Source organism: Manis javanica, chromosome 3 (genome assembly GCF_040802235.1).
Source record: "Manis javanica isolate MJ-LG chromosome 3, MJ_LKY, whole genome shotgun sequence".
NCBI classification, from domain to species: Eukaryota; Metazoa; Chordata; class Mammalia; order Pholidota; family Manidae; genus Manis; species Manis javanica.
Window position 1 is genome coordinate 166,355,094 of NC_133158.1, and position 222,214 is coordinate 166,577,307.

The following is a 222,214-nucleotide window of genomic DNA, read 5'->3' on the forward strand; positions in this document are numbered from 1 at the left end:
AGGGCGCCACTTACCATTCTGTCCCCACATCACCTAAAAGATCTCTTAACCTACAAAACTTTACAGACTCTCCCTCCCTCCAGACTCCTGACCTTACTGTCCTCTTTCCTCCAAAATCCCGTTCACCCCTTTGCCATCCATACCCGAATCATGACTTTTTCCTCCTTTACTGCTCTCTCGCTTTTTTCCCTCATTCCTATTGTCTTCCCCGCCACCCCAGCCTCCTTTGTATGGCGATTCAAAGTCAGACACTTACACACAGCATAAAACAAAAGTTACTGCCCTCATTGCCACACCAGACTGCCCTCTGGAAGGCTGCTCTGAGCCTTTATACCTCCACTTTCCTCCCTCCACCGAAGTGTTCACTAGCAGCTACCCTTATTCTCCCCACCTCTGCTTCCTCTATGACCAAAAACAAGCCTATTGCAGGCGATGGCCAGACACCTATGGGAGATGTCCCTACTGGTCATGCACCATTCACTACATGGGTAACTTCCGGTACCCACAGTATTACTCCTCCAACCATTTCATGAAATATCCCAACAGCTCATTCTCCTTATCAATCCCAGATCCCTGGGACTCTCGATGAGCTGCCAGAGTCACAGCCTCAGTTTACTACGGGGGGTCCTCAACCCGCCACGGTACCCTTCATATCTCTCAAAAGTATGTTCCCTCTCATTCCCAGATCTCTCAAGTTGCATCAGATATCAGACATTTCAAAAAAGTCATTATCCAAACTCTTGACGGCGCCTCTTCATCTTATCCCCGCCCCTCTTCCAATTTCTCCTACTCTTCGTTACAGCTCATTCAGGACACCACCATCTTTCTCAACCACACCCTCAACACTGCCAATTGTTTCTTGTGTGCATCACTACAGTGCCCACTGCTGGCTGCCATGCCCCTTAATATTTCCAACTACTCCTTCCATGCAGAAAGACAACCCCTCTGCCCCCTGGCAGACATACCCCTATGGGAACCAGAATACGCAGATAATCTCACCATCCACCACTGTGTAGGCCCGACTCCACCCCCCTCCAGCGCACTTCACTGCCTCCCAACTCCAGCACACCCTGCATTCTCGTCACCCTAATCCCACAGCTTACACTTTACAGCATGGCAGAATTCCTTGAGCTCCAACCTCCCTTGCCCTTGCGCACAAAAAGGGCTGCTTTCCTTCCCATCATGGTATCTCTTTGACCACCTCAGCCATTGAGGCAGGGTTTTTGGGAGGAGCCTTGGGTCACTCTCTATGGGCAGTTAGAGATCTCAACGCCAAACTTGAGGAAGCCCTGACATCCACTGCCGATTCCCTGGTCTCTCTCCAAAGACAGTCACTTCGCTAGCTAAGGTCACCGTTCAAAACTGGCGGGCCTTAGATCTGCTTATAGCCGAGAAGGGCGGCACCTGGGTCTTCCTCCAGGAAGAGTGCTGCTATTACATCAACGAATCCGGCATTGTAGAAACTGACATCACCAAACTCACTGACCTTGCCTCCAGCCTCCACTCTGCTTCCAATTCCAACCCATTCTCTTCAATACTAACAAACCCCCTCCTTACCTGGCTGTGGCCCATTGCAGGCCCCATAATAGTCATTCTTCTCGTCTGTCTCTTCTTACCCTGTATAATAAAGTTCATCAAATCCCAAGTCAGAAAAATCTCTAATCAAGTTTTCAACCAGCTTTTACTCAGGAACTACCAGCTTCTGGCCACAGAAGATCCCTCACCCTCACGTGACCTCCTCACCACATGGTGAGATGGACCCATCTCTCCACTGGAAACTGTTCCTGGAAACAATGGCCGCAGACGCCTGGCTCCTGACACCCATATCCTCTTGGCACCATTGGAATCAACAGGTCCTCAACCTATGGTTACAGGGAACCTTCATTGATTTCCAACCTGAATAAATCCACATCTACTCATCCTTACTGTGTGGAGTCCTATCAACCCTTTACTCCCAGTAGCCCTCACTCCCTTCTCCGCCCTGGTTCAGCAGGAAGCAGTCAGAGAGAAAGCAACGTCCACAACCCCATAGAGGAGAAAGGGGGGAATGAAGGGCCCCCACCAGTAAGATGGCGAACTTCCGGCTTCTCTTCGGGGTCCTCGGTTCCCGCTGGCGCCACCTTAAGTCCAATCACCTCTCGCCCCCCCCCTCCCAATCCCAGCACCTAGCCAACAGCCAACAGCCCCATAGAAATAACACCACAATCACCCCATGCCCCTTCCTATATAACCCAGCACGTTTCCCTAATAAAGCAGATTTCTCCGGTGAATTGCTGCTGTGTCACTCCTTTCCTTTCACCAGGAACATAATTAAGACTGCTTGCCTTGCCTTAAGATATATTGTTGGCTGATTAACAAAGAATATGTCTAACTTCCCAATTCTCTTTCAAAACTAACACTTAGGATTAAGTCCCTCCTATTCTTATTATGCTATTCGTATCTTGGAATTTTTTTTAAAGAAAATTAACATGTAGAGATTAAAGATGGCGGCATGAGAGGTGACACAGAAACTCCTCCCAAAACCACATATAATATGAAAATATAATACAACTAATCCTAAAAGAGCAACAGGAAAGAAGCTGCACCAGACTGCATACAACTGGAAAACAGCAAACCTCACAAAACAAGGTAATGCACCAAAACCTTGATCCAGTGGGACCCAAGTCCTTCAACCACCCCAGTTCACCAGTGGGAAGAGAAATGGAGCCGGGAAGGAGTGAAAGCCTAGGGCTGCTGAACACCCATCCCTGGAGATCTGCTTTGGGAGCAAAAACCTACATTGCATGGTGCTCTGGAGATTAATGGGGTTAGAAAGCTAAGACAGGTGGAATACTTGGAGAGACAGATTCCAGCCGTTTGTGGAGGACAGGGATCCACATCTGGCTGCTGTTGGGCAAAGCAAAGGTGGGTGGTCTGAGAGGCATCCTAGCAGCATGAGGGCTGCAGAAGGGGCGGGGATTGCACGAGCTTGCTGCTCAGGAGAAGGGGTAGGTGGACAAGGTTGTCTGGACACACACTGCTCAGCAAGTTGGAACTTTCAGGAGCTTCAGGCACTCCATCCCCAGGGCTGGCTACTCAGCTCCGAGGTCTCCCACTGTGATACAGACTGCTGTGCCAGCACTGGCTTACAAACAAGCAGTCCCTTTCCTGGCACCAGGCCAAAATGAGGGTGGCCCCACCTATGGCAGCTACAAATGCAAAGCACATAGGCTTACACCTGTGTGCTTGGCCCACTGGTTCTGACAGTGGAGACAGGCACTGCAGCCGGGAAGCAGAAAACAGCTCTTTCCACCCTGAGGCACCAGTGCCACTCCACTGTGACAACCAACATCACTCTTGCAGCTGAGTAGCTCCAGAGCTTCTGGACACTACAGAGTGCCACATACAAATATGAAACATCAAAGGAACCCGGTTCAAACAAAAACCTCACAAACACCAGAGAAAGGCCCAAGTGAAACAACTCACCAAACTTCCTGAGAGTTCAAAATAAAAATCATAAATATGCTCAACGAGGTACAGAAAAATATTCAAGAACTCAGGGATGAATTTAGAACGAAGACTCAATCATTAAGAAATTCCATAACTGAAATGAAACATACAATGGAGGGATTTAAAAGCAGATTAAATGTAGTAGGAGAGATGGTAAATGGACTAGAAACTAGAGAAGAGCAATACAAGGAAGCTGAGGCACAGAGAGAAAAAAGGATCTCTAGGAATGAAAGAATATTGAGAGAAATGTGAGACCAATGCAAACAGAACATTGGCATTATAGGGGTGCCAGAAGAAGAGAGAGAAAAAGGGATAGAAGTGTCTTTGAGGAGGCAATTGCTGAAAATGTCCCCAATCTGGAGGAGATAGACTCTCTAGGCCATGGAGGTGCACAGATCTCCCAACACAAGGGACCCAAGGAAGACAACATCAAGACATATAGTAATTAAAATGGCAAAGATCAAGGATAAGGACAGACTATTAAAAGCAGCCAGAGGGAGAAATAAGATCACATACAAAGGAAAGCCCATCAGGCTATCATCAGACTTCTCAGCAGAAACCTTACAGGCCAGAAGGGAGTGGCATGATGTATTTAATGCAATGAAGCAGAAGGGCCTTGAACTAGGAATACTCTACCTGACAAGATTATGATATAAATTTGAAGGAGGAATTAAACAATTTTGATAGGCAAAAGTTGAGAGAATTTACCTCCCACAAACCACCTCTACAGTGTATTTTGGAGGGACTGATAGAGATGGGAGTGTTCCTAAGGCTAAATAGCTGTCACTAGGGGAAATAAAACCACAGTAAACAAAGTAGAACAATTAATTACTAAGCAGATGCAAAGTCAAATCAACTAACCCTGAAGTCACTCAATGGATAGACGAGTAAAGAAAAAGATAGCTAATATATAAAGCTTTGAGGAAGAAAAAGAAAGAAAAAAAACCCTTTATGTTGTATTTGTAATAGCATACAAAGTGAGTTAAATCAGACTGCTAGATAGTAAGGGAATTACCCTTGAATCTTTGGTAACCACAAATCTAAAGACTGCAATGGCAATAAGTACATACCTATCAATAATCAACCCTAAATGGAAATGGTATGAATGCACCATCAAAAGACAGACTCACTGAACAGAGGAAAAAACAGAACCCATCTATATGCTGCCTACAAGAGACTCACTTCAAACCCAAAGACATACACAGACTGAAAGTGAAGGGATGGAAAAAGATATTCCATGCAACTAACAGAAAAAAGCAGGAGTTGCAGTACTTGTATCAGACAAAACAGACTTCAAAACAAAGTCACAAGAGATAAAAAAGGAAATTACATAATGACAAAGGGGTCAGTCCAACAAGAGGATATAACCTTATAAATATCTATGCACCCAACAGGAGCATCAACATATGTGAAACAAATACTAACAGAATTAAAGGAGGAAATAGAATGCAATACATTCATTTTAGGAGACTTCAACACACCACTCACCCCAAAGGACAGATCAACCAGACAGAAAATAAGTAAGGACACATGCACTGAACAACACACTAGAACAGATGGACCTAACAGACATCTGCAGAACTCTATACCCAAAAGCAGCAAGATACACATTTTTCTCAAGTGCACTTGGAACATTTTCCAGAATAGACCACATACTAGGCCACAAAAAGAGCCTCAGTAAATTCAAAAAGATTGAAATTGTACCAACCAACTTCTCAATCACAAAGGTATAAAACTAGAAATAAATTGTACAAAGAAAACAAAAAGGCTCACAAACACACGGAGACTTAACAACATGCTCCTAAATAATCAATGGGTAATGACCAAATTAAAACAGAGATCAAGCAATACATGGAGATAAATGAAAACAACAGCACAAAGCTCCAACTTCTGTGGGATTCAGCGAAGCCAGTTCTAAAAGGAAAGAATACAGCAATCCAGGCCTATTTAAAGAAGGAAGAACAATTTCAAATGAATAGTCTAAAGTCACAACTATTGAAACTGGAAAAAGAAGAACAAATGAGGCCCAAAGTCAGGAGGAACATAATAAAGATCAGAGAAGAAATAAATAAAATTGAGAAGAATAAAACAATAGGGAAAAAAAATCAATGACACCAAGAGTTGGTTCTTTAAGAAAATAGATAAAACCCTAGCCAGACTTACTAAGAAAAAAAGAGAATCTACACACATAAACAGAATCAGAAATTAGAATTGAAAAATCACAACAGACTCCACAGAAATACAAAGAATTATTAAAGACTACTATGAAAACCTATATGCCAACAGGCTGGAAAACCTAGAAGAAATGGACAACTTCCTAGAAAAATACAACCTTCCATGACTGCCCAAGGAAGAAACAGAAAATATAAACAGACCAATTACCACAATGAAATTGAATCAGTAATAAAAAAACTACCCAAGAACAAATCCCACTGGCCAGTGGATTCACCGCTGAATTTTATCAGACATTTACAGATTAATAATACCCATTCTCCTTAAAGTTTTCCAAAAAATAGAAGAGGAGGGAATACTTCCAAACTCATTCTATGAAGCCATCATCATTCTAATACCAAAACCAGGCAAAGGTGCCACAGAAAAAGAAAATTACAGACCAATATCACTGACGAACATAGATGCAAAAATAATCAACAAAATCTTAGCAAACAATTCAAAAATACATCAAGAGGATCATACACCATTTTCAAGTGGGATTCATCTCAGCGATGCAAGGACAGTACATTTGAAAATCCATTAACATCATCCATCACAAGGACAAAAAAAACATGATCATTTCCATAGGTGCTCAAAAAGCATTCGACAAGATTCAACATCCATTTGTGATAAAAACTCTCAAAATAAGTATAGAAGGCAATTATCTCAACATAATAAAGGCCATATAAGATAAACCCACAGCCAATATGATGTTGAGAAGCTGAAAGCTTTTAAGATCAGGAACAAGACAAGAATGCCCACTCTCCCCACTTCATTCAACATAGTACTTGAGGTCCCAGCCGTGGCAATCAGACAAAACAAAGAAATAAAAGGCATCCAGATTGGTAAGGAAAAAGCCAAACTGTCACTGTTTGCAGATGACAAGATACTGTACATAAGAAACCCTAAAGAATCCACCTCAGAACTACTAGAACTAATATCTGAATTCAGCAAAGTTGCAGGATACAAAATTAATACACAGAAATCTGTTGCATTCCTTTACACTTAACAATGAACTAGCAGAAAGAGAAATCAGGAAAACAATTCCATTCACAATTGCATCAAAAAGAACAAAATACCTAAGTAATAAACCTAACCAAGGAAGTGAAAGACCGATACCCTGAAAACTACAAGACACTCATGAGAGAAATTAAAGAAGATACCAATAAATGGTAATACATCCCATCCTCATAGATGGCCATAATAAAGAATGAAATCTTGCCATCTGAGACATGAATAGATCTAGAGAGTTAAGTGATCAATATGTCAGACAGAATGACAAATAGCACATACCACTTACATGTGAACCTAAAAAACAAATGAACAAAAACTCAGAATAGACTCCTAAGTAGGGAAACTGTACTGGTGGTTGCCAGAGGGGAGGGAGGTAGGGAGACAGGGGAAAGAGGCAAAGGGATCAAGAGGTATGGACTTCCAGTTATAAAACACCCGTGGGGAAGGCTAGTCCTGGAGCTCCCTGAATCACAGACCCCTGGCTCCCAGCCCTGGACTGTACATTCAGGGTCTGTGCAGCCTGGCCCACCTTGTGGCTGTTTCTGAGGCTATACCTTTAGAACCTGGGGTTCCCAGGACCCTGGCCAGATTTCACACCCTGCCCCTTCTCCCTGCCCATCCCAGTGCAACTCTTAACAAACTAAAACATCACTTGCCAAAAAAAACAAAAAAGTGCTGCAGAGCTTTGGTAAGTCACAGAGATGAAAAATACAGCATAGGGAATATAGTCAATTAACATTGTAGTAATTTTGTATGGCAATAGATGTTAACACTTATCTTGGTGAGCATTTTGTAATGTATTGTGATTGCTGAATCACTAAGTTGTGTGCCTAAAATTAATGTCAACTGTACTTCAAGAAAATTTAAAAACAAAAAATGATGGGTGCTTCTTTAGCAGCACGATCTTCTCAGTTCTGGGTGGAGTTGAGAAATATGTTGAATTTGGAAAACAATGTTCACTCCAGACAAAAGAATTCTTCCTTTAATGAGCAAAAACCTTAATGAGCATATTTAAGGACTGAACTCCATGCAAAAAGTAAATCAATACAAAGAAAGCACAAAGATTTTGATAGCATGAAACATAGGATTTGAAATACGTTAGTAAATTAAATGAATCTTAATAGGACTTCAAACAGGTTACACACCTTCTCTGCTGTTAATTTATGGGCATACGCTTAACATATGGTGGCAAGTGGTGTCATGAAACCAGTAAATCAAATGGCAAAATGAAAAGCCAAAAAACCTACAGTTTGGCCTAAGACCAAACCTCAGGTATGGATGTATGGATGTATGAGGAATCAAGACCCAACTCTGAACCTTGGTCAGGTTATTGTGAAGCATGCTCTACCCGAGACGGTACTCTCTGAAGGGTCAGCCACTGGCCACTCACTTGAAGTAGTGAAACTTAGATCAGCAACTGGAAGCCAGCAGGGCCATGCTATGCCTTGTTTCTTATTCTTGTGTACACATAAAGACGGATATGCTTGGCCTCTGCTGCCTCTTGTTTTGGAACAATGCAATTTGGGAAGAGAAACCCAACTCAAGTATTGCCCCCTCTCTAAAGAACTAGCTTGTTTACATCATCAGATAGAACCCTAAGTCTTTGATGTTTCTGGTAAGTTCTATGCTAATACATGGGCTAGTATGAGCAGGATTCTGGTGTTTCAATAAAAATAAGCTCCTTAGAGATGCAGAGCCCTATTTGGTACTTTTTATTAAACTTACAGTCTTTGGAGTCACAGGGGCTAAGTTTTATGGAATTTTATTTAGGGATGCTGTAGAACTAAAGGGGACAGCTTCTCTCCAGAGCACAAGTTACAGACTATCCTGGTCTTTGGTGTGGTCACTTTATATTCTCTAGATAATTAAGCAAAATAGTACAACATGGTCAAATTCTAACATCCAAAAGGATGTACTGAAGGTCAAGCTACAGGGTAGGCTAACCTATGTGGGACCGGGGTAAGCAGAGGCTCTGATGTTGACTTTTTTGAGAGAAGTACAACAGGAGTCTTCAAAAAGTCCAACAGGCTGAAAAACTCAGCTATTTACCCAGACAGGAGTGGAATATATTTCTTCACACCAGATGTGCATGGTGCTGGGGAATGATGGGATCTGGCATGGCGCCTGCACACTGAAGGTCCTCAAAACAAGTCTGTTGAATGCATAAATGAAAAAGGATCACAGCCATCAAAGAGCAGGCCAGTTAAAGAATACTAAGCCTTTTCTAGATTGCTTTGGTCTGTGTTATTTAGGACTTCTAACTTCTATGCCTGTACTAATAGACAGGGTGCAGTAATTTTAAATAAGAATTTGTAAATAAAAAAGTAAGTCTTACAAAGAATGTATAGACTTCTTGTAATTTATCTGAGTTATTTCCAAGCAACAGTTACAAAAGTTTTTAATTTTTATAATACTCTTGATAAGAAAATAAAATTTAAATAAAAATACATTCTCAACAATACAACATGGTTACACAAATTCACTACATTGTTTTGATAACTTACAATTTCAAACTGGACACTGTAAAAATCAATATTTACTAGCATATTAATTTCCAAGTTAATAAAAATGGAAGCAGATAATATCAGTCAGGACTGGTCATTTAACTTTAGAGTAAGTCCTGTAATTTTCATATACTGTAAGGACACCTGAACAGCTTTGTAGCCTTCTGTCTTTACACGATGTACCATTAGAACAAATTAAAGGTGCCTTTACTTTAAAAAAATCTGTTTTCTAAAACTTGGCATGAATGAGGCTTTCTGATAAATAAGTGAAATCAAGCTTCAGAAACAGAAACAAAAGTCACACCATTCATCTCCTGTTTTGTATAAGGAAAGCCTAATTTTGACACTTAACCATTACCTGTGATACTATAAACGTATTTCTTTGGGAAATAACATTGTTCAATTTGGTAAATTATATTCCCGGTTGTAAAAAACTCTGCTATTGCCATCATCTTATTAAATGAATATTAAAAAAACTCAGCTAACAAAACACACAATGAACAGTAACGACAACACAAGCAACACCAGCTCCGGACGGAAACGGCCGGGAGGACCGGACGGCGCCGCTGCGGGGGCTTCTCCGCATCCTCCTCCTCTTTCCTTCTTGGGGTTTTCAGTCTTTCAGGGTGAAGTGAGCTGCCATGTATTTGTTTCAAGTGTGGATAAGGCAGAGAAAGCAAATGGGGCAGTAAAAAATACTCAAGGGACAGCAGAGGAATGGGGCCCATAAAACAAGTACCTTGGTTATCAGACGGTCCTTCCGACGTGGTCACTTATTTCAGAACACTTTCAAAGAAAATTTACTTAATTTCACATTACTTCTTTTAAGGCTGTGCCAACCTGATTAATTCTAGTCAAACTGGCTATTTAAAAGTGTCATGTGAAGAAAGTAACTTCTTCAGATGACTAAACTCTCCCTTCAAATTCAGTCATATATTCACACAGCCTTGGTCCCATTGATAATGCTGTGATCTTTGAAAACGATCATAATTGGGGATTTGATATTAAAAATATCAGAAGACTATTCCACCTTGAAAAAAATGGGAGAGGCCTAAAAAAACCGCTGAAGTTAATGAGTGGTATTTGGCCTGCTCATGTGTCCTTTTCAGGTGGAATTTCAGAGATTCTTAACAGGAAATTTCATTCTCAATGAAACCCAACAATGAGAAATTCATTAAATGCTTAAATTCTTTCACATTTATAAATCAGTATAGTTTATGGAATCTGTAAGACCATGAAATTTAAAGGACTCTCTCAAACTTGTCTTTAAAATGGGCCAGGAATAAGCTACCATAATGCAGATTAGGACTGATTCTTAAATAAAACCAATTGATTTTTACAAGTCATTTAGAGAAATACATTGCTCGCTTATAATCATTTATGGAACAACTTTGTGTGCCAATGGTCTTTAAAAATAGCCACCTAGAAACAATGCAATTTAAAAACAATTACTCACCAATAACATAATTGGCAAAGAGTATTTTGAAATATAGCTTATGCTCAGAGAAATGAAAAAAGCACTACTAGCTAGATTTACAATGAGTCACAGTTTTAAACAGAAACGTGTAAATACTCCAAGGTTCAAAGTACCACATTTAGAAAATGTTTTAGATTTAAAAAGACAAAGTAAGAGTACCATAGTTTTTAATACTGATGAAGCAAAGTGTATCCCTCTTCAAGGTGGCAACTTGCTTCAACTGCTTATTTACAATTACAGTTTTTAGGATAAAAGTAAATTATTAGGGAAAAACAGGATTTCAAACAGTTGCTTGCCCAAATTCCATTTGGCTAGCAGGCAAAAAGGAAACAGCAATGAAATACAAACATTTTCAGGAAAGTACTATTTCTAGACTTAAACACTGATCATTAAACTGATCATAAAGATTAGATACCACGGAGTATCTGAAGTGTAATCTGGGGCAGCCCAGATTATTAAAGTGCTCCGAGTGACTGTTCTCGAGTTAGCTCTCAACCTCAAATGAGGAGGGCATCCTTATGGCGGCCCTTATAATAATATGGAGTTACCAGTGAAGTCAAGTGATTTTCCTACCACTTTCTTTCACTGTTTACTTTCTCTTCTTTTTCAGAAAAGATATCCTTTGAAGTCATATTTACCTTAACTCTCAAGAAAATGAGTACCTGATATTTAAAGTGATGAAAAAAATTTAGTGGTCTCATTTTATTACCTCTGCCATCACTCGTCCTAAATGTAAACAAGATGTGCACAATAGTGCACGTTCCCTGATTCCTCCTATCTGAGTTCTGTTTACATCTTAGACAAAAGGCTCTTCCAACTTTGAAGGATGCCCTGGAAGTTTTCTAAAGTTTCGGTTGCAGTTCCTAATGGACCAAAGGAAAATCTTTTTTTTTCTTTTCTGAAAAGGGTGGGTGTAAATGAACTAAATGGAAAGCTCTGAACTGTTATGGACTGGGATTTTCTACTAAAAACACATGCTGGCAGTATAGAGCAGGCACTAATGGTAGTGAAAAGTCCACAGAATGGAGTGTTACAAGAAGAGATGGTTTCTTGCTATGGAGGAGTTCTTTTGTTACAAAGCTTCTTTAGGAAGATTTTTTCTATTAAAAAGAAGTTGCAGAAACATGGCTTTGACATGTAAGATAATGAAGGGAATCCTGAGTTTCAAATTCTCTAGTAATACTAGGATTCCCAAGTAGTTAATTTCAGTTATTAAATATTAAATACAATATGAATACAGGTAACACTGAAGCCAATGCTCATTCTTAAATACTACGAACAAAATATATGAATTGAAAAACTCCAACAAAATAGTATTTTCCAGTTCTTCTGAATCAATTGTCAACACAGCTCTAAGATGTTTTCCCAACAATTGGATTTTCCCTAGAAAAAAAGAAAATCATTTTCTCAAAGTTAAAAAATATAACACTTAAAAAAGTGACACATATCTAATAGTATCCGTTATTTATAATTTTCCCTTGATAATTTCTCATGCTGAGTCTTATTATTAAGTAAGTGTTTACTGACCACCTATTAAATGTAAGGCACTATTTTAGAAGCTATGGATGCAGTAGTGAACAAAATAGACAAGCCTTGCCCTCATGAAGTTGATTATATTCTCATATAGGGGAAATGAAATGAACAAGTAAAATATTTAGATATTTTTTAACAGAGAAAAATGAAACTGGGAAGGGGTTATAGTGGGTGTGGGTATCAGCTGGGAGGTACTATTTAAGAAGGATGGTCAAGCACTGACTAGGACTTCATACGGAGATAGCCCATGGCTCCAAGCAAACCGCATTACTACTTTTGTAAGAAAACTAATTATATTAATGTGGAAATAACAGGATTAGGATGCTTATAATAACCTTTCTAATGCACTGAGCCCTCTATCTTATTTATACCTGCCCAACTGATTTTTATTATTCATAAATTATTACCACACATAATTTTTAAAGAATATTTAAAATGGGAAACTAAGATTCAAAGCCCCCTCACTAGTCAGCTGTGTGACCTTAGGCAAGGCACTTAACTGCCCTAAGCCTCAGTTTCTCTAGCTGTAAAATGGGGACTATAACCATGCTGAGCTAGAGTGAGGATCGATAGGAGTGTACACTGTGGCAAACACTTGTTTGCTGGTCTAAGAACCATGCCCTTCCTATTTACTTCTGTGCAAACAGAACCCTAATTCTAGTGCTAGTTCTGGACAGCCCCAGTGTTCCAGGGAAGCTAGGGGTAACTTTAGATAAGGTCTTTTCTCTTAGTGAGGAGGAACCAGCTTTCTGCCTCTGGACACCACTGTACAAAAATGAGGCTCTAAACTACTGCAGCCCACCTGTGGCCATGAAGGGACAGGCCTGAGGAAGTCAGAAATCATCATGTTAAGGGTGGCTGAATGATGACACATTGACAGCGTTGAGCTGCTTGATGACTGTGTTGAGCTGCTGAACTAACCTAGCACAGAGGTTAGGACTGACTTTGTGAGATGAAAAAGTTTCCTATTGGTTTATCCACTTCAATTGGACCTCTGTGTTACTTGCTGCTAACAGTGATCTCCAGTGGTGTGGTGTGAAGTACCAGGCAACCGCCTGGTGGTGGAATAAGTTCCTAGTAAACGTTAGCTGCTGCTATTGTTATGCACTGTACTGTCAATCTACATCTGAGAGGGATCCAAAGAATCAACTGTAAAATACTTCTAGCACTTTCACAGTGATTTATTTTTTTGTAGTTTGTATGTATTGTGGGAGATACTGAAATACTAAAAAGGAAGAGGATTAGTAAAAACAAAAACAAAAAGCTACTAAGTATTCAATTTAATGAATTACATTAGAATATTAACATTAAAAGTGGTGATAAAGTACAGTATCAACATAATGAAATGATACCAGAATAGAAAAGACAAAGACCACTGTGTGAGTGGCCAGGGAAACTTGCCCAAGACAAAGGCTCTGCACGGGGCCTTGAAAGATGAAGGCAAGCAGGAGGCCTGGGTCTCAGGTCTGAGTGCACAGTGACAGAGGCGATCTCACACTACGTTTAAAATCTTAAAAACACTTACTTGCTCCCATATTTTGCACTACTTGATCTTTTCTTCCTATACTTTTCATGAGGTTCATCTAACTTCTCTATGATGCTTTTTATTTGTTGAATTGTCTTAAAGGTTGTTACAGAGTCCTCGATTACAAAGTTAGAATAGTCGTCAGGCTCCGTCTGTGGTCCTTGATAGACGGCTATAGTTCCACAAGCCTCTATAGCGAGCAATGAAAACGCTGATCAGACAACTAAATTCTATAAATATAATTTGTAGTATAAATAAGAACTTTTGAAGTGTCTCAAGCTGGGGAGATTTCCTCGGGAAATGCATAGATAACCAAAATTCATTCATTTTATTAATTAACATTTATACAAAAAACAGTATTTTTACTTCACAAGTATCTCTGAAAAAAGCCCCCTTTGGGAGTCTGTCGACTTTGGTAAATATGTATTTTCAACTTTAAGATAATGCCAAAGCAATACTTCAAGAATTGGTAATGAATATCATGGTTATATAAAAATACTTTAAATGTGCATTTACCTTCCATTTTCTGCAACTTAAGTAAACTGAGAGTAAAAAGGGAATAAATTCTTTCTGTTTCTCTATCTTCATCAATATCTATTTGGATGTCTGCAGGGACACCTCTATGGTAAAAATAAAATAAAGATGTTAGAAAAATATCCCTTTATTAACATACCAAAGACTTTTGATGGTTTGAGATGAAAAACAAAACCACAGAATTTTGCAGAAGGAACCTCAGAAAGCTAATCTCCTCTGATAATTAAATAACATGAGACTGAGAGAGATTTGGTTATTAGGCAACTCTAATCAAAGGGAGGGGAATTTAAAGTAAAATCATTTTCATAATCTATGCTTCATCACAAAGGCAATACATTACTTCTGAAGTCTATAATGGCCGTTCCAAACAGTAAGAGAAGCTAAGTCCTTACTTGATATTTTGGTCAGGCTTGTACATTTACGTGACACTGAACTTCCCCCCCTCTTTTGACTTATGCCAGCCACAATTTAAGAATATTTTCATCACCCCAAAAAGAAACCCCACATCTATTAGCACTTCTCATTCTTCTCTCCCTCCAGCCCCTCACAATCACTATTTAATTTCTGTCTCTATGATTTGCCTGTTCTGGACACTTTATATAAATGGCTTTTGTGTCTGGCTTTCTTCACTTAGTATGTTTTTAAGGTTCATCTGTTTTGTAGCACATATCAGTACTTCATTGCATTTCATGGATGAATGATTTTTTTTGTATGAATATACCACATTTGAAACATTGCTTTTTTAATCAGAAAGAAACTTACGCAGTACATGGCTTGCAGCCGAGAATGTTTTCACTGGTCTCCTGGCAACAGAGCCAGCTTCCATTTAGATATGCAGAGGGATGATAAAAACTGAGCCTGTTCTGATTGCATCGGCTCACCCTGCAGAGCACTTCTATCCATTCATTTGCTTCTACACAATTATTTGCCTGGACGTAGAGTGGCTTCTCCATATGTATTACTTGGAACATCTTCATAGGCAATTAAGATGAAAAGTTAGTGACAAAGTCTAAAAAACCAACACATAGTATAAAACAGAAAAATGTATGTAACAGAAATAAAGTTTGCTTCTCTAGATAACTGATGCTCAGGTGTCTTATGAACTGTTACTTTTCAAGTCCCAAGGACAATCTGAGTCATGTGGTACTAAGCAGTACAACAGAGTATCATACCCCAAAATCTCATGACTATAGACTATCTATGGTTAAAAGAACATATGGGATGTGAACAGATCCCAGAAATGGGCTGCTTTAATTTGTCTGATGGTTCAAGTACAGTTGGAAAATATCCATCATATCATAGATAAATTTTCACAAATGCCTAGGGTGCCTAAATGGTTTTCTTGGCTTCACTGGAGATGGCTGGTAATTATAGATTTGCTTTGTTTATGTCACCGTATTCCTATTATGTTAATATGTGTGTGCAAATTAGTTAGTAGTTTAAAACCTATACATACTTAAGGTACTATACAAGAAGATATGTCAAAGAAATAATCAATCCTCCCAAGTTTCCTTCATATGCTACATCTATAGCTTTTCTTCTTCCTTCCTAATTACAAACCTTAAATAGAATTCGTGCCTCATATCGAATTTACCGAGTATCATAATTCCTCCAGGTGGTAAAGATACCTCGAGACAAGTGCTGGGCATAGAAGCCACAGGGCATAAATCTGCAAAGAAGTAAAAAGCTAACCTTTTCAAACAATATGGCTTCTCTCTCACTTACCAACTTTACATTTCCCTGTATGGCCCCGGAAGATGACTGGTTAGCCAGAGACGGGTAAGATTCCTCAAGGGAGGAACAACCTAAGACAGGCACAGTCGCAGGGGGGCCATCAGGTGAGAATTTGGGGATCAACAGAGGTGAGGCTCAGAATCTCACCCCCCCTGCTTTGAGAGAAATCTTCTGCATCCGTGGATGTCTTGCTGCCCTTGTCTAGCCTGGATTAATACTTAGTCCATAGGCATACACCTGATCATCTGATCATCTACATTTGCCTTCTTACAGCACTAAACTATGTTTTCTACCTTTATCTTGCATCTACCTACCACTTCAGCATTTTATTAAAAATAAAAATAATAATAATAATAGGAGAAATGTGGGATCAACATATAAATCAAGTACAAAAATCAAATGAATATTCATATTTGACCTGATGGTTCATAGGTCATATTGCATGATCAAAACCGAAAGTTTCTGTGATGAATGCCCTTGTACTGTTCACCATGTAAGAATTTATTCACTCTGTAAGAATTCGTTCACCATGTAAGAACTTGTTCGTTATGCTTCAGAAGATTGGAGACTGACGAGAATTAGGCTTGAGATGGATTAATGATTGTACATTGAGCATTGACCCCCCTATACTGAATTTTTTTGTTGTTAACAACCATTTGATCAATAAATATGAGAGATGCCCTCTCAAAAAAAAAAACAAAAAAAACAAAAAAAACAGAGTATCATCTTCAGAAGCCACACATGTCTAAAGGAATGGACTATCACATAACTAGGAATAAAGGGAGGGCATTTCAGATGGAGGAAAAAGTATGAGTGAGGGCAAAGCAGTCGGAAAATACAGAGAAACCAGGAAATCATCGTGTTGGCTGGAGTGTATGACATCTACTGAGTGGGAGATTAGGCTGCACAGACTGGTTGAAACTATATTGTTAAAGTCTTGAATGTCAAGTTGAGAAGTTTGATAATAAGGAAGTATTGAACAAGGTATCCATAACTTAATAGGTTAGACAGACTACCTCAGGCATGAACAATAATGGAAAATTTTAATATACAATTCCAGCCAGCAATTATAAAATATCAATGAGTAATGTCAAATACTAAAATAACCTCTTGAAATTTTCCAATTAATTTATTTTTAACTTAAATGATTATTTATGTAACTTACATTTTTCTTGTTGAAAGAGCTCTCTTCCAGTTTTTCCACAGCAAGAATATTTTTCACTGGAATTGTGTAAATTGCATCTTTGCCTAAGTAATAAGAAAACAAAATTTTAAAATTTCCATCAGAACTATAAAGGTGTGAAAGGTTAATTCTATAAGGTTTAAGCTCATCCTTTTGATACTGGTATAGGTACACTACAGATTTACAAACAGTACATATAAATATTCTTTATTTTATAAAAGAGATAAATTTTGATTTTTTTCTATAAGGTGACTTCCTCTTTACTTTTTTCAGTACAAAATTTAAAATATTTTCAAGGAAAAATGTGGGAATAAAAACTTGATCTCTATGTAGAAAATAAAAATGTTATTTTGTAAAAATTATATAGGAACTGAAAAAATAATATGATTAGCAAATGAAGCCTACTCAAACTGTTCATTACTATCACAAATTGGCTGGTAAGCTGATAAGAATTACCAAATTTATTCTAAGAGATACAGGAAACAAAAGTAAAAATTTTTCCAGTAGAGTGAATGCTTAATCTAAGAATCTGGAGATTTGAGTTTGCTAAAGGAGCTCCATTACAACACTGTATGAGGATGTGATGTATTTTAAATTAAAATTTACATGAGAATAGGCTATAACTCATATAGTCACAGAAACTATCAGCAAATGTAATTATGACTTTTTCTGGCCATTTTGTGAAGTTCTTAGAAAATTAATGTTTTGCTGCTCACCCTCCACCCACAACTTTGCTTTAATGAAATGTGGACTGAAGTGCTGAATTTTGTATTAATTCATAGATTAATGCAATTGTTTGGTTAATAAAGGTGTTCTGTCTTGAACAGAGAGGTTAACATAAGAGTATTTGCTAAGCCTCGTTCCTGGTGTAAAAATCTAAAATTTGTTTAATTCAAGCATATGTAATATATAATTTTTTAAAAATATAAAGTCACTCAATTTTGCTATCATACACTGTCTATTATATTATAGACACTGTTCTAACCATTTGGAATATAGCGGTAAACAGAACACATAAGGCCCCACATGAAGTGTGCATGTAGGTCTGGAAGGATTGACAAAAGTCAAATAAATATTGGGTCAAATAAATCTGCTATAATGAAAATAAGCTGAGGTTATTTTCATAGTCATTGGGAGGTTACTTTAAATTGGGTGGTTAGGGAAGACTCTTCTGAGGAAATGATATTTAAATTCAGTAAATACAATTGATAAATGCATGGGAAAAATAAAGACTATCAGCAGTCTCCTGGAAGCAGACAAGATCAAATTTATGGGGGGAGGGAGTGGGGAAGGTGGAGGAGGAGTAAACTACAGGAAGCCACAGCCCAAGCCACATGTAGACAAGGATATTTGCAAAAGTAGGAGTGGTCAGAAGAGAGCTTCAAGCCAGAGTCAATGAATACAGACAGCTGGGGGTTGGCAGACACACTCAGACATCCATTAGGATGATCACATGGTGAGCTGCATTTGGAACAGGGGGGCCAATTACACCCTCACTTACCCCCACAGTTCTCCTCCATTCCCAGCTTGTGCTAAGCAGCAGCCCACAGACGCATTATGTTCCAGGCTAAAGCAGTAAGGATGCGCACTGGGCTTCAGAGCAGTACTGTCACAGGTAGCTGCTGAACCTCACTCTGGCAGGAAAGAGAGCACCCACACCAGAGGACAGGCACCAGAAACCTTGCCCCTCAGAAGCTTGTCCTGACCCTCCCTCACAGTCACTGGCAGTAAGCTAATGAACACTCAAGCAGGTGAATGGACTAAAACACAAAGATGAGCAAATCGCCAAATAGATGAGGAAAACCAGCACTCTGTAGGAGAGAAACACATAAAACAAAGAATAACATCTGAGGAAGTCAGGGGTACAATAAGTTAGGGGGCAGAAGAAGTATGCCTTTGGGTGATCTACATGGGGCACCAACACAGAGATTCCAGATAACTTAAAAATTTTGCAGGAAGTTTTTATCTTTAGATTTGTTGAACACAAAAAGCATGAACATACCCTAGAATTGTTATATAAGGAGAAGTATATTGCTCCTAGGTACATATATTGTCATGATGTCACTGATTTCACAGTTAATAGTGTTAACTGGAATGAACTGCAAAGAGAATTATTAAAATGTGAGTAAAATTTTACTGAGGACTTCAAAAATACAGTACAAAAGGACAAAGAAACAAAGTACAAAAAGTTCAGAGCCATAGTGGATGGTTTTAGGAGTTTCAATATCTGCTTAATAAGAATTCCAGAACCAGAGTGTTTCGGAGAAAATTATAAATGAAAATGTCCCAGTGATAAACATAGGAGTCTTCAGATTGAAAGGACCCACTGAATGCTAAGCAGATGGCAGAAAAAAAATACTATGTAGATACTGACTGGGCAGTAAAATATTAGAACTTGAACCCTAATGAAAGTCCCAAGAATTTCTAGGGAGAAGAACCAAGACTGAGAATCAGACCAACATCAAAATTCTCACCAGCAACAATAGACACTAACAAGCTATGGAATAGTATCTTCAAAGTTCTGAGGAAAATGACTTTAAATCTAGTCTAATGTTCAAGAGGAAAAGGCAAAATAAAGCCTTTTTTTAAATATGCAAGGGCTCAAGAGTATTTATTAGCCACAAAGACTATCTGAAATAATTCCTTGAGGAAGTACTCCTGCAAAATAAATAATGAATTAGGAAGGGAAAAAAACAATTGTTATATAACAAATAATGCTGGGCAAAGAAATCAGAAAAATTGTTAAGTATTGACAGAAAATAAGAAAAGCATAATGTAAAGATATAAAAGAAACAAGGGAACCTAGTACTAATTCCAGGTGTCCTCATTAGAGATGCTGGGGAAAAGAAGGAACTGAAAGCATGCTGTTCTTTCCTAGCTTGAACGGAGACATTAAAACAAACATGTAAGTTTAAGCTTGTTTACTAGCAATTTAAAAGTAGAAACAGGACGCCCACCTTTTCTCACTAGATAGAAAAGAGGAGTATACAGGCTTGATTATTCCAATAAAGAGGCAGGAAAAGAAAAATAAACCCAATAAACAGAAAAGTCTAGTAAACAGGAAACACAAAACAGTTGTAATCAACTTAATCACAATAAATGTTAGTACATTAATTTCCCTGCTAAATGAATGAAACCCAATTTCAGGTAAAATCTCCATTACCTCCTCAAAAAGTTAAACAGCTACCACATGACTCATTAATTCCATTCCTACATCACACCCAAGAGAATCAAAAACATACGTCCACACAAAAATTTGTATATGAATGCGTTTACAGCAGCATTATTCATAATAATAAAAAACTGGAAACATCCAAATGTCCATCAACTTGTGATGGTATAAAAAAATCTGGTATCTATACAATGCAATATTATTTAACCATAAAGGAATGAAGTACTGATTCATGCTCTACCGTGGATGAACTCTGAAAACATTATGCTAAGAAATCAGTCGTAAAAAAGTTATATTTTATGCATCCAATTTGTTTGAAATGTCTGGAACAGGCAAACCCGAAGAAACAGAAAGTAGAGAAGTGATTGTCAGTGGCTGGGAGAAGGGAAGAATGGGGAATGACTGTCAGTGGGTACAGGGTTTCTTCCTTGAGAACTGAAACTGTTCCAGAACTAGTGGTGATTGCACAACTTTGTGAATATACTGAAAAAATAACTGTATACTTTAAAAGGGCAAATTGTGTAGTATGTGAATTAAATTTCTATTAAAAAAGAAAAGTATTGCCACCACCAGAAAAAAAACCCAAAACTCAAGTCCAGATATATAGTGGCCCCACAGGACACAGCTAAAATAAAATGTTGATAATAGTGTAAGGAAGTTGAGCAATTCCATTTGTCAGCAAGTAAGTATAAAACTAGGCATATTATTAAAAATAACTACCTCAGGGCACCAGAAACCACCCAAAGGCAGGCAAAAATCTAAGATGCATACTCATTAAAAACTGCTACTTATAGGGTAAGAACTGTTAAGTTTATGGTCTTCCTCTGGAGGGGAGCAGGCAGGGGGGCGTGTTTCAATCTTTCCCAGCTCAGACAGTGAAAACTCACTGGCTGGAGGTTACAAATTCAGATTAAGGGTGAGATTTTGGAAACAAGACAGCTATCCAAAGGCTGAGATAAGAAACTCTCCATATCCCTGGTTGACTACTAAAGCATGCATGTATGTGGGCCGCCCCAGAGAGCCTAGCAAAAATGGGAGATATGAGAATTTGCTGTCTTTGTATGTGGTTCCCTAATGCACACACAGATCAGGGAATAGAAGAAGGTGAAAGCCTTATTGGCTTCAGGTATTTGGGCTCTCTTCTCAAATAACTGGCTGATCACTAAAGAAGCAAGTTAAGCAAAACCTCTAGGGAGGTAGATGGGTTTAAGGATAAAAAAACACAAAAAACAGCAGACACACCCATAGCTATACAGTGACACACACACACACACACACACACACACACACACACACACACACACACATTCTCTCACTCTCTCTCTCTCTCTCTCTCTCTCTCTCTCTCTCTCACTCACTCACAGAGGAAGGACTGCAGTTTGAGTTTACACACGCTTTCAAAAGAACCACCAGAATCCAGACATTCAGACTCACTACAGTGATTTATCTACAATGTTTCTAACTAAAATATAAGATGTAGAAATAAACAGGTAAGTGTGACCCATATGGGGGTAAGAAAGCAGCCAACTGAAAGTGACTCTGAGTGGGCTGATGTTGAATTCAGCACACAGACTTCAAAGCAGATAGAAATATGTTCAAATAATTCACGGAAAATATGTTAATAATGACTGAAAAAATACAGACTCAATGGAAAAAATGTGAACTACAAAAAAGAATCAAATGGAAATTTTAGAGTTGAAAAGAACAAGAAATGAAATGAAAAATTCACTGCATGAGCTACAAGCAGATTTGAGATGGTAGAAGAATCAATGAATTTAAACAGAAATTATCCAACCTAAAGAATAGAAAAATCAAGGAAAAATGGTGTCTCAGACCTGTGTGACAGTATCAAAAATGCTAGCATCAGTGTTAACTAAAGTCTTAGAAAGAGAAAACAGGCAGAAAAAAATTTGAATAAAATACTCCCCAAATTTGGTAAATGGTTTGCTTATGTTTGAAGAAATGCAATGAACTCCAACCTCTTGAAAATTTTCAACTGCCAGATAATACATTTTATGCCCATTACAATCACAAAACAGAAAGAAAAAATGGAGTGGTAATATATAGAATGAAAAAATAGAGGAAAGCTTTTATTTTAACGAAGTTAAATTTACCTTTTAATATCCTAAGGAATCCTGCATATGGGATGGTTGCAAAGATATTCTCGTTTTTACTAAGGACTGTAATTCTTTCACCTTCAATTAAATTGTGTGTGAGGAGGGGTGAGGTTCACTTCCTCTCCATGTTTATCTAGTTGTTGCAGCACCATTACTGAAAAGCCGTTTCTTTTCCTGTCTTGACACGTTTGTCAAAACTGAATTGAACATACATATGCGAGCATGTGTGTGCACGTGTGACTGTGCCTTTCTGGACCCTCGTCTATTCAGTGATTTTTCTAGCTCTTACGCCAAAAATTACACTCTTAGATACTGCAGCTTTTCAGTACAACTTAAAATTAGTCCTACAACTTTGTCCAACCTTTTTAAACTTTTTTTCCATTCACATAAATTTTAGAATCAACTTGTCAATTTTGAACAAAAAACCTTGTTGAGATTTGGAGTAGGATTGTTATTAAAATCAAGATGAATTTCAGAAGTGACTTCTTAAAGAATATTGAATCTTCAAATCCACAAATATGATGTATGCATGTCTCCTTTATTATGGTCTTCTTTATTTTATTTCAGCGACGGTCTTAACTTCAGCAACATTTTATAGTTTTCAGTGCAGAAGTCTTGTATTTCTTTTGTTAAATTTACTCCTAAGTACTTAATACCATTTATAACAGCAGCCCCTCAACAAAACCTTATTTTTTGAATTTCATTTCCTAACAGTTTGCTACTAGTTTATAGAAATACACTTGCTTTGTATACATGAATTATGTATTCCAAGTCCTTGCTAAATTCACTTACTAGTTCACATAGTTGTTTTGAGGATGCCTTAGGATTTTCTATGTAACAGTGTATGCTTTTTCTTTTTTTAGTCTTACTACACTGGCTACAATGTCCAGTACAATCTTGAACTGATGAAAGTAATTATTGCTTTGCTCCTTATCTTAGGTATGATGTTAATTTATTGTAGATTTTGATGTGGTTGGATTTAAGCTATCAGTTTGCCATTTGTTTTCTATTTGCCCCATTTAGTTTTTGCTCTTCTGTTCTTCCTCTCCAGCCATATTTATTTATTTAGTTATTGGGTGGGGAAGAAGAGATAATTATATTTTTTACAAGAATTCTTTCTAGAGATTATAATTTATAGCCTTATTCACTAAAGTCTACTTAAAATTATTCTTGTGTCACATCACTTTATAAGTTCCTTGCAATAATTTAATCCATCCCCTTCCTTTGTGCTACTACTGTCATTTATTTTAGATTTGTTGTAGATTTGCCTATATCTAGATTTGTTAAACTCTTCAATGCTAAAAATTTTACAATGAACAGTTGCTTTTTAAAGAAATTGAGAAAAGAAAAAAGGCATTCTTACATTTACCTACATATTTTCCATTTCTAGTGCCGCCATTACTCCCAGTAGATCTAAGTTTCCATCTGGTGCTATTTCACTTCAGCCTGAAGAACTCCCTTAAACATTTCCTATAGTACAAGCCTGCTTGTAATGGAAACTCCCAGCTTTATCTAAAGGATATTTTCATTTTTAAAGGAAATTTTCACCAGAATTCTAGGTTGAGAGCTTTTTTCCTTCAGCACTTTAAAAATGTCATTCCACTGTCTGGCTTTGGTTGCTTCCTATATAAGAAGTTATCTGAAAATTGTATTATTTTCTTCTGTTTTTTCCCCCTCTGCTTTTGAGATTTTCCCTTTATCTCTGGTTTGATTATTATATGTCTAGGTGTGATTTTCTTTGTATTTATCACGCTTGTAGTTCACTAGGCTTCTTAGATCTGTAAGATAATGTTTTTTCACCAAATTTGGGAAACTATAGGTTACTATTTCTTTCTTTTTTTTTATTGAGGTATCATTGACATACACTCTTATGAAGGTTTCACATGAAAAAACAATGTGGTTATTACATTTACCCATATTATCAAGTCCCCACCCATACCCCAATGCAGTCACTGTCCATCAGTGTAGTAAGATGCCACAGATTCACTGTTTGCCTTCTCTGTGCTACACTGCTCTCCCTGAGACCCCCCCACACTGTGTGTACTAAACATAATACCCCTCAATCCCCTTCTCCCTCCCTCCTGACCCTTCCTCCCACGCCCCTCCCTTTCAGAAACAACTAGTCCCTTTTTGGAGTCTGTGAGTCTGCTGCTATTTTGTTCCTTCAGTTTTGCTTCGTTGTTACACTCCACAAATGAGGGAAATTATTTGCCATTTGTCTTTCTCCACTTGGCTTATTTTACTGAGCATAATATCCTCCACCTCCATCCATGTTGTTGCAAATGGTAGGATTTATTTCTGTCTTACGGCTGAATAGTATTCCATTATGTATATGTACCACAGCTTCTTTATCCATTCATCTACTGATGGACACTTAGCTTGCTTCCATACCTTGGCTATTGTAAATAGTGCTGCAATAAACATAGGGGTGCATATGTCTTTTTGAGTCTGAGAAGTTGTATTCTTTGGGTAAATTCCAAGGAGTGAGAGTCCCAGGTCAAATGGTATTTCTATTTTTATTTTTATTGAGGAACCTCCATATTGCTTTCCACAATGGTTGAACTAGTTTACATTCTCACCAGCAGTGTAGGAGGGTTCCCCTTTCTCCACATCCTTGCCAGCATTTGTTGTTCTTAGTCTTTTTGATGTTTGCCATCCTTACTGGTGTGAGGTGATATCTCATTGTGGATTTAATTTGCATTTCCCTGATGATTAGTGATGTGGAGCATCTTTTCATGTGTCTGTTGGCCATCTGTGTATCTTCTTTGGAGAATTGTCTCTTCATATCCTCCGCCCGTTTTTTAGTAGGGTTATTTGCTCTTTGGGTGTTGAGGTGTGTGAATTCTTTATATATTTTTGATGTTAACCCCCCTATCAGGCCATTATTTCTTTAAATATTTTTTTTCTGCCCCTTTCTTTCTCTATCCTACTTCTGGAACACAAACATGCATATGTTAGGCTGCCTAACACTGTTCTCCAAGTCACTGGGGTTTGTTACTTTTTTTCCCTCAATCTCTTTCTCTGTGCTCCTTGACTTGATAATTTCCACTGATCTGTGTCCAAGTTCATTTAACCTTTCTTTTGTCTTCTCCAAACTGTTGATCAGCTCATTCAATGAATTTTCCATTTCAAATATTATACTTTTCAATACTAGATTTCCATTTAATTCCTTTTTAGTTTTTATTTTTTCTTTTGCTGAATTATCAATCTCTTTACTCATTTTGACTATCTTTTCCATCAAATCTTTGAAACATCTGTAAGAATATTAAAGTTCATGTCTAATTCTAAAAGATAAATCATATAGGGGTCTACTATTTTTTGCTTTTTCTCTTAATTATGTATCACATTTTCCTGTTTCTTGTCAAACTATATAATATTTCATTGTATACTGGACATTATTAACAACACATCATAGTAGAAATATGGATTCAGTTACCTCCCCTTGAACAGTTAGATCATTAGTTGATCAGCTTGGTTTTATATTTCATTCATACTGTACTTGCTTATTCTTAAATCCATAGTCTTTACTCCTCAGCTGTTGCTCTTTAGAGACTTCAAAAAAATCCCAGGATGTTTACCGAGCCATTTAAAATTTCAAACTCTGTCTCTCTTGAGGAGGTAGGAGGCTGAGATCTCTGCTCATCTTTTAGTCTTTCCTATTATTGTTTTTCACTAGCCTCTTTGAAGTTCCCTCTTGCATGAGCAATTCAATAGTCAGCAAAAGATTTCATAGAGTTCCTATGCAAATAGGAGGCCTCCTCCTTTTCTCTCCTTAATTTCCAGCTTCTCTGGCAGCCTTGAACTCTGTCCTTTGGCACCTCAAGCCAATAAAATTGTGGCTTTCTGTTTAGCCACTCTACACTGCATAGGCTGGGAGTGCTTTCAGGGGGAAAAGCCATTTAAAAATAAGTCTTACCCAGCATGTTCCCACATTTCAAGGGTCAAATTATTCTGAGAACTGTGATAAATATCCTGCCCAAATTTTATACTTGTCATCTATGAAAGAATTACTCTAATACAGGCATACCTCATTTTATTGTGCTCTGCAGATACTACATTTTTTACAAATTGAAGGTGTGGGGAGTTTCATGCCTGATGACACAACTCTCAAATCTTATTCTTTAAGAATGACATTTCAAAGGCTATAGTTACCACACATTGACCAAGTCCATTGGAACCATTTTCCCAACAGCATTTACTCAATTTGTGTCTGTTACATTTTGGTAATTCTTACAGTATTTCAAACTTTTTCATCATTATTATATTTGTTATGGTGATCTGTGACCAGTGATCTTTGATGCTACTATTGTAATAACTGTTTTGGAGCTCTAAGAACCACACACACAGTAAGCTGGCAAGCTTAATTACTAAACACTGTGTGTGTTCTGACTCTACAGACTGGTTGTTCCCCTATCTTTCTCCCTCTCCTTGTGTCTCCCTATTCCCTAGGACAAAACAAAATTGAAATTAGGCCAGTTAATAACCCTACCATGGCCTCTAAGCATTCAAGTGAAAGGAAGAGCCACAAATCTCTTATTTTAAATAAAAAACTAGAAAAGATTAAGCTTAGTTTAGAAGCATGTTGAAAGCAAAGATTGGCTTTAAGCTAGGCCTCTTACATGAAACAGCCTAGGTATGAATGCAAAGGAAAAGTTCTTGAAGGAAATTGAATCCAGTGAACACATTAACGATAAAGAAGCAAAACAGACTTATTGCTGAAAAGGAGAAAGTTTTAGTGGTCTGGACAGATGATCAAACTAGACAGAACATTCTCTTAAGCCAAAGCCTAATCCCAAATAAGGTTCTAATTCTCTTCAGTTCTATGAAGGCTAAGAAAGGTGACGATGTTGCAGAAGGAAAGTTTGAAGCTAGCAGACATTGGTTCATGAGGTTTAAGGAAAGAAACCATCTATGTAACAGAAATGTGCAAACTGAAGCAGCAAGTCCTGATTTAGAAGCTGTAGTAAAATCTCCAGAATTTCTAGTTAAGATCATTAATGAAGGTGGCTATACTCAACAATAGATTTTCAATGCAGATGAAAACAGCCTTAATATTAGAAGTTGATGCCATCTAGACAGAAGAAATCAATGCCTGGCTTCAAAGCTTCAAAGGACAAGCTGACAGTCTTCATAGGGACTAAAGCAGCTGATGACTTTAAGTTGAAGCCAATGCTCACTGATCATCCTGAAAATCCTAGGGCCCTTAAAAACAGTGCTAAATCTACTCTGCCTAGGCTCTATAAATTGAACAACAAAGCCTGCATAATAGTACATCTGTTTACAACATAGTTTACATATTTTAAGCCCACTCTTGAGATCTACTGCTCAGAAAGATTCCGTTCAAATTATGATTGCTCATTGACAAAGTACCTGGACACACAGAGCTCTGATGGAGGTGTACAATGAAACCAATCTTTTCATGCCTGATAACAAAACTTCCATTTTGTAGCTGATAGATCAAGGAGTCATTTTGACTCTCAAGTCTTATTCTTTAAGAATGACATTTCAAAGGCTATAGTTACCACACATAGTGGAAGGATCTAGGTAAAGTAAATAGAAAATCTTCTGCAAAGGATTAACAAGTCTAGATGCCACTAAAAACAAAACTGACTCATGGGAGGAGGTGAAAATATCAATATTAATAGGAATTTGGAAGATGATTCCAAACTTTATGGATGAATGTTTTTAATTTTGGTATCATTAATATATAATTACATGAGCAACATTGTGCTTACTAGCTTCTCCCCATTATCAAGTCCCCACCACATAACCCATTACAGTCACTCTCCATCAATGTACTAAGATGCTATAGAGTCAATACTTGTCTTCTCTGTGCTATACTGCCTTCCCCGTGCCCCCCCCCACCCCACTACACTGTGTGTACTAATCATAATGACCCTTATCCCTCCCTTCCCATCCTTCCTCCCCAGTTACTTTCCCTTTGGTAACTGTTAGTCCATTCTTGAGTTCTGTGAGTCTGCTGCTGTTTTGTTCCTTCACTTTTTTCTTTGTTCTTATGCTCCACAGATGAGTGATATCATTTTGTACTTGTCTTTCCCCACCTGGCTTATTTCACTGAGCATAATATACCCTCTAGCTCCATCCATGTTGTTGCAAATGGTAGGATGTTTTCTTCTTATGGCTGAATAATATTCCATTGTGTGTATGTACCACATCTTTATCCATTCATCTACTAATGGACACTTAGGTTGCTTCCATTTCTTGGCGATTGTACATAGTGCTGTGATAAACATAGGGGTGCATCTGTCTTTTTCAAACTGGGCTGCTGCATTCTTAGGGTAAATTCCTAGGAGTGGAATTCCTGGGTCAAATGGTATGTCTATTTGGAGTTTTTTGAGGAACCTCCATACTGCTTTCCACAATGGTTGAACTAATTTACATTCCCACCAGCAATGTAGGAGGGTTCCCATTTCTCCATAGCCTCACCAACATTTGTTGCTGTTTGTCTTTTGGATGGTGGCCATCCTTACTAATGTGAGGTGTTATCTCATTGTAGATTTAATTTTCATTTCCCTGATGATTAGTGATGTGGAGCATCTTTTCATGTGCCTGCTGGCCATCTGAATTTCATCTTTGGAGAAGTGTCTGTTCAGCTCCTCTGCCCATTTTTTAAATTGGATTATTAGCTTTTTGTTTGTTCAGCTGCGTGAGCTCTTTGTATATTTTGGATGTCAACCCCTTACCAGACATGTCAGTAATGAATATATTCTCCCATACTGTAGGATGCCTTTTTGTTCTACTGCTGGTGTCCTTTGCTGTACAGAAGTTTTCCAGTTTCATTCCCTTACATATAGCTGTCCAGTTTTGCCAACACCAGCTGTTGAAGAGGCTATCATTTCACCATTGTCTATCCATGGCTCCTTTATCATATATTAATTGACCATATATGTCTGGGTTAATATCCGGACTCTCTATTCTGTTCCACTGGTCTGTGGGTCTGTTCCTGGGTAGTATCAAATTGTCTTCATTACTGTAGTTTTGTAGTAGAACTAGAAGTTGGGAAGCGAGATCCCCCTGCTTTATTCTTCCTTCTCAAGATTGCTTTGGCTATTCTTTTGTGGTTCCATATGAATTTTAGAACGATTTGTTCCAGTTCATTGAAGAATGCTGTTGGTACTTTGATAGGGATCACTTTCAATCTGTAGATTTAGACAGGATGGCCGTTTTGACAATATTAATTCTTCCTAGACAAGAGCATGGGATGAATTTCCATTTATTAGTGTCCTCTTTTTAATTTCTCTTAAGAGTGTCCTGTAGTTTTCAGGGTATGGGTCTTTCACTTCCTTGGCTAGGTTTTTTCCTAGGTATTTTATTCTTTTTGATGCAGTTGTAAATGGAATTGTTTTCCTGATTTCTCTTTCTGCTAGTTCATCGTTAGTGTATAGGAATGCAACACATTTCTGTGTATTAATTTTGTATCCCACAACTTTGCTGAATTCAGATATTAGTGCTAGTTGGTTTGGAGTGGATTCTTTAGGGTTTTTTATATACAATATCATGTCATCTGCAAACAGGGACAGTTTGGCTTCTTCCTTACCAATCTGGATGCCTTTTACATTGTTGTGTTGTCTGATTGCCGTGGCTAGGAGCTCTAGCACTATGTTGAGTAAAAGTGGGCAGAGTGGGCATCTTTGTCTTGTTCCCGATCTTAAAGGAAAAGCTTTCAGCTTCTTGCTGTTAAGTATGATGTTGGCTATGGGTTTGTCGTATATGGCCTTTATTATGTTCAGGTACCTGCCCTCTATACCCTTTTGTTGAGAGTTTTTATCATGAATGGATGTTGAATTTTGTCAAATGCTTTTTCAGCATCTACGGAGATGACCATGTGGTTTTGTCTTTCTTTTTGTTGATGTGGTGGATGATGTTGATGGATTTTCAAATGTTGTACCATCCCTGCATCCCTGGGATTAATCCCAGTTGGTCATGGTGTATGATCCTCCTAATGTATTTTTGAATTCAGTTTGCTAATATTTTGTTGAGTATTTTTTGGCATCTATGTTCATCAGGGATATTGGTCTGTAGTTTTCTTTTTTTGGTGTCTGTGCCTGGTTTTGGTATTAGAGTGATGCTGGCTTTGTACAATGAGTTTGGAAGTATTCCCTTCTCGTCTATTTTTTGGAAAACTTTAAAGGGAATGGGTATCATGTCTTCTCTAAATGTCTAATAAAATTCAGCAGTGAATCCATCTGGTCAGGGGTTCTTGGGTAGTTTTTGATTACTGATTCAATTTCATTGCTGTTAATTAGTCTATTTAGATTTTCTGTTTCTTTTTGAGTCAGTCTTGGATGGTTGTATTTTTCTAGAAAGTTGTCCATTTCATCTAGGTTATCAAGTTTGTTACCATATAATTTTTCATAGTATTCTCTAAAAATTCTTTGTATTTCTGTGTTGTCTGTAGTTATTTTTTCTTTCTCATTTCCGATTCTGTTTATGTGTATAGCTTCTCTTTTTTTCTTAGTAAGTCTGGCTAGGGGTTTATCTATTTTGTTTATTTTCTCAAAGAGCCATCTCTTGGTTTCATTAATTTTTTCTATTGTTTTGTTCTTTCCAATTTTACTTATTTATTCTCTGATCTATATTATGTCCCTCCATCTGCTGACTTTGGGCCTCATTTGTTCTTCTTTTTCCAGTTTCATTAATTGTGACTTTAGACTTCCTTTGGGATTGTTCTTCCTTCTTTAAATAGGCCTAGATTGCTATATACTTTCCTCTTAGAACTGCCTTAGCCTCGTCCCACAGAAGTTGGGGCATTGTGCTGTTCTCCTCAGTTGTCTCCATATATTGCTTGATCTCTGTTTCAATTTGGTCATTGATCCACTGGTTATTTAGGAGCATGTTGTTAAGCCTCCATGTGTTTGTGAGCCTTTTTGGTTTGCATAATTTATTTCTAGTTTTATACCTTTGTGATATGAGAAGTTGGTACAACTCCAATGTTTTTGAATTTACTGAGGCTCTTTCTGTGGCTTAGTATGTGGTCTATTCTGGAAAATGCTCCATGTGCACTTGAGAATGTGTATCCTGCTGCTTTTGGTGTAGAGTTCTGTAGATGTCTCTTAGATCCATCTGTTCTAATGTGTTGTTCAGTGCCTCTGTGTCCTTACTTATTTTCTGTCCACTTTGGAGTGAGTGGTGTGTTGAAGTCTCCTAACATGAATGCATTGCATTCTATTTCCTCCTTTAATTCTGTTAGTATTTGTTTCACATATGTAGGTATTCCTGTGTTGCATGCAAAGATATTTATAATGGTTATATCCTCTTGTTGGATTGACCAATTTAAAATTATGTAATGCCCTGTTTTGTCTCTTGTGACTTTCTTTGTTTTGAAGTCTATTTTGTCTGATACAAGTACTGCAACACCTCCTTTTTTCTCCCTATTGTTTGCATGAAGTATCTTTCTCCATCCCTTTACTTTTAGTCTGTGTATGTCTTTGGGTTTAAAGTGAGTCTCTTGTAGGCAGCATATAGAGGGGTTTTGCTTTTTTATCCATTCTATTACTCTGTGTCTTTTGATTGGTGCATTCTATCCATTTACATTTAGGGTGATTATCGATAGGTATGTGCTTATTGCCATCGCAGCCTCTGGATTTGTGGTTACCAAAAGTTCAAGAGCAGCTTCCTTACTCTCTAACTGTCTAACTTAACTCACTTATAAACACAGTCTGATGATTCTTTATTTCTCTCCCTTCTTTTTCCTCAACTCCACTCTTTATATGTTAGGTGTTTTATTCCGTACTCTTTGTTTCCCTTGACTTATTTTCTGTATAGCTAATTTTATTTTGCATTTAGTTAGTATTTTACTTTCTTTGCTGTGGTTTTATTTTCTCTGGTGACATCTATTTAGCCTTAGGCATACTTCCATCTAGAGTAGTCCCTTTAAAATACATTGTAGAGATGGTTTGTGGGAGGTAAATTCCCTCAACCTTTGCTTATGTGGGAATTGTTTAATCCCTCCTTCAAATTTAAATGATAATATTGCTGGATACACTATTCATGGTTCAAGGCCCTTCTGTTTCATTGCATTGAATATATCATGCCATTCCCTTCTGGCCTGTAAGGTTTCTGCTGAGAAGTCTGATGATAGCCTGATGGTCTTTCCTTTGTAGATGGACCTTTTTTCTCTCTGGCTGCCTTTAATACTCTGTACTTGTCTTTGATCTCTGCCATTTTAATTATTATATATCTTGGTGTTGTCCTCCTTGGGTCCCTTGTGTTGGGAGATGTGGACTTCCATGGTCTGGGAGACTATTTCCTTCCCCAGCTTGGAGAAGTTTTCAGCAATTATTTCTTCCAAGACATTTTCTATCCCTTTTTCTCTCTCTCCTTCTTCTGGCACCCCTACAATGTGACTGTTGTTCATTTGGATTGGTCACACAGTTCTCTTAATATTCTTTCATTTCTAGAGATCCTTTTATCTCTCTCTGCCTCAGCTTCTTTGTATTCCTGTTCTCTGATTTCTATTCCATTAACAGTCTCTTCCACCTCATCCAGTCTGCTCTTAAATCCATTGTTTGTTTCATTTCTGCTATCTCCCTCCTGAATTCATCCCTTAGCTCTTGAATATTTCTCTGTAGCTCCATCAGCATGCTTATGACTTTTTTCAAAAATTATTTTTCAGGATGATTGGGTTATTTCAGTCTCACCAAGTCCTCTCTCTGGTGTTTGAGGGATTTTGGGCTGAACAAGGTTCTTCTGCCTTTTCATGGCGATAGGAATGGTCTCCAGTGAGTGGCACATATGTCAGTTGGGAGAACAAAGTCCCTTCCTGTTTGCTGGTTGCCTTGCCTGTCTCCACTGTCTGTGCTGGTTAACCGCACAAAGGGAGCAGCCTCTGGGTTAATCCCCTAAGCTGCTGTGGGTGGGGTGGCCTTCAAGATGGCCTAGGGCAATGGTGGGGGTCGCAGGCCAGCAGGGCATGTTCTTCCACAAGAGCAAAGCCCCTTTGTGCCTCCTGGTCTCCGCGCCCATCTCCGCCATCTCCGCCGGTCAAATGCGCACATGGAGCAGTGTCTGGGTTAATCCCTTGAGCTGCCATGGGTGGGGCTGGCCCTCGGGATGGCCTAGGGCACTGGCTGGGTCACAGATGAGCAGCATGTGTTCTGTCATGAGAACAGAGCCCCTTCTTTGCTTCCCAGACTCTGCAATGGTCTCCACTGTCTGTGCCGGTCAACTGCATGTAGGGAGCAGCCTCTGGGTCTGGGCCGGTTGCCTGAGCATAGGGAGAAGCCTCTGTGATAAGCTTTGTGGTTGCTGTAGGTGGGGCTCCTTCCCAGCTGTTCCACAGCAATGGCAAGTCAGCCAGCTTGCTTGTATTAATGGCAGGATGGGTAAGGAATGGCAGGCCGCTTATAGACATGAGGGGCTTTGGAACTGCACTGTCACCCAGGGGGTGAGGGTGCCTGAAGTTCCTAGCCTGCTGGGCTGAGTGTGCCAGGACACTTTTGTCTGTTAAAACCTTGTTCCTGTAAGACTTTTAAAGCACCTGCTTTTCTTTTGCCCCAGGGCAGCCAGCTGTGGGAACCTGTTCGCCATCTTAGTCTTGGATTTTGTTTTTCCGCTCCTCTTATATCTAGAGCACCATGCAATGTGTGTCTGTGCTCCCGGGGCAGATTACTAGGGCTGGGTATTTCGCAGTCCTGTGCTTCCTTCCACTCCCTCCCACTCTGATTCTTTTCCTCCTGCTGGTGAGCTGGGGTGAGGGGAGTGCTCAGGTCCCACCTGGTCCCAGCTTTGTATCCTACCCTTTTCCGTGAGATATTGGGTTCTCGCAGATGCAGCCTGGCTCCTGTACTGTATCTTCTGGTTACTCTTTTAGGAATAGTTGTATTTGCTGTATTTTCAAAATATACATGGTTGTGGGAGGAGATTTCCACCACCCCACTCATGCTTCTACCTTGAATCCCACCCATTGATGGATGATTTTGTTTGAAGTTAAGATTTTGGTGGAGGAAGTAACTGCAGATATGGTAGAAATAGCAAGAGAACTAGAATTAGAAGTGGAGGATAAAGATGTGAATGAATTGCTGCTCTATGATAAAACTTAGTGGATGAGCAAAGAAACTGTTTTCTTGAGATAGCATCTACTCTTGGTAAACATGCTGTGAAGACTGTTGAAATGAAGACAAAGAATTCAGAATATTATATGAATTTAGCTGATAAAGCAGCAGGAGGGGTTGATCAGATAGACTCCAATTTTGAAACAAATTCTAACTGGGGGTAAAAGGCATCCCATGCTACAGAGAAACTGTTCACGAAAGGAGGAGTCAATTGATGTGGCCAACTTTCATTGTTGTCTTATTTTAAGAAATTACCACAGCTACCCCAGCCTTTAGTAACCACCACTGTCGATCACTCTGCAGCCATCAATATCAAGGCAAAACCCTCCACTAGCAAAAAGATAAATATGACTTGCGGAAAGCTTAAATGATGGTTAACATTTTCTTAGCAATAAAGTATTCTTAAGTAAGGTATGTACATTGTTTTAAGACATAATGCTCTTATACACTTAATAGACTACGGTATAGTGTAAATGTAACTTTTATATGCACTGGGAAAACAAAAAATTCATTTGACTCACTTTACTGAGATATTTCTTTTAGTGCAGTAGTCTGGAACTGAACCTGCGATATCTCTGAGGTATGCCAAACTAAGCTTCTTTAAACTCATTTATTTTTTATTTTTATTAAGGTATTATTGATATACACTGTTATGAAGGTTTCACATGAAAAAACAATGTGGTTACTACATTCACCCATATTATTGTAGCCCCCCCATATGCCATTGAAGTCACTGCCCATCAGTGTAGTAAGATGCCACACTCAGTATTTGCCTTCTCTGTGCTACACTGTCTTCCCCATGATCCCCCCCACACCATGTGTGCCAATCATAATACCCCTCAATCCCCTTCTCCCCCCTCCCCACCCACCCTTCCCCACCCCTCCTCCTTGGTAACCACTAGTCCCTTCTTAGAGTCTGTGAGTCTGTTGCTTTAACTCATTTATTTTTAAAAAGGTAACTTTTATTAGTTTAGTTGTTGGAGTTATCCTTGACTTGTGTGTGTGTGTGTGTCTCTCTTTCAAGATCTCATCCTTTAGAAAATCCTGTATTAATTTAAAAATAGATCCAGAATGTGATCCATTTTTACCACTTCAATTGCTACCAACTTGTCCAAGCCATTATCTCCTCTTCCCTGGATTACTGCAATAGCCTTTACCTGGCCTATTTGTCCCTTTCATTCTGTTTTCTACACAGCATGTGTGATTGATCCTATTTAAATGCAAGTCAAACAATGTCATTACTCTGCTTGAAACCCTCCAGTTACTTTCCATCTTTCTCAGAGTCAAAGTTTTATAATGGCCCACAAAACCTGTATCTAGCACCTCCTTAATCGTTTTGACTTCAGTTCCTATGGTTACCTCCTTACTCACTTTTGTTCTAGCTACAAAAGCTCTCTCGTCTCTTGAATATTCCAGGCATGCTTCTGTTTCAGGGCCTTTGTACGGCTGCTGGTAGTTATGTCTGCATCACTACTGCAAATATCCTACATGGCTTACTCCCTCAACATGTTTAGTTCTTTGCTCATATATCACTTCTTTAGTGAAGCCTTCCCTAGCTAAACTTTTTAATTTTGCAACTTTCCTCATTGAGCCCATCATTATCTATTCCTCTTCCCTACATTATTTTTGTCCATCTCATTTTTAATCATCCAAAATACTACGTAATTTTTTGTTTATTGTATATCACTAATAAACTATAAGACCCATGATGATTTTGGTATATTTTACTCACTACTGTTTTCTTCAGAGCCTAAAACAGCAACAAGCACACAGTAGGCACTCAATAAAATATTTGTTGAGTGAATACATGATTGAATGATCTTCTTTAGCTATGAAAGAAAAAAAATTACTGCAGTGCCTGTACGTGAAAATATGAGCAGCTGAAAACCAAGTCAACCTAAATGTATTGAGATTTATGTTTAAAACACCATGGAAGTTTCTTTTATACCATCTATAGGCTATATGAAGTAGAACATTGCTATCACATTCAAGTTGGGTAGGCTGTATGTGCCTGTATATCAGGTCTCCCAAAAGTAGACAATATCTAATCAAGTGTGCAGAACACAGAATGAAATTTCAGAGATGAATGTGTTAATAATAATAATCTGTTATTAGTATGCTTGGTGGAAATTTTAGAAATCAATAGCAGTGGTTCTTAATTAAAGTAATTCAGATGAGAGCCATCATGACTAGAAGACATGGTGTTCTTTGAAGAATGCAATTTATTAAAAGCACATACTAAATGTCTTAATGAAGGTCATAAAAACATCATCTCTACCACTGAGGATCTTAAAGACTAGGGGAAGAGGCAGACGAAAGTAAGGACCACACAGTGTGACAGAAGTTATCACTAAGGGGATAAAGAAACACAGTAAGGGACAAAAGCCCAACTGAGGTAGCTAGAGGCTCTGAAATGACTTCCACAAAGAGCCAACACTTGATCTCAGAGGCTTAAAGGGCAACAAATTATACAGGTAAAGAAAGGAAGAAAGGGATTTCTAGGTAGAGCACAGTGAACCATGAATGTAAAAGAGCACAAGCTAAAGGAACTGCAAGAGCTAGGCTGGTAAAGCAACATATGGAGAACACAAATGATGAGGCTGGATGAGACAGGAAAAGCACCCATGACTCATTTGATTCCAGTACACAACTAGGAAGACCTTTACCTGTAGAAGATGACTAAATTACAATATAAAACCATAATCACAAGCATATAGGTCCACAAAAAACTATCAAGGTAATTATGACTGATAGTTGATTGAGTACCCTGTAATATTTGTTTGCCACACATTAATTCAGTTGTATCGAAGATTAGTTGCTTATTATTGCTTCCAAGCAATTACCTAAGCAGACATCAAAAATATTATTTGAGAAAGACATTAAAAATTGAGAAAATTCTATTAATTCCTTTTCCAATAAACTGGGAAAGACTTCATTATTTTATTCTAAATGGGAGACTAGTTGATTCAGAATACTAGTGTCCAGTAAGAAGATAGAGTGAAAGCCTCAATGATTTAGAGCTATGTTACAGAAAATTTGGTAGACACTCTTTTGGACACTAAAGTCACATGGTAAGTGAGGCAAGAGATTTCACTAGCAGTCTTTTGACTATCCAGAAAACAGCAAGTAAACAGGAAATAAACAAAACGTTTCCTGAACAACCAGAGAATCCAAAGCCCATATATTTTACTTATAGGAGAACGTCCTAAGTCTTCAATCAAAGCCTTTCAATCTTACGTGTAATTTTAACACAGTAACCACATCCTTACTCACAGGGTATTAGCAGTAAAAAATGGAAGGTGGTGATGGAGGTGGGAGTAAGATGTTACATTGTGGTTAATGGACAGCACAAGATGGGGACAGAGGAAAAGTGTATAAAGCAACACAGGAAAGCAAAAAAAAACATAGCAGTCAAGGTAGCTGCACACACCCTTAAGCAGCCCTGGAAAAATCAGTACATCAGAGCACTATATAATACTTAATCTTATCAATGACAGCCCAAAGTCATCTAGAAAATATTAACTTACGTTCAATGAACTCTTTTTTAGAAGGCAGGGAAGCATGTAATACATTTTGGAGAAATCCATCAAAATAGTTAAAACAAAAAGCATGGATACTTAAAACTGTAGGCTTTGGTAAATAATCTTGAAACTTCATATGACAGAACTCATTTCTCCAATGTCATTCTATCATGTTAAATTTCCTAAGGCCTGAAAACAATGTAATGTCTTATGTCTATTTTATACCTAGAGCAGCCTAATAATTCTAAAGAATTTTATCCTCATAAGACCACTGGAAATTAGAAAATGCTTTAAATGAGGAAAAAAATAGTTATATAGGAAGAATGACTAACATTTTATTTCAAGCACATTTCGCAATTTTATTTTACCATATTATGACAAGATTTTTTTAATGTTGCTGAATATGTGAGAGCATTAATGTAGTATATTCAATATAAGCTATAACTTCTAAAACATTGAAAATATGTTTTTCTTAAAAAATGCTGCCTGGAAGGAAATGCAGTCCACTGATCTGTAGTCATTTAAATATTTATATGCCATAACAAATTATCTGGGTGCTTGTAAATAAAATGTACTTAGTGTCTTATACCTTACTGGACACATGAAGTCATTCTGGCTAAGCTATTCTAAGGAATTAGCTCCTAATCAAGAAAGGAAAAAACTTTATCACTCTACTCTTTAAGATTCTCCACTGAAGCACTCTACTTAACTGAGTCTACATTCTCTTGAAAGCACCATAATGTCTGGTGTTTGTTTTATCATTTCAAAATTTATAGCAGCTCTATTAACAGATCTTTACCTAAAAGACTTGATGGATCAACTGGGACTCCATTTCCTATATAAAACATACCAAATGATGCTCATGGGATGCTGAATGCTTGTGGTTGCTAGGCTGCTATCTGTTAAGCCTGCACTCTTCTGTTGCCATTGGTTAGGCTATTTTGCTTACCAAGTCTGTTGAGTTTGTACCCAAACCTATTTATGCCATTTTTCCATGCTGTAATTGTAATTTGTTAAATATATGTAAAGTGATAAAGAAGTGCCACCTACTAAGAGGTTTATTATTTGTTTGAAAACCAGTTAAGTGCTCCGAAAAGCTTCAAAAAAGGACACCCACATCCACATAAAGTTGATAATGCGGATGTAAGAGCTGTAAAAGATTAGGATGACTACCATGAAAACCTAAAAAGAATTCTGTATTTGGATTCCTTTGCAAGTACTTAAGTTCTAGCTTTACTTTGGAGAAAGCTACCTGAAGGAAATCCAATCTACACATCCATACCCAAAGAAAATATCTTGGCTTTCTATCAAAACACTGGTAAACAAATATTTAAGATATGTATGCAACTTCTTATTTGTTTTTAAATGACTCTTGCTTTAATTGGCCCTTTTGGCTAAGTGAACTTTGGATCCTGATCACTTTGAATAAAAGGGATTCTAACCGTATGTGATCTATGATCTAGTCATTAAGTTCTTCTTGCTGTGTTATCAGTACAAACTAATGGCCTTCTGTGGAAAATGCTTTACTCCAAAGGAATTAACTTAAAAGGTGAACATTTTAAGCATTATGTCAGTCCACTGAGGGACAAACTTAGCTTTTCTAAAGTCCTCAAATTACCACACTGTAGGAGATGGCTTTCTTTACACAACACAGCAGTCTATTTGTGCTTTCTCAGGAGGCAAATTATTAAAAATTTCCATCTTTCAGTTAGTTTAGTCAACAGTCTAGAATGAATCTGGTAACTTATAGAAATTACAATCTATGATGACTGTGGGAATTTTTGGCAGATATTATCCAGCATCCCACTGAAATACTCTCATTTATTATATATTTACTCTACCAATTTTGTTCTGAGTTAAAGCAACTTTAAAGTTTTAAGAGGTCTAAATGTTGTTCCTTATATATTAATTATAACAGCAGGGATTTACCAGGTATTTTAAGAAAACAAAATATGTGAAAAAAAAGTAATTTACATGTTATCACTTATCAAATATTTATTACATTCTTACTGTATGCATCACAGTGAGAGACTATGAACTATAGTAATATTAGTGAATAGGTTCACTTTAGAGTCACATTAAGCAGCAAAAAAGCAATCTTCACTGAGAAGAGGGACAAGACCCCACAATAAAGCATAAACACAACTACCTGGCTGTTTGTGGTAAGTAAGTTCTCTGCTTGTTAAGCAGAACCACCGTTTCTTGAAATTCTTTTTTCCAATCCGAGTTCTTCCCTGAGCTCTTTTATACATCTCACTGCCAGAACAACAAATGTAAACATTTAGCCACAAATATTAAAACAATCCAAAACAGAGTCCTTTAATTTTAAATGACATGAAAGACTGTGTAAGCCTTATATTAAGTATATATATGAAAATGTCTTTGCCATCAATAACTTTTGCATTTATTTTGACCATTCTAAGAGAACAGTCTTTAATTAAATATTTATAACTGCTATCCATAACTAAAAGGGCCAAATGAGTGATTTTTCCTCTCTCACTTCTAATGACAACACAACTTTAAAATTAAATAGTCCTATTATTTTTTCAAAGTACTCTTAAACCCATAATATCATTCTATTTGCAAAACAACTCTAGGACTCGATGGACAAGGAGTCATACCCATCTGTCACAAAGTTTATAGGATACTGAGGGGGACTTACCTAATTGATGTTACTTAGGCAGTTCAGGCAGAGAACAAAAACCCAGACTTCCTCACTTCCAGACCCATGTTCTTTGTACTTACTTAATGTCTATACTGAAACAAGATTTTAATGTCTGATTTCATTAAATTACCCTTCTTTCAGGTGCACAGGCTCACTCGTACCACTGGACTCTTTAGTTTCAGTAGATGAAATTTCATCCAAGAACTAAATGGGGAAAGGGGCAAATATTACACTTTGTGATTAGGTATATCATAAATTCAGTTAATGCTAAATGCTACTGATAATACTGTGAAGTTTGTAATTATTAACAAATATATATAATTGTAATTTATAAGGCAAAACACATATTTAATTGTACAGAAGCTATCTAATTTACATGACAGGTATTCTAAAAAGTTTATTCTTAAATTACTTAAAACCCAGAATGTATTTCCCTATTGAAGCAATTAAATCCACAATTCTGTAATCTGTAAAGCTCTTAAGTTTTTTAATTTTGTTTTTGATTAACAGTAACCTCATTTGGGGGTAAAGTTAACCTGAACTAGCACAAGGCTATTTATAGTCTGTATTTATCCTACTTAGTGTGAATATTCACACACTGTAGTATATAACATTAATGTGTTTCATTATGGGGTGCTACTCCAGGTCCCCACTAGCATATATCCATTATTTTCCAAAACTCTGAAAAATTGAATTCTGAAATAACTCTGATTCCAAAGATTTTAGATATAGGATTGTGAGCCTATATTACAAGTCAGGGGTCAAGAAACCATGGCTCAGCAGGCTAAATTCAACCTGTGGCCTGTTTGGTAAGGCCCTTATGAATAGTTTTTGCATTTTTAAAGAGTTATAAAAACAAAAACAAAAATGAAGAAGATTATGTGTCAAGTCCCTAGGTGGCCAGCAAAGCCTAAAATTTTTATTCACTTACGATTAACAGAAAAGAGTTTGCTGATTTCTATTATATCTAATTGACTTTGGGTCTGAGAGATAGTATTTCACAGTTATGACAAGTATAATTAGGTTATTTGGAATAACCTGGAAGTCTAATCTAATCACCATTTATAAACTTCCTATGGAGAATGCAGTAATATGGTGACTCATGGAAATTCGGAGTACCCATCTCTAGCAATGGCAAGCCAGTGAAGAAACAGCAATGCTTGGTGAAGAGCATTTAGCTTCATAAATGTGCTACTCTCAACTCGTCAAGAGTTTCTTGGCATTTGACTATTTCCTCACGGGAAAGGGAAATTAGTAGTTCAGGTAACAAATCTTATCCTTAGAAGAGGAAATCTATTTTGCCCTGTCAATAAATAATCTGTTTAGTCCTTGCTTTTTCCTTTATACTTTCTATGTTGTCCTGTTTAGTACTTAAAAAAAAATAAAACACAATTAATGGTACCAAAAAAAAAAAAAAACACAGTAAAACAAAAAACCAAAGTATATTCCAATAAGAATGAGAATGAGGTATCACCAGTGCCTAATCTAAAGTAGAATTTGGGGGCACTGCCATTTTTTCCTAAAACAGGCTGCAGAGTGCTTACTAGAATCCATGCTTGTGGGGTTTCCCAGTAGAATGTTTAATGCTAGTTTACTGGAAGGAAATCTTGGTAAGTAAAAACAATCAAGAGTTTCCTTTGCATTGTATATGGTGACACAGAACAAGTATCAAAGGGCACTAAAGAAGTCCTAACACATCATCATTTCTGACAGATGGACCCACCAAAGGAGTGTAACAGACTTATCTGAACATTTCTTTTCTTAATAGTTGCCTGAAGGCACTGTTTTATTTATTTGAAAAATATTTATCATTTATTTATGGTAATTATTACATTTACTATTTGTCATATTTATAGGGAACTCTGGAATAAATATAGTTATATAAAGTGAAAGAAAACATAGTAATTAAGATGGACTATAAGCAGGGTGAATACAGTCCCAGTTTTCTCAGGGCCACCATGTCTACAACTGAAGTCACAACAAAATCAATAGTGCTCTTTTTCATTCTTGAAAAGTGTCCAGATTTGGTCACTAAACTATATGGTCACTCTGTTTATAGACCTATCCACATTACTCTGTGGGAGTAACATAGGATTCAGAGTTATAAGCTGTTTTCTTCTGGAGTAGTGGTCAATGTCACTAGTGAGAACACCAAGACAACATAAGAAACTAGGCACCACAAGCTTTTCTAATTTCTAGCACTGCACATATCCAGACTTAGGAAATAAGAAAGAAAACACCTGTATTAGAGCAAAATATCCTATGCTTGTTTAGGAGTCTAGAACCAAATCTGTGTCAGGAGATATACTATGGTGACAGTCCATGAGAATGTGAGTGGGTGACTCAGGATAGATCAGGAACAGACTAAACTCCTGGCTCCCTTCAATACTTTCTCCACTGACACTATCAACTCTACATATTCTGATCATATCAGGGAAAAAAAAAATCAAATGCTGCCATAGCCCAGGTCATAAAAATGGAAAAACAACCCTAAAACAAAAGATAGTACATTATAATCTTGCCAACAAAAGTCTGTGTACAATGTCCCACAAATGTTTCAACAATGCCCTAAAATAAAAGGCAGCTTTTTCTTTGTCTTATTTTGAAAGACTTTATCCTCTTAAGCTTTCAATGTTTGCTTGAAAAGATATTGGTGGAACTTGCACTATTCTAGATGAAAAAATTCCAACTGGCTTTAATTTTTTAAATCATCATTTTCACTTACTGAATCCCTATAAGAACTTTAAATGTGCAAAAAAAGGTACAAACATATAAGTCAACAAAATAAACTCTTGGCAGTCAGCTGCAAACCATATACAGAAATTGAATGATATATTTGGCCTTGCTAATCTATATTCATTAAGTTAGAATTGAGATACAGTACTTTCTTTGAGCCAAGTTTAGATATACTTCAAAATAACTCTTCTTTAGAAATTTTCAGCATTTTGTTTAGGATGATTAAGAATCAAAGACTCAGAAAATTAGAAATTCTTTTGAAATATTCTCAGCTTCCAAGTATAGCAGTTTTTGTATGCTGCGTGCCTCATGTTAGGGTATTATATATTGCAGGCTTTTGTACATTTTAATTTATAGTAACTTTACTAAGTTACTGCCATAAACCTACATTGTTTATAAATGTTCAATGACTCATATATTTTTTACTATGGCAATTAAGTGTCCACTATATATGAGGCACCACATTAAGCTTTCAACTCTAGACCAGAGGTTCTCAGAGACAATTTTGTTCCTCAGGGAACATTTGACAACGTTTAGAGATGTTTTTGGTTGTCAAAACTGGGGGCATGATACTGGCATCTGGATGCTGCTAATATCCTACAATGTATAAGACAGCCCCTCACAATCAAGAATTATCTGACCAAATTGTCAATAGTGTCACTGTTAAGAAATCTAACTCTAGATACTTGTAATTTGTGTTACTAAGATACTGGCAACAGTACCTGTTTCAAAAACTCATTTGGGTATTTTCACAGTAAAAAAATATCCATAGTTTTGTTTAGGAGAAGAAGAGAAGAAAAAGATAGCCTTTTTACATTTGATGGGTGGTTTAAACATTTTTTTTAAACTGGGGATTTAAACTGGGATTTAAACATTTTTTTAAAACTGGGAATACTATGAAATGTTATTTCCCCAATGCTACATGATAAGAAATGTTAATATTTCTGGAGTAAAACAATCATACCTTTTTAACTGCTACGATATATCCTTCTTCTTGAAACATTTTGAAAAATTCACACATGAATGTCTCTTTGAAACTTGACTAAGAAAAAAACCAAACAGGATTTATAAATGTTAAGTAAAGAACTAAGAATATAACGGACTACATTTCAAGCTGAGGATTAAGGCCTAAAATGATCAATCATGCATTTCAAGAGTTATAGGGCCTACAGCTAATGATTTCTTTCAACAACTGTCACATGGTTGTGGCATAAACAGATAAATAGAAGACTTCTGAATCTGTTCACTAGACTCTCACCCCCTCTCATATATAACAATTCAAATGAAGCTGTCTTCTTTAATACGTGACCAAGACACATTATCTGTCTAGAAGACAAGTATTCCATCTGTGTGTGTGTATTTGGTTTTGCTTTGTTTTTAAATTTAGAAGGCAGCAAGTGAAGGAGAAGGGACCATAGGTGTAACAATACTTAGAAGTGTGAATACAAAGACGTAAAAACTTACCTTGCTTTTAGACAGACTCCCCCAGCTTCCCAAAGTTTGAATAGTTTTTGAGATGAGAGTTAATGTTCTAATTGTCTGTGCATCCTGAAGAATGTAAAAAAGACAAAGAACTCCCGTTAAGTTTTCAAGAAACAGAATTTGTACAAAAAGTAGAATAGAGTGAACTCTGTTAAAGAGTTTATTTTGCTCTAAAACAGTGATTCAAAAATGTTCATTCAAACCACCAATGAAGTTAAAAATCTTGCTAAGGATAAGCACAAAAATTAGAGACTAAAGAAGCCTCTTTACAATCCCTCCCAAACTCATCACATTTAATGACTTGTTACTTTTTAAATATTATATATCATATTATATAAAATGTTATATAAAATGTTATATAAAATATTATAATCACTATTATATATGTTGTTTTGTTCATTATGGCAGCTTGGTTTACACCTAACAAATTCCATTCACTTTTGAAATGTCAATGGCATCTACTTTTTTCTACCTTAAAATGGTAGTTTCCAAATTTTCTGTATTCAACCCAACCTCTAAGTATATTCAATTAATTTATCTGACTTCTGTAATCAATATTTTTTCACCATGAAAGCAAAGACCTAAACTCAACTTAGGAAATGAGAAGTTCATGTAGGATCTGTCCAGTTCATGTGAGATCTTAGCAGAGGGAAACTATTTGAGTCTACTACTATTTTTCAGGTCTGTCCATCAGAAAGGAGTAAATATAAATAAAATTGACTAAACAATGTTCCCTAGTGAGTCCCTGTTCCTTCTTTAAGAAAAAAAAATTGGGGTATAATTTATATACTATGAAATGGACAGATTTTAAATGTACACAGCCTGATGAATTTTCACCAATCCATTCCATATATCTGTACAACAAGTTCCCCTGTCAGTATATAGAGTATGTTTATTTTGGAGATTCAAATAAATAGCTATCTTCCATCAAAAGATATATTCTAGAAAATTTAGATATAGAAATGCTTTAGCTGTTTTTGGTTGACATTGATTAATATTTTAGTATTCCCACACTGAAAATAGCAGTGAATGCCAAGACGAAGAGATAACCAGGATGTAAGTCCATCTGGAGAAGCAGGAATATCTGGGATCCAAGCATTATGATACAGCTATGAAAGTTACACACCTTAATTAAGGTTATTAAAAATAATTTGGCTAGAACATCCAGGATTCCATTATATATATAAAAGATACCTACAGTTCTCTACCTTTGAAGGTATAAAATTCTTAACAATGTGGTAATAAACTGAATTTGAACTGAATTTCACTCAGACCTCCTTGTTAAAATTTGGTTTTAAAAATCAGCATTTCAGGTCATTGTTTGCCTGAATTAGAAAAAGGGAACAAAGTATACTTTTGTGCAAAAGCATAACTGATATAATTTCTACACATCAGAGGTTTGTTTATATCAACATGACCCTCATTACTGTTTGACAATCATGTCATTTAGCTATTGCTGATTTCCTGATGTACTTGACATATAAGCTGTTCTAACTCTTCCCCCTGCTACCATTTGCCTTTGTAATTTTTCAAAGGTGTTCAGTACCTCAGACATACAGCACCTAGTACACAGCCTGGCATTAGCATATAGTAAATGCTCTATAACATTTATTAAATTCAACTGTAATGCTCAATCTCTCACCTCAGAACAACATATCCTATTCTTTTTTCCTTACATTAAGTTGAACCATATGAAATAATCATTTATGACTATTTTTGATGTACAAAAAGAAAACCAAACCAAACCAAAACAATTTTATGTGGTTCACCATAATATTTCAAGGAGGAATTACTTTTTAATTTCATGGTTAACTCATCACTTTTTCTTCTAAAGACACTCTTTCTGAATCCCCCTGGATATTAACCTGGTATTAATAAATCCCTTTTCCTCTTCAATTTTTCCCTGTCTGTTGGCCTCTTTGCCTCTACTAAAACTATACATAGGTTTTCCCATTCTGAAGAAGACTCATCATTTGAGGAGCTCCCTCTCTGAGCTATCACCTTTCACTAACCAAACATTTACAGAGCATCTACTTGTCTTAGAAATTGTGTCTTATGCTTGGGCTACACAAACTTGAAAAAGATCCAGACTTTGCTCTTAAGACATAGAAAATATACATGCAGAGACTAAGAACAGATGATTATAAAACAGTATCAGAGGGGCCATGACAGAGACACCACAGTGCGCTACAGGCTCACACAAGAGAGGCACCTAACCCAAACAGAAGGGTTAGTAAAGATTCTGCCTTGGCTGAATCTTGAAAGGAGCTATCGGTGAAAGAATAAGGGATATGATGAGAAGGATGGTTCAATCTTTTTTTTTCCACTATGACTTCTCAAAAGACTGGTCTACCATGTCAATATTAACATAACCCATATTTAAAAGTTAGTCTTTTGAAAAATTACTCATTTATGTCTGTATGCACATACATGTACATGCTTGAGTTTGCCCATATCTTTTAGCAGAACAACCTCACTTTTGATATATTTTATAGGTAAAATCACATTCACCTATTTCTTCTGCAATCTGATATTCTTTTTCACTCTATTAAAACTCACTTCTCGAAGACAAGTAATGACTCTATAGCATCTCACTACACTGATAGACAGTGACCACAATAGAGGGTGTAAGGACTTGATAATATGGGTGAATGTTGAAACCACAGTGTTGTTTAATACTTGAATAAAACAAAAAACAAACGAAATGGGGATAATAATCAGGTCATTATGAGGACTTAATATCTGTAAAGAATTTGTAACAGTTGCTGGCACATAGTAGATGCTTTACACTCGCTAAACAAAAAGAGTTTAGGAATGAAAAAAAAAAGAAAAAAAGAAATACAATTGATTTTTGTACCTGATATCCTGTAACTTTGATGAACTCATTTATTAGCTCAGTTTTTTGATCAAATGATTTTCTTAGAATCTTCTGTATTTAATATGTCATCTACAAATATTTTACTTCTTCCTTTCCAAAAAAATAAAACTCGCTCCTTAAAATTCAAAAAATTTCTAAATGTAAAATCTAATGACCTTTAACTGGTTCTCCTCTGCAACCACTTTGTGTTTTTCAATACAAACGATGTTGTCACCCCCAGGTCCTAGGATCAATTCTTGTAGTATGAATTATCTTGGTATATACTCTTTACTTGGTAATAATCAGGTGCTAGTTTCAGATTTATATATGTAGTTTTAGATTACATGTCTTATGTATTAGCCCTATGTCCCCAATTAGAGTTAAAGGTTCTTAAAAAGGGATAAAGTTACACTTAAAAGCAAACAATAATGTTAGATGACAGTCTAATGCTGTCTTCCTGGCATAATCATTGTAAAATTGACCTAAAACAGAGTTTGTGGTTAGAAGGTCTTTATTGCAACATATGTTATAGGAATATGCAAATCAAAGTGTGAATATAAGGCAGGGTCACAAGCTCAGAGGCAGGAGTTCAGTTTATGTCTAGAATGCTGCTACTGAGCTTTTGCTGCCCCAGAGCTCTGTACAGCTTCAGTAACACAGCAATAGAAAGGAGAGCCTTGTGAAAAAAAGGACACTGGCCCACAGCTACTGGCAGACCATTTGTCTTTTGCCAAGAAAGAATGTGGTTGCTCCTATAGCTGAACAGTTCTGTTCAGTTCTCAAAGTTAAATGAGTGGCCAATGTTATGCAGCTGTCAACAGAAGGAGTGGCCTTCACTTCAGGGCCGCTTAACTCCAAAACCCATGTGTCTTCCCTACACTGTATTAGTCAATGAGTTTCCTAAGAGCAGGGAGTGTCTTCCTCATTATTGCCTCTTCAGTGCTGAACAGTTTTTGATACATTACAGGTGCTCAAACACCTACCTGCTTAAAGAACAGGAAGGAACAGGGGTAAGCTCAGAGACAGAAAAGATGTACAGAATTCTGGTTTAATCCAGTATCTCAGAATTCCAGTTTAATCCTGTCACTCACACTGAGTAAGATCAAATCATAATTTACTAGTTGTGTGATGATGGACAAGTTACTAAATTGTGATTCTTGTATCTGCCAGTGGGGATGGATCAGAATCCACCTCACAGTTACTGGGGGGACTAAGCAAGTTAAGACATAAAGTACTTAGAATAAGGCCTAGTGCAAAGTAGTGCTCTAAATATATATTGGCTATTATTGTTATTATACAAATCAGCAATGAAAGCAGTTAGATAAGATTATAAAATATTTGGAATATAAAAAGTTTAAAGAGGTCATCAAAATACACTATGAGAAGGAAAGAAACAGCAAACATGAGGAATTTAAAAATATTAAGAAACATGTTAATCTATGTAGGGCAGATTCAGATTTAAGTAATTAAATAGGACTTCAAAATAAAAAGATTATTATGCTTTAAAAAAAAGCTTTAAGTCTCATGTATTTATAGTATCTCAGGTAAGTAAAATGTAAAAAATGGAGATACCAAAAGAATTATGCTCCAATAAAAGTTTCTATATCTTTCAAAAATAAGCCTTTGCAAATTTCTGTGAGATTTAAAAATATCTGTGAGATTAACTAACCTGTAACTAATGAAAAGAAAAACCCACCTTTGTATTATGGAAATTTGCAACATACACAACAGCAGAGGGTAAATGTAATGAATTCACTTTGTACCCATCTCCAAGCTTCAATTATCAACATTTTATTACTCTTGTCTAATACCTTTTAAAACAACAAAAAAGAGGATTTTCAGCCTTCTCTGAAAGACTGAAATGGTCAAGAAAAATGCCCAGTAAATTTAAGCATCTCTTATAAGAAAATATAGTCAAGTGAAATTGGCTTATTTTTTCTTCATTTTCATAAAAATAAATAATAATGGAATAAAGCTTTGAAAAGAACAACACTTACTGGATGATGAGGTCGCAAATGAAAAGTATGAGGTGATACTACGGCTACAGCAAAGAAACGAAGAAATACAAAGCTGCTCACTGCAGAATACTGAACATGAGGGTCATCTGCAGGAAAAAAAATGGTGAAATGTCATGTACAAAAACACTGAATTAAAAAACAAAGATGACAATGTAAACAATATTGAAAAAACATGTAAACTAAACAGAAGAGCAATATAATTTGTCTAGTAGGGATTGAGTTGATGAAATGATAGTAATGATTATGACTAAATTAAAGGAAAATATGTATCTAAAAAAATCAGATAGAAATAATTTTAAAAATTAAAGGCAGAGCTGCTAGGTTTTCAGTAATATTTTAGTTCAGAAAAATACCTCTTTCCCTCATTTGCAAGAGAGACTCCTGAAATTACAACAAAGAAAAGGAGTATCTAGCACTACCTAGTGGTAATACTAAATCCCTCAAGACTGTGATAGGAGATTATCTTCAGTTTTAGGATATTACTACAATTTTCCCCACAAAAATCTTGACAATATCAAAGATGATGCAGTAAAAACAATTAGGTAGAAATCTTTCACTTAAAAAAATCTATCAATATTCCACACAAAAATTCAGATGAACTAAAGATAACTTGCTTTCATCATTCATCTACACTTTTTACTTCAGACTGGAGTGAACATTTAACCCAGCCATCAGATGATAGAAAGCAAGTGAAGTGGTAAGGAAAAGAATGTTTAGATTTGGTTTGAGTTTGAACTCTTAGAAGTCATTCAATAGGTAGTCACCAACAAGTCATCTAATATGTAGTTCTTTAATAATAACTTGCTTCCCACTCATTGCCTCCTCCTCTCCTCTCCAATCTTCCTAGAGAAACATAAAATATTTATGATAACAAAACTATCACTACTGTAGTCTACTGAGGACATGAAGACATATTTATTAGTATTTAAGCCAACAAAAAGATAGTTAAGGAGCTATGTCTGTACTTATTTTTAAAAAATCATAAAATGTGTTTTATTTTTATATAAATAAGAACAAACAATTTAGACTATACACACACACACATATATATGCATATATAAAAGAAATGTGTTTCAGATCAGCTATATGAACAGTTAAAACATATTGAAGGCCAAGATCACTAGGCAGTGTAGAGTACAATGACTAGTAACATGCTTTGGAATAAGCCAGGCCGACGTCTGAGATCCTGCTTGCCTACTGGCCATGTCAATGGACCCTGGGCAAGTTACTTAACTTCTCTAAACCTCAGTTTCATTATCTACCTAAGGGGAATGGTACCTACCTCATGTGGTATTGTGCAGATGAGAGCAGGAGATACTGTGGGTTAGCACTGCACCAGTTCACTCACTAAGTGCTCAATGTGATCATGATCTAATTCACTATTTGAAATTATAATTTCAGTCAACATTTCACCTTTCCACTGTCTTAATGTATCTGCTCCCCTTATTTTTGAAACAGAATAGATTTAGTACACTTATTTGAAGTTAATTGTTTATGTTTTTCACTATAATTAGCAAAAACACCTAGGTGTGAATTTATCTATATGTTAGTTGGACAAATCAGCCCTACCACTTCAGCACTGGGTAAATTTAATGGAGGGGCAGGTGACTGCAAACACGTGCATGGACACATACGCACATGTAAAAAACGTGGTATCTGGGTAAGACTGATAATTTAAGTAGCTGCCTTATCTTTTCACCCTCCTACCACCCCCATTAAAGGAAGATCTGGAAAGACAGCTATAGAAAGTTTATTTACTTATGAGAGATGTATATAATTAGGATAATTCCAAGTACTGGCAATCAGAGATAGCAACTCTCAAATTTATGAAAAATTTATAAACAAAGCATGACATAGCTGCTCTTACAAAATTAAAGCATGCAAGTTATTGATATATGTACCTTAAAATTCTATGTATATTTCAACAGAGATATTCCTAATATTAAAACCATTTCTGTAAAAACCTCTTACCATCAAAACCTTAGCATTTTCAAATTGTCAAATCTAGTTCAGTGCATGGAACTAAAAACTCAATATTTGAATGCACGCAAGTGGAAAAGTAGTTAGGTACAGAAAACAAAGGTATTTAATTTATTACATTTAACAATCTCATAAGCAGTGTTAGGTTTACTTACAGTTCTGAATTTTTGCCTTTCTTAAAAATAGTGATTTTGATTGTTCTTGTAAAGTTGCTTTTATATTGAAGTTAAACAGAATATATTTTAAGATTATAAGAAAAATCAGAAATTTAAAAAGCTAGAAGTACTTTAAAAATTAAAGACTGTACATATAAACCTTAAACATTTCACATAAACCAAATTCACAATAAATCTACCAAAAAAAATCAAATATAGAAAACGAAATGGAATTTTTTTAGTAAAACAAGGCACTTACTAGGAAATCTTTGAGTAGCCATTTGTCTTAGAGAATAAAAGATATCACACATTACAGTGGGGCAGCTCATACTTGATTTTACAATCGTACTGAATAACTTGTCTACATAGTAGCGCAGATTCTCCTACAGGATTTTAAAAGGTAAACATTAAGATTTTAACTTCTACACATCTTTAATAGTTTTATGAAAAAAAAATGCAATAAAAGTAAGATCTCTTTGGCAGCCACTATCTAGTATTCCAAAGCTCTGCTTCCCTTTTCTAAACTCCTTTAGTTAATGGACAATTTACATCCTAGCTTAATTTAATAAATCAGATTTAGACTAGCTAAATCTAAGAGGTGAATATGGAATGAGCTTCCTAAAAAGCAACAGAGAATAAATGATCCAAAGAGAAATCAGGGAAATAACTCAGATACACAGGCACATGGACACTGAGGCCCTGCTATCTACTGCCATGAAGATTTGGGACTAACATTATCACTGTTTTCCCAGAGGCAACCAGAAGTACTGGCTGACCAAGTCATTGCGCCATTTCACCTGATCAGTCTGACTCCAAAGAAATGGTGAGAATGGAGGTTGGAACTAGACAGAGCCTTATGCCACTATTGTTACTTAGAGACAATGAAGAACAAAAGTAAAGTGAAACCCAATGAGGAAATAACATTCCAAAATGTAGACAAAGGAAATGCTCCTAACCGTATTGGCATTATGTAAAGAATAAAAAAGCAGTGCTTCACTCCACACAACATTACTATAACATAGTGAGAGATAGGTATACCATTAAGGCCAATTTTAAGGCAGTCTTAAGGATAACAAGGACTTACCTTATTATTTTCTACATTATCTCCCTCTTTCAATTTAATAGGATCGATTTCACAGGATTTTGAGGATTCACATATCTGGAAAATAGATTAAATTTTCATTTAATGCTCTTTTATAAGTAATTTGGCAAAGTGAAAATAATATTTTTCTGATAATACAATTATAAAAACTAAAACTATAAAAAAGTTTAAAACCCTTATCCAGAGATAACATATACAAATATTCTCAAAGAACTATATCAAAAAATACTTCTCATATATTTGAAATTCTATGTACACCAGAAATCCAATAACAAACAGTTACACAGAATATACTACAATACGCTTTTTGAGTAAAAAGGGAATCAATGATGGAAAAGTAAATAATTTACTTTAGTTTTAAAGCATGTAAAGCCTTATTCTTTCAGTAATACATGAATGATTGTATCATTCCCATCAACAGATCATCTGATGAAAGAGATGCTATGGTAATACCACATGAACTCCTACATCACGGTATTTTCTGTACCTCATCTAGAATAGGTTTTAATGTTACTTTCAGGTAGTGCCCTCCCACTATTTTCATCATCTCATCCAGACATCGGGTAGCCAAGGAATTTCCTCTAAAAATTGTGTTTGCATCTCTGAAATACAAATAGAAGTAAGATGAAACCAAGTGTAGCAAACAAAGGAGTGAAATCAATAATATATTTGACTCTGGTCACATACACTGTTTTAGTAATTTTTACCATCCATTAAAAAATTTGCTGCCTTTAGGATTTTCAAATTTGCTAAAACTACTTACCAAAAATAGAAGAAAATAAGTTAAAAAAAGAAAAGCGGCAAACCATATTTATGAACTACAAAAGTGGGATATGTATGTGTGTGAATACAAAACTAGTGTTAGACTATGACAGGAACAGGAGCCACCTGATGACTTTTTAGAATGTCACAAATGTGCATACAAGTAAGGGGGATACAAAATGGGTAAGGGAAGAAAAACTTCTGACCTGGTATTTTATGTGACATGGGAATCGTTAAAATAAGAAGCAAAGACCAGTAATAGGAAATTTCGACACTGAATAAAAAAATTTCTTTATTAACAGTTAACTTTACTGTTGGTGGACACTGTTTGCTACCTTGAACAATGCCTGTTACTACTTGATAAGCAGTCCTTTTCAGACACTACTCAGTAAGGTGGGTCAATACAAGAAAAGTAAGATTACAAAAACAATTTGGGAAACTGAGATCCAATTTCAGTGACACATAATGAACATTTAATGTAATTCTTACTGGGTATCCTTCAAGTCTAATTCAGCCACTGCAGTGGCAAAAGGAACAAGTTTATTGTGGTGCAGCAGCAGTCGCACAAGGGGCAAAACAGCATCATTTTTATCTCGACATATTTCACCCAAAATGTAAGCAGCTGAGGCAGAAATCGGCTAGAATAGAGACAGAGAGGGAACAGGCAAAAAATCAAGTTAACATGACCAAATGTTCAATCACTGACAGTAATTCAAGTATGTTCTTAAACTGTAACTGTTGTATAGACTAACATTAAATTTTCTGAATTTTAATCAGAGATGGAATTTGGCATATCTTACTGGCTCATGGTACTGTGGATCAGATGAATTAAATAAATCTTTCAATGAAACTTGATAGTCTGAAATATTTTTCTCATCATCTACAGCATTATTTTGGCCTTTCCATATTAAATCATACACTGAAGATTTTTAAAGTACCTGAACATCTGGTGATTTTAGCAGCAAAGTTTTCAAAGGACCATAGTACTCTGAAGGAAGCACACAGTCTTCTGTATAACATATATTTAATCGAAGAGACCCCAGGTCATCAGTTTTAGATGACTTGTTTCCATTGTCTCTTGGTTGCAGCAAGTACCTAAAGTAAAAATACGATCAACTTCATGCAATGGTAACGAGCATCCAAGTCAGTAAGGCCACTAAACAGCTAAGCTATAAAAAAACTAAACCAGAAAGTCAATTTAATACTTAAGGTTATGATACTTCATAAGCAGCCAACTGTTAATCTTCAGAGACTTAATACTGGTTATATATTGAACTAGAAAGCTATAGCAGACTTTTACCTGGGAAAAAAAAAGTAGAAATACAAAAATTAAGATCTCAAAGGGGTTGAACAAGAGTCTGGTTATCTTGCAGGTTCAGAAAAAAATAAAAGCAAAACATTTAAAATCCAATGAATTATCATAAATAACTTTCCAACATCTAAATTTATGAAAAAATGTATTTAGCTGAAATAAATAAGAAATATTACAAGGCGTGAGTGCTCTTTTAAAGTAAATCCTATATATAAAAATTTCAACTTATTTTTTAAGAAGTTAGTGATTGAAGATTTATAGATTTTTATGTCATTAAAGAAGTGTGTAACTATACTGAAAAAATGTTTTTATCTGCAGAAAATCAGATTTACACGAATTTTTTTCAGGTAAGTAAAAGGCAAAATATGTAAATGCAAAAATAGAGACATCTTTAAATATCTAAGGAAAGAGAAATGTTTAGAAATCAAAGAGAAGTTTGTAAGACCAAAACCAGAAACTTAACAGTTATTTTTTAAGACTTTGTATCATGGAAATTAAATATACATACAATAGTAAAGAGGATGGTATACTGAACCCCCATGTACCTATCATCTCACTGACTCAGGCTATTCTTATTTCAGCTATAGTGCTAGTCACTCTTCTAATACTCCTGCATTATATTAAAGCAATTTTCAGGTGTCTTATAATTTTACATTGTCAAATTTCAGTATATATAACTATATAATATCTATATACAACTTGTTTAAAAATCATTATTTTCCAGTCAGTATTCAGATTCTTCCAAACTTTTTAGTTGTTTTCCAATTTGGTCAAATCCAAGGCCCAGAGATTGTTACTAGTTGATAGTTTAAATTTCTTTTAATTTATAGATTCCCCCTACCCCCTAAGAAATCAGATATTTTGTTCTATACATTTTCCACATTTGGGATTGTGTTAACTCAATCTCCATGATGCAGTTAACATGTTCCTTTGTCTCCTCTGTATTTCTTGTAAACTGGTAGTTAGATCTAGAGCCTTTGTTAGATTCCGATTTGATATTCTGGTAGGAACATTTCATTGACAGTATTGTGTAGTTCCACCAAGAGGCATTAATGTCTGATTGCTTCTTTTTGTGATATTAGCAGTCATTGAGAATCACTGCCTGGAGTCATTAATTTCACAGGTTGCAAAATGATAATTTTATAATTCTATCATTCCTCCTTTGCTTATTAGCTGGAATGCTTTCTATAGAGGGAAGTCAGTAGTTTTGATACTTTTGATATGTATCACATATGCTCCCCAGTAGACTACCTTGTTTTAAAATAGAAGGATGTTCAAACTGAAGGAACAAAACAGCAGCAGACTCACAGACTCTACGAAGGGACTAGCAGTTACCAAAGGGAAGGAGTTGGGGAGGGGAGGGAGGGAAGTGGGGAAGAAGGGGATTAAGGGACATTATGATTGGCACACATAATGTATGTGGGTCACAGGGAAGGCAGTATAGCACGGAGGAGACAAGTAATTACTCTATAGCATTTTACTATGCTGATGGACAGTGACTGCAATGGGGTGTGTGAGGTGGACTTGATAACAAGGGTGAATGTTGTAACCACAATGTTGCTCACGTGAAACCTTCATAAGATTGTATATCAATAATACCATAATAAAAAAAAGTAAAAAAAAAAATAGGAGGATGTTCAACAGAACATTAGCTTTAGGGTACATGTAAATAAAGACATAAAAGAGAACTAGAGATCAAGCAAATTTTAAAAGATATGGGGACAGTAACACAGGGAGAAGAAATTACGCAGAAATTGTATCACTACTCGAAGAAGACAGATTCAATTCCTGTCTTAGAAAACCAACCTTCAGATCTTTTATTCTCTGATTTGAGAAATAATAATTCAAAGAATTTTAAAGTGAACCCGAATTTCAATGACCAAGCACAGAGAATGATATATTTAAAGTAGGCAGCCAATTACTAAATTTATTAAAAGAAATACAACAGTCAAGTAGGAAAGACACCTGTACTTTTTTGTGACCAATATATTCTATTATGGGAATTTCACTGACATAAGTAGGGAGAAGTGAGGGTGGAGCCAAGATGGCGGCATGAGTAGTTCAGTGGAAATCTCCTCCCAAAAACATATATATTTATGAAAATACAATAAATACAACTATTCCTAAAAGAGACACCAGTGGATACAGTACAACAGTCAGGATACATCTACATCCATGAGAACTCAACATCACACGAAGGGGGTAAGATACAAGCCGCGGCCAGGCGGGACCCAAACAGCCCCCAACCACAGAACTCAGCAGGAAGAAAGGAGTCGGAACGGGGAGGGAGTGAAAGCCCAGGACTGCTAAACAACGAGCTCTAGAAATCTGCACTCGGAGCGCAGACACAAGGTGCACAAGGTGCTGGATATTAGAGAAATTGAAAAGCAAAACCTGCGGACAGGTCCCCGCAACTGGCACCCCTGAGACAAAAGAAAAGTGAGTGATTTTTGCAAGTCTTAAAGAGACAGGGACTCCACAGCTGGATGAAGTCGTCCCGGCACACTTCGCCAGCAGCTGGGAATCCTGGGGAACTTTAGGTGCCCTAAACACCTGGGCAGCAGCACACCTCTGAAGCCCCTCATGGCACTAAACAGCCTGCCAGTCGGTCCCCCAACTGGCACGGACCCTGATACACGGCCCAGTAGTGGGAGAGTGGGAGAGTGGCAGCGCGAGCCAGGGGCAGTGGCACCAGAGGGGACCGGGGGCGGATTGTGCAGGCCCGCTGTGGTAGCGATCGAGCAGCCTGGGAGTGACCCGTGTGCGCCAGTGGCAGTGGCACCAGAGGGGTCTGGGAGAGGTCCGTGCAAGCCTGCAGCAGTGGCAACCAAGTGACCAGGATGCGCCAGCAGCCGCAGCACCAGAGGGGCCCAGGAGAGGTCAACGCAAGCCCACGGCGGCGGAAACTGAGTGGCCCGGGAGCGGTCCGTGCGTGCTAGGGGTGGCGGTGCCAGAAGGGCATGGGAGAGGCCCGCATGCACCTGCAGCGGTGCCAAAGGGAGCAGCCACGCTTGCAGTAGCCGACTGGAATCCCAGCCCAACACACAGCAGGCTGGGCCTGACCCAAAGGCTGCTGCTGGCATACAGCTACCTGGCAGAGGTGCTACTATCGCAGAGGAGCACACCTGGCATGCCTGTCACTCTCCGCAGGGCTCTGTGCAACTCTGACGGAGGCCCCGCCCACAGCAGCTTAGGGGACTAACCCAGTGGCTGCTCCAGGAGTGCAGGTAACTGATACAGGCAGAGGAAAAGGGCAAGGCATCCAGCAAGCAGGAAAGGACTTTCTTCTCCCAGCTGACATACCCGCAACCTGCCTACAGCCACCACTATCACCATGAAGAGGCAGAAAAATTTAGTCCAGTCCAAAATAGTCCAGACAACCCCTCAGAGAAGATCTGCAGAGAAAGACCTAACGAGTCTCCCTGAAAAAGAATTCAAAATAAAAATAAATTCTATAAATAAAAATCATAAACATGCTGATGGCTCTGCAGAGAAATATGCAAGACCAAAGGAGCAAGTACAGAGGGAGACAACAGAAATAAAACAATCTCTGGAAGGACTTAAAAGCAGAATCGATGGGATGCAAGAGGCCATTAATGGACTAGAAACCAGAGAACAGGAAAGCATAGAAGCTGATGCAGAGAGAGAGAAAAGAATCTCCAGAAATGAAACAATATTAAGAGACCTCTGTGACCAATCCAAAAAGAACAAAATCTGCATTATAGGGGTACCAGAAGAAGAAGACAGAGAAAAAGGGATAAAAAGTGTCTTTGAAGAAATAATTGCTGTGAAACACTCAACAAAATGGGCATAGAAGGCAAGTACCTCAACATAATAAAGGCCATACATGATAAACCCACAGGTAACATCATACTGAACAGCAAGAAGCTGAAAGCTTTTCCTCTGAGATCAGGAACAAGACAGGGATGCCCACTATCCCCACTGTTATTCAACATAGTACTGGAGGTCCTAGCCACAGCAATTAGACAAAACAAAGAAATACAAGGAATCCAGATTGGTAAAGAAGAAGTCAAACTGTCACTATTTGCAGATGATTCCACTTCAAAACTACTAGAACTAATATCGGAATCCAGCGAAGTTGCAGGATACAAAATTAACACAGAAATCTGTGGCTTTCCTATACACTAACAAAGAACTAACAGAAAAAGAAATCGGGAAAACAATTCCATTCACAAAGGCATCAAAAAGAATAAACTACCTAGAATAAACCTAACCAAGGAAGTAAAAGATCTATACTCTGAAAACTATAAGACACTCAAGAGAAATTAAAGAGGACACCAACAAATGGAAACTCATCCCATGCACCTGGCTAGGAAGAATTAATATCATTAAAATGGCCATCCTGTCTAAAGCAATATCCAGATTCGATACAATCCCTATCAAATTAACAACAGCATTCTTCAATGAACTGGAACAAATAGTTCAGAAATTCATGTGGAAACACCAAAGACCCCGAATAGCCAAAGCAATCCTGAGAAGGAAGAATAAAATGGGGGGGGGGGATCTCACTCCCCAACTTCAAGCTCTACTACAAAGTCACAATAATCAAGACAATTTGGTACTGGCACAAGAACAGACTCACAGACCAGTGGAACAGAATAGAGACTCCAAACATTAACCCAAATATATAGGGCCAATTAATATACAATAAAAGAGCCATGGACATACAATGGGGAAATGACAGTCTCTTCAACAGATGGTGCTGGCAAAACTGGACAGCTACATGTAAGAGAATGAAACTGGATCACTGTCTAACCCCATAAACAAAAGTAAATTAGAAATGAATCAAAGACCTGAATGTAAGTCATGAAACCATAAAACTCTTAGAAAAAAACATAGGCAAAAATCTCATGGACGTAAACATGAGAGACTTCTTCATGAACATATCTCCCTGGGCAAGGGAAACAAAAGGAAAAATGAACAGGTGGGACTATATCAAGCTGAAAAGCTTCTGTACAGCAAAGGACACCATCAATAGAACAAAAACGTGTCCTACAGTATAAGAGAATATATTCATAAATGACAGATCCGAGAAAGGGTTGACATCCAAAATATATAAAGAACTCACACACCTCAACAAACAAAAAACAAATAATCCAATTAAAAAATGGGCAGAGGAGCTGAATAGACAGTTCTCTAAAGAAGAAATTCAGATGGCCAAAAGACACATGAAAAGATGCTCCACATCGCTTGTCATCAGAGAAATACAAATTAAAATCATAATGAGATATCACCTAACACCAGTAAGGATTGCCACCATCCAAGTCAAACAACAAATGTTGGAGAGGTTGCAGAGAAAGGGGAACCCTCCTACACTGCTGGTGGGAATACAAATTAGTTCAACCATTGTAGAAAGCAGTATGGAAGTTCCTCAAAAAGCTCAAAATAGAAATAACATTTGACCCAGGAATTCCACTTCTAGGAATTTACCCTAACAATGCAGCACTCCAGTTTGAAAAAGACAGGCGCACCCCTGTTTATCACAGCACTATTTACAATAGCCAAGAAATGGAAGCAACCTAAATGTCCATCAGTAGATGAATGGATAAAGATGTGGTACATATACACAATGGGATTTTATTCAGCCATAAGAAGAAAACAAATCCTACCATTTGCAACAACATGGATGGAGCTAGAGGGTATTATGCTAAGTGCAATAAGCCAGGTGGAGGAAGATGATTATCAAATGATTTCACTCATATGTGAGTATAAAAGCAAAGAAAAACTGAAGGAACAAAACAGCAGAAGAATCACAGAACCCACGAATGGACTAACAGTTACCAAAGGGAAAGGGACTGGGGAAAATGGGTGGGAAGGGAGGGATATGGGTGGGAAAAAGAAAGGGGGTATTACAATTAGCATGTATAATGTGGAGAGAGTTTGCGGATGGCTTTACAACACAGAGAAGAAAAGCAGTGATTTTACAGCATCTTACTATGCTGATGAACAGTGACTGAAAGGGTATGTGGGGGAGACTTGGTGAAGGGGGAGCCTAGTAAAATAATGTTCTTCATGAAATTGTAGATTAATGATACCAGAATAAAAAATAAAAAAAGGGAGAAGCATTATAATATTAAAAACAAACACCCTCAACTCACCTCACCCTACACACTTATCACTGGGCTTCAGTAATTATCACTTTCCCACAGTGTTTCATCTACATCTCTCACTTCAACTAATACATTTTTTTAGCCTGTTAATACAATTTTTAATCTCTCTGAGTAATACTTTTTTTTTTTTTTTACTTGTTTGATTAGCTATTTGGAAAGCCAAATTATCAGATGGTGCCCTGGTAAATACAAAGATACAACACAGAGATTTAAGTAGTCTTATGAATTTCTTAGCTAAGAAAAAAACCAGTAATGCTTCTAGAGCAGGATCCTCTTTGCATGGGCAATACCCTCTCAATTTTGCCTCTTTGGGATCCTTTTTTATTATTCTAATATTCCATTTCTATGTAACTAGTGTTTTCCATATATGGTAGAAGAAAAATATAACAGTTATAACCTGGTTCTGCCTCCCTGACTGCACTTATTTATCTCAAACAGTGTCCTAATACTCAGGTCAGATTTAGAAGGCTATAATATAGGAATTTTACTCAGAGGGCAACTTTAATTCCCATATCTACAAATTACGGCATGGGGTAGTGTACCTTATTCCTCTCATAAAACTAAAAAATACTAGCAAAATGGTCTACAGTGCTATTGCAACACAACAGTAATTCTGTGCAGAGAGACTAAAGTAGTGCTATGTGGGTTATTCATTTTATGCGTACAATGTTTAAGGATGCTCAGGAACTCCAGAAAAGCTCACTTCTGCTGCACTTTTTAAGCTTGTCTTGCTGGGTTTCTTCTGGCAGAGTAAGAAAACCCTAAGGAAAAATATCTCATCTGTGTCTACTTGAAAAAAACATAAAATTCCAAAACTTATCATTGCCCTACTTACTCCCTGAAATAATCATTCTTTTCAAGGAGTAGGGACCACTTTGATATTTTTAAATAATAATTTATAAGCAAGAGGCACTCAAATCTTTTCTGAGAACATAAAGGGAAAAAATTTTACCTTTAAACATGTTCAAAAATATTTGTGCCAAGGCACAAATTTATTATACAGTACACTGGCTAAGACTATAAACTTTGGAGCCACAGCATTTGATCTAAGTCCCATCGATGCAACCTTGGGCAAACTGCTCAGTCTCTCTGTGCTTTATTTGTTAAATAAGGGGTAATAACAGTATCTAATTTATTTAAACCTTAAAATAACTCTAAGAGGATTATGTAAGTAAAGCACGTGTGCCAGGCACAGAGTAAATTCATTTATTTAACATTTATACATACATATAATCAATATCACTCAAATATACAAATAACTACAGGTCAACACTGTGAACGGCAGCTGACAGGCCCTTATGTAGCTGAAAATCTACATGTAACTTTCCTTTTTTTTGAGGTTCAATTCTTTTTATTTTGCTATCATTAATGTACAATTACATGAACGTTATGGTTACTAGACTCCCCACCACATACCCCAATACAGTCACTGTCCATCAGCGTAGTAAGATGCTATAGAATCACTACTTGTCTTCTCTGTGTTATACTGCCTTCCCTGTGTTCCCACCCCTACATTATGTGTGCTAATCGTAATGCCCCATTTCCCCTTTATACATCCCATCCCACCCATCCTCCCCAGCCCCTTTCCCTTTGGTAAATGTCAGTCCATTCTTGGGTTCTGTGATTCTGCTGCTGTTTTGTTCCTTCAGTTTTTCCTTTGTTCTTATACTCCACAGGTGAGTGAAATCATTTGGTACTTGTCTTTCTCCGCTTGGCTTATTTCACTGAGCATAATACCCTCTAGCTCCATCCATGTTGCTGCAAATGGTAGGATCTGTTTTTTTCTTATGGCTGAGTAATATTCCATTGTGTATATGTACCACCTCTTCTTTCTCCATTCATTTACTGATGGACATTTAGGTTGCTTCCATATCTTGGCTACTGAAAATAGTGCAGCGATAAACATATGGGTGCATCTGTCTTTTTCACACTGGAGTGCTCCATTCTTAGGGTAAATTCCTAGAAGTGGAATTCCTGCGTAAAAAGGTATTTCTATTTTGAGCATTTTGAGGAACCTCCATACTGCTTTCCATAATGGCTGAACTAACTTACATTCCCACCAGCAGTGTAGGAGGGTTCCACTTTCTCCACAACCTCACCAACATTTGTTGTTGTTTGTCTTTTGGAAAGTAGCCATCCTTAGTGGTGTGAGATGATATCTCATTGTGGTTTTAATTTGCATTTCCCTGATAACAAGCAATGCAGAGTATCTTTTCATGTGTCTGTTGGCCATCTGAATTTCTTCTTTAGAGAACTGTCTATTCAGCTCCTCTGCCCATTTTTTAATTGGATTATTTGCTTTTTGTTTGTTGAGGTGTGTGAGCTCTTTATATATTTTGGATGCAAACCCTTTATCGGATCTGTCATTTTTGAATATATTCTCCCATACTGTAGGATACCTTTTGTTCTATTGATGGTGTCCTTTGCTGTACAGAAGCTTTTCAGCTTCAAATAGTCCCATTTTTTCATTTTTGTGTTTGTTTCCCTTGCCCGGGGAGATAAGTTCAAGAAGAGGTTCCTCATGTTTATGTCTTAAGAGATTTTTGCCTACAATTTTTTCTAAGAGTTTTATGGTTTGATGACTTACATTCAAATCTTTGATCCATTTCGAATTTACTTTTGTGTATGGGGTTAGACAGTGATCCAGTTTCATTCTCTTGTAGCTGTCCAGTTTTGCCAGCACCATCTGTTGAAGAGACTGTCATTTCCCCATTGTATGTCCATGGCCCCTTTATTGAATATTATTTGACCATATATGTTTGGGTGAATGTTTGGAGTCTCTATTCTGTTCGACTTGTCTGTGGCTCTGTTCTTGTGTCAGTACCAAATCGTCTTCATTACTGTGGCTTTGTAGTAGAGCTTGAAGTTGGGGAGTGAGATCCCCCCTGAAGGGCTCCCACCCATAAGATGGCGAACTTCCTGCTTCTCTTCTGGGTCCTCAGTTCCCACCGGCGCCACCTGAAGCCCAATCACCTCTCTCCCCTCTCCCAATCCCAGCACCTAGTCAGTAGCCACCAGCCCCGTAGAAGTAACACCACAATCACCTCATGCCCCTTCCTATATAACCAAGCACCTTTCCCTAATAAAGCAGAATTCTCCGGTGAATTGCTGCTGTGTCATTCCTTCCTTTCACCCCCCTCCCCCTTTATTCTTCTTTCTCAGGATTGCTTTGGCTATTTGGGGTCTTTGGTGTTTCCATATGAATTTTTGAACTATTTGTTCCAGTTCATTGAAGAAAGCTGTTGGTAATTTGATAGGGATTGCATCGAATCTGTATATTGCTTTGGGCAGGATAGCCATTTTGACGATATTAATTTTTCCTAGCCAAAAGCATGGGATGAGTTTCCATTTGTTAGTGACCTCCTTAATTTTTCTTAAGAGTGTCTTCTGGCTTTCAGGGTATAGGTCTTTCACTTCCTTGGTTAGGTTTATTCCTAGGTATTTTATTCTTTTTGATGCTATTGTGAATGGAATTGTCTTCCTGATTCCTCTTTCTATTAGTTTATTGTTAGTGTATAGGACAGCCACAGATTTCTATGTGTTAATTTTGTATCCTGCAACTTTTCTGAATTCCGATATTAGCTCTAGTAGTTTCGGAGTGGAGTCTTTAGGGTTTTTTATGTACAATATCATGTCATCTGCAAATAGTGACAGTTTAACTTCTTCTTTACCAATCTGGATTCCATGTATTTCTTTGTTTTGGCTAATTGCCATGGCTAGGACCTCCAGTACTTAGTTGAATTACAGTGGGGATAGTGGGCATCCCTGTCTTGTTCTCGATCGCAGAGGAAAAGCTTTCAGCTTCTCGCTGTTCAGTATGATGTTGGCTGTGGGTTTATCATATATGGCCTTTATTATGTTGAGGTACTTGCCCTCTATACCCATTTTGTTGAGAGTTTTTATCATGAATGGATGTTGAATTTTGTCAAATGCTTTTTCAGCATCTATGGAGATGATCATGTGGTTTTTGTCTCTCTTTTTGTTGATGTGGTGGATATGTTGATGGATTTTCGAATGTTGTACCATCCTTGCATCCCTGGGATGAATCTCACTTGGTCATGGTGTATGATCCTTTTGATGTATGTTTGACTTCGGTTTGCTAATATTTTGTTGAGTACTTTTGCGTCTACGTTCATCAGGGATATTGGTCTGTAGTTTTGTTTTTTGGTGGTGTCTTGGCCTGGTTTCGGTATTAGGGTGATATTGGCTTCATAGAATGAGTTTGGGAGTATTCCCTCCTCTTCTATTTTTTGGAAAACTTTAAGGAGAATGGGTATTATGTCTTCTCTGTATGTCTGAAAAAATTCCGAGGTAAATCCATCTGACCCGGGGGTTTTGTTCTTTGGTAGTTTTTGATTACCGCTTCAGTTTCATTGCTGGTAATTGGTGAGTTAAGATTTTCTGTTTCTTTCTGGGTCAGTCTTGGAAGGTTGTATTTTTCTAGGAAGTTGTCCATTTCTCCTAGGTTTCCCAGCTTGTTAGCATATACGTTTTCATAGTACCCTCTAGTAATTCTTTATATTTCTGTGGTGTGTTGTGATTTTTCCTTTCTCGTTTCTGATTCTGTTGATTTGTGTTGACTCTCTTTTCCTCTTAGTAAGTCTGGCTAGAGGCTTATCTATTTTGTTCATTTTCTCGAAGAACCAGCTTTCGGTTTCATTGATTTTTGCTATTTTACTCTTCTCAATTTTATTTATTTCTTCTCTGATCTTTATTATGTCCCTCCTTCTACTGACCTTAGGCCTCTTTTGTTCTTCTTTTTCCAATTTAGATAATTGTGACATTAGATCATTCATTTGGGATTGTTCTTCCTTCTTTAAATATGCCTGGATTGCTATATACTTTCCTCTTAAGACTGCTTTTGCTGTATCCCACAGTAGTTGGGGCTTTCTGTTGTTGTTGTCGTTTGTTTCCATATATTGCTGGATCTCCATTTTGATTTGGTCATTGATCCATTGATTATTTAGGAGCGTGTTATTAAGCCTCCATATGTCTGTGAGCCTTTTTGCTTTCTTTGTACAGTTTATTTCTAGTTTTATGCCTTTGTGGTCTGAAAAGTTGTTTGGTAGGATTTCAATCTTTAGGAATTTACTGAGGGTCTTTTTGTGGCCTAGTATGTGGTCTATTCTGGAGAATGTTCCATGTGCACTTGAGAAGAATGTGTATCCTGTTGCTTTTGGTTGTAGAGTTCTATAGATGTCTATTATGTTCATTAGTTCTAGAGTTTTGTTCAGTGCCTCTGTGTCCTTACTTATTTTCTGTCTGATGGATCTCTCCTTTGGAGTGAGTGGTGTGTTGAAGTCTCCTAGAATGAATGCATTGCATTCTATTTCCTCCTTTAATTCTGTTAGTATTTGTTTCACATATGTTGGTGCTCCTGTATTGGGTACATATATGTTTATAATGGTTATATCCTCTTGTTGGACTGAGCCCTTTATAGTTATGTAATGTCCTTTATCTTTTGGTACTTTCTTGATTTTGAAGTCTATTGCATCTGATACTAGTATTGCAACACCAGTGTTTTTCTCTCTGTTGTTTGCATGAAATATCTTTTTCCATCCCTTGACTTTAAATCTGTGCATGTCTTTGGGTTTGAGGTGAGTCTCCTGTAAGCAGCATATAGATGGGTCTTGCTTTTTTATCCATTCTATTACTCTGTGTCTTTTGATTGGTACATTCAGTCCATTTACATTTAGGGTGATTATTGAAAGGTATGTACTTATTGTCATTGCAGGCTTTAAGTTTGTGGTTACCGAAGGTTCAAGGTTAGCTTCTTTACTATCTTACTGTCTAACTTAACTCGCTTATTGAGCTATTATAAACACAGTCTGATGATTCTTTCTTTCTCTCCCTTCTTATTCCTCCTCCTCCCTTCTTCATATGTTGGGTGTTTTGTTCTGTGCTCTTTTTAGGAGTGCTCTCATCTAGAGCAGTCCCTGTAAGATGCCCTGTAGAGGTGGTGGTTTGTGGGAAGCAAATTCCCTCAACTTTTGCTTGTCTGGGAATTGTTTAATCCCTCCTTCATATTTAAATGATAATCATGCTGGATACAGTAACCTTGGTTTGCGGCCCTTCTGTTTCATTGCATTAAGTATATCATGCCATTCTCTTCTGGCCTGTAGGTTTCTGTTGAGAAGTCTGATGATAGCCTGATGGGTTTTCCTTTGTAGGTCACCTTTTTTTTCTCTGGCTTCCTTTAATACTTTGTCCTTGTGTTTGGTCTTTGCCATTTTAATTACTATGTGTCTTGGTGTTGCCTGCTTGGATCCCTTGTCATGAGAGTTCTGTGTACCTCTGTGGTCTAAGGGGCCGTTTCCTTCCCTAGTTTGGGGAAGTTTTCAGCAATTATTTCTTCAAAGACACTTTCTATCCCTTTTTCTCTCTCTTCTTCTGGTACCCCCACAATGCGGATATTGTTCCGTTTCGATTGGTCACTCAGTTCTCTTAAAATTCTTTCATTCCTGGAGATCCTTTTATCTCTCTCTGCATCAGCTTCTCTGCGTTCCTGTTTTCTGTTTTCTAGTCCATTAATGGTCTCTTGCATCTCATCCATTCTGTTTTGAAGTCCTTCTGGAGCTTGTTTTATTTCTGTATTCTCACTCCTTAGTTCTGGCATATTTCTCTGCAAGTCCATCAGCATGGTTATGACTTTTGTTTTGAATTCTTTTTCAGGAAGACTGGTTAAATCTATCTCCCCGGGTTCCTTTTCAGGGGAAGATGTAGCAGATGTCAATGCTCTCTGGGTTAGTCTTGTCTGGGTCAAATTTTTTTGCCTTTTCATGTTGCTAGGTGCAGTGGTGAGCTATTGGCTTTCTGTCAGCTGGGAGAGCTAAGGCTTTCCACTTTCTCCTGGCTTCTTTACTGGGACAACTGCAACCCCTAGTGGCTTGTGTTGGGCAATTGCGTGTAGACTGGGTCTCTGTATCTTGCCTGGCTGGTATGGAGGAAGCTCCCTCGCTGTGAGCGTGGCCAGCCGCAGGCTGCTGCTCTGCTATGGCGGGGTACCTGAAGGGTAATGGACAGGGGGCTGTTTGGCTGTTTACCTCTGTGAAGGTTCTCAGAGCTGTTGCCCAGGGGGGTTAGTGCACCTGGAGTTCCCTGGAATTTCCAGCTGCTGGACTGTGACCCAGAATGCTTCCGTCCAGCTGTGGCATCCCTGTCCCTTTAAAACTTTCAAAAAGAACTTGCTTTTCTTTGTCACAAGGCGTTGGCTTCGGGACCCGCTCAAAGATCTTGCTGCCCTGTTTCCCTAGTTTCCAGCACCCTATGCATGCACTGTGTCTGTGCTCTGGTGCGGATGGCTAGGGCTGGGTGATTAGCAGTCCTGGGCTCCCTCTCCCTCCCCGCTCCGACTCCTCTCCTCCCACCGGGAGCTGGGGTGAGGGGGACTCGGGTCCCGCCGGGCCGGGGCTTGAATCTTAACCCTTTCACCAGGCGCTGGGTTCTCGCAGGTGTGGATATAGTCTGGCTGTTGTCCTGTGTCTTCTGGTCTCTCTTTCAGGATTAGTTGTATTTGTTATATTTTCAAAAATATATGTTTTTGGGAGGAGATTCCCACCAGCCTACTCACGGCGCCATCTTGGTTCCGCCCTCCATTTATGGAATTTCTTAATGATTGAATCTCCATCATAAATTTGTCCCTGAGTTGAATATTTTTCTGTACCTCCATAAGCATGTTTATGATTTTTATTTTAAACTCTCTTTCAGGAAAATTGGTGAGTTTAGTTTCATTTAGCCCTTTGTCTGGGGTTTGTGAGATTTTGGTCTGAACCAGGTTCCTTTGATGTTTCATAATTCCATGTGGTGCCCTCTAGTGCCCACAAGCTCTTGTCTCTGGAACTACTTAGCCCCTAGAGAGAGGTTGGGTTTTGGAAGTGATTAGTGCTGGTGCCTGGGGGGAGGAAATATCAGTTTTCTGACTCCCAGCTCTGGTGCCTTTTTCCAGTATCAGAGCTAGTGGGCCAAACACACAGGTGTAAGCCTCTGTGCTTGGCATCTCTAGCTGTTATAGGTCGGGCCTCCCTCTGACTGGCTGGATGCCAGCACACTCACTGCTGGTTTGCGAGCAGGTGCCAGCAGGCCAGGAGGAAGGCACAGCAGGCTGTGTGTCACAGTGGGGAGCCTCGGAGCTGAGTAGGCAGCCAGGGGATTGCGTACCTCAGGCTCCTCAAGGTTTCCAACCTGGTGGGCAGCGTGCACCCAGACGCCCTTGTCAACCTATCCCTTCTACCGTGCAGCAAGCTCCATGCAAACCCCATCCCTTCAGCAGCCCTCTTGCTGCTAGGAAGCCTCTCGGACCGCCTACCTTTCCTTTGTCCCAGAATGGCCTGATGTGTGGATCCCTGTCCTCCACCAATGGCCAGTATCTCAGTCTCTCAAGCATTCTCCCTGTCCCAGCTCCCCAACCCCACCAACCTCCAGAGCACCATGCAATGTACGTTTGTGCTCCAAAGCAGACCTCAGGGGCTCGGTGTTCAGAAGTCTTAGGCTTCCAATCCCTCCGCAGTGCGTTTCTCTTCTTCCCACCAGTGAGCTGAGGTGGGAGAAGGGCTTGGGCCTCACTGGATAAAGGTTTTCATACGTTACCCTGTTTCTTGAGGTCTGCTCTGTTCGTGAGGTCTGTATGCAGTCTGGTGCAGCCTTCTTTCCTGTTACTGCTTCAGAGCTAGTTGTATTAACTATATTGTCACACTTTACATGGTTTGGGAAGGAATTCTGTCTCACCTCTCATGCCATCTTGAATCTACATATAACTTTTGACTTGCCCCAAAACCTAACTAATGGCCTACTGTTGACTAGAAGCCTTACTGATAACATAAACACAAATTAGCACATATTTTGTATGTTATAAGTACTATGTCACATATTCTTACTTATTCTAACAATAGTTCATAGAATAAAGTAAGCTAGAGAAAATGTTTTTAAATGTTTTTTTCAAATTGTCATAAATCCCTCCAAATTTTCCAATATATTTATTGAAAAAAAATCTGCATGTAAGGGGATCTGTATAGCTCAAACCCAGGTTGTTCAAAGGCCAACAGTGTACAGATAAAGGTAGTTATTTATATAACTATATAAAAGTGATTTATTATTTTAAAACATTGCTACAAAAGGCTCAATTTAAACTACCTAAAGGATCCTTTGCGAATTAAGCAATCTTGTATGAACTGAGCTAAAGAGAAAAACCGCAAGATTCATTAAAGGATATGTAGCATGACTAAAGTCTAGGAATGCAAAAAAAAAGTTCTCAAATATATTTCCAGTTTTGAGTAAAGCATTTCAGTTTGAAAGAATAAGAAACAGGAAATGAAGAGAATTTATTTACTGAAAGGGCATTCAGTTGCTCTACACATATTTTTTGCATTCACAGTCAGAGGAATAAAAGTAATGGCTATGCTCTTGGCAGCACTTTTGATAGCCTCTTCATAGAATAAAGTCAGCAATAGAAAATTTTAAAATACAAGATCTAATTAAAAACAAATAATTATCAGAGGCAACTCTAAAACTTAAATATTATTTCTGGTTCTATAAAGATAACCATTTTTCATTGGATTTTTACTAAAGATAGAAGATTAAAAGACAGATGTCAAAATTAATAAACTAGAGAATCAACTCATCTCAAGTAAAATATTAATCTAGTTTTAAATATGTATAAAATACTTACGTTGAAGAAAAGTCCCCATTTGTTTCATTTACTATTTGAACCTTACTTCCAATGCAAATTATAGCATGAAACATGTTAATATTATTTTCTTTTTTTAATGTCCATTTTTACATTTTGGATCATCTGGGGTGAAACTGTTGTACCAAACTGTGCAAATCACACAAAGGTTTTCCACACATTAAGTTACTGACACTGAGGTAACTAGTGAAGTGACATTGAACTAGATTATACCTAAAGTTCTCTTTATTTATAACATTCCAGACAATGAAATACTGGTGCAAAAACAAAGGACACAGAAATTCTCTATGTACCTATGCTGAATAATGGTGATGACAGCAGCAATAACCACAACGATGAGAGTGTGAGTTATGCCAATGGCTAAAGCACTTGCAGCTTGCTGATGTTAGCTCATTTCATCCCCTAACGACTTTGGGAGGCAGGTACTCTTTGTTTTATCCCCATTTAAGAGCCAGAGAAAGAGAAGGCAAACAAAGCAATTTGTCCAAGGTCACAAAGGTAGTTAATGACAGATGAGAGTTGAACCAAGAAACTTTGGTTCCAGAGCGCATTCTCTTAACCACTATCAAGAGTCAACCAATATTTAATGAAGTTCTACTAAACTGATAAGTGAAAAAAAAGCAAGGTGCATAGCAGAATATAGTATATATATGCCCACTTGCGTAAGGAAGGGGAAAAAAGATACATATGTATTTGCCTGTATATACATAAAATATTTCCAGGAACTCCAAACAGTAACTGCCTCAGAGAGGGAAACTTGATTAGCTGGGAGAACAAGAGACAGATTTTTAGCTTTTGAACTGTGAACCCTATTAAACAGATCCAAATTCTATTACCTACATATGTTAAAGTTACAACTAGCTAATATCAACACTAACAAGCTAATCCTGACATCTGACTGAAAAAATATCTGAATAAAGAACATATGTCATTATTAAGGAACTAAGAAAGGTGTGGGGAAATGATTGAATTTTGTTATAATGTAAGAATAAATTAAATTGCAACCATCAAAAATCAATTTCAGGAAAAGCCTATAATAAACAATAAGGGGAAATTGTTTGAAAAAGGAAAGCAAATTGAGGCTTTTCAAACAATAGGATTATATTACTGACAGTTATTCTCTTTCCTAATAATTAGGATTGGAAAGAATATGCCTAAAGTCCTAAAGGTAAATAAAGCTTTCTTGAGTTTTCATGCAGTTACCATCAATACCACAAGGGGATGCTACAGCTCTATGACAAAAGACACTGAATATAATTTCTGACTTAAAAAGGAAATTGCACTCAAATTTTTATATTCCTTATGTCTATGGAAATATAAATGAATTTGCAGATGTTTCTATTTCATGCTGCATAGATTTAATATAGCACTTATACTTTTGGCAGTCTACTTTAAAGTATTTAAAAATACTATTGACAAAAAAAAAATAAGCTATAGGAAAAAAATTAATTTCAGTTTGTTAGTATTCTTACATCCTGCCAAGGTAGTAGGACAAAGTTTTGTCAAATACAGAGGGCCTATCTGGAGATAGTCTTACTTAAAATACAGTCTATGTGGCAGATTTCAACTTCACTTTGAGGGGAGCCCTGGGAGGCACAACTACTCACTTTTTATTTTGTACTGAGTAGTAAGGTATGTAATTTTAAACAGTTGACAAACTGAGTTCAGAAATTTTCATTTTAAATGCATGCTACTTTGTGGAAAGTGGAAGAAGATATGTGGGGGCATGAGAGGGGTAGTGACAGGCCTCAACTATTCATCAATTTTTCATAGTAACCAAGTTTAATTTTCTCCCCTTCTTTAGATGCATTTTACAAATTGTAACATACAAAATGCCACCCAGAGGATCAATAAACATTAGATCTGCATTATCAAGAGTTAAAAATAAAATGAGGAGGAGGAGCCAAGATGGCGGCATGAGTAGAGCAGCGGAAATCTCCTCCCAAAACCATATATATTTTTGAAAATACAACAAATACAACTAGTCCTAAAAGAGAGACCAGAAGACACAGGACAACAGTCAGACTACATCTACATCTGCAAGAACCCAGCGCCTCCCAAAGGGGGTAAGATACAAGCCCTGGGCCAGCAGGACCCAAGTGCATCTCACCCCAGCTCCCGGAATGAGGAGAGGAGTCAGAGTGGAGAGGGAGTGGGAGCCCAGGAATGCTAAATACCCAGCCCGAGCCATCCACACTGGGAGTGCAGACACACACTGTGTGGTGTGCTGGATACTAGGGAAATGGAACAGTAAAATCTGCAAAGTGGGTCCCTGCAGCCGGCACCCATGGGACAAAAGAAAAGCAAGTGATCTTTTAAAGTCTAAAAGGGACAGGGGCCTAACAGCTGGACGGACATCCCGGCGCACTCAGCCTAGCAGGTGGGAATCCTGGGGAACACTAGGTGTCCTAATCCCCAAGGCAGCAGGGCAGCTTGGAGGCCCCTCACAGCAATAAACAGACTCCTGACTTTCTGCCTCTGGCACAGCCCCGCCATAGTGGGGAAGCAGCCTGAGGCTGGCCACGCCCACAGCAACCGTGTGGAGCTTACTCCACAGCGGCTGGACATGAATCAGAGACCCTGTCTGTGCGCAGCTGCCCAGCAAAAGCTGCTAGGGGTCGCCATTCTCACAGGAGAGGAATGCCACAAACTAGCAAGAAGGGACGTTCTCCCAGCTAACACACATGCCAACTACCGACAACTACCTCTATCACCATGAAAAGGCAGAAGAATTTGATGCAGACCAGAATCACACAGACATCCTCCCTTAAGAGGTAACCTGGGGTAGATTTCACCAATCATCCTGAAAAAGAATTCAAAATAAAGGTCATAACCATGCTGATGGAGTTGCAGGGAAAGATGCAAGAGCTACCCGATAAAGTATGGAAGGAGACTACAGAAATAAAACAATCTCTGGAAGGACTTAAAAGCAGAATGGATGAGATGCGAAAGGCCATTAAAGGAATAGAAATCAGAGAACAGAAATGCATAAAGCTGACACAGAGAGAGATAAAAGGATCTCCAGAAATCAAACAATATTAACAGAACTGTGTGACCAATCCAAAAGCATCAATATCTTGCACTACAGGGTACCAAAAGAAGAAGAGAGAGAAAAAGGCATAGAAAAAATAATTGCTGAAAACTTCCCCAAAATGGGAGAGGAAATAGTTGCTCAGACCACAGAAGCACACAGAACTCCCAACAGAAGGGACCCAAGGAGGACAACAACAAGACACATAATAATTAAAATGGCAAAGATGAAGGACAAGGACAGAGTTTTAAAGGTAGCTGGAGAGAGGAACAATGTCACCTACAAAGGAAAACCCATCAGGCTATCAGCAGACTTCTCAACAGAAACCTTACAGGCCAGAAGAGAATGGCATGACATATTTAATGCAATGAAACAGAAGGGCTTAGAAACAAGGATACTGCATCCAGCACGATTATCATTTAGATACTAAGGAGGGATTAAACAATTCCCAAAGAAGTGACAGTTGGGAGAATTTGCCTCCCACAAACCACCACTACAGGGTATTTTAGAGGGACTGCTCTAAATGGGAGCACTCCTAAGGCTAAATAGATGTCACCAGAGAATATAATTACAGCAAAGAAAGGAAACCAACCAAATACAAACTAAAGGCAAAAAATAAAATCAACTACTCACAAAAGCAGTCAATGGAAACACAAAAGAGCACAGAATAAAACACCTAACATATAAAGAATGGAGGAGGAGGAATAAGAAGGGAGAGAAATTAAGAAACATCAGACAGTGTTTAAAATTGCTCAATAAGCGAGTTAAGGTAGACAGTAAGATAGTAAAGAAACTAACCTTGAACCTTTGGTAACCACGAATCTAAAGCCTGCAATAGCAAGAAGAACATATCTTTCAATAATCACCCTAAATGTAAATGGACTGAATGAACGAATCAAAAGGCAAAGAGTACCAGAATGGATAAAAAGGTAAGACCCATCTATATGCTGCTTACAAAAGACTCACCTCAAACCCAAAGACATGCACAGATCAAAAGTTAAGGGATGGAAAAAGATATTTCATGCAAACAACAGGGAGAAAAAAGCAGGTGCTGCAATACTAGTATCAGACAAAATAGACTTCAAAACAAAGAAAGTAACAAGAGATAAAGAAGGACATTGCATAATGATAAAGGGGTCAGTCCAACAAGTGGACATAACGATTATAAATTTATATGCACCCAGTATAGGAGCACCAGCATATGTGAAACAAATAGTAACAGAATTAAAGGAGGAAATAGAATGCAATAATCTTAGGAGACTTCAACACACCACTCACTCCAAAGGACAGATCCACCAGACAGACAATAAGTAGGGACAGAGAGGTGTTGAACAACACACTAGAACAGATCAACCTAACAGAATAAACAATATGGAAACAAAAAGGAAGGACAAAAACCACATGATCATCTCCATAGATGCTGAAAAAGCATTCGACAACGAGATGCTATAGAACTCTACACCCAAAAGCAACAGGATACACATTCTTCTCAAGTGCACATGGAACATTCTACAGAATAGACTACATACGAAGCCACAAAAAAAGCCTCAGTAAATTAAAAAAGACTGAAATTCTACCAAACAACTTCTCAGAACACAAAGGTATAAAACTAGAAATAAATTGTACAAAGAAAGCAAAAAGGCCCACATACACATGGAGGCTTAACAACATGCTCCTAAAAAATCAATAGACCAACGACCAAATTAAAATGGAGATCAAGCAATATATGGAAACAAATGACAACAACACAAAGCCCCAACTTCGGTGGGAAGCAGCGAAAGCAGTCTTAAGAGGAAAGTATATAGCAATCCAGGCATATTTAAGAAGGAAGAACAATCCCAAATGAATAGTCTAACGTCACAATAATCACAATTGGAAAAAGAAGAACAAATGAGGCCTAATGTCAGCAGAAGGAGGGACAGAATAAAGATCAGAGAAGAAATAAATATAATTGAGAAGAATAAAACAATAGAAAAAAATCAATGAAACCAAGAGCTGGTTCTTTGAGAAAATAAACAAAATAGATAAGCCTCTAGTCAGACTTAGTGAGAGAAAAAGAGAATCAACACACACGAACAGAATCAGAAATGAGAAAGGAAAAATCATGAGAGACCCACAGAAATACAAAGAATTATTAGAGAATACTATGAAAACCTATAAGCTAACAAGCTGGAAAACCTAGAAGAAAAAGACAACTTCGTAGAAAAATACAACCTTCTGAGACTGACCATGGAAGAAACAGAAAATCTAAACAGACCAATTACAAGCAACGAAATTGAAGTGGTAATCAAAAAACTACCCAAGAGCAAAACCCCTGGCCAGATGGATTTACCTCAGAATTTTATCAGACATACAAAGAAGACATAACACCCATTCTCCTTAAAGTTTTCCAAAAAATAGAAGAGGAGGGAATACTCCCAAACTCATTCTATGAAACCAACATCACTCTAATACCAAAACCAGGCAAAGTCCCCACCAAAAAAGAAAAGTACAGAACAATATACCAGATGAATGCAGAGGCAAAAATACTCAACAAAATATTAGCAAACCGAATTCAAACATACATCAAAAGGATCATACACCATGACCAAGTAGGATTCATCTCAGGGATGCAAGGATGGTACAACATTCGAAAATCGATCAACATCATCCACCACATCCACAAAAAGAGAGACAAAAACCACATGATCATCTCCATAGATGCTGAAAAAGCATTTGACAAAATTCAATATCCATTCATGATAAAAGCTCTCAACATACTGGGTATAGAGGGCAAGTACCTTAACATAATAAAGGCCATATATGATAAACCCACAGCCAACATCATACTGAACAGCGAGAAGCTGAAAGTTTTTCCTCTGAGATTGGGAACAAGACAGGGATGCCCACTCTCCCCACTGTTATTCAACATAGTATTGGAGATCCTAGCCACCGCAATTAGCCAAAACAAAGAAATGCAAGGAATCCAGATTGGTAAAGAAGAAGTTAAACTGTCACTATTTGCAGATGACATGATATTGTACATAAAAAACCCTAAAGACTCTACTCCAAAACTACTAGATCTAATATCTGAATTCAGCAAAGTGGAGGATACAAAATTAATACACAGAAATCTGTGGCTTTCCTATACACTAACAATGAACTAACAGAAAGAGAAATCAGGAAAACAATTCCGTTCACAATGGCATCAAAAAGAAAAAAATACCTAGGAATAAACATAACCAAGGAAGTGAAAGACCTATACCCTGAAAACTACAGGACAGTCTTAAGAGAAATTAAAGAGGATACTAACAAATGGAAACTCATCCCATGCTCTTGGTTAGGAAGAATTAAAATTGTCAAAATGGCCATCCTGCCCAAAGCGATATACAGATTTGATGCATTCCCTATCAAATTACCAACAACATTCTTCAATGAACTGGAACAAATATTTCAAAAATTCATATGGAAACACCAAAGACCCCAAATAGCCAAAGCAATAGTAATCCTGAGAAGGAAGAATAAAGTGGGGGGGGGGGATCTCACTCCCCAACTTCAAGCTCTACTACAAAGCCACAGTAATCAAGACAATTTGGTACTGGCACAAGAACAGACCCACAGACCAGTGGAACAGAATAGAGACTCCAAACATTAACCCAAACATATATGGTCAATTAACGTATGATAAAGGAGCCACGGACATACAATGGTGAAAAGACAGCCTCTTCATCAGATGGCGCTGCCAAAACTGGACAGCTACATGGAAAAGAATGAAACTGGACCATTGTCTAACCCCATACACAAAAGTAAATTCAAAATGGATCATAAATGTAAGTCATGAATGTAAGTCATAAAAACATGAAACTCTTAGAAAAAAACACAGGCAAAAATCTCCTGGACTTAAACATGAGCAACTTCTTCATGAACACATCTGCCCAGGTAAGGGAAAGAAAAGCAAAAATGAACAAGTGGGACTGTATCAAGCTGAAAAGCTTCTGTATAGCAAAGGACACCATCAGTAGAACAAAAAGGTATCCTACAGTATGGGAGAAAATATTCATAAATGACAAATCTGATAAAGGGTTGACATCCAAAATGTATAAAGAGCTCATGAAAATCAACAAACAAAAAGCAAATAATCCAATTAAAAAATGGGCAGAGTAGCTAAACAGACAATTCTCCAAAGAAGAAATTCAAATGACCAACAGACACATGAAAAGATGCTCCACATCGCTTGTCATCAGAGAAATGCAAATTAAAACTACAATGAGATATCACCTCACAGCAGTAAGGATCACCGCCATCCAAAAGACAAACAACAACAAATGTTTGTGAGGTTGTGGAGAAAGAGGAACACTCGTACACTTCTGGTGGGAATGTAAATTTGTTCAACCATTGTGGAAAGCAATATGGAGGTTCCTCAAAAGCTCAAAGTCGAAATACCATTTGACCCAGGTATTCCACTTCTAGAAATTTTCCCTAAGAATACAGCAACCCAGTTTGAAAAAGACCGATGCACCCCTATGTTTATCGCGGTACTATTTACAATAGCCAAGAAATGGAAGCAACCTAAGTGTCCATCAGTAGATGAATGGATAAAGAAATGTGGTACATATACACAATGGAATATTATTCAGCCATAAGAAGAAAACAAATCCTACCATTTGCAACAACATGGATGGAGCTAGAGGGTATTATGCTCAGTGAAATAAGCCAGGCAGAGAAAGACAAGTACCAAATCATTTCACTCATATGCAGAGTATAAGAACAAAGAAACACTGAGGGAACAAAACAGAAGCACAATCACAGAACCCAAGAATGGACTAATAGTTACCAAAGGGAAAAGGACTGGGAAGGATGGGTGAGAAGGGAGGGATAAGGGCTGAGAATAAGAAAGGGGGCATTATGATTAGCATGTACAATGTTTGGGGGGATGGGGAGGGTTGTGCAACACAGAGAAGACAAGTAGTGATTCTACAGCATCTTACTACGGTGATGGACATTTACTGTAATGGGGTTTGTGGGGCGGGACTTTGTGAAGGGGGAAGCCTAGTAAACATAATGTTCTTCATGTAATTGTAGATTAATGATAAGAAAAAAAATGTAAAAAAGTTTTATAAATAAATAAATAAAATGAAAAATTTGAAAGCCTAAAATTAGTCCATAACAGAAACTGCTTCAGAACCAAAGTCCAAAATGAAGACTGACTGACAGCCAATCAGGTGAGGCAGTCTCTTTTAAATACAAATGAGACTGATGCTCCACAGTAAGAAACATCTAAACACTGTTTCAACTCCTCCTCGAAGCAACTGAAACTGAATTTTAAAAAGTATGCGTTAAAAGGCAAGGAGAAGGGCGTGGTTTTTTTTTTTTTTTTTTTTTTTTGTTGATCTTTGATTTACCAATAGTTTTATCCTGTCAAGGGGCGTGGTTTTTATACTCAGCTGAAAGCCAAGTTTAGCATGAAGGGTGCTGGGCAATCTACGGCTTGGAAGGGACAGGATAGATGTACTTGTAAGTTCTATAGGCAGAAAAAAACAATAGTTTCACACTGATTCTGCTAAAGAAACTAACATCAATTTAATGTCTGAACACTAGGTTTAATTTAACATCAGTTTAATATTATTAAAGTCATGAAAATATAATATTGTAACCATTACTGAACTACCACAGAGCTCCTGAGAAGCGTTTTAAGTGTTATCAGCTCAACTCCATGTAAACTGTAGACATTCAGAAAACAACATCAGGGCCATCTGCAGTGCGTTTCAAGGGAGTGTGGTGATACCCTACAGTAAAAAGCTGATTTCCTATAATAAACCCTTTGATTTCAAACATCCATAGTTCCCATGATCATCAATCTTCTGAACTACAGATGTTGATATGTAACCAGGCATCTTCTCACATGGGCAACACTTAAGTAATATTTTAACTGTCTTCCCTTTTCCTTAGAGTTAAGATTTAGTTTTTGAACAATGATCCTAAACAATTAGAAAAATATTGTAGACAATCCTAGAAAAATATTCCTAGACAATTCAGTTCTTATATCTCAGTACCAGAGGTAAAGTCACAAAACATTCAATATACTTAAATTTTGCAACAATTAATTAATGATTAATCAATTAATGCTAATGACTTGGTTTATTTCCCTGCAAATTGAAAATGCTTATAGCAAGCACTTATTTGCATATAGTGTATTAAAAAGGATGACCTACTACAGAGATCACTAGACTGTTTGTCTTCTTACCAGGCTTGATGAGAAGAATCATTTCTTAACACATTCACAGGAACCTTAATCTCACCTAGGAAAACATCTTGGACCAGATTTCCATTGTTCCACAAGTCAATCCTGAAAATTTAAAACTGACTTTATTTTCTGTAAACAATGCTTATGAGAATACACACCAACAAACAGTTTCAAATTACTTTGTATTATCACATTAATTTTACATGCTTAAAGTAAGAGATGTTAGCATTGTCATATACCTCACTACCTAAACTAAGGAAGCAAAAAATACTGCTGTAGCTTTTAAACACAGAAAGTAACTATTTTAAATCCTCTAAAAGAAAGCACTTCAGAGTTTCTTAGTTTCAAAGTCTAGGCTTTACTGTAACCTGTAGCAGTAAAAACTACAGAGTTACTTAGCTGAATTTAAAGAAAGAAACCAACACAAATTACAGTTTCTTTCTCAATTAGAACCAGTTAATTTGTAAAGATAGGTGATATAGAAAGTACATTACCTGATCATTCCAAACATATGAATAATACACCCTTTAGCTGAACACACTGTTAACACCACACCTACACATGCATTTACAAAACTTTCCCTCCCAAACAGCAGATAAAGACCTAAAAATAGCACAAACTTCAAACACATGCACCTGTTTAATTATCTTACGAGACTTCTTACCTCACTGAAATGTCTGTTAGACAGCAGATATGTTAAGAAGAATAAAAAAATTATTTCTAAATTGGCTAATATATAAATAATTTTCTACATATTCTTTGCATCCATTATGCTATATGATTCAGAATTTTAAGGAGAAATTAAATTTGGGAAAAATTAAAAATATAACAAAATAGGTGAAAATCAGGTCATCTTTATTTATAAAATAAATATACCTTGACTATTTCTGCAAAGAAATCAGACTGAAAAGATGACTTGGATTTAATTAGATACACACTTGCTAAAGAGAATGCTATTAAGCTCGGTTCATCTTTTTCAGTTAAATTTAGGATTTTCTTTTGGCACCAAAAAAAGCAATTCTGTAAAACCCCGAGATACATACCTAATTTCTAGCTTTTCAATGTCCTCCTCTTCTACCTGGAATTGGGACTTTCTGGTATAACTACTGGATCTGGTTACCTATAAATAAAACATTTTAGTAAAAAAAAAAATTTTTTAAGACTCTTTTTCTTAGATGAATTTCAAAAATTATCATCCCTAAAATGTTAATAAGCTATGTTTATTATGAACAGAGGAAAATGCCTAGGTAATATTTTCCCCAAAAGCTAAGGAAAGATAGGTTATAAGGTGGTATAAAAATATCAAAAGCAATCTTGTCTCCATACTCTTCTTATCAACTTGATATACAGCTATCTTAGGTTCTCTGGCTCATACATATTCTGTTGGTGACTCAAAGAGTAAAAGTGTTCTATTTCAGGGAAGCTGCACATGCTGAGAACTATATGAAGGCATTCCCACATTTATAAAGATATCAATTCCACCCGCACACTTCCTTTTCACATTTTTACTGAAATTATCAAGGCCACTGAGAAGAACTTCCTCAACTACCATCGAGCTGAACATGTCCATCCCCACAGAGGTTCTTCTAATCAGTGAGTTTTCTAATTCTTTTTAAAAAAAAGAGAATGAAATGATCCTCCTCTTTTCTAAGACTACTCTACCTCCACACAGTATGCAGTAAGCATGCAGCAAGCATTCAATCTATTTTAATTACAGCTTCCTTTACGAGCTTGTTCACCTCACTCAAGTCTAAGAAAAATTATTCCCTTAAATTATGGTCTTCCTATCTCTTTTCTTTCACAGATAAGTATCTCAAAACTATAATCCATTCTCACAGCCTCCACTTCCTCACCACCCACTCACTACAGTAACTCTTTATAATCTAGCTTCCTTACAGATCACCCTCCTAAAACCTGTCTCTTAATCACCAAGTCTGATGATTAATTCTTAGTTTTCACCTTCCTTGACCCCTGTATCTGAACAACTAATCACAAAACTGTATCTCCTTTCCCAGAAACACTCATGTTTTGGTTTACCCAGGCACTATCCTGGCAACCTTCTGTTCTCTTTGCTTTTCTCTAGGACCCCTTCTTCCTCAGAACCTATAAATATAAATTTTTTCAAAGGATTTATTCTTTTATTTTGTTCTAAGAAACTGCAAAGTGCTTTCATATCCATTATCTCCTTTGCTCATCAGAAGGCTGTCTGAAGCAGGCAGGGCTAGATTTACTATCCTCATCGTGAAAATGAGGAAGCTTAAAGTACAGAAATTAAGAGACATGCTCAAGTTGAATACCATTAATAAGCGGCAAAACTGAGCTTTTTCACTCTTCTTCTTTCTTGTATATCTGCACTCCCTTGGCGTTCTTGACTCTGAAAGCAAATCTTGAGTCTGTATCTACAACCATCACCCTTCTTAAGTTTTGGTCATGAGCTGCCTACTGGAAGATGTTGCATGTCAGACCTCAAGCTCATCATGACCCAAACTGAACCACTTATGTTTTCTTTCTTCTTTTCTATTTTTCCAGATTTGAAACCTTGAGGACATCTGGTTTCTCCCTGTGTCTTTTTTTCTATAACCAATTATCTTGCCCTTTACAGTTTCCTCCTCAACTGTCCCTTCCTCTTTATTTCCATGCTACTCTCTTGGACCAGATCCACCCCTTCTTTTTTTTTTTTTAAACACTTTGAACTACAATAGTCTCTTGATCTCTATTCTCTCTCAGCCATCTGGCCCACAGATACAGTTAATTCTTCCCAAAACACTGCATTATTCTTATCTCTTCAGGACCAAAAACATTAATGGCTTAATATACAAGCCCTTGGCCAGACACTCAAGGCTTTTCATTAGTGGGTTCTACTCTACTTGTTTAAGCTTAGTTCCCATTATTCCCTTACCCCAATGTTCCAATCAAATCACTAATTGCTATTTGGGTGTAAATTTCTCTTTTTCTGTCTCTATTCTGCTCAAAATGTTCCTTCTCTCTAATGTTCTCCCTGCTCTGAGTTAATTCAGCTGGAGTGGAGCTCGTCTGACCACCCCAGTATCTGCTGTGCTGCATGGATGCACCAGTGTGCATGCTTTGCATCTCTTGTTCCAGCTAGAAGACAGAGATTGAATCTTATCTTTACAATCAGCTCAAGGAAGGGCCTTTTGAATGAATGTTTCAAGACCTAATAGGTATGTTTGGATACAGCAAGTAGGTCAGGCCTTGACTTTCAAAGCCATCTGTTTACTGCAAGTTGCCTCTTTGTTTTCTCCAGGCTAGATTTAATACCATTAATAAATGCGGAACAACTAAACTAAGAACTTAGCCAGGAAATGGCAATGTCTCATATTGGTACATTTTCTTTAGTTTTTCTTCCTCCTTTGCCTCTACCGCTACAATTCTTACTACTGCAATTTTGGCATTTTCTTCAAACTATGTTCCCTTATTAAAGCAGAGTAATCAGGCATGGCTAGATGTATCTTGACTCTCTTCACTTTAAAATATCATGAAAAACATACAAAAGAACAAAAAGCACAAAATGTAACTTTTTCACATCTTCGCTACATGTTAATCTCAGTTGCAACTTGTTCTACAGAATTAGAACACAATCTTTTAGAATAGAGAGTTTCAATTTTTTTCTATAGTTTTCAAATAATATGAAAAAGGACTTAACAAATGCTCCATAGTACAGAACTCCAAATGCATTTAAGGAACTGTATTCAAGGCAGCTGAAGATAGCTATGAACATAAGCATGTGTCCAGAGTGAATTAGCTAAAAAGACCATAATAATAGGGACTTAATCATACAGCACTTTATAGTCTCAAAGCATTCTAACATTTGGGCCTTTTAAAAACTGAGTTAGGTAGGGCTGCTGTTTTCTCTCACAAAACTATCCTTTCACAAGATAAGAAACCTAAGTCTCACAATAAGTGATTTGTTCAAAATCAACTGGAACAGAACTCAGATATACAAAGTGATACCATAGTTACTTCACTAGTGCTTTTTAAACAGTACTCTGAAGAAGAGTCCTGTGGCCACTGTGTTAGGTTGGGGGCTGGATAACTTCGGTGTGTGTGTGTGTGAAGGAGGGTATGATATTGAGGATGACTAGGGAGTTTGTGTGACCCTAGACCACTCCATCCACAAATCAATCAAAGCTCTGTCTTTATTGCTTTTATATATTGGGTCTCCACAGCATTACACCATGGTTCTACTGCCTTCAGGAAAGAAATGCTTAGTTGCTTTAGTTGATAAAAGGATTACTATGGCTGTAGTATGGAAAAGTAAATCAGCATTCAATATTAAATATTCACTGTTAACATTTAAACAAAGGAAAAAGTTACCTCAAAATAAAAGATTTCATTAAACTGAGGATTGCTTGTTTTCTTCTTTACTTTTGTCTTCTTTTGGTCATTCCTGTTCCAATGTGGTAGAGTTTTACCTTGTAGAACTTAACAGTACACAATTATAAAACATGCTATTTCCAAACAGGGAGCCTGACCTCTTTAACTGTTAAGATGACTCAAGGAAGACTAGGTTTAAGTACTACTTGGAGAAAAAAAATGAGGTGTCTCTAAAAACTCCTATCAAAGAATACATAAGTTTTGTATATCAAGTATATTCCAAGATTATATTATTCTTTATGGCTATACTAGACTGACTGCCAAGCTTACTTCAGGGATTTTTAACAATACATTCTATTATAAAGGCAACCCAGAATAAATGGTAGAAGGAAGACAGTGAGATTCAGAATACCTTAATGTTGAAAAATACCGAAGGAACACAAACGCATTCTAACTCAGTTTACTTCTGAGCTCAGTAGTATTGCCACTTTTTTAAAACTTTATTTTGAAGTAATTATAGATTCAGAGGAAGTTGCAAAGAAATGCATGGCTAAGTCCCATGCAGCCTTTCCTCACCTCCCCCAAGGCTAACTAACATCTTAAAAAGCTATAATACAGTATCAAAAACGATAGTGACTTTTTAAAACAAATTCATATGCCAAATTGTTTCTATCTATGTATTACTAAACAATTACACTAAATATTTTGTCTATCAGGTACAGATTATAAACAAAAATAAAAAACAAAACAGCTCCACTAGGTTAAACATTTTTAAAATGCAAAACTAAATCATTTTGACAGCATAGATGTTATAGGATTGAGTATGTTTTGAAATTTAAAACCATCTAAAATAATAATAGCATACCATTGTTTGAGCACCCAGTTAAGTATCAGGCATGGTGTTAGGTACTTTATATACATATATGAAAATAGAAAGTGACTAACTATAGATTTTCTAGAAAACAGGACCACCTAGAGATCTTAGGACAAGGAGAAAAGGGGAGGGTTGTGTGTATGTGTGTGTGTGTGTGTGTGTGTGTGTGTGTGTAAACACACATATTCGCGTAGAGGGAATATTGTGCTCTGCTGAAAGAAACCATAATGAAGTTATAAAATACAAAATGCAATAGGTTTTTCCATTTATTAAATTTAAATTACTTAAACTTAAGTAATTTAAAGCAATGATATGGTGCACTTCATCATGTTCTGGTAATTCAGCAGTTTGTCTACAGCTTGGAATTTGCTCTGTAAAGCAAATGCCATGAATAGTAAAGGCATTTATAGTCCAGAATTGCTTTCCAGATAGGAATATGGAAACTGTCTTTGTTATTCTGGGCTACCATTTATTAAAATAGGATTTTATCTGTATAAAATTAAAGACATTTGAAAGTAGGGATGCTGATGATGAATGAAGAAGGTCAAGTTTATGTTTTAAAGTATATTTTAACTGCTATAAAACCTATGTTCCCTTTCACAGTTTACAAGTCTGGCACATTTGAAATGGAACCCTTCTTCTTTCTATGAAAACAGCACTTGGTTGTTTGCAAGTATATGACAGAACTCACTGAAGATTTTTCTTCCAAAACACTCATTACTTTGTGTCATAATAATTATTTAGTATTTGTTCTAGAACATTAACTTTGTAATTCTTAAATCAAACTGTAAGACTTAAAAATATAATAGTAATTCAATAAACATTACCTAGAAGGGCCCACAAGAGAAACTGTTGCATAAGGGTCACAGCTTTGTCCATTTATGAGAGGCAACCCATGACATGCCTTGATGCTAAGGAAGAATAAGAGAAAATTAACATGTCATATTCAACTTAACATAAAACACCTTAAAACATAATATATTCAAAGGGTTATATTGTTTTCCTATGCACTTATTTACTTATGCTATATTTCCAAAGGAAGAAAAAACAAGAATGCTACAATCAGTACCGAGAGTACCAAATAATATTTAGCACACATTACCCCACTTAATATCCAAAAAGTACATTTTGTGGTTTGATAATACATCAAAACTGCCGTGCTTCAAAGCAGGGGAAGAAAACAGTGTGAACCTTAAAGGACAAACTACAAACCGAGCCAGATGTATGGCATCATATCCTCTGCTAAAGCATGAATGAGAAACAAGGAAACAGTTGTGGTTTCCACCTAAAATCTTGATTCAGAAACAGACGGTAAGCCTCACACAATTCCGTAGCCTTTTATTCTGATTCTCAGTACAGCTCCTGCAACATTATGTAGAAAATGTTTTAGACCATAAAAACCAAGGTCATCTAATCCAATCCACAGGTAATTGTCACTGGTAGTTAGAACACAGAATCTGACTTAATGATGTACTCAAATTTCCTCACTCAATATTACTGAGTTCATGAACTTAGTTTACCACTAAGGGTCTGCATATCCTAATATGTAAGAGAAACTCATGAACACTGATGAAAAATATTCTTTGTTCAAAGATGTGGATTATGGAGTTACGTCCTTATTTCTCTTCACTACCCACAGATCACACACGTGGGTTAAGTGCAAATGGTATGCTGCCAAGTAAAGACAAATGTTAAGAATGTCTGAAACTAAACAAAGAAAACACAGGCTAAGACAAAAATTCTGGTTACTAATGTTAGGCTTAGGTACAGTCAAATTTTCCAACTACATACTGTTTGAAACTTGTTCCCATGCTAAACCTCAAAATGATACCTGATTTTTACAGTGTTTGCAGTTCACTGCATATTTTCACAAAATGTACTCTAATTCTTACAACTGCCTCTGAGATGAGTATCGTCATGCCATTTTAAAGAATAAAGTAAAGCTCAAAAAGGTTATGTGAGAAAGTAGCAAAGTAAAGCTAAAGAGATAATATGACTTATAAAAAAAGGACCAAGATTCAATTTCTACGTTCTTACCGTATTTCTAAAGTGTACCATCCTTATATATTCCCACTGTGAATGAAAATATTATATTACTCTTCTTGTAATACCAAATCTCCTCATGGAAACACTAATTGTACAAAATTTTAATTATAGAAATTCACTGATTTTAAGAAGTATAAAAACTGAGAAAAGTGCACTTTGATATACAAAGACTTCTATAAGAAAATCCACAAACCAAAACAACATCCATAAGGTACAACAAGAATGAGTATGAATCTATAAAACTCATCAAAGTACCCTTAATTTTTTTTTTGGTATCATGAATCTACAATTACATGAGGAACATTGTCTTTACTAGGCTCCCCCCTTCACCAAGTCCCCGGCACAAATCCCATTACAGTCACTGTCCATGAGAGAAGCAAGATGCTATAGAATCAGTACTTGTCTTCTCTATGTTGCACAAACATCCCCATGTCCCCAAACACTGTACATGCTAATCATAATGCCCCCTTTCTTATTCCCCACCCTTATCCCTCCCTCCCTTCCCACCCATCCTTCCCAGTCCTTTTCCCTTTGGTAACTATTAGTCCATTCTTGGGTTCTGTGACTGTGCTTCTGTTTTGTTCCCTCAGTGTTTCTTTGTTCTTATACTCCGCATATGAGGGAAATGATTTGGTACTTGTCTTTCTCTGCCTGGCTTATTTCACTGAGCATAATACCCTCTAGCTCCATCCATGTTGTTGCAAATGGTAGGATTTGTTTTCTTCTTATGGCTGAATAATATTCCATTGTGTATATGTGCCACATTTCTTTATCCATTCATCTACTGATGGACACTTAGGTTGCTTCCATTTCTTGGCTATTGTAAATAGTACCGCAATAAACATAGGGGTGCATCGGTCTTTTTCAAACTGGGTTGCTGTATTCTTAGGGAAAATTTCTAGAAGTGGAATACCTGGGTCAAATGGTATTTCAACTTTGAGCATTTGAGGAACCTCCATATTGCTTTTCACAATGGGTAAACAAATTTACATTCCCACCAGAAGTGTACGAGGGTTCCCCTTTCTCCACAGTCTCACAAACATTTGTTGTTGTTTGTCTTTTGGATGGTGGCGATCCTTACTGGTGTGAGGTGATACCACATTGTGGTTTTAATTTGCATTTCTCTGATGACAAGCGATGTGGAGCATCTTTTCATGTGTCTATTGGCCATATGAATTTCTTCTTTGGAGAACTGTCGGTTCCGCAACTCTGCCCACTTTTTTATTGGATTATTTGCGTTTTGTTTGTTGAGGTGCGTGAGCTCTTTATATATTTTGCATGTCAAGCCTTTATCGGATCTGTCATTTATAAATATTTTCTCCCATACTGCAGGATGTCTTTTTTATTTTTTGGAGAGGGCATCTCTCATATTTATTGATCAAATGGTTGTTAACAACAATAAAATTCAGTATAGGGGGGGTCAATGCTCAATGTACAATCATTAATCCATCTCAGGCCTAATTCTCGTCAGTCTCCAATCTTCTGAAGCATAACGAACAAGTTCTTACATGGTGAATGAATTCTTACATAGTGAATGAATTCTTACATGGTGAACAGTACAAGGGCATTCATCACAGAAACTTTCGGTTTTGATCACGCATTATGACCTATAAACAATCAGGTCAAATATGAATATTCGTTTGATTTTTGTACTTGATTTATATGTTCATCCCACATTTCTCCCTTTATTATTATTATTACTTTTATTTTTAATAAAATGCTGAAGTGGTAGGTAGATGCAAGATAAAGGTAGAAAACATAGTTTAGTGCTGTAAGAGGGCAAATGTGGATGATCAGATGATCAGGTGTGTGCCTATGGACTAAGTATTAATCCAGGCTAGACAAGGACAGCAAAACATCCACGGATGCAGAAGATTTCTCTCAAAGCAGGGGGGGTGAGGTTGTGAGCCTCACCTCTGTTGATCCCCAAATTCTCACCTGATGGCCCCCCTGCGACTGTGCCTGTCTTAGGTTGTTCCTCCCTTGAGGAATCTTACCCGTCTCTGGCTAACCAGTCATCTTCCGGGGCCATACAGGGACATGTAAAGTTGGTTAGTGAGAGAGAAGCCATATTGTTTGCAAAGGTTAGCTTTTCACTTCTTTGCAGATTTATGCCCTGTGGCTTCTATGCCCAGCACTTGTCTCGAGGTATCTTTACCACCTGGAGGAATTATGATGCTCGGTAACTTCGATATGAGGCACGAATTCTATTTAAGGGTTGTAATTAGGAAGAAAGAAGAAAAGCTACAGATGTAGCATATGGAAGGAAACATAGGAGGATTGATTATTTCTTTGACATATCTTCTTGTAGAGTACCTTAAGTATGTATAGGTTTTAAACTACTAACTAATTTGCACACACATATTAACATAATAGGAATACGGTGACATAAACAAAGCAAATCTATAATTACCATCCATCTCCAGTGAAGCCAAGAAAACCATTTAGGCACCCTAGGCATTTGTGAAAATTTGTCTATGATATGATGGATATTGTCCAACTGTACTTGAACAGTCTGAGAGAAATCAGACAAATTAAAGCAGCCCATTTCTGGGATCTGTTCACATCCCATATGTTCTTTTAACCGTAGATAGTCTATAGTCATAAGATTTTGGAGTGCTACACCTTGCACCCCTCCCAACTCCTGGTTGAGTTCCAACAGTACAGATCCGGTCAAATTCGTTGTCTCACTGTATGCACATACCAGCCTAGACATCTCCCTCTTCATTCCTATGGCAAGTACAGGAGACGGTGGGCTGGATGCAGCCACAACCGCAGCGTCATCCGGATCCCTGTGGAGGCTTTTTGATGATCATCCCCCGGCACAAGTCCTCCAGAGAGTGCTGATGCCGGAAGCTCCTCCTCATATCGTATCTTAGTTCATTTTCTGGGTATCCAAGCTAGGCCTTGATCTTCTGCATAGAAACAAACAGACCCTTTGCCCACACTTTGACATGCCCTCTATACCACTGTGCAGAACTCATTGGAGGTCAGCACACAGTAGCTGCTTTTTTTTTTTTTTTTATTAAGAGAAAGGAATATTATCAGAAAAGAGTACCTCCATAGCTGATCATCTGACACCCTTTAAGTGATCAACATTAAGGATATTTAAAGCATGCATTGATCTTTGATTTACCAATAGTTTTATCCTATCAAGGAGTAATCCCCCTTTTCTTTCTTTCTTTTTTTCTTTTTTTTTTTAAATTTTTAATCTATACTTACATGAAGAATACTATGTTTACTATGCTCTCCCCTATATCAGGTCCCCCCTAAAAACCACATTACGGTTACTGTCCATCAGCTTAGCAAAATGTTGTAGAGTCACTACTTGTCCTCTCTGTGTTGTGCAGCCCACCCTCCCCTTTCTCACTCCCCCCCATGCATGCTAATCTTAATACCCCCCTTCTTCTCCCCCCCCCCTTATCCCTCCCTGCCCACCCATCCTCCCCAGTTCCTTTCCCTTTGGTACCTGTTAGTCCATTTTTGGGTTCTGTAATTCCGCTGCTGTTTTGTTCCTTCAGTTTTTCCTTTGTACCTATACTCCTCAGATGAGTGAAATCATTTGGTATTTCTCTTTCTCCGCTTGGCTTATTTCACTGAGCATAATACTCTCCAGCTCCATCCATGTTGCTGCAAATGGTTGGATTTTTCCACTTCTTATGGCTGAGTAGTATTCCATTGTGTATATGTACCACATCTTCTTTATCCATTCATCTACCGATGGACATTTAGGTTGCTTCCAATTCTTGGCTATTGTAAATACTGCTGCGATAAACATAAGGGTGCATCTGTCTTTCTCAAACTTGATTGCTGCATTCTTAGGGTAAATTCCTAGGAGTGGAATTCCTGGGTCAAATGGTAGGTCTGTTTTGAGCATTTTGATGAACCCCCATACATTTAGGGTGACTATTGAGAGATATGTACTTATTGCCATTTCAGGCTTTAGATTCGTGGTTACCAAAGGTTCAAGGTTAGCTTCTTTAGTATCTTACTGCCTAACTTAGCTTGCTTATTGAGCTGTTATATACACTGTCTGGAGATTCTTTTCTTCTCTCCCTTCTTATTCCTCCTCCTCCATTCTTCATATGTTGTGTGTTTTGTTCTGTGCTCTTTTTAGGGGTGCTCCCATTTAGAGCAGTCCCTGTAGGATGCACTGTAGAGGTGGTTTGTGGGAAGCAAATTCCCTCAGGTTTTGCTTTTCTGGGAATTGTTTAATCCCGCCATCATATTTAAATGATAGTCGTGCTGGATACAGTATCCTTGGTTCAAGGCCCTTCTGTTTCATTGCATTAAGTATATCATGCCATTCTCTTCTGGCCTGTAGTGTTTCTGTCGAGAAGTCTGATGTTAGCCTGATGGGTTTTCCTTTATAGGTGACCTTTTTCTCTCTAGCTGCCTTTAAAACTCTTTCCTTGTCCTTGATCCTTGCCATTTTAATTACTATGTGTCTCGGTGTTGTTCTCCTTGGATCCTTTCTGTTGGGGGTTCTGTGTAATTCCATGGTGTGTTCGATTATTTCCTCCCCCAGTTTGGGGAAGTTTTCAGCAATTATTTCTTCAAAGAGACTTTCTATCCCTTTTCCTCTTTCTTCTTCTTCTGGTATCCCTATAATACGAATTATTCCTTTTGGCTAGGTCACATAGTTCTCTTAGTGTTGTTTCATTCTTGGAGATCCTTTTATCTCTCCCTATGTCAGCTTCTATACATTCCTGTTCTCTGGCTTCTATTCCTTCAATGGCCTCTTGCATCTTATCCATTCTGCTTATAAACCCTTCCAGGGATTGTTTCACTTCTGTGATCTCCTTCCTGACATCTGTGATCTCCCTCCAGACTTCATCCCATTGCTCTTGCATTTTTCTCTGCATCTCATCCCATTGCTCTTGCATTTTTCTCTGCATCTCTGTCAGCATGTTCATGATTTTTATTTTGAATTCTTTTTCAGGAGGACTGGTTAGGTCTGTCTCCTTCTCAGGTGTTGTCTCGGTGATTTTTGTCTGCCTGTAGTTTTGTCTTTTCATGGTGATAGAGATAGTGTGCAGAGCTGGTACAAGTGACCGCTGGAAGAGCTTCCCTTCTTGTTGGTTTGTGGCCTTCCTCACCCCCTTCGTAAGGCGCTGGGTTCTTGCAGGTGTGGATGTGGTCTGGATGTTGTCCTGTGTCCTGTGGTCTCTATTTTAGGAAGATTTTTCTTTGTTATATTTTCATAGCTCTATGTGTTTTTGGGAGGAGATATCCACTGCTCTACTCACGCCGCCATCTTGGCTCCGCCCCTGTAGGATGTCTTTTTGTTCTATTGATGGTGTCCTTCACTGTATACAAAGAAGCTTTTCAGCTTGATATAGTCCCAGTTGTTCATTTTTGCTTTTTTTCCCTTGCCCATGGAGATATGTTCATGAAGAAGTCGCTCATGTTTATATCCAAGAGATTTTTGCCTGTTTCTTTCTAAGAGTTTTATAGTTTCATGACTTACATTCAGGTCTTTGATCCATTTCGAATTTACTTTTGTGTATGGGGTTAGCCAATGATACAGTTTCATTCTCTCACATGTAGCTATCCAGTTTTGCCAGCACCAACTGTTTAAGAGACTGTCATTTCCCCATTGTATGCCCATGGCTCCTTTATTGTATATTAATTGACCATGTATGTTTGGGTTAATGTCTGGAGATGCTATTCTGTTCCACTGGTCTGTGGGTCTGTTCTTGTGCCAGTACCAAATTGTCTTGATTACTATGGCTTTGTAGTAGAGCTTGATATTGAGGAGCGAGATCCCCACCACTTCATTCTTCCTTCTCAGGATTGCTTTGGCTATTTGGGGTCTTTGTTGTTCCCATATGAATTTTTGAACTATTTGGTCATTTGTTGAAGAATGCTGTTGGTAATTTAATAGGGACTGCATCAAATCTGTATATTGCTTTAGATGGGATGGCCATTTTGACAATATTAATTCTTCCTAGCCAAGAGCAGGGGATGAGTTTCCATTTCTTAGTGTCCTCTTTAATTTCTCTTAAGACTGTCCTGTAGTTTTCAGGGTATAGGTCTTTCACTTCCTTGGTTATGTTTATTCCTAGGTATTTTATTCTTTTTGATGCCATGGTGAATGGAATTGTTTTCCTGATTTCTCTTTCTATTAGTTCATTGTTAGTGTATTGGAAAGCCACAGATTTCTGTGTATTAATTTTGTATCCTCAACTTTGCTGCATTCAGATACTAGTTCTAGTAGTTTTGGAGTGGAGTCTTTAGGGTTTTTTACATACAATATCATGTCATCTGGAAATAGTGACAGTTTAACTTCTTCTTTACCAATCTGGATTCCTTGCATTTCTTTGGTTTGGGTAATTGCAGTGGCTAGGATCTCCAATACTATGTTGAATAACAGTGGGGAGAGTGGGCATCCCTGTCTTGTTCCCGATCTCAGAGGAAAAGCTTTCAGCTTCTCACTGTTCAGTATGATGTTGGCTGTGGGTTTATCATATATGGCCTTTATTATGTTGAGGTACTTGCCCTCTATACCCATTTTGTTGAGAGTTTTTATCATGAATGGATGTTGAATTTTGTCAAATGCTTTTTCAGCATCTATGGAGATGATCATGTGGATTTTGTCCTTTTTGTTGATGTGGTGGATGATGTTGATGGATTTTGTAATGTTGTACCATCCTTGCATCCCTGAGATGATTCCCACTTGGTCATGGTGTATGATTCTCTTGACATATTTCTGAATTTGGTTTGCTAATATTTTGTTGAGTATTTTTGCATCTATGTTCATCAGGGATATTGGTCCGTAATTTTCTTTTTTGGTGGGGTCTTTGCCTGGTTTTGGTATTAGGGTGATGTTGGCTTCATAGAATGAGTTTGGGAGTATTCCCTCCTCTTCTATTTTTTGGAAAACTTTAAGGAGAATGGGTATTATATCTTCTCTGTATGTCTGATAAAATTCCGAGGTAAATTCACCTCGCCTGGCGGTTTTGCTCATTGGGTAGTTTTGTGATTACTGCTTCAATTTCGTTGCTGGTAATTGGTCTGTTTAGATTTTCTGTTTCTTCCTTGGTCAGTCTCGGAAGGTTGTATTTTTCTATGAAGTTGTCCATTTCTTCCAGGTTTTCCAGCTTGTTAGCATATAGGTTTTCATAGTATTCTCTAATAAGTCTTTGTATTTCTGTGGGTCTGTCGTGATTTTTCCTTTCTTGTTTCTGAATCTGTTCATGTGTGTTGATTCTCTTTTTCTCCTACTAAGTCTGGCTAGAGGCTTATCTATTTTGTTTATATTCTCGAAGAACCAGCTCTTGGTTTCATTGATTTTATCTATTGTTTTATTCTTCTCAATTTTATTTATTTCTTCTCTGATCTTTATTCTGTCCCTTCTTCTGCTGACGTAAGGCCTCATTTGTTCTTCTTTTTCCAATTGTGATTATTGTGACATTAGACTATTCATTTGGGATTGTTCTTCCTTCTTTAAATATGCTATATACTTTCCTCTTAAGACTGCTTTCGCTGCACCCCACAGAAGTTGGGGCTTTGTGTTGTTGTTGTCATTTGTTTCCATATATTGCTTGATCTCTATTTTAATTTGGTCATCGATCCATTGATTATTTAGGAGCATTTTGTTAAGCCTCCATGTGTTTGTGGGCCTTTTTGCTTTCTTTGTACAATTTATTTCTAGTTGTATACCTTTGTGTTCTGAGAAGTTGGTTGGTAGAACTTCAGTCTTTTTGAATTTACTGAGGCTCTTTTTGTGGCCTAGTATGTGGTCTATTCTGGAGAATGTTCCATGTGCACTTGAGAAGAATGTGTATCCTGTTGCTTTTGTATGTAGAGTTCTATAGATGTCTATTAGGTCCATCTATTGTAGTGTGTTGTTTAGTGCCTCTGTGTCCTTACTTATTTTCTGTCTAGTGGATCTATCCTTTGAAGTGAGTGGTATGTTAAAGTCTCCTAAAATGAATGCATTGCATTCTATTTCCTCATTTAGTTCTGTTAGTATTTGTCTCACATATGCTGGTGCTCCTGTGTTGGGTGCATATATATTTATAATGGTTATGTCCTCTTGTTGGACTGACCCCTTTATTGTTATGTAATGTCCTTCTTTATCTCTTGTTACTTTCTTTGTTTTGAAGTCTATTTTGTCTGATACTAGTAGTGCAACACCTGCTTTTTTCTCCCTGTTTGCATGGAATATCTTTCCATCCCTTGACTTTTAGTCTGTGCATGTCTTTGAGTTTGAGGTGAGTCTCTTGTAAGCAGCATATAGATGGGTCTTACTTTTTTATCCATTCTATTACTCTGTGTCTTTTGATTGGTGCATTCAGTCCATTTACATTTAGGGTGATTATTGAAAGATATGTACTTATTGCCATTGCAGGCTTTAGATTCGTGGTTACCAAAGGTTCAAGGTTAGCTTCTTTACTATCTTCCCGTCTAACTTAACTCGCTTATTGAGCTATTATAAACACAGTCTGATGATTCTTTATTTCTCTCCCTTCTTATTCCTCTTCCTCCATTCTTTATATGTTAAGTGTTTTATTCTGTGCTCTTTTTTGTTTCCTTTGACTGCTTTTGTGAGCAGTTGATTTTATTTTTTGCCTTTATTTAGTATTTGGTTGGTCTGCTTTCTTTGTTGTGATTTTATTTTCTCTGGTGACATCTATTTAGTCTTAGGAGTGCCTCTGTCTAGAGCAGTCCCTCTAAAATACTTTGTAGAGGTGGTTTGTGTGAGGCAAATTCCCTCAATTTTTGCTTGTCTTGGAATTGTTTAATCCCTCCTTCATATTTAAATGATAATCATGCTGGAAACAGTATTCTTAGTTCAAGGCCCTTCTGTTAAATTGAATTAAATATATCGTGTCATTCTCTTCTGGCTTGTAAGGTTTCTGCTGAGAAGTCTGATGATAGCCTGATGGGTTTTCCTTTGTAGGTGACCTTTTTTCTCTCTCTAGCTGCCTTTAATATTGTCCTTGTCTTTGATCGTTGCCATTTTAATTATTATATGTCTTGTTGTTGTCCTCCTTTTGTCCCTTCTGTTGGGAGCTCTGTGGGCTTCCGTGGTCTGATCGACTATTTCCTCCCCCAGTTTGGGGAAGTTTTCAGCAATTATTTCTTCAAATACACTTTCTATCCCGTTTTCTCTCTCTTCTTCTTCTTCTGTTACCCCTATAATGCAGATATTGTCCCTTTTGGATTGGTCACACAGTTCTCTTAATATTGTTTCATTCCTGGAGATCGTTCAATCTCTCTCTGCATCAGCTTCTCTGTGTTCCTGTTCTCTGATTTCTATTCCATTAACAGCCTCTGGCATCTCGTCCATTCTGCTTTTAAGTCCTTTCAGAGATTGTTTTATTTCCGTTGCTTCCCTTCCTTCTTTGTCAGTTAGCTCTTGCATTTTTCTTTGCAGCTCCATCAGCATGGTTATGATTTTTATTTTGAATTCTTCTTCAGGAAGATTGATGAAATCTATCTCCCCAGGTTCCCTCTCAGGGGAGGATGTCTCTGTGATTTTGGTCTGGATCAAATTTTTCTGCCTTTTCATGGTGGTAGAGGTGGTCTTGGGCAGTTGGCGTATGTGTCAGCAGGGAAAACAAGGTCCGTTCCTGCCTCCTGGTCACCTTTTTCTGCAAGAATGGTGACCCCTAGCAGTTTGTGCTGGGCAGCTGCACACCTCTAAGTTTGGCCTGGGAGGCAGCTCTGCGTGGCTGCTGTGGGCGCGGCCAGCCTCAGGCTGCTGCTCCACTATCGCAGGGCTGCACTGGAGGGGGAATGGGTGGGAGGCTGTTTATCGCCCTGAGGGGCCTCAAAGCTGCAATGCTGCCCAGGGATTTAGGGCACCCAGAGTTCCCTGGCTTCCCAGCTGCTGGGCTGAGTATGCTGGGATGCTTTCGTCCAGCTGTAATCTCCTGTCCCTTTAAGACTTTCAAAAAGCACTTGCTTTTCTTTTGTTCCATGGGCGCTGGCTACAGGGACATGCTCGCAGATTTTACTGTTCCGTTTCCCTAGTATCCAGCACACCACGCACTGTGTGTCTACGCTCCCAGTATAGATGACTAGGACTGGGTATTCAGCAGTCCTGGGCTCCCTCTCCCTCCCCGCTCTGACTCCTCTCCTCCCACTGGGGATCTGGGGTTAGGGGCATGCTTGGATCCCGCCGGGCCGTGGCTTGTATCTTACCCTCTTCATGAGGCGCTGGGTCTTCCCAGGTGTAGATGTAGCCTGGCTGTTGTACTGTACTGTCTGATTTCTCTTTTAGGAATACTTGTATTTGTTGTATTTTCAAAAATATACATGGTTTTAGGAGGAGATTTCCGTTTCTCTACTCATGCCACCATCTTGCCCTGAACCCAAGTGCTCTTAATTTTTAAACATAAGACATTTTAAAAATTGCGTGTTTTGACAAATTTAAGTAATTTTAAATACAGATTTTATTTGCTACATACATTATGAAATATTTTCCTAATTACCTAGGATATAACCATTCTATAATACATAACAATGATAATACAACATGATCAAGTGGATGCTGGTTTAACATTCAAAAATCAGTCAGTCAAAATTCCCCATATTAACAAATGAAAACAGAAAAAGCATAATATCACTTGAATATCCATCCGTGAGAACTTTCACTACCTGATAAAGGACAAGCTACATCATATTAAGGGTGAAAAACTGAATGCTTTCCCCCTGAGATTAATGAGTAAGACAAGGATGTTTCCTCTCACAACTTCTATTCAGCATCATACTGGAGAGGTTTAAGCCAGTGCAGTAAAGCAAGAAACAGAAATAAAAGGTACTGAGGCTGAAAAGGAAGAAGTAGAACCGTATTGCATAGATAACACAATGTCTATGTACAAAATCCTATGGAATCTATTAAAAAGCTGGTACGATTAATTAGTGAATATAATAAAGTTATAGGATAAAAATTTTTTTGTTATTATATACTAGCAATAAAGAACCATGCATTCAATTTGTCTCTACTCCTTCTCCTGAGGTTCTTTCCCTTAGCCTGTTTCTTCCTCTAAGATAAAAATCATTGCCTGGACCTCATGTCATTCTGTACCTATCTAATTTTTCTGTATGTCTCCAATTTCTCTACCTCCTATTTACTCCTCACCCTACTGACATCTAGTTATTTCTACATTCGTCATTCTATGTAACTCTTCTCATTAAGACCCCCTAAGTGTCAAAGGCTATCCAAATTTTTCAGGGCTCTTCTTACTGGACTTCTTGGCTGCATACAATACTTCTGAATCACTCTCTCCTTGAAACCTTCTTCTCTCTTGGTTTCCTTGGCCCTGACTCTCCTAATTTTCTCTTATCACCTATCTGTCTCCTTCATGTTTTCTTCACCATGCATTTCCACCTCCTGCTGGATCTGTTGTCAGTCAACTGCTCTTCTTACACTATATAACCTCCCTCTAAGCCTATTTCTTCTATCACATCTATTCTTATGGCTACAACCATCAACTTTACATTTCTATATGAGATCTCACCACAGTTTAATATTTTTATATCCAAAAAGCTTGATGAAAATCTTTACCTACGTATTCAAGCACAGTTATGACTCAACTCATGATCATCTCTTATTAAAGCAGCTCCTCCTCTAGTATTTTCTTTCTGTCGTAAACACCTCCACCTAGTAGTAAGGCAATCTGGGAATTTAGGAGCCACACTTAAATTTCTTCACCTTCCTCACTTTCAATATCTAATCAATCAGTAAATTTTGGTGATTCCACTCTTTAAATATTTCCTCATCCACCCTCTTTTCTCACATCTACTACTTTTCTACATACCTGATGGAGAATCCATCATTACACTTGGGTGACCCTAATACCATTCACTCACATTCACCTCTCAGTTTCTGTACTTAAGTGCTGTCAACTCTGATCTAAAATGCAAATTTGTCCATATTACTCTATTGTCTAAAATATTCCAGTTTCATGGGTTTATATGATACATTAAGAGCCTCCAAGATATAGCCTATGCCTATTTCACCAGTTTATTACCAACCTTTGACTCAAGCTGCATATACTAGGTAGCCTCAAACTGCTTTTAATTATATACACATACACTCATCATGTTTCTTGCTTCCGTACTTTGTCTATATTACTCTTTTCTTCTGGGAAAATATATGACTTTTTCTAGACTAGCCACTTCATACTCATCCTTTAAGAAGCCAAATGCTATTACTATTTTCTTCATTTAATTATTTCAAAGACTTTGTGACTATTAAGTGCCTGGCAATGAATGTGATTAAGGTAATGAAGTGATTAAGAAAAACATGGTTCCTGACCTCATGGACTTAGAGTCTACCTGAAGGAAAAGATGACAAGCAATAAATAAAAAATAATAATTACAAATAGTGGTAAGTGTTATAAAGGAGAAAGAATAGGGTGCCCTATTTTAAAATTAGTGACATTTCAGCTGAAACTTGAAGAATGAGAAGGAAACAGCTGGAAGAATAGGTGTAAGTGATTCCAGGCAAAAGGAACAGCAGATGTTGATCCCTGAACTGAAAGGGTATGTCACATCTGAGGAACTGAGACAAGGCCAGCCAGAATGTGAACAAGAGGAAGCATGCCACGAGATGAAATGAAAGAGGCAGGCAGGGTCAGAACATCCTGAATCTTGTTGGCCAAGATAAGGGGCTTGAATTTTACATTAAATGAAATGGGCAATTACTAAATGTTTGAGCAGGAAAATGACATGATGCAATTTATGTTTTAAAAGATTGCTCTATGCTACTGTAAAGAATAGAAGACCAGCTAAGAAACTATGGAAATAGTCAAGGTAAGAAATGGTTGATAGTTTGAAAAAAGATGATGTTAGTAGATAGCATTAAACATCAAGAAATATTTTATAGAATCAGTAAGAAATGGATCCCACATGGGGGAGAGACAGAATAAAAGATTTAAAATGACTCCCAGATTTCCAGTTTGAGCAATTAGGTGGATAGAGATACCATTTAATAAGGCTGTGAGGAGCAGCTATACAGATGAGAACTGATACCTCAGTGTTTAATCTTAAATTTGTGATAGTGTGAGACAGCAAAGTAGAGCTGCCAAAAAGGGCAGGTGAACATGAAAGTCTGGAGCTCAGAAAAATGACCTTGTGTTGAATCTATAAGGTGTAGAAAACTTTTTTAAAACTTTTATTTTAAAGTGATTTCTGACTTTCAAACTCTATATATTTAAATAATATACAGAGTTCTTATATCCCCATCACCCAATGTTACGATTTTGTGTAACCAGAATAGAATTACAGAAACAGAAAACTAACACTGGTACAATGTTAGTTAATAATAATATTAACTAATTCATAGACCTTACTCAAATTTCACTAGTGTCCTGTTTCTGGCCCAGGATGCAGTTACATTTACCTGTCATGACGTCTTACATGACCTGTCAGAACTGACTGAAACAGTTCCTTACCTTTCCTTCTTTGCCCCATGATTTTGTCAGTACTAGCCAATTCTTGAACATAATATTTCTTAATTTGAATTTGTCTTATATTTGTTCATGATTAGATTAAGGTTATGCATGTTGGTGTCCTTCTCAATGCATCAGACCAAGAGGTACTGGCTGTCTTGTTACAGTGATGTGAACTTTCATCACTCAGTGAAGGTGGTATCTTTCAAACATCTTGTGGGGAAATTATTTTAGATTGTGCAAATTATGCTGTTTGCCATCATATTTATGCCCACTGACTAAGCATCTATAGATTATCTGTCCCTGTGTTATTATTGTAGTGTTTGCCAATGGTGATTTTCTATTTCCATCATTTTTCCTACATTAATTAATTACCTTCTACTACAAAGAAAAGCATTCCCTTCTTCCCCATACAGTTAATTGCTTATATATATCATCATTGGCTTATGGATATTTATCTTCTGGATTTTAATTCATCATTATCATTATTTAATGCTCAATTTGTCCTAGATTTGGTTAGTTAAAACTCCTTCAACTTGGCTTTAAGGTCCTTTCTGCATGCTTTCATTATTTTTTGAGCACTTTCTTACTTTCTGGTTCCACAGTCTGAGCTTATCCTACGTTTTCCCTGCACAAACCCTGAAATCAGCCACTGCTAAAAAGAAGTCCAGGTTCTTTCTACTGGAGCAGTTCTAATACAGTAGTCATTAGTCACATGTGACTATTTAAGTTTCAACTTATTAAAATTGGACAAAATTAAAAATCCATTTTAGTTGCACTAACCATACTTCTAGTTTTCAACAGCCATGCATGGCTAGTGGCTACTGTATTTTTGGATAGTTTAGAAACATTTCCATCATCACAGAAAGTCTACTGGACAATGATAACTAGAGAATGGTATTAAGAAACAAAGATATGGGTACTTAATATGTTAATTGGTATTGGGATGATATTGCTTCTACATCTTCTCATGAACAGAGCTAATGTCACACACACACACAAACACACCCCTGTATCTATTAGAAAATTTTACTTTGAGAAGTCTGCCTTCAAAGCAGAGCAGAGGAATAGGGATGGTAGCTGGAGGAGGGGGTGGAGATGAGGCCTGGGGAGACATATCTTTTAGGATGGGAGATCCTAGCACATGTTTGCATGTAGATGAGAACCTAAAAGAGAGGGTAAAGCCGATGAAAGAGAAGAAGGGATAAGTGAAGGAACAAAGCATCTAAATAGGAAGACAGACAGAATCCAGAGTTCAGACCGAAGAATCCCCAAAAAGAGAAGGGGCATGCCTTCAAACTGTAAGGACAAAAAAGACAGCTGCCAAGACAGGTTTGGAGATTTGGATTCAGGAAGATTTGACGAATTTAGTTTATACTGATGGAGAATCTCACAGGTTTGTTAAAGCACAATAAAACTCCAAGGCAGTGATAAGTACCCAGTATAAGGTTTGTGATCACAAATTTAAAGTAAAACCAGTCTATGTGGTTTTCGACAGCAACAAAAAGATACAGGTTGAATGCAGACAAAGGATTAAGTTCATCCATTTTAGGATTCTCCAGATAAATAAGAGGGGTGAAGAGAAGAGCAGGAGAGTTTAGGGAACCTGCAAAACACTTATAGTTACAGATCAAGGAAAAATAACTAGAGGGGAGTGAAAACAGGAGCAGGTAAGAATGTAGTAAAGATCCAGTGGATGGAAGTCTTACTGAATTTTAGGAAATGCTGCCGGAGGGAGCTTCCAGGTCCAGAGAATAAGTACTAGGATATGAACCTTTCCACAACTACCCTCCAGAAATCTAAGGAGCAAGGAGTACAAAGAAAAGGAGCATGTGAAATCATGCCTTCAGCATTACTGAAAAACAGAGACTACCACAAATTCAAAATATCTCTAAAGTTGAGAAATAAACAATAGATTAGATAAAGCTACCACTAGAGAGTTCTTGCTCCAAGTCAGTAAGTATGGACATGAAGGCTTAGGTGAAAAAGAACAGAAGGAAGGAAAGTATACAGACTAGCATATGTCAACTCAAAACCTGTTTGTGAACATTTACAGCAGCTTTTCTGTAAGAGCCTCAAACTGGAAACAGTTCTAATATCCATCGATATTCATCTACTCATGGAGAAGAAGAAATGATTCTGAATTCTAGCTCTAGGACAAGAATGAGTAGATCCATGTTTCTCTATTCCTTTCACTAAGTATAGCTAAAAATCTTGTACATCAGACATAAAACAAAAGTAAGAAAACTCTGAAGGGGGAAGAGAAAAAGGCACGCCAATCAGAGATCTTGGGACTCAAGGAAAGACATGGCAGTGAATTTCTTAGGCGTTCTTCATACTTTTTATATCTCACACTCAGTACTAGAGAAGCTACCACCCTGAAAACACCAATGGGTATAAACAAAAAAATGCCCTAAGAAAAAGCCAACTCTCTATAGCCAAAGGACCAGGAACTGGGTAGCTTAGCAAGACAGAAACTATTTTTAGACAGTAACTACCTATCCGAATTAAACACCATGAAAAACACTGGCTCCACCTTCATTACCATCAACAAAGGCCACCGAGTAAGGGGAGAGACATTCATTTTTGACAGCCTATGAGCCCCTTCCCTCCATGGTGTCAGTAGAGACCACATGGGGAGCCTGGATTTCCATCCCCCCTGAAAGCAATAAGGCATTCCTTCCCCTCCATGCCAGGGTGGTGTAAGAGAAGGCTGAGTGGGAAGGCAAGAATTTCAGTGCCTTCCAGGGGTAACTAACTCCTTCCAAGTATGGTATCAGTGGAGGCCACATGAAGCTGCAATGAGGTATTCCTTCAACCAGCTAGAGTGGTCATGGGAGAAGACTAAGGGGAGCTGGGAAGACCACTCCCGTCCAGCAACAGCAGAAACTCCTCTCACTCTTCCCCCAGTATAATTCTTCCTGTACCAAAAGAGGTTGAGCAGGAACCTGGATTTCTACCTCCACTTGACTGTAATGAATAGATAACACTCTTTGCCTACCATCAGAGTATCACAGGAGTCTGGCTAAAATAGGTTTAAATCCAGAGTTTCATGACATAATACCCAAAATGTCTGGGAAGAAATGGAAACCACTCACCATACCAAAAAACTAGACAATCTTCAACTTAAATAAGAAAGACAACAACCAGACACCAACACTGAGATAACATGGGTGTTGCAATTATCTGACAAGGGTGTGAAAGTAGCCATTATAAAAATAATTCCATAAGCAATTACTAACAAAACTTTAGCAATAAAAAAAGTCTTACAAAGAAATAAAAGATACAAGAAAGAAGCTAATGGAACCATAAAACTCTTAGAAGAGAATTACAGATGATTAAAGATGGTGGCGTGAGAGGAGAGACAGAGGCTTCCTCCTAAAACTGGTAAAATTAGAAAATTTACTTGGCGCAACTAATCCTGAGAGAGCAACAGGAAAGAGGACGGCGCCAGGCTGCATACACCAGGAGAAAAGAGCAGACCTCACCAAATGGGGTAATGTACCAGACCTGTGGCTGTGGCTCCACCGGACCCAAGCCCTTCCCCCACCCCAGCTCACTGGCAGGAGGAAGAGAAACTGATCAGGGAGGAGGGAGTTGGAAGGCTTGGGAATGCTGAATACCTAGCTCCAGAGATCTGCTCTGGGAGCACAAACCTACATTTCATGGTGCTTTCATGACACTTGCATGACAACCGGGTTGGAAAGTTAATACAGGCAGAGTTCCTGGGGAGACTGGGATTCCGGCTCCTTGTAGAAAGCAGGGATCCATATCCGGCTGCTCTGGGACAAAAACATACCTGTGTGACCAGTCCACTGGCTCAGGCAGTGGAGACAGGCACAGCAGCCGGGAGGTGGGGAACAGCTCTTTCCTCCCCCAAGGCATGCTCCCCTGCGACCCTCCACATTGCTTCAGGGGCTGAGCAGGTCCAGAGACTACAGCTTCTGGACACTAGAGGGTGCTCTACATGAAACACCATACACAAACATGAAGCACCAACGGAAACTTGTACAGAGTAAAATTATTAATACAACTCCCGAGAAAGATTTAAATGATATGGACCTCATGACTCTTCCTGAAATGGGAGTTCAAAATAAAAATCATCAACATTCTAATGGAGGTATGGAAAGACATCCAAGAAGTAACTAATGAATTCAGGTCGGAGATCCAATCGTTGAAGAGCATGATGGAGGGTATTAGAAGCAGGTCACATACAGTGGAGGAGACAATAAATGAAATAGAAACTAGACAAGAAGAAATCAAAGAAGCTGAGGCACAGAGAAAAAAGGATCTCTAAAAAATGAAAGAATATTGAGAGAACTGTGTGACCAATCCAAGTGGAACAATATTCGCATTATAGGGATACCAGAAGAAGAGAGAGAGAAAGGGATAGAAAGTGTCTTTGAGGAGGTAGTTGCTGAAAACTTCCCCAATCTGGGGAAGGAGACAGTCTCTCAGGCCATGGAGATGCACAGATCTCCCAACACAAGGGACCCAAGGAAGACAACACCAAAACACATAGTAATTAAAATGGGAAAGATCAAGGATAAGGACAGACTTTTAAAAGCACCCAGAGGCAGAAATAACATCACATACAAAGGAAAGCCAATCAGGCTAACATCAGACTTCTCAGCAGAAACCTTACAGGCCAGAAGGGAGTGGCATGATGTATTTAATGCCATGAAGCAGAAGGGCCTGGAACCAAGATTACTTTATCTGGCAAGATGATCATTTAAATTTGAAGGAGGGATTAAACAATTTCCAGATAAGCAAAAGCTGAGAGAGTTTACCTCCCACAAACCATCTCTGCAGACTATTTTGGAGGGAGTGCTATAGATGGAAGTGTTCCGAGGGTTGGATAGCTGTCACCAGAGAAAGTAAAATCATGGTAGGGAGGGTGGAGAAGCTGATTGCGAGACAAATGCAAAATTAAATTGACTATCCCCAAAGTCAATCAAGGGATAGACAAAAAGTAGAGAATTTGATACCTAATATATAAAGAATGAAGGAGGAAGAAAAAGGAGGAGAAATAGAAAAGAACCTTTAGATTGTGTTTGTAACAGCATACTAAGTGAGTTAAGTAAGACTCTTAGATAGTAAGGAAAGTAACCTGGAACCTTTGGTAGCCACGAATCTAAAGTCTGAAATGGCAAAAAGTACATACCTATCAATAATTACCCTAAATGTCAATGGACTGAATGCACCGATCAAAAGACATAGAGTCACTGAATGGATAAAAAAATGACCCATCTATATGCTGCTTACAAGAGACTCACCTCAAACCCAAAGAAATGCACAGACTAAAAGTAAAGGGATGGAAAAAGATATTTCATGCAAACAATAGGGAGAAAAAAGCAGGTGTTGCAGTCTAGTATCAGACAAAACAGACTTCAAAACAAAGAAAGTAACAAGAGATAAAGAAGGACATTACATAATACTAAAGGGCTCAGTCAAATAAAGGGATATAACCATTATAAATATATATGCACCCAACACAGGAGCACCAGCATATGTGAAACTAATACTAACAGAATTAAAGGAGGAAATAGAACGCAACGCATTCATTTTAGGAGACTTCAACACACCATTCACTCCAAAGGACATAGCCACCAGACAGAAAATAAATAAGGACACAGAGGCACTGAAAAACACACTAGAACAGATGGACCTAATAGACATCTATAGAACTCTACACCCAAAAGCAACAGAATACACATTCTTCTCAAGTGCATGTGGAACATTCTCCAGAATAGACCACATATTAGGCCACAAAAAGAGCCTCAGTAAATTCAAAAAGATTGAAATTCTACCAACCAACTTTTCAGACCACAAACGTATAAGACAAGAAATTAATTGTACAGAAAGCAAAAAGGCTCACAAACACATGGAGGCTTAACAACACACTTCTAAATAGTCAATGGATCAACGACCAAATTAAAATGGAGATCCAGCAATATATGGAAATAAATGACAACAACACAAAGCCCCAACTTCTGTGGGACACAGAGAAAGCAGTCTTAAGAGGAAAGTATATAGCAATCCAGGCATACCTAAAGAAGGAAGAACACACCCAAATGAATAGTCTAACGCCACAATTGGAAAAAGAATAACAAATGAGGCCTTACATCAGCAGAAGGAATGACATAATAAAGATCAGAGAAGAAATACACAAAACTGAGAAGACAAACACCAATAGAAAAAAATCAATGAAACCAAGAGCTGATTCTTTGAGAAAATAAACAAAATAGATAAGCCTCTAGCGAGACATAGTAAGAGAAAAAGAGAATCAACACACATCAACAGAATCAGAAATGAGAAAGGAAACATCACGGACGGACCCAACAGAAATACAAAGAATTATTAGAGACTACTATGAAAACCTATATGCTAAGAAGCTGGAAAACCTAGAAGAAATGGACAACTTCCTAGAAAAATACAACCTTCCAAGACTGACAAAGGAAGAAACACAAAATCTAAACAAACCAATTACCAGCAAAGAAATTGAAGCGGTAATCAAAAAATTACCCAAGACAAAAAAAAACCAGGCCAGATGGACTTACTCGAAATTTTATGAGACATACAGAGAAGACATAATACCCATTCTCCTTAAAGTTTTCCAAAAGATAGAAGAGGAGGGAATACTCCCAAACTCATTCTATGAAGCCAACATCACTCTAATACCAAAACCAGGCCAAGATGCCACCAAAAAAGAAAACTACAGACCAATATCCCTGATGAACGTAGACACAAAAATACTCAACAAAATATTAGCAAACCAAATTCAAAAATATGTCTAGAGGATCATACACCATGACCAAGTGGGATTCATCTCAGGGATGCAAGGATGGTACAACATTACAAAATCCATAAACATCATCTACCACATCAACAAAAAGAAGGACAAAAACCACATGATCATCTCCATAGATGCTGAAAAAGCATCTGACAAAATTCAACATCCATTCATGATAAAAACTCTCAACAAAATGGGTATAGAGGGCAAGTACCCCAAAATAATAAAGATCATATATGATAAACTCACAGCCAACATCATACTGAACAGTGTGAAGCTGAAAGTTTTTCCTCTGAGATCGGGTACAAGACAGGGATGCCCACTTTCCCCACTGTTATTTTATATAGTACTGGAGGTCCTAGCCACAGCAATTAGCCAAAACAAAGAAATGCAAGGAATCCAGATTGGTAAAGAAGAAGTTAAACTGTCACTATTTGCAGATGACATGATATTGTATGTAAAAAACCCTAAAGACTCCACTCCAAAACTACTAGAACTGATATCGGAATACAGCAAAGTGGCAGGGTACAAAATTAACACACAGAAATCTGTAGTTTTCCTATACACTAACAATGAACCAATAGAAAGAGAAATCAGGAAAACAATTCCATTCACAATGGCATCAAAAAGAATAAAATACCTAGGAATAAACTTAACCAAGGAAGTGAAAGACCTATACCCTGAAAACTATAAGACACTCTTAAAAGAAATTAAAGAGGACACTAACAAATGGAAACTCATCCCATTCTCGTGGCTAGGAAGAATTAATATCGTCAAAATGGCCATCCTGCCCAAAGCTATAAACAGATTTGATGCAATCCCTATCAAATTACCAACAACATTCTTAAACGAACTGAAACAAATAGTTCAAAAATTCATATGGAAACAACAAAGACTCCGAATAGCCAAAGCAATCCTGAGAAAGAATAAAGTGGGGTAGATCTCACTCCCCAACTTCAAGCTCTACTACAAAGCCATAGTCATCAAGACAATTTGGTACTGGCACAAGAACAGAGCCACAAACCAGTGGAACAGTTAGAGACTCCAGACATTAACCCAAACATATACGGTCAATTAATATATGATAAAGGAGCCATGGACATACAATGGGGAAAAGACACCCTCTTCAACAGATGGTGCTGGCAAACCTGGACAGCTACATGTATAAGAATGAAACTGGATCACTGTCTAACCCCATACACAGAAGTAAATTCAAAATGGATCAAAGACCTGAATGTAAGTCATGAAACCATAAATCTCTTAGAAAAAAACATTGGCAAAAGTCTCTTGGACATAAACATCAGCAACTTCTTCATGAACATATATCCCGTGGAAAGGAAAACAAAAGCAAAAACTAACAAGTGGGACTATATCAAGCTGAAAAACTTCTGTACAGCATAGGACACCGTCAATGGAACAAAACGGTACCCTACAGTATGGGAGAATATATTCGTAAATGACAGACACAATAAAGGCTTGACATCCAAAATATATAAAGAGCTCATATACCTCAACAAACAAAAAGCAAATAATCCAATTAAAAAATGGGCAGAGGAGCTGAACAGACAGTTCTCCAAAGAAGAAATTCAGATGGCCAACAGACACATGAAAAGATGCTCCACATCACTTGTCATCAAGAAATGCAAATTAAAACCACAATGAGATATCACCTCACACCAGTAAGGATAGCTGCCATCCAAAAGACAAACAACAACAAATGTTGGCGAGGCTGTGGAGAAAGGGGAACCCTCCTACACTGCTGGTGGGAATGTAAATTAGTTCAACCATTGTGGAAAGCAGTATGGAGGTTCCTCAAAATGCTCAAAATAGACTTACCATTTGACCCATGAATTCCACTTCTAGGAATTTACCCTAAGGATGCAGCACTCCAGTTTGAAAAAGTTAGATGCACCCCTATGTTTATCGCAGCACTATTTACAATAGCCAAGAAATGGGAGCAACCTAAGTGTCCATCAGTAGATGAATGGATAAAGAAGATGTGGTACATATACACATGGAATATTATTCAGCCGTAAGAAGAAAACAAATCCTACAATTTGCAACAACATGGATCGAGCTAGAGGGTATTATGCTCAGTGAAATAAGCCAAGCGGAGAAAGACAAATACCAAATGATTTCACTCATCTGTGGAGTATAAGAACAAAGGAAAAACTGAAGGAAAAATTAGCAGCAGAATCACAGAACCCACGAATGAACTAACAGTTACCAAAGGGAAAGAGACTGGGGAGAATGGGAGGGTAGGGAGGGATAAGGGCGGGGAAAAAGAAAGGGGCTATTATGATTAGCATGTATAATGTGGGGTGTGGGGGACAGGGGAGGGCTGTGCAACACAGAGAAGACAAATACTGATTCTACAACATCTTACTATGCTGGTGGACAGTGACTGTAACGGGATTTGTGGGGAAGTCTTGGGGTAGGGGAGAGCCTAATAAACATAATGTTCTTCATGTAATTGTAGATTAATGATATAACAACAACAAAAAAAACTCCTAGAAGAAAACACAGCCAAAAATCTCTTGAACATAAGAATCACAATTTTTTTTTCTGGATATGTCTCCCAGAGCAAGGGAAACAAAAGCAAAAATGAACTACATCAAACTAAAAAGCTTCTGTACAGCAAAGGACACAATCAACAAAACAAAAAGGCAACCAACCTAGATTATGGGAAAATATTTTCATAAATGATTTATCTCGTAAGAGGATAACATCCAAAATATATAAAGTCATATGATTCAACACCAAAAAATCAAATTATCCAATTAGAAAACAGGCAAAGGACCTGAACAGACACTTTTCCAAAGAAATACAAATGACCAATAGGCACATGAAAAGGTCTTCCTCACTGTTAATCATTAGGGAAATGGAAATCAAACCACAATGAGATATCACCTCACACCAGTTAGACTGGCCACTATCCAAAAGACAAGAAATAACAAGTGCTGGCAAGGATGTGGAGAAATGGGAACTACACTGTTGGTGGGAATGTAAATTGGTGGAGCCACTGTGGAAAGCAGTATGAAGGTTCCTCAAAAAATTAAAAATAGAAATACCATTATGACCAACTAACTACACTCTAACAGTTTATCAAAAGAAAACAAAATCTCTGATCCAAAAAGATATTTATGCACCCCTATGTTTATTGCCTCATTACCTACAACAGCCAAGATACAGAAGGAACCAAAGTTGGATAAAAATGTGGCACATACACAAGATGGAATATTATTCAGCCATAAAAAGAAAGAAATCCTGCCATTTGCGACAGCACAGATGGACCTAGATGGTATCATGCTAAGTGAAACAAGCCAGGTGGAGAAAGACAAATACCATGATTTCAGTTATTTGTGTAATCTAAAATCAAAACTAAACAAAATGAACAAAATGGCAGTAGGCTCACAGACTGAGAAGTGAGTGGTGGTTACCATCGGGGAGGGGTAGGGTGAATGAGTAGGGTAGATGAGGGGGATAAAGCTGCATAAAATTTCTATCATAATATAAGTTGGTCACAGGGATGGAAATGCAGCATGGAGAATATAGTCAATGGTTCTGTAATATCTTTGTATGTTGACAGACAGCAACTGCACTATTGGAGTGAGGATTTAATAATGTGTGCAACTACTGAATCACTGCACTGTATACCTGGGATCAATATAATATTGTACACCAAATACACTTTAATTAAAGAAAAAGCAAGTGGAAATTTTAGTACTTAAAGATACCACAATAAAAAACTCAATAGATGAGCTCAACAGGACAGAGGATAGAAGAGGAAAGAATCAATGAGCTTAAAGACAGAGCAACAGAAATTACCCAATACGAACAGTGGGAAATTAGATGAAAAGGAAAGACCTGTGGGGCTATAAAAGAGGATCTCACATTGCCACTGGAGTCTCAACATAAGAGAAAGATGCCAGAGCAAGTCAGTATTAGAGGGAAAAAAATGACTGAAAATTTCCCAAACTGGCAAGACTTAAACATACATGTTAAGGAATCTGAGTAACCACCCAGCAACATAAACCAAGAAATCTATGCCAAAATACATCACAAACTAAAGCACACAGAAAACTAAAGACAAAGGAAAAAATGTTAAAAGCAGCCAGACAAACTAGCACATTACCTGTACAGAAAGAAAAGAAAACAAGAATGAAGTGACTTTCTCATCAAAAACTATGGAAGTCAGAAGGAAGTGGGCCATTTTTCATGGGCTGAAAAACAGAACTGTCAACCAAGAATTCTGTATCCTGTACAATATCCTTCTGGAATGAAGGAAAAAACCCTGACATTTTCAGATGAAGGAAAACTAAAACGTGTCACTAGTAGACTAAAAGAATGGTAGGAGGAAAATTCTCCAAACATAAAAGACAGTCATAACAGGAAATAAATGAAATAATGCCTAAAGAGGGTGAACTATTGATATATTTAACAATGTGGGTGATTCTCAAAAGCATTATGCTGAGTAAAAGAAGCCAGACACAAAATACTACATATTATATGAATCTGTTCATATGATAATTTCTAAACGGCAAAGCTATAGGGACTGAAATCAGATCACGGTTGCCCAGATCTGGGTATAGGGAGCAGGGACTGAACACATCTCTGAGTAATGCCTTTTGATATAGTTTTGACTTCCGAAGTCACAGTCATAGTCTACATACTAAAAAAATAAAAGCCAGCCAGGAAGGATGGGGGAAAACAAAATTAAACTGAATACAAGCAATCTAAACCAACCCAAGTCACTGTATTTCAAATGCGGAACATAACCAAACTAGGTAGGGAAGGGAATAGTGGATAGAGGACCAACCCAAATACTTGTACTGTTTGCTCTCAGTTCAAGAGGGAAACTGCTAACAAACCTTGAATTGTTTTTACTTGTTTGTTTATTATTATTTTGGTATCATTAACATAAAATCACATGGGCAACACTGTGGTTACTAGATCACCCCCATATAATCAAGTGCCCACCACATACCCCATTAGTCATTTTCCATCAGCATAGTAAGATGCTAGAGTCATGAGTCTTCTCTGTGCTATACTGCCTTCCCCATGCCCCCACCCCCAACGTTATGTGTGCTAATCATAATGCCCTTTCTCCCTTCTCCCTTCCTTCCCACCCACCCTCCCCAGTCCCCTTCTCTTTGGTAGCTGTTAGTCCATTCTTGGGTTCTGTGAGTCTGCTGCTGTTTTGTTCCTTCAGTTTTTGCTTTGTTCTTATACCCCACAGATTAGTGAAATCATTTGGTACTTGTCTTTCTCCATCCGACTTATTTCACTGAGCATAATAACCTCTAGCTCCATCCATGTTGTTGCAAATGGTGGGATTTGTTTTCTTCTTTTGGCTCAATAATATTTCATTGTGTATGTGTATCACCTCTTCTTTATCTTTATCTATTCATCTACTGATGGACACAGGCTGCTTCCATATCTTGGTTATTGTAAATAGTGCTGCGATAAACATAGGAGTGCATATGTCTTTTTGAAACTGGGATCCTACATTCTTAGGGAAAATTGCTAGGAGTGGAATTCCTGGGACAAATGATATTTCTGTTTTTTGTTTTTTGAGGAACATGGTTGAACTAGTTTACATTCCCACCTTGAATTTTTTTTAGTAGGTGAATCCAAACTGAGGAACATTCAAAAAAATAATTGGCCTGTAGTCTTTCAAAAATCTCTCCACCATGAAAGGCAAAGAAAAGCTAAAAACCATTACAGGACATTAAAGAGACATGCCAATTAAATGTAATATATGATCTTGGATTGGATCCTTTCTTGGAGAGAAAAAAAATGTCTTAAAGGACAGTATCGGGACAGTTGACAAAAGTGAAATCTAGTAACTGTAGATTAAAGTATTGGAATATAATAACAATAGATTATACTTTTATTGCAACAATGTTAATTTTCCCAAATTTGATAATTGTAGTGCAGTTATTTAAGATAGTATTTTTATTCCTAGGAAATACACACTGATACAGTCAGGGTCATGATATATGCAACCTTTAAAAGAGTTCAGAAAAAATTAACAAAGTAATATTATATGTAGTATTTTATTTGTATATATATATATGAAAATATACAAACAAATATTTATATATTTAGAGATAGAAAGAATGTCTCAAAAGAGCTGAGGTATTCCTAATCAGGTGAATAAATTATGGTCTGGTACAGCAACAGGAGAGTAACATTTATCCTACTACCTAGCTCTAAGCTATTTTGAGTATGGTGGAAAACATAACCTCTGGATGAGAAGAGGAAACAATGTCTCAGTGGATATTATATTACCAGTTAAGATAAAGATAGAGAAAACATGCAGAAGAAGTCAGATATACACTAGTTTGTTGATAACTCAGAGGTAGTTTGCTGGATGAGAAGGAAAAGGTAGAGAATGGGTCAAAAGCAGATTTCCAGAAGAGTTAGATTAGCGTCTGGGTGATAAAAAATGACTCGAGGGCAAAAGAGGGATTCAAAGTAGGTGAGTCAATAGTGATAATTTCAAAGTAGGCATTTAGCTTTAGTTCTAAGCTCCCTAATTCTCCACTCTACGGTATCAGAGTCTCTAGAGGCCCTCCACTAGGGAGCCTTTCTAACTCCCTCCTGGATGGTAGTTAAGACATGTTTATCTGTGATCCTATAACACCCTACTGCTGCATCTACCATTTAACCCACATTCAATAAATATTAGTTGAATGATTTATTATAACCTGAATGGCCCAAATATGAAAATAAATGGAAATCAACTTAATAAAGGAATGGCATACCAGAATTTCATTTCTGAAAAAAGCTTTTAAGTATTTAGAATAAGGAGTGGCTTAAGATTCAAAGAATGTGAAATGGGTATTATTTCTACTGATTTTGGTAAAAGAAATATGCTTACTGTACAACAAGCTGCTGGCACACAGTTCCATTCTCTGTAATCAGTTCATTCAGTTTTAATTCAAGGTGAACTTTTCCCTGGAATAACAACAACAACAAAAAAGAAACTGAAGAGTTGATTTTACTGACAAAATATTGAAGGTATGTACTTTTTTCAAATGGTACCCATATTTATAATTCACTAAATATATATTAGTGATCCCTTGCACGTGGCTTTTTCTACATTAAGTACTTGTTAACTAACTAATAACCAAAAACACAGATCAAAATCAGAAAGACAGGAGTCAGCCAAATGCTTATATCAAAGATGATATTCACATCTAAGAATTTTATGCAGTTCAACAATTACTTATGTATCTCAATTATTATGGATTAAAAAGAAAGCTAACACTCATGTTTCAGGAGGTTTTGAGATAAAAGCAAATTATAAAATGTAGAATGTTTTTTCCAGAAAAGATAAACCATCAATAAGGACAGAGGCAGTATCATTAAAAGACAGAGAAATCATACAATTCTAAAACAATAAAACTTAAGTTAAAGCTGGTAATACCTAGTTTGTCAACACTTTTTTCAAATAATAAAGACTTATGGAATATCTACTATATTTTACAAAGCTCTGTAGGAGAGGGTAAGAATCCACAGAGGGTAAGAAGCCATTGCTCACAAGAAAGAAGCAACCTCACAACCAAGCTGGGGAGACAATAATCGAAAGATAACAATATATAACCAAGACCACTGATGAAAAAATGGGATACTGAAAATAAAGGAGTACTTTTTTAAGCAGCCATTAATAAATGGGTTTTTAAAAACTTCTGTAGCATACGTTTAAAGCAAACTATCAACTTCTCAAGAAACAAAGGCTTAGGAACAATATAATCAATTTGCTCCCTGCCACTGGTGATGAGCAATTCTAAACTGGTTATGAGCAATTCTGAACTGGTTAAGAATTAGTGCTAGATTGCCTTCACCCATCTGATAAGACAAATTCCCATGGTGCGAAGTGGAGATTTCAGGGGTTTGATATCTACAGGCTGATGACATAAGTAATTTCATCAGAGGTAGAAAACTTCATCATTTAGTCACTGTTCCTCTTCGGAACAACCCCTTTCAAACATTCTTTTGCAGAAATCTAACCTGAATGAGCCTCATTATTTTATGGAGATTTGTTACACAAGAGGGAATCTGAGGTCCACTAACCAAGATGCTCAGGGTTAGATGGAGAGTAAGTGATGAGATATAAACATTGATGGATCTCAACACAAAAGTATCCATGAGAAAGCTAAGCTCTAAAGAAATGAAGTCAGTCACCAATGGTGGTAAATTTAGTGGCTAGTGGGAATGAGAACTAAATTAAGCAAATCTTCCACTAAAATTCAAGGCACACGTATTTATAAAATCTTACATAATTTATAAAATAGGTCTTTCATTAGTCCTGCATTTAATATTCATAAAACTTCTACTACTCAAGTGTGACCTTGAAGAGGTCGATCACATGGAGTAATTTTTCCTATTACTCAACTAGAATTTTGAATCACGTTTGCTGTCACGTCAGCATGTGTGTGTCACTTGGTTAGTGACAACTGTAACAGCATTTGCATCCAAAGCAGTTTTACTATTTTTAACATCCATATATTTATGGCAGACATTGCATATTAAGATGGTACTAACAAATGTTTTTCAGGAAATGTCCAGGATCTACTTTATTTCTAAAACAATAAACCCTGTTAAAATAGAGCAGGAAAAATAATAATAGTATTCATTCACAACTGAAAATCATAGCACTACATCAAGTCAATCTTAGAAATAAAAAGACATTTAATGGGACTCTACCAGGAATCATAATCGAGTCAGTGCCTGCTAATATGTTAATTACTCCCTGTAGCAGTTAAACAAATGTTCCCTTGGCATTAGTCAACAATAACATAATTGTGTACTGACTCAAGAAAAGAGTGGGGACAGAACAGGTAGGCACAAGGCACGAAAATCAAAAACTACTATGAGTTAAATTACAAAAATTCTAATTTCTAAACTATAGAATCCTCCCTCACTGCATCTTTAACATGAACATATGTGCATGATAGTAACAGAAACAAGTTACAAAACAGAGTGCATAACATTATGTTAATTTGTAAAAATAAAATATACTATATAAAATTACTACAAGGCCATCTACTAAAACATTAATAGAAGTTACTCGTGGTTGGTCAGATTTCAGAGTTTTTCTTTTTGGACCTAATCTAGGTTTTTAAAATTTATATTAGAATTTCAGATTTTTTCTTTTTGGGCATCTAGGTTTTTAAAACTTATACTACCAATGTGGTTTCTTTTTTAGTGAAGAAAAATGAACAAAAAGCTTTTAAATTACTTGAAGCTACTTTTCAGTGTTAGGAACACAAATCTGTGAACATTTTAGAAAAATTATTTAGTTTTCCTTACTACATTCACCCCAAAATTTGGTTTTATTTGCATTTGTCATTTTATAGATTTGGCTTGAAGGAAAACAAGTTTTGTTTTTGGAAAGGGCAGTTATAAATTCAGCAAAACATTTCCTAGTCTCCTTGGAAGCCAGGGATACTGGCTAAAGTTCTGGCCAATGAAACATTAAATAAGTTGCTGGTGGGACATCCAAAGAAGCCTGTTGAAAGGGACTCCTAATTTCAGCAGTGGCCTGAGAGGCTGAAATGCTTAATCAAAGGTTTCTATGGCTCAAGGTACTGGGCATACAAAATTGGAGTCCAGAATGCACCAAGATAGAGTGGCCCTGGTAAACACCAAGACTTTCGGTTGAAACCTCTGAAAGACTATGCCTAAGGAGTAAGGGTAAACAACATAGATCAGCCTTTCCAAAGACTGAAACCTAGCCTGGAATCAGCTGAATCCTTAAGTGTGTTAAGATGAACTGCCTTTAGCCTAACCACATGACAAAAGCATTTCCTGAAGCTTCATATCACCCAAGGCTTCAAATTAACTCTAAAATTCCTCCTTTTTTAATGTCCAGCATTCCATCAAAAATTACAAAGCATGCCAGAAGACAAGATCAAATACCAACAAAAAACAAGCCTGAATAAAAAAAATTCAAAACTGACAAAAAGCAGATTTACAGAAGATGCAGATGTTGAAGTTAGCTGACAGAAGTTAAAATACCTGCCAAAAATATTTTTTTAGAAAACAAAATGAAAAACCCAGCAAAAACTGGAAACTATAAAATGTATCAAATGAAAAATTTAGAATTAAGCTACATAATAACCAAAACAAAGATGTACTTAACAGCAGATCAGCCAGATGAAAAGACAACTAGTGAAATGGTAGATTAGTCAGTAGAAAATATCCACAAAGAAGCACAAAGAGGGGGAAAGCATAAGAGACATATGAAACATGGGAAAAATGGTCTATGATTCATGTACTTATAGAGTCCCAGAAGAGAAGAGAAAGAATAGGGAAGACAAAAAAAAGATCAAGAGGGGGGTGGAGCCAAGATGGCGGCGTGAGTAGGGCAGTGGAAATCTCCTCCCAAAACCATATATATTTTTGAAAATACAACAAATACAACTATTCCTAAAAGAGAGACTGGAAGACAAAGGACAACAGCTAGACTACATCTACACCTGGGGGAACCCAGTGCCTCACGAAGGGGGTAAGATACAAGCCCTGGCCTGGCGGGACCTGAGCACCCCTCCCCCCAGCTCCCGTCGAGAGGAGAAGAGTTGGAGCAGGGAGGGAGAGGGACCCAAGGACTGCTGAACACCCAGCCCCAGCCATCTGCACAAGAGCACAGACACACACTGCGTGGGGTGCTGGATACTAGGGAAACAGGACAGTAAAACCTGCAAGTGGGTCCCCGCAGCCAACGCCCCAGGGACAAAGAAAAGTGAGTGCTTTTTGAAAGTCTTAAAGGGATAGGGACTCCACAGCTGGACGGAAGAATCCCGGGACACTTAGCTCAGCAGGTGGGAATCCTGGGGAACTCTAGGCGCCCTAACTCCTTGGGTGGCAGCACAGCTCGAAGGCCCCTCACAGCATTAAAGAGCCTCCCGCCCGTTTCCCCTCCGATGCGACTCTACCACATTGGGAGCAGCAGCCTGAGGCCAGCCAGACCCACAGCAATGCAGAGCTTACTCCATAGTGGCCGGGCAACAATCAGAGACCCCATCTGCACGCAGCCACCCAGCACAAGCCACTAGCAGTCGTTGTTCTCCCAGGAGAGGAAGGCCACAAACCAGCAAGAAGGGATGTTCTCCCAGCCGACACACGCACCAGCTCCCCAAAACTACCTCTATCGTCATGAAAAGGCAGAAGAATTTGATACAAACCAGACTAACCCAGACATCGTCCCCTGAGAAGGAATCTGGGGAGATAGATCTAACAAATCTTCCTGAAAAAGAATTCAAAATAAAGGTCATAACCATGCTGATGTATCTTCAGAGAAATACACAAGAGCTAAGGGATAAAGCCCAGAGGGAGATTAAAGAAATGAAACAATCTCTGGAAGGACTTAAGAGGACTGGATGAGGTGCCAGAGGTTATTAATGAATTGAAATCAGAGAAGAGGAACACAGAGAAGCTGATGCAGAGAGAAATAAAAGGATCTCCAGGAATGAAACAATATTAAGAGAACTGTGTGTGCAATCCAAATGTAACAATATCCACATTATAGGGGTACCAGAAGAGAGAGAAAAAGGGATAAAGTGTCTTTGAAGAAATAATTGCTGAAAACTTCCCCAAACTGGGGGAGGAAATAGTCGATCAGACCACAGAAGCCCACAGAGCTCCCAACAGAAGGGACACAAGGAGGACAACACCAAGACACATAATAATTAAAATGGCAAAGATCAAGGAAAAGGACAGAGTTTTAAAAGCAGCTAGAGTAAAAAGTTCACCTACAAAGGAAAACCCATCAGGCTATCATCAGACTTCTCAATAGAAACCTTACAGGCCAGAAGAGAAGGCATGATATATTTAATGCAATGAAACAGAAAGGCCTTGAACCAAGAATACTGTACCCAGCACATTTATCATTTAAATATGAAGGAGGGATTAAACAATTTCCAGACAAGCAAAAGTTGACGCAATTTACCTCACACAAACCACCTTTACAGGGTATTTTAGAGGAACTGCTCTAAACAGAGGCACTCCTAAGACTAAATAGATTTGACCAGAGAAAATAAAATCACAACAAAGAGAAAAGACCAACCAAATACCAACTAAAGGCAAAAAAATAAAATCAACTACCAATAAAAAGCAGCTAAAGGAAATACAAAAGAGCACAGAATAAAACACTTAACATATAAAGAATGGAGGAGGAGGAATAAGAAGGGAGAGAAATAAAGAATCATCAGACTGTGTTTATAATAGCTCAATAAGCGAGTTAAGTTAGACAGTAAGATAGTAAAGAAGCTAACCTTGAACCTTTGGTAACCACAAATCTAAAGCCAGCAATGGCAGTAAGTACATATCTTTCAATAATCACCCTAAATGTAAATGGACTGAATGCAGCAATCAAAAGACACAGAGTAATAGAATGGAAAAAAAGCAAGACCCATCTATATGCTGCTTATAAGAGACTTCCTTCAAACCCAAATACATGCACAGACTAAAAGTCAAGGGATGGAAAAAGATATTTCATGCAAACAACAGGGAGAAAAAGCAGGTGTTACAGCACTAGTATCAGACAAAATAGTAACAAGAGATAAAGAAGAAGGACATTACATGATAAAGGGCTCAGTCCAACAAGAGGATATAACCATTATAAATATATATGCACCCAACACAGGAGCACCAACATATGTGAAACAAAAACTAACAAAACTAAAGGAGGAAATAGAATGCAATGCATTCATTTTAGGAGACTTCAACATGCCACTCACTCCAAAGGACAGATACACCAGACAGAAAATAAGTAAGGACACAGAGGCACTGAACAACACACTAGAAGAGATGGACCTAATAGACATCTATAGAATTCTAAATCCAAAAGCAACAGGACACACATTCTTCTCAAGTGCACATGGAACATTCTCCAGAATAGACCACATACTAGGTCACAAAAAGAGCCTCAGTAAATTCAAAAAGACTGAAATTCTACCAACCAACTTTTCAGACTACAAAGGTATAAAACTAGAAATAAATTATACAAAGAAAACAAAAAGGCTCACAAACACATGGAGGCTTAACAACATGCTCCTAAATAATCAATGGATCAATGAACAAATTAAAATAGAGATCAAGAAATATATGGAAACAAATAACAACACAAAACCCCAACTTCAGTGGGACGCAGCAGAAGCAATCTTAAGAAGAAAGTATATAGCAATCCAGGCATACCTAAAGAAGGAAGCACAATCCCAAATGAACAGTCTAAAGTCACAATAATCACAATTGGAAAAAGAAGAACAAATGAGGCCTTACATCAGCAGAAGGAATGACATAAAAAAGATCAGAGAAGAAATAAATAAAATTGAGAAGAATAAAACAATAGAAAAAAAATCAATGAAACCAAGAGCTGGTTCTTTGAGAAAAAAAACAAAATAGATAAGCCTCTAGCCAAACTTATTAAGAGAAAAAGACAATCAACACACATCAACAGAATCAGAAATGAGAAAGGAAAAATCACGACAGACACAACAGAAATACAAAGAATTATTAGAGAATACCATGAAAACCTATATGCTAACAAGCTGGAAAACCTAGAAGAAATGGACAACTTCCTAGAAAAATACAACCTTCCAACACTGACCAAGGAAGAAACACAAAATCTAAACAGACCAATTATCAGCAATGAAATTGAAGCGGTAATCAAAAAACTTCCCAAGAACAAAACCCCCAGGCCAGATGGTTTTACCTCAGAATTTTATCAGACATACAGAGAAGACATAATACCCATTCTCCTTAAAGTTTTCCAAAAAATAGAAGAGGAGGGAATACTCCCAAACTCATTCTATGATGCCAACATCACCCTAATAACAAAACAAGGCATAGACCCACCAAAAAAGAAAATTACAGACCAATATCCCTGATGAACGTAGATGCAAAAATACTCAACAAACCGAATTCAAAAATATATCAAAAGGATCATACATCACGACCAAGTGGGATTCATCCCAGGGATGCAAGGATGGTACAACATTCGAAAATCCATCTACATCATACACCACATAAACAAGAATGACAAAAACCACATGATCATCTCCATAGATGCTGAAAAAGCATTCGACAAAATTCAACATCCATTCATGATAAACACTCTAAACAAAATGGGTACAGAGGGCAAGTACCTCAACATAATAAAGGCCATATATGATAAACCCACAGTTAACATCATACTGAACAGCGAGAGGCTGAAAACTTTTCCTCTGAGATTGGGAACAAGAAAGGGATGCCCACTCTCCCCACTGTTACTTAACATAGAACTGGAGGTCCTAGCCACGGCAATCAGACAAAAGAAAGAAATGCAAGGAATCCAGATTGGTTAAGAAGAAGTTAAACTGTCACTATTTGCATATGACATGATATTGTATGTAAAAAACCCTAAAGACTCCACTCCAAAACTACTAGAACTGATATCGGAACACAGCAAAGTTGCAGGATACAAAATTAACACACAGAAATCAGTGGCTTTTCTATACACTAACAATGAACCAATAGAAAGAGAAATCAGGAAAACAATTCCATTCACAATGGCATCAAAAAGAATAAAATACCTAGGAATAAACCTAACCAAAGAAGTGAAACACCTCTACCCTGAAAACTGTAGGACACTCTTAAGAGAAATTAACAAATGGAAACTCATCCCATGGTCTTGGCTAGGAAAAATTAAAATCGTCAAAATGGCCATCCTGCCCAAAGCAATATACAGATTTGATGCAATCCCTATCAAATTACCAACAGCATTCTTCTACAAACTGGAACAAATAGTTCAAAAATTCATATGGAACCACCAAAGAACCCAAACAGCCAAAGCAATCCTGAGAAGGTAGAATAAAGTAAGGGGGAAGTTCTCGCTCCCCAACTTCAAGCTCTACTACAAAGCCACAGTAATCAAGACAATTTGGTTCTGGCACAAGAACAAAACCACAGACCAGTGGAAAAGAATGGAGACTCCAGACATTAACCCAAACATATACGGTCAATTAATATATGATAAAGGAGTCATGGACATACAATGGGGAAAAGACAGCCTCTTCAACAGATGGTGTTGGCAAAACTGGACAGCTACATGTATAAGAATGAAACTGGATCACTGTCTAACCCCATACACAGAAGTAAATTCAAAATGGATCAAAGACCTGAATGTAAGTCATGAAACCATAAATCTCTTAGAAAAAAGCATTGGCAAAAGTCTCTTGGACATAAACATCAGCGACTTCTTCATGAACATATCTCCCCGGGCAAGGGAAACAAAAGCAAAAATGAATTAAGTTGGACTACATCAAGCTGAAAAGCTTCTGTAAAGAAAAGGACACCATCAATAGAACAAAAAGGTACCCTACAGTATGGGAGAATATATTCATAAATGACAGATTCGATAAAGGGTTGACATCCATAATATATAAAGAGCTCACACACCTCAACAAACAAAAAGCAAATAATTCTATTAAAAAATGGGCAGAGGAGCTGAACAGACAGTTCTCCAAAGAAGAAATTCAGATGGCCAACAGACACATGAAAAGATGCTCCACATCGCTAGTTATCAGAGAAATGCAAATTAAAACCACAATGAGATATCACCTCACACCAATAAGGATGGCTACCATCCAAAAGACAAACAACAACAAATGTTGGTGAGGATGTGGAGAAAGGGGAACCCTCCTATACTGCTGGTGGGAATGTAAATTAGTTCAACCACTATGGAAAGCAGTATGGAGGTTCCTCAAAAAGCTCAAAGTAGAAATACAATTTGACACAGGAATTCCACTCCTTGGAATTTACCCTAAGAATGCAGCAACCCAGTTTGAAAAAGACCGATGCACCCCTATGTTTATCGCGGTACTATTTACAATAGCCAAGAAATGGAAGCAACCTAAGTGTCCATCAGTAGATGAATGGATAAAGAAATGTGGTACATATACACAATGGAATATTATTCAGCCATAAAAAGAAAACAAATCCTACCATTTGAAACAACATGGATGGAGCTAGAGGGTATTATGCTCAGTGGAATAAGCCAGGTGGAGAAAAACAAATACCAAATGATTTCACTTGTATGTGGAGTATAAGAACAAAAAAAAAAAACAACTGAAGGAACAAAACAGCAGCAGAATCACAGAACCCAAGAATGGACTAACAGTTACCAAAGGGAAAGGGACTGGGAAGAATGGGTGGGAAGGGAGGGATAAGGTTGGGGAACAAGAAAGGGTGTATTATGATTAGCATGTATAAGTTGGTGGGGGCATGGGGAGGGCTGTGCAACACAGAGAAGACAAGTAGTGATTCCAGAACATCTTACTACGCTGATGGACAGTTACTGTAATGGGTTTTGCTGCAGGGACTTGGTGAAGGGGGCACCCTAGTAAACATTATGTTTTTCATGTAATTGTAGATTAATGATAACAAAAAAAAAAAAGATCAAGAGACAGTTGCCTGGAATTTTCCAAAACCAAAGACATCAAGGCAGATTGAAAAGCCCCTGACAACACCCAAGTAGGATTAGTTGGAAGAACACCACATATAGGAATGGCATAGTAAAACTGCTGAAATCAGAATATAAAGAGAAAATCCTAAAAGCAACCAAAAAAACAGATATTACCTATAAAGAAGTAACGATAAGACTGACAAGGGACTATGACTGATGGTAACATGCATTGTGGTTCAGTCCACAACTTCTTTCTTATTATCCAATCTTCTAAGCAGGTTCAATGACAAAATAGTACACCTTTTATACATGTCAGAAAATATTGGAAGATCATGTATCTGGCACTGTATTCTATAATTTCAATTAAAAATAAATAAATTCTTGGAAGGTATTATTTTATGTGAATTTCACAGTATTGATTATGTTAGGATGATATATGCAATTATATCACATTAATCTGTGTGAGGCAGCATATTTTAAAAACACTGGTCTGTCTGAAGGCTTAATATTTTATATGTTAATTTTATTTCAATTACTTTTACAAAAATGTCACACAGAAAAATCTGTGATTATTTTAATTTTATATTATATATATTCCTGGTGCCGTATAGAAGCTATGTGAATTTCTGCATATAGTTTAGGAAACTCAGATACATATAGGTATTTGGGAATACGCTTAAAGTCCTTGAGTCTAAACATTTTTTTTTAGCCTTTACCATAAAACACTAAATTGTAACAACTATTCCACATAAAGAACTCAATATATTTCAACTGGTAAATATTTTTCTTCATATGAGGGGGGAAAAAAATCCCAATTTCTACATTTCTTACAGGTGTTTTTTATATATACCAATTGACTCCATAAATCATTTTGGATACAACTGCAAGTCAGGTGAAAAACAAAATAAAGATTTTACCTAGTATCTCTTATTTATGGATACATCTGTTTTTCTCTTGAAAGAAGAAATTAATTTCTTTATTCTCCTTAAAGAATATAAATTTATTCTCCTTAAATACTTCTACTTAAAGTATTATTTACTACAATCTAGAATGGCTCATTCCTTTGTTATTTCATGTTTATAAATTCACAAATGAAGTTTTTAAAAATCACCTGCAATAATGAATTATACCTTTAACATATATTATGTCTTAATTGGGCATTTAAAGAATTTGATATGTGCTTTATTAGCTATAATCATTTCATTTCTTTTCAATGCTTATTTAAATTGGTAAACCATACTGCACATACACAAAAACTTATAAGACAATGAATACCTTTTGGCATAATCCAGAAATCCGAGACAAGCTTATTGGTAAAGATTTATTAATTAATTACATCAAAAGGATGTGATTGACAATACATCTGGATTTACTGCTTGTACAAGTTTTGTGAGACAAACACCTTTAATTAACAAGAACACCAACCTCCCTATGAGATTTTGATTTAATCAGTTTTATGTAAAGGCATACTCTTTATAATAGCACCTGAGAAATAAAGGAAAAATTCTTGAAGCCTGTTGTGAGTTCCAGGACCAAAGAGCTAAACAGCATGGCTGTAGATCACCAAAGTCAAAAGAAGATTTTTAGGAAGGGGCACCAACACAACCCATGTTAACTTCACTTGTGCAGCAAAGAATATAGAGAAAGAACACCAAGTGAAGTAGGATGATAACCAGGAAGAGAATGCTACAAAAAATAGTGACTGGTCAGTAGTATCAAAAGCTGCTCAAAGTCATTTAACAGGAGGACTGAAGAATGTCCACTAGATTTAGTGACACAATGTCATAGGTAACATCAGTAAGAGTCTCTGAGCCATTGTGGGGTCTGAAGGCAGATTAGAGTGGGTTGAGGAGATTCAATCCAGAGAGAAAAACTGCAAAAAAAAAAAGTGGACAAAAATGGCCTCATGAAATATTTATTAATAGTATCCTGAATGTTTGAAAAGAAAACTGAAAATATTAGCATTAACAGCAATGTTAAAGCATTTGGGAAACAAATCAAGGTAAGAGATTAGTGTTCTCAGCAATTTTTTCATTCTTGATGTAAAACCCATTTTACTACTATTGTGACCTTTTCATTTGAGGGCTAAATTACATTTCTTCATATGCTTCTTCCCTAGAATTTTAGAACAGAAGGGAATCCTATATATTGCAGTTCTCTTTTCATAGACGAAGATCCTTAGACAATAACAAGTTAAACAATTATTGTGGGTACAAATGCCAACTAGTGGTAGAGCTAGGAAATCAAACATCTTCCCTCTGAAGTAGAGATACCAATCATTTCCTCTACCCAAACCCTTTTCTTTTCTTACCCAGAGCCCCAAAGTGGACTGCTCTACAGTGATTTTAACCCCCAGTCATATCAAATTAGACTACAGTGGACATCTGATACAAATTTGGCCAAATTCTCTCTGAATAGTAACAGAACTGACCTCAGATCTTAAGAGAGTGAGGTGACTGTATGGTCATGTAGACGCAAAGGCTGATGTGACATTTTTTTAAAGCTGTCAACAAGAGATTAGAGTGCATTTACAGAAAGAAGCAGGAAGGAGAGACATATATATAGTCTCCCTTAGACATACAAAAAGAATACAATGGAATCAAATCAATAATGTTTTTTTCTTTCCCTCTCATTTTACAAAGTGAATAGTTATTAAAACGAGAGGGAAAGAAGAAAACACTATTTAAACAATGAGCATTTTCACCCAGAGTTCAGAGAGCATATGGGTAGGGACCAATGAACCCCTGGCTCTCAGTTCCCATAGGCTTTTTGCAGTATATTCAGTGATACTGTGTGGAAGTCTACAGTTTAAGGATACAGTACAAATTTCTCATTTTTCATTTATTGTGGTCCCAAATGCAAGCCAACTATTTTATGTCATGGTCAACCAAAAACAAACAAACTACCCAATATTTTAGTATACTTTATGAGAAATTAATCTTTTCCAAAATAATCTTTACTATGTGAATTGCATCTAGGCTATTACTATAAGAACCTAGCCTCTTAAAATGCAATTCCTCTGTAAATGCCTGACAGCTTTCTAGGTCTCACTGGCCATAATGAAGTTCCTGTAACTAAACTCTAAGAAGTTCCCTAGGAAGTTTCTAATGCTCCTCCCTTTTCTTTGAGCTAATTTAAATAGGCTTCTGTTCTTTATACTCAGATGTTCCCTAAGTGAGCCTCCCAATAATCTCTGTTGAAGCCTTTTTATGACCAACAGTACAGAATAGTGGAAGGCAGTAAAGCACTGTGGTTAGAATTGTATAATCAGTCAAAATCTCTATTGAATCACGGCTCTATCACTTAATAGTTCTGTGCCTTTGGAGACCTCATTTAACCTCTATGAATCCATTTTCCATTTCTGTAAAATGGATGCAATGCTATCTTCACCTCATAAAGCTATTCTGAAGATTAAATGAGATCACATATATTAAATATTTCATACTATGCTTCATATATATTGTTACAATTACTAAGAGTAACTCCTAGATTGAATTCCTGACAACTCAAATTTCCTCACAGCTTTCATCTGTGGCTCCACCAATTGCTCTTACTTCCCTATTTTGGTAAAATCTTACAAAATTTATGCAAGTAAAAAAAATTATTAACAAAGTAGAATTTGCATGACTCATAGGCTGCTCTTCTATCTTTCCTACATTCACCAAGTTAATTTAGTATTCCTAAATACATTTTGGGGCCAAACAACATTATTTCCAATGGTACCATATTATCCTGAAAGGCATTATGCCTCCCTTCCACCCCTGAAGTACTCCTGAAATTTTAAATAGTGAGTAGATCTTTCTAGCTAAGTATCATTTAAGACAAAAGAGCTATAAAAGTTACTAAATCATGTTTACAAAAATAACTTAGAGCAAATAAAAAATGTTGACATAGTATCTAACATTTAAATGCTGTTTCCAGAATTTTCATGTTTCAGAGATAAGTTTTAAAAATACCATGAAATAAAAGACTGTCACCCAGTATTCTCTAATACCATCTCCAAGAATTACATAGAATATTCCATAGAGATTTCTATTTTCTGAGAGCTGGGGCCCTGTCTTGCCAGAAGGTTTCAGCCCCAGGTAGTTCGCTATGGAGTCAGTGAGACCAAGAAATGACAAATGCAAAGTTCTTATGGTAAAAAGGTTTATACTGGCTTTATTCTCCTGGTGTAGGACCAGCACTAGGATCATGTTTACATCCAGCAGTCTGCAGGTCTGTAATACACCTCCATCTCCGCCTTGCCCAGAGGATTGGGCAGAACTCTTTATATAGTGACTCAGTCAGTAATAGCTTATTGCCTACAGGACTGGAAGCAGTCACCTAGCAGTAAGCCAATTACATCCTCAAGTAGTTTAGGATCACGTGAGGACCCTGGCCACAGGAACTTACCCACAGATCCTTAAATCTTTAGCAAATTTATTATACTAGCCATAGGAAAAAGAATGGACTTTAATAAACTACATCTTAAAGTAATCCTCCAAATTCATTTTTGACAAAATTCTCAAAGCTTATTCTTATCTTGCTTTTTGTTAAAACTATTAAAAAGAAAAACTGGTACTTAATCAATATCTTAAGTTGTATTATGGAATGACCACCTGATCAACTGGGGGTTAACAGATATTTTGCATTTGTAAAGCAATTAACAGCCTTCAAAATACCCTTGAAGATATTTAATACTCACAGTTATATCAGTCAACATGCCACTTTTATTCCCATTTTACAGAAATAAAATTCAAGGTCAGTAAAGTAACTATATTTGAAAATTAGGACCTAAATTTTCTGACTTCTAGTTTAAAACCCTTTCCACTTCATCAAATTTCCTCTCATCTGATCATTTACCATAATGTCTAATTGGGATCTAGATAACAGAGTCAAGTGGAAAGAAAGAACAATAAATGGGATAGAGTAGATCAAACAAGAAAAGTTTCCATTATATTTTGTACTTAAAAGAGGTTTTAATATACAAATACTTAATTTTTGAGATTTTAATCAAAGAGAATGTTTGAGAAGTTAAGAGGCAACAGAAATACTGGTACTTTATTTGTAAACATCTGTGGGTGTATGTGCAGCACTTTTTGTCTTAAACTTCTGTTTGAGTCACAGTAGCAAATTATAACTTCTGTTAGAGAGGAAGAATTCTGCTTGCAGTTATGCCTCAGGAAATGGTTTCACAATCCTTACTGTATTTTATAAATATATAGGGCTACTCCTCCAAAAAAAGGATCGCCTTTAGACAGAAACAACAATTTCTAAAAGCAACTAAGACTTTTCAGAAACAACAGAAAGTTATAACTACATGGCTAAACTTACATCTTTACTGACATGTAGAATCTACAAAACCTCTTATTTTGGCAAGATAAAAGAAGAGCTTTAAAATGTAACGATACCCTTTCAAAAACAAGAAAGGTGAACAACAGGAAGGGTGGATATGGGAATTAAGACTGCATGGTGGGCTCAGATATGGTTTGAAATGATAACATTTCCCAAGTCTAGCTTATTAGAGAGTAAACAGCATCCTGGTCAGAACAGATGAAATCACAAACTTCTAGGACTGTCCTCAAAATCAGAGTTAATAAACATATTTTTTCACACAGAACCTCTCCCCCATCTAAAAAAATTAGTAATTGCTACTGTGGCTCAGACAAAAGAACCAAAGTAGTGAAAAAAATGTCCTGGTAATATAGCCTCCCCAAACGCATACATGCATGTGCATTATTCTTGAACATGTGGCAAGGCATTTCCTTCCAGCTATGCAGTACCCAAAGGTCTTTAATTTTGGTGCCAGAATTTAAAATAAGCTACAATAAGCTCTGTCTGTATAAACTTGTATAATTTGTTTTTCACTCACTTTCTGTGTGTGACAATCTCTTACATCACTTAAGCCTTAGTATTTACCTGAACCTCTGAATTGGAGTCAACAGGCTGTAACAAAAACCAAGTTTCTTTGCCACTATGGTTACACAAGTCTTCTTTTTTGATGGCTACTTTTCCTAAAGGAAATAAGTAAAACAGTATGAGGAAACATATTTTATATAATCATTAGTACTGTTATCCATAATACTTTGTAGAAAATACTTTAAAATAATTTATACCTATTGATATTTAAAAAATCCATTTTTATAAAGCACTTTTCTATATTATAAAGAATGAAAAAGGGTCTCATTTCCCCTTACTCCCTGGTAGACCTTCCTCTGGGTCATTTTGAATCAGGGGATTAGACAAAAACTCATTTGTATTTACATGCAACCGCATTTTTAGTACTTATTCAGATTCATGTTTCACCCAGAGTCCATCCATTGTAAGAAGAAACTTACAATGAGAGTCAAACTAATTCTTCCAATTCTTTAATACAATGAATAAACTGTATGTTCTGTCTGAGCAGACATATCTGCATTTAATGAGTCTGTAAATTCTAATTAAGACAAAAAGAAAAATAGTATCAAACAGCATTGACAATACTGAAAACTGACTTAAAAATTACAGGAGATTACAATTTCATTAAAAATCTTTTGTCAAAAAAATGTAAATTCTGCTTATGTTAATACATACAAAAAAATTAGGGCAGCTCCCTATCTCTCAGGGAAAGATACAGTACAATGAACAAAGTAGTATGAAAGGAAGAAACAGAAATGTTATTATAATGAAGTATTTGCCATCTTGGTATAAAGTGTTTTCCTCCCTCAATTCAAGTTTTAAAAAAGTAGACATAGTTTTGCCTATGACTGGTAATTTATTCCAAGATTCTACACAAAAGCTTCAACAAAGGATAAATAATAAAGTCACAAACAGTTCACTTTATCAAATAAGAATTTTTATTATACTATTATACTTCATACCTTTTCACTGATAACCTATCTTGGTCTTTTAGTTCAACATTTAAAAACTTCTACAGTAAGAAATTTTTGGAAAGATGTCAATTTTTGTGTATTAAGTGGAAAGGAAAGATATGAGAGGAAAATAAGCCCAGAAAAACTACCTTTAAAATATTATTCTAGAGTTAAATAGTGATTGTTGCATGAGTCTGTGAATATACTAAAAAACCACTGTATCATACACTTTGAAAGGCTGAGCTAAGGGTATGTGGATTATATTATCTTAATTAAACTGTTATTTAAAACATTTAGCCATATTAAAACTTTTGATAAGCTTCTCTTCCTATTGACTTGGAACTAAAACTACAAAGACTACCTATATACATGTAATTTTAAGGAAAATATTAAAATACACAGAACATATATTCCCATTAGAGTGGCAACCATATTAACATATAACTTAAAAGGAAAACTACTGAAAATTCATCAACTGTATCTATTAACACATGAACTTTAAAATATGTAAAATTTTAGAGTTAATACACTGGCTCTCATAACAAGTATGAATCATTTCAATTTCTTTTAAATACACTGGATGGAATCTAATGTAAAGGCCAAAATCTTTGTGTGAATATATAACATTTATATAGTTCTTTCAACTCTTGTAGGAAGTGACATTAGAAAAGTAGTATGTTTTAGCCTTTCTTGGCTAAATTTAAGATACAAAATGATGGAAAAATAGAAATTCTTCAGGTACTGAATATATAGATTGAAAACCAAATACCGAATTCAGGCACTAACGGGAACACCTGACTTGTTTTTTTGTTTTTATTTCTTTTTTGCTGAAGTACAGTTAATATACAATATTATACTGGATTCAAGTATACAACACAGTAATTCAACAGTCACCCACATCTAACTTGTTCATACTGCTGAAGGAGGTTAGGTTAAGAACAAAATCATATACATCTCTTGAATGTTTTACCTATGGATTATATCAAATGCCTGGCAAATCAATATCATACTACAAATGGTTTAGCATACAGAATTATGACAAAGTATTCAATATTGTATGTCACCAATAATTACAATTACCACAATTCTATCAAGTAGTTCCACAGTGACTCCACACGACATAAATGTTAAGGCAATGTATAATAGCTTGACACATGTATATACATACACATGTACATACACAAATAGATCTATCATCCTACAGCTGAAGTTCTTACATTTTGAAAAACTCAACTCTCCCTTTAAGAATCTTGGCATTGGTGGAAGAGCCAAGATGGCAGTGTGAGTAGGACAGCGGAAATCTCCTCCCAAAACCCTGTATATTCTTTAAAATACAACAAATATAAGTATTCCTAAAAGAGAGACCAGTGGATACAGTACAACAGCCAGGCTACATCTACATCTGCGAGAACTCAGCATCTCCTGAAGGAGTAAGATACAAGCCGTGGGGCAGGATCCAAGCGCTCCTCCCACCCCAGCACCCCACAGGAAGAAAGGAGTCGGAACGGAGAGGGAGTGGAAGCCCAGGACTGCTAAAATAACCAGCTCTAGTAATCCCCACTGGGAACGCGCACACACACATTGCATGGTGTGCTCAATATCAGGGAAATGGAAAAGTAAAACTTGCGAGCAGGTACCGCAGCTGACTCCCCAGGGACAAAAGAAAACCGAGTGCTTTTTGAAAGTCTTAAATGGAGCAATATTGCATTATAGGGGTACCAAAAGAAGAAGAAGAGAGAAAAAGGAATAGAAAGTGTCTTTGAAGAAATAATTGCTGAAAACTTCCCCAAACTGGGGAGGAAATAGTTTCTCAGACCATGGAAGCCCACAGAACTCCCAACACAAGGGACCCAAAGAGGACAACAGCAAGACATGTAATAATTAAAATGACAAAGATCAAAGACAAGGACAGAATATTAAAGGCAGCTTGAGAGAGAAAAAAGGTCACCTACAAAGGAAAACCCATCAGGCTATCATCAGACTTCTCAGCAGAAACCTTACAGGCCAGAAGAGAATGACATGATATATTTAATGCAATGAAACAGAAGGGCCTTGAACCAAGAATACTGTATCCAGCACGATTATCATTTAAATATGAAAGAGGGATTAAACAATTCCAAAACAAGCAAAAATTGAGGGAATTTGCCTCCCACAAACCACCTCTAAAGGATATTTTAAAGGGACAGCTCTAGATGTAAGTATTCTTAAGGCTAAACAGATGTCACCAGAGAAAATAAAATCACAACAAAGAAAGCAGACCAACCAAATACTAACTAAAGGCAAAAAATAAAATCAACTACTCACAAAAGCAGTCAAAGGAAACACAAATGAGTACAGAATAAAATACCTAACATAAAGAATGGAGGAGGAGGAATAAGAAGGGAGAGAAATAAAGAATCATCGGCCTGTGCTTATAATACCAGAAGTGAGTTAAAGGTAGACTATTTACATAGTAAAGAAGCTACCCTTGAACCTTTGGTAACCACGAATCCAAAGCCTGCAATGGCAATAAGCACATATCTATCGATAATCACCCTAAATGTTAAGGGACTAAATGCACCAATCAAAAGACACAGAGTAACACGATGGATAAAAAAGGAAGACCCATCTATATGCGGCATACAAGAGACTCACTTTAAACCCAAAGCCATACACAGACTAAAAGAGAAGGGATGGAAAAAGATATTTCACGCAAAAAATAGGGAGAAAAAAGCAGGTGTTGCAGTACTTGAATCAGACAAAATAGACTTCATAACAACAAAAGTAAGAAGAGATAAAGAAGGACATTAAATAATGATAAAGGGGTCAGGCCCACAAGAGGATATACCCATTATAAGGATATTCGCACCCAACACAGGAGCACCTAGACATGTGAAACAAATACTAAAAGAATTAAAGGGGGAAATACAATGCAATGCATTCATTTTAGGAGACTTCACCACACCACTCACTCCAAAGGACAGAACAATCAGACAGAAAATACGTAAGGACACAGAGGCACTGAACAACACACTAGAACAGACTGACCTAACAGACATCTACAGAACTCTACACCCAAAATAAGCAGGATACACATTCTTCTCAAATGCACACAGAACATTTTCCAGAACAGACCACATACTAGGCCACAAAAAGAGCTTCAGTAAATTCAAAAAGATTGAAATTCTACAAACCAACATCTCAGATCACAAAAGTATAAAACTAGCAATAAATTGTACAAAGAAAACAAAAAGCCTCACAAACACATGGAGGCTTAATAACATTTTCCTAAATAATCAGTGGATCAATGATCAAACTAAAACAGGCATCAAGCAATATATGGAGACAAATGACAACAACAGCACAATGCCCCAACTTCTGTGGGACAAAGCAAAGGCAGTTCTCTAAGAGGAAAGTATGTAACAATCCAGGCCTACTTAAAGAAGGAAGAACAATCCCAAATGAACAGTCTAAAGTAACAACTATTAAAACTGCAAAAAGAAGAACAAATGAGGTCCTAAGTCAGTAGAAAGAGGGACATAATAAATATTAGAGCAGAAATAAATAAAATTGAGAATAAAATAGAATCACTGAGAGCAAGAACTGGTTCTTCAAGAAAATAAACAAAGTAGATAAACCCCTAGCCAGACTTATCAAGAAGAAAAGACAGTCTACACACATCAACAGAATCAGAAAGGAAAAATCTTGAAGGACACCACATAAATACAAAGAATTATTAGAGAATACTATGAAAATCTGTATGCTAACAAGCTGGATAACCCAGAAGAAACGGACAACTTTCTAGAAAAATACAACCTTCCAAGGCTGACCCAGGAAGAAACAGAAAAATTAACAGGCCAATTACTGGCAATGAAATTGAATCAGTAATCAAAAAACTACTCAAGAACAAAACATGTGGGCCGCATGCATTCACCACTAAATTTTAATCAGACATATAGAGAAGACATAATACCCCATTCTCCTTAAAGTTTTCCAAAAAACACAAGAGGAGGGAATACTTCCAAACTCATTGCATGAAGCCAACATCACCCTAATACCAAAACCAGGAAAAGACCCCACCAAAAAAGAAAATTACAGACCAATATCCCTGATGAATGTAGATGCAAAAATACTCAATAAAATATTAGCAAACAGAATTCAACAGTATATCAAAAGGATCATACACCATGACCAAGTGGGGTTCATCCCAGGGATGCAAGGATGGTACAACATTCGAAAATCGATCAACATCATCCACCACATCAACAAAAAGAAAGACAAAAACCACATAATCATCTCCATAGATGCTGAAAAAGCATTTGAAAAAATTCAACATCCATTCATGATAAAAACTCTCAGCAAAATGGGAATAGAGGGCAAGTACCTCAACATAATAAAGGCCATATATGATAAACCCACAGCCAGCATTATACTGAACAGCGAGAAGCTGAAAGCATTTCCTCTGAGATCGGGAACCAGACAGGGATGCCCACTCTCCCCACTGTTATTTAACATAGTACTGGAGGTCCTAGCCACGGCAATCAGACAAAACAAAGAAATACAAGGAATCCAGATTGGTAAAGAAGAAGTTAAACTGTCACTATTTGCAGATGACATGATATTGTACATAAAAAACCCTAAAGACTCCACTCCAAAACTACTAGAACTGATATCGGAATACAGCAAAGTTGCAGGATACAAAATCAACACACAGAAATCTGTAGCTTTCCTATACACTAACAACGAATCAATAGAAAGAGAAATCAGGAAAACAATTCCATTCACCATTGCATCAAAAAGAATAAAATACCTAGGAATAAACCTAACCAAGGAAGTGAAAGACTTATACTCTGAAAACTACAAGTCACTCTTAAGAGAAATTAAAGGGGACACTAATAAATGGAAACTCATCCCATGCTCATGGCTAGGAAGAATTAATATCGTCAAAATGGCCATCCTGCCCAAAGCAATATACAGATTTGATGCAATCCCTCTCAAATTACCAGCAACATTCTTCAATGAATTGGAACAAATAATTCAAAAATTCATATGGAAACACCAAAGACCCCGAATAGCCAAAGCAATCCTGAAAAAGAAGAATAAAGTAGGGGGGATCTCACTCCCCAACTTCAAGCTCTACTACAAAGCCATAGTAATCAAAACAATTTGGTACTGGCACAAGAACAGAGCCACAGACCAGTGGAACAGATTAGAGACTCCAGACATTAACCCAAACATATATGGTCAATTAATAGTTGATAAAGGAGCCATGGACATACAATGGCAAAATGACAGTCTCTTCAACAGATGGTGCTGGCAAAACGGGACAGCTACATGTAGGAGAATGAAACTGGACCATTGTCTAACCCCATATACAAAGGTAAACTCAAAATGGATCAAAGACCTAAATGTAAGTCATGAAACCATTAAACTCTGGGAAAAAAGCATAGGCAAAAACCTCTTAGACATAAACATGAGTGACCTCTTCTTGAACATATCTTGCCGGGCAAGGAAAACAACAGCAAAAATGGGCAAGTGGGACTACATTAAGATGAAAAGCTTCTGTACAGCGAAAGACACCATCAATAGAACAAAAAGGAACCCTACGGTATGGGAGAATATATTTGAAAATGACACATCCGATAAAGGCTTGACGTCCAGAATATATAAAGAGCTCACACGCCTCAACAAACAAAAAACAAATAACCCAATTAAAAAATGGGCAGAGGAACTGAACAGACAGTTCTCTAAAAAAGAAATACAGATGGCCAAGAGACACATGAAAAGATGCTCCACATCGCTAATTATCAGAGAAATGCAAATTAAAACTACAATGAGGTATCACCTCACACCAGTAAGGACAGCTGCCATCCAAAAGACAAACAACAACAAATGTTGGCAAGGCTGTGGAGAAAGGGGAACCCTCCTACACTGCTGGTGGGAATGTAAATTAGTTCAACCATTGTGGAAAGCAGTATGGAGTTTAATCAAAATGCTCAAAACAGACCTATCACTTGACCCAGGAATTCCACTCCTAGGAATTTACCCTAAGAACACAGCAATCAAGTTTGAGAAAGACAGATGCACCCCTATGTTTATCGCAGCACTATTTACAATAGCCAAGAATTGGAAGCAACCTAAATGTCCATCGGTAGATGAATGGATAAAGAAGATGTGGTACATATACACAATGGAATACTACTCAGCCATAAGAAGTGGAAAAATCCAACCATTTGCAGCAACATGGATGGAGTTGGAGAGTATTATGCTCAGTGAAATAAGCCAAGCGGAGAAAGAGAAATACCAAATGATTTCACTCATCTGAGGAGTATAGGAACAAAGGAAAAACTGAAGGAACAAAACAGCAGTGGAATTACAGAACCCAAAAATGGACTAACAGGTACCAAAGGGAAAGGAACTGGGGAGGATGGGTGGGCAGGGAGGGATAAGGGGGGGGGGAGAAGAAGGGGGGTATTAAGATTAGCATGCATGGGGGGGAGGGAGAAAGGGGAGGGTGGGCTGCACAACACAGAGAGGACAAGTAGTGACTCTACAACATTTTGCTAAGCTGATGGACAGTAACCGTAATGTGGTTTTTAGGGGGGACCTGATATAGGGGAGAGCATAGTAAACATAGTATTCTTCATGTAAGTATAGATTAAAAATTAAAAAAAAAAAAAGAAAAAAAGAAAGAAAAGGGGGATTACTCCTTGATAGGATAAAACTATTGGTAAATCAAAGATCAATGCATGCTTTAAATATCCTTAATGGTGATCACTTAAAGGGTGTCAGATGATCAGCTATGGAGGTACTCTTTTCTGATAATATTCCTTTCTCTTAATAAAAAAAAAAAAAAAAAAGCAGCTACTGTGTGCTGACCTCCAATGAGTTCTGCACAGTGGTATAGAGGGCATGTCAAAGTGTGGGCAAAGGGTCTGTTTGTTTCTATGCAGAAGATCAAGGCCTAGCTTGGATACCCAGAAAATGAACTAAGATACGATATGAGGAGGAGCTTCCGGCATCAGCACTCTCTGGAGGACTTGTGCCGGGGGATGATCATCAAAAAGCCTCCACAGGGATCTGGACGACGCTGCGGTTGTGGCTGCATCCAGCCCACCGTCTCCTGGACTTGCCATAAGAATGAGGAGGGAGATGTCTAGGCTGGCATGTGCATACAGTGAGACAACGAATTTGACCGGATCTGTACTGTTGGAACTCAACCAGGAGGTGGGAGGGGTGCAAGGTGTAGCACTCCAAAATCTTATGACTATAGACTATCTACGGTTAAAAGAACATATGGGATGTGAACAGATCCCAGAAATGGGCTGCTTTAATTTGTCTGATTTCTCTCAGACTGTTCAAGTACAGTTGGACAATATCCATCATATCATAGACAAATTTTCACAAATGCCTAGGGTGCCTAAATGGTTTTCTTGGCTTCACTGGAGATGGATGGTAATTATAGATTTGCTTTGTTTATGTCACCGTATTCCTATTATGTTAATATGTGTGTGCAAATTAGTTAGTAGTTTAAAACCTATACATACTTAAGGTACTCTACAAGAAGATATGTCAAAGAAATAATCAATCCTCCCATGTTTCCTTCCATATGCTACATCTGTAGCTTTTCTTCTTTCTTCCTAATTACAACCCTTAAATAGAATTCGTGCCTCATATCGAAGTTACCGAGCATCATAATTCCTCCAGGTGGTAAAGATACCTCGAGACAAGTGCTGGGCATAGAAGCCACAGGGCATAAATCTGCAAAGAAGTAAAAAGCTAACCTTTTCAAACAATATGGCTTCTCTCTCACTTACCAACTTTACATTTCCCTGTATGGCCCCAGAAGATGACTGGTTAGCCAGAGATGGGTAAGATTCCTCAAGGGAAGAACAACCTAAGACAGGCACAGTCGCAGGGGGGCCATCAGGTGAGAATTTGGGGATCAACAGAGGTGAGGCTCAGAACCTCACCCCCCCTGCTTTGAGAGAAATCTTCTGCATCGTGGATGTTTTGCTGCCCTTGTCTAGCCTGGATTAATACTTAGTCCATAGGCACACACCCGATCATCTGATCATCTACATTTGCCCTCTTACAGCACTAAACTATGTTTTCTACCTTTATCTTGCATCTACCTACCACTTCAGCATTTTATTAAAAATAAAAATAATAATAATAATAAAGGGAGAAATGTGGGATCAACATATAAATCAAGTACAAAAATCAAATGAATATTCATATTTGACCTGATTGTTTATAGGTCATAATGCGTGATCAAAACCGAAAGTTTCTGTGATGAATGCCCTTGTACTGTTCACCATGTAAGAATTTATTCACTATGTAAGAATTCGTTCACCATGTAAGAACTTGTTCGTTATGCTTCAGAAGATTGGAGACTGACGAGAATTAGACTTGAGATGGATTAATGATTGTACATTGAGCATCGACCCCTCTATACTGAATTTTATTGTTGTTAACAACCATTTGATCAATAAATATAAGAGATGCCCTCTCAAAAAAAAAAAAAAATATATATATATATAAGCAAACCGAATTCAAAAATACATCAATAGGACCATACACCATGACCAAGTGGGATTCATCCCAGGGATGCAAGGATGGTACAACATTTGAAAATCCATCAACATCATCCACCACATCAACAAAAAGAAGGACAAAAACCACATGATCATCTCCATAGATGCTGAAAAAGCATTTGAGAAAATTCAACATCCATGCATGAAAAAAACTCTCAACAAAATGGGTATAGAAGGCAGGTACACCCAATAAAGGCCATATGTGACAAACTCACAGCTAACATTATATTTAAACAGCAAGAAGCTGAAACCTTTTCACTTACGATCGGGAACAAGAGAGGGATGCCCACTCTCCCCACTTTTATTCAACATAGTACTGGAGGTCAAAGCCATGGCAATCAGACAAAACAAAGAAATACACGGCATCCAGATTGGTAAGAAGATGTCAGACTGTCACTATTTACAGATGACATGATATTGTACATAAAATACCCTAAAGACTCCACTCCAAAACTAATAGAACTAATATCTGAATTCAACAAAGTTGCAGGATACAGAATTAATACACAGAAATCTGTTGCATTCCTATACACTAATGATGAACTAGCAGAAGGAGAAATCAGAAAAACAATTCCATTCACAATTCCATCAAAAAGAATAAACTACCTAAGAATAAACCTAACCAAGGAAGTGAAAGACTTGTACTCTGAAAACTACAAGACACTCATGAGAGAAATTAGAAGAATATACAATAAATGGAAACACATCCCATGCACATGGACAGGAAGAATTAATATTGTTAAAATGGCAATCCTGCATAAAGCATTCTACAGATTCAATGCAATCCCTATCAAAACACCAACACCATTCTTCAATGAACTAGAGCAAGTAGTTCTAAAATTCATATGGAACCACCAAAGACCCCGAATAGCCAAAGCAATCCTGAGAAGGAAGAATAAAGTAGGGGAATTATGCTGCCTGACTTCAAGCTCTACTACAAAGACACAGTAATCAAGACAATTTGGTACTGGCACAAGAACAGACCCATAGACCAATGGAACAGAGTAGAGAGCCCAGATATAAACCCAAGCATATATGGTCAATTAATATACGATAAAGGAGCCATGGATATACAATGGGGAAATTACAGCCTCTTCAACAGCTGGTGTTGGCAAAATTGGACAGCTACATGTAAGATAATGAAACTGGATTATTGTCTAACCCCGTACACAAAAGTAAACTCAGAATGGATCAAAGACCTGAATGTAAGTCATGAAACCATAAAACTCTTAGGAAAAAGCACAGGCAAAAATTTCTTGGTCATAAACATGAGCAACTTCATGAACATATCTCCTGGGCAAGGGAAACAAAAGCAAAAATGAACAAGTGGGACTACATCAAACTAAAAAGCTTCTGTATAGCAAAGAACACCATCAGTAAAACAAAGACCCTACAGTATGGGAGAATATATTCATACATAACATATCCGAGAAGGGGTTGACATCCAAATTATATAAAGAGCTCACGCACCTCAACAAACAAAAAGCAAATGAGCCAATTAAAAAATGGGCAGAGGAGCTGAACAGACACCTCTCCGAAGAAATTCAGATGGCCAACAGGCACATGAAAAGATGCTCCACATCGCTGATCATCAGAGTAATGCAAATTAAAATCACAATAAGGTATCTCACACCAGTTAGGATGGCCACCATCCAAAAGACAAACGACAACAAATGTTGGCAAGGATGTGGAGAAAGGGACTGCTGGTGGGAATGTAAAATAGTTCAATCACTGTGGAAAGCAGTACAGAGGTTCCTCACAAAGCTCAAAAGAGAAATACCATTTCACCCAGGAATTCCACTTTTTGGAATTTACCCTAGGAATGCAGCAGCCCAGTTTGAAAAAGACATATGCATCCCTATGTTTATTGCAGCACTATTTACAATAGCCAAGAAATGGAAGCAACCTAAGTGTCCATCAGTAGATGAATGGATAAAGAAGATGTGGTAGATACACACAATGGAATATCATTCAGCCATAAGAAGAAAACAAATCCTACCATTTGCAACAACATGGATGGAGCTAGAGGGTATTATGCTCAGTGAAATAAGCCAAGCAGAGAAAGACAAGTATCAAATGATTTCACTCATCTGTGGAGTATAAGAACAAAGAAAAAAACTGAAAGAACAAAACAGCAGCAGACTCACAGACCCCAAGAATGGATTGACAGTTACCAAAGGGAAAGGGACTGGGGAGGGTTGGTGGGAAGGGAGGGGTAAGGGGAAAAAGGGGCATTACGATTAGCATACCTAATGTAGTGGGGGTCACAGGGAAGGCTGTACAACACAGAGAAGACAAGTAGTGATTCTATAGCATCTTACTACACTCATGGACAGTGACTGTAATGGGGTATGTGGTGGGGACTTGATAATGAAGAATAGAAGTCATGTTGCTCATGTAATTGTGGATTAATGATACCAAAAACAAAAACAAAAACCACAATGAGATATCACCTCACACCAGTTAGGATGGCCAACATAGAAAAGACTAGGAACAACAAATGCTGGTGAGGATTTGGAGAAAGGGGAACCCTCCTACACTGCTGGTGGGAATGTAAGCTAGTTCAACCATTGTGGAAAGCAATATCGAGGTTCCTCAAAAATCTAAAAATAGAAATACCATTTGATCCAGTAATTCCACTCCTAGGAATTTACCCTAAGAATGTAGGACCCCAGTTCCAAAAAGACATATGCACTCCAATGTTTATCGCAGCACTATTTACAATAGCCAAGATATGGAAGCAACCTAAGTGTCCATCAGTAGATGAATGGATAAAGAAGATGTGGTACATACATACAATGGCATAAAAAAGAAAACAAATCCTACCATTTGCAACAACATGGATGGAGCTAGAGGGTATTATGCTCAGTGAAATAAGTCAGGCAGAGAAAGACAAATACCAAATGATTTCCCTCATTTGTGGAGCATAACAGCAAAGCAAAACTGAAAGAACAAAAAGCAGCAGACTCACAGACTCCAAGAAGGGACTAGTGGTTACCAAAGGGGAAGGGTGTGGGAAGGTGGGTGGGAAGGGTGGGAGAAGGGGATTGTGGGGTATCATGATTGGTGCACATGGTGTGTGTGGGGTCAAGGGGAAGATAGTGTAGCTCAGAGAAGACGAATAAGGACTCTGTGACATCTTACTACACTGATGGACAGTGACTGCAATGGGGAATGGGGGGAGACTCGATAATAAGGGTAAATGTATTAACCACATTGTTTTTCTTGTGAAACCTTCATAAGAGTGTATATCAATCATACATTAATAAAAAAAAAAGAATTAAGAGGCATGTAAAAGTTTATGCAGAAGGATGTTCACTGAAACATCAGAGTAAGAAAAATCTGAAAACAGTTTCGAAAACAAAATGGTCACGCAACAAAGGAGTGATTAAGATAATGCACTGCTATACAAAGGACAGTACATAATAAATACTTTTGAAAAATATTTAATGACATGGGAAAATGACCATTAAGATGATATTAAGTGAATAAAAAGAATAAATAGTACAAATGTAATAACAGAAATACATGGATAAAGAATGGGAAGAAATATGCAAATTATTAACTAGTTATTCCTGTGCAATCACTTCTAGTCACTGAGAACATGTACAGCTTTATAATTAAGAAAAAATGAATTGTTTTTAAAAGGTTCTTTGATTTGCTCTAGAATTATTTTGGCAAATTTCAAAAAACTTTTGTTAGGAAAATACAGAAGCCAGATTACAGAGATTTAAAAAAGAGTAAGTAGTAAACAGAGGAAGGACAGAGATCGTCTGTCAATGAGTTCAACAGCAAAAGCAAAAACAGATGGTAGTGAAGAGGACAGAGTCAAATAAAAACTTTATCATTTAAACTGGGGGAGACCTGAGCATACTTCAAATCAGAAAGGAGATATAAAGATGCAGAAATTTAGGATACTAGAAAGGGAGAAATTTTGGACCTCTACCTGGTATTAAAATACAAAGATAGTGGTGCAAGGACTATGACTGACATCTGTGTGGCCAGTTAGCTTTGTTCCGGTCCATGCCCACAGATCACACCCCAGCCCCAGACAGTTATTTAAGAAATAGAACTGTTGATAACCAACATAGCCAGAGAGAAAACATGACTAGACTAATGCAAATTATTACTTCTCTTAGAAAAACTTCAAAAACAGATGTTCCTTGAGGAGAACAAGTACTGTGATCTTTATATAAAACATTCTTTGAACCATTCAACAAATACTGAACATTTACAAAATGCAAAGCACTCTGAGTGATAGTTGCTGCATTCATAACCATCATAATACTCAACATAATAAACTTCATAAATACCATAAACAACAACCTGCTGAAAAAGTGCAATGACTACTATGGAAAGGGACCCATTAGGTATTATGGAAACATATGACACCATGATTGGGGGGCTCAGTTATGACACTTGCTCAGGAAGTTCACCTAAGCTGAACACACAAATTAAAAATCAGACTCATAAATGAACATGAAGACCAGAGAAAAGGATTAGAAATGTTGAGCATATTTTATTGTTGTTGTCAACATTTTATACTTAGAGAAAGAATGAATACAAACACCAATACTGATTAAAGATAACTGTGAATAGTACATACCTATACGAAGGTCTCTTTGTAAAACATTCTTATCATAAACATAGAAAGACAAATACTGAAAAGTTCTTGGAATCTCAAAGTAAAATTCTTCACTGAAAAATGGGCTAGGGAGAAAAGGGAGAAAGCTCATTAAATTTAAATTCAACAGTATCCTCAAATAATATAGTTTTTAATGAAATAAATTATAGACTACAACATCATAGTGAAAAGCTCTAAAAGCTCCAAAATAATTCTCTATGCTAAATCCCAACTAAATCCTAAACAAACCAAGCTGAACTCTGAGAGGATCTCAATTGCAGGTTGAGCCCCGAACAAACAGCTTTTGAGAAGTCCTGCAGACAGAAGATCCAGTAATTGCCTGGGATCATGCTCACCTGAAGTGGACACAAATGAGAGCTGCGGACAGTGTCATATTCACACCATCATCAATATGTAAAGCTATATTAATCACAATAATACATAACACCTAAAATGGGTAATGTTATGTAAGACATTACTATAAAATATATTTAAAAAATTAAAACAGGTTATTTTTTCGTCTTTACTGAGGAATAAATTACATATAATAAAATCTAATTTATAGAGGTTAATGACTTTTGGTAAATTTATAAGCCTATGGAACCTCTATCCCAATCAAGATACAGTAACATTTCTTTCTCTCCATACAGTTCCTTTATGCTCCTTTGTAGTTACCCTACCATACCTGCCAAAGGCAACCAGTGATCTAACTCCATCACTACAAATCTGTTGTAGAATTTCTTATAAATGGAATCAAGTAGTATGTACTCCTATGTCTAGCTTCTTTCACTCACCTTAACATCTGTATTTTTCCATTTTTCTGAGTATATCCATAGTTCATTTGTTTTAATTCCTGTATATTCCATTTATGAATATTCCATAATCTATTCTCCTGTTAATGTCATTGAACTGTTTCCAGTTTGGGCTATTAAAAGTAAACTTGCTATGAACATTTTTTATACAAGACTTTCCTGGACATATTCTTCCAATTGTTTTGAATACATTAACAAAGAGTGGAATTGCTGAGTTAAAGGGTAGGTTAATTTTTAATTTATAAGAAATTGTCAGACTCTTTTCCAATATGACTGTATCATGTTACACTCCTACCAGCAATGTATGAGAGCTCCAGTGGCTCCATATTACTGTCAAATTTTGCTACTGAAGGTCTTTTTAAAGTCAGCCATTCTAGTGAATGAATGACATGATAAATTTATACACCTGTGTGATCTCTACTTGAATCAAGATGTAAAACAGTCCTGTCTCCCCAGGTTCCTTTGTGCAGTCACCCTCTCCATACTCTCACAGGCACTAGTAATCTGATTTCTAGCATTACAAATTATGTTCTAGAATCTATAGTGACAGAAATGGTTTTAAACAGCACTTTCCTGATGACTAATGATGTTGAATATCTTTTCATGTGCTTATTGGCTCTTTGTATATCTTTTTTGGGGAAATGTCTGTAAATGATTATTCTCGTATTGCTGTTGTTGCTGTTTTTAAATAAATTATGGGTACAAGTCATTTGTTAAAATATTTTCTCCCAGCTGTGGCTTGCCATTTCATTTTCTTGACAATTTCTGTTGAAAAGCACAACGCTCTGATTTCAATGAAATCCAGTTCATCAACTTTCCTTTTATGATTAGCGCTTTTTGCATCTTAAGAAATATTTGCCTACCTCGAAGTTGCTAAAATTTTCTGTGAAAAAAAGCTTACTTTTTTAAGTTCATTTTCAGAATGCTATTTTGACATTTAAATTCTTCTAGAAACATAGGAATCTCTGCAGTGCTCATGAGTATCTTTTGTCAAGAGCACCTCTTTCCTGAGAATGTTTAAGGAACAAAGAAACACTTTGAAAATGTCACCATAATTGCAAACTTTTCAAGATTTCACAACTTAAAGAGAAGCTGAAATGCAAAGTAAAATACTCTGTCAGAAGTCATTTCTGACATTGTCCGGGAAAAAGCTGACTCAGCTTTTTGTTGTTATAATGCCTAGTCAACTTTTGCCAATATAATTTTCACCTCAAATGTAATCAAAATAGACTTTTAAAAATTGTCTGTTATTTTGACATATTCTGACATGTTATTTCTCAACACAGAAATTGATACAACAACAACTATTAGGTAAAGCCAGGGCCAGTTTAGTTAGGTCTTTTTTCTTCTTTGCATCATTTTATAAGTAATTATAAAATGCAGAATTTCCTTTATCACACATCCACACTCAAACATTATTTTTTAAATAAATTCTAAAGCTAAATAAGAATAACAACAGAGTTACCCATTAAATCACCCATCTGCATCATCCTATCATCACAATCTGAACAACTAATCCACACATCTGGCTGCCCACATTTTTATTTTATAAATTAACCCACTCATTTGAAGAAAACTTTTCAAGATGGCTGGTAAGGAGCTATGACTAGATTTACACAGCTTTTAAAACAATAGTTATTATCACTGACCCAGGATCATGCATATGACTCAGAAGGTAATTCTTGGTGTGAGGAAGGGAAGTACCAAGCACAAGCAGTATTGCTGTTACTCAGTTTGTCTATATAATACCTACTTCTTTAAAGGATTTGAGATGGAGATTTTGGAGCTATGGATTCCATGTGTTACTCCTTCTTCCCCATTATGAAAACTCTATATCCAAACTACCCATAAAAACTATAATACCCAGAACCCATAAAAGATCTAAATGGTATCTACTGACTTTTGACTTAAGAGCTGAACACACTATCTACAAGGGCAGAAAACCATGAAATGAAAGCAAGGCAAGCAAGGGTTTATACTATAGATTCTTTCACTTTATTCCACAGGAAAAACCCATGGGGTCTAGAACCCAAGAAGCACCTAGCCTTACTATACTGAAATAACCTAAGGTAATTACTGCTAGCCTTAAAATATCTTCCAAGTTGCTATGCATCTAGAAAAATAATTTAAGATGGATAAAAATAATTGGTTTCATCATTTTCTCCAACACAAATATATGAAAAGACAAGGGTTAAAAAAAAAAGATGATTTTATTTACTCATTTTCAGGTCTACCTATTAGAAACTACCACAAGTATTCAACTTATGGACAATTACAAGTTTTGTAAATATAAAAACATCACTGAGTTTTGTGTGATACAGAATCAGTGTACATCTGGTAACAAATTGAGATTTTAATAGTTTTTAGCCCCAATCTCAGTTTTGTTATTAACTTCCTTTATTATAGGCACAAATTATTTAGCCCTTTAGTTACTCAGTTTCATCACTTCTAACATAAATAACAACAGAATTCTAATACAACAGGGACAGGTGATTTATGCCTAAAGATATGAAGCATATTACTTCAAATCTTTTTAGGTCACCAAAGTATTTTCAGCTTTATATAATGCCTTTCATGAAGAACATAATAGGCATTCAAAATTAAGTATTGACAATAAAGACAAAAGGACAAATTTCAGAGGAAAAAAACGTAAGCATAAAGAAGTTATCAAAAAGAGCATCAAAAAATAGACACATGAAATACAATTTACACTAAGTCAATGACACTCAATATTCATTTACCACATATTCATTCCGAACAACCTATGCCCTTGTCTTGACTCTTATCTCTGAACAAGACTGCTTCCTTCTAGCACAGCTCTGCACTAGAATTATGTCCACAAACATTATTACAGGGCCAAGGTGGTTCATTCCAATTTTATGAACTAGAATTTACTATGATACTCTCAAAGTGCTATTATACTTTCAAAAGGTGAGAAACTACCACTCACTTAAGTGACTTGTGTAAACTTTAAGATTCTCAAGAGAAATAAAATAATGATGTACTCTGAGAAAGTTCAAATGAATCAGCAAAATTTAGCCCAGAGACCAAACTGAGGTATATGATACTTGTTTTCAAAAACTTCAAAGAATGTCATGTGAGACGTGGATTAAACACGTTCTCCAGAAATCCAAAGGATAGAATTAGGAATAAGTAAGAGGAAGATACCTTTTGAGGCAATGGAAAGCCACATGAAAGCAAGCACTGCATTTATCTTGATAGCACCCAGCAAGTTCTTGGCAGACAGTATGTTCTTCTTTTGATAGATGTCAAATGTAAGGGCTTTCTAAGAATCAAAATAGCTCCAATACCAAATAGGCTGCTTAGGAGGCAGTAAATTCCTTGGTCACTGAAATATTATTAAGCAAATGCCAGATACCCCTTGCCAAGAATAATTGTCAGAAGGAACCAAGCATAACGTGGTTAGCCCAGCTCAATGAAAATTAAGGTTTCTTCAAACTCTGAGATTCTGTAATTCTAAAAATAAATCCAGAATGGAAAAGTAAGTTTCAGATGAAGAAAATCTTAATGATCATAGTCTGGAAAATGTATAAAGTTTATTAATCAATATATATGTTGTAAGTGATAATAAGAATTTTTTACAAACCTTAAAGATTTTTCAACAACTTGCGTACGATAAACTTCTTCCTGGTCCAAATTTATGGTGCAGAAACAATCTCTCATTTTGTTGGGCCCAAGATACGGTAATAAATTTTTTGCTTCACCTGTTGGTACAAAAATTGAAACTGTTGTTAATTGTCACCAACTGCTTCATGCTAAGTCTTATATATGATAAATTCAATCCAAAAGAACATATAAGATGTAGCACAGAGAAAAATTAATAATTAAAGAAAGATGATCAATTTGGTTTAAAGGAATCTGGTGAGACTGAAGGAAGAAGCTGCATGTAAAGGGGCATGTGAGGTCATCTTACATCACTGCATTCCTGCCCCTAGAAAAGGGTAATATCCCTTGTGTTCTCTATTCCATCCACCAGTACCACCTTGAGGACTTGACTCCACAATTAATTCCCGTGTGCTGTACGATCAGTTTCCCCTCTAGCGAGTTATTCCATTAATACATAAAAAAACTTTGGTATTTCCCAATTTTAAAAAGAGCATAAAGAAAAAAACATCTCCCTTGACTCCATTTGTTCCTCCTTCACATCAATCCATTTATAGACTCCCTTTCACACTAAAACTTCTCAAATACAATCACTGCTGGTCATTGTCTTTAATTTCTCACTTTCCATTCACCCATTCTTCAACCATCTCCAATTAGCTTCCAACCCCAGGATGACACTGATACTGCCCCAGCCAGGGTTGCCAATGCCTTCAATAGTGCCAAATCCAATGGTCATTTCTCTGTGCTCATCATACCTGATTTGGCAGCACTATTTAATATGTGAACACTAGCATCCCTTCTTAAAATGTCCTTTTCTTGGCTTCTACTACACAATATTTCTGGCTTTCCTCCTACATCATTGGCCCTCTGATGACTTCTCTCTCTCCTCACTAAATGTTGCAATGTTTTTCAGGGCTCAGTTCTGGACCATCGTCTTTTTTTTCCCTTTGCAAACTCCTCCAGTCTGCGGTGTTAATGCTGATGCCTGACACATCTGCGCTTCCAGGCCTTATCTCTCCTTCTCAACACCAGTTGTGAATATTAAACTGCCTCCTTGGTTATCCAGTAGGCATCTCAAATTTAACAAGTCTCATACATACCATCTGATTTCCTCCCTGAAAACATGCTCTTCCCCCAATCTACCACCACTTCCTTTCTTTTTCTCACCGTCCTCCCAAAACCTCCCACTCCTGTATCCTCTCCAATACTCAATCCAGCAGACCTCCAAAATATATCCCAAATGCAACCACTTCTCTTCACCTTCATTGGTATCACTCTATAATTCACTCTCCATCATACAGTGTGATCTTTTAAACACATTACAAGGTCAGTCACTCCCCTGCTCCAGTACCATTCCATTTCACTTAGAATATAATACCATTTCTAAATTCCCATTGCCATGGTCTACACAGCCCTACTGAACTGTCCTTCCTCTCTGACCTCTCTTCCTCCCACTCTCCCCAGTGTTCACCTTCTTTCCATTCACCAACCCAAGCTCAGGGCCTCTGCCTGGAATGCTCTAACCCTACATCTTCATGTGGCTGGCTCTTATCATCTAGCTCTCAGCTCAAATGTCACTTCCTCAAAGAAATGACACTCTATTCTAACCCCGACTATTCTAGAGTAAATAATCCTATTATATTTTATTTGTTTTCTTGATAGCATTCATAACTATCTGAAACTCTGTTAAATTTTACTTAACTGTTGTTTATTTTCTGGTTCCCTCATTCTTGGCTCCTGAGAACTTGTTGATCCCCAAGATCTAAAACAGTGCCTGTCATACATTATATACTTGAGAAATATTTGTTGAACGAATATTAAAGAAGCCAGTAGTCTAGTGCTGAAGTTCTTGTGAGATGCTCATGGACGAAAAGGACACACAAAAGTGTAGGTGCTAAAATCAGATACCAGAGTACTAAATTAGGAAAATAAGGTGTGCGCATAAGGAAAAGTGCATTGCCTTAAGAATCATGAAACCAGTGTTCCTGTCTTACCTCTGCTACTAAGCAGCTAAATGACTTCAGGCATATCACTGAAGCATAGCTTTCCTGATCAAAGTTTGGGCTAGGTAAACTCAAGTCTCTTTCTGCTTATTAACTTCAAAACTAAAGACCATTTAAGCCAATGAATTTTAAAGAAGTCTATCAGAAACTTAAGAACCACCTATGGAGAACTCAATAAACACATAACTTTTAAATATTAAAATGAGAAAATCAATACAGAGCCACCAACAAGATACTCACTGTTATTAAGCTTGCACAGAGAGATTAGAAAAAAATTAGGTTACCACTTAAACAGAATAAACATACTTATGTTCATCTCAAGTCAGAATCAAGGAAACTGATCTTTTAAATGACCCCAAAACTACCTCATTTCACCAGTTTCCTAACAGTAAATATTTTATTTGAATTTGTATCCATCCATACTCCTCTTTCTTTAAAGACTAAATGCCACTCCTCTTATACAAAGTTCATCCATTTGTGCTCTATCATATTCTCTCCCTCTCACTACAGAACACTACCCAGCAATTCTATTTTTCATTACTTTCATCCTTCTCTGCTTTTAAGTTCCTCTTTTTTTTTTTTTGATGTTTTCCCTCTGTATAATTCAGAGGGTTGTTTTTTTTTTAAACCAAAGTAAAAAAAAACTAGTTCTCCATATAGGGCCTGGAATGCAAGCAAATTTGGAGTTAAATGTAAACAAATCATAATTAGCCTGCTTCATATCTAATGAGGAAATTCGGAACCCTAAATCACTACCCTTGACCAACCCGTTTCTGCACATAAATGTAGGTTGAGAAAGCTATACTGTATAAATGTACACATATTCCACCATCAACCTTTTTAAGAGGGAGACAATGGGGATTATTTGGTCTACAGAATCGAATGAACTTAACATTATCAGATATTTACTTAGAATAAATAAAAACTTAAGTTCTATGTAACATATAAAATGCACTCAACATTACTTCCCATAAAAGCAGTTATAATAATCTATAGTCTTTGAATATCTGTCACTGATGTTCAAAAAAACTATGTTGAAAGTAAATCAATCAATGCCCAATTCACCAATCATACAAATACGTTAACTCAGGTATCAAGACTTTAAATTCTAACTACAAACAATAGCAGTAATTAATTGGCACTTCATAAAAATATTAATCAAAATAATTTCTTTATTAAAAATAATCAAAAGTGAAATAACAAGTAATCAATAGTTAAAGAACTAATAAAAATAGTTATATTCATTACATCTCTAAACAGAAAGACTATTTTAATAGCACACACTTTACACCAAACTATACACAAAATAGAAAGTGAGGAACTTTAAAAGATGGTGTTACACACACTTGTCGTGTCTGACATTTACATGGAACCTCCCCAGTTCTAGTTAATTAGGGCATATAAATAAACAAGTGCATTGGACAAAAATCAAAAACCACTAATGCTACTGCAAAGGCAAGCTTCTTGAAAACTTACTCTATAATTGCTGCTCCAATCCTTTTCCCTCCTACTCACAGCTTGAACCTGCAACTTGGCTTCTGATCCTACTTGTTTATTAGAACCTTCAAGAATACTAATAATATTAAGTGCTACCAAGTTAAATAATTGCTTTTCAGTTCCCATCTCATTTAAGTATGCTGCAGTATTTGATAACACTAAACCTTCCTCAGTTAAGTAACCAATTCTAATGGTTTTTCTTTTACTCCCTCTTTCAGGCTTTTTATCCACTACCCACACTTTAAATATGAGGAAACTTTTAGTATCCATACACCACTGAATTCACCATATACGTGGAGTATAAATCAGAGTATTTTTTAAAATGTCATTATAAAACAATAAAATATGCTAAAAACAAATACTTCTAAGTTCCTCAATATTATTTGGTGGTACTATTTGCAATCTTTCTCAGTTACCTATATAACCCATTTGAACATAGGTAGCCTTAAGGAGAATCAGGGTCTATATCATGGTAGATACGATAGATCAGTGTTAATCAACTATTTTAATGTTCTTTGGTGTATGACTTCCTGTACTGCAGAGACTAGAAAGCTAAAAACTACTTTTTCAGCCTCTCCTGCAGTTAGGGCTGTGAATGTGATTTAAATTCAACCAATCAGATGCACTCCCTGGAAATTTGGAGAGCAGAAGAGAAAGGAGGCTACATTTAGGCTGCTGCTACTTCCAAGCACTGTCAGGGAGATGTCCAAGTTTTCTGCAGCAGCGTTTGCAGAAGTTCCCATATCCAGTCACAGGTTTCATAAATATCCAGAAGGGCACAAGGCAATCTATTCTGTCACAGAGGTTGTGGCAGGTGTGGCCTGGCTGTGACAACAGATTAATAATGAAGATGTCACTCAGCAGTGACAAGAGATTTATGATGAAGGTGCCTGCTTGCTGATGGCTCTAATAGTGGCAGATTCCTGATAATGGCAGAGATAGTAAGGCTCTAAAACAATAGCTAAAAGTTACAGATTCCCAATTCTGCAGGTACCATTCTGATCCTAAGTAAGGGTGTTAACTCCCATGGTGGCCCAGACGCAATATGACTTTTTATTGTCACTCCTGAAAGTTCCACCTGTGTTTTATCAGTCTTTCCAACAATTCTTTAAGCTACTTAAAACCTTTCACCAAATTATTTTCTACTTTAACTAGCTACAGTTGATTCTGAAACCTAATCCTCACTGGTTTCTTTCCTTAACCTTTATTTCAAACAAACTGGAAAACACCTTCTCACATACTGGTCATCAGAGTGGTAAATCTTTCAGGTAGATGTGCTTATTCAAACATGGACTCAGAAATTATAAAGCAGTATCTCACTAAACTACTTTCATTGTTCCATCAGATACTGAGTTGAATAGCAAAGCACACTCAAAAGGTGAGTGCTTCAACTTGGGAAATGGAGACAAATAGATCTTAATTCTCTGTATAGTTTTATCTGCCTATGGAAAACATTTTTTCATTTCCTAATGTAGTGTTTGGATGTGGCTTTTAAAGTCTGCTCAGTAATACAGTATCAGGTTTCAAAGAACTTGGGATTTCCAAATTTTCAACATCCAAACCATGTGCACCATTTTGGGTGCCTCCGTTTTATCTTTAATTTACAGATCACATTTTGACCCCACAGTAATAAGTTTAAAGTATCCAAGACATTCAATATATTGATGAGATATGACACTTGAGCAAGCCAACTGAAAAGGGAAAAAATCACTTTACTTGCATTTTAATGCAAGTAAGAAATGGTTTTAGCTTATCCCTTATTTAAAAAATTCTGCTCATGCCAGGATACTACAATATGCAAAGGCAGGTATTTGTTCTACAAAGGCAGACATACTGGCCCTACAGCAAACAGTATGGATCTGATTATACTTACAACTGTCACTATTTCCTTCAACAGTAAATCAAGATGAGGAGGCACATTATTGACAGAACTGCTCCTAAACAAAGAAAAGGGGCTGGTCTTAAGGCATAACATCTTTTATTCTGTAACAATATCCTTTCTTGTTAAATTCATAGCTCATATTACTTAAGAAGTTTTCTAGTCTACATTATGACTTAACAACTTAATCGCTAATTAAACTCTTTAAAAACTCCCTTCTAAGGGGAAGAGCCAAGATGGTGGCGTGAGTAAGACAGTGGAAATCTCCTCCCAAAAACATACATATTTTTGAAAATACAACAAATACATCTACTCCTAAAAGACCAGAAGATACAGCACAACAGCCAAGCTACATCTACATCTGCAAGAACCCAGAGCCTCACAAAGCAGGTAAGATACAAGCCGCAGTCCAGCGGGACTCGAGCGACACCCCTACCCCAGCTCCCCAGTGGGAGGTGAGGAGTTGGAGCAGGGAGGGAGAGGGAGCCCAGGACTGCTCAATACCCAGCCCTAGCCATCCACACGAGAAGCATAGCCACACAATGCATGGTGTGCTGGATACCAGGGAAATGGAACAGTAAAACCTGTGAGCAGGTTCCTACAACCGGTGACTCCCTGGGACAAAAGAAAAGGGATTGCTTTTTGAAAGTCTTAAAGGGACAGTAGCCTCACAGCAGGATGAAAGCTTCCCTTCACAATCAGCCCAGCAGCTGGGAATCCCGGGAAACTCCGGGCGCAGTAACCCCCTGGGCAACAGGGTAGCTCTGAGGCCCCTCACAGCAATAAACAGCCTCCCGCCACCTCCTCCTCTGGTGACGCCCCGCCATAGCAGAGCAGCAGCCTGAAAGTGGCCATGCCCACAACAAATGCACAGAGCTCCTTCCACAGCAGCGCAGGCAAGAATCAGAGACCCTATCTGCATGCAACAGCACAGCACAAGCCGCTAGGGGGTCGCCATTCTCCCAGCAAAGGAAGGCCAGGACCAAGTGAAAAGGGACTTGGTTCTCTCAGCTGACACACACGCCAACTGCCTATGACTACCTCTATCGCCATGAAAAGGTAGAAGAATTTGTTTCAGACCAGAATAACCCAGACATCCAACCCTGAGAGGGAACCAGGGGAGATAGATTTAATCAATATTCCTGAAAAAGAATTCAAAATAAAGGTTATAACCATGCTGATGGACTTGCACAGAAATATGAAAGAGCTGAGAATGAATACAGAAATAAAACAATCTCTGGAAGGATTAAAAAGCAGAATGGACGAGATACAAGAGGCCATTAATGGAATAGAAATCAGAGAACAGGAACACAGAGAAGCTAACGGAGAGAGAGATCAAAGAATTTCCAGGAATGAAAGAATATTAAGAGAACTATGTGACCAATACAAAAGGAACAATATCCGCTTCATAGGGGTACCAGAAGAAGACAGAGAAAAAGGGATAAAAGTGTATTTGAAGAAATAATTGCTGAAAACTTCCCCAAACTGGGGGAGGAAATAGCCTCTCTGAACATGGAAGCACACAGAACTCCCAACACAAGGGACCCAAGGAGGAAAACAACAAGACACATAATAATTAAAATGCCAAAGATCAAAGAAAAGGACAGAGTATTAACGGAAGCCAGAGAGAAAAAAAAGGTCACCTACAAAGGAAAACCCATCAGGTTATCAGACTTATCAACAGAAACCTTACATGCCAGAGGAGAATGGCATGATATATTTAATGCAATGAAACAGAAGGGGCTTGAACCAAGGATACTGTATCCAGCATGATCATCATTTAAATACTAAGAAGGGATTAAACAATTCCAGATAAGTGAAAGTTGAGGGAATTTGCCTCCCACAAACCACCTCTACAGAGTATTTTGGAGGGACTGCTCTAGATGGAAGCACTCCTAAGGCTAAAAAGATGTCATGAGAGAAAATAAAATCACAGAAAACAAAGCAAAACAATCAAATACTAACTAAAGGCAAAAAATAAAATCAACTACCCACAAAAGCAGACAAAGGAAACAAAATAGCAGACACAAAAAAAACACACCTAACATACAAAGAATGGAGGAGGAGGAATAAGAAGGGAGAGAAATAAAGAATCATTAGACTGTGTTTATAATAGCTCAGTAAGTGAGTTAAATTAGTAAGACAGTAAAGAAGATAACCTTGAACCTTTGGTAACCATGAACCTAAAGCCTACAATGGCAAGAAGTACATATCTTTCAATAATCACCATAAATGTAAATGGACTAAATGCACCAATCGAAAGACACAGAGTAATAGAATGGGTAAAAAAGCAAGACCCATCTATATGCTGTTTACAAGAGACTCACCTCAAACCCAAGGAAATGCACAGTCTAAAAGTCAAGGGATGGAAAAAGATATTTCATGCAAACAACAGGGAGAAAAAAGCAGGTGTTGCAATACTAGTATCAGACAAAATAGGCTTCAAAACAAAGAAACTCACAAGAGATAAAGAAGGAGATTATATAATGATAAAGGGGTCAATCCAACAAGAGGACATAACCATTATGAATATATATGCACCCAATACAGGAGCAGAAATATATGGAAAACAAATACTAACAGAATTAAAGGAGGAAACAGAATGCAATGCATTCATTTTAGGAGACTTCAACACACCACTCACTCCAAAGGAGAATCCACCACACAGAAAATAAGTAAGGACACAAAGGTGCTGAACAACACACTACAACAGATGGACCTAGTAGACATCAATAGAACTCCACACCCAAAAGCAACAGGATACACATTCTTCTCAAGTGCACATGGAACATTCTCCAGAATAGACCACATACAAGGCCACAAAAAGAGCTTCAATAAATTCAAAAATATTGAAATCCTACCAACCAAATTCTCAAAACACAAAGGTATAAAACTAGCAATAAAATGTACAAAGAAAGTAAAAAGGCTCACAAGCACATGCAGGCTTAACACCATTCTCCTAAATAATCAATGGATCAAGGACCAAATCAAAATAGAGATGAAGCAATATACGGAAACAAATGACAACAACAACAAAAAGCCCCAACTTCTGTGAGATGCAGCGAAAGCAGTTTTAAGAGGAAAGTATATAGCAACCCAGGCATATTTAAAGAAGGAAGAACAATCCCAAATGGATAATCTAAAGACACAATTTTTGAAATTAGAAACAGAAGAACAAATGAGGCCTAAAGTCAGCAGAAGGAGTGACAGAATAAAGATCCAAGAAGAAATAAATAAAACTGAGAATAATAAAACAGTTGAAAAAATCAATGAAACCAAGAGCTGGTTCTTTGAGAAAATAAACAAAGTAGATAAGCCTCTAGCCAGACTTAGTAAGAGAAAAAGAGAATCAACACACATCAACAGAATCAGAAACGAGAAAGGAAAAATCACGATGGACCCCACAGAAATAACAAAGAATTAATACATAATACTATGAAAACCTGTATGCTAACAAGCTGGAAAACCTAGAAGAAATGGACAACTTCCTAGAAAAATACAACCTTCCAAGACTGACCAAGGAAGAAACACAAAATCTAAACAAACCAATTACCAGCAAAGAAATTGAAGTGGTAATCAAAAAACTACCCAAAACAAAAAAAAAATCCTGGCCAGATGGATTTACCTCAAAATTTTATCAGATATACAGAGAAGATATAATACCCATTCTCCTTAAAGTTTTCCAAAAAATAGAAGAGGAAGGAATACTCCCAAACTTATTCTATGAAGCCAACATCACCCTAATACCAAAACCAGGCAAAGACCCCACCAAATAAGAAAATTACAGACCAATATCCCTGATGAGCGCAGATGCAAAAATACTCAATAAAACAGTACCAAACCGAATCCAAAAACACATCAAAAGGATCATACACCATGACCAAGTGGGATTCATCTCAGGGATGCAAGGATGGTACATGAGAAAATCCATCAACATTATCCACCACATCAACAAAAATAAGGACAGAAACCACATGATCATCTCCATAGATGCTGAAAAAGCATCTGACAAAATTCAACATCCATTCATGATAAAAACACTCAACAAAATGGGTATAGAGGGCAAGTACCTCAACATAATAAAGGCCATATATGATGAACCCACAGCCAACAACATATTGAACAGCAAGAAGCGGAAAGCTTTTCCTCTGAGATGGGGAACAAGACAGGGATGCCCACTCTCCCCACTGTTACTCAACATAGTACTGGAGATCCTAGCCACAACAATTAAACAAAACAAGGAAATACAAGGAATCCAGATTGGTAAAGAATAAGTCAAACTGTCACTATTTGCAGATAACATGATATTGTACATAAAAAACCATGAAGACTCCACTCCAAAACTACTAGAACTAATATCTGAATTCAGCAAAGTTGCAGGATACAAAATGAATACACAGAAATCTGTGGCTTTCCTATACACTAACAATGAACTAATAGAAAGAGAAATCAGGAAAACAATTCCATTCACAATAGCATCAAAAAGAATAAAATACCTAGGAATGAACCTAACCAAGGAAGTGAAAGACCTATACTGTGAAAACTATAGGACACTCTTAAGAGAAATTAAAGAGGACACCAACAAATGGAAACTCATCCCATGCTCTTGGCTAGGAAGAATTAATATAATCAAAATGGCCATCCTGCCTAAAGCAATATACAGATTTGATGCAGTCCCTTTTAAATTACCAACAGCATTCTTCAACGAATGACCAGTTCAAACACTCATATGGAAACACCAAAGACCCCAAATAGCCAAAGCAATCCTGAGAAGGAAGAATAAAGTGGGGAGGATCTCGCTCCCCAACTTCAAGCTCTACTACAAAGCCATAGTAATCAAGACAATTTGGTACGGGCAGAAGAACAGACACATAGACCAGTGGGACAGACTAGAGAGTCCAGATATAAACCCAAACATATATGGTCAATTAATATATGATAAAGGAGCCAAGGACACACAATGGGGAAATGACAGACTCTTCAACAGATGGTGCTGGCAAAACTGGACAGCAACATGTAAGAGAATGAAACTGGATCACTGTCTAACCCCATATACAAAAGTAAATTTGAAATGGATCAAAGACCTGAATGTAAGTCATGAAACCATAAAACTCTTAGAATAAAACATAGGCAAAAGTCTCTTGGACATAAACATGAGCAACTTGTTCATGAATGTATCTCCCTGGGCAAGGGAAACAAAAGCAAAATGAACAACTGGGACTATATATCAAGTTGAAGAGCTTCTGTACAGCAAAGGACACCATCAATAGAACAAAAAGGTATCCTACAGTATGGGAGAATATATTCATAAATGACAGATCTGATAAACGGTTGACACCCAAAATATATAGAGTTCACACACCTCAACAAACAAAAAGCAAATAATCCAATTAAAAAATGGGCAGAGGAGAGTGGGCATCCCTATCTTGTTCCTGATTTCAGAGTAAAGGCTTTCAGCTTTGCACTGTTCAGTATGATGTTAGCTGTGGGTTTATCATATATGGCCCTTATTATGCTGAGGTACTTGCCCACTGTACCCATTTTGTTGAAAGTTTTTATCATGAATGAATGTTGAATTTTGTCGAATGCTTTTTCAGCATCTATGGAGATGATCATGTGGTTTTTGTCCTTTTTTTTAGGTGATGGATGATGTTGATTGACTTTCGAATGTTATACCATCCTTGCATCTCTGAGATGAATCCCACTTGGTCATGGTGTATGATCCTTTTGATGTATTTTTGAATTCGGTTTGCTAATATTTTGTTGAGTGTTTTTGCATCTACGTTCATCAGGGATATTGGTCTGTAATTTTCTTTTTTGGTGGGGTCCTTGCCTGGTTTTGGTATTAGGGTGATGTTGGCTTCATAGAATGAGTTTGGGAGTATTCCCTCCTCTTCTATTTTTTGGAAAACTTTAAGGAGAATGGGTATTATGTCTTCTCTGTATGTCTGATAAAATTTCGAGGTAAATCCATCTGGCCAGGGATTTTTTTTGCCTTGGGTAGTTTTTTGATTACCACTTCAATTTCTTTGCTGGTAATTGGTTTGTTTAGATTTTGTGTTTCTTCCTTGGTCAGTCTTGGAAGGTTGTATTTTTCTAGGAAGTTGTCCATTTCTTCTAGGTTTTCCAGATTAGGATATAGGTTTTCACAGTAGTCTCTAATAATTCTTTGTATTTCTGTGGGGTCTGTCATGATTTTTCCTTTCTCATTTCTGATTCTGTTGATGTGTGTTCTTTTTTTCTCTTACTACATCTGGCTAGAGGCTTATCTACTTTATTTTCTCAAAGAACCAGCTCTTGGTTTCATTGATTTTTTTCTATTGTTTTATTCTTCTCAATTTTATTTATTTCTTCTTGGATCTTTATTCTGTCACTCCTTCTGCTGACTTTAGGCCTCATTTGTTCTTTTGTTTCCAATTTTGATAATTGTGCCTTTAGAGTATTCATTTGGGATTGTTCTTCCTTCTTTAAATATGCCTGGATTGCTATATACTTTCCTCTTAAAACTGCTTTCGCTGTATCCCACAGAAGTTGGGGCTTTTTGTTGTTGTGACTTGTTTCCACATATTGCTTGATCTCTATTTTAATTTGGTTGTTGATCCATTGATTATTTAGGAGCATGTTGTTAAGCCTGCAAGTGTTTGTGAGCCTTTTTGCTTTCTTTGTACAATTTACTTCTAGTTTTATACCTTTGTGGTCTGAGAAGTTGGTTGGTAGAATTTCAATCTTTTTGAATTTACTGAGGCTCTTTTTGTGGCCTTGTATGTGGTCTATTCTAGAGAATGTTCCATGTGCACTTGAGAAGAACGTGTATCCTGTTGCTTTTGGATATAGAGTTCTGTAGATGTCTATTAGGTCCATGTGTTCTAGTGTGTTGTTCAACGTCTCTGTGTCCTTACTTATTTTCTGTCTGGTGATCTGTCCTTTGGAGTGAGTGGTGTGTTGAAGTCTCCTAGAATGAATGCATTGCAGTCTATTTCCTCCTTTAATTCTGTTAGTATTTTTTTCACGTATGGTGTTGTTCCTGTATTGGGTGTATATACACTTACAATGGTTATATCCTCTTGTTGGACTGACCCCTTATCATTATGTAATGTCCTTCTTTATCTCTTGTTACTTTCTTTGTTTTGAAGTCTACTTTGTCTGATACTAGTACTTCAACAACTGTTTTCTCCCTGTTGTTTGCATGAAATATCTTTTTCCATCCCTTGCCTTTTAGTCTGCGCATTTCTTTGGGTTTGAGGTAAGTCTCTTGTAAGCAGCATATAGATAGGTCTTGCTTTTTTACCCATTCTATTACTCTGTGTCTTTTGATTGGTGCATTCAGTCCATTTATATTTAGGGTGATTATTGAAAGACATGTACTTCTTGCCATTGCAGGCTTTAGGTTCGTGGTGCCAAAGGTTCAATGTTAGCTTCTTCACTATCTTATCGTCTAACTTAACTTGCTTATTGAGCTATTATAAACACTGTCTGATGTTTCTTTATTTCTCTCCCTTCTTACTCCTCCTCCTCCATTCTTCGTATGTTGGCTTTTTTTTTCTGGGCTCTTTTGTGTTTTCTTTGACTGCTTTTTATGGGTAGTTGATTTTATTTTTTGGCTTTAGTTAGTATTTGGTTGGTCTGCTTTCTTTGTTGTGATTTTCTTTTCTCTGGTGACATCTATTTAGCCTTAGGAGTGCTTCCATCTACAGCAGTCCCTCTAAAATACCCTGTAGAGGTGGTTTGTGTGAGGTAAATTCCCTCAACTTCTGCTTGTCTGGGAATGGTTTAATCCTTCCTTCATATTTAAATTATAATCATGCTGGATACAGTATTCTTGGTTCAAGGCCCTTCTATTTCACTGCATTAAATATATCATATCATTCTCTTCTGGCATGTAAGGGGGCCTTACAATTAGCATGTATCATGTCGCGGCACAGAGAGAGCCGCACAACACAGAGAAGACAAGTAGTGATTCTATAGCATCTTCCTATGCTGATGGACAGTGACTGTAATGGGGTTTGTGGGGGGGGACTTGGTGAAGGGGGGAGCCTAGTAAACATAATGTTCTTCATGTAATTGTTAATGATACCAAAATAAAAATGAAAATAAAAAATGGGCAGAAGAGCTGAACAGACAGTTCTCCAAAGAAGAAATTCAGATGGCCAACAGACACATGAAAAGATGCTCCACATCGCTCGTCATCGGAGAAATGCAAATTAAAACCACAATGAGATATCACCACATACCAGTAAAGATAACAACCATCCAAAAGACAAACAACAACAAACGTTGACAAAGTTGTGGAGAAAGGGGAACCCTCCTACACTGTTGGTGGGAATGGAAATTAGTTCAACCATTGTGGAAAGCAATACGGAGGTTCCTCAAAAAGCTTAAGATAAAAATACCATTTGACCATGGAATCCCACTTCTTGGAATATACCCAAAGAATACAACTTCTCAGATTCAAAAAGACAGATGCATCCCTATGTTCATCGCAGCACTTTTTACAATAGCCAACATATGGAAGCAACCTAAGTGTCCATTTGTAGATGAATGGATAAATAAGATGTGGTACATATACACAATGGAATATTATTCAGCCATAAGAAAGAAACAGATCCTACCATTTGCAACAACATGGATGGAGCTTGAGGACATTATGCTCAGTGAAATAAGCCAGGCGGAGAAAGACAAATGCCAAATGATTTCCCTCATTTTTGGAGTGTAACAATGAAGCAAAACTGAAGGAAAAAAATGGCAGCAGACTTAGAGACTCCAAGAATTAACTAGTGGTTACCAAAGGGGAGGGGTGTGGGAGCGTGAGTGCAGAGGGAGGGAGAAGGGGACTAAGGGGTATTATGTTTAGTACACATGGTGTGGGGAGTCATGGGGAGTACAGTGTAGCACAGACATGGCACATAGTGGATCTCTGGCAACTTGCTGCACTGATGGACAGTGACTGCATTGGGGTATGGGTGGGGACTTGATAATATGGGTACATGTAGTAACCACATTGTTTTTTCATGTGAAACCTTCACAAGAGTGTATATCAATCATACCTTAATAAAAAATTTTTAAAAAAAAGAATACAGCAGCCCAGTTTGAAAAAGACAGATGCACCCCTATGTTTATTGCAGTACTATTTACAATAGCAAAGAAATGGAAGCAACCTAAGTGTCCATCAGTAGATGAATGGATAAAGACGATGTGGTACATATACACAATGGAATATTATTCAGCCATAAGAAGAAAACAAATCCTACCATTTGCAACAACATGGATGGAGCTAGAGGGTATTATGCTCAGTGAAATAAGCCAAGTGGAGAAACACAACTACCAAATGATTTCACTCATATGTGGGGTATAACAGAAAAAAAACTGAAGGAACTAAACAGCAGCGGACTCACAGAAACCAAGAATGGACTAACAGTTACCAAGGTGAAAGGGACTGGGGAAGGTTGGGTGGGAGGGGAGGGATAAGGGGGAAAACGGGGCATTACGATTAGCACACATAATGTGGGGGTGGGGCATGGGGAAGGCAGTACAACACAGACAAGACAAGCAGTGATTCTATAGCATCTTACTATGCTAATGGAAAGTGACAGTAATGGGGTATGTGGGGGGGACCTGATAATGGGGGCAGTCTAGTAACCATAATGTTGTTCAAGTAATTGTACACTAATGATATTAAACAAAAATGAGGCATGAAAAAAATTTGTCTTGGTTTTGATAAGTTTAGAGTAAAATTAAAATGCTATTATGCCATCTAACTATATTTAAGACAATCATACATAATGTAAACACATCAAAAGGTTTTTTAAATTTTCTTATAAAGTTTAATTTCAATTTTTGCAAAGTAAAAGGTACACATAATTTTGAAAACATATATAGTATAGCAAGTTAAATGAATTCATTTTGGAGACAGTTCTGAGTTTCAATATGACCTTTGTATTTGGCAATCTGTACATCCTTAGTCTCAACCTCCTGCATAAAAAGAGGTAACTATAATGCTTCAAGATTGTTGTGAGGTCATTGTAGTAACCCCAGTGCTTAGAACAGAGTAAGCACTAGGTAATACTAACTAGCAGTACTCTTCCTTGGTTAGAGATTCCTGAAAATAGCTTCTGCGCATAATTTCCTTCATCCAAGCATTAGGTCCAAAACAAAGATAAATCTGTAATTTAACAAATGGATACAGCAGATGAGCACATTTATTTTTTTTAATGAAATTTTTATTACAGAAGTAATACATTTTTGTTATAGGAAATAGATGGTAAAATGCCTGGCCTTCCTATACCTCAGGCTTCTTATCTCTAAAATGAGGGGTTTGAACTGTATTAGAGGACATAAATTGGGGGTTAGCTAGCCAGAGATTTATGTTGTTTGGCCTGCATAGTATTAATATAGTATCTAGAAACTGGGATAGTTAATAATAACCCCCTATTTCCAGTTTCTCTTTAATAAATAAAGATATGGCAACATGCTTCTGAGCAGAAACTAGACAGGCACTCCCTTACTAAATCATAGCAGTCCCCACCCTGGCCTTATACTTCATGCCTCGTCTCTGTAGATGGGAGTTGCAAACCCCTCAGCTAGTTAATCTTCTAGGTTCTCCATAGCTTTAAAATTCTGAGAGATAAGTTGAAATTTAAAGAGCATATCATAATGCTGATTTAAAATGTTTTTAGATATTGCTGCCTATTGCCAGTTTCGTGTGATGAACACCCTAAGAAGTAGATATACATTTTTATTAAATTAATTGTTCATCAAGAAAACCATGAGTACCACTACTGCTTATGTTACAGCCCATGCTTAACAGAGCACAATGGGCCAGGCGGCATATCAAGTCATCCAGTCTTTTCACAAGCACTTTTTGAAAATTAGAAAAAGTACTATTTCCTATTTATAGAAGAGGAAGCTGAGGCTCAGAGAGCTTAGGTGATTACTAGAAAAGTAACAGAAAACCATGCTTTCAACATGCTACATTATTCTTCAATTGATTTCTATATACCCAATAAATATTTTGCACAGGATAAAGAACTCTCACACACAGATAAGAACTCTCTCTTGTTCATTTATCTTTAGTTCTCAATGTAGAAAGAACAGAAGAACTGCCCTGATCACACATGACCTTCCAAAGAGTCGCATATTCACCCTCTTCAGAGTACAGTCTGTAATAAAACAGATCGCCTCAAGAGTATAGTAGCAAAAAGATGGGTGGGGAGGTAGGGGCACCAGAGAACTATCGAAGAGAAAAAAGTTACATAGCTGTTATTTCCCTCCTTAGTTGGCACCCTGAAATGGAAAGTTGTACACTTGTGATACTGTTCAGGCAAAGAACAAGAAATGGTACGAACAGAAATATGGTGACTGCTAGAATATTTACTGCTAGAAATCAACTGAATGATAAATGATAATGTAGCATCTTGAAAGCATAGTTTTTTGTTACTTTTCTAGTAATCACATAAGCTCTCCGAGCCTCAGCTTCCTCTTCTATAAATTGGGAACAGTACTTTTTCTAACCCTGTGAAAAGGTTGGATGACTTTGTATACTGTAGAAGGATTTTCCAATGCATAAATTAAAATGATCAGACAACTGGATTAAGCAATTTTTTTCACTTCCAATGAATGATAAATTATCTTTCAAAAATATAATCCAAGATTCTATAATCCCACTCAACAGATAATTTTTTAAAAATCAACACATTACATGATTCTTATGAGAAATCTGGTTCTGCCTAAGAACAGGCACTATATTAACCTGGGACCTGGAGGTTGAAGAAATTGGGAATAATAAAGTTTCACTAACACTGCGCTCCTATTCCATCATAGAAATAAGGTACCATGCAATCATTAAAGTGCCTAAAAACAAGGTAATACCACTGAGCAAGCACTCCAGGAATCCAGTATATTTCAGTGGTTAACGTAGATTCAGTGAGCCAAGAACTGTTCTTGTGGCTATCAAACCTGAACGATATGTAAGTAGAATTCTTGAAAAAGGAAAAAGTCAAGATTAAAGCATAAACTGCAAAGCAATTTCTCAAAAATGTCCTACTAGGTAAGCTGCAACTCCTCAGTGAGGAAGTCTCACAGAACATAATTAAGGGCCTGTTGTTTTACACAAATTATGTGCATAATAGTTATCATACGGTTATCTATATTGCTGTCATATTAATCACCTCTGACTGGAGCTTAGTCCAGAATAAGAAGTTAGGCAACTATTGTACATGAAAAGGCAAGTTTCGCAAGGTACTGCCAGGCACGTCACTAAGTTGCGGGCAGGATCTTCCTGTGGTTTGCCTTACCCACTTCTGGTTTCACTTCTGAACATGTGCTGATCCCTAAGTCCCCTGCAGCCCCCACTCAAGTAGCAAACCAAACTCTGAAACACAAATGGTAGGAATCTCTCCTAGGGTAGGCCAATGGTTCCTAAAGCTACATGAAGCTGGGCAAGGCTCCTCAGCTGACCAAGAGAGCCCGGCATGGCAAGTAACTGAAGGGCCCAAAGCTAGGTGGTGGCAAAACTAAGTAAGGGCTACACAGGCAAGGCATATATGGGACAGGACTGCTATTTCTGGTGATGATAGCATCCAGGAAGACAAAACAGGACCCATTATCTAGTGTTTCTCGAAAAAAGTGGCACCTGAAGATAAAGAAGCTTCACGCACACAGGTGCATGTACAGGTGTATGGGTATGTATGTGTGTACTCTAGGACAGCCACTCACAAGCACAAACCCACATGAGCAAAGTCATGCAGACAGATGAGCAACATTTTGTGACTCCCCTAACAATACTAAAGATAAATTTTTATAGCATTCCAACATTCTAATTTTATATAAAGTAAAATAGATATTCAATTACATTAGGTCATAACTAACTTAGGGATAATTATGAACTTCTTGACAACTTACATTGCCTCTAATTGTTCTAATTACACTAAAGATAAATTTTTATAGCATTCCAACATTCCAATTTTATATAAAGTAACATAGATACCGAATTAGATTAGACCATAACCAACTTAGGGATAATTATCAAATTCTTAACAACAGAAATATGCCATCAGTTCTTTCCAATCCACCATCTAACAAGTAACTTGGTAGAGAGAAGGCCATGGACTATGGTAACTTAATGAGCTTCTGAAAACCTGGCTCTGCCACTTTGAAACCTGAGCAAATAACTTTTCTGTCTTTTTCTTTGCTAGCGTAGGAATAATAATCTTCATGAAATTGGGTTAAACGAAAAGATTTGCAAAGCATCCTAACATCGTACCTGTAGAAGAGTAAATAGTAAATGTTAGTTCACTTCCCCCATCCACTAAGAAAATTTTATATAAAGTAGAATTGTCCAAATTCAAAAGTAAGAGGTTCTGCACCACTCACACAAAGGATTAAAATTATTCTTTTTACTACAGTACTCTGAAACAAAGCAGAATTTTTTTTAAAAGTCAACTTTTTGAACACAATTGATGAAAACAGGCAAAGCATATGGGAATTCACTATACTATCCTTACAAACTTTTCTGTTTGAAAATATATCAAAATAAAAACTTGGCAGAAATACTGACAGAAAAGTTGACTTTATTTCAATGTGCAGTCAAAATATTAAAAAGCCTAACTAACATTTGATCATCCTTATTTTCTTCAACAGTAAGGCAAGAGAGGCTCTCACAGTTTAAGATTAATATTGTATCAAATTCTTTTTATATAGCCATTTTTTATAACATAACTAATATATAATTACTCACTGTAGAAAATTAAACCCTTACAAATACAGTTGATTCCCTTTGTCACCAGAGGTAAGCAATGTGGTACATCTTTTTAAATCTCTGTACATTTTCCCTTATACATGTAGACAAGATAAACATATTACATGTTGTGCATAATAGTTATGTGCATAATAGTTGCTCTAACAGTTTGCTACTTTTTACTCAACAATAAGTCTTGAAGTTCTTTCCTCTCATACTACAGATGCACCTCATTCCTTTTAGCTGAACAGAATATGTTATGAACATATTACTCAGCCATTTTCCAACTAATGGACACTTAAATTGTTTCTAATTGTTCTGTTTTACCAACAGGGTAACATGAAAATCTTTGCATATACCTCCTCTGTAAATGTATAAGTGTTTCTGTGGGGGAGATATGCAGAAGTACAAACACATAGGTATATACATAAATTTTTAAGATACTGCCAAAATGCTCTCCAACACTCCTTTACCAATATAAACTCACAACAGTGAGGAAAGTACCTGTTTCCCTAAACTCTCACCAAATATTGACATCATCAAGCTTTTCTTTTTTTACAAACTGATGGCTTTTTAAATTTTGTATTTCCCTAATTAAGCTTACCAGTATTTTCTTATATTAACTGACCTTCTGTACCTCCTATTCCTGTGAAATGTCTATTTACAAAGACATTTATTTTTTTCTTGGCATTTTTCTAGTGGTTTTCTTTTTAAAATTTGTATGAACTTTTTATATTTTCTGGACACTAACGAACAGAGGCACAGCACAGAGCATAAAAGGTTAAGAGTTAACAGAATGGACTCTAAAGCCAGTGTGTCCAGTTTAAATATCAGCTCCACCATTCAGTAACTGTTTGATCTTCCTCAAATTACTTGGTTTAGCTATTCTGTGCCTCAGTATTTTCATCTGTAAGATGTGCATAATAACTGTACTCACAGTTACCATGAGGGTTAAATTAATTACTCTGCTTAAAATGCTTTAAAAGTGCCTGGCACACAAGTGTTCTGTAAGTGGGGGGATATGGGGATGGGTCTGGTCTGGACTTGATGCAAATATCTTCTCCCAATCCATTGTCTGTCTTTTTACTCCTGTTTATAAGTCTTTTCACTTACCTTTCCTCAACCAGCTCTTCTTTTCCATCTCTATTCTAGTATCAGAAATCAAAAAAGTAGATGAAACTTACTACCCTCACTGGATCTCACAATCAACCACTCCTTAAGAATAAACACAGTACCAAATGATTTCACTCATCTGTGGAGCATAAGAACAAAGCAAAAACTGAAGGAACAAAACAGCAGCAGCAGACTCACAGAATCCAAGAATGGACTGACAGTTGCCAAAGGGAAAGAGACTGGGAGGTGGGGGGTGGGAAGAGAGGGAGAAGGGGAATAAAGGGCATTATGATTGGCACACATAATGTATGGGGGGGCATGGGGAAGGCAGTATAGTACAGAGAAGGCAAGTAGTGACTCTGTAGCATCTCACTACACTGATGGACAGTGACTGTAATGGGGTATGTGGTGGGGACTTGATAATGGGGAAAGAATTTAGTAACCACAGTGTTGCTCATGTACTTGTATACTAACGATACAAAAAAAAATTGAGAGTTCTAGATGACAGTTGGTCCCACAGTTTAAAAAAAGATGGATTTGTGTAATTCCTGTCAGTTTATAAATCATTCACATAAGTATCACCAGTATGCAACAAAAATCCTATTTATTTTAATCATTTTAAGAAACAAATCCTAAGAAAAATACATAAATAAATAAACACAGGTATGAGCCAAAGCATCAAATTTTTAAAAATCTTTCCACTAAAAAAATAGCTCTCTTACTTCATAGAGCAGTCCCACAAATCAGTTAGAAGATTGATAATCCTGAAGAAAAAAGTATAATCAAAATAAACAGGTTCACCAAAAAAATAGAAATAAAAATACTGAGATTCTCAAAGTGCAAATTAAAACTATAGACTAGACATTCCTTTTCATCTTAAGACAAGAAGATCAAGAAGTTTAAAAATATACACTATGTGGGTATGAAGAAACAGGCATTTATACTGTTGGTGGGAGTAGATTGCTATAGTTCTTTGAAAAGCAATTTGGCATTACCTTTATAAAATAAAAACCACACATACATTCATCAATTTAATATCTAAGAATTTATCTTACAGATATACACATGTACTCCTATTAAAGATGTTATACCAAGGTTATCTATTACAATAACAGTTGCAAGAGCAAAGAAAGGAAACAATCTACATGCCCGCCAGTGGGAACTAGTTAAATAAACTGGTATATCCAGATGATGAAATATTAGACAGCTGTTAAAAAATGAGGCAACTTCCTATGTACATGGATATGTAAAATCTTCAAGTACTATTAAGTGTAAAAACATCAAGATACAAACATTGTGTATATTTTGGTATGATTTGTACATTGATGAGAGAGATATAAATATTCATACACTTATATTTATAAATAATCTCTGTGAAGATATACAAGAAACTGGTAATGCTTGCTTCTGGACAGGGAATGGATAGGGGACAAGAGAAGTAAAAAAAAACAAACCCTTACTTTTCAATGTATACTCTTGTACCTTTTGAGTTTTGTGCCAGGTATTTGAATTATCTAATCAAATAAATAAATAAATCTTAAAAATAAATAAATTAAAACCTCCCTTTCACTACACCAGATTTTCTGCTGGTACTCTTTAAATGGCCATACACAATAGGCTGCTATCATTTAGGTAGTTTGTGACCAGTCTTCAACTGGCAAAAGCAGAGGTTCACCATCCTAACTGCCCATTAGCACCCCCCGTGGAACGTTTCAAACCTACAGATGTCCAGGTACCATCCTGGAAATTCTGACTCAGTTGTTCTGGAGCAGATCTTGGCATGAGAATTCTTAAGTTTACAGGTGACACTGATGGGTAGTCAGACCTGAGAACAGCTGAGTTAGAGCACAGCAGAAACAGGTAAACATTCAGGCTCAGTCTTCCCCTCGGTCACAACCACAGTTCCATCACTAATCCTAAGCAATTCACAAAGTTCTAAACAAGGAGCATATGCATGTATGGACAGCACAATGAAAATCTATTACTACCACTTGGATTTACTAGATAGTAATCTTCACACACTAAATGTGGTACATATGCAGCATTCATACTAATGAATTCACCCTACACAGCATTTTAGAAAGAACTCTGATAGTGTGTGGACTAGTGCCCAATAGGCCATTAACTGTGTGACACTTCAAGTTTCTAGGTGTCAACTTCTTCATTTGTAAAATGAGGGACAGAACAAGATGTGCTGTCTACCTTCCAGCTCTAAAACGCATAATTCTCTAAGAATACAGGTGTCTAAGAGCAACTACTGCTTAGCATAGACTTTAGGATGACTAGTAATGACTGACCTTTTTCATCCTATTCACAGCTTAGACCCAATTCATAGTCCAGTGGGCTAGTACCCTAACAGACACTCAGATATCTACTATTTACTGCTGTATAAATTAATGATTACAGAAAAAACATTTTTAAGATTCAAACAATCTAACCTTAAATATTTTTAAAGTAGTACATCTTATGCAAATCAGGTATACATACATTTAAACACTAAAATAAAAGCATATGATGTACTGTCTTAAAGTAAATGGTTCAAGTTAAAAAGCAGTAATCAAAGACTTAGTGTTAGAAGGGATATAAAAAACCCACATCCAAACCTTTCATTTTACAAGAAAATGGGAGCTCAGCAAAGTTAAAGAATTTGCCCAAAGTCATTCTGTCATTAAAGATATCCTTATAACCAAGCTCACAGTAAAAATTTGTCAATTATTGTTCACTAATATTTGTATGTATATTGGTATAACCTTATAAGGTATATTATTTTAGCTAGGGATTTTTTGATGACTAAAATGACATACAAAGCTAAAGATATATCAATTTTTTCATGTATATAGTTTCTTAATTTAGTCAATGACTATGTAACAAAATTGTTAGCAGCTTTCAAAAGAGCACAGAACTTTAGTAGATAAAACGTGTAATCTGATATTACCAACCAACTCCATAAAGCACATAAACAAGGAAACAAGATTAGCATCCATGACTAAAGGATAAAACAATAGTTTTATTTAAGCTACATTAGTTCCACAGTCTCTTAAAGTCTATTCAAAGAACTTAGTTAACAAAAACAAAAAAACACTATGAACTCATTGAGGTTTACCTCCTGTCTTCCTGAGAGCAAATGATTACCAGACTGCTCTGCAAACTTTACAAAGAACTCTTTTCTCTCATTTCTACCCATCTGAAACATGTATTCTTCCTCCGTCCTAAATAATTCATCATCTCATTTCAAATTTATGACAATAAGGAATTCTTGGTATGAACAAACCTTTCTGTAATCTTTCCCTCTTTCTATTAATTTATTGAATAACTTATTTCAAATATCTGATAATACTTAATTCTTAGCATAAACTTTTTCATTTCTCAATTCTATTGCATGATCAATAAAATGTTTTGATTTATACTTTATTACCAAGAAACCCAAATCTACCATAACAAATAAAAAGTTAATGTGTATGACTATGAGATTTTCTTTTTTCCAGACTCAGAACAAATCTGCAACAATATTCATGTAATATAGTCAGGTAACAATATTCAAATCCCCTAATAATAAGCTATCAAAAAGACAAATACCAAATGATTTCCCTCATTTGTGGAGTATAACAATGAAGCAAAACTGAAGGAAAAGAATGGCAGCAGACTCAGAGACTCCAAGAATCAACTAGTGGTTACCAAAGGGGAGGGGTGTGGGAGGGTGGGTGTGGAGGGAGGGAGAAGGGGATTGAGGGGTATTTATGTTTAGTACACATGGTGTGGGGGATCACTGGGAGAACAGTGTATCACAGAGAAGGGAAACAGTGGATCTCTGGCAACTTGCTGCACTGATGGACAGTGACTGCATTGGGGTATGGGTGGGGACTTGATAATATGGGTAAATGTAGTAACCACATTGTTTTCTCACGTGAAACCTTCACAAGAGTGTATATCAATCATACCTTAATAAAAAAAAAGTAAAAAAAAAGCTATCAAAGCATTTAGAAATATTTAATATTTTTTTCTAATGAGGCAACTTTGGCACCAGTTCAAATCTAAGCTCAGCTGGCACTGTGATTTTGAAAGGGATGAACTTCCTGCCACACCCATGTAGTTTATTTTAATAATACTATTATCTTCTAGTTTGTTTAGCTGTAAAATTTACAAAACACTTTCATATCTGGTTTCTCAAAACTTCCTGATGATAACGGAGATGTATGGCATCTTCCAAAGGCTTATTCTGTCATAGTGTAACTAATACAATTAAAAAAGAAAAATAAGAACAACATTGAGTTCTACCTTGGAAGAACTCACAGTCTAATGGGGAAAATAAATGATCTCTGAAATGTGCTATAATGAAATGGACAAGAAATTATGATTTCCCAGCAGTACAATAGCCCCAACATTCTCTCCAGGGATGGGGACAGCAGTGCCCCAAAGAAGGAGATGACATGGAGCAGACTTTTGAAGGGTGAGCAGGAGTTCCCTGACATAAATATGAGGTGAAGGAAAGAAGAAAGACATTCCCAGGTAGAGAAAACAATATACACAAATAGCTAGTGATGAAGCATTATTCCCATTTTAAAGATGAAGAAGACAAGCTCAAAGGTAAGTGAGCTGCCTAAAGTCACATGAATAATTAACAACATATGATACACAATACAGGTCTTCTGATTCTAATCACGTTTGTACACCAGGAAAAGCCAGTATATGTTAGATAAGAACATCAGATAAGGATTAGTTTTTATTTCCTTTTCTACTTCTTCCTCAGAGATGGTCCATGTCTGACCCATCTCCTGGAGAGGGGAGAAATATTTGAAGAGGATTTATTAAATCCTGAAATCAATCTTGTGAGACAAAGTGTTTTTACTATACCCATTTTACATACGAGAATACAGAGGCACACAAAGGTTAACAAAAGTTGGAAATAAAGCAAAGATCATACCCAGGTGACTAACCTATAAACTCAAGCAATTAATCAGACCCCTCAGGTCCTATTTTGCCAAATAACCCTAAGTCATTCTTCACCTGAAACTATCAGGGAGACCAAGTGAGCTTTTGGGACACATCATGATCCCACACATCTCACTCTTCACACAACTTGTCAGATTTTGCTCCTCCCTTATCAAACTGGTTTCCCTTGAGCACATAAAGTGGTGTGTAAAGTGGCACGGACTCTTTCATCAACGTTTTTATAATCTGATTTAACTGGACAAGAGCAAACTTAACAGAAAACAGTAATCAAAAAGGACGATACCACAAAATAACAGCATGAAGCCAAAGTATAAAGGAGAAAGCCCTAATCGCCCTCTTTTGCTGGATGGGGAGGGAAGCAATACAAAAGTGCTTCAGGTGAGCAAGCATACCTGCCACTCACTGCACATTAAGTATGGACCAAAGGATGGAGTCTGGTGTATACCCTTAATTTTCCCTATCAAGAGTTCATTTGAACTCTAGGACATCCAACACCCCTTGAACATTAAGGAGGCAGTACATTTGGAACTGCTGTGGTTTCCTAGGGCACTAAAATGACCTAGGGAATTGGGAATCAGCATATAAGACAAAACATTGTCAGCAACACTGAATTTACTAATGTGAATTGATTGCTTGAAAATGACCACAAATGGGTTTTCACCTTGTGAAGTATATGGGAAAATTAATAAATACTGGAATGAAACCCCTGAAGGTTGTGGACTATTATTTCCAGAACTTTAAAGATACAAATCAATCCATCCTTACTTTTTACTGGTATGACTTGGAATTGAAGGGTCCTACCCAAGACCAGGAAAATGAACATTTCCTATTAGGCTAACTTTCAGCCCTATGGATTTCTAATTCTCCAGATCTGAGGCTCTCAATCAGCAGTTTGGAATCTGCCAACACATCTCTAAGCTGGTGGGGACTATCAAGTTTTCCCTAGGTCTCCCCCATATGATGGAAGAGAATTCTAGCTGACATGGTTACCCTCCACCCTCAGATTGTTTAAATATCTTCATGACTGTCAGAACCACCATTATCCCATTTCTGTAACTTTAGTACCTGTTAAAAGACTCTTCCAGGCTCCAAGCTGCAACCCTGCAAAACCCATATGTCAGTTTCAGAGAAACAGAAAACATCTCTTTACAGTGTTGGTCAACCGACTCTGGATTACAACAGTTGAAAGAATGGGAAAGAAACAGCACTCAATGACCAGAGCTATAAACTGAGCAATCCAAGAAAAAAGAAGACACTCAATGAATTAATAGGCAATACTTTAACTCTGGTTAAAGTGGTAATGTAATTCCCAGGGCCTGGATAATCAATCTCCAAGTCAGGGTAGTGGGGCTGCTCTAAGCATAGAAACAAAGTTGTTTTTTATTTGTAGGCCCAAGTTCACTCACACTGATATCCCTTACTGTGGTATCTTTGCGATGGAGCAGGTGAAAGTGCAGGGCACCTAAGTCCTTCTGGAAACTGCCTAACCCTAACTCTCAATTCCAAAACAGATGTGTATGTAGTTCAATGACATGACCTGCAGCTATGCCTAGCATCAGGTGATACTAAAGTTTAAATGGGTAAAAATTTGGAAAATTAGATCAAGGGGGCAAAGTCGGGCCCATTTAATAGTTTTCCCAAATATTAGAGATATTCAAATATTAAGTACAAGACAATCTAAATTCTGAAGAGATTTTATACCCTAGAATGTTAGGAACTAAAATCTTAACAAGATCTACTACTCTGGTGTCATTTTCCAGATTTTAAGAACTGTAATCTACTAAGAGCTCTAGGACTACTTCTGGGAATAAAAAGGTGAAAAATGTAACATGTCTGTTTCTGAGGTTTAAGAAAATCCCAAATACTTGAAAAGGGGGAGGAACCTTAAAAGAGGAAAGTGGGAGAATCAAAACTCAATCAATAATATCACTATTCAGGAATGAAAGAATATAGTAATTTATCCTCCATTTGCCCCATGGTCCCAAGCACATAAACCTGTGAGAATTATGCCTGGGCTTGCCTGGGGCTTGACTGGGCTTACCCGCCGTATCTCTAAACATCCCGACCCTCCCCCAAAGCAGCAGGCCAAGCGGATCCACAATAAAAGGCACCATGCTGCTGCCCGCCCCCCCCCCACCCACCCTTTCTGTGTGTCTGTCTGTCTCTCTGCTGCCCTCTCCCTCTCTTTGTCTCTTGTCTGTCTGTCCCCCTGCTCTCCCTGCTCTCTCTCTCTCTCTGCGTTTCCCGCTGCTCTCTGCTGCTCCCTCTCTCTCCCCCCACCCCCCTCTGGGGCAGCCACTCTCTCCTTCAGATAATAAAGTCTCTTGCGTGGGCCCGTGTCTCCTGAGTCATTCTGGGTAAGGAGGGTCATGGCGAGATACCCTTTCATTGGTGCCATGACTTGGATGAGGCTCTCCCATTGACTTTGCTCTTCCACCGGGAGCCTGAGTTGCTCTGGGAACCCTCACTGTCCAATCCTCCTCCACGGACAGGCTCACCGTCCATTTCCCCGGCTCGTCTTCTCACCCAACACCGGCCTTCGATTTGGTGAGTCTCCCCTTCATGGCCAACTTAAATGTCCCTTTGGAACCTGGGAAGTGACCATTGAGTGTCTGGCACCCCCAAGGGCTCCTCTGTGACAGGGGCACCCCCAACCACGACTTTCAGAGTCATGGTTGATCCCCATAGTTGACCCTTCTCTGCCTCCCCATGGTGAGAATCCTCATCCACTGAGGCCCGGTCTCCCTTTATCTACGTTTCTACTCAACTTGAAAACTCCTGGTACCAGGTACCGAGCTCCCTGGCGTTTTCGCCTCGACCCCCAAGTTAGAGGTGGTGACGACCCCCTAACTGTGCCTGGTCTTCTCCGCGACCTTCTCAATCACTCAGGGATGCCTCAGCGACTTCTGAATGGTCTCGTTCTCACCATGGGATCTGGCTCCTCCATTCCCAGATTCACCACTAGGGTGCTTACTCAATAATCTAAAGCCCCTCCACCTCACTCCAGACCTCAAACCTGTTCGCTACTGTAATGAGATCTGGCCACAATATCCCTTGGACAATCAGTCTAAATGGCCCCCCCAATGGCTCTTTAGATCCTAAAATTCTCCATGACTTATACAACTTCTGTGAGTGTACGGGCAAATGGGAAGAGATCCCATATATCCAGGCTTTCTTCTACCTCCGAACCAAGCTCTCTGTCTCCCCTGCAATCCTAAACACCTACTACTTGCCTTAAAGTACACACCCCTAAGCTTTTTCACATTCCCAAATATCCTCAACTGCCTATAAAACTCCTAGACAATGCACCACCATGTGCTCTCTTGTCCCCTTCTAGCTCACACCAGGAGCTCTGTCTGTCCTCTCACTGTATCATTATGTCTCAATCTATACGTTTGTGTCTAAGTGTGTAAATGAAAAATTTTTTTCTACCTCTGGATGGTATTAATAAAAATTGATTTAAAGACAAGCGCTTGTAAAAATTGGGCATTCTAAAATTTCCAGAAAATTCTAATAGAGGATATTAAGCATTAATGCTAATTTAAGTTGAACTGAAATAGATATGTCCTTATGGTTATCAGCTGCCTAAGTTTTCCTAAAGTCATTTAAGTTGATAGTATCTGTTAAATCTTTCAAAGAAAAAATGCTTAAAGTGAAGTGTAGCTTTGACTAATGTGAATAACTATTTAAGCAAGTGCCTTAAAACTTTTAACAACTTCCCAAAATCAAATGCAAAAAAGTGCTTTTTACCTCTAGTTCACTCTGATATTTTCCAGAGGGCCCCTGGAACATGTCAGAGGAATTTTTTCTCATTGGAGAAAGTATTTGGCTAATTTAGCTTGTTTTACCTGCTTAATTTCCTGGAAGGCACTATCACAGAGAATGATGCTAAACTTTGTTACTGAATGTTTTATGTTACAGAAATATCCAAATTTCCTTATGACAACTGTCTTACAGTAAGCTCTCATCAAATCTTTAACCACTGTCATTTGTAAGTCTTTTGTCATCTATACTCACTGTTTTATTACTGCTAAACTAGTAAAAAACTAGATTTCAGCAGAACAGGTATTAGTTACATAGGATTAAGTAAACTAAGGAAGATAATTTTGTAGCTTTTTGTTTCAAATGTTGATAGTGTTTCAAACTTTTTCTCTTACGCTGACAACAGTTTAGTAAATGACTGCCTTTATAACCACAATTGAAACTTTATCTTTCTCTCTACCTGATCCCTCCAGAATTTAAAAACTCTCAGTGACTTTTTATATTTCATGGCACTATGCTTATTTGCATAAGTTCAATAAGAATCTGCTTTCCTTGTAAGGGGACCAATTAAAAACACCGGTTATATTACCAAGGCTTTGACTGGAACATCATACCTGAGAGACATGTGTGTAAACTCAGATATGAACAGACAGCTTTAAGGAACTAAGATTGACTTTATAAAGCCAACAAAGCCCCTTAGAAGAACTGGCCTGGTACCTTGCTTACAGAGTTCCTAGCAGCCTTACCAGGTGAGTAAGGAAGGTCACTTCCTGGCAGGTGAAGGAAACTCAGGAATGTCTTGGGAACCTCAAGAAGAGAGGAATTCACCCAAATCTACAGGTACTGCAGACACAACCTGATGGCAAGTCTGGCTTAGCTGTCCGGTCTCAAGAAACCCTTAAAAGTTCAATCTGAAATTCCTTATAAAAAGTTCCAGCAAAGCACATTTAAAAGATCCCATGTAATCAATTACTCTTCTTGCTGTACTTACACAAATAATCAAGCCAACTGTTAATTATTTTCTTAACCTGGTTACTTCTAATAAAAATGAGGGTGATTTTAGAGAAAAGTATTGTTTCAATAATGCAGTCTTATCTATACTAAATCCTAATACTAGTCATTGAGATGTAAACTCGATCCAGAATTCTAGTTTCCCCATGATACCTGGCTATAATTCTCAATTAGACTCTTAATATTTCTAGTTCTCATATTCAGTCATGCATTCTTAATCTCAGCAAGTTTGTCCTTCCAGAATGGAAAATCCAACTCCAGATGTTGCTACTTAACCTAATAACAATTTGTTCTATCTTGCCTAGAAGCCACAAAACTGCAAATAGTAATAGAAATGAAACCCAGAATAAAAGCACCAACCTTCCGAGGCCCTCTTAACTGACCAGTGATGGAGACCTAGCTGCACCCTTTACTGCGCCCCTCTCAGCATGAAGCAGCCAGAGCGGTCGTCGCCCCTGTTCCCTAGCAGCAGCTAAGGTCTCCATCTGTAGAGGGGAGAATGAGACAGGGACCATAGGCTTGGAATAAGGTGAGAGCCTCTGTAGAATGCAAGGCAGGATATTTGTAGTCAGAGCAATGTAACTACATGCTAAGAAACACCCCCCCCTACTAAAACTATGTTGAACATTAAACTCTAGAATCATTCTTGAGTGAGATAAATTAATGTTCCCCAGATAAAGAAGAGTAGCACATGTTTTATTATGCTAATCATTTGTAATTGTGTATAAGATTTACTTTAGCATACTAAAAGGCCCAAGCCTATGTGCTGTCTTTTCTCCTTCAGATCTGACGAGGTTATTTTGCAAACTGAGCAACTAACTTAGCATGCAAACCCAGCTGTAGACGGCATAGTAAAAGGCAGGATTCTTTAGCAAATAGACAATACCTTAGCCCTCCTTGGGAGCTGAACAAGCAGCCTTTTGATATGATCCCAGACCAAGACACCGGTATCCCAGATTTTTCCCAGAGAAAAATCGAGGCAGGAGATTCCTTATGTTGTTACTTTTTAATATTCAGAGAACACTTAATAAGTCCTTCCCCAAGGCTTTAAAGTTAGTCCCCACCTTTTTGGACAGACTCTAGCACAATACCTCAAATCCCTTACACTCTCGAGCTCCACCCTTCTTCAATATGTAGATGATCTCCTCCTGCACAGTCCCTCCCTACAAACCTCTCAACAGGATACTATTCTCCTTTTAAACTTTCTCTCAGAACACGGCTATCGGGTCTCACCCTCCAAAGTTCAACTGTCCGCCACTCAGGTCACTTACCTGGGAGTTCAGCTCTCCCCATGCTACAAGGCATTTACCATAGACAGGAAAAAACTTCTCCAAACCATGTCCATTCCAAACACCAAGCAACACCATCCCCAACTCCCAAATGGCAAAGACCATACACAATAATCCTTTCCACGCCAACTGCAGTTAAACTCCAGGGTCTTCTCCATTAGATACACATCTCCCACCTTAAGCTGTTTGTCTCAGCTTATTCTCCTCCCACCGAATCTCCCACAGGTTCCTACTCCTCCACCCTGACGGGACCTCTTACTCTCGCATTTCACGCTGCTCATCTCCACTTCCACTCATCGCTGAAGAAGTTTCTGCCCGCACGGAGTCCTAAGACCTCCCTTACAACCGCCATGCCTCATGCTTCAAGATCATTAACCCTGGTCTCAACACTTATTCTCTCACCAGACCTATCTTCCCAATGCCAGCCCTTTCTTCTCTTTCAGACTGTCCAAAAGATTGCACCATCAAGGATTCCCTTTGCCCTACAGGTTGCTTTTCTGTCTACACATATGTCCCCAAAGAATGCTAATAATTCAGCCACCCTATGTAAACATAGCAATCAGCCCAAATGCAAAAAAATTCTAACCAAACCTTAACCAGCTTATATTACAGGATTACCAACCCCTCTCCAAAAATGATGATCCTTATTGAACCTGGAAAATGCCACCGCCACTGCAGACCAAGGACTCATCTGAGGACCAACCCCCATCAGTACAAAAATGAACTTCTTTGCCCCTAATCAGCAGGAAGCATTTACTGAAGACTGACCTTCACCCCTTCCCAAATCCTCTACCACTTATAAAACAGAAAAGGGAGGGATGTAAGAATATAGTAATTTATCTTCCATTTGCCCCATGGTCCCAAGCACATAAGCCTGTGAGAATTATGCCTGGGCTTGCCTGGGGCTTGACTGGGCTTACCCAGCCTTATCTCTAAACATCCCCACCCTCCCCCAAAGCAGCAGGCCAAGCGGATCCACAATAAAAGGCACCACGCTGCTGCCCCCCCCCCACCCTTTCTGTGTGTCTGTCTGTCTCTCTGCTGCCCTCTCCCTCTCTTTGTCTCTTGTCTGTCTGTCCCCCTGCTCTCCCTGCTCTCTCTCTCTCTGCGTCCCGCTGCTCTCAGCTGCTCCCTCTCTCTCCCCACCCCCCTCTGGGGCAGCCACTCTCTCCTTCAGATAATAAAGTCTCTTGCGTGGGCCCGTGTCTCCTGAGTCATTCTGGGTAAGGAGGGTCGCGGGGAGATGGAAGAGGGAAGTTTTACATCCTGTGCAAAAAAGAGCATTGTTAGCTATTTTAATACAAAGCGATTTTCTTCATACAAAGTAAAAAGTACACCTCGTAACTAAGGGTTACTTACATAAAATACGAAGTACGTTTCCAACCTAAGGATACTGAATAAAGAAAATAAAACTGATTTTTGACAAAAACAAAAATCAGTTTTATCGATCTATCTTACAAACAGGAAAAAAAAAAAGTTTCTTCTGAATAAACTACTGTAAAAAGAGCAACCTGATGCCAAGGGGTCATTTCAAAAATAAAGATCCAAACGACTCAACTCAAACGGTCTGTCTCTGAGCAAAAAGTCTGTAGTAAGCCAACTAGTGTGGCTCGCTCACAACAGTAACACTTAAATGCATGAGAAGGAAAGGAATTAAGTGGGTTAAGTGAGGGCTGGATGACTGTGTTGTGAGACCTGCTCACAGGAAGCCACTACATCCTGCCTCAAGTGCCTGTCAATCACGCCGTCTCCCGATTCAAGTCCCCACCGCAGCGAGGTGGGGCGAGTACAGGTGTCCGGCCCCGAGCCCCTCCCCGCACGCTCGCTCGCTCGCGGACACCCGGTGCGGTGGCCACTCGCGTCCCAGGGCGGCCTGTTTCCTCCAGCTCAGGGCGCCTTTTTCAACCTCGCACAGGCTCGAAAGCCCAGGAAACAGGCAGCCCCCTCCTTTCGGGCCAGCCCCACTTCCCCGCCCTCCTCACCCCCCTCCGGCCGCGCCTCCTGGCAATTACCACTCGGCTCCCACCTCGGGGCCGCTCCCGGGCGCCAGCAGCCGCCCGGAGGCCTGCGTCTGAGGGCGGCCGGAAGCGCCTCACGCCCCCGGCCCAGCCGCCCCCGTGTCCAGGCCGGGCCCCGGAGCCTCACGCCTCACGCCAGCGTCCCCCCTCCCGGGCAGATCCCCTGCTCTTCACTCCCTCCGCACAGAGGAAGCCCCAGCCCACGCCGCGCCGTCGAGGCGACGCCTCCCCAGAGCGGCCCCCTCCCCGCCTCCCCCGTGAGAGTCCTGCCCGCGCGCCTCGCCCGGCCCCGGTCCTTCCCGTCTCCGCGCGCCCGCCGCCCCCTCAGCCCCCGGCCGCCGCCGCTGCCGCGGTCTGGGTCTCCTCAACCGGGCCCTCGCTTACAGATCTTGCCCCGCAGGCTCTGCAGCACGCGGACTTCGCGACTGTCCTCGTTCCCGGCCTCGGGCTCTGCCGTCGCAGTCGCCGCCGGCGCCTCGGAAGAAGCCGCCGCAGCAGCAGGCGCCGCCGCCGCCGCCATGGTGCCGCCCGGCCCGTGCCGCAGCCCTGCCGCCTGCGTAGCCGGCGAGGCGGAGCCCAGCGGGGGCCTAGGCTGGGGCCGCCGCGAGCCTGGCCCCGCCCCCGCGCCTCGGCCCGGCTCGCCCCGCCCCCACCCCACCCGGGCCCCACGGGCAGCCCCGCCTCCACGAACCCGGGAGGCGGAGGCCGACCGAGCTCCTGACTCTTTCCTCTTCTTTGCGGCTTTAGGAGCCCAGGCACTCGCCATGTGTAGCTTCAGGTGTGGCTCTGAGCAGCCTTGAAACCCCAGTACCGCGGGCCTCCCGAAATCCCCAAATCCGCTTGGGAATTAAACTCCCCCCAACAAACGGACTTCCACATCCCGTGATGCGCAAGGGAACCTCCCTGTGAGAAGAAAATAAAATGGAATTTGACAGTTCAGTGGACCTCAAAACTACCTTGTTCAAAAGGAATCAAGAGGTGTATTAGAGACTCCCCCAATAATATCCACGTGCCCTCTACCCCAATCCACACACCACACACAAAAATCCTACTTTTAAGAAAGAACACTGTTTGCTCTGAGAAAGCTGGTTCAATAAAGGGTCCCGCCTCCCCAATAAGTGGGCTTGTGAAAATGTTGATCGACACTAGGAAATTTGTAAATCTTTCACTGGTTGTTAGCTCTGTTTCAAGGGAACTCTTTACAGTGAGTAAACTGCATGAAAATACCCTGGTAATGGGATGAGGAAGATGATTTCCTGGTCTTGAGGTTAACTGAGCTGCCCTAAGAAAAAACTGTGACAGGGGAGTTGTTTACCTGGGCAACAAAAGGAATCAGTCTGTCAACAGATATTTTTCGAGGGTCAGAGATAGCCTCAGAGACCACACAAGGGTCAAGGTGAAGAGAGCCCCAACCCTCCAGCAGCTCAGTCTGGAGGAGACCAGGAAAAGAAGAGAGGCACTGGGACAAAAGAGCTGAGATGAGGAAAGGGGAGTCAGGCAAGGCCTTCCTGGGGAATGAGCTGTGAATGAAGACAAAGGGGAAAGGCAGAAATGTGGAAGGAGTAGAAGCCCCTTGAGCAAAGGCTGAGCAGCCAGAGGGAATGTCTTTAGTATGTGCCTGTAACTGAGGAGCGATGCTTCCAGTTCTGCGTGTGTTGGTGATGACCTATACGTGGTTTTCACACTTTGGAAAAAGTGAACGTACCTCCTCTTAGTTGGATGTTTTGCTGTCATTTCAAACAGTAAATTTCAAAACTTAATTCCCTACCTTCCTTTCTGAAGCTGAGTTCACAGCCATATTCTGGTATCGGGGCTAGAAAAGTTGACCCTTTAAAATTCCTTGTCCTAGTACTGTTTTCAGTTGCCACATCCTTCTGATTCTGCTGAACTCTGTTCTCTCTCTTCCTTCCTTTCCATTCCCAGTCATTGTCCTTGTTAAGTTCATCCTTCGTTGAGTAGTTTTAACATGTTATAGTTTTTTTGTTTTTTGTTTTTAAAAAGGCATGAGCTTATGAGACAGACTTAGGTTGGAGGCTGAGTCTACTTTTACACGTCTGATTTGTTCAAGTTACTCAGCCTTTTTAACCTGTTTTTTAAACAGTAAAATGGGAATGCTGTATTTACTCTTCCCTCTTCAAAGGGTTATTCTGGGGATTAAGTACTTACTGAGAGCTAGGCACATAGTAGGATTAACTCAGTAAACGTTGCGTCACGCTCTTGACTGGAACGCTTATCATAGGTCTCCCCCATCCCTCTCATTCCTTCTACAGAAATTAATCTCCCTAAAGCAAAAATTGGAGTTTGTCAGTTGTCTGCTCAAAAAAAAAAAACGTCAATGGCTTCATTCATCAAGCTGGGAGCAAGCTACACTACAGGTCATGAAGAGTGCTAGAAATGACTAAAGAATAAAGTTCAAATTCCTCAGGCAAGTGTTCAGGGTCGGGACAGGACCCAGCCTACCTAACTCCTCTTACCTCCAGCCGCACGAGCCACTTCACCTACCAGCTTGACTTAACAGAGGGACCTTCTTCTTGCCTGGCCAAATGCTACCCCATCTATCTATCTTTCTCTCACAAACAGAGGTTTTATTTGTACCTTTTGGTGCCATTGATCACTTTGTACATGATATTATGTACCTTTGTACTTTTTTATCTCTTCTCTTAGATTTTTTTTTTAACTCCCTCAATAAATACCTGTTGAATGAATGGATTAAATCATATTAGCTCACTTACTTCCTCTACTCTGCAGACTTGAAGTTTTCCTGTTTTGAAAATTTAGATTCACATTTGTTATTCATTATCATATGTGTCCAAATGGTTAACATAGGTATCATAAACTTTAATAACACATCATATAATTTGACATTAAAAACTAGTTCTTAAAAGCTTCTTGTTTTCTTTAAAACAGCAATATCTGTACCAGTTTCTCCTGATTTCCCTTCTTTTTCATTAGCTTAGCCCCAAGGCCATAACTGTATTATTAAATTGTTACAAAAGGTATGAAAACAATTTTACATGAAGTGACAAAAAGTGAAGTCTCTTTTTATTTTCTTCCTGTCTTCCTCTCACAGATTTCAGATTATCACACTGTTTTGCTAAAACTCAGAAACTCCATTTTTCCTTCATCCAAAATCATTCCTAATTCTGAATAAACATTTAAGGACATAAACATTATTTTACTAATAACTGGTCTGCTTTGCAGAGACATTAGCAGAGTCAATGTTTCCTTTATGTAAAATAATGGGGAAATAAAATTTTGTAAAGGCTAATAAGATTTAATACACTTCCAAGTACAATTACAAGAAGGCTGTACATCTCCCTCTCTTTATTGCCCTTGCATTGTGTTTTAAATTCATCTAGAGTTCCTCTCATTTCTTCACGATATTTAGTAACTGGAACGATATGGCATCATGCACAAACTTGCACTTCACTTCCTTCCTCAAATTATTAATGAATGTGTTTAAAGCCAGCACTCCTATCTCTACCCCCTCCATTCTGCTGAGCAACCATTCACTACTGTCTTTTCCTATTTCTTCACCAGTTTTTAACCCATTCAGTCATTTTTGCCCGTAAACTGGCTTGCCTCACGGTGGCTGCAGTAGGAAAACTGCACTGCCTGTTAATAAAAATATGTCCTGCAGCTAGAAACTAATTCCAGAACTTGTCAGTTATACTACACTGTCTTGAATCACTGCCTACCAATGTATAACACGACAATATAACGTATATCCCCTGGTCCTGAGTTTATTTTCTTTCTGATGAGTTGGGGAAGAGAAATCTGCTTGCTTTTTAATATTTAAACTTGGATCATGTTCATAGGGCTGTATGTTCATGAGGCAGAACTATTTTTGGTGACCCGAGTGGGAAGGCAAGTTCTTGTGGTCATTGTTGACTTAATCTCCCCATTCATCTCATAAGAGTACAGTTTGTATACCAAGCATTATGCATTCAGTTGCATTGTACAAACAGCCTTTAAATCCAGTTTTTATTTTTGATAAATTTGGAGTGGTGGAAAGTGAAGCAAGACCTTAAACATTCAGAGTATTTTGCAGAATGCTCAAAATATACTTTTAACATTTTACTGTAAGATCAATCAGGGCCATAACAAGGATGCATCCGAAAACGTGGACATGTTTTATCCTGTAGATTCCAGTTCATCCATTAAAAGTATTTTCAAATTTTCTCTGCTCCTGGAGGAGGACACCAAGGCCTGAGTGTTGGAGCACCAACATCATAAGGGACAGTCTATGCCCTAGACCAGTCTGACGTCAGTTATTTTCCAGCCTCCCTTCTTTGAACTTGATGGCATATCCACTTGATGGCACTTTTCTTGTCATTTCAGACAGACAAAACAATGGGTTTGAAAAGAAAATTGGGAAAGTTAGACAATATGTACTTGTTTCATCTGCTACTCTGTACTCAACAAATCATCTGGGCAAATTACTCATTCACCATGAACCCTGAAGACATGCTCCGTCCAGTTGGACCTGAGACCATGGCCCAGCTGGTTTTCATGTTCCAAAGAAACAGCTAAGGTCCCCTGACGCTGAGAAACCTGTCCCTCACCTGGCTGGCATGCACTGGGGTTGGTACCTCCAGCTGTCAGTGAGGGAAGATGGGGCAGGAGACCCACCTGGATGTACTCATGGTAGGTTAGAGATCGATGTGCCACCTCGCAGTCCCCTCCCCAGGGCCATGGAAAGACAGTGGAATGGTGGATGGGCAGATAATATCCTGGTGTTTTTCCAAACTCTGAGGGAGGAGAAAGGCAACTTGGATAGAACTGGAAAGGAGCTGGCTACAGAGCTGGCCCAAAGCCCCCTCTTGCAGTAAAGTTCAGGTTGGGGAAAACATCAGTAAGGAGAGAGATTCAGCAATGCAAGTCTAAGAGGAACTTCTCTGAAAAGTATCTCTACCCTCTGGGGAAAAAAAAAAGGAAGTAATAGTGTATTGAGTGCTTACTCTGTGTCAGACTCTTCATGTAGACTTGTACAGGTTGATATTATTGTTGTTTATTATTGTTTTTATATGTGTGTTATTCCTGTTTTATAAATGATGTCTCTGAGCACAGAAAGGTTAAAGGCAGCTAGTAAATAGGTACCTGGCATTTGAACTGATTTGGTGTGACTGCAGCATGTGACACCACCCTGATGCCAACCTGGGAAGATCCCTCTCCTACTGGGCAGTTTTACCAGTGGTGAGGGTTCGGAGAGCCCAGTTCTGAGAAGTAGTACTGCTCCTGATGGTGACAGCAACCTCTGAGCATTCCTAGGGTATTTTGGAGGTGCAAAGCCAGTGGGGAGTTTAGCCCCAGAGCAGCAAACCTGGCTCCGGAAGAGAACCATAGGAGAATCTTATTTGAGCAAAGAAAGCACAGGTTACCCCTGGACACAAAAAGGACTCCAGAAGGAGGGGACCTGACTGAAGGAGCAGGGCAGCTGGAAGAAGGAGCAACCAGTGATTCCTGCTCTAGCTATTGTATTGCATAAGCAGAATTCTGTGGGTACAAAACAAAACAACTGTATTTCCCCCTCCAAATCCTTTTCTCCCTGCTTTGGGTGAAACCTCGTGCAGGTTCCAACTTCTTGTTCAGTCGCTTTTAATTATTTAAAAAGAACCCCTCCTGTGTCAGTAGTTTAAGTGTCCAGAATAATAATCAAAACTTCTTCTCCTCCCTGATTCAGATGTGACCTAGTCTGGGAGGTTTACAGAGGGAGGGTGAGATTGACTTCTTGCCTTTTTCCTGGGCTCCTTCTGCTTTTGCTGAGGTTCCTGACTCTTCGGGGATGCATGGCAGTGGAGTAGGCAGGGCCTAGGAGAGGAGGGGTTGGGGGATGACACAGTCTTTGATGACTTGTCCTGGCATGATCCAGCATTGCTGCTCTCTGAGCTTGATGGTGCTCAGAGCAGCCTTTCTTTCATGGACCACTTATGTGGGTTTCCCAGAGAGTCACTGTTTTGAACCTCAGTTCTGACCATGTCTCCTCCAGCTAGCAGCTGACAGCTCCAAACATGTGGCTCCTAGACTTTCTCAGGCCACCCCTCTGCTGGGTCAGTCCACCTGCTCTTTCCCTTTTGGATGAAGCCCTTTAAATGAGATCTCCAAGTCAGTCCCTCCTGGGAATCACAGCACTCCCTGTGGATGGGAAGCTCCTTCCCAAGGCATCGCCCTTTTTCTTCCTCCCTCTCTTTCACTCCTGCTCTGCTTTCACCCATTCTGCTGCCACAGGGCAGTAGCTTCAGTCTTTTGCCTTAGATTTTTCAGGCCTGTCACAGTCTACTCTGAGGGGTCCCTTGGAGGTCACTTTCACTTGTCCTGATAAGCAGAAACAGCCTCTGGGCCTTTGCTTGTGAGAAGGGCATGGAGAAATGCCACAGCATGGGAACAGCCTTTTCCTGAAGACTTTCCTATCCTTTTCCTGTTACAGGCCAGAGTGGGGAGATGGCTAAAGCTGGCCCACAGAACGGGTCTCCCGAATGCTTTCAGATCCTGCATAGGTGGTCTGGTGTCTTATATTAGTGCATGAGGAGGCACCCATAGTGCTGTCCTGCCACACCAGGGAAGTGGGGACAGAGAGGCTGACCCTGCCATGTATTACCCCCAAGCAGTGGAAGAAAGTAACAGACCTTTAAGTACACTGGCTGGGGAAGGCTGCCCAGCTTTTAGGAGGGACTGGCCCAGAGACCTCTCTGACTTTCTCAGAGGGTGAGACATGAGGGATGACGGGGTTCATGTGGCTGGAAACCTGAGATTGGCCCAGCAGGGTGTCAAAGTCGCGGCCACTCCTGAGGGGCCCTGGTCCAGGGGATCTCATCCCCAGGACTCATGATGCCTCAGAATCTGAATGACTGGCTCTTTCTGGAGACAGCAGGGTGGATGACCTGGCCTGGTATATGTCTTCTGGGGGCTGGGGTGGGGTGGAGTTGGGGGTGCTGGTGAGGCTGGAAAAGATACCAGGGAGGGAGAGTGAAGGTTAGATGACCTAAACTCAGGAGATGAATTCATAGGACTCACTCTCCAGGAATGGAGGAGAAATGCTAACCTTTATGAAATACAAAATTCACTGAACACCAGTAACCACAAATACCTGCATCTAATTTAAGTTTAAAAATGTATTCTTTTGAAAAACTTTCTTTTATATCAAAGTTTAGACTTATATATACCCTTTACCCAATTCTCCAAATGTTGACATTTAAAAACATTTGCTCTTTTGCTTTGCCATCCATTCATTCTCTCTTAGCCTGTCTCTCTGCTCCAGAACCATTTGAGAATACGTAGCCCCTCTACCCCCTAAATACGTCAGTATATGTTTCCTAAAAACAAGAGTTCCCTTAAGTGACCTAGTACAATGATCAAAATCAGGAAATTAACACTGATACAATATGTTAGTTAATCTACAAACTTTATTAGCTAATCTACAGACTTCATTGCACAATTGTCCCAATAATGATTTTTATAGAAAAAGAAAGTCCTGGATTATGAGTTGCATTCAACTGGCATGTATCTTTACTTTGTTTTAATCTGGGACAGTTCTTCAGTTTTTCCTTGTCTTTCACAAGCTTGATATTTTGGATCAACGCAAGCCAGTTATTTTGCAGAATGTCCCTCAATTTCTATTATGCCCTTTTGGCAGGAACACAAAGTAAGCAATGCTAAATTCTCAGTACATTGTGTCAGGAAGCTCCAGGGGAAATCCTATTTCATTATTGGTGATGTTAACTTTAATCCTTTGGTGAAGGTGGTATCAGCCAGGTTTGTCCTCTGTGAAAGTCACTATGTTCCCATGTAATTAATAAGTATCTTGTGGGGTGATACTTGGGATTCTGTAAAAGTGAACTTGTTTTTCTTCCCAAACATGTTCCTCCCTGCATATTCCACTTGGATGAATTGCACCTTCACCTCTGCAGCTGCCCAAGCCAGAAACCATCACTCTTTCCTCCTCCGTGTTTTTCATGTTCAGTAACCAAATCCTGTAGATTCTGCCCTTCTTTTGTCTTTAAAATTGGTCTTCTCCCATATCTACTGCTATGGATTGGCTCAGCATCACATCTTATTTCCATTGAGTCACAGACACCACCCAAGTAGGCTGTCTATTCCTGTCTACTCTTCTCCCCACCCTGCCCACCTTGCTACCAGAGTTGACCTTCAAAAGTGCAACTCTGCATTTTCCTACCTAAAAACCTTTAATGAAGGAGCTGCAAACTGGAGGTTTTCAGGCATTGATGGGGACTACATGACACATGTGTTATAACTCTGTGGCCAGTTTGAGCTGCCATAACAAAATATCACAGACTGGGGGCTTAAACAACAGACATTTATTTTCTCACAGTTCTGGAGGCTAGAAATCCACGATCAAGGTTCTGGCTAATTAAATTTCTGCTAAGTGTTTCCTTCCTGGCCTTCAGATGGTGCCTTTTCATGGTGTCCTCACATGGTCTTTCTTTGACCCATGCAAGGAGAGAGAGAGAGAGAAAGCTCTCTGCTATCTCTTCTTTTAAGGGCACTAATTTTATTGGGTCAGGACCCCTCTGTTATGACCTCATTTAACTTAATAACTTCCTTCAAGGCCCCATCTTCAAATAGAGTCACACTGCCAGTTTGACCTTCAACATATGAATCGGAGGGGACGCAGACATTCATTCCATAATAAGCTCCTGTGGCTCGCGTTCTCGCACCCTTGGCACACAGCCAATCAATCACAGCAGTCCTTCCTACTGAATTTGAATGACCTTCCAAACATTGTGTGTAGCCTTCTAAAGGTCAAAGTCTGCTTTGAAACTAGGATACATACACGTGACTTAGTTTCCCCCAGGGAGCTCTAGCCATGAGAGACTTAAATTCAGAGGAGAGAAATATGGGAAAAAAATCATTTGCTGGTGAAGGTGACAACGCAGAGCAGAGAAACCTCAGGTCAAAGAGGCAGAGGCCCCAGCCACTGAATCCTGTGCAAACCACATTGCGTGCATGTGTTGACCAGATGTGTGATTTGGGTGTTGCTGTTGGATGAAAAACTTGCCAATTTGACTTTTTGACTCTCCAAGAGATTCTTAGTTACCAAGTACCTGAAATAGTTTCATTTCTTCCTTAAACTAGCTGGGATGGGTTCTATTGTTTCAAGAACAGATACAATTGATACATTCTTGCACTTTATGTGCTGAAGTGCTGAGCTCTTTGCAGTTCTCTAAATGTGCCAGGTGGTTCTGTGTCTGCTGTACTCAGACTGCTTCTCTTTGTCTAAGATTCCCTCTCAGCCCATTCCCCGTCATACCAATTAGGAGGCTTTTGGCTGTAAGTAACAGGAAAATTGTCAGAAAATTGTTTAAGTAATTACAACTTATTTTGTCCATATAAAAGAAGTCCTTATGTGTCCTCCAAAAATTAAAAATTAAATTACAATATTATCTAGCAATTCCACTTCTGGATATATATCAAAAAGAAACAAAAGTCTCGAAGAGATTTATACATCCATGTTCATTGCAGCATTGTTCACAATAGTCAAAAGGTAGTAGCAACCCAAGTGTCCACTGACAGGTGAATGTGACTTCCTTCAAGGCCCCATCTCCAAATAGAGTCACACTGCCAGTTTGACCTTCAACATATGAATTGGTAAGCAAAGTGTGGTATAGACAATAACGGAATATTAATTACCCAGCCTTCAAAAGGGAGGTAGTTTTGACACATGCCACAACATGGCTAAACCTTGAGGACAATTGTGCTAAGCGAAGTAAACCAGTCACAAAAAGACAACACTGCATGATTCCATCTTTATGACGTACCGGGAGTAGTCAAAATCCTAGAGATGGAGAGGGAACAGCAGTTTCCAGGGGCTGAGTGTAGAGAGGAAAGGAGAACTATTGTTTCATGAGAATGCAGTTTCAGTTTTGCAAGATGAAAGGAGTTCTGAAGACAGGTAGTGGTGGTGATTGCACAATAATATAAATGTACTTAATCCCATTGAACTGTGCACTTAAAAATGGCTGAGATGGTGTAATTTATGTTATGTATATTTCATCACAATAAAAAAAAACTGAGGGGAAAGTCCTTAGGTACCAGCTCCAAGGATGATTTTATCAACTAAACAATGGCAAAGTTCTAGGTTAGGTTCCTTGCAATTCTCTTGGCTTCGACTTCACCGTCAAGAGATGACTGCTGTAGCTTCAAACATTTCAATATCCAAGGAGGATTTTCTCCTAAAATGTCTTTTTTTTTTTAATAAGAGAGGAAAACTCTTCCCAGAGAGCTTTCCTGGAAGTCACCCCCTCTCCCACCCACCACCACCATTTCCTTCTCTCCCTACCAGGTATCTTCTCCTTACATCTCATTCACAATCGTGATGAATGTATAATTATCTCAGCCTGGTCAACATTAATACCGCAGGATCTGGAGATGGACTCTTCTTGCCAGAATGCATTGCTGCCTGAGACCTGAGATTGGAACCACACTAACGTTCTCTGGTGAGAAAGAAAGGAGAGGAATAACCACAGAGTAGGCAGCTACTTCTGCCCACCATACCAACATACTTATTTATCTTTCAATAATAAGTGCAACTGAAAATATTTCAACACATGTAATACCTGAGGTTCCCTCCCCATAGAACTGGCCTGTTCTTCCTTTGTGCCACTACAGTGCCCTGTGTCTCCATTCACTGGAATGCTCATAACACATTTATTTTTCTTATTTGTTCCCTTGTATGTAAGATTCTCAAAGACTGGACAGTATTTTATTTTCTTTGCCTCTCCAGTACATAGGAAATAACACAGAGGCACTTACTAAATTTTGTTGAACAATGAATGAATGAGCAAATGAATGAAATGGCCTGTTCAGAGAAGCTGCTAAAAATGAGCTTGGAGTTCTGAATGTAAAACCCACAAGGGAAACCAGAGCAGGCTACATAAACATGCTAGGCTTAGCCTGGGCTTTGCAGAAAGTTTAGGTGCAGAGAAAAGGCAACATCTCTGAAGTCAGATGAGGAAAGAGAAAGGGAAGCAGGCAAGGTCTGGGGTTTGCAATCCTTCCCCTGGTCTGGGGTTGTGTGTGTCATAGCAGCTCATTGTTGGCAGAGATAGCTAAGGAGAACAGAAGCTCATGGGTCATGACCTGCTGTCTAGTAGTGAAGTAGCTGTAAACATCTTCTGTTTTTTGTGGGTTATCGTAGAAGCTGGAAAAACTGATTTCAAAGTTGCAAGTTGTCTTCCTACTTGTTATTATGATACAATCTCTAGATAGCCATGTCAGCCTTCAGGACTACACATGAAGTCCTCTTAACATCATTAACCCAAAACTCTTATCTTGCCTCCATCTTCCACTTGCCCAAAAAATTCAACCTCTCCCCAGTTACTTATTTCCAAGAGTGTCCAAGGCATCAGTTAGACTCACCTTTGGCTGAGTGGGGTTGCTGGGTTTGCGTTGTTCTTCTTTACTGCTCTGGCTTCCCTTTGTCAGTGTCCACTCAGGAAGTAGTTCAGGGACTCTCACCAGTGTCTGCTGTGGCAATGTCAAGGCCCAAGCTAAGAACATCGTCCTTTGGAGCCCACAGAGCTTCCAGATCTCAGCAAAGCTGGTGAGAGTGGCCATCTCCCCAATCCTAGGCCCCAGTGCAGCATCACTTGGGCTCATAATCTCTCAAAGTCAACTCTTTGCTCTGGTTCTCATCTCTTTCCCCATCAGGGATCCAACTAATATAAGATGCCAGGCTGAAACAGGAGACCTTTATATTATAGTCAACTCAAAAGATATCACCTACCTCCTTTTCCCTTGTTGCTTCCGCTGTAGAGATCAAGAAAGCTAAATACTGCTTTTTCAGCCTCCCTGGCAATTAGGGTTAGTTATATAACCCAGTGAAATATAAGAGGGGTGTTCTTTGGGCTTCCAGAAGGCTTTTACTTTTCCTGGTAGGAGGGACAGACGAGGCTGCCACCACCCCTTCTCCCAGTGGCCCCCTGCCTTCTTTCTTCACTGAACATGGACACAATGCCTGGAAATGCAGCAGCTGTCTTATGACCATGACAAAAAGGCCAAGAGAATTCCTGTCCTTAAAATCTTCAAGCCTCTACACCATCTTTAGACTGAATTCCTCCAAGCTTCTTGGTATGAGAGAAAAAATAGATGCCTATCTGCTTAAGGTACCATCTGTCATTTATCAAAGCCAAAAGCATGATCCTGTTACAAGTTTGACTTTTGCACATAATATGCCGGTACTATGAAATCATTCCTTACAGTTCAACTTGCTCATTCATAAATCACCTGATGGACAGTGCTCTTGATTCCTTACTTGGCAGCCCTGCATGCCATCTGCTGCTACTGGAGGAAGGAGGCAGGTCTCCACCAAAGTGATGGAGGCAACTAAATGCAGTTACTTTGGTGACACTGGTGCCAGGACCAGGCCTGGTGTCAATCACCTTCTGACACTGTGTCCTGTCTCTGAGTTCTTGGTATGCTCCTACAGAGAAAGGTAGAGGTCAAGGACAGCCCTATATCCTGGCCCTTGCCATTGTGGAAGGAAAGATTCCTGAATAGGCAGTTGGTAGTCTTCTCCTAGGCAGCTACTTCTTGCGTTCAGTCTAAAAGAAGATGAGATCAGTAATGTAATGAGAGAATGAAAAGGGTTTATGTATATATCCCCTTATAACGTGTATAAGAATAGCATTTTTGTTGTTTAGATTGTATTTTATCTAGTTCTGAAGACTCTGGCATTTACTTCGTGAAACTGTTTCTTCCGTAGGACTAAATTCCAGAGGAAGGACATGGGTAGACAGCCGCAAAAGAAAGAGGACATTCTGATAAGTTGGTGACCTATTTAAAATAATTGAATCAAAATGGTCACCAAAAGGCAAGAGCTCTAGCTTGTGGTGTTATTGTTTCAAGACAAGGAAGGTGGTCCTTAGGAGTGAACTCTGGGGTTATCTGTGAAGAGATGGAGAGGGGGCCAGGGAGAATGGGATCAAAAGCCAAAGGCATTTAACAACAAAAGCATTTGGATGGAGGGTCAAATACACCATGGCCCCTTAACATCCATACCCCAAATAATGCTTCTTAGGAGATGGTTAATCTGCAACCACACAAAACAAATTTGTAAGTACCTCAGTGAAATCATCAGGAGCAGTAGGAGAGGAGGCAGGCTGGATTCTGAGGATTCTCTGGTAGTGAGCAAAAGATAGAAAGTAACCATGGGTGCCCCTATTGATGACATCCTAAATGTGATGGCTATTTTATTTGGTGTGTTAGTTTCATGTATTTTATGTTGAGAATAAAAATATTTATGAGTGTTAATCATGAGTTTTCTAGAAACCTCTGCATTTCAACTGTATTTTCCCACAGGGTCTGGAACTCTTCAATAGGATTCTCCCATCCTACAGATTTTTAGGCCCTCAGATTTTATGATTTGGTAAATATTACTGTATGTATTTAGTGCTGTTTAAGAATTAATATCCCAAACTTGAAAAAAAAACATTTGAAATGATAAAAGCTGCCCTTCATTTAGTCTTTGCAAAGAGAAAATGTACAAAAAAACCTGTTCCTCCATTTTTCTATGTCAGGGTTTCTCAGCCACGGCCCCCTGGTATTTTGGCTGGGATAATTCTCTGCTGTTGGGGTTGTTCTGTGCATTGCGGGGTATTTAGCAGCATGTCTGGCCTGTATCCACTAGATGCCACTATTGAAATGGACTCCCTACTTGGTCAAATATTCTCTGGGCGACAAAATCACTCCCCAGCTGAGAACCCCTGCTCTACAGCAGTGCATCTCCTGTATGGCAAGGTCCTTGTGCCTGCAAGCCTGTCAAAGCTGAGAGCCTCGTGATGCAGACCCTGGGTGGGTGGGGTTCAAAGAAGCAAAGTCTGGTAGGAATTCTACTCTTAACCTCAAGGCATATAAATAAGATCCAAGGACATAATCAAGAGCAGCCCTTATCAAATACCTTTCCTCTTCTCTCATACCCAACCATTCCACTCCTCACGCTCTTTCCCCAGAGTGCTGTGTTCACATCCACGCATCCTATCCCTGCATCTCTCTGTCCCATTCCCCCTTGAAGCATCTGAACAGATTCATGGCCCCAGCTCCCCATGGCCTCTTGCAAGAGAAGCTTGTCTTTTATTCTTTCCTCCTTAGAATCTACCCCTGTGACTTACACCACTTCTCCCCTCCCCCAGTCCCCGGATTCTGCATTGAAAGTGCCAAAGATCTGGTCTGGATCCCCCAAGCTCTTCACAGTTGAGCGTGGGTGGATGGGAAGAACTCAGCAGTTAAGCAGCACCAAATTTAGCAGTGGGGAGGAGGGCAGGAAAAGCTGGCAATACTCATATGTGTGAAGGATTGCAGATTTTTTCACCCTACTCACAAAATATGCAAAGAAGAGGTAGCATCTTCATTTCTCTAAAATTGTTCTTGTCTTCCTTACAAGCTTGCAACCACTGAAGGGAGGGAAAGATACTCTGGCACAACGATTTAAATAGATGCTTTAGGTAAATGGTCCATCTCTTCAGGTAAAACATGTTTAGTCTCTTAGGTATCTACATCCTTCTTTTCCATCTCTTTGAGAAGGTGTCTGGGTTTTTGATGGAGTTGTGGCTCATAGACCCTGTATGAGACAGAGGAGATGGGATTCTCAGGTCCATGCAGCATCTTCTGCATGCCTGCTGATTTCTGCCTGGATGGGTGGTCTGGACACCCCCTGGGTTGTATCCAACCGTCCCTGGGAGTTCTGTGAACGCTGTGAGGCTGTGTACAGTACCTATGGTCTGGTCCCTCCTGACTTGGAAGGGCCTGTGTGTGCTCCCTGGCGACTTAGCCTCTGCTCTGGCAGCTGCGATAGTTCCCATTTTCTCCCTCTGGCTTTTGCCTAGAATGTCCACCCCCAGTCTTGTCACTGACTCACCTCTCCCTTGTCAGCTTTTCCTTGGCTAATGCGTGGAGACCTATTGGCTTTCAGTGCAAGCCACTCTCCAGGCCCCTTCTTCTGAGCAGGTGGGAACCCTGTGGTCCTTATTTATTGTATGCTGGTCCTGGGGGCAGCCCAGATTATACTCTGCCCCTCTCCCTGCAGAATTGTGCCGTGCTGTTGAATTAAACCTTGATGTAGCCACTCTCAGAGTGGTATCAGCCAACCTGCAAGGTGAGCCCCTTCCAGAGTTCCAAAAATGAAGTCTTCAGAAGCCCTCAGCCTTTCTCCCATCTACTTACCCAACCTCCCCAGTTTGGGTAGAGTCAGGAGAAGAGAAATGAGATGGCCTCCCCTACCTCTCCTTTTTCCAAAATAGTCCACTAGGGTGGGCGTCCCTCTTTCTCCTCCTGCTTACGCCAGAACTTCTCTGTGTAAAGCTCTGTGATCAGGCTGGCTTTCAGTATGCCAACAGAAGAGGTAAAGGAATCTAGAGCATTTTTCCTGTCTTACAAAGCCTCGTTTTTAAGATCATCTGACTGAAAAATCCTAAAATCCTATCTAGAAGTTGATGTTTAACCTTTTCTTTCTTTTTTCTTTGCATTTCTTCTGTAACAATCTTAAACCTTCCTGAGGCAACTGGAGACTTCTGCAAGTATTGTGGGGGAAATCAGTATAAGGAAATATAAGAGAAAGCAGCATATTCGAGTATTTCAAAAACTATATTAACACCATTATATACATTGATAATTTTTCCTACCACAAGTCATGTTCTAATGTGGTTGTCCCATTGGGGCCTCCACGGCCGAGACTGCAGTCCTGTGGGTAGACGACGTCTGTCCAGTGAATGGCCGGAAGAAGACGTAGGTCCTCAGACAGGAAACCAGAGTTCTGAGGGCAAATCTCCACAGACAGAAGAAAGGGCTTTCACCATCCTCAAGGTCTGTGGCCTCTAATCACAGGGGCCACAGCACAAGGACAGTCTCCCAGGTCTGAGCTAATTTTCTCTCCCAGCGACAGGCCAGAGCCTGCAGAAGGCGACTTTTGGGCTGTGCTTCCCTAACTCCACAATTCAAAAGATCAGTGCAATAAAATGTTTTTAATGGAAGGACTTACAGAGGGTTATTAACTTTCTACTTTGCCAAACAAGTATATTCAAACACACTACTATTTATATCATCAATGTTTATTTTTTTTTAAAGCAAGTAAAAAAGCAAGGGCATCATTTACTGACAAGAGTGAGCCACTTCGGATACCTGGAACAGCATGGAGCAAAGGCATGGAGCAGTGATTGGCAAAAATACATCTTTGCCTAACGGCATTTGTTATAGGCATTTGCATACAACAAGGTGGGGCTGAAAGGCAGTTAGAGCATGTCATGGAGATCCTTGAGTAATGGGGTAAAAAAACTAGAATGTTCAGCTTTCAGAGAGTAGGAGTTTCTGGCTGTTTCATGAAAAGGGAACTGCCATGGAGAAAACTATGTTTGAGAAACTTAAGTTATAGGTTACATGTAACCTCTTGTTGAGGGATTTGGAGGGAGAGAGACTAGAGGAGGGGAAGCCATTTAGCAGAGAAAGTGTGGAACCCATCCCAGACTGGCTGATGTTTCACATTTGGTGGGAGACGAACGGGGCACTTTTTCTGTGTCTGATGGTTATTGTGGCCATTGGTTACCATGGCGGTGGGGGAGGAGGTGATTTAAAGGGTGTCACTGATACTCAGTACCTTAATGAATATGCATAGAGTAGATCTGAACATTTTAGGCAATTACTGACTCATCCCATACAGAAATTAGTCCTTATTTCTGCAGGCTTTCTGCCTTCATTCATCTTGTCCTGGGTGCCTGTAGCCTTACATGGCTTGTACTTTTCTTTGCGTCACTTACCACAGTGCATGCTATCTCATTAATGTGAAGATTTGGTAATGTCTGCTTTTCTGCTAAACCACAGGACCGTAAAAACAGAGTCTTTGTATTTTCTTCACAATTTTATTTCCAGCATCAAGCATGGGGCCCAACATATGATAGGTACCCAATATTCATCAACTAAGTAAATGAGTGAATGAATAAATGAATTTTTCTCTAGGAAGAATGATTACAATCATCCTCATCAAGTACACTTTCCTAAGTGCCTTTCTGTTTGCGTAGCCTGTGTTATGTGCTGTGATAGGGTGAGATTCTCGAAGGCCGCAGCCAAACCCAGAGAAATGGATCCTATGATCACTGCTACAGGAAGTGGCCTTGAGGGTTCCTGGCGGCTTCTTTCCGCGTGTTTCTGAGGCAGGGGGCTTGTGTATTGCCACCTGTTGGATAAAATGGAACACCCAGTGTTTCACACAATCAAGTTCTTTACAGATAAACGTTTTGTAGTCCCATCTTACTTTTGCTGACCTAGGATCTGGCATTTTCATGCTTTTGCACTTTTTGATTTGGCTTCATTTTTTCAGCTAAACTATACTGTTCTCTTACTCTTTCTCAATCAAATAGTAGCTTTGTTTAATCCCATTCTCCACATTTCAGGTAATGGAATCTTCTATATTAAATTGTAGTAAAATTCCTGTTACACTAAAGTGGTCAGGGAACAGAACAATTAATAGAATTACCTTACGTGCCATGCATGAGTCACTTGGAGACAGAGATATTTTTTCTGTGATAGAAATATGGTCTATAGTGATGGTGTGGTAACATTTTCACTGATTAAAGTTTATTGAAAGAAATGTCAAGAAATGCAATTTCTTTAGTCATTATTGTAACCATCTGTTATTATATTAGAAAATCATGAATGTAATTAATGGTTGATAGAATCCTGGCCAAAGACATTACTAATTATGCCTTAGTGGGACACATGTACTTTTCAACATTCTATGTCAAACACATATGCACACCTTGGCCTCTGTGTCTGTTGTAGGAGAAATGCTCGTTGACTCAAGTGATGTTGAATTCCCATGGTCTCTGGTCAGTGGTTTTATGATGTCAAAGTTAAAATGGAATCATTGGCTTGCTTGTCTCCACTTCTGGAAAGATTTCTAAATTCTTTTTGAAGGTAATGTGTTTTGGTATTTGATATTTTATCTTTATTTCCTTTCCTGGTTCCTGGCTCCATATCAGAAGTGAAACCTCCTATGATCTTTTATTTGGGTCGGTGGGAGGAGGAGGACATTTTCTTATTGATTTCTAGGAAATACTTGCATGCAACAGATATGAACCATTTGTATGTATATGTGATGTACTGTTATTTTCCCCCAGTCTGTGTGTGTGTGTGTGTGTGTGTGTGTGTGTAGCCTTGTTTGTAGTATTTTCATCAAGTTGTCCATTTTTATGGACCCACATTCAGTCTTTTCCTCTGAGACAATTTCTATCATCACTTGGTGCACAGAATATCTTTTCTGTCCAGAGATCAGATACAGGTGTGGAATAAAAACACAGTTTTTATTTTGTTTTTCTGATTTATTCCACTGCACTTTTAAATTCATTTAAAATTTACTTTAGTGTGTTGTTTGAACCAAGCTTGCCATACTTCTCCCAAATAGATGACAATCTCAGCACACTTTAACAGACTATTCGCTTTTCATTAGTTTGTATTCCTTCTTTTACTGTAAATGACATAATCTCATATGTAAATACCAATTTTATGACTTTCATTTCTGTTCCCTTAAGCAGCCTCTCAATTACTTGTGCCAATACCTCACATATTTAACCATAATAACTATTTAATAACTTACAATATTTAAGTCATCCTCATTACTCTTCCTTTGGAATTTTTCTTACCTATTCTTATATTCTTTTTCTTCCCAATGATCTATTACAATCATCTAGCCATTGAAAAATACAGCTCTCAGAATTTTGAGTCACCCTTTTGCATCTTATTCAACAAGGTTTTTTTCAGAATTGATATGAAGAAACTAATAAACATTGCCCAAATAATAATGGCAGCAACATTTGTAAGTATATATTTCCTTACATATTTACTTTATATTTTAAAGAGCATCTCCTTTCATATTGTTCTTCAGTTTCCGAGCACTTGAACCTAAGGCAGGTGTAAAGAAGGGAAAAATCTCTTCAATGTAAATCAGGAGGGGAAAAGCCTGGTTGAATATAAAGAGTATTCAAAATCTCTTTAACTCAAACTAAAAAATTGAAATTTATAAAAGAGATTAAGACAGAAATTGGGAAAGACTCAGCATATTAATCGTCCCCAGGTTGGCATCTCAGGAAGGGCAGCTTGGGTGCTGGGTTCATGGTCTATGGATCTCAGATTGCAGCTCTGTACCTGGGTTGAATAAACCACCTTTGTGGTCCTAGAGAGACAGACAAAAAAGTTTAGCTATGATAAAGTAAATCAACCCATACTATTCAAAGCTAGAGTTAAATGTAAATTTGATAATCTGTGAGTGGTTTTTATTTATGTCATTGGATAAATTAAGAGATTTTAATTAGAAACTAAGATAACAGTAAGTTTGTAAGCAAAGTTTAAATGTTAAGTGAATTAGATTTACTACATGTATAGATCTCACTTAGAAAATGTATTACTTTTTGACAGATTAGTAAGCTTTTGTTTTGTTTGTTAAATTTATAACTGTGCTGTGAGGCAACTGAAAAGCCTGAGAGGATGCAACATTAAGTTTGTAAATGTTGTTTAAAATGTTCAAGGGTGTTTAGTTAAGTCAATTTATGCAGAGTTGTTTGTTAGGGGGATATAATCTTTTAAATGTACAACTTAATGGAACATTAGTTCAAGGATGAGAGAAATATTTATTTTTATTTTTTATATATCATACACTTTTACATATACATTTAACTATTCATAGATTGACTTTAAGCTTACATTTTTTTTTGAGAGAGCATCCCTCATATTTATTGATCATATGGTTGTTAACAAGAATAAAATTCTGTATAGGGGACTCAATGCACAATCATTAATCAACCTCAAGCCTAATTCTCAACAGTCTCCAATCTTCTGAAGCATAACGAACAAGTTTTTACATGGTGAACAAGTTCTTACATAGTGAATAAGTTCTTACATGGTGAACAGTACAAGGGCAGTCCTCACAGAAACTTTCGGTTTTGATCACGCATCATGAACTATAAACAATCAGGTCAAATATGATTATTCATTTGATTTTTATACTTGATTTATATGTGAATCCCACATTTCTCCATTTTTATTATTATTATTATTATTTTTAATAAAATGCTGAAGTGGTAGGTAGATGCAAGATAAAGGTAGAAAACATAGTTCAGTGCTGTAAGAGGGCAAATGTAGAAGATCAGGTCTGTGCCTATAGACTAAGTATTAATCCAAGCTAGACAAGGGCAACGAAACATCCACGGATGCAGAAGATTTCTCTCAAAACAGGGGGGTGGTGAGGTTCTAAGCCTCACCTCTGTTGATCCTCAATTTCTCACCTGATGGCCCCCCTGCGACTGTGCCTGTCTTAGGTTGTTCCTCCCTTGAGGAATCTTACCCGTCTCTGGCTAACCAGTCATCTTCCGGGGCCATACAGGGAAATGTTAAGTTGGTAAGTGAGAGAGAAGCAATATTGTTTGAAAAGGTTAGCTTCTTACTTCTTTGCAGATTTATGCCCTGTGGCTTCTATGCCCAACATTTGTCTTGAGGTATCTTTACTACTTGGAAGACTTATGATACTCGGTAATTTCGATATGAGGCACGAATTCTACTTAAGGGTTGTAATTAGGAAGGAAGAAGAAAAGCTATAGAAGTAGCAGACGGAAGAAAACATGGGAAGATTGATTATTTCTTTGACATATCTTCTTGTAGTGTAACATAAGCACGTATAGGTTTTAAACTACTAATTAAATTGCGTGCACACCTTAACATAATAGGAATACAGCTACATAACCAAAGCATACCTACAATTACCAGCCATATCCAGTGAAACCAAGAAGACCAGTTAAGCACCCTAGGCATTTGTGAAAACTTACCAATGATATGATGGATATTGTCTAACTGAATTTGAATAGTTTGAGAAAAATCAGACAAATTAAAACAACACATTCCTGGGAACTGTTCACATCCCATATGTTCTTTTAACAGTAGATAGTCTATAGTTGCAAGATTTTGGAGCGCTGCAACTTGCACTTCTCCTAATTCTTGGTTGAATTCCGACAGTATAGATCCAGTCATATTTGTTGTTTTACTGTATGCACAGGCCAGCTTAGATATCTCCTTCTTCATTCCAATGGCAAGTCCAGTAACTGGTGGGATGAATGCAGCTACAACTGCAACAGCGCCAGGATCTTTGTTGAAGTTTTTTGATGATCATATTCTGGAATGACTCTTCCAGAGATGTTGATGTTGGAAGTTCTTCTTCATATCGTATCTTAATTCGTTTTCTGGGTAGCCAAATTAGGCTTTGATCCTCTGTATAAACACAAACAAACCCTTTGCCACACTTTGATATGCCCTTTATACCATTGTGAAGAACTTATTGGAGATCACCACACAGGAACTGCTTTTTTTTTAAGAGAAAGGAATATTCTGACTTCCATAGCTGATCATCTGACACCCTTTAAATGATCAAAATTAAGGATATTTAAAGCATGCATTAATTGGTGATTTGCAGTTACTTTTATCCTATCAGGGAGTAATCCCCCTTTTCTTTCTTTCTTTTTTTTTTTTGTTATCATTAATCCACAATTACATGAAGAATGTTATGTTTACTAGGCTCTCCCCTATACCAGGTCCCCCCCACAAACCCCTTTACAGTCACTGTCCATCAGCATAGCAAAATGTTGTAGAATCACTACTTGTCTTCTCTGTGTTGTATAGCCCTCCCCTTTCTCCCACCCCCCCATTATGCATGCTAATCATAATACCCCCTTTCTTCTCCGCCCCCTTACCCCTCCCTACCAGCCCATCCTTCCCAGTCCCTTTCCCTTTGGTACCTGTTAGTCCATTCTTGGGTTCTGTGATTCTGCTGCTGTTTTGTTCCTTCAGTTTTTCCTTTGTTCTTATACTCCACAGATGAGTGAAATCATTTGGTATTTGTCTTTCTCTGCTTGGCTTATTTCACTTAGCATAATACCCTCTAGCTCCATCCATGTTGCTGCAAATGGTAGGATTTGCCCTTTTCTTATGGCTGAGTAGTATTCCATTGTGTATATGTACCACATCTTCTTTATCCATTCATCTATCGATGGACATTTAGGTTGGTTCCAATTCTTGGCTATTGTAAATAGTGCTGCGATAAACATAGGGGTGCATCTGTCTTTCTCAAACTTGATTGCTGCATTCTTAGGGTAAATTCCTAGGAGTGGAATTCCTGGGTCAAATGGTAAGTCTGTTTTGAGCATTTTGATGTACCTCCATACTGCTTTCCACAATGGCTGAACTAATTTACATTCCCACCAGCAGTGTAGGAGGGTTCCCCTTTCTCCACAGCCTCGCCAACATTTGTTGTTGTTTGTCTTTTGGATGGTAGCCATCCTTACTGGTGTGAAGTGATACCTCATTGTGGTTTTAATTTGCATTTCTCTGATAATTAGCAATGTGGAGCATCTTTTCATGTGTCTGTTGGCCATCTGCATTTCTTTTTTGGAGAACTGTCTGTTCAGTTCCTCTGCCCATTTTTTAATTGGATTATTTGTTTTTTGTTTGTTGAGGTGGGTGAGCTCTTTATATATTTTGGACATCAAGCCTTTATCAGATCTGTCATTTACAAATATATTATCCCATACTGTAGGGTACCTTTTTGTTCTATTGATGGTGTCTTTTGCTGTACAGAAGCTTTTCAGCTTAATATAGTCCCACTTGTTCATTTTTGCTATTGTTTTCCTTGCTCAGGAGATATGTTCAAGAAGAGGTCACTCGTGTTTATGTCTAAGAGATTTTTGCCTATGTTTTTTTCTAAGAGTTTTATGGTTTCATGATTTACATTCAGGTCTTTGATCCATTTTGAATTTACTTTTGTGTATGGGGTTAGACAATGGTCCAGTTTCATTCTCTTACATGTAGCTGTCCAGTTTTGCCAGCACCATCTGTTGAATAGACTGTCATTTCGCCATTGTATGTCCATGGCTCCTTTATCAACTATTAATTGACCATATATGTTTGGGTTAATGTCTGGAGTCTCTAATCTGTTCCACTGGTCTGTGGCTCTGTTCTTGTGCCAGTACCAAATTGTCTTGACTACTATGGCTTTGTTGTTGGCTTGAAGTTGGGGAGTGAGATCCCCCCTACTTTATTCCTCTTTCTCAGGATTTAAGCTTACATTTTTTAACTTAAATGAATTGAATATTGATTCAGACACATGTCAATGTGTGTGTTTTTTTCTGTGCTCCAAAGTGTACTCTGGATTTGAAAAACTCAAACGGTAGAAGATACTGACTCATTTATGCTCTCTCAGGATCCCTTTGGTTTTAAAACTGAAAGTGCCAACACATGCTGGGAAACTTCGCAAACTGGGGTGGCAGGTCATTGTTACTAGCAGACCGTCCTCTGACCTTCATAACAGCTCTGTGGCCACCTGGTGCGAAATCTGTGTGCAGGGATATTCTCAGTAACAGAAGCGGCAACTGGGCTCACAGAAGAACATGGCTTGGCCAAGGCCATTGACTGGTTTATAATTATCCTCCTTCCCCACATTCTTTTTCTATTAAATTTGATTGATTTATTTACGAAGTCAGTTCCCCTCCCCCAATAGAGAACTTGGTTTCTTCTTTTTAGAATGAATGAGTTCTCCTTTCTCCTGGAAGGGTCTTGGCCTAGGATTAACTTCAGCAGTGGTCCCTACAAACCCCTTTGTGGAGCCATTCAGGGAGGTTGACCTAGACTTTGCGAAACAGGCAGAAATGGAGGTTATGAAGATGTTTGTGGCCTTTTTAAAAATCATTCTGGTGATTATTTAAAATATGTTACTACTTATAATTCACTTTTTAACAACAGTTTTATTGAGATATAATTCATACACCATGCAATTCACTCATTTAAAGTGTATAATTCAATGGTTTTAGTTTATTTACAGGATTCTACAACCAGTAGTGCAATCAATTTTATAATATTTTCCTTACCCCAGAAAGAAACTCCATACCCATTAAAAGTCACTCTCCATTTCCCTCCAACCAGCCCTAGGCAATGACTCATCTACTTTCTATCTTGATAGATTTGCCTACTCTGGACATTTTATGTAAATGCAGTTATGCAATATGTATCTTCTGTGTCTGGCTTCTTTCACCTTGTATATTTTCAAGGTTCATCCACATTGTAGCATATATCAGTACTTTATTCCTTCTTATGCCTGAATAATATTCCACAGTGCGGTTATACCATATTTTATTTATCCTTTCATCAGCTGATGGGCATTTGGGTTATTTATACTTTTTGGCTATTATGAAAAATGCTGCTATGAACACTTGAGTACAAGTCTGTACGTAGACATATACTTTCATTTGTCTTGGGCATATACCTAAGAGTGGAATTCCCGGGTCATATAGTAACTCTGCACAGTCTTTTGAGGAACTGCCAGACTGTTTCCAAAGAGGTTGCACCATTTTACACTGTCACCAGCGGTGCACAAGGATCCTAATTTCCCTACGTGTTCCCTAACACTTGTTGTTATCTATCTTTTTGGTTATGGCAAACCTAGTGGGTGTGAAGTGGTATCTAACTGTGGTTTTTACTTGCATTTCCCTGATGATTAATTGTGTTGAGCATCTTTTCATGTACTTGTTAACCATCTGTATATTTTTCTTTGGTATGATGTCTGTTTAGATCCTTTGCCCATTTTTAAATTGGGTTGTCTTTTTATTATTGAGGTGTAATTGCAGTTTATATATTCTAGATATAAGTCCTCAGATATATGATTTATGAATATTTTTTACCATTCTTAGAGGTGTCTTTCCATTTTCTTGATGTTAGGAAAATGAAGCACAGAAGCTTTTCATTCTGATGATGTGCAATATTCACTATATGGCAAAAAGTAATACATGTTATTTGTGCATATATATTTTATGTAATATATGTTTTATAGTTCATAAAAATATTACATATACAAAACAATGTAAATAACTTAAATAATTCAAATATAAATAAATATATATGTGGAATAATTTATGTGTACTTTCTTAGTGATTGAAAATCCAGAAAGCAAGGTGTGACTCCAAACTCAAATACTGCTGAAGACGAGAGGCATTTTCCTATCTTGGGCAATTTCTTTTGAAAGAGGAGGAGGATGGATGGGACTAATGGTATGGATTTCATCTATGCTAATGGCAACACTGTCATAACAAGAACGCTAAATGTGGGAAACATTGCGTGAGCTTCTGTGGTATGAAATATTTTTCACCTGGAAAAGGACTAAGCCCAGGGAGGATAATGTGGTTTTCCGAGATGGAGGGTTGGGTGTTGAAGTCATAGTTTTACCCACAAGTATCTTAAGATGGATTTAGTAAATTGATTAAACACGCCACCAGTGGAAATTTGTTTTTCTTAGGGATAGACACTAGATGTCTCAGTTGCATTGAGTTTGAAATGAGAAAAGAAGAATTACCAAAAAATTGGCACAGACATGTGAGCTATGTAATCTTGTACATGATGTAGCTTCTTCTTTGGGATATTGGAATTTAATTTCAATTAAATTTTCTTTGAAACCAGGTTATTACCTTTAAAATTCTTAACTAAAAACACATTGAAACCTCAGCAACGTCTTGTAATTTCCCAGATGAAGAAATAAAAAGAAACATGTTTAGAGATTCATAAAAGACTTAGAAGAAAGCAGAATTATAAATCAGGGTAGAATCCAGAAGTTTCCAGCTCTGTATACTGTACTCTAGAAAGCAGCTATTTCCATTGAGTAATTTTAAATATTTTTCTTAATATAAAGATAGGAAGTGCTCCAGATGAGACAGATACATTTAACAGAAGTATGATGTGGGGCGAGAAGCATCAGATTAGGAGCCCAAGACATGATTTTTTAATACTGAAATCACTGCTTTTATGCTCCAAGATGCCATTCAAATTCCCTCCACTGGAAAGTTGTTCTCCTCCAACCTCTAGGGGGGAAATATTTTTTTTCTGGGAGGAAGAGCTCAAGAACCAATGGAATTCTCATGGCCATCATATAGCGTAACAATTTTTTTTGTAATGAAAAATAAAATAAATGCATATCTATTAAACGATAAATGTTTGTCTATGTTTCCCTGAAATTATCTTTGGTGTCTTTAATGGTACACATATCCTTTTCTTGGGGAAAGTGGGCTCCTAATTACTGTAGTCATAAGTGGAGACAGGAGAAAGGACAGGAGCAGAAGCAGAACACAGAAGAAGGTAGAAAAGAGGCGAAGAGAGCACATGGCAATGATAATGATCCACTTGGTCCTGCTCTTTCACCACTTGGTTCTGTGGGCTCCCCCCACCCTGGGAAGGAGAGACAAGCATGGCACCCTGTAGACCCCAGTGATCCCCGGGGACGGGTTAATCATAGCAGGTGCAGCTCACGCTCTAGCCCTCTGACCCTGCCCACTTCCCTCCCACTCATGCGCATATATAGATCCCAGTCTCCCTCTCTAACACACACACCACACACACACACGCACACACACCCTCCCTGCATCCAGGGTAACTGTGGTCCTGCCTCCGGAACTGCAGAGAAGGGGTGGAAATAAAAGGCTAATTGTTAGTACATGAGCCTCGTAGGTGACATTTTTGGTACTTCCTGGGAAATCACCCCTTGCCCTCAACTTCTGGCCTTCCCAGGGCCCTTGCCCACCCCCACATGCCTCCCTCACAGGGCCATTTATCCAGGCTCATGTGGGTGTGCTCTTGAGGTGGAGCTGACAGGGGAAGTTGAAGGTACCCAGTTCTGTTCCCAGGCTGCTGAGTTTCACTGAGAAGGAACAGTGATGACTATTCTGCAAGGTCACACAATGAGCTGCTTTCTCCCAGAGCTGTGACCTTTGCCCAGGAAGAGGCCGACCACACTTAGCCAGTCTCTGCATTTTCTGGAGAGAATCTGTGGTAAACAAAGCAAGAAGGCCTTCATTGTCACCAAGGGCCTCCAGAAGCCACCAGAGCATTTCACACAGAGCCCTTGGTTGCCTGGTCAATGGCTATTGTCCAATTTTCCTGTGGAAATGGATTATTTAAAGCTAACACATTATTTAGTTGCATTTGGACTGGCCTGGATGATCACCAATGACCGCCAAAGGGGTCATGCTATATAGAAAGCCTGTTGGTCGCTTGGTCATAATTCAGGTCTTCTTCTGTGCTCAAAATGCCTGATTTTGTTCAGCTATTTGGTGATTGTGAGTCAGTTCCAAGGCATGATCCAATTACCACCCAGTCCTGCTAGAAGCTCTTGTAAATCTTAAATTGAAGTTTTAACTTCAGTTTCAAAGAGATTCTTCTAAAGGTGTGTTGTTTTCTGCAGGTGATACACAGTAGGAGTGCTGACATCTCTGTTGCTCTTAGAGTTCAGATTTGTGCCTTGAAGTTGTTGGTTCCCATTTGGAGGTCAGGAATGGTCACAGCATTTGACTGTATTCTCTGGAGGTTTGTTAGAGAATGGACTCTGGGTGATTTTTTGAGCCTGAGCCATTTGCCTTGGTCTCATCTCAGATCAACCTCAATACAAGGAATCCTGAGGGCATCAGAAGTCAGGACTGGCTCATCCCTTCCACCCCAGGAGGCACAGGAGTACTATTCTAATAGACACAAGGGGAGTTCCTTGGCTCACTGAAAATTCTGGAGTAAATGAACCTCAGGTATGACTGGATTCAGGGCTCCACCATCCAACCAACTCACTCATTGTATACAGTTAGCTCTTGTCCCACAGGTGGCTTCTCATTCTTTGCAGGCAGTCCACGGGTACCTTCTGTCTTCTTTTTGTAATTGAATAGAGTTGATATACAATATTATATTGGTTTCATGTGTCTGGCAGAGTGATTTGACAATTACATACCTTTATATATTACTAACTACTTACCATGATAAGTGTAGTTACTGTCATCGTAGGTATTATATTATTATTGACTATATTCTCTATGCTGTACTCTTCATTGCCATAACTGATTTATTTTATAATTGGAAGTGTGTCCCTTTTTATCCCCTTCACCTATTTTGCCCATCACCACCCCCATTTTCTGTGTTTATGAGTCTATTTCCGGTTTGTTTGTATGTTGTCTTTTAATTTTAAACTTTTTTCCTTTGTTACTGAGATACATACATAAATCTTGGCATACAGATCAATTAATTTATGTATAATATATATACACATTTATATAACCATCTCCTGGATCAAGATACCAAATATTCTCACTAAGTTTTCCCCCTTCACGTATTTCACTCATCTCCCTACTGTCCTCCCCCATGGCAACTATACGTTCTCTGTGTTCATGAGTCTATTTCTGCTTTGTTTGCTCATTTGTTTTCTTTTTTTGATTCCATATAGAAGTAAAATCATGTGGTATTTATCTTTCTCTGTCTGACTTATAGCATAATACCCTCTAGGTTCATCTATGTTGCCCCAAATGAATTATTTTTAATTCATTCTTTGTTTTCTACAATTTTCTTGTTAAGGTATTATTCATATACACTTATGAAGGTTTCACATGACAATGTGGTTACTACATTCACCCATATTATCGAGTCACCCCACACCCCAATGCAGTCACTGTCCATAAGTGTAGTAGGATGCCACAGAGTCACCATTTGCATTCTCTGTGCTACACTGCCTTCCCCATGATCCCCCCCACACCATGTGTACTAATCATAATACCCCTCATCTAATTCATTCTTTTTAATGGCTAATATTCCTTTGTATATATCTACCACATCTTCTTTATTCGTTCATCTATTGATGGGCACTTGGTTGCTTGGCTAGTATATGCCTTTTCAAATTAATGATTTTGTTTTCTTCGGGTAAATTCCTAGAAGTGGAATTACTGGTTCAAATGGCATTCCTATTTTTAGTTTTTTGAGAAACCTCCATATTGCTTTCCATGGTGGCTGCACCAATTTACACTCCCACCAGCAGTGTAGGAGGGTTCCCATTTCTCCACGTCCTTGCCAACACTTGTTATTTCTTGTCTTTCTGATGCTAGCCATTCTGGCTGATGTTAGGTGATAACTTATTGAGATTTTGATTGTATTTCCCTGAGTTTTGGTGATGTTGAACATCTTTTCAAGTGGCTATTGGAACAGGTACCTTCTGTTTTCACCCCCTCACTGATTTGTACCACTCCATGTCATTCTTACTCTACAGGGGTCTTTGCATGTTACCTCAGGCCACTGTGTGTGTGTGTGTGTGTGTGTGTGTGTGTGTGTGTGTGGCGGGGGTGGGGTGGGGTGGGGTCACATCCAAATAAGCAGGTGTAACTAGTTTATGGGATAGGCTATACCTGGTCAGGTACAATCCAAGGTTGAAAGAGAACCTATTGTGTTGTGCCTCAAGTTATTGCCTGTCTTATTCTGGATATGAACTTAATGTTAAACTAAAAGCCCCTAGGTTTGGGATATCAAAGTGTAGGTACTACTGAGGAAAATTGCTGATAGCATGCACACGATTGGTTAGTGCAACACTGTCATTTATTTCCATTAGTGAGCCAAGCAGGGAGCAAATAAATTAATGGAGAAGGGTGAGTCGAGGGGATGGCACAGCCTCACTGGGACCGGCTGTCCTGCCTTGGTGGCTGCTGAGTTCCGCTGCGCGTCAGTGACCTCTGCTGGCAAGGTTTGCCCCCTGCTCTGTGCAGAGGTAGGAGTCCCCTCCAGGGCTGTATAGCTGTCTCAGTGCTCTTCTGACTGAAGCCCAAGATTGACGCTCATGGAGGGAAGGGCAGACGGGGCTTTCAAGCTACTGCTTTTACTGGGGCGTTGGTGGTGACAGCAGTCAGAGGGGTAAGCATAGATCCTACCCCAGCCTCCATCAGCTCTCTCTCAAATGCAGACAGCTTGTTTACTCACTTTCCAGATGAAAGCATATTTTCTTTTTTTAAAATAAAATTTCTTTTCTCAAAAAGGACATATTCGAAAACAAGTTTCACATAAACAAGTTTATGAAATTTCTTAGAATGTGTTTGTAGTTTGACAAAGTGGGGTAAAAACATTGTCGAAATAAGATCACTTTTTATCTGTGTCAGGGTGAGGCATCTTTACCAATACCTACCCTCATCACACACTTCTTTGCCATGTGTCGTCTCACCCACAAACGCACGAGAAATGCTGCTGGGCAGGGCCAGGCAGACCTTTTCATGACTGTTTGGCTACATCCCTAATGGGAGACTGGACTGGAAAGCTAGAAGCCATCATGACAGGTCTTGAGGATCATGCTGATTCACTGACTGAGCAGTTCTTGCCCCAGTGGGACCACATGCGAGGCCCCTGAGGGCCTCTCCCAGCCCACCCTGTCTTCTCTGCTTACTACAGTTTGCCCTTAGGGTTGGGCTCTGCAGCCATCTTCTAATAGGGCTCTGTCCCTTCAACTAGAGCTAACTGGACCAGGAGTGAACTGACTGATGGGGTGTGGGGCAGGGTGAAAATCAGATACCTTTTTTCAGAAATTGGCGATTCGGACACAGGGGTGATGGTCATTCTCTGATGGACACTTTGCCTGTGAGGTCCTGTAAGCTTGGCAAACATTTTTCACTGAAATCAGGGAGAGCCAGAGAAGGCTGGTCAACACACAGAGAATCAATAGTGGTGACTGTCAGGAGGGGGATGCAGAGAGACGTTTTTGCTGCTTCATTCCAATGTTCACCCATCCTTAGGTTCTGTCTCACTCGTATTTCCTTCCCACATCCCATTTTGTTTAAACAACAAAAAACCCTAAGACAGGTGCCCTTCTGTTTAATTTGCATCTAATACCTAGCAAAATAATTCTGAAAACTTTTGCTTGGGAGCTCAGAATTTGAATTATGTTGATCTGTTGCTGGGCAGCTGCACCTGGGGAGGTTTCACCCTGTGCACTAGGTGAAGCACTAGGACAACTCTCAGCTTGGATGGGGAAGGGTTCTTGACTGAACGAGAAAGAACTCTCAAGCAGATTGGAAGAGTGTAGGTAAGGAAAGAATTCATTAAAGCGAGAGTAGCAGGGAATGGCAGATGCTTTGCAGGCAGCAGAGAACAAGGAAGAGCAGAGGGAAGAACGGAAAGTTCATTCAACTCCTGCTTGGTTGGCATGGGGCAAATCCTGCCAATTCCTAAAGCCAGGGTCACATGGCATTCAGAGTCTGCTTGGATCTGTGTGACATGGAAACTAAGCCCCTACCACCCCAGGATTTGGGGGAGCTGCAGAGCACTGGATGGGGTGAGATTATGTTCTGAGAACTTCCCAAAGGCAAAGAAAGGAGATTTTCAGGCAGGCCACTAAAAAGCAGGATCATACAGTTGCAGTCCTATCTGGGTCACCCAGGCGACAGGAACTTGCAAGCCCAAATCAGAGATCTCAGTAGCCTCTCCCTACTTGTTTGAAGTAGGACAGAGAATGAAGACTTGTGCTTAAGTCTAGAAAATTGAATGAAATAGCGAAGTAACAAAGACAGTCATCACTGGAAGAGCACAGAGACAAAATGCAATAAGCTGAGCAGTGAGGTTTTTATTAAAGCAAAAAGTACACACTCAAAGAAAGAGGAGTGTGAGCAGCCTCAGAGAGAAGGCACACCTAAGGGCTTAGGAATCTGTCTTTTAAGGCTTTCAAGAATGGGGCAAAGGGTGGTAGTGGTGGTGGTGTAGGCTTGACACGTGGTCTCATGATGTCTCTCTCCAGTGAGAGACATTATGTCATCATCCACAGTCAGTCTTCTGGATAGTTCTGTAAGATAAACTTAACACAAGGAATTTGTTGATGCTGTTCTTCTCCAAGATAGTGGTTACCCTCAAGCGCTGGAAACGTATCAGTTAGGGAGGCTTGCCCTGTCTTAAGATAGGTTGTTGGATGATTCCCAAAAATATATGCTAGGAATCCTACCTCCTAACTCCTTGGTTTTTAAAAATGGAATTTAAGTTTTAAGATGGAGTCCCTCTTGTTCTTACTTTACTGTTTATATCTTGGTATTTTCTATCACCGGCAGGAAAAGTTAATCATGATGCTTGTTCCATTTCCCTGCCCTTCCTCAGATCCAAATTACCAGGAACCTTAGAATAGATGGGGCCTCCGTTAGTTGGATTTTCTGGATAAATGACGTTAAACAGAAAACTCTTTTTATTTGTTTCCATCTTTGTTATAAAAATCTATCTAAAATGCATGCGTAAAGAAAAGGATTAGTCTGCAGGCATTAAAAGAATAAGATTCATCATGGAAGGTTCTTCATGATATATTGTTAAATAAACTAAATAAAATATTGAATGCTATATGTAGAGGGCCCTCACTTGTGGAAAAAAAAGAAAAAGGAAATAAAAATATAGAAGATTACAGACACACATACATATATGCTGGGATATGCATAGGCTACCTGTGGAGTGACACCCAAGATCTGGAACAGCACATGCCTCCAGGGAAAAGACCTGGGGCAGAATGAGAGGGAAGCTTCTTTTTCTCTGTGTACCCTTCTATAGTAGTTGGAAAATTTTTTTTTTTTTACCATGCGCATGTATTAGCTCTTTAAATGCATGCATAATACATAAGCACATACAAATGCATTAGCCTGCTTTCTCACTTTTATTAGGTACAAGGTAGTCATTTTCATTAACCATAAGGCTTCTTGGAAATTGGAGTAGAGCTTCATAAATGTCCACATTGTTCAGGGCACCTATTCTAATGGGTTTACTTTCATCTGTAAAAGTCACTGAAGGCTCAGATAAAGGCAGTGGGAAGGGGAGGCCTGGTTCCCTGAGCAGTGCGGGTGAGGAGCAGTGACAAGGGAGCAGTGCAGCTCTGAGCCCCAGGAGGTCGAGAGCCGAGGCTGAGGAACCCTGGGGAACCAGGTTCTCCTTTCCTTTGCGGATTCTCGGCACTCAGAGGGGGTGAAGCCCTTGCGCCTGGACCTTTCCACACTACAGAATGGTGGAAACAGTACCTCCCCTCCAGGTTCTCCTGAGTAATAACAGCACTGAAGCTCCTGGCCCGATGCCCGGCTCCGGGAGCTGCGGCTGAATGCGGGGTGTTTTGTGGTCGTTCTGATCGGCTTTCTTCAGCGTGTCCCCAGAGGAGAGACACGGTCTGTTTTGGGAGTTGTGGGTGTCCCTGATGATGTTGGATGTGCTGGGTTTGAAGCCAGACTATGCTACTTAGAGGAATTTATTGCTAGAAGTGTCTCTGCTCTCAGACGCTTTTTTGGGGGAGAAAGCTTTATTCTATTCAGCATGGACATCTTTGCCATCAACTGGAGACAGTCCGGTCTGAGACCGAAGCCAACAGAGAGGAAAGTGGAGCAGAGAGAAAAGAGAGAGAAAGGAGAGAGGGAGGGAAAAGAGTGAGTGGCGATCATTTTACTTCAGCTTCGCTCAAAGCCGATGGTTCTGTCCCCGACAGCTGAGGAGGCCCTGCCTCAGGTCCCTTGTTCTTGCGTTGAGACACGGAAACACAGCGTAGTAGGGCCAGGCCGTGTGCTCCCACCCACTCAGCCACCTCCAGTGTGATCAGTATGGGCTGAGGCATGAGGGAGTGAGATGATTTCTAAAGAAAATTAAGGTGCTTTCACCATAAAAATAGAGAAGGACCCAGCAGGAAAACCCACTGCTGTCCACTGCACTGAGGAAGACAGGCAGGGGGCGGGGAGGTGGGTGGGTAGGGGAGACTGGGACAGGCCGCCCCTTACTCTTGGGTGGAGCCTATGAAAAGGCGCGAGGCACAGAAGGAAATGCCCGTGTGGGCAGCTGGAAGCCGCATGTGGGGCTAGGCTCCGCAGGAGGGGCTTCGGGAAATGAGGGCACAAGGCCCCGTGACATGATTCAAGGCCTTCAGTAGGATCCTGAAGATTGGGGCCCACGGTTGTCCCCTCCACCCTCCCACCCAGGCTTGCACAGCCTGGCCAGATCGCGATGTGACCCTGATGTTTTCTCACTGCTCGGGAATGGGTGGTGGATAATCGACAGTCCCATTAGTTATTCAAGCTAAAATTGGCCACTTATTTCTACTTCTGTTATGGCTACTGATGCCCCTTCCCATTCTGAAGAACCTCTTCCCTGTTAGGGCGACCAGTCATTCTGGTTTCCCAAGACTGTATCATTTATGCACTGGAAGTCCCACATCTTGGGAAAACCCTCCTTCCTGGACACACCGGGATAGTTAGTCACCTTAGTATGGAGAATTGGTGCTCTTAGCAGATGACTCACATCTGAGAGTGCCATACTGAGGCTGGAAACAGAGAGCTAAGTAATTAAGTGCAGACTAGCCTGGAGGAGCTTGTTGTCTGACAGCAGAGGTGGAATTGAAAAAGGATCATCCCAGAGAGCTGTGGTGGGACCCAGGCAAAGGCAAAGTGAGGTCTGGGGGCTCTCACAACACCCTGCCAGGAAGAAGCTTTTGACCAGATCTTGAGAAATGATGAAGTCTGTGGGTGGTTTGGGTGGAGGTGGGAATGGACATTTCAGTCCGGCTAGGAGCTTGTACACAGACATAGTGTGATGAAAAGCCAGGTATCTGGGGGAGTCATGACAAACCCCAAAAACATTTGCAAGGTCAAGGGCAAGTGTACAGATGGAGCTTACATATCATGTGTCTAAATATTTGAAACTTATAAGTCAGGCCAACAAGCTCTTAATTGAATATGTTCTATTCTCTTCCTTTAACAAACAAACGTACCTTCATAATGACGCGGGAGCCCAGGTCTAAATGTAGACTTCCCAGTTTTTTGGTGTTCTGGTCTGGAATGAGATAGCATGAAAAGGGCTGGGGCCAGGTCTTCCTCCCTCCCTTCCCACTCTCTACCCTGCTTGCCCCCTGCTCCGGGAGGCCTCCTGCACACACATGTGGATCCTGAAACTCCATCACACTCTCTGTCCACAGCCCCTGCTAACAGCCACCCCTTACCCATCCTTGGGACCTGGGGGAGCACCACTGGCAGAGGAGAGGTCTGAGCAGCCCTGGAAGTGGGTAGGAAATTCTGAGGTCCAGGGTACCCCAAGTATGGTCTGCGGAGAGGCATGCACTCTGGGGTGGGCCAGTCCCCACTGGCCCTGCAAACTCTGCCTGACCCCCAGAGGAGGGCCAGGGTAGGGTCCCCTTGCCTGGGCATGAGGAGTCCAAACGGCTGGAACGTGGGCATATTCAGCACGCAACATTGCCCAGGAGGCTGATTCATGTCATGATGGGAAGTGGCCAAAGAGAGGCTGTGAACTCCCCTTTAAGAAGAGAAACATCAGACATGGGGACTGACCTGGGAAATGGCTGCCGCTCTTCCCACTCCCACTTACACGGATGTTGGGCATGTCCCTGTCAATGTGTGAGACCTGGCCTTTTGGACCAATAAAACCAAGAAGCTTGAAATTAACAGAACATCAGATTTCAGGAGAGAAACTGGCCATGGGTGAGTCAGCTTCTCTCTGGCAATACCTGATTGCTCCGGTGAAGTGAGTAACCATTTTGCAGTAGAGCTGTCATTTCCTTTCCTCGCATTAGAGGTGCCAGGACATGTGTACAGTGAGTGAGGACCCAGCCTGTCAGGTTTGTGGTGTTATACAGCAGGGGGCACTGAAGGACCTTGGAGATCCTTTCTGACTGAGGCTTGTCTACTGCCTTAGGTTCTAACCCCTGAGTCCCAGCCGCAGGCTTCCCACACATCTGACCATTTTGAGTAGCTACTAAAAGTTCAGGATTTTACTTATGTACAAGGAAAAACAATGCCTTCCCGTCCATCCCCACATGCAGACTTATAATTCTATTCTTTCCTGATTGGATAGATAGAAACACAAGAAGTCTGCCATTTGCCTTGGGCCCCATAAGACCATATTTTCACTCTAACATAAAAAAAAAAAGCTTGGTTTGGATAATCCTTGAAATTTGACACAATTTGTACCCTCGTTTCTTTCCATTCATAGTATTTTTAGAATTTCTTCCTCTCTCCCAAATCCCTGATAGCTCCAGGACCTTTCTGGTTCTACTCTGGATAATACTGTGCTCTTAAGCACCATGGCTTTGCCATGAGAGGTTGTGCTGTGCAATTGTTGGGTCTTAGTCCCTTTTGCCTCCCCTAGTAGGCTCTGGACCTCCACTGCCTGGGAGTAACTGTTTCTCTGCAGACCAGCTGTTTGACCTTGGGTAAACTCTAACTTCTCTGTGTCTTGGTTTTCTCATTGGGGATTCTCTTTTATAGAACAGCTTGTCTCTAAAGATGCCTGCCACCAATTCCTTTCCTCTCTGTACATGCCTGTCACTCCCCCATTGAGAAGTATAGTCCATTCTTCCACCCTCTTGAATCTGGGCTGGGCTGAGACTGCTGGGATGCCCAGTGTGGTCAAGCCTTTAGTGACTCCACCCCACAACCATCTGGTGGCAGCTGCCTGAGATGCCTACTCATCTGATCCCAGACAAACAACAGAACCATGTGAAATAATAAGTGGCTGTTTTAAGCCACTAAGTCCTGTGACACTGTGCAGCAAAAGGTAACCATGCTAAATGTTAACGGGGATGATAATAATAACATCTCCTACATAGGACTGACATGAGGATTAGATGAATAAATATTCATTAGATGTTTAGAACAGTGCCTGGTAATACCAATTGTCATATAAGAACACATTGAACAAAAAAAAAGACTGACCTAGGACTCTGCAGGCATTAGAGTCTCACTCTAGTAAACACTCATATCGAGGAGGGCATGGTAATTTTCACTGTCTCAGGCCCTGGTCTTCAAAAAAATACCTTAAGTCAATGTGGAGTCACTTGGCGGTGGTAAAAAGAGTGTCCTGAAAACCCAAAGGTATTGGTTCTGTCTCTCGGAGCCTGGGTAAGCCCCTTCACTTCCCTGTGTCGCATGTCCACAGCCTTCACATGAAGACAAAAATCACTGCTCCCACATGGGGCTGTTGTGAGGGGTAAGTATGAAAATAGTTGTGGAAGAGCTTTGAGGAACAGAGATTCTTTAGCCTTTACTGAGATACCTCATGTCTGGCCCTTCCATCTGTGCCCATCTATCAGACCCTGAGGTCTGTACTTCCTTAAATTAAACCCAGGCTCTGTAGTTCTTGGCTACAAGGAGTCCCTCCCCAAAACCCTGAACTTCTTGCCTCCTCATCCTTTGCTCCACCCCACGTGGTGGAATCCTGGTCTCCAAACCTTAGGTTCCACTTACAACTTCCACAGCTACCTTCTCTGTCTTCTCCCCATTCACGGCTCAGCTTCTTGAACAAGAGTCCTGACTCACAGTCCCCACCTGCATTCCTGCAGCTGCCCCGTGGCTTCCCCCTGCGCCACCACCCTGACACTACTCCGGCCAAGATAGCCAGCTGAGTCACTAGAGCAGGCTCACACCTGTGTTCCAGACTGACTGGATGCTTCTCTTTCCGACTGCAGCTCAGGGACATCACATTGGTAGCTTCAAATCAAACATGGAGGGTGTATTTAAACCATGGAAATTGGCAAACACTATAAATCCGGCTTTGCCCCTCTCCCAAGGACAGGTTGTTAACAGTGCACCAATACACCTCTGCCTTCTAGCTGCTGAGTGCAGAATCGCACTTCCCAGACTTTTCTTACTTGGCTTTATCTTCATGTGACACAATTGATCATTTTTTCCTTTTGGAGAGGTTTTTCATCTCCAGCTTGCCAGCAGCCACTCCTCCAATTTTCCTCCTACTTCTTCTTGGCCCCCTCTCTGCCTCAGTCTCTTGCAGGTTTTTATTTAACACATCTTCCAAATACTGGTGTTTTCCAGCACTCTGTCTATACAAGTATCATAGGGGACATCTTACATTTCCATAGTTTCAACAATTCTGAAACCAAATGTTTACCCCTGACTCCTCCCAAGCCCTCACTTCCATATGAATCCAACAACAAGTCCTGCTGATTTTAACTTCTCCTTAGCTTTCAAATCCCATCCCCTCTTCTATTTTCACTGCCAACATGTAATCCAAGCCACTATCATCTCCTGGACCACAGCAGTCGTTTCCCAACTGCTCTACTTCTGGCCACTACTGTCCTCCAATTCATTCTCTACATTTCAGCCACAGTGACTTTTTCACCACACAAAACTGATTAAAATGCCTCTTCTCATCCCAATCTGTTTTAAATGACTCAATAGTTTTCCGTTGCTGTTAGTGTAAGATCCCAGTCCTTAGCATGATCTGGGAGGTCCCGCGTGGCCTACTTTATGTCCTGCAGGCTCACCTCAGATCCATCTCTCTTGCATTCTGGCCACCACTGGCTTCCCATGCGTGGTGTTCCTTCTAGAAGACTTTTTACATTCTACCCCTGCTACCTGGAAATGCTCCCCTTTCAACTCTTACTTATCTTTTAGATCTCAGCTCAAAAGTTACTTCCTCAGCAATGACTTCCTTCGAACTTCCAGACAAGGTTAAGTTCCTCATTAGATAGCACCATGTATTTCTTCTTCACGTAACTTATTGCAGTTGTAATTACTTACTTTTTGTGTTTTCCACTAGATCATAAGCTCCAGGACTACTTGTTCTGCCCACTCTTGTATTCCCAGTACCTACCTCAAGTATGTCTTGAATGAATGAAACATGACTTTCAAATGGATACCTGGTCAGTCCCCTCGTCTGAACTTCTGAGTCACATATCTAGCTGTCTGCTCGTGACTCCATCCTTCCAATTGCTCAGCCCCAAACCTAGGCATCATTACCAACTTCTCTGTTTTCCTCACCCCCTGGGACCTAACCCACCTGGAAATCCTATCAGATGTATCTTCAAAGCACATCTGGTCAGACAGTATATACCTCCTGAAGGAAAAACATAACCTAACCCAGGAAGTTATGTACAACTTCTCAGACTATGAGACTGGGGAGTCTATAGATTAAAGGACACTTAGCTAGCTATCTCCCCCAATTGTAGTGTGGGACCTTATTTGGATTCTGATTCAAGTTGTAAAAAAGTTATGACAATTATAAGAGGATCATAAATTTTAACTGATAGATTCGCTATGATGATATTAAGAAACTATTAATTTTTAAGGTGTGATAATACTATGCTTATATTAAAATGCTTATTTTTAGAGAGATGCATACTGAAATATTCACACATGAAATAGTATGATGTCTGGGATCTGCTTTTCAAAATAATACAATGGAGAGGTGACGTAGGTGAGGGTATAGCTGAAACAAAATTGGCTATGAGTTGTCAGTTATTGAAATTGGATGGTGGGTGTGCTGCGATTCATTTGATTCTGTGTACTTTTGCATTTTGAAATTTTCCTATTAAATGACTTAAAAATATCTATCCAGAATGTGACCTATTTTCACTACTCCCACCCTTGTTTGAAGCCACTGTCATCTCTCTCCTGTACTACCACAGCCTCCCATGTGACCTTCTTGCCCCCACCCTTATCCCATCCTGTGGTGTCTTTACTATTAGTGAGAATGACTCTTACATGTCACATAATTTCCTCTGCTTAAGCCCTCTAATGGCTTGTTGTCTTGCTTAGACCTGTGATACATTTCTCTGACCTCAACTCCCATCTGCTGTCAGGACAGAAGTCCGACCTCTCTGGAAAGGCCCACGAAGCCCTGGTGATGTGCCCTCTGCATTCCCCTCCTGGCTCACTCCTCCAAACCCCAGGCTTCTGGGAGTCTACACTCACGTGTGCTCCTTTGTTTGAGGTACTCCTACTTGGACCTGACCCCTTACTGGGAAGCCCAGGCTACAACAGCCCCAGCTCAGTGCCACGACTCTCATAACCCAACATAAACCTAACTTGGTTCTCAGCCTATTGGAGGTCAGCGTTTTGTTTTGTGATCATCAATCAGTCTCTTTCCCTGGACTCAGGTTCCTCGAAGGCATAGGACACCCCTAGTCTCTGTAGCCTTTGCCTGGACTAAATGCCTGACATGCAAAATTAAGCATATTTTGAATAAATGAATTAAAATTCTTTGCTATCATTGTTACATCTTTTAAATCTCTGTGTATCAAAGTTTCCTGTAATAGGATTAAAATATTGCAACAATTATATAGAAGTCATAACTTTTTAAATTATTGGGAAGAAATGCTGACTTCTCAGCTAATCATTCTAAGTCAATAAAATTACTTGAAGCCTTAGATGTCAAGAATGAATAAAAATGTGATCACATTTCTGTTATAACCAGTTCTCCCACTAGTTGTCTAAATTTGGGGTGTCTCATTTTAAGAATTGCACACCAACTTACCTGCTCATTGCCTGCCTTGAAGAATCAGGGTCAAGGAGTGCATATTGGGGATGGAGAAAGGGGCCAAGGGGGGCTGCTCTCTCCAGGAGGGAGATGACTACACGGAACACCGGGATTTGGGGAGGAAGGTGAAGAGCTTTCAGATATGGAGGAAATTTAAGTGAAGAATCTTCACCTTGCAAAGACCTGATGGAGACAGAGGGAGGGAACCAAATCAATCAACAGGAGAAGAGAGGAAGTTGAGCAATGGGAATGAAAAGAACCAAAGTAATTA

General features: G+C 38.4%; 1 protein-coding gene across 2 annotated transcripts; it reads right to left on the bottom strand.

Moving 5' to 3' along the window:
• Nucleotides 1-7,669: 7,669 nt before the first annotated feature.
• On the bottom strand, nt 7,670-182,635 carry RASA2 (RAS p21 protein activator 2). Of its 2 annotated transcripts, none has more exons than XM_037022944.2 (24): nt 182,239-182,635; nt 148,584-148,701; nt 144,147-144,250; nt 130,033-130,127; nt 114,568-114,644; nt 86,261-86,344; nt 84,560-84,632; nt 81,268-81,344; nt 80,225-80,326; nt 54,784-54,940; nt 54,335-54,483; nt 53,571-53,685; nt 53,066-53,140; nt 52,241-52,364; nt 49,826-49,932; nt 44,954-45,037; nt 44,454-44,531; nt 40,884-40,957; nt 40,238-40,344; nt 17,187-17,269; nt 15,050-15,258; nt 14,270-14,373; nt 13,754-13,943; nt 7,670-12,078 (listed from the first exon to the last, which is right to left on the bottom strand). In XM_037022944.2, exons 1-24 carry the CDS (start codon nt 182,618-182,620, stop codon nt 12,048-12,050), a joined length of 2,799 nt encoding a protein of 932 aa, XP_036878839.2. In that variant the 5' UTR covers nt 182,621-182,635; the 3' UTR covers nt 7,670-12,047. The 2 variants fall into 2 exon arrangements, with proteins under 2 accessions (XP_036878839.2, XP_036878838.2); XM_037022943.2 differs by having other exon boundaries at nt 40,235-40,344.
• Between the last annotated feature and the right edge of the window lie 39,579 nt (nt 182,636-222,214).

What these genes read in the sequence shown, in the direction of transcription:
- RASA2 (XM_037022943.2), bottom strand. Translation starts at nt 182,620, where the DNA reads ATGGCGAGTGCCTGGGCTCCTAAAGCCGCAAAGAAGAGGAAAGAGTCA. An exon ending in ATATCGTAGCAGTTAAAAAG is followed by an intron (nt 40,958 to 44,453) that starts GTATGATTGTTT and finishes TTCCCCATTTAG; the next exon opens with TTCTTGGATGAAATTTCATC. An exon ending in GCTCTTTCAACAAGAAAAAT is followed by an intron (nt 15,259 to 17,186) that starts GTAAGTTACATA and finishes TTGCCTATGAAG; the next exon opens with ATGTTCCAAGTAATACATAT.